Here is a 270,397-nt window from a genome sequence, read left to right as displayed (position 1 = left end):
CGGGCTGCTCAGCAGGGCAGGGATGGCCAAAACACAGTGCCAGCCTTCCATCCAGCTTTCTCAAAAACAGGAAAGAGGGGACGAAGAGCAGAGTTTCCATGGAGCCCTCCTTGGTCCGGATTTTGAGCTCAAATGAGGAAAACCAAAGGAAACAAGGAGCACATCTTTCTTCTTCTTCTTCTTTATCTCCTTTTGCCTGGTTTGACCCCACAGTGCCACCCTCCCTCCCCAAGTCTGGCTGGGAACATCCCACTCTGGGTGTCTGACCAGTGCATGCCGTGCTCTCGGGCTGACCCGCATGTTCTGGCTTCCTCTCGCCTCATTAATTACACCCAGGGGTGGGTGCCAAAAGGAAAAGCTGGTTCTAATTCCATGCTGCAACCCAGCTCCAAGCTGCTGGGATAATTAGCAGGTTATTAATGAACGAGAATATTCCCACCATGGAGGGAGGAAGGATGGGGAGGGAGGGGAAGCACCATTTGGGCCTGGTTGGGAAAATCGCATTGGAGTGGGAGACTCTCCCTGAGTCCAAGGCTTTGAGCCAGCTGCAGTGCCTGGGGAGTCACTCACAGCCCTGGGGCTGCTGGATGGATCCACAGAGCAAAATCCAAGGGCTCTGCTTGGCTGGGGGCCACGCTGGGAGAGGAATGGCTCCGTCTCCAGCCCCAGCCTGTGGGCTCCCATCTGCCTCTGGGCACACAGAGGAAGAGGCTTTGGAGCCTCCTTCTCCATCACTCCTGGGTGATGTTGACTCAGGGCTGTGGGGTTTTTGGAGCATCACCATCTGCCAGTCTCCTGCTGGGGGCTGGAGGCTGTCATCACCCCCAACACTTCTCTTTGAACCCCTCATAAACTGTGGGAACAGCTCAGTGTTCCTTCAAAATCAACCTGAACCAAGCCTTGGTACCAATTCCCTGGGTTTAGGCACCAGCTGAAAATTCCTGGGAAAGGCATTGCCTGGCAGAGCCTGCTGGGAAAGTGCTTCTCTAAACACTGAGGGGCAGCAGGCAGGGGTGAGATTCCAGCAAATCCAGGGTGTCCTCAGAGGCTCCAGCCTGAGCTGCTCGTGTGTCTCTCCAAGGCATGTGGTTGTTGTTCCTTTAATTATTAATCCTTGCATTGACGTAATCAAATGTGCCCAAGCCTTTAACGAATGCCTCAATGTAAAAAATGAAGAATAAATTTCTTTCCCTCCCTGAAAACTTGTTTCAATCCCATGACCAATTTTATTGCCGTTCTGCTCTAATTTTAAATATAACGAGAAACATTAAGGTTTTCAATTAAAAGATCCCTTCCTTCAGATATTGGAACATAGCCTGAAGTGCAGACCACGTGTGATATTTTTCATTGGGATGGTGTGGGCTAAATCTGATTCCCAGATCAAACACAGTCAGGCTCAGGCGTGCAGTTGGCCAGGCTGGAGAGGCTGAGCTGTTCCACTTTGGGAAGAGCCTCAGCCTTGTTTGTGTTTTTAGCTGACTCCTCGTGTTTCTGCAATGAACCTTGCATTTATTCCTTCTCTTCTGTCAGCCTGGGAATCTGTGGTGAGGGGCAAATGAACCTCATGATGCCACCCTGGACTCGTGGAATTTCTGGCTTTTGACTGATACATTTGGTTCTTCCCTTTTCTTTAGAATGAACAGATCATGGCCACAACAGAGATGTTCCTTGTGCAGTGAGCTCAAACCTCAGTTTGATGCCATCCTGAAATCATGGAATTTTTGGCTTTTGACTGCAAATATTCACTTTTCCCTCTTCTTTAGAATGAGCAGATCCATGACCACAACAGGGGAGATGTTCCTTGTGCAGTGAGCTCAAACCGAGTTTGCCACAGTTTCAGTGTTGGCTTTGTTGGACACCATTAATGTGAAGTTTGGGTCACAGAACGTTTTTTGTGTGTTCTTTTCCGCAGACCCTAAATCTTGCAGGTGGCCCCATCTGGGGCTGTCTCCTCCTGTCTGGGAGGGTTTGCAGCTGGCCAGATGTTCAGCCCCAGCAGCAGTGGGTGTTTGCAGGAGCGAGGTGCCAGCTGGTCTTGCTGGGGTCAGCAATGCTCCTCAGCCCTGCAGGAGCTGATTTCATCCTGCTGGGTTTTGGTTTCCTAATGGAAGTGGCACCGCTGATTTCACTGTCCCTGAGCCTGCTCAAGGGCTGTGTTGTATGGAAACATCAGGTTTGTGCAGATGAGAGATGGGAAGACAGAGGCTTCCATAAAGCACCAAGGGAAGGACACTTCAGGTGAGAGGAGTTGGACCAGAGTTTGGATCAGCCCCTGGCTCCAGCTGCCTTGCCCAGAGCCCCCAGACTCTGCTGGTGCTGCAGGAGGCACCTCTGGTTCACAGGAGCTCAGCCACCCTTCTCAGGCAGGGCTCTGGGGCCCTTGGAGGGGTGGGAAGGGCCCTGGGACAGGGACAGGGACATCACCCCCAACCCGGGCAGTGAGGTGGCACAAACCATCCCTCAGGGGCAGAGCTGGGCAGGATCTCATCCAAACACCTCATCATGTTCCTGCTCCATTCCTTTTCCAGCTCAGTGAGGCTGCTTGGAAAGCCAGGAGTGGCTGAGCTCACAGGAGAGCTGAATTTTCCACTCTTGAGCCAAAGAGTGTTAACTTTATATTCCCTGAACCCAAGAATGTTAACTTTGCCATTCCTGAGCCTAGGAGTGTTAACTTCTGCCATTCCTGAGCCCAAGAATGTTAACTTTTGCCATTTCTGAGCCCAGGAGTGTTAACCTTTGCCGTTCCTGCAGGTTTTGATGTGTCAGGATGCATCTTGTCTCACTCCATCAGGTGTTTTGGAGGCCCCACCACCTCACTTGCTTTGGTTTCAGGTTACAAGAGCCCCTTCTGGCTCCCTCGTTCTGAGTTCCCAGAGCACAGAGCAGCTCAGCCCTCCCTGGGGCTGGATGAAGGAATTCCTGATTCCCAGAGGGGTTTCTCTGACATCCCTGCTGTGCTGCATGGAGCAGGACCATGTCAGGCCAAGGAAATTGCCAGCTGAATTCACAATGAATCACCCAAATTACAGTTCTTTAATAAAGATAAAAAGCAGAGGGAATAGAACACGCTGCAAACCTATGGGCAGGTCTCCTGAATCCAAAGGCAAAGCTTTGAAACCCATGTTGGCTTGCACAGGGGGGTTGTTTTGGAGAACTTCAAAAGGAATTTGGAAGCAAACAAACAAAAAAAAAGCTGGTTAAACATGAGGGAGCTGATAATCACAAATTATGCCTTTTTTTTCCCCCAGATTTGTGAATTAAAGTGCATTACTGCCACATGGATGTGGCTTTTCCCCATCCAAGGCTTCTGCCTTCCTTAATCCTGCCCAGCCCAGGACAGGCTTCAGCCTGATCTTGACCCTGCTCAATGCCAGGTTGTCCTCTAAGGAGAGACCCCTTCAAAAGCTGAAATTCTGGCAAAAAAACCCAGCCTCACCTGTGTTTGAAAGGCAGAAATCTGCATCAAATTAATCTTTACAAGGTCTGCTGTAAGGGGATATGATAATGACAGATAAAAAGTAGTATCTGGGTTCAAGATATGGAAAAAAAGGGATTTTTTTTGTTTTCACAGTTGGTGGGTGATATTTTGTGCAAGACACACTGAGAGCCAGGGCTGGGCAGGATCCTGGGGTCCTGGGGGATGGTCCATGGACAGATGATGGGAATCCCCACTTCCACTGGCAAGCAGCTTGGAAGGAAAATGTGAAGGAGACCTAAATCATCCTGTTTCAGGCCATAAATCAGCCTCTAACTGACAGTGGGAACAGAAGAGCCCTTATTGATGGGCTGGGTTAGGTTCTCCAAATGTAAAAGAAGAATTAAGGAGCTGTGAGCTGACAGCTTTAACAAGTGCTGCTCCTCCCTGGCTGCTCCCAGCTGCAGCCTCAGGAAAAGCCAAGGTCACAGAGCCCCAATCCCTGAACTGCCCACCCTGCTCCCTCCTGCACACACTGCCCAGCCCAGACTCCATTTCATCCTGGAGCAGAGATCCCAAGGGTCTGCTCTTCCATCAGAGTTCAGGACAAGTGGTTGAATAAGCCCAAAATAAAATCTGTGAAAGAGACAAATTCAGCTCTGCCATGTGCAGAGACAACATCACTGCCCAGCCCAAATGTGGGGTTTCAATCCCTAAAATCACAGATCCAGTGAGGCTGGGAAAAGCCACAGCCAGGTGGATTTCAAACTCTTCTGGGCATGGGGACTCACCCCTGCCCTGGGCTGGACAATCCTTCCCCAAGGCAAGTTTGCTGCCAGGCTGGTGGGGCTGAGGGAAGGAGCTGAGAGTGCTGGATGGAGATTTGAAGGCCATAACTCCATAGAAAGCAGCTCCTGTTGGCTCTGCTGCCCACAGGGCTGTTTAACTGTTTTTTCTTGCCTTCAACTGAGTCAGACACAGCTGGAAAAATCCAAATTGCCTCAAATCAGGAAAACTTTCAACTAAAACCCCCCAAGGTTTTGTCCCTGCAGTCTTTTCTGCTCCTGGCGTGCCCTCTCTGCCCCACACCTGCAAGCTTGGCTGCACTGGCAGGGCTCCCCCAGCCCAGCAGTGCCCCACTGCCAGCCCAGCCATGTCCATCCATCCATCCATCCATCCATCCATCCATCCATCCATCCATCCATCATCCATCCATCCATCCATCCATCCATCCATCCATCCATCCATCCATCCCTCATCCATCCATCCATCCATCCATCCATCCATCCATCCATCATCCATCATCCATCCATCCATCCATCCATCCATCCATCCATCCATCCATCCCTCATCCATCCATCATCCATCCATCCATCCATCCATCATCCATCCATCCATCCATCCATCCATCCATCCATCCATCCATCATCCATCCGTCATCCATCCATCCATCCATCCATCCATCCATCCATCCATCCATCCATCCATCCCTCATCCATCCATCCATCCATCCCTCATCCATCCATCCCTCATCCATCCATCCCTCATCCATCCATCATCCATCCATCCATCATCCATCCATCCATCCATCCATCCATCCATCCATCCATCCATCATCCATCCATCCATCCATCATCCATCCATCCATCCATCCATCCATCCATCCATCCATCCATCCATCCATCATCCATCCATCCATCCTCCATCCATCCATCATCCATCCATCCATCATCCATCCATCCATCCATCCATCCATCCATCCATCCATCCATCCACCATCCATCCATCCATCATCCATCATCCATCCATCATCCATCCATCATCCATCATCCATCCATCCATCATCCATCCATCCATCATCCATCCATCCATCCATCCATCCATCCATCCATCCATCCATCCATCCATCATCCATCATCCATCCATCCATCCATCCATCCATCCATCCATCCATCCATCATCCATCCATCCATCCATCATCCATCATCCATCCATCCATCCATCCATCCATCCATCCATCCCTCATCCATCCATCCATCCATCCATCCATCCATCCATCCATCCATCCATCCATCCATCCATCCATCATCCATCCATCCATCCATCATCCATCATCCATCCATCCATCCATCCATCCATCCATCATCCATCCATCCATCCATCCATCCATCCATCCATCCATCCATCCATCCCTCATCCATCCATCCATCCATCCATCCATCCATCCATCCATCCATCCATCCATCCATCCATCATCCATCCATCATCCATCCATCATCCATCATCCATCCATCCATCATCCATCATCCATCCATCCATCCATCCATCATCCATCCATCATCCATCCATCCATCCATCCATCCATCCATCCATCCATCCATCATCCATCATCCATCCATCCATCCATCCATCCATCCATCCATCCATCCATCATCCATCCATCCATCCATCATCCATCATCCATCCATCCATCATCCATCCATCATCCATCCATCCATCCATCCATCCATCCATCCATCCATCCATCCATCCCTCATCCATCCATCCATCCATCCATCCATCCATCCATCCATCCATCCATCCCTCATCCATCCATCCATCCATCCATCCATCCATCCATCCATCCATCCATCCATCATCCATCCATCCATCCATCATCCATCATCCATCCATCCATCCATCCATCCATCATCCATCCATCCATCCATCCATCCATCCATCCATCCATCCATCCATCCATCCATCCATCCATCCATCCCTCATCCATCCATCCATCCATCCATCCATCCATCCATCCATCCATCCATCCATCCATCCATCCATCCATCCATCCGGCAAAGGCAAGGAGGGTCTCAGCAAAGAGCCCACCCTGCCCATTCCCTGTGCCTGGTGCATTTTTCAGGCTGTTGGGGTCACTTCGGTGTCTTTGCTCTTTCAGGAGGACACAGAGCCCACATTTAGGATGGAGTGATCCAGACTTTGTTACAAGGTCCAGCAGCCACATCCCCCTGTGTGTGGTTTTTCCACATCCCCGTGTGTGGTTTTTCCACATCCCCCTGTGTGTGGTTTTTCCACATCCCCTGTGTGTGGTTTCTCCATGTGCCACCACGTTCTCCATCCAGTGTGGCCAAACCAGTCCAAGGCCAGCTCCAGGAGCCCTGTCCGGGGGTCACCGGTCCTGTTGGGTGGCCCTGGCAGTGTGGGACAGACGTGGTTTTGAGCTGGGAGCCCTCAGCCCTAGGGAAGCTCAGTCCCTGAGCCCAGGCACTGCCTCCTCCATCTGAGATCAGTCACTTGGCAAGTAGTTCCCATGTTTTCTTGGCATCTCCCTGCTTCCCAGCCCACCAAGGGCCAGGGAAAGGGGTTGGCACCAGGCTCAGGTGCTCACACAGGGCAGCAGCCCCTGCCCAGGAATGGGATCCTGGCCCAGCACAGGGACCTGGTCCCAGTCCCTGGCTGGGGAATGTCCCCAGAGGGGAGGAGAGAGTTTGGCTCCCAGTTCTCCAGAGAAGGAAAACAGCCATCCATGTGCACTGGGAACAGCCCAGAAACCCCAAATCCTGCCCTGATCCCAGCAGGGCAGCAGGGCAGGGATTGGGGTTCTGCCCCTGTCCCCAGGTGAGGCCCCACCTGCAGAGCTGCCCCAGCCCTGGGCCCAGCTCAGGCAGGAGCTGGAGCTGCTGGAGGAGCCCAGAGGAGGCTCCAGGATGGGCAGAGGGATGGAGCAGCTCTGCTGGGAGGAAAGGCTGGCACAGCTGGGAATGCTCACCTGGACAGGAGGAACTTTGGGGTCACCTCAGTGTGGCCTTGCAGGGTCTGAAGGAGCTCTGGGAGAGCTGGAGAGAGACTTTGGACAGGGGATGGAGGGACAGGACACAGGGAATGGCTCCCAGTGCCAGAGGGCAGGGATGGATGGGATATTGGGAATGAGGAATTGTTCCCTGTGAGGGTGGGCAGGCCCTGGCACAGGGTGCCCAGAGCAGCTGTGGCTGCCCCTGGATCCCTGGCAGTGCCCAAGGCCAGGCTGGGCAGGGCTGGGAGCAGCCTGGGACAGTGGGAGGTGTCCCTGCCATGGCAGGGGTGGCACTGGATGGGCTTTGAGGTCTCTTCCAGCCCAAACCATTCCATGATTCTGTGATTCCATAAGATCCTGAGGATTTCAGTCACATTCCAGCCCCTCCGAGCTTCTCTCTGCTGTGATTTTGGGTGGATTTTGGATCGTTGGGGCCGTGGCAGAGGCTGCCGTGCCCTCGGGCTCCTTTCTGTCCCTCGATCCCTCCCTGGCAGCGCTGGCAGAGCCGGTGCCAGAGCAGCTCCTGCTCCGCTCGGTGCCTCCGGGGCTCAATGCAGTCAGTGACGCGCCCTTTGAAGCGCAGCTTTTCTTCCCTGCAATGCAAGGCACGATTTAGCGCTGTGTCACTGCCCGGGGGGACACACGACCCCCGCCCGCCCCTCCTGTGCCCCGGGCCGAGCACACGGGGATCAGGAGAAGGGAAGGGTTCAGCCTGGAACGGAATATTTACATCCACACGGAGCCGGGGCAACACTTCAAATAAAACCCCCTCATTCAGCCGTGCCAGTGATGCCAGCGTGTGTTGGCAGCCGGGAATGTCTGAATGTCTGTCCGCTGTCCCCTGTCCCAGCGGATGCTGTGGGATCGGGTCGGAGCTGCTGGGATGTGCCAGGAGCAGCTCCGGCTCCTCACCTTGGCTCCCGGCTCCATGGCCGTGCTGGGCGGCATCACCGAGCGCGGGGCCAGGGAGGGGCTGGGCCGGGGATGGGCTGGGGTGGGGTAATGGGGTAATGGGGTAATGGGGTAATGGGGTAATGGATGGGGTAATGGGGTAATGGGGTAATGGGGAAATGGGGTAATGGAGTAACGGATGGGATAATGGGGTAATGGATGGGATAATGGGGTAATGGGGTAATGGGGAAATGGGGTAATGGAGTAACGGATGGGATAATGGGGTAATGGATGGAGTAATGGGGTAATGGGGTAATGGGGAAATGGGGTAATGGAGTAATGGATGGGATAATGGGGTAATTGGGTAATGGGGAAATGGATGGGATAATGGGGTAATGGGGAAATGGATGGGATAATGGGGTAATGGGGTAATGGGGTAATGGGGTAATGGGGTAATGGGGTAATGGATGGGATAATGGGGTAATGGGGTAATGGGGTAATGGATGGGATAATGGGGTAATGGATGGAGTAATGGGGTAATGGGGAAATGGATGGGATAATGGGGTAATGGGGTAATGGATGGGGTAAGGGGTAATGGGGAAATGGGGTAATGGGGTAATGGATGGGATAATGGGGTAATGGGGTAATGGGGTAATGGATGGGGTAATGGGGTAATGGGGTAATGGATGGAATAATGGGGTAATGGGGAAATGGGGTAATGGGGTAATGGGGTAATGGATGGGATAATGGGGTAATGGGGAAATGGGGAAATGGGGAAATGGGGTAATGGGGTAATGGGGCAATGGGGTAATGGATGGGATAATGGGGTAATGGGGAAATGGGGTAATGGGGAAATGGGGTAATGGATGGGATAATGGGATGGGATAATGGAATGGCATGGCATGGCATGGGATAATGGGATGGCATGGGATGGGATGGGATGGGATAATGGGATAATGTGACAATGGGATAATGGGATGGGACGGGATGAGATGGCATGGGATGGGATGGCATGGGATGGGATAATGGGATGGGATGGCATGGGATGGGGTAATGGGATGGGATGGGATAATGGGATAATGGCATGGCATGGCATGGCATGGCATGGCATGGCATGGCATGGGATAATGGGATGGGATGGGATGGGATGGGATGGGATGGCATGGCATGGCATGGCATGGCATGGCATGGCATGGCATGGCATGGCATGGCATGGCATGGCATGGCATGGCAAAGCTGCTGAGCTGCCTGGCCGTGGCCAACCCTCCCCCAGAGGAAGGCTGGGAAGATGGACAGGCCTCCACTAAGGCTCCAGCGTGAGCTAGGTTGCCAGCCAGTGGGGGGTGCACTGTTCAGCCTGTGCCAACACCTGCTTTGACTGTGGAAGATGCTAGGAGGAGAAGGAAGGATGGGGGGAATAGTCAGAAGTTTATGTTGTTTATTCGTGGGAATGCTATGTCTGAGGTTCCAAATATTAGAGGAACCAGTCAGTTTCTAAACCCTCCAATTATAATTGGTATAACTATCAAGAAAATGATTAAGAAAGCATGGGCTGTGACAGCTACACTGTAGACTTGGTCATCTCCTAGAAGTGGAGAGCCCAGTGGAGGGGCTGCAAAGTCACCTCCAGCATCACCTCCCTGCTCCCCACCCTTGGCACCACGCTGAGGAGAGATTTTGTCACTCTGTCACCCTGTCCCCTGCACGGGCAGTGCCAGGCCCTCCATGGGCACAGCTCACCACAAAGACCATCTGCAGCTTTGGGGGTTTGCTCTTGTGCATGCAAAGAAACCCTCAAATCAAAGTCAAAGCCCTGTGCCCACCTGGAACCCTGAGGAGTGCCCAGATAATGGGATAATGGGATAATGGGATGGGATGGGATGGTGTGGGGTGGGATAATAGGATGGGATAATGAGATGGGATAATGGGATGATGGCTCTTCACCTTGCACCTGGCCTGCAGGCAGATGTAGTGTCCACACTCACCAGCCCTAATGCAGCCCCCAGGGCAGAGATGTCCTGAGGCAAAACCAAAGATAAAAAATTTGCTAAACCCCCAAATTTGGGATGAAGAGCTTATTAAGGGGTCTTGGAAGGGGGAGGAGAAAGAAGAAAGATGTTCTGGGTTTATTTACATTGGGAACCACTGGGATTGTCCCAGGCCCATCCACCCCCAGGCTGCCCCGTGCCTTTATCCTTCCCTAAATCACCTCTCCTCAATCACCAAAGGGAATTGTTTGAACGAATTTTAGATTAAAATTAAAGAGTGAGAGCTTCTCCATCCTAAAACCTCATTTTGGGTTAATCCTGTATTTATCCTAAATGTGAATGAATCAAATAACTGAAGGACAATGACGTGAGAACAACGAGTATCATCATGGAGAGGTTCCCATTAGCCTGTGTGGGATTACATCCATTCCATTCCTGCTGGAGAACCTGGATTAACCCTTCCTGTGGCCCCATCACACCCCAGGAACCCTCTCTGCTGCTGTGCCTGGCTGTGCCCGGTGCTGGGGGAGCAGCAGGAGGAGAACAGCCCATGGAGCACGCCTGTGGGATGGAGAGGGAATAAATAACACAGTCCTGGCAGGTCCTGAGGGGGAGCAGGGCAGGTAGCAGGACAGGGGAACTGGAGAGAGAGATGGGAATGAAATGGAGAGGACAGGAGGGTGACAGTGTGCCAGTGGCACCCTTGGCTCGGCTGGCTGCTCTCCCTGTGGCCAGGCAGGAGCTCCTCAGGGATGGAGGGGGCAAGAGGGGCCAGCCTGCAGGAGAAATGCCTTTGGACACACCTGGAGTTTTGGTAAATGCTGTTGGACACACGTGGAGTCGTGGTTTGGGGAGCTGCTAGACAAAGGGGATCCTTCACACAGGGTCCACCTGTGGAGCTCTCTGGAAACTCCTGCTGGAGCTGCTGGAGGAGCCCAGAGAAGGCTCCAGGAAGGGCAGAGGGATGGAGCAGCTCTGCTGGGAGGAAAGGCTGGCACAGCTGGGAATGCTCACCTGGACAGGAGAAGCTTGGGGGTCACCTCCCTGTGACCTTGCAGGACCTGAGGGAGCTGACAGAAACATGGAGAGAGACTCCCTGAGAGCCAGGAGGAGCTCAGAGAAATGAAATCCCTCCAGTCTGGTCCTGGACTTCCATAGGGATCATCTTTGGCTGGGAGTGTGACCCTGAAGAAAGACCTGGAAGAGCAAAAGGAATTCTGGAGATGGGTGGGAGGAGAGGCTCAGGATCAGCAGGAAGGGGGAAATGAGAGAAGCCCTGGCATGGGCTGGTTCCCATGGTCACCCCTGCTGCTCCTTCCCAGCCCCTTCCCAAAGCTCAGCCCAGCCCAGACCCCTCCTGGGGGGTGGGCCATAGCCCCAGGGCCCTCATGCAGGAGCTTGGGAAGTTTTCCCAGAAGGATTCAGAGGCCCAGGCAGGAGCAGCCCCAGGGATGAGCACAAGTTTCCATGCAGGAAATGCCCCAGCCAGGACAGTGCTCAGGAATGATCCCCTGGCCTGCTCCAGAGCAGAGAGGGGAACTCCCCTCGCTCCCCTCTCCAAAGGATTACCCAAGGAGACATCAGCAGGACAGCCCTCACCAACACCTCCTCCCCAGGAGCGTTTTTCCTCCTGTGCTTGTTCAGTGAGTGACAAAAGGTCTCAGGATTTTGCCACAAATAATGAAAACCAGGTGCAGGAGCAGGTTCCAGCTCCAAGACTCCTTTGTGATTCCTGGCAGCTCCTGAGGCAGCCTGGCTTTGTACAGAGCAGAAGTGAGGCTGCTAAAAACACAAACCTGCTCCTGGAATCCAAATAAAGGATAAATAATCCTTTATTTGGATTGCAGGAATCCTCACGTTCAAGGAAAAGTGGCAGCACCTGCAGCCTGCACTGGGCCATCTGAGCAGTGCAATCCTGTCTGGCACCAGCCTGCCAGAACCCTTTCATCCATGGAAAGCACATTTCCCAGGTGGAACTGACAGTGGAAATCCCAGGGCAGCAGTCCTGTTCCAGTTTCCACTCTTGTCACTCCCAGCTGGGATCTGCTCTGCCCCCACCTCCCCTGGCTGTCACACCAGGAAAGGTGGAGGGAGGGCAGCAGTTTCTGCAGTTTAGGGGAGAGAAATGAAGTGGTGACACTCATGACCTCAGATGTTAAAGAAAAGAAATAAATAAAAGAAGAAAACTTTGGAAGAAATGAAAGGGAAACAAATCCCAAAGCTGGGGCTGTTCCTGTGAGAGGCACCCTGAGGAATGAGCAGCACTGAATAAGAATGGATTGAGGGAATGAGAGCAGAGAACAGTCCCAGTCATGGAATCACAGAACAGCCTGGGTGGGAAGGGACCCACAGGGATCATCCAGGCCAACTCCAGACACCCCAACAATCCCAGCCTGGGCATCCCTGGAGCTCCGGGAGCAGCCTCGGGGCTGTGCCCATTCCCTGGGCAGCCTGGGCAGTGCCAGCACCCTCTGGGGGAAGAGCCTTTCCCTGATCTCCAGCCTGACCTGCCCTGGCCCAGCCCCAGTGGTTCCTGTTCCTGTCCCAGGAGCAGAGATCAGCCCTGAGCAGTTGGAGCTCAGAGCCTCAGCAGCCCCTGCCCAGCCCCAGCAGCTCTCCCGGTCTGTGTGCCTGGCTTTGGAGCAGGAATGCTTCTCCCAAGAAGCTTTTGCTGGGGGCAGCTGCTTCAGTGGGTGAGAGACGGGCCAGGAGGGCATGGGCTGGGGAAGGGCCTCAGGAGCCCGAGGGGTTTGGCTGCCCCAGCCCAGGATGGCACAGCTGGGGCAGAGCCAGGGTGGGCAATGCCAGCGAGGAGCTGCTGGCACCGTGTGCCATCCCCTGGGTGGGCTGGGACTGGCAGCAGCCGGGGCTGCAGGGATGCCTGGGCTGTGGGATGAGGCTGGTGGTCACAGCTGAGCGGGGCCAGCCCGGGCTGTGCCGTGCCCAGGGGAATGCAAACCCTGGTCCCTGTGCAGCCCGGGCCATGCTGTGCCCCGTTCCGTGCCCTCTGCTCACGCTCTGGCCAGGGCAAGGCTCTTCCCTCCTGTTCCAGTTTTCCATTACCATCTGTATGGCAGATTATCTTTTGTCAAGTGGGCAGTTTGCCTTATCTCTCTCTGAGCGACCACAATCACACCTCCCTCTGGAGGGGACATTGCTGATAACAGCTATTGAATGTCACTGCATGGCTGATAAGAACTACAGCATCCCATTGGGAGATGTGAGCCCAGAGGGAGGAGCCAAGCATTCCTACCTGGATACAATCTGGAGATTCTGGAACACCAGCACGGCTTCTCCACTGGATTCCCCAGAGGAACAGCAGCTGCCTCTCCTTCCACTGGATCTTCAGAGGAAGAATCCATCCTTCTCTGCAGGATCCCTGCTCCAACAGAACCACCCCTGACACTGCAGGAGGGCTGAGCCACAATTCCAATGGGACTGCTGCCAACACCCTGACCCACAGGGTGTCAGGTTGGGTTCTGACTCTGTCAGTGTTGTTCTAGTTTACTGCATTGTTTATTTTATCCTTTTATTTTTTCCCCTTCCCTATTAAAGAACTGTTATTTCCCGCTCCCATGTTTTTGCCTGAGAGCCCCTTAATTTAAAATATATAGCAATTCAGAGGGGTGGGGAGGGTTTACGTTCTCCATTTCAGGGGAGGCTCCTGCCTGCCTTAGCAGACTCCTGTCTTTCCAAACCAAGACACCTCACCATCTCCAACTTCAAACATCATTCCCGAGCCAATTCAACCCTCACTTCAGTTCAATTGGAAAAAAAAAAAAAACAAATTAATCCAAAGGAATCTTTTTGCACGACCTCAATCCATTTAAGGCGGGATCTTTTCCAGGATGATAGAAGCCATTTATCATTAAAAAAAAATCTGTGTCACATTATTGCCTCTGTGACTGATGGCATTACAGATGCTGATGGAGCATTAGATGTGACATCACAGATTTCTGTTATTTAAAGGGACAAAGTCAAGTTAAATTTACCAGTCAGGGGGATGAGACAGGGAACAAATCCGCTTCATTAAAACTGCTCCTGACTCCTGTCAGAGTGCTGTGATTTGTTCAAATACACATAATTTCCTTTCCCATTCTGTTAGTACTGAAGAGAGAGACATGGTGTCAAAATCCAGATCAAAATGATGGAGCACTGCCAGAGACACCCAGGGTTTGTCACCAGGGCTGCTGATCCCTCCAGGAGCAGAGGAGTTGTGAGGAATTGTGTCCTGCTGCTCCCCAGGCTCCCCCAAACCTCCCCAACACTCACCTGGCTGCACAGCCTCTCCTGGAAAAGCCTCAGGGGAGCAGGGGAAAACCCCCAGCGTTTTTTTGCCTCAGCTGCAGAAACATTCCCTGATTTCTGGAGTTCCTGGGCCTGGCACAGGCTGCAGCTGGAGTCAGGATACAAAGTGCAGGGAGCCAAAGGGAGCAGGAATATCTGATGGGATGGAGGTGGGAAGGAGAGTGAGGGACCAGGCTGCTCAGAGGCTGCAGCACTTCATGCTGTGAGGAAAATAATGAACACCTCAAATGAGAGGGGACCAGAGCCTGGAGATGCCAGGATAGGCAGGAAAGGAAATGTGCCATGGAGGGTCCAGGGAAACAGCAATAAAGATGCAAGTCAAGATTTTCAACAGTGGTTTGGGGATCTTAAATTCCCTTCTATGTAGGACTTTAATTTGCATGGGCTGCCAGTGAGATCTGAGCTACAGAGAACCTGACCTCAGGATATTTAAATACCTCAAACACAGTCTGGGCTCAGAGGATGGAGGGTTTTCACTCTGAAGAAGTCCCTCAGCATGACCAGTATCTTCCAAAGCCTCTGGCCAGGCTCCTGCAGATTCATCCCAGGAGCCTGAGCCACTGCAGGAATGGGATTGGAGGCAGACTGCAAGCTTTGCCCAAAATCCCATTTCTGCAAGTGAACAGGGCTGAGTTTGGCCAAGGAGCTGTCTGGAGCAGGAGCCAGGCCCTGAGCAAGGCCCAGCCTGGAGACAGGGCAGGAGCAGCCAGCTGGGACCCAAGGGGATCACAGGCTGTGGGAGAGGCTCAGAAAACATGGAAAACATGGACAAGGAGGAGGAAGCAGCCACAGGGAGCCCCCAGGCCCAGCCCAGCCCTGCCCTGCCCAGGCCCTTGTCACAATCTGTCCTTACAAACGGGGTTCATGATGGTTCCTGGATTTGATCTCAGGGTGCAAAAAACTGACACAGCACAGGGGGTTTGCAGTAATAATCAAAACAAATACACCTTTATTGAAATAACCACAGCAAAATGTGTTGGGGAGGGAACCGGGGAAAAAAGGAGAAAATAAGGGAAAAGAGGGAGGAAGAAGAATGGGTTATAGCTACCAAACGTGGTACTGCAGAGTCCTTTGGGACCCAGCCAATGGAGCTCACTAGGCCACGTTTGGGGAGATCTCAGAGGCACAGTTCATCTGGACCCCAGTTCTACTCTTTTTCAGTGGGGGAAGGGGGATGGATTTTGCAATTGAAACAAAGGCAGTTTATTGTATCTTCAGGGGGGAAGAATAAGGGTACACACAGTCCCAGTTAGGCAGCAGGTGAGAGCCATTGTTTTCGTGGCCCTCTGCCTGCACCTGTAACATCCATCTTGCTTTGGGCAGCTTTCCTTCCCCCCCCATACACCTCCCCCGAGTTGGGGGTTTCAGTCCCAGTCTCTGGAAGGTGAGAGGGGCCTTCTCACACAGGGATTTCATGTCTGGGTCCCTTGATGAAGAGGCTTCTTACATCTCTACTTGTCTGTCATGGTGGTTATGAATGGGCAAGAGGGGTCTTCCTTTGGGGGGAGACCACCCCAAAGCTCAAACCAGCCAGGCCGAGAGGAGGGGAGGATTCCAGAGCTGTTGTGCAAAAGGGCAGGGTGCCCTGTGAGCTCAGTGTAGCATACAGCAAATGCACCTGTGAAAACAGTAATTTAGCAATGCTCTCAGGCCTCAGGCACATGACTTCCCCCTACGGTATCAGCAGACATGCGGGGTTTTGTTTTTTCGGTGATCTCCCCAATGACGATCATGAGGCAGATGAAGGATATTTCAGAACGATTCTCACAGCCCTGCTCTGGCCCTACCCAGCCCTGCCCTGCCCAGGCCCTGCCCTGGCCCTGCCCAGCCCTGCCCTGCCCAGGCCTTGCCCAGCCCTACCAGCCCTGCCCAGCCCAGGCCCTGCCCAGGCCTTGCCCAGCCCTACCAGCCCTGCCCTGCCCAGGCCCTGCCCAGCCCGGTGCCAGGGACAGCAGCACAAGGGGACAGTGCAGAGTCCATCGGGGTGCCCAGCACAGAGGGTTTGGGAGCACAGGAGGGGCAGGGCTGGGAAAGGCACCCCAGAGCCCTGCTGTTCAGGATGGGTGACCCGGGCACAGCACTCTGCCCCTGGGCCCAGCTGGTTTCACCCCTGGTGAAGCAGCTCCAGGAGAGGCTCCCTGTAATGCTGCAAGGAGGAACAGCTAAACCCCTCCAGTGAAAGGGATTTTCTGTTCCATTCCATTCCCACAGCCAAGGAAGCTTTTCCAGATCCATTTGATCTCCCCTTATCACCCAGCCCAGGAGGGACAGGGCAGTCTCCACATTCCACTCCAATTTTCATGTCCATCCATCCAGGAATTTTCTCCTCCCAGGAACCCTCTGGCCCATCCCTGGCCAAGGCCAGGCTCCCCAGGGATGCTCTCCAGTGCTGTCCAGCAGGGACATTCCCCCTCCACTCTTCTCTTCCAGTGCCAGCACCCAGGAGGGAGCTCCACACCAAATTCCTCACGGGGAGCTCCTGGCTCCCTAGTCATAGTTCCAGGCATCTCCTCTCCAATGGGACACTCTGGTGGGTGTTAAACCCCTCCAAAAGTGCCCTGAAGACCCTCCCTGAGTGTGGGAGTGCCCCTGGGCACACAGCCTCAGGCACCAGGACATGGAGCCCATCAGTGATCCTGGATTTCCTCAGGAGGCTCCATGCCCCAGGGGCAGCAGCTGTGCAACACCAGGAGGGGCACAGAGGGCAAAGAGAAAAAGCAGAGAAGAATCAAATGTGACTCACTTCAGGGTCTCCAGCATTTTGGCTGGCTCAGTGCAGTTCTCCCCCTTGTCCCGGTTCCTGCCAGGGCTTCATTTCCTCATCCCAAAAGTACAGAATGAACAGAGAAGCTCTGGAGGATTCAGGCACTTGAAGGCATCACAAATGTGCTGCTTCATAAATCCTGGTGTGGCTGAGGGCTTGGAAGCTGCAGGAAGGGATTGATGGATGGGTTTTTCCATTCTTATTAAGCCTAAAAAAACACTTTCCCAGGAGCCAGAAGGCCTTGAAACCTCCTTCCTCCTGTCTTTGGGACACCAAAGGGAAAGGGAAAAAATAAGAATATTCCTTCTCCTGTCATTTCCTCGAGTGGACACAGAGAAAATCCCCTCATCTCTGGAAGGTTTTTGTTCTCCCACTTGTGCAGGTGGGGCTTGGTCAGGGAATTCCTGCTGTACCTGGGGCTCTGAGGGAGGGTGGCTGTGCCAGGCTCTCCATGGACACAGAACCCACCTTCCTGTGCCCCTTGGTGACAGGGCCCAGAGTCCCAGGCCTGTGATGGATAAAGCTCCATCCTGAGCTCATCAGCCTCACAAAACTTCATATTTTTGTGCCTCCAGGTGAGGATAGAACGTCTCCAATCCATCATTTCCAGCAGAGCAGGGAGAATGTGGCTGCAGTCCCAAACTGTTGCTCTAGAAATGGTGTTCATGACTCAGCCACGGCTCCTGGTGTGGAACTGGACAAGAATTAACCCCTCCCTTGTCCCTCTGCCACCTGCAAGGGCAGCTCTGAAGGGTCCATTTTGCTCCCAAATTTTTCCTGCTCTTCTGTTCTAAAATTGGAAACTGCCATGGCCAGAGATGGTTGGAAAAGTCACACAGTCACAGTCACACAGGCTTTTCTTGCACAAATTACAGAATCACAGAGTCACTGTGGTTAGAGATCTCCTCTGAGATCCCAGCACTGCCAAGGCCAGCACTGCCCCATGTCCCCAAGTGCCACATGAACAGGGCTGTAAACCCCTCCAGGGGTGGGGACTCCACCCTGCCCTGGGCAGCTGTGCCAGGGTTGAATGACCCTTTCCATGAAGGAATTGTCCCAATGTCCACCATGAGCCTCCCCTGAGGTTCCCTCTGCTCCTGTCCCTGTTCCCTGGAGCACAGCCCGACCCCCCCGGCTGTGCCCTCCTGTCAGGAGCTGTGCAGAGCCACAAGGGCCCCCTGAGCCTCCTCTGCTCCAGGCTGAGCCCCTGCCCAGCCCCCTCAGGAGTTCTCCAGCCCCTTCCCAGCTCCTGGGTGTTTCCACCCTGAGAATCCAGAGCTCATTTGTGCTGACTCAGCACCTCCACTCAGTGGCTGTCACAGCCTGGGGTCTCTGAACAGCCAGCCCTTAATCCCTTGGGATTTCACCCATAAAAAAGCCTCAGTGAGGACCCTGAGCCACTTGTCATGGGCTGATGGCACCTGGTGGCCACGAGGCCATTCTGAGTTGTTTGGGCTGTGATGGGTTTGGGAGTGACAGACACAGAGACCTCAGTCACAGACATCTTTTCATTAAAAATCCTTTCTTAGGATTTTTCTTCCTGAGAAGATGAGAGGCTTCAGGAACAAAATGTAAACACTGGTTATCTGCTGCTGTGGAATCCAACAGGTGCATCTGTGATTGGCTCATCTTAGATGTTTATAATTAATGGCCAATCACAGCCCAGTTAGCTTAGACTCCCTGTCCAAGACACAAACCTTTGTTATTCATTCCTTTCTATTCTTAGCTTAGCTAGCCTTCTGAGATGAAACTTTTCCTTCTATTCTTTTTAGTATAGTTATAATGTCATATAGATATCATGAAATAATAAATCAAACCTTCTAAACAAGCAGTCAACATTCTCGTCTCTTCCCTCACCTGAAAACCCCTGTGAACACCATCACAGAGCTCAAATGGAAATGCCCAAACTCCCAACTGATCCAGTCCAGCTCTTATTAGAAATGCAAGGAAAGTAACCAGGCATATGCAGGTAGCAGCAGGATGATTTATTTTATTACCCCTACAATTATTATTAGAGCTCAGGAGCTCCTGAGGCGCAGCAGGACCATTGGAATAAAGCATGGAAGCAAAATGCAGAGGAGGAATAGAACAGAAGTGAGGTATGCAAACACCCCATGCACCAGGAAATCCTGTGATCCAGGATTAACAGTGCTCTGGAAATGGGAGCCTTCCTTGGGAAAGCCAAGGAGCAGCTGTTGGAACTGTTCAGGCAGCACAGAACAGTTCTGGATTTTGGAGAGAATGCCAAGACTGGGGGATCACAGGCAGGAGAGATCACCTTTGGTCACCCTGGGGCTCTGCTGGAGGTGGAGCCTGGATGGACAGAGCCAGCTGTGGGCTCAGCCCCAGGGCACACAGAGTGACCCCAAGCTGTCCCTGCAGCCCCTCCCAATCCAGGGCTCCACAGGGTCCCTGGAGGGGAACAGGCTGGGGGTCCTTGGCTCAGGAGCAGAGCTGGGAACCCCTCCCTGCCTCACTGCATCCCCTGCACTCAGTGCTCCCCAGCCTGGCTGGGCTCCTGCTCGCTCCAGGGGCCGTGGGGATCCTCCCACTCCCAGGTTTGCCTGGGTATCCATCTGGGATCCTCTCCCATTGAGTCCCCTGGAGTAGCAGCTCAGCCCAGCCCAGTAAACCCACCAAACCCACCAAACCCACCAAACCCACTAAACCAACCCACCAAACTCATCCAACCTATCCAACCCATCCAACTCACCAAACCCACCAAACTCATCCAACCCATCAAACCCATAAAATTCATCCAACCCATCAAACTCATCCAACCCATCCAACCCATCAAACTCATCCAACCCATCCAACCCATCAAACCCACCAAACCCATCCAACCCATCAAACCCACCAAAGCCATCAAACTCATCAAACCCACCAAAGCCATCAAACTCATCAAACCCACCAAACCCACCACACCCATCAAACCCACCAAACCCATCCAACCCACCAAAGCCATCAAACTCATCCAACCCATCCAACCCAGCAAATCCATCAAACTCATCAAACCCACCAAACTCATCCGACCCATCAACTTCATCCAACCCACCAAACTCATCAAACTCATCCAACCCATCAAACCCATCCAACCCATCAAACCCATCCAACCCATCAAACCCATCTCTGTGGTATGAGCAGCTGCAGGGCTGGCAGCGCTGATGCCTTAAGGAGCTGGAGCAGAGGCCAGATGGAGTTCAGAGGAATGAAGTGGATATTTATTGAAGTGCCATCATAGGCCACACCCTGGCAGTACCAGAGCCACAGTCATGGCTCTGCCTGGATGGATCCAAGATGGAAGCAAAAGAGAGCTTGGTCATGAGATCTCACATTTTATAAATTTTAGTCCATTTGCATATGGGAGCCAACTGTCCAATTAACAGCTTCAAATTATGAAGTTTCATCCTTCTTGCTTTCTTGCCCGCCTTCCTCTTTTCACATTGTTTATGCTTTGAGCCTGAGGTTTGAAGAGATTGTCCCTGAGTCTCCAGCTAGAATGGGATTGTTTTGTCTTCACCACCCTGTGAAAAGATCCTAGTGACACTTCATGTAAAGCTAAAAGCTGCACACCAAAACAGAACAGAAAAACTTAAACCCAAGGTATCAGTGGCAGCCCAGGCAGGGGTGACACCCACACAGAGCAAAAGCCACCACAGGTCACCTTGTGTAGCTTTTCACCCCTCCTGGAGCCCAGGGCTTCAGCAGGGCCCTGACTGCTCAATGCCAGGGATCAGGAAAGGAGAAGAGATGGAAAACCAAAGGCTGGGACATTGCTCCTGCAGCAGAAACCTGGGGTGGCTCCAGACCTGAGCCTGTAGAGCAAAGGACTGGAAAAGGACAGGAAAGGAAGGCCTGGCCAAGCAGGACTCTCTTGGTTATCCTGAACAGCCCCAAGCCTCTCTTGGCTCCTTGGGTATCCTCTCCTGGTTATCCCACCTGTTCTCCCTGGGTTTCCAGTGGGGCCTGAACCTGCTGAGCCCACAGCAAATCCCTCCTCACCTCCCAGCTGAGCTCAGGCAGACATGGAGCACCTCTTTCAAAGCAGGGAAGACATTTGGTTTTGCACAAATGTTCCTTGTGCTCTGCACAGGAGGATGTGGTTAGGAGGGCACAAAGCTGACATCAAGAACTCCCTAAATCCAAGTCCTGAAGTGAATCCACCATGGAGCCCCATCTGCCCAGGGCAAGGTGTTCACAGCAGCTCCTTCACTGGCTGGGAGTTCCTCCCTTCTCTGCATGTGCCAGCAAGACTATTTCCATTTTTCAATCGAGTCTCCATCAGTGTTTTTGCATTTTTCCTGAGTTTTGTTGGATTTCGGGACCGTGCCAGTGTGAGGTTATCAGTAAAGCTTTCCTCAGCTCGTGGATGTGGCGCTGAGGGCAGGTCAGGGTGGGGTTATCACTGCAGCCCTTCCCTGCTGGCTGATCCAGCGGGAGGCAGAGAACTCCAGAGTGGGTTCCTGGCCCCAGGACCTTGGGCAGGGCTTTGCTTTTGGTTCAGTCCCTGCGGCTGCTGTGAGCACGCCAAACCAGGCTGGGGTGGATTAAGGGCTCAGCTCCATTGCTTTCCCAGGGAATCAGGTCACCTCTGGAACAGCTGGATTTCCCAAGAAAAGAGGAGGCTGGGCTGGGAAGGGCTGGGGGCGACTGCCCCTCAGTTCAGAGAGGATGAGAGCAGGCACAGCTGGGCCAGGGAGGTCTCACCCCTTGGCCAGGCACCAAAAGCAGCCTCAGCATGTGAGCCCACAGGCAGCAGCCTCTGAAGGAACACCAGACAGGTGTCCATGTGCAGAACGTGTGCGATTGTGTTCACAGGGGTCTTAGGTTGAGGGAAGAGATGAGGATGTGACTCCATGTTTCAGAAGGATTGATTTATTATTTTATGATATATTGGAATCCCAATATTACCAGGTAGATTGTGCCTGGGCTTGTCTGACCCTTGCTGCTGGGCCAAAGGGGGCAGCTGTGGTGTTTCACCCCAGAGACACTTTTGGCTGGCTGGAGGTTGCAGCTGGGAGCTGAAACAAGTCCAGGCTCGTAGAAACTCAGTTTACCTCTGGTGGAAAGGCTTCAGGCTAAGGTGAAGAGGAAAAGGAGACAGATTCTGCCGGAGGGTTTAATCCAGAGTTTATTCCATGGTCACAGAGGTCTGAATCTCAGGTAACAGCTCCAACAGAATCCCGAGCACATGGTCCTTGGTGACTTTTTAAGCTCAGGGACAGGGGGAGGGGAAGGGACAGGTGAGCACCAACCAGGTAGGAGGACAAGGGTCTCAGGGGACATAGACAGGCCAATGACCCGAGGCCTGAATTGCATCCTTTGAACCTGACCAACCACACGATGGCCTTGCTGGAATGTTTAAGACTGATTGACAGCCCAGCAGGGGGCGAGGGGGGAAGGGGAAGAGAGGTATTGCCACACCTGGGAAGTTTAAAACAGGAAATTGCAACACACTGCAACATTGATATATATATTACATTAAAACTATACTAAAAGAATAGAAGAAAGGATTTCATCAGAAGGCTGGCTAAGAATAGAAAAAGAAGGAATGATAAAAGCTTGTGTCTCGGACAGAGAGTCCAAGCCAGCTGGACTGTGATTGGCCATTAATTACAAACAACCACATGAGACCAATCCCAGATGCACCTGTTGCATCCCACAGCAGCAGATAATCAATGTTTACATTTTGTTCCTGAGGCTTCTCAGCCTCTCAGGAGGAAAAATCCTAAGGAAAGGATTTTTCATAAAGGATGTCTGCGACAGAACGTGCACCAGGAGCCTGTGAAACCTTCCTGGCCTTAGTGGGGCTCTCACACAGAACTGAGGCAGAGGACAAAGTCAGGAAACGGTTCAGGCAAAGACCCAGGAGAAAGAGAACTTCCGAAGGTGCTGGTATTTCCAAACTGCAGGGACAAGGGTGAAGGGCAGGGACTGAGCCCAACCCCTTCTTCCAGAAACCACCGCTGTGCTCTCAGCAGTGCTGCAGCTGTGCCTGCCCTGTGCCTTTAACTGGAGTTTGGTCCTGCAGTCACCACAAACCCCTGTCAGGGTGATGAGTGTGAGCACTAAAGGCTTTGCATTTTTAATGGAGGAGCAGAGCTCTCACTGAAGGGAAGCTCTGGCCGAGCAGCCCTCCTGCCTGTGGAGCTGGCATTGGAGGGGAAGCTCAGTTTGGCCTCGTTTATTGGTGCAGAATGTGCTGTGCCCAGCTCCTGCCCCACCAGCACAGCACCGAGCTCAGGGTCCCGAGCAAACCCTGCCCAGCCCAGCCCAAACACTGCCCAGGCAAAGGTAAAGCCCTGCTGTGCCACCGCCCCCCTTCCCAGGAACTGATGAATAATGAATGCAGCCACTTAACTCCACTTGACCCCGAGCGCTAATGTTGACAGCCGAGGAGAGCCCAGACAGGGCTGGGATCCTGCCCTGGTGCCACCAACCTGTGTCACAAACATCTTTTATGGAAAATCCTTTCCTTAGGATTTTTCCTCCTGAGAAGCTGGGAGGCCTCAGGAACAAAATGTAAACATTGATTATCTGCTGCTGTGGAATGCAACAGGTGCATCTGGGATTGGTCTCATGTGGTTGTTTCTAATTAATGGGCAATCACAGTCAGCTGGCTAAGACTCTCTGTCCCAGACACAAGCTTTTGTTACCATTCCTTTTCTACTCTTAGCTTAGCCAGCCTTCTGATGAAATCCTTTCTTCTATTATTTTAGTATAGTTTTAATATAATATATATGATAAAATAATAAATCAGCCTTCTGAAACATGGAGTCAGATCCTCATCTCTTCCCTCACCCTCGGACCCCTGTGAACACAGTCACCAACCTGGGCACAGAACTGGAGCAGAGATGGTGAACAGCCCCCAGGATGGTGAACAGCCCCCAGGCAGCCCCCAGGCCCTGCAGGGTCCATGGGTCTGAGGCTGTGCCCACTCAGGGGCTGCTCTGCACCATCCCTGGGAGAGGGGGCTCCAGGAGGGCTCTGGAAAAGCCCAGCAGGGTGGGCAGGAGAGGGGAGAGGCAGATCCAGCTCCTGCAGCTGCTTTCTCACTCACACCACAGCATCCCAGGCCTTCCTCCCAAAGCTTTGCTGTTCAGGGTTTAACAGCAGCAGAACAAATACATGGCCAGCAGAATTCCAGGGGGCACTGAGGGCACAGGAGTGAATCCAGGCCAAGGGGGTAAAGTCTCACAGCACTGCTTTGTTTGGGTCCATTCCTTGGCTGAAGCACACTGGGACAGATCAGGGCACGCACGGGCAGTGAGGTCCAGCAGGCAGAGCTGGGTCACAGGGGAGTGGAACCATCCTGCAGGAGCTCCTGGACCCCTCTGGAGCAGAGCTGTATCTGCATGATGTGTGTGAGATCCAGAGAATCTGGAGCCACAGTAACACCAGGGTTTCTGGGGATGTTTCTGGGCTCCTGCCTGTGGAAAAGGAGCTGATGAACATCCTGGAGCTGCCTCTCCTTGCTCTGCACAGCAGATTTACAGCACAGCCCTGCAAGGACAGCTCCCTGTCCTCAGAAAGGACAGGCACCGCCTCTCCTCCTCCTCCTCCGGGCCCAGCAGCTCCTTCCCTGCCTCTGAGACGCTTTATCAAAGTCCCAGCCCTGGCTCCTCCCCAGGCTCAGCTTTTGTCCCCTCCCTGCAGAGCCCCCGGTGCTGCTCTGGAGCTGGGCTGGCTCTGCAGGGACCTGCCCAGGGTCAGCCCAGCCTCTGTCCCCTCCTCTCCCTCGTTCCCAGCCCCGAGGCCCCAAATCCTGCTCTGCCTCCCCAGCCCCTCTGCTGTGGCCATCCCCATCCTCCTGGGCTCAGGTCCCTGAGCAGAGGGGCCCTGGGAGCCCTTCCCTGGTTCCTGCACACAAATGTGTTCCCGTGCTCCCAGACATTCCCATCATTAACTGTGATGAGATTAAACATTTTCCATTTAACAATTTCCAAGTGCCCGAGGGCTCTCGGCTCCCTTTGTTCTCCCTCTCCCTTCCCACTGCTGCAGCCCAGAGGAGCCCATGTGGGGGGATCCACCCTGCTGGCCTGGCTGGAGGCACCCAGCCCTGCAGGGCTCCTGGAGCTGTTTCTCCCTCTGGAACAGGGAATACAGCTCCAAGTGACACAGTGTTCATGTCACCAGTCCCTCCCACCCTCCACAAAGCTCCTTGAGGCTCACTGGAATTTTTGCCACAAGGCTTTTTATTTGGTTTCATGGGTTTATTTTTTCCCCCCTTGCAAACACAAAACTGCTCCTGCTAAATGCTGTCCCTGCTCTTGTGGCTCCTCCACTCATCTCTCTCATCCATTTCCCCATTTCCACCACCCTTCCTTCCCTCTCCCTGCTGTGCCCAGGCTTTTCTCTCATGCATCATTCATCCCAGCTTCGTGCCTTCTTTCAGGGCAGCCTTCTGGGAGCTGCACATCTCCTTGAGTTCCTCCTCTCCTCCTGCCTTGCCCTGCTTTGCACTCACACACACTTTCCCTGGAGTTTTCCTGGGAATGTTGCATCCAAGGCAGAGCAGGAAGGAGGAGAGCAAACCTTGGGAGACTTCCATGGGATTTTGATGTGGAGAGCCTGGCACTGCCACATGGCCAGGAGGAGGGGCCAGGGGGACACTGTGGTGTCCAGCATGGTAAAACTCCAGGTGGAATTGTCCAGGAGCTGCCAGGAATGTCCCCCAGGTTTTGGGAGTGTTCAGGGATGCTGTGCTGGCTTCCCTGTGCTGGTCCTGCTCCCAGCAGCACCTCTGGGAACAGAGCCCATCCCTGAACCTGCCAGCTGGAATTTTAACTGGGATCACACAGATCCATCCCTGCTCCTGCCAGCTGGAATTTTAACTGGGATCACACAGATCCATCCCTGCACCTCCCAGCTGGAATTTTAACTGGGATCAAACTCCCCCAGGCCACTGAGGTGTCCCTGCACCTGCCACCACAGCAGTGTCCAGCACTGAAAGGGACAATATTTCCAGCCTGGATATTTCCATTGCAATTCTCTGTTGTTTGTGGCTGCCCCTGGGAGCCCAGGCCAGGCTGGGTGGGGCTCTGACCAAGCTGGGATGGTGGAAAGGGTCCCTGCCCATGGCAGAGGCTGGAAGAGAGGAGCTTGAGGGTCCCTGCCAACCCCAAATGCTCTGTGACAGCACAACAGAGCAGAAAACTCCCCCAGGTCCCCCAGAATTGCATTTTTTGTGATACAAATGGCAGTCCTGGGGAGCACAAAAGACAAACACAAACAGGAGGAAAAGCTTGGGAAGGGCTTTCCAGCCCCTTAGTGGAGCCTCCCAAATTTCTGTTGATGACAGAGAACTGTGAATGTCCCAGCTCTGTTCCTGACCCTTTTTAAGGGTCTAAAAGCTGCTGAGGACTTCCCAGCTGTGCCCAGGGATGCCAGGAGGGCTCCAGCTGGGATTTGGGCTCTGCCTGGGAGGAAGGAGGAGGCAAAGCCATCCCCCCCTCCTTCCTTCCATCAGGAGATGCTCTGGGTGTAATTCCCTGGAGTGTGGGACGAGCACAGGGCCAGAGCTTCTCCACTGGGCCAGAAATGCACACAAATTCCAGAGGCAGAGCATGGCAAATTACTGCTGAGGAGACAGAGTGGATTCATCCCAGCAGCAGCTCCTCTGCTGCCTGGGCACTCAGAGAGCTTTTCCAAGCACCTCTGCAGCTCTCGTGCCTTGGGAGGGTGGATAAATAAAAATAACTATAAATATATAAATATAAACTTAAACATATAAATATAATTATATGTAAACATAGAAATATAGATATAAATATGTATTAACTATAAATATGTAAAAGATAATTATAATTATAACTATAAATTATACATATAAATACAAATATATTTACATATTTTTACTATTATATATTTGTTATATTAATATTACATATAATATAATATAATATAATATAATATAATATAATATAATATAATATAATATAATATAATATAATATATATAATATATATTATATATGATATATTATATATCATATATATATAATATATAATATATAATATATTATAAATTATATATTATATTATATATTATATATTATATATAATAATATAATATATACTATAAAATAAAATATAATAGAAAATATAATAATATAATAAATATAATATATTTATAGATATTATGAATTATATATAATGTAATATATTAATAAATGTATTATATGTAATGTATTTATATATTATATATATTTATTACTATTAATATATATTAATACATATAAAAGAATAAATATAAATATAAATATAAATATAAATATAAATATAAATATAAATATAAATATAAATATAAATATAAATATAAATATAAATATAGATATAGCTAGCAGGTACACACAGCAGCCACATGGTTTTCCACCTTCCTTTTGGGTTGTTGGATGTTTGGCTGCTGTGCCCCAGGGGCTGTGGAAGGGCTGGAGCAGGGAAAGCCATCGGTGGGGAGGGATCTGGCCATGGGCATCTCCATCCAAAGCATCCCTGGAGAGCTCCTGGGAGTGCTGGAACTTCTCCAGGTGGGTGAGGCCCAGGGGAGGCGCCCTCCAGGCAGCTCAGCCACGTCCAGTGGCAAATCCCAGGGACCAGGGATGTTTGGGTGTGGGAACTCAGCACGTTCCTGATGTGCAGAGTCACCGAGACAACCCTTGGGGAGCTCGGAGGTCCTGGAACGTTGCCAGAAGTGTTTGGTGGTTGGACTTTGATCCTGCACAGAACGTGACAGCTGTATGAGGATGGGAGGATCACACGGGGATAAATGGTGAAGGGATAGATTAATTACAGAGTGAAACACAGGTTTTAGAGTCTCGGTACAGGGGGGTTTTTAAGGGACAAGATGGAGGAATTAGGGCATGTCCTGTCCTTCTTCTTCTTCTTCTCATCCATCTTCGGTGGTGATGGTGGCACTTTGGGATTGGTTCTTACTGAATGTGCACTTGTCAATAAGGGTGAAAGGTATTGGGGATAAAAGGTAAATATCTTACACGTAGTTTTGGGTATAAAGATAAGTGACCGCCCTGAGGGCAGGCAGCGTGCTCATGGCTGGCTCGCTGTGCAGACCTCTGTCAGGCCGGGGGAAAATATTGTAGACAAGAATTAATAAACAACACTGAAGACCCAAAAACCTGAAGACTCCTTTCGTCCTTTGGAGCGCGGGCTGCCCCAAGGCCATCCCGAGCCTTTCCAGGCCATTGGAACAGCCGAGGGATGGGACATTTGGGCTCATCCCAGGGTGATGCTGTGACTCCCACCCAAGGCTGGGATCCAGAGGAGGGGCCCATCCAGCTGTGCCCAGAGCACATCCAGGAGGAAAGCAGGACACCAGGAGTGCTCCAGGGTGGGCTGATCCCACCTGGAGCTCCAGGCCTGGAGGGCAGGGATCAGCTCCAATCCCTTACTCAGCGTTTGCAGAGCCCCACTCACTGCGGAGGGGATTTCAGATTAAGCTCTTTAAGCAACAAAGCAAGATCTCTCTTTTAAAGCTCTGCTTAATCCCATAATCCTGAGGGAAGGCCTCTCCTCCCCCTGGGGAAAAAGGAGAAGCAGTTTTTGCTGAGGGAGACATAATGACTTCATCCCCACAGAATCGGGTGATATTTGCTGATTGGGCACAGAGGGCCTTGGGGGAAGCTGGATTTGGGATAACAGCTTAAAGATCTTGAAGGAAAAACCAGACACCCCCAAAAGCACCCTAAAACCACGGGAAGAGACAATGGGGAGAGGGAAAAGGGTGTGAACACTGTGAACACTGTGTGACCGTGTTCCCAGGGGTCCCAGGATGAGGGAAGAGACAAGGATCTGACTCCATGTTTCAGAAGGATTGATTTATTATTTTATGATATGTATTATATTAAAACTATACCAAAAGAATAAAAGAAAGGATTTCATCAGAAGGCTAGCTAAGGATAGAGAAAGAAAGAATGATAACAAAGGCTTGTGGCTCAGAGAGCCCGAGCCAGCTGACTGTGATTGGCCATTAATTACAAACAACCACATGAGACCAATCCCAGATGCACCTGTTGCATTCCACAGCAGCAGATAATCAATGTTTGCATTTTGTTCCTGAGGCTTCTCAGCTTCTCAGGAATAGAAATCCTAAGGAAAGGATTTTCCATAAAACATGTCTGTGACAGGGCTGTGGTGGCAGAGAGCAGAGTGAGTTTGCCTTGGCTGCAGCAGGGACTGGGCACTCTGTTATGGGACAGGGAGCAGAATCCCCCAGTGCCTGGCTGGGAACCATTGGGATGGCCAGGACAAAGCTCAGCTCTTCCATGGAACAAACCCTGGCTATTGTGGGATGGCAGGCAGCTCTGGAGGCCTCCAGCCCAATCCTCACTCAGTGCGGTCGCTCCGGGGCTGGTCCAGGTCACAAAGCCCTGCAGGGACTGAGGCATCCCTGCAGCCAGACCTTCCCCTGCACCTCCCCAGGGAGGGAGGAGCTGCCACTGCCCCTGCAGGAGCTTTGGGATCTCCAGGCTCAGGGAAAACAAAACACAAGGAGCACAAAGCCAGCACAGCCCAGCTTCACTGCCTGGCTTTGAAGGCTTTAGATGGGAGATAAGAAACATCAAAACCTCACATTGTGCTATCAAAGGAGGAGTGAAGTCTGCAAACAGCCTAGAAAATCCTGAATCCTATTGATAAAAGATAATATCGAATCTCTAAACAATGCGAGCACTCATTTTCTGTCTCACACTGATTCTGCTACGAGTATTTCTGAGTTTATCCAGCACTACTCATAGTTCAAGTGATTTCAGCACTAATACCGAAAGGAAGCAGCCAGTGTGAGCTGGAAACCTGTTAGAGATGTGGAGCAGGTGACTCCTGCCAACATTCCTCCAGAACTGCTCCTCCCTGGGTTCAAGTTTGGAGTCTCAGTCTGCAAAGGAGAGAAAAACTCTGCTGGGAGCTGCTTGTGGAGATGGAAACAGCTCCAATTGCAGGAGCTCTGCTCTGGGGTGTTTAATGAGCACCTTGGGCCATCCCACAGCTGAGAAAGGAGCTGCAGGTGTTTCCTTGGAGGAGTCAGAGTCACAGAACGTCCGGGGCTGGAAGGCCCAGCGGGATGCAGCTCCTGGCCCTGCCCAGAGCCCACCCTGGCACCCCTGGCACTGCCCAGAGCCCACCCTGGCACCCCTGGCACTGCTGGCCAAGGGCTCCTGGGGCAGCCTCGGGGCTGGGACCTTCCTGTGGGAATCAATCACACAGACTCCATTGTCTTCGTGGTGGAAAAATCCCCTTCTTTATTCACCTTACTCATTTTTATACACTTGTACAGACCCCATATGCAACTCCAATTGGTCAGGAGCTTTCTTGCCAATTACTTCATTGGTCACTAACAAGTTGTTATTCTGTATTAATTGGTCACTCAAACTCCAAGGTGCGCATGCAGGGAAAGTTGTTTGTTTGAGAGAGTTTTCATTTTTCTATCAAGGGTGTAAAAACAATTTATACAGGTGTTGGTTGTTTTTTACCCAGGAACAGATTGTTATGTTAACCAACTGCTCACACCAGGATTTTCATGCTTTCACATGGGAGCTTGCAAAGGGCTATCCTGACAAGGCCAGCCACTGATTTTAGGAGAGCAGCTCTGATTTTATGAGGCCTTTCTTTACAATTTTTCTACCTTACTGCAACACCTTTCCCTGAGGAGGACAAGTCTGTCCAAAGTTCTGAGAGGAACAGCAGATTTGTCTTTCCAAATCAGCTGTGGGTCTGCTGGTGGATAAAACCAGCACTGGGAGATGAAAGAAACAATGGGAAGAATTGCACTGATTGATGAATGGAAATAGATATTTGCTTTTACAAATAAACTTTAGGTTTGCTGATAAACGAAATTAGACATTGGAAGATGAAAGAAACAATGGGGAATAAAATCCCCTAAATTCTGTAAGAATTCTAAATTAAAAGGGAGGGTTATACATTAGAGGGAAATCTTTGGGATCAGGTGTTCTGGGAAGTCTGAACCTCTCAAGTACTTCAGAAATGGGGAAAGAGAGAAGGGAAATGTGGCTGGAAAATTGGGATAAAAAGGAGGCTGCGTCCTTCAAAAATTGGAGAGACCCCAGAGGAATGCCCCATGGCCTCTCCCTTTACTGGAATAAAGTAAAAGCACTCCTCTGTCTCCTCTTTGGACACAAACCTCTGGTGTTTGTGGGTTGTTTTCCTGACAGTTCCATCACCCATCAGTGCTGAGGCTGAGCACGGGAGGAGCAGCCCTTGCTGCCTCACAGGAGGGTGTGGGGGTCAGTCAGAAAGACACAAGGGGAATTGGGGTTTTACCTGCCCGGCCTGAGCCTGGCAAAGAAGCAAATAAAACAAAAGTCCGAGTGAAACCTCCAGGCTCAAACAAATCCATCTGCACTGCTCTGGCTCTCAGCCACAGGATGGTTGAGCTGGGCTAGAGGAGTGTGAGGAGCTGCCCCAGTCCAGAGGGGCTGAGGGGGTGGCAGCCCCAAACCCCTGAATCCCACCTGGGTGTGCCCTGCAGGGAAGGGGAGCAGGATCTGAAGCTGTTTGAGCCCAGCAGGGTGCAGAGGTTCAGGGATATCACACCATGACCTACATGATCCAGTGAAGCCAAATTCATTATCCCTAAAAAGACTATATTTAAAATAAATCCATACTGTCTGTGTGTCTCTAGCTAACACAGGATTGGTTAATCCCAGCTGCTCACGTGTCTAAATTAGAATGCTGATTGGATCAGCTGATTTTTCACGTGTGTTCTGTGGTTGTCTAGCCCACCCATGGCTCACTTTTTTCTTACTTTCCCAAGCTTGCTGACAAACCTGCTGAGTCCTGATGACTCTCCTTGTATCTCTTTCGAGGATGTACCAACCCCATTTCTGAATATGTCCATTATTCATTGTTTGTGCACGTGTCCATTGCCCATTAGTACCAGCAGGCTGGATTGTGCATCGGCTGAACGTGGCCATTGTCCTGCAAGAACTCCTCAATCTGCAAAAAACTCTCAACACAGCCCGACCCCCCGGCTGTGCCCTCCTGTCAGGAGCTGTGCAGAGCCACAAGGGCCCCCTGAGCCTCCTCTGCTCCAGGCTGAGCCCCTGCCCAGCTCCCTCAGCTGCTCCAGGGGCTCCAGCCCCTCAGGGACACTCCAGAGCTGAGGATCCCCATGGCCAGGATGCAGCAGGGGCTGCACCAAACCCATTCCAATGCAGAACTCCCCAGCCAGGCCCCATTTCCACAGCTCAGCCCTTCCAGGGGGCTCAGTGCCAGCCCGGGTGGGCATGGCCCGGTGCCCATGAGGATGGTGTGACAGGAGCTCCAGCTTTCCCAGAAAGGCGCCCCGGGCTGCTCCGGGGTTTAGCAGCTGATTATTGCTGCCTTTGATGCTCTCCCTGCTTCCCAACCAACACGGGCTCAGCACTGAGATGATTTCACAGCCGAGCCCAGCCCAGCCCCGGGCACAGAGAGGGAGTTCAGCAGCGCTTGATCTCCCAGATGGTGCCCCAGAGGTGAGGATTATGTTGTTATCAGCATCCCTAAAAACCCCGGCGATGGGAACAGCAGAGACACGGAGAGGATAGAGCATTTCTCCTGTTCAGGATTTCACCACCTTTTCATAAGTAATTGCTGGTTTCTGAATTTTTTCAAGATTTTCTTTGGTTTGTTGTTTTATTTGTTTGTTTGGTTTTTTTTTCTGTTTGGTTAGTTGGAGGGGTTTTTTTGTGGGTTTATTTTTTGTTTTGTTTGTTTAGGGTTTTTTCTTTTTTCTTTGTTCTTTTTTTTTTTTTTTTTTCCTGGAGTAATTCCTTGCAAGCCTTCTCATTGACTTCAATGTGTCCTGAAGCGATGGGGATTTTTTTTTTTTTTTGGTTTAAAAATTTGTATTAGAAGATGCCCCCAGTCACTGCTCCTGGGGGTATGAGTCCCCATGCCCAGAGAGGCATCCCCCCTCCCCAGCAGCTCCAGGGGGCCTTGAGCCTGTCCTGGACTGGGATGGGGAGAAGGTGGAAATGCATCCTTGAGGCAGAACTGAGCGCCAAGGAATCCCAGAATGGTTTGGGTGGGAAGGGACCTTAAATCCCATCCAGAGCCACCCCTGCCATGGCAGGGACACCTCCCACTGTCCCAGGTGCTCCCAGCCCTGTCCAGCCTGGCCTTGGGCACTGCCAGGGATCCAGGGGCAGCCACAGCTGCTCTGGGCACCCTGTGCCAGGGCCTGCCCACCCTCACAGGGAACAATTCCTCATTCCCAACATCCCATCCATCCCTGCCCTCTGGCACTGGGAGCCATTCCCTGTGTCCTGTCCCTCCATCCCTTGTCCCCAGTCCCTCTCCAGCTCTCCTGGAGCCCCTTCAGGCCCTTGAAGGGCTCTGAGCTCTCCCTGGGAGCAGCTCCAGGGCCCACTCTGGAATTTGGCATTGGGTGGTGACAGCCGTAAATCCCCTTCACTCCACTGGAATCACCCCCACCCTCCTTGGCCTCCCTTGTGCTGCTCCCGGCTCTCAGGGGGCAGCTCTGGCCTGGCAGGAGCTGGGCTGGTCCCTGGCTGGGTCCCCTCCTCCCCAATGTCCCTGCTGGACCTGGGGCCAGCAGCTCCAGCCACCTCCAGCCCCTGCTCCGACTGCTGGGCTGGGCCAGGGAGGGCACCCAGGGCAGGGGAACTGCTGAGCTCCCACCCTGGCACAGCTCTCTTGTCTTATCCATAAAGAGTTCTATTATCATTATGGTGTAAGGATTCCACATCAGCAGAGTTTCATACCCCCTCAATGCTTCTCACAGGCAGTTCCTCTAAGTGCTGACTGTTCCTGATCCTTGCAGCAGCCATCTGACTCCAGATCCCACCAATCCACTCTTTTACACCACTGTCCTTATTGGCTACAGCTGTGGCCTGTTAACATCAGGCCTGCTCCTAATCTTTGGTAATTGGTTCAGCTGCTACTCTTTGGGGGGATAAGATTACATTCTACACCACCTTCGTACTGTATCCCCCTACACAGCTCAGCTCCAGCAGGGCCAGGGCTTCCTTTGCAAGATTCCCTGGGATTTATTGCCTCCCCTTCCCCACAGCGAAGGAGCAGAAATGTCCTGGCTGGGTTGGGTCCCTCCCTCTGGCAGCTCCTCAGTTTGCAGGTGACAAAATGAGGAGGTGACAAAATGAGGACGATGCCCTTCCTTCAATTAATTCCCATCTCTTCTTCCTTCCCCTTCAGGGCACAGCAGCAGCTCCAACATCATAAATGATTTAGGAGCGGAGCCAGATGAAGCCAGAGCTGATGGATGACAATGCTCTGCTTGGGGAAATGTTTTCCTGCTGGAGGTTTTTTGGAAACAAATGTATTTATCCTCATGCAAAATTGAAGCGCAGCCCAATGGCAGGTGAGTCAGCCCTGAGTCAGGATCCTGCAGGAGCACAGCTGGGAGAGCCCAGGAGCAGCCAGGAGGCTCCAGGCTGTGCCAGGGAAGGGGGAACTGGAGCAGGACTCCTCAGGGCTCCTCCAATTCTCCCTGGCTTTAAGGGGTTCAAATGATTTTTGTCCATTTTGCCCCTCAGGTGGAACTTCCTGAGTGTCCAGGCTGGGTTTGGAAGCACCAGGTGCCCCTGGCAGGAAGGGGCAGCCAGGACATGCTCTGTGCCTTGGCTTTGGGGAAAAGCCCCCAGGCCTGGGCAGGGGCAGCCATTTGGGGATCCTGAGTGTGACAGCGTTCCCAGGGGTCTGAGCATGAGGGAAGAGATGAGAATGTTGACTCCATGTTTCAGAAGGTTTGATTTATTATTTTATGATATATATTACATTAAAAATATACTAAAAGAATAGAACAAAAGGTTTCATCAGAAGGCTAGCTAAGAATAGAAAAAGAAGGAATGATAACAAAGGTTTGTGGCTCGGACAGAGTCCAAGCCAGCTGACTGTGATTGGCCATTAATTAGAAACAACCACATGAGACCAATCCCAGATGCACCTGTTGCATCCCACAGCAGCAGATAATCATTGTTTACATTTTGTTCCTGAGGCCTCCCAGCTTCTCAGGAGGAAAAATCCTAAGGAAAGGATTTTCCATAAAAGATGTCTGTGACACCTGGGCAGTGCTGGGGGCAGGAGGGAGGATGGGGAACCCCAGCAGCTCCATGATTCAGATCAAAGCCTATGGAAAAGGGGGTGGAATTACAGGTATTGAGTCAAATGCACTTAGGGCAGCATGAGAGTGTGGGCTGGTCCTGAACTGTGGCACCAGAGAGGTTCTCCCAGCCAGGATCTCTCACTGCCCTTGGCAGAACTGGACCCTCCCTGAGCTCGGGTCACTTTTCCCAGGGTGCATCCATTCCCTGGGCAATGCCAGCCCTGCAGCCCCTTCAGCTGCACCAGGAGCAGCTCCAGGAGGTGCTGCTGTGGGAGGGCAGCAGATCCCTGCTCCCAGCAGGGCAGAGCCTCCCTGGCACAGCCAGAGCAGGTCCCAGAGCTCCAGCTGTGCCAGCCAGTGCCCAGTTCTGGGTGTCCCCAAAGAGGGCTCTGTCCTGGGGCCTTGTGTTCTCTTGTGCCTCGGGAAGTGCTGGGTGTGAGCACCCAGCTCACCTGGCTGGGTTTGGGCACTGGGAGATCCACCCTGAGCACGAGGCAACCCCAGGGGAACTGCAGGAGCAAATCCTGCCCTGGCTGCTCTGGGAGCAGCTCCAGATGTGGCCCAGGTGGGTGTGGATCACAGGATTTGGAACATGCCTGATACCAAGGCCTGAAAGTCATTCATGCAACAAATTCATAGTTTAGGGCAAACTTTAGGTAATTTTTTTTTATGATATGTTATTTCTTCTTCATTCCCTTTGAATCCTTTCAATCCTTGTGAATATTTGTAAGAAAACTGAATTGACTCAGCTTTTCACTTGAAAAGGAAGATGTGATGGGTCCAGCCTCTGTGGTCAGGTGATGCTGAATGCCCATCCAGGAAATCCTGTGATGCACCAAATCCACATCCTGGACATGGAGCCGTGCCTGGTTCCATCCCACAGAGCTGTGCTGTCCCACAGGGCAGGGGGAAGCCCCATTTCAGGACATGGCAGGTGCCAACTGCCATGGGAACGGTGTGGCACTGACCTCGTGTCACCCACGCTGGCAGTGCCCTCCCTGCCCAGTGCCAGGGGGGAGAGCAGGGAGAGGATGGAGGGGATGTGGGGACATGGAGGGGATGGAGGGGATGCAGGCACACCCAGAGGATAAGGAGGATGGAGGGAGTGTGAGGACACAGGGGAGATCAGCAGATGGATGGAGGGAACATGGGGAGCACCAGGGAGAGGAATGGAGGGAGCACAGGGAGGATCAGGAGAGGCCTCCCAGCTGAGTCTCGTGGGGGTGGGACCCTGTGACAGGGACAGCAGGGACTGGGTGTCCTGGGGGGCACCAATGCCAGGCACAGGGCAAACACCATTTTCTTTGGAGCCCCTGGATTCCCAAGGAAGGCACTGCCAGGGAGTTTTGGGGCACCTCACAGCACGAGCTGGTTCCCTGGCAGCCCCAGGATCCTCCAGCTCTGGGGCTCCTCTCTCTCCCAGAGCAGCTCCTGCAGCTGCCAGGGCTCCCAGGGCCAGCAGGGAACTGGGATGGACTGGGAGGGTTCTGCCAGGGAGGAGGGAGTGGGATGGAGGGAATTTAGGAAAGAGGAAGAGGTGCTGAAGGGCCAGGATCCATTGAGGGGAACGTGGTGGGTCCTGGTGGACACCAAACACACCAAGCCCCAAAATTCCAGCTGATGGTGCAGGGTTAACTGGAGGTTTGTGTCCTGGGAAGGGTCTGGAGCCCCAGGAGCAGCTGAGGGAGCTGGGCAGGGGCTCAGCCTGGAGCAGAGGAGGCTCAGGGGGCCCTTGTGGCTCTGCACAGCTCCTGACAGGAGGGCACAGCCGGGGGGTCGGGCTGTGCTCCAGGGAACAGGGACAGGAGCAGAGGGAACGGCCTCAGGCTGGGCCAGGGCAGCTCAGGGGGGACAGCAGCAGGAATTTCCCCATGGAAAGGGGGCTCAGCACTGCCAGGGGCTGCCCAGGGCCCTCCCTCCTCCTCCCTGTGGCTGCCCCTGGATCCCTGGCAGTGCCCAAGGCCAGGCTGGACAGGGCTGGAGCAGCCTGGGACAGTGGGAGGTGTCCCTGCCATGGCAGGGGTGGCTCTGGATGGGCTTTAGGGTCCCTTGTAACCCAAACCATCCCCGGATTCTGTGATTTTTTTTTCTAAACATACTCAGGAAAGGCACCCACCATCCATCACCCATGGACCCACCCAATATTCCTTCCCCCTTCCACCCCCCATGTGTTAGGAAAGAGCTCTTACACAACATTTGTGCTTCTCATCTCCTTCCAATCTACCTCCCACCCTCCCTGCCAGACCCTGCTCAGCAGCCACACCAGAGGCACTCTAGGAAAAACTCCTTTATTTTCCTTCTGCTTTAGAAACTCTTTGTACAGCTTAAGAAAAGAGGCTGCCTTTAAAAAGCAATGGAATCCCCAGGTCAGGGATGCTCCATGTGCAGCACTGGGCACACCCAGCTGGAGCCCACAGGGCTCTGGAGGACTGGAGCTGCTGTTTAGGGCTCTGGGAGTGGGATAACTGCTCCTAAACCTCCTTCCCAAAGCCATGAGGCTCAAAGACACTTGGAGAGGTATCAGAAGCTGCAGGTGGTGTGCATAGGGGTGCTGGTGCACCATTCCCAAGGTTTGGCTTCTTGGGAATGGGGTTTTTACAGGAAATGGCACCAGTGTGTGAAACACACTGAACCTGAACAAATCCCTAAAATGATGCTCCCAGCAGAGATCAGCTTTTACATCCAGGTCTGGCTGTGGCCCTGATCCAACCCTGTGGGGCTGAAATCCCCTGGCATTTTTCCTTGGGGATGTGGAATGTTTTGGTGCCAGGCTCTCCTTGAAGAGGAGCCCAAGGACCCCTCTGGCCCCACATCCCACTGCAAACATTCCCCACTGAGGAGATCCCAGCACTCCCCCCACTGCAGCTGAACCAGTTCTGATTGATCTCAAGAGAAGAACATTACCAATATTTCATCCAGGAAGCCCTAAAAACAGGAGGGAAGGGTTAAATCCAGGCTGGACCCTTCCCAAACATCAGGATCATCCAGGTGGGTGGACCCAGGACGGTGTCAGCCCGAAATGGAGTCCAGGCAGGCCAGGGTGAGGGAGCCCAGCCTCAGCACCCCGAGGTGTCCTGTGCCTTGTTCTTCCTCTGGAATCTGACATCCAGGGGGTCGAATCCCCGCTCCTTGGCCCCAAAGAGGGCCCAGGGAGGAGTCCTGGCCGTGTACTCGGCTGCTGTGAAGGTCCTGGCGCCGCCGCTGCGCTCGCGCTCCCGCACCAGCTCCTGGAAGCGGCTGTAGTCAATCCAGGTCCTCCACTCGCCATCCACCTGGAACTGCAGCACAGCACAGTCACAGGGGGCCAGGGGAGCCAGAGCACCAAGCCCAGGCTGTGCTGGGGTAACTGGGATCCCCAGCTGGTGTTCTTCTAATTCTGCAGCACAGGGAGGTGCAGCAAAGCCACCCAGAGGCTCCTGCAGGATACAGCTTGAGTAGGATGGCAGAACTCAGTGCACCCCTCCGGGTGTCCAGGACCCCACCTGGGGGCTCAGAGACCCTGGCACACAGCCCAGAACACCTGGGCATTTGACTTTGACCCATGGAGCAAGTTACCAGCTTTGTATGAGGACCTGAAAGTCACAGAAGTTTGAATAGTATAATAATAAAATTATCACAGGGTGAAAATGTAGATTTTAGGATTTTTGGAATGGGGGTTTTGGGGACAAGATGGAGGAACTTGGGCATGTCCAGCCTTTCTTCTTCTTCTTCTTCTTGTTCTCCATTTTCTGCTGTGATGTTGGTACTTTGGGATTGGTTTAGAGTAGAGGTGCACTGTCTAACACAGGTGATGGGTATTGGGAATTAAGTGTAAATATGTTATATGTAGTTTGTAGTATAAAAGGGCAACACAGAGTGCCTGTGGCTGCCCTGCTGAGCAGATCTCGGCTGGGCAGAAAGAAAATTTTATAGATAAGAATTAATGAACTTCAAGACAGAAAAATGAAGAGCTCTTGTTCCTGTTCTTCAGACACACGGGCTAAAACAGAGACATCCTGCACATCTTGGGGCAGCAATTAACAACCAAACTGCAAGAGCAGGAAAACAGGAGGGACTCAGGTGCACGAACACCCAGAGCCAGCTGGGAACTGATTCTCCACCTCTGCTCTGCCCTTGTGAGACCTCCCTGCAGAGCTGCCTCCAGCTCTGGAATTCCAGCACTGAACAACCTCATCCTGCTGGAGCAGCCCAGAGCAGGCCCAGGAGCTGCTCCCAGCAGAGCCCTCTGCTCTGGAGCCAGGCTGGAGAGCTGGGGGTGCTCACTGGAGAGGAGAAGCTCCAGGCAGAGCTCAGAGCCCCTTGCAGGGCCTGAAGGGGCTCCAGGAGAGCTGGAGAGGGACTGGGGACAAGGATGGAGGGACAGGACACAGGGAATGGCTCCCACTGCCAGAGGGTAGGGATGGATGGGATATTGGGAATGAGGAATTGTTCCCTGTGAGGGTGGGCAGGCCCTGGCACAGGGTGCCCAGAGCAGCTGTGGCTGCCCCTGGATCCCTGGCAGTGCCCAAGGCCAGGCTGGGCAGGGCTGGAGCAGCCTGGGACAGTGGGAGGTGTCCCTGCCATGGCAGGGGTGGCACTGGATGGACTTTGAGGTCCCTCAAACCCATCCCTCGACCCTGTGGTATCTCCATGAGGGCTGCACTGTTGGATGCTTTGCTGGAGCCTTCAGAGCACCAGATCCTGCCCCACCTTCCAGGAGGGAGGCTCCTAAAATGCCTCCCAGAGCCTTCCCAACCTTCTGCCCTTGACACCTCCACGGGAGAGCCCTCGGTGTGGGGAGCTCTGCAGGACAGGGTGGATCTGTGGCCATGCCCAGGTACCCCTCAAGGAGGGACCTTGCCAAGGTCACCCCAACCCCAGCGTGGGACTGTGGCTCCAGGGCAGCCCAGCCTGGGGCAGTGGCCCAGGAGCAGCAGCAGAGGCACGTGCCAGGGGACTGGGATGGGTTTGGGATGGATTTGGGCAGGAGGGCTGTGGTTGGGAACGGGAGAGATGAAGAGCTTTGATGACACAAATCCTCTTTCCATGTAAAGAATGGCTCACTTTGACAAGCTGGAGCTGCATTTGTCTCCCAGACCTGCTCTGCCCATTTAGCCCCAGCTTTGGCTGAAGCCTCAATTAGGATTTATCTCAGCTAAGAGCTTATTATGCATTTCATCCAAAAAAAGAGGGAAAACAGACCGGCTCCTTGGTTATTGTGGACTTTTTCCCCCCCAAACTTGATGGCTGTGCATTTCAAATGGCACTTGACTTTGTGCCCAAGAGCTAAAAGCTTTTTTGGTTGGGAAAACTGCTGACACCCCTGAAATCCTGCACTCAGCCGTGGCTGCTGCTCCTCCATCCCTGCCCATGGAATTACAGCGTGTCCCTGCAGGGCTGGAGCCAGGAGGGGACACTGCACAATCACAGCACTGGGAACCAGCCCTGGCATCAATCAAGGGCCCAAGGCTCATTTCTCTTGTGCCAAGGTGGGGATGGGTGTGAGGCAACCAGGAGAGCAATGGCAGAGGAGACATTGTGTCACCTGTACAGGAAAAGCCTGAGCCCAACCAGGATCAGGGCTCTGCAGAGCTGGGAGAGGTGACAATGTCACACCTGACACCAGACTGCTCCCTCCAGATTTGATGCACGAACACTCAGCAAATTCAAGGGCAAACCCAAAGCAGAGGATCCAGCAAAGCCTTTCAGGCCAAAGGAGGATTGGCCTCCCACTGCCAGAGGGTCGGATGGGACACTGGGAGGGAATTCTCCCTGTGAGGGTGGGCAGGGGCTGGGATGGAATTCCCAGAGCAGCTGTGGCTGTCCCTGCATCCCTGGCAGTGCCCAAGGCCAGGCTGGACAGGGTTTGGGGCACCCTGGGACAGTGGGAGGTGTCCCTGCCATGGCTGGATGGGTTTGAGGTCCCTTCCCACCCAACCCCTCCAGGATTCTGTGACCCCATTCCCACCAAGCTGGGATCCATTCCAAAGCAGATCAATCAATAATCACCATTTTTAGTGCAGTGACAGCACAGCCATGAGCCACAGCACCAGAGGGGCATGGGGAGAAATGGCTCCTGCTAAGGAATAAATCCCAAACCCAGAGTGGGGAAGAACAGCCTCAACTGCCCAACTGAGATTTACAGCTTGGATTTAACAATGTTGGGATTGTTCCACGGGGAACAAAATATTTAGGTCTCAATGCAGTTTAACAGCATCCATTAAACAGGTGAGCCAACCTTAAACATCCCTGGGATCCCAGCCTAACATGGGCAGGTGTTTTAGGGAACTGTTCACTGCCTGTGGAGCCCCTCAGGGTGATAAATACATGGACACAAGGGAAATGGCTGAGAGCCCTCCCCTGGTTCTTCCCTAAGCTGGAATCCCAGAGTGCCACAGCTCCTTCAGCTGGCCCTGGGCTGGGCTGCAAAGGGAAACTCTCCCTCCCTGAGGGCTCTGCCAGCACTGGGGTGACTCAGGAGCCCCTGAGCTCCAATCCCAGGGTCACAACACCCTCTGTGGCATGGATGTACAGCCAGGAAAGCCTGAAGGAATCCTGCACATCCTCCAGGGCAGGGAGCACTGCTCCAGGCAGGCATTAATGATGGATGCAAGAGGCACAGGAACGAGGGGAAACAAAATCTCAGGCTGGGCCAGGCTGTGCAGGGCGCAGAGGGTCCCTGGTGGCAACCTCCGTGCTCAGGCAGGGCCATCCCCGAGCACAGGGCACAGCATTGTGTGCACAGGGCTCTGCAGGATCCCCAGTGCTGAGGGAGACTCCAGCCCCTCCTGGGCAGCCTGCTCAGGGCTGGGCACTGCCCAGGCACAAGTTGTGCCTGCTGGGCAGGGGCAGTGCTGGGCTCAGGCCCTGCCCGTGGCTCTGGTGCCACTGCTGGGCCTGGAGCAGAGCCTGGGCCCTGCTCTGCCCCTCCCTGCACACAGGGACAGCCAGGCCTGAGGGCCCCTCTCAGCTGGGGCTCCTCTCCAGCCTGAGCAGCCCCAGCTCCCTCAGCCTTTGCTGGGCACAGAGATGCTCCAGGCCCTCCTCATCCTCACAGCCTGAGCTGGCCCCGCTCCAGGAGCTGCTGTCCCTGCTGTGCTGAGGATCCAGAGCTGGACACAGCACCCAGAGCTGCCCCCAGGGAGGCTGGGATCCCTCCCTGACTGCTGGGTCAGGACAATGAATTCATTAATTACCAATTCATTACCCCAGGACACCACTGGCCCCCAGGGCTCTCTGCTGAGCCAGGGACAGCTCAGGGTCTCCCAGGCCCCGCCTGGCAGGGCTGGAACGGGACAGGGCCCGTCCCTCACAGAGCCCCGGGACAAACTGGGAGAGATCCATGGACCCAAACTGGGACAGATCCATGGATCCATACACCCAAACTGGGATATATCCATACATCCAGACTGGGACAGATCCATGGATCCATACATCCAAACTGGAGAGATCCATACATCCAAACTGGGAGAGATCCATACATCCAAACTGGGATAGATCCATGGATCCATACACCCAAACTGGATAGATCCATACATCCAGACTGGGACAGATCCATGGATCCATACACCCAAACTGGGAGAGATCCATACATCCAAACTGGGATATATCCATACATCCAGACTGGGATATATCCATACATCCAGACTGGGACAGATCCATGGATCCATACACCCAAAACTGGGAGAGATCCATACAGCCAAACTGGGATAGATCAATAGATTCATATATGCTAACTGGGATAGATCCAACTGAGATATATCCATGGATCCAAACTGGGATATATCCAAAAGGGATATATGTATCCAAAAGGGATATATCCATACAGACTGGGATAGATCAATAGATCCATATATCTAACTGGCATATATCCATGTATCCAAACTGGGATATATCCAAACTGTGATATATCCTTGTATCCAAACTGGGATATATCCATACACCCAGACTGGATATAGCCACATATCCAAACTGGGACAGATCCATTTACCCCTATGTGCAAACTGGATAGCTCCATATATCCAGACTGGGATGTATCCATCCATGCAAGCTGGGATATATCCACATATCCAATCAGAAACTGGGATTAAATGGAGAGCCAGGTTCCCTGGAAGCTTCTGCAGAGCCTGCTGAGCCTCCCTTTGCTCCTGAACTGCCAGGAGTGGCCCTGGCAGGACAATTCATCACTTCTCTTTGGCAGTGGATTCACAGCTGCTCTCACTGCAGCAGGAGCAGCTCCTGAATCCATCAACATTCCTGAAGGAGAAGAGCAGGCTCCAGATTGCTTTTCTTATCAACATATTTGAAGAGGCAGTTTGGGGTGGAACATGTGCACAGATTAAGGACAATCCAGGAGCACCATGCACTACATTCCCCCAGACAGGAGCACTGCTGAGAAATAATCCCAGGTGTATGTGGACAGGATAAAATATGGGAGAGAGGCTGGGCTGTGACACAGGAATGCTGAGCAATGGAAGGCAGCTAAAACCAATTAGTTTGTCCTAGCAAGGGTAATGTTGTATTTCCTTCAGAGCCAACACACTGCACGAGGAGGCTCCTCCTGAGCCACTGACTGGAGGAGAGGAAAAGGAAAAGAAGGAAGGAAGGAGGAAAGGAAGGAGGAAAGGAAGGAGGAAAGGAAGGAGGAAAGAAGGAGGAAAGGAAGGAGAAAGGAAGGAGGAAAGGAAGGAGGAAAGGAAGGAGGAAAGGAAGGAGGAAAGGAAGGAGGGAAAGGAAGAGGAAAGGAAGGAGGAAAGGAAGGAGGAAAGGAAGGAGGAAAGGAAGGAGGAAAGGAAAAGGAAAGGAAAGAAAGGAAAGGAAAGGAAGGAAAGGAAAGGAAAAGGAAAGGAAAAGGAAAGGAAAGGAAAGGAAAGGAAAGGAAAGGAAAGGAAAGGAAAGGAAAGAAAGGAAAGAAAAGGAAAGGAAAGGAAAGGAAAGGAAAGGCTGTGGTGGCTCCTGCAGGGCTGGGAGCACAGGGTCCATCCTGCAGGAGAAACTCCCCTCCTTGGAGCTGTGCTGCCCTCCAGGGTCCCTGGGCAGCACAGGGGGAGTGGGCAGACCCCAGAGCCCTCTGTGGTGAGAATCCTGCAAACAGTGGGGTTGGAAAACTCCTCCAGGATCACCCAACCATCCCCAAAGCACTGCCAAGGCCACCAGTGCCCCATGTCCTCAAGTGCCACATGCACAGGGCTGTTAAACCCCTCCAGTCAGAGACCCTGACACTGCCCTGGGCAGCTGTGCCAGGGCTGGACAACCCTTCCAGTGAGAAATTATCCCCCAAAATCCCCCCTGAGCTGCCCTGGCCCAGCCTGAGGCTGTCCCTCTGTCCTGTTGAGGATTCAAGGCTACAAAGTCCTCAAATCCAACAAATGGATTTTCCCTGGGGGATGCACAGCATTTAATGTTATATCCAGCGATTTTCACAGAGTTTTAAAGACCATACACCAAAAATAACAATCAGCAGCCAGCAGGGGAACCAGCCCCACAAAAAAACACAAATTAACAAAACCCCAACCAGAACAAACAAAACCTGCCCCTTCCAAACCAAACAAAAATAACCATAGAAAAAAATCCCACAAAGCTCCCCCCAAAGTCAAACACTCAAAGTCACAATAAACAAACAAACAAAAACACAAAACAAGAAAGCAAACAAAACCAAACCCAAACAAACAACAAAAAATACAACCCAATTGCCCCAAAAATACAAACACCCTAAAACAGGGGAAAAAAACCAAACCCAAATGAAATACTAAAAAAAAAAACCTCAAATCCCTCCCACAAAAAATAACCTAAAAAAACAAAACCAAGCAAAAAACCCCAAATCAAACCAAAGCAAACCAAACCCCAAACAAAACAAATGCAAAAGAAGTCCACAAGAAATCCAAACAACCCAAATGCCACACAAAAAACAACCAACCAAAACCAACCAAAACCCCAGAGCCTCCAATGAAACACTTGGTGCACACACCTGGACCCACACGCCCTCTGGGGGACTGTCAGAGGGACAGACAGACAGACACTGAGCTGTGCTCAGGGCTCTCCCAGCTGCTGCAACTGCCATCCCACAGCAGCACTGGGAGGGCAGATCCACCCTGCCCTGTGCCTGCCTCACCTGGACTCACCTTCCAACCCCAAAACAGCAACATCCCTCTTCCCAACCCCAAAACACCAACATCCCTCCTTCCCAGACCCCAAAACAGCAACATCCCTCCTTCCAACCCAAAACAGCAGCATCCCTCCTTCCCAACCCCAAAACACCAACATCCCTCCTTCCCGACCCCAAAACAGCAACATCCCTCTTCCAACCCAAAACAGCAACATCCTCCCTTCCAACCCTAAAACAGCAACATCCCTCCTTCCGTACCCCAAAACAGCAACATCCTCCTTCCAACCCCAAAACAGCAACATCCCCCCTTCAACCCCAAAACAGCAACATCCCCCCTTCCAACCCCAAAACAGCAACATCCCCCTTCCAACCCCAAAACACCAACATCCCTCCTTCCCTACCCCAAAACAGCAACATCCCTCCTTCCAACCCTAAAACACCAACATCCCTCCTTCCAACCCCAAAACAGCAACATCCCTCCATCCCTCCTTCCCTCAGCTCTCCAGCCTGGAACCACAGAGCACCCCCTGGCCTGGAGGGGCTGGGGGGCTGGAAGGAGATGGCTGGGCTGGAGCAGGAGCTGTGGGGGTTTGTCACCATCATATTTTCTGAAAAATCCTCTTTCCAGGATTCTTCTCCTGGGAAGCTGAGAAGCCTCAAAGAAAAATGAAAACAATATTATCTCATTTGCTTCTCATGTGTTTTGCTGCTCTGGAATGTGTTTGGAGACTGTTTATCCAACAGGTGATTGTTTGATTGGTTCCATATGAATTGTTTTTAATTAATGACCAATCACCATCCAGCTGTGTTGGACTCTGGAGAGAGTCATAAGTTTTTCTTTAGTATCTTGGTTAAGCCTTTTGTATCCTTTCTCTATTCTTTAGTGTAGTTTAATTTTAGCGTAGCATTCTTTAATATAATATTTATCATAAAATAATAAGTTAGCCTTCTAAGAACATGGAGTCAGATTCATCATTTCCTCTCTCGTCTGGGGACCTGGAAAATACCACAGGGGCTGAAGCAGGAGCTGTCAGAGCAGAGGTGAGCCCATGCCCAGGTGAGACCCAGACTGAGGTCCCCTCCAGGTGTGGCTGCCAGCCTGAGCCCTGTGCCCACCAGTGGCCACTTCCCTGGAACTGGTTGGATCTGGGTGGCCTCCATCCTGAGCCCATCTCTGGGGTAAAGCAGCAGCTTTGCACCTTCCCACAGGCTGCCATCAAACACAGCATGCTTCACCACCTGCCAGCACCAGCTCTCCAAGACAAACAAATAATTTCCAGAATTATGACCCCCTTTCTCACCTCATTAAGGCTCACAATTATTTAAGGCTTCCTTTGTTTGACAGGGGAAGTGACAACTGGAGTCACTCAGGCAAAACAAGGAGAAATATTGTGTGAATTACACTGAACAGGTCACAGTGCTTGGCAAAAACCTGCAAGCTCCTGCTTTTGAATTATAATCCCAACCTCAGGCTTTAGGAGGGAATTGAGCTGGTTTTCAAGTTGCAGCTGAGTAAGAGATGGCAATAATGGCCTTAACAGGAGGAGGGCAGGGCTGGATGGGATATTGGGGAATGAGGAATTGTTCCCTGTGAGGGTGGGCCAGGCCCTGGCACAGGGTGCCCAGAGCAGCTGTGGGCTGCCCCTGGATCCCTGGCAGTGCCAAGGCCAGGCTGGACAGGGCTGGGAGCAGCCTGGGACAGTGGGAGGTGTCCCTGCCATGGCAGGGGTGGGATGGGGTGAGCTTTAATGTCCCTTCAAACCCAGAGGACTCCAGGATTCCATGAGGGTGTTTGGGGGTGATCTGCCTAAACCAGAGCTGCTGTGTCAGCTTTTGAAAGAACCTTCTCAAACGGACTGCCAGGGAGAAGAGAGGTGAGAGATTGGGATGGAATTCTTTACTCAGAGGGTGCTGAGGCCCTGGCACAGAGCAGCTGTGGCTGCCCCTGGATCCCTGGCAGTGCTGGACACTGGGGCTGGGAGCAGCCTGGGACAGTGGGAGGTGTCCTGCCATTGCAGGGTGGCACTGGGTGGGGTTTTAGGTCCCTTCCCACCCAAACCATTCCCTGATGATCCCACAAGCACTGGGATGCCAAGCACACAGAGCTGAGCCTCTCAACATCCCAAGTCCATGGGGCTGAAGGCAAACCAGCACAGAGGCACAGCCTGGAACAGCCAAGCCCTAAATCCCTCAGCAGATCTGCAGACAGATCTGGAGCAGCCAGCAGCACAATTCCCACCAGGTTTAGCTGGGAACAACGAGCAGCCCTGCAATTCCACCCTCAGTGACCTCAGCCCGTGCTCAGGAGCCAGCAGAGGTGTCGGGGCACAGGGAACTCCTCCACATGGAGATGGAATTCACTGTTCTAAAGATGAATTCACTGTCTGGATCCCAAAGAGTGGGACAACCTGAACTGCCCTGAGCTGAGCCCATGGAATCCTGCGCTGATCCCCTGACCCCAGGGTGCTGTTCCAAGGGAAGGTTCCTTATGGCAGATTTGGGCTTTTAATCCCTGCCCAGGCTCCACCAGGCAGCTCCACTCCCAGGGATGGAAGCTGGGTAACTTCAGCACAAGGGAGAGCTGCTCATCATCACTGACAACAGCCAGGCCAGCAGAAAGGGGAGAAGGCCAGGGGAAAGGGAGAGAACCTTTGGAATCCCACCATTCCCTGCTCACAGCTGCTCTAGGGAGAAAACCTTCGAGAATTCCACCATTCCTTGCTCACAGCTGCTCTAAGGAGAAAACCTTCGGGATTTCCACCATTCCCTGCTCACAGCTGCTCTAAGGAAAAACCTTCAGGAATTCCACCATTCCTTGCTCACAGCTGCTCTAAGGAGAAAACCTTCGGGATTTCCACCATTCCCTGCTCACAGCTGCTCTAGGGAGGCTGCTTGGCTGCTGAGACACCTTGTCGTCACCTGAGTCACCTTGTCCACACCTTGGGGTCACCTTGTCCCCACCTGGGCTCCACGCCATGCCCTGCCCTGCAGCAGATCCCAGGGTGTTCCATCTCTCTGTGAGCCTCTCCTCCAGGTCTGGTTTCCCCTGGGGCTGTCCCTGGATGACAAGGACAGCTCCCACTCTCCCAAGGACAGAGGCAGGAAGGAACTGAACGTGATGGGCTCTGTGTCCCTGCTGCAGCCCTCGGCAGGGGATGTGCAGCTGGGACTGAAGTGCTTCCTCTTCCTCCCTAAATATAGCAGGGATGCTCAGCCTGGGATGCTCATCATGGAACACTGCAGTGCCTGTCCCTGAGCTGTGCCCACACGGGGAGGGAAAGGCCAAGTCCCTCCTGGCTGGGGATTTTGTGGCTGAAGGACAGGGATGAGCACCTCTGGCCAGGCTGCTCCCTGTCCCCAACAGCTGCCCTGGGACACCCCAGCACTTCAGCCACACAGAATCCCGGGCTGGTTTGGGTGGGAAGGACCTTAAATCCCATCCAGTGCCACCCCTGCCATGGCAGGGACACCTCCCACTGTCCCAGGCTGCTCCCAGCCCTGCCCAGCCTGGCCTTGGGCGCTGCCAGGGATCCAGGGGCAGCCACAGCTGCTCTGGGCACCCTGTGCCAGGGCCTGCCCACCCTCACAAGGGTGTTTGGGTATGGGAAATGAACTTACTGAAGGGAGTTCCCCAGCATCCCGTCAATCCCTTTGTGGGTGCCAAGGTGCCCCTGCCATGCTGGAGAACACAACCAGACCACAACAGGGAGGCAAGGAGAGGGCTGGAGCCCAGAGCTGCACCTGCAGCATCCAGGGAGGGACACTGCTGGTGCAGCCTTGGCTGTGGCTGCAGGGAGGTGGGTCCTGGTCCCTTCTCTCAGGAACAAGTGACAGGACAAGAGGAAACAGTCACAAATGGTGCCAGGGTAGGCTCAGGTTGGAGATCAGGGAAAATTTCTTCCATGAAAGGGTGGTCAGGGCCTGGCACAGCTGCCCAGGGCAAGGGTGGAGTCCCCATGCCTGAAGTGTCCCAAAGGTGTGTGGATGTGGCACATGGGGACACTGCTGGGTGCCAGTTGGACTTTGGAGAGCTTTTCTAACCAATCCCAGGCCTATCAGATTAATTAAAGAATAAAGGGCTGATGCTCATGTCACCCTGAGAGCTGGGAACCAGCCCCGGGGTCCTGCTCAGACAGGAACCCTCCTGTCCTGCCCCAGAGCTCTGGGATCCCAGTGCCTCAGCAGCACACACAGCACTGACTGAAGTGGCCAGACAGTGCTCCTGTAAAGCCCCAGGGAGCTGGAAAACAACCACCTGCTCCAGGGGAAAAAGGGTTAATGAACAAAATGGGCTGGAAGTGCTTTGGGACAAAGACAGGGTGGAACACACGTGGAAAGCAAATCCAGCACTACAGGGCACAGGGATTTAGTCCAGAAATTACCAAGATACTGAATTTCCTTCGGAGAAATCCTCCCTGCCAGGCAGCTCAGCACCTTCCCCTTCTCAGGAGCTCTTCTGGTGCTGAGGGGGCACTGACTGTCCCAGCCAGGAACAGCAGCAGCCTCAGGCCTCCCTCTGGAAAAGGGCCCTGGAATTAACTGTCCCATTAGAAAGTTGCTGCTGGGTTGATAATTCAGCCCATTAGTTCAAAGCGATGCCATAAATCCCATTTTTGTGACCATGCTTTATGGGATTTACTCAAAAGCAAAGAGAATCACTCAAGAATTCAGCAGTGTTGCTAGAGAATCAAAGAGGAGGGAGCCCAAACTCCCAAAGGGAGATGGGAACCAGGGCAAGGCTGGGAGGAGGAGGCAGGAGGGGCAGGGAAGGGGAGCTCCCAGCAGTGCCCAGGGCCAGGCTGGATGGGGCTGGAGCAGCCTGGGACAGTGGGAGGTGTGGGGGATGAGATGGGATGAGCTTTAGGGTCCCTCCCCTCTAAAACCAATCTGGGATGTGAGGAGCTGACACCCAGTGCCCCAAAGCCATGAAATGCAGTAACAGGTGGATGCTCAGGGCATGGGGAGCAGGGCTCAGGGCTGTTCTCTGGGTGCCCTTTAGGGACCTAAGTGAAATCCAAATCTTGCTGCTATGAGGACTCAGTTTTTAGGACTTTTTGAGCTCCCCTGGGATCCAAAGCTCTCTGAGATTCAAGTGGGACCCATCCTCCCCTGAGGGCTCCCAGAGGGCAGAACCCACTGCTGGCCAGCAGGGAAAATCAGTATCTGTGTGGGAAGGGACCTGGAGGCTCAACAGGAGAGCTCAGCACCCTGAAGGGCCCCAGGAGCCCCAGTTCCCATCTCAGCACCACCTGTGACCTCCAGAGAGAGAAAATAACACCAGACACAAACCCTGCAGTTTGCTTTCCTTAAAATCCCTCTTCTCCCTAAAGCCCTGCCCTCAAGAGAGAGATTCACTGCTGAGCTGTCACTCACCACAGGCAGGTGCCAATCGATGATCCCATCCATGCCAGGCAGCAGCTGCAGGATGGATTATTCCTGACATTCCCAGACTCCTTCCCACAGGCTGGCATTCAATGGCAGCATTAAACTCACCAGGAGCATTGTTTGGACACCTCCAAACTCAGACCCAGTGAAATAAATCACATTTCTTAATGATTTTTATCACACTCTTCCTGCAACTGCTTAATTTTTTAAAGCCCCCTTTGATTTTGCAATTACTCACTCCAGTTTGATCAATCCCAGAGCACAGGTTTTCCTGCAAATAATAGGCACTGACAGATTATATTCTCCACTAGAGCCTGAAACTCAAAAATTAAACCCTAATGGAAATAAATTTATTTTTTATTAGCTATTTTAGCACTGAGGACAGATTGTTTCCCACAGACACCCTCTGCTAATGGCTGTGGAAGTAGAAGCAGCTGTTGAATTCCTCCTGGACAGGTACCAATTTATTCTCTTTGCTAATGGTGTTAGTTAAATTCTGCCTCAAGAAGGTTTCTGCAATCTGTTTGTTTGCTTTCCTGGACCTCACAATGCAAAAGGAGATTTTGCTTTCTCAGGAACAGTTGCCAGTGGCAACAGGCAGGAGTGAGACTGTAAATAAAGCCAATTTAAGGTGAGATCAAACACAACCACTGCCAGGTGTCCTGGTTTTCTCTGCTCCTTCCCAGCTGCTCCCTTTGCAGATTCCAAAGAAGGTTTAGATTGGATATTCAGGAGAAATTCCTCCCTGTGACGGTGGGCAGGCCCTGGCACAGGGTGCCCAGAGCACCTGGATCCCTGGCAGTGCCCAAGGCCAGGCTGGGCATTGGGAGCAGCCTGGGACAGTGGGAGGTGTCCCTGCCATGAAATGGGATGGGCTTTAAGGTCCTTCCAACCCAAAGCATTCCAGGAATCCACAATTCCATCAGGTGCCCAGCTGGCACATTATTATCTTCTTCTGCTGCCCTTCTATTAATCTTTTCTGAAGCTCAGAAAGCAAATATGTACTCATTATTTTTCATTTCCTGCATACTTCAATTTTTTTTTTTTTTTTTTGCATTTTACTTGTATTTCATTTCATTTCATTTCATTTCAGTACTTGAAGGGGAGATGGTGACAAACCTTTCCAGCAGGAACCATTGCAAGGGCTGATGCATTTAAACAGCAGCAGGGCTGATTTCCATTGGATATAAGAGAATATTGTTTACCATGAGGGTGGTGAGGCCCTGGCAGAGGTTGCAGACCCTGAGGGGCTGGAGGTGTCCAGGGCAGGGAATGGAGCTGGGGAGGGCCTGGAGCCCCAGGAGCAGCTGAGGGAGCTGGGCAGGGGCTCAGCCTGGAGCAGAGGAGGCTCAGGGGGCCCTTGTGGCTCTGCACAGCTCCTGACAGGAGGGCACAGCCGGGGGAACAGGGACAGGAGCAGAGGGAACGGCCTCAGGCTGGGCCAGGGCAGCTCAGGGGGGATTTTGGGGAAATTCCTTCCTGGAATTTGTTGTTGGGCTGGAGTCCCCACCCCGGGAGGGGTTTAACAGCCCTGTGGAGGTGGCACTTGGGGACAGGGGGCAGTGCTGGCCTGGGCAATGCTGGGGGAGTGGTTGGGCTTTTCCAACCCAAATGATTCTGTGGTTCTCTGATCCAAATGTGGTGATTCTGCCTCTAGAGAGTGACTCAGAGCAACAAGAAAATAACAGAGCATCCCTTGGGTCTGAGTGGCATCCAGGGGTGTGAAAGGCTGGAACCCTGGGGCACACCATGGATTCTCCTGGACAGTGACTGGAAGGGCTTGGGAAGCTTTGGAATGGGCTGTGGCAGCAGCTCTCTGGCCACAGAGAGAAACAGACAACTTTGTGCTGGGAAAGGCTGTGAGAAAATCAGAGAAAAGAATGAGAAACAATTCTTATCTTCACTTGCTGCCCCTGTTGTTGTGAACATGTGGCATGTGTCATGGAGGCTTGTTTACCAAAGGGTGGTTTCTTAATTAGCCAGTGGTGATGGGTTTTGACTGAAGTCAAAGTCCAGCTGTATTGTAACTGTCTATAATGGGTTTCTTAATAATAATATAATAAATAGATTGATCAGCCTTCTGTGAATCATGGGGTCAATGCTAACTATTACCCAGCTGGGGGCCCACTGCAGTGACAGTGGAGGAGTCCCCAGCCCTGAGGGGTTTAACACAGGCGTGTATGTGGCACCTGGGGACATGGGCTGGACACAAAGGCCCCAGAGGGCTTTTCCAGCCCAAAGAGCTGTGGATAGATAACTGTGGAGAAGCAGGCAGCTGGCAGCAGGGCAGAGCTGTGCCCAGGCAGGCTCACCTTGCAGTGGGCCAGCAGCAGGCAGTTGGAGTGCTCGTGCTCGCAGGCGATGCCGTAGTCCGGGAGCAGCCGCGCCAGCTCCTGCACGAAGCTCAGCACCTCCTCGTGCCACGGCACGTTGGCCATGGTCAGGCTGCTGGCTGAGCTCTCCCCGCAGTAGGTCACACCCTGGGGACACAGGGAAACAGGACAGTCAGCTCAGCCCTCCCCAGCCCTGGCACTGCCAGCCGTGGCAAACCCTGCAGCTGCCGGCTCTGCATCCCATCCCATGGCACGGTCACAGATTGGAGATGGCATCAAACGGGGTGCCTCCTGCAGTGACACACCCCAGAGCACCGTGCCAGGTGTCCCTCGATTAGTGACACATCCCCAAAGCACTGTGCCAGGTGTCCCCAGCAGTGACACATCCCCAAAGCACTGTGCCAGGTGTCCCCAGCAGTGACACAGTGACACACCCCCAAAGCACTGTGCCAGGTGTCCCCAAAGCACTGTGCCAGGTGTCCCCAGCAGTGACACACCCTAAAGCACCATGCCAGGTGTCCCCAACACTGACACACCCCCAAAGCACTGTGCCAGGTGTCCCCCTTGCAGTGACACACCCCCAAAGCACCGTGCCAGGTGTCCCAAGCAGTGACACATCCCCAAAGCACTGTGCCAGGTGTCCCCAGCAGTGACACAGTGACACACCCCCAAAGCACCATGCCAGGTGTCCCCAAAGCACCGTGCCAGGTGTCCCCAGCAGTGACACACCCCCAGAGCACTGTGCCAGGTGTCCCCCTTGCAGTGACACAATGACACACCCCCAAAGCACCATGCCAGGTGTCCCCCCAGCAGTGACACACCCTAAAGCACTGTGCCAGGTGTCCCCCTTGCAGTGACACACCCCCAAAGCACCATGCCAGGTGTCCCCAAAGCACCGTGCCAGGTGTCCCCCTTGCAGTGACACACCCCCAGAGCACTGTGCCAGGTGTCCCCAGCAGTGACACACAGGCTGGGATTGATCCTTCAACAGGATAAGGCAGGATGCTCCTGAGTGACCAAGGGACCTTGGAGAAGGTCACTGGGGCAGGAAAGGTGACAGGTCCAGAAGAGTCTCATGGGCAAGCAATGGGACACCCCCAGAGATCTGTCCACGTGCCACAAAGCTCTGGGCCTCTTCCTTCCCAGCCCAGGCTGTGAATTCTGCCCCACCTGTGCCCAAAGCCAGCAGGTCCCTGGGTGGGCTGTGCCCATCCTGGGCACTGGGAGCACCCCTGGCACAGCACACACTGACACACAGCTCAGTCCCTCCATGGAGCTTTGGGAAGCAGCTTCTGGGCCATGTTCTGCAGGCACCCCCAGAAGTGCCCCTGAGAGGTGACACTGTTCAAGGACACTGCCCTCAGACCCCAGGGTGTCAGAGAAACAGGGCTCCTGCTCCAGGTCCCTGCCCAAGCCCCCAGCCAGGCATGGACTCGTGTCCCTCTGTCCCCACACAGAGCCAGGACACGGCTCTGCTGCTCTGGGGGACTGCTCAGGGATTGCAACACCTCCAGCTCTCTCCCACTCCATCCACCACCTTCAGCCTCTGAACCCAGAATTCCTGAGGCTGGAAAAGCCCTCCAGGGTCACCGAGTCCAGCCTGTGACCAGTCCCCACTGTGTCACCCAGCTCTGAGTGCCACGTCCAGGCCTTCCTTATCCAGCCTCACCATTCAGGGACCAGCTACTCCTGACTGGGAGATGTGCTCACCTGAACCTCCTAAATTACTGATTTAGTCCCAGCCATGACCTCAAATTTGCTTTTCCTTTTTTCTCTCTCTTTTCATTTTTCTTCCCTTCCTTATATTTTTTCTTTTTTCCTTTTTTTTTCTCCTTTCCTTTCCTTTCCTTTCCTTTCCTTTCCTTTCCTTTCCTTTCCTTTCCTTTCCTTTCCTTTCCTTTCCTTTCCTTTCCTTTCCTTTCCTTTCCTTTCCTTTCCTTTCCTTTCCTTTCCTTTCCTTTCCTTTCCTTTCCTTTCCTTTCCTTTCCTATTTGCCCCCCTTGCAGCACAAGCAGCTCAGTGGGTGCTGAGCACTCAGTGTCACCCACCTGGGGCGCAGACCCTGCTCAGCTTTAGGGTGCCCTTTAATGTCTGCTTTAACATATTTCACAGCCAGGATCGTGATCCCCATCAATTCCTCCCAATCAAATCATTCACTGCCAATTTCCCAGCAATTCATCTGCCATCCCTGAGAGATCACACACCAGATCCCAGGGCTGGTCACAACCCTGGTGCCCAAAGGGCAAAGAGAACAAAGGGCTTTTCCTCCAGACACTCCCAGCCCCTCTGCCCCCTCTCTGGGTTGTTCCAGCCCCTCTGCTCTTGGACTGAGCTCTTTTATTCCAGTCACAAAATCCCATCAAGCACCAGCCTTTACAACACACTTTTATGGATGTTGTGTCTGGTTTGCTGGTGGTTTTTCCCCTGGGAAGAACACTTTGACCTCTTTCAATGGAATTTGCATCCAGGTTCATGTGTGGCATGGCCATGGCACCTGCTCCAGCTGCCAATTCCTGACTCACCTGCATTTCCCTGCACATGGAATGTGCAGACACAGCTTTGCCAACACCCAGAGCATAGAGCACACACAGGGCTGCAGGAACAACAGCCCAGGGCTAATTGGGAACTGTACAAGTTTTGGAAGCAATTACTTTCTCACCCATAAATTTATGAGGGACTCCCCCATCAATCTTCCTCAGAGCCAGCCTGGAGGAAGACTGACAGGCCACAAGCCAGGGAGTGCTCACCAGGGATGTTCATTCAGGCTTTTCCAGCCCAGCTCTGTAAGTCTGAACCCAGAGTTTAAACGTGTTTGTTCTCTATTAGTCAGTGTTCTATCAGAGCAGCCAGCCACGCAAATCAGGGTTTGGATCCCCAAAGTTCAGCTGGAGACACACAGCAATATTCTCCCAACACTCATTATCCAGATTATGATTTGAGTAGCATGAAAAATGGATGAGTATAGAGGGGGAAAATTCTTCAGAAGCTCCAGTGTGATTCATGCTCTCAGTAAACTACAAAGGTATCGTTTACAAGCTAAGGAAGCACAGAGGCAAAAGGAATAAGTGAGTGCTTGACTGGCTGATTAATTCCTAGCACAAATCAATGGGAATCAGCTTCCAGCACACCGAAGGAAAGCAGCTTTCAACTTCCCCAAGTTCTTCAAACTGGAGTTAATTAACAGCTGATAGCACTTAAAACCCGTGCGGAGCTGATGAGGGCGGTCACGTTCCGCTCCGCAGTAATACATGAAGACAGTTATTAAGACATCAAGAATTAAAAAGGAAAGGATCCCATTGTTCACCCAGAGCTCTCTCCCCAACCTCCCTGCGGCAGGAACAGCAACGATTCTGCCTCTTAATTACCTGCTTAATGAGGGTGCTTTGAGCAGCCCAATCCACAGAGCTCTGGCCAAGTACCTTGAAATGCAGAAGCCTCTGAAAAGCATCCCTGGTTCTGCCAGGATGAATCCAGAGCAACTGTGCTGGGCATGCTGTGGAGCTCACAGAATCATGGAATGGGTCGGAAAGGACCTTAAATCCCATCTCATCCCACCCCTGCCGTGCAGGGACACCTCCCACTGTCCCAGGCTGCTCCCAGCCCTGTCCAACCTGGCCTTGGGCACTGCCAGGGATCCAGGGGCAGCCACAGCTGTGCCAGGGCCTGCCCACCCTCACAGGGAACAATTCCTTCTCAATATCCAACCTAAACCCATTCTCTGCCACTTTGATCCCATTCCCTGTGTCCTGTCCCTCCATCCCTTGTCTCTCTCCATGTTTCCTGTCAGTTCCCTCAGACCCTGCAAGGCCACACTGAGGTGACCCCAAAGCTTCTCCTGTCCAGATGAGCATTCCCAGCTGTGCCAGCCCATCCTCCCAGCAGAGCTGCTCCATCCCTCTGCCCATCCTGGAGCCTCCTCTGGGCTCCTCCAGCAGCTCCAGCTCCTGCCTGTGCTGGGCCCAGGGTTGATTTTCAGTGCATTGCCCAGAGCCTGTGCCAGGGCAGCTGCTGGAGCTGAGGGAAGCAAGGGAAGCACATTCCTGCCCCGGGATGCAGCCAGCCAGCAATGCCTTCAATCCCCAGGGCTCTGAAAGAAACAACTACAGCTGACAGTGCTTTGTTTCTCCCCTCACAAGCCAGACTTTCCAATTTAATTACTGAACAAAACAATTCTCTTCACTCCGGGCCCACAAATTATAAATTTAATTGAGGCTCGTGCAAATGAACAGAGAACAAAGTGTAGGCCAAGCTGCTGAGTGACAGAGACACTGTTTAAAATCTGGGCCAGTTGTGACCCCAGACAAACATAAAAAGCCTCAATGCTTTGCTGATTGCCATCTCTGCAATGAAAACACTCCTGAGCTGAGCAGCAGCACTCCCCAAATCACAGCCACAAGGCCTCACACACGTCTGCTCCTGCTGCAGGGGGTTCAGCCAGGATTCAACTCCTTGGCTGCTTTTAATCATCACTTTCAAGCTGATTTAACAAAGGCCATCAGTCCTGTGTGTCACCTCAGCCTGCAGGGAGGACTGGAGATGGTTGGTTGTGCAGCACAGCCCCAGAATCTCCTCTCCAGACCCATGGCAGAGGGTGCTGCACTGCCTGGAAATGGGCAGGGATTCCCTGGAAGTGGAAGAACTCCTGGGAAAGCTGAACTCAAACACAGACCCAGCCCTTCATCCCAGCTCTCACATGAGCCCGGTGAGGGCTGAGGGAGGAACAGCCTCTGCTGAAGCACCCCCTCTGCTCCAGGGTCACACCATGCAGTTATCCTGGGTGGAAAAGCCCTCCAGGACCACCAGGCCCAACCCGGGACCAACCAGCTGGAGCAAAGGAGGCTCAGGGGGCCCTTGTGGCTCTGCACAGCTCCTGACAGGAGGGCACAGCCGGGGGGGTCGGGCTGTGCTCCAGGGAACAGGGACAGGAGCAGAGGGAACGGCCTCAGGCTGGGCCAGGGCAGCTCAGGGGGGACAGCAGCAGGAATCTCCCCATGGAAAGGGGGCTCAGCACTGCCAGGGGCTGCCCAGGCAGGTTTGGAGTGCCCATCCCTGGAGGGATTTAATACCTGGGGGCATTGGCAGTGCTGGGATTGGTGGGATTCAGTCCTGCAGGTCCATCCCAACCCAAACCATTCTGGGATTCTCTAACAGCAAGTGGCCAATGCTGGTCTTTTTTCAGGTGTGGAAATCATACATTGTTTGGGTTTATTCACAGCAGGCACCAGAAGGGGAGGTTCAGCTTCACCTCCTCATCTAAATTCCAGCTGAGCTGGCAGCAGGACCCTGAATGGGTGTTGGACAGGTGGGGGCAATCACTTCGTGCTGCATGCAATTAAAAACTCATTAAGGCACAGCTCATTTTCCTCATTATTTTAAGCAATTAAATAATCTTTACTGTTTAACTTGACAAGAGTGAGCAGATTGGGACAGACACCTCCCCCTGGCCCTTCCTTGCACACATTTACGTGTTCACTTCAATTGTGCAGCCAAGCCTCAGGCAGCAGAGCAGGAGCTGCAGTCCCAGACCTGCAGCCTGAGCTGGGCTGGACACTGAGATTATCCAACTACATGAACAAAATCAGCAGGGAAAGAGCTTCCTCATGGCTGAAAGCCTTCACAAAGGCTTGGGAAGATTCTGCGCCATGTCCTGGATCCCTGCAGTGCCCCAGCCCTGCCCTCAGACACAGTGCCATGAGACAAAGGGCCAGCATGGCACCTTTGGGGTTCCTTCCTTAAATTCTGAGGGTCAGGGGGAAGCAGGAAGGCTCTGCTCAGGCTGGAGCTCACAGCACTGCTGTGAGCTGAGTGCCAGAGCTTCACCCTGCCCAGAGCAGCTGTGGCTGCCCCTGGATCCCTGGCAGTGCCCAAGGCCAGGCTGGACAGGGCTGGGAGCAGCCTGGGACAGTGGGAGGTGTCCCTGCCATGGCAGGGGTGGCACTGGATGGGCTTTAATGTCCCTTTCAACCCAAACCGTTCCATGATTCTAGAATTCAGCAAGGACAAACCCCTAAGGTGAAGTCCAGTCACTGACCCAGCACTGCTGAGCTCACCCTGACCCATGTCCTCAAGTGCCATGTTCAGTCATCTTTCACATCCCTCCAGGGGTGGGGACTCCACCCCTGCCCTGGGCAGCTGTGCCAGGGCCTGGCCTCCCATTCAGTGAAGGAATTTCCCCAAAATCCCCCCTGAGCTGCCCTGGCCCAGCCTGAGGCCGTTCCCTCTGCTCCTGTCCCTGTTCCCTGGAGCACAGCCCGACCCCCCCGGCTGTGCCCTCCTGTCAGGAGCTGTGCAGAGCCACAAGGGCCCCCTGAGCCTCCTCTGCTCCAGGCTGAGCCCCTGCCCAGCTCCCTCAGCTGCTCCTGGGGCTCCAGGCCCTCCCCAGCTCTGTTCCCTTCCCAAAAATGCTGCACATCAAACAGACCTGTGGCTTTCAGAACCCAAAGAGGGCACCATGGGAAGAAAAGGAGTTCTGGCACGTTCCAGACCTTAAATACAACCATCAGCTCTGTACAAGTGTGACAGTGACACACTGGCATTAGAACAGATTAAGGCAATAAATCAATTTGATGCATTTTAATGACTGAGTCTCCCTTTACTATTGGCTTAAGTGGGAGAATGGGGTCCCACAGATTTACAGCACTGTGAGGCACTCATGGAAATGAGAACAAGGATTAAGCCCTGCAAGAATCTAAATCTCTCTCCATCCACCCAGTGAGGCTCTCTGGAGCAACACTGGATTAGCTGCCTTCATCAGAAATGGACGTCATTTATCCCAAATCTGCAGCCAGAGAATCCCCAGGCTCAGCCCCATTGTCAGGCAGAGCTTTGGAGAATCTCCCCATCTCTCTTTGTTGGTTGGCTTTGAGCACCACCTGCTCCTTGGCTTTTTCCCCTGGCACCTGAGGGGCTGCAGAAAGGAATGCTGAGGTCTATCCACACCCCAAATCTGCCTCCTTCCCAAAGGAACACAAAAATGACTTTCAATCAAAAATATCAACTCCCAAATGCTGTGTGATCAGCACAGTGTGAGGCTGGACCCCCAGTGCCACCATCCCACTGCTGCATTCTGGGAATGTCACCAGCCCCTCCCTGTCCCAGCTCACAGGGGAGCTGTGTTCAGAGCTCACAAGCAGGGTTCAGAGATCCAGGAATATCCCTGTGATGAATATCCCTGTGCCAGCTCTCACAAACAGGGTTCAGAGACCCAGATAAAACCCAGAGACAGGGGTCAGAGATCCAGGAATATCCCTGTGATGAATATCCCTGTGAGGGCTATCCCTGTGAGGGATACCACCAGCTCCCCCAAACAGGGTTCAGAGATCCAGGAATATCCCTGTCCCAGCTCCCCCAAACAGAGTTCAGAGAACCAGGAATATCCCTGTCCCAGCTCCCACAAACAGAGTTCAGAGATCCATGAATATCCCTGTCCCAGCTCCCACAAACAGGTTTCAGAGATCCAGGAATATCCCTGTGATGAATATCCCTGTGCCAGCTCTCACAAACAGGGTTCAGAGACCCAGATAAAACCCACAGACAGGGGTCAGAGATCCATGAATATCCCTGTCCCAGCTCCCCCAAACAGAGTTCAGAGATCCAGGAATATCCCTGTCCCAGCTCCCCCAAACAGAGTTCAGAGATCAGATAAATCCCTATCCCAGGGTTCAGAGACCCAGGAATATCCCTGTGATGAATATCCCTGTGAGGGATATCCCTGTGAGGGATACCACCAGCTCCCCCAAACAGAGTTCAGAGATCCAGGAATATCCCTGTCCCAGCTCCCCCAAACAGAGTTCAGAGATCCATGAATATCCCTGTCCCAGCTCCCCCAAACAGAGTTCAGAGATCAGATAAATCCCTGTCCCAGCTCCCCCAAACAGGGCTCAGAGACCCAGATAAATCCCTGTCCCAGCTGGAAGAGCAGCAGGAGTACAGCTGTGACTATTCATGTGTTTCCTTGGCACAGCAAGGCAGGATTTTTGCAGGGCAGAGCAGGACTGTGGCACTGTGAGCAGAGGGAAGAGCAGCCCTGCCCTGCAGGGACAGATGTTTGCCCTGGAGAGTTCCTGGGGGAATCCCTGCTGGAACATGGACTGGCACAGCCTCATCTCACCCATTGGCATTAATGCCCTGGGCAGGGCAGCCTCAGCAGCACCACCCCACAGCCTCTGCCCCATCCCTGCCCTCCCCTCCCTGGCAGATCCTGCACAGCCAGGGAGACTCCCAGGAAGGTGGAAAAAATGAGGGGTTTTCTCCAAACCAAACTCCAAACCCAAGCTGGATGAAGCTCCCAACTTCAGCAGCACACCCAGAGAGAAAAGCTCTCTCCATGCTGACAGAAGGTATCAAACCTTCACAGCAAAATCCAGGCTTTTCCTTCATAGCAGCAGTAAAAAAAGGTTGAAAAAATTTTTTTAAAAAAGGTTAAAAAATGAAAGAAAGTTTAAAAAAATTATAAGTGAGAAGGAAACAAGAAAAGCAAAAGGAGACTCCAGGAGTAACAGAACTGCACAAACACGGAGTTGCACAAACATTTGTGCTGCTCTGCAGGAGCTGCTGGGTGAAAATGCTCAGAGCACTTGGGAAGGTGTTTTTTAATAAGTTTGTAACTCTTTTTACAGTGTCTCTTTACTGAATTGATGAAGCCCAGGATAAAGCCCGTCCTGCCCTGCTGTATCTCACATCTGGCAGCCCTCAAATCCAAACACATCACTGAACCTTTCACCTTTCTCCTGGCAAAACTCAAGACCAGGATGGGAAACCCTACCCCAAACTACCAGCTGAACCTGGAATATTTTGTGTCAACTGATAGTTGATATAAAGGAGGAATATCAATTTATCTTTGTTTTCACAGAAATACAAAAAAAGGCCAGAGAGTGATGATTGTGTTGGGCAGAATTGAGGCTGGCTGGTACAAAGTTTGGTTTGTGCCACAGGGAAACCCGCTCCAAAGGTACACACAGGATACTAGAAAACATCACCTGAATGTGAATTAATTATTATTCACTAATATTAAAAGCAAGAGAGGAGTTTGTTATGAATCAATTCAGAAGAATTTTACTTAATCAGAAAGTTTAGACTAAAGGTAGGGGAGAAATGGGGACAAAACAATGGAAAATACTGCTGGAAAAACTAAAACAGCTCAGTGCAGCTCACCTTGACCTCAATGAAGTCTGGTTTCCCAAGGGATATCAGGTCAGCATAAGCTTTGAGCTCATCCACGTTCCAAGCTTTCACCAGGGTCAGCCTGTACACAGTGCGTTGTTGCTGGAATACAGGAAAAAATCCCATTAACGTCCCACTCTGACCCAGGAATGAGGGAAAAATCCCATTAACATCCCACTCTGACCCAGGAATGAGGGAAAAATCCCACTGACATCCCATTCTAACCCAGCAGTAAAGGAAAAAATCCCACTGACATCCCATTCTGACCCAGGAATGAAGGAAAAATCCCACTGATATCCCATTCTGAACCAGGGACAAAGGAAAAATCCCACTGACATCCCACTCTGACCCAGGAGTAAAGGAAAAATCCCATTAACATCCCACTCTGACCCAGAAATGAAGGAAAAATCCCATTACATCCCACTCTGACCCAGGGACAAAGGAAAAAATCCCATAAACATCCCATGCTGACTCAGGAACGAAGGAAAAATCCCATTAACATCCCACTCTGACCCAGGGACAAAGGAAAAATCCCACTGACATCTCATTCTGACCCAGGAATGAAGGAAAAATCCCACTGACATCCCATTCTAACCCAGGGACAAAGGAAAAATGCCATTGACATCCCATTCTGACCCAGGGACAAAGGAAAAAATGCCATTGACATCCCATTCTGACCTAGGAATGAAGGAAAAATCCCATTAACATCCCACTCTGACCCAGGAATGAAGGAAAAATCCCACTGACATCCCATTCTGACCCAGGGAAGATGTTCCATCTTGCACACAGATTCAAACAGGAGAAAGAAATTAAATCATCCTTTTATTCCAAGAACTCAGAGATTGAAGCAAACCTGTTCCTTTAGGAAATCTGCTCCACAGCACCTGGGCTGAGCCAGCTGTGCCACACAAATGCTCCCTCTGCAGACCTCAGACCCCAGGCACTTTGTTTGTACAGGAGTTGAACTCCCTGGCACAATAAGCAGGAAATGTGGATTTGCTCCTCGATTTGCTTCCCCAGATACAAAACCTCCCCATGAGTTTCAGGTGTTTCAGTGCCTCCAGCTGGAGCACCAGCCCTGGGGACTCTCACAGAAACATGGAATGATTTATGTTGGAAAAGCCCTCAAAACATCGAGTCCAACCTTGCCCCAGCACTGCCAAGGCCACTCCTGAGCCATGTCCCCAAGTGCCACATGCACAGGGCTGTTAAAACTCTCCACCACCTCCTCCACAGCCTGGTTCTGTGTTTGACAACCTTTCCATGAGAAATTTTCCCCAAAATGCCCCCTGCTCCTCCCCAGGCCCAGCCTGAGGCCGTTCCCTCTGCTCCTGTCCCTGTTCCCTGGAGCACAGCCCGACCCTCCTGGTTGTCCCCTCCTGTCAGGAGCTGTGGAGAAGATTCCCAGATCCAATTCCCTCCTGGGAAGGTGGCACAGAGCACTCCCAGAACTTCTCTGCTTGGAGTTATTCTGATTTGCCCTCCAAGGGCTGCTCTCCAAAGAGTCACTGGTGACAAAAGGCCTCTCAACACAAGCACTTGACCATGGAACAAATCCACTCCTCACTCCTCACATCCGCTCGTTTCCATCCTTCCCCTCCCCTTCATCTTCTACTGATTGTTTTATTTCACTTATTTTTGGAATTTATTTTTATTTATAGAGCAATTTTCTGACAAATCTGCAGTTTGGACGAACTCCTTTGCTGTCCCTGCACAGCGGAAAATGGAGTGGAAAATGTAAATGCTGATCCCAGCATGGGCAGCAGGGCAGGGATTGGGATTGTGCCCATGTGCCCAGGTGAGACCCCACCTGCAGAGCTGCCCCAGGACAGGCAGGAGCTTTTTTGGGTCACTGCAACCCCAAGATTGTTAAAAGTCTCTTTTCCCAGCCCGTCACTTGAAGAATGAGTCGGAGCTCTTCATTTCTCAGTCTCAAGGTTGTTCATTGTTCCTTATCTATAAAAAATTTTCTCCTGCCCTGCCAAGGTCCATCCAGCAGGACAGTTCCAGGCACTCTGCCTGTCCCCAGGGCAGTGTTATGTCTTTATACTAAAAACTACCTGTACAATATTTACAATTATTTCCCAATACCTATCACCTATGTTAGACACTGAGCTTCTACTCTAAACCAATCTGTAAGTGCCACCATCACAGCAGAAGATGGAGGCCAAGAAGAAGAGGGAGAAAGGCTGGACACACCCAGTTCCCTCCATCTTGCCTCCTGAACTCCTATACCAAAAACCCCAAAATCTACTTTTTCACCCCATGATAACTTCACTAATATTCTACTTAAACTGTTGTGGCTTGCTGATCTTCATCTAATGTTGGTAATTTGCTTCACGGGTCATAATCAAACCCACAGGTGTTCTGGGCTCTGTGCCAGGGTCTCTGAGCCCCCTGGCAGGGTCCTGGCCATCCTGGGCAGCCAGAGGGATGTGCTGGGTTCCCACACAGAGGAGGCTCCAGGATGAGCAGAGGGATGGAGCAGCTCTGCTGGGAGGAAAGGCTGGCACAGCTGGGAATGCTCACCTGGACAGGAGAAGCTTTGGGGTGACTGAATTGTGACCTTGCAGGACCTGCAGGGAGCCTGCAGGGAAGGTGGAAAAAGACTTTGAACAAGGGATGGAGGGACAGGACCAGGAGGAAGAAATTCCTCCCTGTGAGGGTGGGGAAGCCCTGGCACAGGGTGTCCAGAAAAGGAACATTTTAGTCCTTCAGAGTCTGACTCCCACATCAGTGAATTCTGCCCTCCCTATAAAAATCCATGTATCAACTCACCTACCACCCATCTCTGTGTGTTCCATGGGGAAAAAGTAATTTCTACACCAATTTTCTATGCAAACCTTCCAGGTTATTTACTAAGAAATAACCAGAGGAGAAACAAATGAACACCAGGAACATCTTCTTCCAAATATGTCAAGAACCAAACCAGCTGACCTCTACCCGTGGCATTTAAGCAGATATTTAAAGAACAAGAAATTCTTGTGATTTGAATGGATTGGCAAAAGAAAGGTCAAGAGACAAGTAGGAAATCAACTGTTAATTACTGAGGAGAGGAGAACAGTAGAGGAGCTAATACAGAAAAATAAACATGGTGCTTGCACATAACAGGGGAAGAAGAAAGGGAGGGAAAAGATGTGAGGAGAACAATCTGCAGTGCCCACACCCCATCAGTCCTGTGCAATGACTGGATACCAATTAATGAGAACTGGCTCCCCAAAGAGCAGCTCCCAGTGGGGAACAAGTGCAGCAGCTTCAAGGCACCAGTAAATACCAGTTTGTATTTAACATAACTGATCCTGTTCCATAGCACCCCCAGCGAGAGCAGCACATCCTCCCATGCAGGGAAGTGGGGCTTTCTCCACTTAAATCTCCTTTTACTACTCTCCAATCCACATCCCAGCTCATTCACAAGTTTAAGGTCAAGGACTTCATAAAAATGAACGTGCCATGAGTGAATTTAAAGGGCTTCTCACCCAGGGCAGCACTGACAAGGAATAACTGCAGCTGCTGGGTGTGCACCACTGCAGCACCTGCAGCACCTCACCATGGCTGGGCAGGGACAGCATGGAAGGAAACTGAAACTGCCACAGGCAGCCAGCAAACAGGTAGAAAAATCAGAAATTAATCTGGAGAAGCCTCTTTCCAGAGGGCAACATCTCTGCAGTGTTGTTGAGCAGAGAAATGCTGGTAGAAGGCACAGATCAAAATGAGTAATAACCCAAAATGTTATCTGGGAGCAATCCTTGCAGACTGCCAGCAGTACAAACAGCCAGGCTGCTTTATTCATGGATTATTTGTATTTGTTGTACAATAGGGCCCCAGGAGATCCTCTCATAAGCACAGCAAAACAAGAAATAAAGAGCTTAAGCCGTGAGAATTGAACAATCTAAAGCATCAGGATATAAAAGCAGTCTGGGATGCTCTGCACTCCGTGCTTCCAGGAAAAGCAGCTGTTACTCCACTCCAGCCATGAGGAGAACACAGAGGAAGAGGAGACAGCTCAGAAGGGTGGCAGTGAAGGCTGAGGGTCAGGTGTATCTCTGCACAGAGCAACCTGGCTGGAGGGGCAGCTCCCAGGGTCCCCAAAATGCCAGTCAGGAGCAGCCTCCTGTTCCTGAAACTCCTGAGGGCAAAGAAGGAGCCAGGGGAAGCCCAGCCTTTTCCCCTTGGGCAATTCCTGGAAAATCCTTCCAGGCCACCCCAGGAAGCCCTGCAGCCCCTCAGTGCCAGAACAGGGCACCAGGGAGCCTGCCCAGGCTGAGGGCAGCATCCTGAGGATACAGAATCCTTCCACTGGATGCCTCTGAGATCCTGGACTCAGCACACACTGACTGACACATTCTGGCCCCAAACCAGTACTCATGGAATCACAGACTGGTTTGGGATGGGGCCTTAAAGGGATCAGTTCCAGCTGCTGTGGGCAGGACACCTCCACTGGAGCTCAGTACCCAAACATGCTCAGAAAATGAGGGGATTCTGTCAGAGATGTGGCTTCACTCTGCACTGGGTGCTCTTCTGTCCCCCTTGTCCCTGGGAGCTGTCACAGCTGCCAGGCCCCTGCCTGGCTCTGCTGTCCCCTGCAGAGGGGCTGGCACTGCAGGGCTGTGGGGACAGGAAAAGCAGCCTGGAAGCTAGGCCAGGGCAGGCTCAGGTTGGATTTTGGGAAAGGTTCTTTCCCCAGAGGATGCTGGCACTGCCCAGGGAATGGGCACAGCCCTGGGGCTGCCAGAGCTCCAGGGATGCACAGGATGGGATTCTGCAGGGCCAGGGGTTGGACTGGATGATCCCTGTGGTCCCTTTCCAGCTCAGGACATTCTGTGATTCCATGAAAAACACCAAACCTTCTGTCCCAGGGTGTCTCATGCCCCAGTCCCACACCACCCCCTGGTCAGAGCTCACAGCCAGAACTGGGATCACCCTGACATGGACACTCCTTCCCATGAGCTGAAGGCTCAGCTGAGCCTCCAGAGGAGCCCCCAGGCTGCTGCACCCCTGCCCTCCTCCAGCAGCTCCTCCTGGAACCCAGCAGGCACTGGAAGCTCCCTGCTCCAGCCTGGAGAGCAGTGGGCAGCTGCCATGGGCCAGCCTGGGCACACGGGCACAGCTGACTCTGGAGCTGTCCCACGGCAGGGACACTGTCCCTGGAAGCCACCAATGCATCCCTTTGCTGCTGGCCCTGCCCCAGCCCAGGAGCCCTCACCAGAGGACTCAGTGTCACCCTGACAAGGTGCTCCCTTTCCCACTCCAATAACCACGAGGGATTGGTGCTGCTTCTTTTTCATGGCTGCTTTTTAATTCCCTCCTCCTCAACATTCATCTTTTCCTAGATCAAACATAATTATTCTTCATGAAGCAGCCCAGGTGTAACCCCAGGAGGAAGAGGGAACACATCACCTGCAAAGAGCAGGATGCTGGAGGGACACGGGCTTGGCTGGGGCAGGGGAGCAGCTCCCTTCTCTGGCCAGGACAGAACCTGTTCCTTCTCCAGGGAGAGCAGGGAAGCATCTCCAAGGCCCTCACTTTGGATCCTGTCACCTGAACTCTTTTGTTCAGTGAGTATCTTTTTGTTCAGGGACAGTATCAATGTCCCCCTGTTTGGAAACAGACAGAACTACACCCAGGTTTTTGTTTCAGTCCCTGGCTTAGGCTCAGCTATCCTGAACACTCACATGCATTTCTCAGGTACTGATGAAATTATTTTGTTGTCATTTCATCCACAGACTCCCCCACAGAAATCCCTATTTTTGCAGCTAATGAATCTCAACCTTCTCAACAGAAACACAGCACAGCTGGATGAAAAAGGCACTCTGGGGGGGAGGAAATGATGGTGCAAGCTCTAAACAGAACCTGCCCTTTGTTTCACACAACTTCACAGCCCTTTCAGCGCTGGATGAGGAGCAGGAACCACTTCAAAGGCAGCTCCTTCCATCAGGACTTTCTTCCTCTCTTCAAGGCAAGGCTCCACTGGCAGAAGCTCCTTCATGACCCATTCTCTGAGGTTCTGAGCTGCAGGAGCCGCTGTGGCCACGGCAGGGGCAGTGGGTGCAGCCCAGCCCCCAGGGCTGAGCCCGTCCCTGCTCCCTGCCCGGGTTATGCAACAGCACTGAATGCAGAATCAAAGCCACTTTCACACTTGGAAATTACTTGTCACACGGATGTGCGTCGAGAAAAAAAGCCCCTGCAGCCAAAATCTCTTTCCCATAACCGATAAGGAACTGCTTTATGCAGAAACCCCAGCAGGGAGGAAAGATCCAAAACACAGCCCGAGGAAATCTCAGATCCCAACACCCCCAGATTCCACAGCTTTCCAAAGGCTTCCAGTTCACCCAGACAGAGCCCCTCTGACAGGACTGGAGGTCACTCGTGCCTCTCCCAAACCCAGCTCTGCTGTACTCCCAGGAGCTCTGCAGGTCACAGAATCCTGCAATGATTTGGGCTGGGGAGATGTTAAAGCCCATCCAGTGCCACCCCAGCCATGGCAGGGACACCTCCCACTGTCCCAGGCTGCTCCCAGCCCTGTCCAGCCTGGCCTTGGGCACTGCCAGGGATCCAGGGGCAGCCACAGCTGCTCTGGGCACCCTGTGCCAGGGCCTGCCCACCCTCACAGGGAACAATTCCTCATTCCCAATATCCCATCCATCCCTGCCCTCTGGCAGTGGGAGCCATTCCCTGTGTCCTGTCCCTCCATCCTTGTCCCCAGTCCCTCTCCAGCTCTCCTGGAGCCCCTTCAGGCCCTGGCAGGGGCTCTGAGCTCTCCCTGGAGCCTTCTCCTCTCCAGGTGAGCACCCCCAGCTCTCCCAGCCTGGCTCCAGAAGTGTCCCAAACGTAGGAGCAGATCTGTGGCCTCTTCTGAACTCTTTGTAGGACCCATCAGACTCCAGAAGGGAGTGTGAGGACACAAGCAGGCTCAGTGTCCTTGGAAGGATAGAGGTTAATCCATTCCTCTGTGAACCAGGAGCCTCCCTGCCCACAGGGACTCCTCTCTGCCCTGGGCCATCACCTTCACCATATGGATGTGACTGATGGGGAGTGACTGTCACCCCCTGTGACAGCCACTGCAGGGCCAGGGAGGGCTCAGCTGAGCACACTGCACAGCTCAGGAGGGATTTCTCCCCTCACAGCTGAACTCAGCACAGAGTTCAGAAGTTTTCAGCTTCCTTTCTTAAGGCAGATGAGCATTACAGCAAACCCCGAGCAGGCTCTGCTGCGTAGGAACCCACAAACCCCCGGAGCTTTGTTCCATCAATGCCAGGTGAGAGCAAGTGCAGCCTTTGTCTCCAGTGCTAAAAAGGTGCTCATTAGCATGGGCTAATTAACCCACTGACTCTGCTCTGAGAGCCAGCAAAGCTCAGAGCAGTGCTGGAGAAGTCAGTGCTGAAGCCAGGCTCCACCTGAGGCTCAGCTCCAGAGCCCTGGGCTTCACCCAGGACCTTCCTGTTGTCCCCATGTCACCCCCAGGATGGGGACAAAGCCACCCTCAGCCTCTTGCTGGACCCTGCACAACATTTCACTTCCTACCAAGGACCTGCTTTGCCTCCTGTCTGGGTGTGGGGTAAAGCAAAACCAAATTATTGATACTCAAGTACTTGGGGATGTGGATTTTTGACAATTCTGGAGTGTCTGAAGGTTCAAAAGCTGGAGATGGATCACTGGGCCCTGTGTTCTCCTGTCTGCAGGGACCCAAAAGTCACTGTAAACTCTGAGCTCAACTGGAATTGAGACATTTCTGATTTTCAGAGTCAACTTAGAGTTTTCAGTCACAATAAACTTCCAAAAGTGAGGTTTTCTTGGGATTTGGATAAACCAAGTTTATTCCTTTGTATAACCAGCAGAAAATCATTTGTTGTTACATGAATATAATAAAAATGTCAAATAAAGATATTTAAAGTAGGGCTATAAAATGACCCCAGATTTGTGTTTCCTGGTGTGTCTAAGCACAAAAATACCTCTTCAGGTGCTTAACTTTTCTCACCTGAGATTTAAAACCTTTCCTCAAAGCAGATGGAGCGTGCAGCACCTCTGCTGGGAGGTGGGAAGGGATGATCTTTAAAGTCCTTCCAAGCCAACCCATTCCATGATTCCATCAGCTGAGTGCTAATGCCAAAGAATCTGGATGTTTCTACAAAATAACCCCAAACTTACAAAAACCAAACATCAACCCCAAACCAAAACACAAACCTGACACTACCTTTCCATGCAAAAGCCATTCCTGCTCCTTGTGAGGGAATCAGGCAAAAAACTAATTAGGGAATCAGGAAAAATACAATTATGTGGTGATGTCCACATGATGAGGACTGGTCCTGCATCTTGTCTTGAACCTGGAGCCCGAGGCAGTCCCTTTAAAGCATTTTTAATTCTTTCAGCTTTAATATAAATGTGTAAGAACCAAAATTGTCTCTCTGAAGTACAATTATTGTGAGGAGTCAAGCCTGATCTCTATGTGAAATTCCTTGTTCTTCCAAGGCCTTGAAGATAAGATGAAAACTGTCCTGAATAATAATTAGGAAAACAGCAAAGCTGAACTTTTGGTCTGCATTGGGTTTTTTATCACCCAACACAACTGCCCTGGTGTCTTCCCAGCTCTGAAATCCTGCCTGGAAAGAACAAGGAAGTCCTGCAGTGGGATGAACTCATCAGCATTAATTCCCAAGCTGGAATTTCACACCAGAAAAGCCCCTCAGCCTCTGCACAGCCCTGCTGATGTGTGGAGCTCAGAAATGAGGGATCAGGACTGGAAACCAAGGAGAAAAACCACCGAATTTCACTCCCTCCACATTCACTCTTCCTGTACTTGCTTGTAATCTACTTTATTGCTTCACAATTCGGCAGAAATTAATCAGATTATTGAAAATTCTCTAGAAATAAAACAAAGTACAGCAACAGCTTTGTTTTGAGAGCTGAAGATGTTGTGCTTAAGTAAATTCAAACCATGACTGTTCTTCATCCATTTTCCATGGACTTGGTTTTAACACACTTGCCCTTGGAAATCAGCACCACCAACATTCCAGTCATTATTTCTTTCTTTTCTGTATTTCCAGTGCAGTTTCAAGGAATCATGTAAAATTTATACCCAGGGAAAAAGCAGCCCAATGCTAAGGGACTTAAAATAGAACAGCAGGAAAACAGATCCTATCAAATCAGCAGCAAAAGCCACTTCAAGCTTGCTGTTTAACAGGCTGAGCTGGTTCTTCTCCCAGGAAAGGGTGGATGTTTAACCCCACAGAGGCAGGAAAGCACCAGCAGGAGCCTGGGGAGCCACAGGGACAGCCCTGCCAGGCTCCAGCCGGGGCAGAGAGTGGAACTAAAACCCTTCCAGCAGCAGCAAAGCTCCTGCCCCAGTCCCTGTGACTTTCACAAGACCCCAAGCAGCAGCCTGGCAGGAATGCTCTGTGAAAGCTCCCAGGACAGGCAGGATCAGGACCTTGTCCATCCCTGGGCTGGAGCAGCAGCTGCTGCAGCAGCAGGGACCTGCCAGGCACATCCCAGGGGACAAAGCCACCCTGTCCTGGCCCAGCTGCTGTCCTGCCCCGTGGCAGGAGCTCAGCCAGGCCTGATCTTGGCTCCAGCCCATCCCTCCCTGGTGGGGAAGATGAAACAGGAAAGCCTTACAAATATGATTGCCTGGCAAAAGATTCTGAGAATATAGAAACTATAAGTGAGATTGAAATGAAAGCAATCTTTGAGATCCCTCAGTTACTGAACAACTGGAAAACAATGGTGTGGCCAGCTGAAGGTGATCCCCTTTTGATGGAACAACACCCTCTGCTTGCAGACAGGCCCAAGGGTCAGAGCAGACCCCGCAGCTTGGCAGAAGGGGCCCAAAGAGGAGTTTTTAGGGTTTAAAATGTAACACAAGTGTGGTAATGTAATGATTCTTATAGGCTGTATGGAAATGCTATAGGATTTGTATCTTAGATTGGTTAGTGAGAATTAGAATATTCAGCACAGAAGAAGATTTATTGTATTGGAACAGGAACTTCACTCTCTTACCCTCTTTACTCTTTCTCGCTCTCTCACCCTCTTTACCACACTCTTGCCTTCTCTCTCTTTACCAGTCTCTCCGTCTCTGAGCCTTGCTCTGAGCTGTGTTTGGCAGCTCCCAGCAGGGCCCTGCCCCCAGGCCCTTTGCAATAAACCCCAAGTTCCTGCCCTGGCTGCAGAGATCTCTGCTCCCCGTCCATCCCCACCGTCCTACCCCCAATGCTCCCACACCTCCCTTCCCTCTGGAGAGCCCCAGCTCCTTCCCTCTGACACAGGGATGGCTCCTCCTCTGCTGCCCAGGACAGGCCCTGCTGCAAGGGCACAGGATGGGGGGCACAGAATGGGGTCAGGGGGAAAAATCCCTCCAAAGTCGAGTTCAGCCCTTCCCCAGCACTGCCAAGGCCAGCACTGCTCGTGTCCACAAGTGCCACCTCCTCAGGGCTGCTCAGTACGTGCTCGTGTCTGGTCAGGTGTGGGAAAGAAAAGGCTTCAGAGGGGGAAGAGCTGAAGGCAAAATCTAGAATTTGGCCCAGCGTCCTCTCCTCTCATTCCCAAAATGCCCCAGACACAGCTCCAGAGGCATGTCCTGATGCTCCAGGACCTGTCTCAGGCTTGGCTCCTTGGCCAGGATAAGGGGAGGCCTTGGAGAGGCACCATGGCAAAGCTGTCGCCTCATAGTGACAAACCTGTCACCTCAGGGCACAGTCAGACCCCAGCAGTGCAGGGAAGGCAGGAGACAGACAATATTAAAGAATAAACTACAGGGGAGTTCCAAAGAAGGGGCTGGAGGTGTCCGTGGCAGGGAATGGAGCTGGGAAGGGCCTGGAGCCCCAGGAGCAGCTGAGGGAGCTGGGCAGGGGCTCAGCCTGGAGCAGAGGAGGCTCAGGGGGCCCTTGTGGCTCTGCACAGCTCCTGACAGGAGGGCACAGCCGGGGGGGGTCGGGCTGTGCTCCAGGGAACAGGGACAGGAGCAGAGGGAACGGCCTCAGGCTGGGCCAGGGCAGCCTCAGGGGGGATTTTGGGGAAATTCCTTCACTGAATGGGAGGCCAGGCCCTGGCACAGCTGCCCAGGGCAGGGGTGGAGTCCCCATCCCTGGAGGGACTCAAACAATGAGTGGATGTGGCACAGGGTCAGTGGTGGAGGAATGGCTGCATTCTGACCCTGGGGCTTTCCAGCCTCAGTGATTGCTAAGAAGAAGTTGGTTTCTAACAGCAACACATCAGTGCCTTAACACAGACTGGGCAACGTGGAGACAGAGCCTGAGAGTGGCATTTGCACGGGCAGAAAGGAGATGGGGGAAAAGAGCAGCTCAAACAGAGCAGCTCAACCCCAGCCCCACTGAGGCCAAGGCTGGGGCAGGAACTGAACATTCCCTGAGGCACTGTGGGCCCAGGGCTGGAGCCAGGCTGCCCCAGGGCACTGCCAGCTGCTCAGGAGCTTCCAGCCAGCCCAGTTATTTACACACCCAGCCAAAGACTTGGATGCTTCCTCACAGATCTCTGTGGCTGGAAATCTCAGCCAGGAAAACAACTTCCCACTGAGATTCCCCAGGGGCCTGAAGGAATACTCTTCAAAATCGCTGTTTTGCTCAGCAATAGGGCACACAGGAAAGGAGAACAAACTGTATTTTAAATAACCCTGTAACACTGAAGGGTTGAGGGAGTAACTGCAGGATCAGCCTGGAGGAGGGAAAGTTTTGGGGTGATCCATTTGTGGCCCCCATCACCTGAAGGATCCCACAGGAAGGATGGTGAGGGATTTGGGACAAGGGCCTGGAGTGCCAGGACAGGGGATGGCTGTCCACTGCCAGAGGGCAGGGCTGGGTGGGATATTGGGAAGGGATTGTTGCTGTGAGGGTGGCACACACAGGAGCTCAGCCACAGCCTGGGAAGGGGTAACTGTATTTATGGGAATAGTGACACTCCTTATCCTGGGAAATAACAAACCAGCACTGCAACTTCCAGTGATGAAAGCAGAGATTAAGCTGCCATAAAAACATAATTACCTCGTTAAAAAACACTCTTGCAGGCTGTGAAGCAAATGATTTATATTTTTCTTCTGGGTTTTGTCCAAATCATCTATAAATAGAGCTGAAAGCCCCACCAGGATTGCTGAAAATCCTGCCCAGTTCACTTCACAAATAGCAGTGTAAACAAGGAGTCTGACATAAATTTCTCTTATTGATTAAGCAATCCTTGCAAACCCAGTGCTCTTGAAAAGCCTTAATTCAAGAGTTGGGCTCTAAAAGAACAACAATTATGGGCTTCAAACGTTTTAAGTGCCCATTCTGGTAAATAGGTGAGCTTGAGCTGGGGCTGAGGGAACTCCTGCAGGTGCTGGAGCAGAGCAGGGGAATGATAAAAATCCCAGCAAAGGATTGATTCAGGTCCTGGTGTCTGGGGATCCACAGTGCAAGGAGTGCTTGTGAGAGTCTGCCTCAATTTTCCCTCATCTGCCTCACGCTCATCACTTGGGGACCACTGAAGAGAAGACCCCCCCTGTCTAGAATCTCTGGCTTTGTAGGAGAAAGTCACACACCAAAGGCCCTGAGACCTGAGAGCACAGTGCTAAGCTATTGTTCACAGGTGTTGTTTGCTGTGTGCTACACTGAGCCCAATGAGAAGAAGAAGGGGCACCGTGCCCTGTTTGCAACAACAGCCTTGGGAGCTGTCCCACCTCTCCCCTGGCTGGACTTCTCCTGAGTTTCAGGTGGTCTCCCACAGAAGATCCTCACCTGTTTTACACCCACCGTGACAGACTGAGATGGAAGGAGCCTCTCCATCAAGGACTGAGACATGGAACCCCCATGTGCAAAGGCCCCTCTCCATTGAGGACTGAGACATGGAACCCCCATGTGCAAAGGCCCCTCTCCATTGAGGACTGAGACATGGAACCCCCATGTGCAAAGGCCCCTCTCCATCAAGGACTGAGACATGGAACCCCCATGTGCAAAGGCCCCTCTCCATCAAGGACTGGGACATGGAACCCCCATGTGCAAAGGCCCCTCTCCATCAGGGACTGAGACATGGAACCCCCATGTGCAAAGGCCCCTCTGCTCCTTCCAAGGACTGGGACTGAAGCCCCCAGCCCAGGGCAGGTGTGTGGGGGAGGCAAGCTGACCAAAGCCAGATGTTTGCCTGCAGGTTGTGACCACTGGAACAAGAAAACAATGGCTCTCATTTACTGCTGAGAACACGGACTGCCTGTTACATCTATTCCTTATTGTATTTGTTTCCCCCCTCACAATTTCCAATAGAATTATCATAATAAAAACCTCTGAGTTAGCAAGAGATTTTGAGATCTCCCCGATGTAACAGATGGATCCTCAACTGGACTGGACCAAAGCTCTCTCTCTCTCTCTCTCTCTCTCTTTTCTCTCCCTTAATCCCTCTATCACATTTTACTGTGGTCATTCAATAAAGGTGCATTTGTTTCAATTATCACTGCAAACCCTCTGTGCCGTGTCGGTTTTTTGCACCCTGAGATCAAATCCACAAACCATCAGGAACCCCTTCATAAAGACTGACTGTGACAGTGCTCCACGTGAGGAGCCTGCCCCGGGGATGCCTGAAATTCCAACACCTCACGTTCCAGCACTCCTTTAGAGACCCAGTGTCCATGAAATGCCTTCAGATCCTGCTGCTTCCACAGCAAGCTGGGCTCAGAGAGCCCAGAGGGAGATCAGAGTCCCCAGAATCGTTAAGCAAATTCCAACCCTGAGCTAGAAGGACATAAAAGCAATGATGCAAACACACTCACACTTGTACAGCTCTGTAAACAGTTGTTTTCTATTACATGTATTTATTACGGATCATCAACTCTCCAGTTGCAGGGCTCATCACCCCCAAACACTCCAGACCTGCTGGCTTTAGCACCAAGCACTTACAGATCGTTTGCACTGCATCTCATTTGGTTCTTGCACCAAACAGATTTTGTCCCCCTTGTCCTGCCACTCTCTGCCTGTGTAGAAGTCCCTCTCCCTCCTTTTAAAAGCCCTCTTTAGGCTCTGGAAGGGGCTCTAAAGTCTCCCTGGAGCCTTACCTTCTCCAGGGGAACACTCCAGCTCTCCCAGCCTGGATCCTGGACCATCTCCATGGCCTCCCCTGGACCCACAGTTCACACCTTCCCTGGTGAACTCTGTGAATTACCACATTATAACCAGAATTATATCAATTTCTGGGAATTCAATGAAAGATGCCCCAGCAGCTTTGCAGCTTCAGAGGGGACTCTGAATCCTTGTGCTGCAGTTTCTGCATTTCTGCCATTGCCCAATCCAACAGCAGCTTCATCCAAGGAGAACACACAGGACTAGACTCCCAAGTGCACCACCTGCAAGTCAACAGCCTCCAGAGGGGTCACTGGAGCAGCCATGGGAACCACGGAGGGGCCACATGGTCTGGGAGGTCACAGCAGCACTAAGGGCCAGCAGCACCCAGCTGCCAGCCCCAGCTGCCAGCCCCAGCTCCCCATGGCCTGGTGGGGATGGGCAGGAGCAGGGCCATGCACCCACATGCCCATGGCACAAGGGGAGCAGCACCCCTTGGCATGAGCCTGTTTATTGCCCAAAGCCACCCTGAGCAAGGAACTTTGGGTTTCTGTGACCCTGAGGAGCTGAACTGGGAGAAGATCAGTGAGCAAGCACAGCAGGCACAGCCCTTCCCTGGGGCACTGAGGGCACAGCTCTGCCCTGAGCCCTGCTCCTCACTCCTGCTGCAGGATCCTGCCCTGAGGGTCCCAGGGAACAAACCGGGTCCGGCCCCTTGGAGCCAAGCACGGGGGTCTCACCCTGGGCCAGCAGAATGTCCCCAAGGCCACCCAAAGGACACATGGCACTCAACAGCCCTGGGCACCCTGTCCGTGTGTCCGTGTCTCCGTGAGTCCATGTGTCCATGACTCCACGAGTCCATGTCTCCATGTGTCCAAGTGTCCGTGTGTTGCTATGTCCGTGCGTCCCCGTGTCTGTATGTCCCCGTGTGTCCATGTCTCTGCATCCACATGTCCCTGTGTCCACGTCTCCCTGTGTTGGTGTGTCTGTGTGTCCCTGTGTCCCCATGTCTCTGTGTCAGTCTCTCTGTGTCTCCCTGTCCCTGTGTGTCCATGTGTCGGTGTGTCCAAGTGTCAATGTGTCTGTGTGTCCCCATGTGTCCATATGTCCCTGTGTCTGTGTCCCTGTGTGTCCGTGTGTCCCTGTCCCCATGTCTGTGTCGATGTGTCCATGTCTCTGTGTGTCCATGTGTGTCTGTGTGCCTCCATGTGTCCCTGTCCCTGTGTCCCTGTGTGTCCGCGTGTCAGTGTGTCTGCATGTCAGTGTGTCCCTGTGTCTCTGTGTGTCCATGTCTCTGTGTGTCCATGTGTGTCTGTGTGCTCCTGTCCCCATGTCCCTGTGTCTGTGTCAATGTGTCCATGTCTCTGTGTGTCTGTGTGTCCGTGTGCCTCCATGTGTCCCTGTGTGTCTGCGTGTCAGTGTGTCTGCATGTCAGTGTGTCCCTGTGTCTGTGTGTCCATGTCTCTGTGTGTCCATATGACCCTGTCTCTGTGTCCCCTTGTGTCCGTGTGTCCCTGTCCCTGCGTCCCTGTATCTGTGTCGATGTGTCCATGTCTCTGTGTGTCCGTGTGTCCATGTCCCCATGTCCCTGTGTGTCCACATGTCGATGTGTCCATGTCCCCGTGTCCCTGTGTGTCCGCATGTCGATGTGTCCATGTCTCTGTGTGTCTGTGTGTCCATGTCCCCGTGTCCCTGTGTGTCCACATGTCTATGTGTCCCTGTCCCCATGTCCCTGTGTGTCCACATGTCGATGTGTCCATGTCCCCGTGTCCCTGTGTGTCCGCATGTCGATGTGTCCATGTCTCTGTGTGTCTGTGTGTCCCTGTCCCTGTGTGTCCGCATGTCCATGTGTCCATGTCTCTGTGTGTCTGTGTCCCTGTCCCCATGTCCCTGTGTGTCCACATGTCGATGTGTCCATGTCTCTGTGTGTCCGTGTGTCCATGTGTCCCCATGTGTCCCTGTCCCTGTGTCCCTGTGTGTCCGCACGTCGATGTGTCCATGTCTCTGTGTGTTTGTGTGTCCATGTCCCCGTGTCCCTGTGTGTCCCTGTGTCCCCATGCAAGCCTGGCTCCAGCCCTGTCCCCCAAGCAGCCCTGCCCCCAGCCCACCCCACCCTCCAGGAATGGATTTCTCCCCTCCAAAGCAACATCCCCCCTGATTCTGCCCTTCCCAAACCCTGGAGGGTGCTCCCACCATCACCACATTCCCAGAAAATCCCTTTCCTTGCTTGCAGTGCTTCTGTCTCAGCTCTGCACTCCCTGTTCCACATGAGCAAACACATCATTCCTGCAGATGTTTGGTCAACTTGTCTTTCCTGAAATGACAAATGCAAGGATGCAGAGGAATGGATTCCATGAACCCAATAAATGCCCCTCACCTGTGAGAGCTGCTGGGGATGGCTCAGTGAGGAGAGAAATCCAGAGTTAATGCATTTAGCAACTGGAGCATGGTGCACTGCCCTGCCCAGGCCCAACCTGAGCCACTCAGCCCCATCAGCTCAGCTTCATGGGCTCAAATCAAACCTTGGCTGGAAGCAAAGTGCAGCCCCAAGTTTCCCTTGCTGCCACAAGCAGAATTTTAGGTTTGTTTTTTCCTCCTGGAGAGCTCCCATAAAAGCACACACAGGCTCAGCCTCCTCAGGGGCCTGTCCATGAAAACTGCTCTAATTCACAACCAGAGAACAAAAATGTGACCAAACGTCCCCAAGGCCACAGAGGCTGCTGAGGGGACTGGGAGCTCCCAGAGCCAAGTCCAGAGCAGGGAACAGCCCTGGGCTGGTGGTTGGGTAATGAATAACCTGGAAGGGGAACAGAGACTGGTTTGAACCAAGCTCCCTAAAAGCCAAGGCTGGCATCTCAGGCAGCTTCTAGAAGAGCTCCAGGCTCTTTAAGAGAGATGCTCTTTAACAGAGGGTAAGAACTGCAAATGCTCCCAACATTTCTGCAGCAGGAAAGCTGGGCAAGCTGGAGAATGCCTGCTGCCTGAGGAGGGAAGGGATGAGGGAAGGGGAGGAGGAGGAGGGCCCTGCTCCTGCCACTTCCCAAGGACATGGGAGGGGCAGGGGTGCCCTGTCCTGACCCTGAGGTGGCACTGGGCACCCTCTGCCAGGCAGGAATGAGAGGAGGGGCTTCACCTGGGAGATGGATTGTGATGGTGTTCACAGGGATCTCAGGATGAGGGAAGAGACAATGATCTGACTTTATGCCTCAGAAGGCTTGATTTATTATTTTATGATATATATTACATTAAAACTATACTAAAAGAATAGAAGAAAGGATTTCATCAGAAAGCTAGTTAAGAATAAAATAGAATGGAATGATAAAGGTTTGTGGCTCAGCTCTCTGTCTGAGCTAACTGGGTTATGATTGGCCATTAATTACAAACATCCAACATGGGCCAATCAAAGGTTTACCTGTTGCATTCCACAGCAGCAGATAATCAATGTTTACATTTTGTTCTTGAGGCCTCTCAGCTTCTCAGGAGGAAAAAATCCCAAAGAAAGGATTTTTCATAAAAGATGTTGGCGACAATGGATGGGGAGAACATGGATTCCACCCCCTGCCTGTTCCTCTCTGGGTGACCACAGAACCCTCCCTTCCCCAGCCCCACTCTGCCTCCCCAGCACACACAGGACAGCAGCTGCTGCAATAACACATCCCTTTGCCTGGAGCTGTGGTATGAACATTTCCCCCTTCCCTGCCTGCAAGCAAAGCAGGAGGGACTGGCACAGCCAGAGCAATGAGATTTCGCTCCCTCAGCAGCCAAGCACGCTGCTGAAGCCTGGTTTGGATTGCTGTGAGGACACGAAAGGACAGGATGGATTTCAGAGGCAATAACTCCATATTAACATCATACCTGTGTCACACTCCTCAGGCTGCATTGCCCAAGGCTTTCACCACAAGTCTCATTAGCAATCCCATTAAAACAGGAACACAGCTGGTGGGAGCATTTACTGTGCAGAAGAGTCAAATTCTTCTAAATTTATAGTGGCAAAATTGATTACTGATTCTAACATCTGTTGCAGATTTTACATTTAAATTCTGCTTAAAAAGTCCCCCTGCTCAGAAACATCAAACATCAGCTCCCCTCCTCCAGGCACCACATAAATTATCTCCGTGCAAATCAAATCTGTCTTTTCATAAAAACAATTGTCCCTGTCATTTATTACATAATAATCAGCACCAAAAGCTGCTGAGGATGTAACTCGATGTATTTATGCTGTTTGTAATCACACAGAGACAAGGGTAACTTGGAAGACAGGATGATGTTGGGAAAACCAAAAAGAGTCAAGTAAATAGCAGCAGATGCAAGGCTGGGAATGTTTAAATATCAAACTGGTCTCTTCTTCACCCAGGAATGTAACAAGAGCTGCCTGTGAACAGAGTGAAAATGCAGACCTGGAGACAGCAATGGGAGCTGGGTTTGTATCTCATGCCTCCTCCTGGATAAACCTTTCCTAGCACCTGCCAGCAAGGAACATCCAGCACCAAACCCAGGCCCTGGCAGTGTGTGATATCCCAGCACAGGCAGAGGGAACCATTTCCCTTCTTGATCTTTTTTAATAAAGGAAAAAACCCAGGTGTCTGCTCCACCTCTCCCAGCAAGCCCTGGCCCTGGTTCTCCAGGAAATCCTGATCCCCTTGAAGCACAAAGAGAGTGAGGGCAAGGTGAGACCCAGATCTGCAGCAGAGCTGAGTGTGATGTCCAAAGGCACAGACTGAGCTCCTGGCAGTGCCCATCAGCTGCCTCCTCTGCTTTGTGACCCTCCTGGAAGGACAGGAAGGACAAGGTTCTGCTCCATCATCAGTTCCTACAGTGCCACACCATCCCATTAACCTGCAGGGCTCATTCCTGCTCTGAGCATGGCTCCAGGCTGCTTGAGAGGACATTGGCACATTGGCAGGTCCCAGCTCAGCCCTGCCTGGCTCTGGCAGCACAGCCAGTCCTGCCAGGCCAGGATTCACCATGAGGAGCTCAAGGGGTACAGACAGAGGAGGTGACACCACACCAGGGCTGGGAGATGTTCCTCAGAGCACAAGTGACAGCAGGACCTTCAGCCAGAGCTCAGCAAGCCCATGGACACCCATGGACCAGCAGCCACTTATTCAAGAGCTGCTTTGCTCACCCAGGTCAGGAGCAGCATTCCCAGCAGGTAGGGAGTGATCCTGCCCCCTGCCCAGCCCTGGGGGCACCTCTGGAGTGATCCTGCCCCCTGCCCAGCCCTGGGGGCAGCTCTGGGTGCTGTGTCCAGCTCTGGATCCTCAGCACAGCAGGGACAGCAGCTCCTGGAGCGGGGCCAGCTCAGGCTGTGAGGATGAGGAGGGCCTGGAGCATCTCTGTGCCCAGCAAAGGCTGAGGGAGCTGGGGCTGCTCAGGCTGGAGAGGAGCCCCAGCTGAGAGGGGCCCTCAGGCCTGGCTGTCCCTGTGTGCAGGGAGGGGCAGAGCAGGGCCCAGGCTCTGCTCCAGGCCCAGCAGTGGCACCAGAGCCACGGGCAGGGCCTGAGCCCAGCACTGCCCCTGCCCAGCAGGCACAACTTGTGCCCTGGGCAGTGCCCAGCCCTGAGCAGGCTGCCCAGGGAGGGGCTGGAGTCTCCCTCAGCACTGGGGATCCTGCAGAGCCCTGTGCACACAATGCTGTGCCCTGTGCTCGGGGATGGCCCTGCCTGAGCACGGAGGTGCCACCAGGGACCCTCTGGGCCCCCACGCCCAGCCTGGCCAAGCCTGGGGTTCTGTGAAGGCAAAAAGCTCCCCCAGAGCTGCTGCCAAGGGATGTGCACCATGAACAGGACACGTGCTGCTCTGTCCACCACCATCTTCTACCCAGCTGTTTTCCCAGTGTTTGGGTAGAAATCCATAAGAACTTTGTCACACTGGGTCACTGCATCCCCATTCCAGTTCTCAGCAGGAGATTCCCATGTCCCAGCCAATGCCCCTATTGCTGGGGAAAACACTTGGTGATTTATGGACAACAACCAGGACAATTCCCAAAGTTCCTCAGCCTGCAGAACTTGGTCCAGTCACCCTGAGGGAAACAGAGCCCAAATCAAACACCAGAGGATCCCAAATCTGACTGGGGGAGTGATGAGAGCTCACAGACCATGGGTTGTTTTCTTGCTCAGCACATCTGGTTAAAGGTATTTTGGGGAAAAAAGCATCAACTTGATACTAAAACCTCCAGGGATGGACAACCTCCCCCTGGACCCTTCATTACTGGTTTGCAGCCGATCCCTCACTGGATATGGATCAGGAAGCAGCAATGGCTGGAAGAAACATCTTTCAGCAGAGATTTCTCATCCTGATGATCAGACAAGGATTCACATCCTCAGTGCCTGCTCCAAGCACTTGTCTGTCAAGCCAAGCCATCTCTCAATCACTCTCACAAACTCAAGGCTGTCAGAGGGTGAGGCTCCAAAACTCAAATGTGGTGTTTGGAAGGGCACAGCCTAAATTGCACATGCTCTTGTCTTTCTTTTCCCTCTCCATTTAATTTCAGGGGTAAAGGAATCAGGAGAGGAAACAAAGGAGCCTTTGGGAGTCCACCTGCTGTTTAACATAAACTCCTCTCTCAAAAAGTGCTTCTCAGCACAGAAAATGTAACATGAAGATCATTTCAATGAGAGCAGCTCTAGAAAGGATCCAACTTGCTCCAAGTAGCACTGGACAAAGGGTGGGGGGGGTTCATGTTGTTTGCTGCAGAGAGAAATAGCACAAAAGCTTTTTATCTTTTCTTCCTAGGCTTCCTTTGAAAACGGATGTAGCAACTAATCCCCAACATGTTGGATGAGGCTTGTCAGATCATCCTGGGAACAATTTGTTATTAAATTCACCTTTTTACCGAGGCTCAAGAACTTTGTGCAGGAGTTCAGTTAAAAGCATGAAATCCATTATCAGCATAACTGGGCCAAGGCCAGGCTGGATGGGGCCTGGAGCAGTGTGGGCAGGTGGAAGGGGTTAAAATGGGGTGAGTGTAAGGTCCCTTCAACCCAAACCATTCCAGAACTGAGTTCTATAACCACCTCACTGGGACAGGAGTCGTTTGAAGCCCATCTTTGCCTAGGCCCTCCCATATTTAACAAGATCTGGGCTTTGGCTGGAGGAAAGAGAACAGCCAAGACGAACACCCTCTCTCCTTTCTCACCTAAAACCATGTCCTTCCCTCTTCCTTTCCCTCCCATTTCTCAGTCTGGATTACCAAAGCAGAGGATTATTTTGCCACACCCAGCCCTGCAGCCCCAGGCAGGGAGTGTGGAGAGTTTAGTTCAGGCATGGCTTGAAGAAAAAGGCCATGAAGCCATGCAATTGAGAGAAAAGTAACAGGTAGTTGTGAAGCAGTTCCCAGCCTGACTTCTATAAACAATTAGACTCTCTCAGGCATCACTTTATTAACAATAAGGTTCTCAGGCAGTCTTCCCATAACAAGTGTAACACTCTCTCTGGGAAAAGATGGCACCCTGAGAACAGATGTGGAAGTTTTGGGAACCGTTCATATCACAGTGGGAACACTGGTTTTATTTTGTGTAAACAATCAACGGTGTAGTAAAACAAAAGGTATGGTTAGAGTTTTCTCTGTTAGCCTATCATAAGCCTGTATTTTGGAATATGCATGAAGTTCGTTAACACTGTTATTTAAACTGGCTGATCGATCAATAAACCAAGTCCGACGCATCACAGGATGGTCGTTCTCCCCTCACTTCAACAAGGGAGCAGAACCAGCACCTCCCAAACCCCACGAGGGTGATCACAGCAGGTACAACTCACATTCCTACAAACTCCCTTGCCCACTTTTATCTTTCAGTGTGCCCATGACTGCTCAGCAGTGACTCAGATGAGCTGCAGTGCCAGCTCCTCTCCACCTGGGAAGGACTGAATCAGCCTGGAAGGGTTGTCAGGCACCGGGAAAAACTGGGATTTGTGTTTGTTTCCAGATAAATTACCATCACCTCCCCAGCACAGTGCAGCAGCATTCCACTCCCAGCCTGGAGAAGGGCTTGTGTGTACCCAAACTCACAGGTGCTTTGGCTGCCACCTCCTCCCACAGTCACAGTCCCACAGGGCAGCTGGGAGGGGACAGAGAGCTGATGCTGCTGCCCTGGAGCACCTGGAGGTTTTGGGTACCAGAATCCTGAGTTTGTCCCCTGTGCTGGCACTGCTGGGGCACCTCCAACCCAGAGCCAGCCCCGAGCTCCTCAGGACAGTGCAGACCCTGAGGGGCTGGAGGGTGTCCAGGGGAGGGAATGGAGCCCCAGGAGAGGCTGAGGGAGCTGGGAAGGGGCTCAGCCTGCAGAAACTCAGCAGGGACCTTGTGCCTCTGCTCCCAGGGAACAGGGGACAAAGAAAAATGGCCTCAAGCTGTGCCAGGGGAGATTTAGGCTGGATATCAGGGAAAATTTCCCCATGGAAAGGGTGCTCAGGCACTGGAAGGGGCTGCCCAGGGAGGGTTGGAGTCCCCACCCCTGGAGGTGTCCAAGGAAGGGCTGGGCATGGCACACAGTGCTCAGGGCACAGCTTGGACTGGATGGGCTGGGAGGGCTTTTCCAACCTCACTGATTCTGGGATTAAGTGAAAACCAACAAAGAGCAGCTTCCCCAAGAGTTCCTGCTGCCCCCACATGTGCTGCTGCCTCGTGCAGCTGAGCAGGGCTTCAACTGGAACAACCATTAATTGGCTCTTGTGTTATCAGTGTTTCAAGGACCCTTCAAAGTGCAGTTGCTTGGAGGAGGAAATGCACCTGCTAGTGGAGCTGCTTTCTCCTCTCCTCTTCACCTTGACCAGGGTATTTTTAGCTGTATGGACAGACTTGCCAATACTTTCACCTTCAATTGTTTGCAAGGAAACTTCTCCCAGTAATGAACACTCAGGGTCAAGAGAGGCACAGGAAAGAAATGATGGGCAAAAAGCAACTTCCCAAAAGGCTTTTTCAGTATTTTGTACCTTCAGTATTTTAGCTCTACTTCTTCCCACAGATTTCCCTGCTCACAGAGAATTTGTTTGCACTTGATTTCAATGCCCTCAGTGTTTGGCCTGAGGTTTTGCTGCACCTCCACACACAAACTCCTGACCATGCTGCCCACGTGCCTTGGCAGCACAAAGTGCCACTCAATTCCTCTGAGCCTCACACATCCACTAATCTAAGTTCCTTTGGCAGAGAATGCTCCAACACCACGACCTGAGAAGGCTGGAAAGCTCATTATTCCCACAAAACCTCATTATTGCAAAGCAGCAGTCTCTCCTGGCTGTCCATCCCAGCAGGTAACGTGTCAATCATCAGTACACACAGCCCTGGCTCCCACCAGAGCCCAGGAGCAGGAACAAGAGGCAGACATGGCTCTGTTCTCACCCCCTGGTGTGCTGCTGGGCCCAGGAGTGCTGCACCAGTGACTCCAGAGCTGACACACCCAGGGCCCAGGCACTGCTGATCCATCACACACAGGGCAAAGCCCCCCTGCTGCTGTGCTCAGATCCCCTGGCATGGCTCAACCTTCCAGACAAAGAGATTTCTGTGGGGCAGGAGGGTGACAGAGCTACCGAACTCCAGCACACGCATTTTAATGTGCTGCCATTTCAAGGGAGCCTCTGAGAACCAGAGCAAGGGAACACATTTACAACTCTTTGTAAGTTGTAAACAAGATTTACAACTCTTGCCTGAATTTCCAGCTTTCCTTCAGCAGCCTGTTTTTTGTGTAACCCCTTTGTTAGGAAATCTATTGTGTGATAATCTCTTCATCCCTCACAGCAGCTTTTAGTCACAGCATTTACTGCCCCGTTTGACACACACATTCTGCTCTGGAAAACCACCCAAACCTGCTGCACTTCACACACCTGAACACCCCAACCATGGAAATATACTCCCAACACACCCAGAACCCACTCCATGGTCCATCTTAGAGCCTCTCAAGTCTTCTACTTCTGCAGAAAGTAGAAGCAAGTAAGGTGAGAAGGAAGAAAAAGAGGTGGTGAGTCAGCAGAGTATAGAAGGAAGGAAAAAGCCATTTAAAAATCCATTCCTAAGTGGGTACCTTTTCAGCTAAGGCCTTCAGGCTGTCCAGAAACCTCTCCCAGAAGTCCTTGAAGAGGGGTCTGTCAATCCTCTTCAGGCTCTCCTTGGTGCTGGCATCCACACTGACATAGAGCTGGGTCACAGGCTCCAGCCTCCTGCAAAGGGAAAAGGGAACTGCTGCTTTCCAAACCCGCAGCTTCAGTTTGTGCCCTCCGACAAAAACAGGAGCTGGGCAGTGTTTCCAGGGAAGGTTCACCTCTGCCAAATGACCACCATCAGCAGCAAGGTGTTATAACCCCCACAAACAGCCCCAAGGCTGAGAACTCTCCCACAGCCCTTGGCTGACAATGCCTTTGTCACTTCCTCCCTGCACCAGCACAGATCTCACTCCAGCGGGGCTGGAACACATTGGGAAAGGCTTCCCAAAGGAAGGGCTTCAGCTGAGGCACTGAGAGGTTCTGCAACCCACAAAGCTGTGCCCTTTCTCCATGATCTGCCCATGGGAAAACAATCCATTGAACAGAAATGGACACCAGGAGGAATCTCCCCATGGAAAGGGGGCTCAGCACTGCCAGGGGCTGCCCAGGGGGGTTTGGAGTGCCCATCCCTGGAGGTGCCCAAGGAAAGGCTGGAGGTGGCACTCAGTGCTCTGGGCAGGGATTGGGTACAGCTGGAACTCGATGATCCTGGAGGGATGCTCCATCCTCAGGGATTCTGTGACTCTAAATTCAGCCCTAATTCAGCCAGCTCCTACTGCTGGACATGCTGAACTCCCCTGACCTGCAGCAGGATCATCAGTGACATTTTTGAAGGGATAGCAAAGCTGTTTAGAAAATAAAACCAGACACAAACCACAACCATGTTCTCCTTCCACAGAAATCCTGGAGCAGAGCCCTTCTGGCCACAAGTGCTGGGAGCCAGCACTGGGAACTCCTGCAGGGATTGAAGCTCCTTTGGTGTGGGAAGAGCCTGGGTGGAGGCTGAACCCCTCCATAAAAGCCAAGGGAATCAGGGAGGAGCAGCAACAGCACAGCCCAGGAGCAAAAGGACCAAAGGGATTAAGAAGAGCCTAGAAAGGAGCTCCCTCAGAATCCCAGGATTGTGACCGTGTTCACAGGGGTCTGAGGATGAGGGAAGAGATGAGGATCTGACTCCATGTTTCACAAGGCTGATTTATTATTTTATGATATATATTACATTAAAACTATACTAAAAGAATAGAAGAAAGGATTTCATCAGAAGGCTGGCTAAGAATAGAAAAACAAGGAATGATAATAAAGGCTTGTGGCTCAGACAGAGAGTCTGAGCCAGCTGACTGTGATTGGCCATTAATTACAAACACCCACATGAGACCAATCCCAGATGCATCTGTTGCATTCCACAGCAGCAGATAATCAATGTTTACATTTTGTTCCTGAGGCCTCCCAGCTTCTCAGGAGAAAAAGTCCTAAGGAAAGGATTTTCCATAAAACATGTTTGTGACACAGGATCACTGAGGTTGGAAAAGCCCCTCAATGTCACCAAGCCCAGCCTGTGCCTGATGCCCACCTTGTCACCAGCCCGAGGCACTGAGTGCCACCTCCAGGGGTAGGGACACCCCTCAGGATGGGGACAGAGCCTTTCCCCTGGCAGAAGTGACAAAAGCAGTGAGTGTCACACACCCAGCCCTCATGGCACTGCCACCCCAGGGCTGCAGCATCAACAACCACAGTGTACACAGAGCTCCCAGCATCTAGAGGCAGCATTTTGGGAGTGCTTTCTGTGAAGTCTGCAATGAGCAGGCACCAGTCCCAGCTTCATTTGGTTCTCTAGAGATGAGGAGAAATCAGAAGCCATTGTTCAGCTGCCAAACAGTGCCACCTAAAAACACTCAGTCACCCAAAGGTGACAGGGGCAACAACGGGCCAGAGAGAGACTGACCAGAGCTCTTTGTGTCCAGAAAAATCCACTCAACCAACCATTGGAACACATTCTCTGTGTGTGTTTAGACAGCAACACAAAATAATCCAGAACAAACTGAACGCTTCAGGTTAAAATTTCAGTTTTTGTAAACAAGTTTGTCTGGACTGGCAACCCAAAGCCACAGAGTCCAAAACGACCAAATGTGAAGTGCTCAGTTTCCAGGAATACTCAGCCAAACTCTTTCTTTACTCAGTGCTGCCTTTGCTTAATTAAAAGGGGCCCTAGTGAAGATGGAGCAGGTGCTTTACAAAGAGGGGCTGAGAAAAATCATCTCAAACCTAGGGACAGGCAGGAGCCAGACTCACAGTCAGCAAGGGGGAAATGAAGGAATCAGAAGTGATCCAAGGGAGGGATTTCAGCCCCAAACAGGAATGGCCCACAGGGCTCTGCATGGCTGGGATCCAAGCCCAGGAGAGCTGGGCATGTTCTGCCAAGGGGGGACAAGGAGAGAGGGGCAGCCATGGGGGCAGTGAGAACAAGGACACAGACTGGTGCTCCTGGGACAGCTCCAGTGCAGAACAACAGCAAATGCAGCTGTGTGGCACCAGGATGGATTTGCTAGCTCAGACACCTGAGGTGAAATCCAGGAGACAAAATCCATGGCATTTACACAGGGGTGTGGGCAGGAATCCTGAGCTGAAATCTGCAGCTGAGCTGTGCCATCAAATAAATCCACTTCACCAGGCAGGCAGGACAGAGCCCACAAGGACCAGGAACAGCAACATCACAAATGAGCATTTGCTGGTGAGCATCAATAATCATCTGCTGGTTATTGGCATTATTATTGATCATAAAGGCAAACCCACACACGAGGAGTGTTCACAGCCATGGGTCAGAGACAGGAGCCAGGTACAGGAGCTCACCTGCTGTAAAACCTCCCTCAGTTTATTGTGAGCCTGTGGCAGGTGGAGCTGCAGCCCAAGGAGAGGAGGAGGAGGAGAAGAAGGCACAGGGGGCACCCACTGGAGCCCCTGTCCTGACTTCAGCAACATCCCAGGCCACACTGCCCTCTCCCAGAAGGGGTTGGGAGGGACCTTAAAACTCATCCAGCCATGGCAGGGACACCTCCCACTGTCCCAGGCTGCTCCCAGCCCTGCCCAGCCTGGCCTTGGGCACTGCCAGGGATCCAGGGGCAGCCCCAGCTGTGCCAGGGCCTGCCCACCCTCACAGGGAACAATTCCTCATTCCCAACATCCCATCCATCCCTGCCCTCTGGCACTGGGAGCCATTCCCTGTGTCCTGTCCCTCCATCCCTTGTCCCCAGTCCCTCTCAGCTCTCTTGAGGTCACCCTGCCTATTGCAGGATGAACTTTTTGACTGCAGCTCCTCTGCTGACAGCACAGAAGTGAGCTGGGTGCCAACTTCAGTTCCCATATTAAGCAAATCATCTGCTTTGATGAGCCAAAGATCAGTTGCAATTTTTAAGATAGCAAGACTAGCATTTTATCCCCTTCTTTTTTGTTTCTTTTTAAAAAGATTCAGCAGATCCGAAAAGTGCAGCTTCCAAATAGAGTGTGTGCTCTCTTTTTAAACTGCTATATTTAGGAAAGAGCAATTTCTATCTACCAGGCACATAATACATGACTTAAAGTAACTTGATTACACAATTATTCAATCATTTGGAATGCCTTTGTAGTGTATAATTACTCACCCCCAAAGTGCCTGCACTCCCCCCTCAGTGCCAGATTCAGACCATGAGTGCAAGGGAAGCTGTCCCAGGAGCACAGAGAGGAGCTGGCATGAGCTGGGTGGCACCAAGGCCACCCTGCCACAGCTCCCACAGCTCCAGGGCTGGATTTGCTGCTGTTCCCAACTGCTGGGGTTGTGAGCAGCCCCAGCCTCCCTGGAGCTGCATTTCCCCACATGCTGCACTTTGGTAACAACAGCCTGGATGCTCCAAAGCATCAGAAAAGGGGATTCTTTTCCTTTGGAAAGACTCTGAAAGAGTTCATTGAAGTGTTTGGAAGCCTTCATTCAAGTCCCCCTGAGGGAGGTGAAGCAGATCCCACTCTGCTGATGGACATGTGCTTGTCCCCCCTCCTGATCCTGACCCTGCTGGGGATGCTGGGCTGGGCAGAGCTGTGGGCTGAGCCTTCACAGCTGCTGCTCTGGGGTCAGAACAAAGATCAGCCCCAAAAGGCAATCTCTGAGCTCAGTGCCCTGCTCTGGCTGGCAGGAGGACAGAAATTACTCCTGTCCCAGGCACAAACCACAGCTCACTCACTGCTCCTCTCCTGCCACATTCCAGCCTCTCCACTTCCAGCAGCAATCACAGTTTGTTTAGGAGGCACAGAAAAAAATCAAACTGAGAGAGAGAAAGGGCTGAGAAGGAGCATGAGGAGATTGAGGTTAAAATCAGATGCTGAGGGGGATTTTCACTGCCAGTGCTTGTGCAGAGCTGACTCTGAGGGGCACAGAATGGGATGGGGACACAGGTCAGCACTCCAGTGTTTGAGGAGGGATTTCCTGTAGCTCTTACCTGATCTCCTCAGGGAACTGGGCGTTGGTGACCAGGAAGGTGGAGATGCCCTGCTGGTGCAGGAGCCTCACCAGCTGGTTGATGTGGGGGTACATGATGGGCTCCCCCACCAGGGACAGGGCACAGTGCTTCACTGCCAGAGCTTCCTCCAGCCGGGCTGCCTTCACTCCTGACACACCTGCAGAGGGGACAACACTGAAATGAACAGTGCACGGGGCTGAGCAACCTGCTCTGGGGGAAGGTGGAAGGAACAAGATGATTTTTAAGGTCCCTTCCAACCCAAACCCTTCTGTGGTTCTGTAACAAATCCCCCTCCCAAACATCTGTATCCAAAACACACCTGGCACAGGAGGGCTGAGAAGAGCACAGGGGACACCAGGCCAGAGCCAGGGAGCAGCTGAGCAGCAGCCAGAGAGCAGCAGCACCCAGAGCCTGGGCTGGGAGTGCCCTGGGCACTGCTGAGAGCAGTGTGCTGCTGACACCTGAGCCAGGATTCAACACTTGAGCCAAGCTCTCCACTGCTGAGGCCTCGGGATGCTGCTGAGTGCTGAGACACAAACACACAGGGCAGCTCAAGGCCACTGCAAGCAGGCGTGTCAGGAAAGCAGCCCAGGCCACGGCTGTGCTGTGCTGGTCCCTGTGGGCTCCAGGAAGGGCAGCTGAGCCCTTCCCAGCAAGGGACTGAATCCAGGAAGGGCAGCTGAGCACAGCTCCCCAAGCACAGCAAGGTGCTGAGCCCTGACTGCAAACACAGAACGTGCAGCTCCACAGGGGATGTGATCAAAAGAAATCCCAGCACGTGGCACGGTCCTGAACAGGCAGAGACCTTTCAGAAGGAAAACACAAGCAGCTCAAATGTAGCATCCATGTGCAAACACCACCTGAGTCCCACTCCTGATGCCCACAGGAGGGAGGGGGAGCTGGATGCTCCTGCAGCCCACCCACACCTGACCAGGTGCTCAGGACCCCGGATGAAATCAGCTGCCTCCAAAGAAGCTTTTGTTCCCAATCTGTCACTTCACATTTCCCTGACGTGCCTTGATGTACTCAAATCCTATCTGAGGCTTTGGATTGGGGGCTGGTCTGTTTTAAAGATAAAAAACAAAGCCTGGAGTGTGAATCCAGGTCCTCAGCTCCCTTCTCGTTGCCTTGACGCTGCAGAACAGAAAATTACAGCTCTGCTGCAAAGCCCAGATAAAAGAGGTGTTGGTGGATATTGCTCCAGCCTCACGTAGCAAAGCTGGTTTGGAATCAGAGCAGGGCTCAGTGCATTTTCAAGCAGCCAGGCTCAGTCCTGAGGAAGTGACAGGACTAATGGTTATTCCATAGAAAGCTGACAGCACTAAATGAGAGCTTTATTGGAGAAGAAAGCAGTGTCTCCAGCACACACTGAGATTAAAGGACTAACTTTCATATTCCTAAAACTACTGTAAGTCAGTTTTGCAATTAATTAATTTCTCTCTCTCAGCATTTTTCATCTGGACTCTCATAATTAGCCTGCCAGCTTTATAAGTAGAAGAACAAAATCCCAACATCCCCTAAAGTTTGAGTGGAACTTTCCCAAAGCAGTTTACACCAAACCTGCTACATCCACCCAGAGCAGGGAGTGGGTTTGTACACAACCCTTTGAGCACACAAACCACCAGCCAGGCAGGGATAAACTGCCAGGACTGCTGGATTCCAGGAGGGCAGGGACTCTCCTGAATCCCTTTGGCTCTGCTCCTGCCCTCAGCCCCCAGCTGAGCACATCTACCTGGAAAAGCTGATTCCAGCTGCTGCACTAACTTGGGCAAAGACAGCACCCCTGGCACAGCACCCTGGGGAGGCTGGGCTGACTCTGGCACCCCTGCAAGGACCTGAGCAGCACCTCAGGAGCCTGGGGGCCAGGGGGATGAGAGACCTGCTCTGTCCATGCTCCTCCATGGTACTCTGAGGATTTCCTGGCACATGTCATGCATTTCTCTCTGGCTTTTTCCCTTTATTATCAGACTCCCACTCTCTCATTCCTGAGTTATGTTTCCATCCTGTGTGTGCCCTTTGCAAGGGCACAGAGATTTACAAGTCACTCCCCAGAAAAATGTATCCATCAAATAAACTTTGCAGCCTCACTCCCTATCAGTGAGGTGTTTCTCCATCATTTAATCCAAGAGAGAATTGTGGGGCTTTAATGGCTGTGCTCTCCAAAGCCAGCACAAACTGTGGCAACACTAAAGCAGAAGTGATTTATCATCACCCACAGGCACCCAGAGTATGAGGGCTGCCCTGTAGGGTATCCTAAAGGATAAAGGGGCACAAGAATTCTGGTCCTTCAAAGGAAATCTCGTTTTTACTGCAATGGATTATATGAATAAAGCACCAGATGAGCTCAGCAGTTTCTCTGGCCCATGGAATGGGTGTGTGGATGGATCTGCCTGCAAAGCCTCCAAAACTGGAAAGAGCAGCACCAATGAATTCAAAAGGCTCAGGGAGGTACCTGAGCAGCACCCTCAGACACTCCAGCCCTGAGGACTCCCTAGCTAAGGGAGTTTTGATTCCCCAGAAGCCCAAACAGCCCAAAGTCTATGCCAGGGTCCAACACCTCAGCCCTGCTGGGACACCTCTGGAGTCCCTGTGGGTGCCCAGCCAGAGCTGCAGGATCAGACACATCAATGCTGAGAAATGGAGATGGAATCCAACCATTCCCCAGCACTGCAAGGTCACCATTAACCCCTGTCCCCAAGTGCCACATTCCACACAGTTTATACACCCCTCCAGGGATGGGCACTCCACCTCCCTGGCACCTATGCCAGGGCTGGACAACAAATTCCAGGAAGGAATTTCCCCAAATCCCCCCTGAGCTGCCCTGGCCCTCTGCTCCTGTCCCTGTTCCCTGGAGCACAGCCCGACCCCCCCGGCTGTGCCCTCCTGTCAGGAGCTGTGCAGAGCCACAAGGGCCCCCTGAGCCTCCTCTGCTCCAGGCTGAGCCCCTGCCCAGCTCCCTCAGCCCCTCCTGGGGCTCCAGGCCCTTCCCTGGCACATGCCACCCCTTGCTGTCTTTCCTGGAGGTGCCCCAGCAGTGCCAGCACAGGGACAGAGCAGTCACAACCTCTCCTCCCCTCCCCACAGCAGCCTGGGCACCTCCCTGCTCCAGCAGGTGCTTCCTGTGCTTTTGCTGGGGTTTTTCTCAAATACCCCTCCCAGTAAAGGCCCCTGGTGTCTGTGCAGAGCTGCTGGGCTGGCAGGAGGAGCCAGGACCATTCCTCCAGCCTGGCACTGCACGTGGGGACTCTGATCCTGCCCCAGCTGAACCTTTGCCTGTCCCCAGCTCAGTTCACTCACTCTGCTCCTCCTCAATTTGGCTCTTGCTGCTTCCACCCTGACAATACCTCCCCACACACCTGAGGGAAGAATGATGTAAAATTCACTACATGGAACAGGAGCTCCTGGGCTTCTCTTTCCAGTTTTTCTTCTCCTTAATAAACCTTTGACTCACAGCAGCTAGGACAGGAATGTTGCCATCTAGCACTAGAAAAATAAACCAGCTTTTCTTTTCCCACTTAACAGCACAGTTCTAGTCCAGAGCTTTTCTGTTTTCTCCTTTCACAGTTCCAGGTCAAGGGTAACTGTGCTCAGATGCACAGGCACATTTCGAGTAATATTTATGAATTTGTTTAACAGAAAATAGACTCCAAAAAGGGAGAACTGGGATGTCCTGACAGGCCCCCTGACACCTCAGCAGTATTTCAGATGCTGGAAAGTCTCTCCATAATCATTCCCTGTCCTCAACTCATTTTGGGAAGACAGCAGGGTCAGGGAATGAGAAGGTTATTCCTCAGTGCAGGGTGGTAATGGCTCCTCTCCAGAGGCCTGAAAGGCTCCAGGGCAGGAGGGTCCCACCTGTCCAGGCCCCACCCTGCCTGAACAAGCTCATTTTGATGTGTAACTTCACCCTCCCATACAGAAACCAAGTCTGCTGTCCCTTCTTCTGGGGACAGGGACAACAGACAGGTGGGACTCCAGCATGGACAGATCTGATCTCCCTCAGAACTTCCCAGTGCTCAGACACACAGAGAAACTGAGGCTGGGAAAACCTCCAGGATCAGAGTCCAAACATTCCCCAGCACTGCCAAGGCCACCATTAAACCGTGTCCCCAAGTGCCACATCCACATGAATTTTGAACATTTCCAGGGATGGCAACTCCACCTCTGCCCTGCAGAGCCTGTGCCAGGGCCTGGCCTCTCTTTTCAGGGAAGGAATTTCCCCCAAATCCCCCCTGAGCTGCCCTGGCCCAGCCTGAGGCCGTTCCCTCTGCTCCTGTCCCTGTTCCCTGGAGCACAGCCCGACCCCCCCGGCTGTGCCCTCCTGTCAGGAGCTGTGCAGAGCCACAAGGGCCCCCTGAGCCTCCTCTGCTCCAGGCTGAGCCCCTGCCCAGCTCCCTCAGCCTCTCCTGGGGCTCCAGGCCCTTCCCTGCATCCATTGGCTCAACCTTGGTGTTTCTCCAGGTGCCCCTGGGGTAAAGCCCTGCCCTGAGAGTGCCTCTCAGCCCCAGATTTCCCTGCAGAGCTGCTGAGGCTGTTCCAGCACCACCACCCCTGCCCCAGGGGATGTCTGGCAGTGCCAAAGAAAGCCCAGGCTCAGGAATGAGGCTTCACTGAGCTGCTGCTCCAAAGCAGCCACGTGAGGAGAATGAAGCCCATGGGGCCCAAACCTGAGCTATTTTTCGACCCATTATCCAGCTGCAGAGATGGAGGCAGAGCAGCTCTGCTCTGCTGACAGAAGGGCTTTGTGCCTGCCACATCCTGGATCCATTGGAATCTCTTTGAGCACAGCCAAACTAAACAATCAGGTTCCCAAAATGACTGCCAAGGCCAGGGCCCATCCTGCAGGTTTTATGGCTGTTCCACTCCACTTGTGCAGCTCAAGGCAGCTGGGGAGAGCACAGCCCTGGAGCTGTCCTGCCAAGCTGGCCAGCCCTGCCAGCACACACAGCTGACCCTGGCACAGCAGCCAGATCATCACATTTGGGAAACAAAACCCCCAGCCCTCTCTACAGCTACAGACACCGAATTTATATCAAACTTCCAGGGAATTTCTGTGGGAAGCAAGCTGCAGTGCTTCCCAGAGGTGCTGTGGAGCTGCAGCTTCAGTCTCAGCCACAGGTACTGAATAATTGCTGAAAATCAAAATCCCCTGCTTGCTGCTGTTTCATTATTCATGAGACAAACACAAGCCAGGAGTTGCAGGTAACACAATGCTGGGTGTCAGGGCTGCCAGTGTGTGTCCTGTCAGGTAAGAGGCTGATTGCTTTTGCTTCCTCCTCCAGAGGAGCCAGGATCCCCCATCACCCAGGCTGGCTTTAAGCACTGTGGAGGGCTCTGTGCACACCAAGGGAAAGGATTTGACAGCTACCAGGATGCACCAGAGGCAACTCCACTCTACTCCCTCCAGGCACAGCACACTCCCAGTGGCTGAGCCTCATTTCAGAAGACATTAATGAGCCACAGCAGCTTCTTCTCCCCCATTCTCCTGACAGCCTGAAGCTCAGGCCTCCTTCCCAGGGGAGCAGAATGCTCTCACCTGTGACAGTGTTCACAGAGGGCTTAGGATGAGGGAAGAGATGAGGATCTGACTCCATGTTTCAGAAGGCTGATTTGTTATTTTATGATATATATTATATTAAAACTATACTAAAAGAATAGAAGAATGGATTTCATCAGAAAGTTAGCTAAGAATAGAAAAGGAATGATAACAAAGGCTTGTGTCTTGGATAGTGAGTCTGAGTCAGCTGACTGTGATTGGCCATTAATTAGAAACAACCACATGAGACCAATCCCAGATGCATCTGTTGCATTCCACAGCAGCAGATAATCAATGTTTACATTTTGTTCCTCAGGCCTCTCAGGAGAAAAAAATCCCAAAGAAAGGATTTTCCATAAAATGTGCCTGTGACACTCACCTGTGTCACTGCTGGTTATCCCCCAAGAGCCCAGGGGTGGGACAGAGCAGAGTTACCTTTGAACTGCCTGATCATGTTCTGGTGCTTCTCGAGGGCCTCCTGCAGGATCTGCTCGGGCTGGTCCATCCTCCAGCGCCACTCGGTGCCCACGGGGTTCGTGTGGTGCCTGAGGGAAGAGGGGACAGTCACCCACTGCCACCTGGAACCCACCTGGGGAACTCACCTGCCACCTGGGGACTTTGGCATCGACAGCATTCAAAGCAACAAAGGATGCTCAGCAACTCCTGCTGCTGCCCCAGCCTCTGGGTGTCACCCCTGAACGCCTCTCTTACACCCCTCTCCTTGCAGGCTCTGGGCTCCCAGAGGGAGGAATGGGCCTTGTGGATAATATCACACTCTATACAGATATATTGAAGCACAGGTGAAAGGTTTCTGAACCAAAATAATGCCTGCAAAAGCCACTGTAAAGAAAGGGAAACTGGTTCTGCTCCTGCTCTGCCCACAGCTGCACCAAGCTCTGGAGAAGGGAGGTCCCAGGCCATTTTTAGTTCATTTCAAAGGCACCAAGCACCACCCTGAGGACAGAATTTGTTTCTACCCCAGTCTTTGTGTGGTGCTCTGGTACCAGGACAGATGAGGGCAGGCTCCTCCAAACCCCCTGAAGAGAGCAGGAACCCTGCCCTGTCCCAGGGACGCATTCCTGGGGGATCTGGGCCATGTCCCAGATTTTAATCCCCCTGACCCAAGCAGACTGCAGGGGAAAATCCCCAGATCTTCCATCTGAGGAACAGCTTCTGGGGTGAGAAGCCCACCTTGCCTGGAAAGGATCACTGTCCCCATATTTTGTTTTCTTGGAAAACAGCAAAAGCCAACCCAGGTAAATGGACCCAAGCATCTGGAAGACCCATGGAGTTCCTCCTCATTTCTTACTTTATTAGCATGAGGAGCTCATCCAGCCCTTAAATATCATCTTAAGGAAGTCAATGAAATTCTGTGTTTTCACCTCCTTGTTCTCTCTCCATCATTTCCTGCTTCATCTCAAAATATGAAATATGCTCCAAAAGCCCCCTCAGCCCACAGAGTTCATTAAGAGCAGCAAATTGTGCAGGGGCCTTCACAAAAGCTCCTGGATTAACTCACCTCTGGACAGGAAAACAAGGCCCACCAAAATACACTCCTGACACTCAGTTTTGCAGCCAGGTGACCTCTGCTTCCTGCACCCCCTCCACCATCCCTGCATGCTGGGTTATGCCTTGTTCTGACCAGAGATGGGGCAACTGGGAGGTGTTTTAAAAACTTTTACTCCATTTTCAGTCTCATGAGAAGGGTGAGACAATACAGATGTTATAATTCACACCCTCACAATCAGAAGCCAATTATTTCCTAATTACAATACACTGTAAGTGTTTCTTGGCCTATCAGCTTTTGCCACACCATGCTGCAAATGCCTTAAAGCTAATTATCTAAAATCACCCCTCGTGGGTCCCACTACAGAGCATCTTTCATAGCTCTATTTCTCTATTTCTCCAAAGTATCCATATTATTTACAAGGCCATCTTTTGAGACTTGTTTCTAGTTCCATTCTCTCTCAGCAATGTCTGTCCTATTCCATGGCATTTCTAAGTCAACATTTCTCAAAGTTTACATACAAATGCACACTGTGCGAGCCTTCTATCAAGCTTTGGGAATTCTCTACAACTCCATTTCCCACATTTCCCCCTTGAATAGAAAAAACTTCTTTGATGGCCTTGTTCATAATTTATTGTGCACAGTAAATACATAAGGCACTATTACAAACATTGTCACTACAACAATTAATGCATATAAACTGTCCAGCCCTGGAGACACCTGGAGGTTCCAGCTGCATTCATTCAGCTCCAGGGCAGCAGGACAGGACTCCCAGCCTTTAACTGAGGGAGAAGGGACAGGGCAGCTCCTGCTCAGGATGAGGGGCTGCTCCATCCTCACTGGAGACCAGCAAAAGGCTCCCAGTGACCTCTGCACAAGGGGAAAGGGATTCAAACCAAGAGAGAGCAGGTTTGGGTTGGGCATCAGGGAAAATATTCCTCCCTGTGAGGGTGGGCAGGCCCTGGCACAGCTGTGGCTGCCCCTGGATCCCTGGCAGTGCCCAAGGCCAGGCTGGGCAGGGCTGGGAGCAGCCTGGGACAGTGGGAGGTGTCCCTGCCATAGCAGAGGTGGCACTGGATGGGCTTTAAGGTCCCTTGAAGCCAAACCAGTCTGGGATTCTGGGACTCCCCAAGTGAGAAACACCTGTCTGACAGTGCTAAAACACAAACCCAGGCTCAATAAAATCAGGCTTTTGGCCCAAACATTTCTTCATCCACTTCAAGAGCAAAGATTCAAACATTGTTCTCAAACTTCACCACCTCAAGGATCCTTAAGTCAAAACAGCTTTTTGAATTTTCCCTTTATTTCCCCATCTGGCAACATGGAAAGTTTTCTGAATGTCAGCTATAAAAGGCATTTATAAAACTCTTCCATGTTTAACTGCAAAACTTGTACCTTGTATATTTAATAGGGCCAGCTGGCAGGAAATCAATAGGCTGTGGGTGCACCCTGGACAGCTATTAGTGTCCAACAGGCCCTGCATTTTTAACACATCCTACTGTTTAATAAACACACCAGGTCAAGTCTACAGAGCTGCTTATTTGGCAAAAGGAGATTCCTTGCCAAGAGGAGGATAAAGCAGCAATGCCTTGGGCTCAGGAGGTTGTTCCCCAGTATCAGCACAGACAGAAACCAGAGCCACCATTCCACTGCCCCCAGGCTCTGTGAGCTCCCACCTCTGGCTACACCAGCACTCAGCAGGAATTGTGTCAGGGATTCCTTTTCCTTTCCTTTCCTTTCCTTTCCTTTCCTTTCCTTTCCTTTCCTTTCCTTTCCTTTCCTTTCCTTTCCTTTCCTTTCCTTTCCTTTCCTTTCCTTTTTCCTTTCCTTTTTCCTTTCCTTTTTCCTTTCCCCTTTTTCCTTTCCTTTCCTTTTTCCCCTTTTTTCCCCTTTTTCCCCTTTTTCCCCTTTTTCCTTTCCTTTCCTTTCCTTTCCTTTCCTTTCCTTTCCTTTCCTTTCCTTTCCTTTCCTTTCCTCTTTCCTTTCCTTTCCTTTCCTTTCCTTTCCTTTCCTTTCCTTTCCTTTCCTTTCCTTTCCTTTCCTTTCCTTTCCTTTCCTTTCCTTTCCTTTCCTTTCCTTTCCTTTCCTTCCCTTTCCTTTCCTTCCCTTTCCTTTCCTTCCCTTTCCTCTCCTTTCTAACACAAGTTAAATGAAATCTCACCCAAACCCACACCCAGCAGAAAACCTTGATTTTAGCAGAGATTCCAGGTGTGGAACAGGTTTGGTTTGCTCCTTCAGAGACACCTCAGTGCCACAGCCCCACGACTGCAGGGAACACCATGGGAGCTCCTGCTGGCTGCCCTGGAACCCCCCCAGCCTGCTCCCATCCAGCTTCCCTGCAGTCCCAGCTCACCTCTGATCCACCAGGAGCCTGGCACAGCATTCCCAGTGTTCCTGGCAGGTTCTGGGACCCCTGTGAAGGTGCAGCTTCCCCAGGGCTGTGATCTGCCTCCCCAGGTGCTTGTTTTATTTTAATAAATCAGCTTTTGCTTTATGCATTCTGCAAATGGTTATTAAGAGGCTCTGAGGGCAGATGCAGCTCAGGTGTAAAATATCATTTACTGCAGGCATTGACTGAGCCAGGGTGATACCTGGTGGGGAGCAGGAAGGTGAGGAAGTGCTGGTGGCAGTGACATGAGAACAGAGCACACCATTGCCAGGGAGGGCAGGAGCAGAATAAAAACGAGAAGAGTTCAAGAAGCAGTCTCAGTGAACCCTGAGAGCCAGCAGGGAGATCCCAGAGGAGAAGAGCTTAGGGAAAAAGAACTTCAGGAGAACTGGCAGTTTTGGAAGCCCTACCAAGGCAGAAGTGCAAACTGCAGCAATAAAAAGCAAAGACAAAACAACAACATCAATCTGCTCTTCTGCAGCCTCGTGAGCCTCCAGCTGCAAACAAAAGAAGGAGCACAAAAACACAGGGGCATCAGCAGAAAGGGGAAGGCAAAACATCAGCCATGACCAGGAAAGGACACACAGAAGAGATCCCAAGGACTTTCCCTGGAGTGATGGCAGGAGAAGGAGGGAGAGCACATAAAAAGCTTGGCCAAAGCACAAGCCAACCATATTTCATGTTCCTGGGATACAAAATGAAATCTGGCTGTTCCTTTTCTTCTGCACCTCCTGAGAGCACCAGGAGGAGCCCAGCCTGGGCTGGGCAGGACCACGACTGAGATACAGAACCTGAATTTAATGTTGTCCCTAGGATGGGTAAAGTCACCCTGGAGCAGGCTGGATAAATTGTCTGACAGGACCAGAGGCTGCCAGGGGTGGCTTAGACTGGATATTAAGGGAAATTTCTTCATGGAAAGGGTTGTCACAGGGCATTGGTGGAGAGGTTTAAAAGTCCCATGGATGTGGCACTTGAGGACAGAGTCTGGTGGCCTTGGCAGTGCTGGGGGAACAACTGGACTCAAGGATCTCAGAGGGCTTTTCCAAGCAAAAGAATTCTGTGATTCTCTTCCAACTGAAACCTTGAAGAAGGAAGATGCCCCATGCTGAAAAGCTCCATCCCAGCTCTGAGATGCTCCCTTCTTAGAGAGCAGGATCTCCTGCAAGGCAGGTGATGCTCAGTGTGCTGTGCTGTGCCCATTCACCCCATCCCATCCCTGAGCCCTGCCCAGCACAGCTTCCCACACCATTCCAGAACTCACCTGGATGGCAAAATGTGCAAATTCACTTCCAAAGACCCCAGTCACTGACTGCTGGACCTGGCACCATCCCCTGCAGGGACACCCAAGGCCCAGTGTGGACATTTCACAGCCCATAATCTGTTTATATTCACTACTGAGCCCATAAATTTGGGAGCTGATTGTAACAAGTCCCAGGACCTTTAAGAAGTCCAAGTCAGGAGAATGCAAAGTGCTATAAAATAAAAATCAGAGATTTCAACCCACACATGAACATTTTCTCCTAGAAATGCCTCAGATGACAGAGCTGGCAGAACAGCACATGAAGGCACCAAGACTTTTTTTAACCACTTTTTTTACCAGGGGCATGAACTGGGCACATTGATGTGCTGTCCCCCACCCCATTTATTTGGACATTTCAGGAGCCCCTGGCAGACAGACAGGCCCAAACTCAACAAACCAGTGAAGAATCCAATGTGAGGGATGAACCTTGGTCACAACAGGTCCCTTCTGGAAACAAAACCATAACCAAACTGAAACCTGGGAGGAAAGAGCAGCAGAACCAGGACTGGGGGCTGGACATGCACAGAGACTCTCTGAGCTTTCAGGTTCAGCTTCCAGGTGTTCCAAACCTGCAGTGTCCACTCCTTTGACATCAATATCCCCATTTCCCTGAGGAATTACCCCCTGGAATCAAGTTAGTTACTGAGGAGAAGCTTTGGTTTTCATCTGTTTTCAGTTTCTTCTTTATTTTTTAAAGACCTTAAGTACTCCTCCTATGAGAGAGATTATTAATTTTTAATCTCTGTATTTTTCAGGGCTTACTGTGATGCCTGGATTTTGGCCACTCACTGATTTAGTGTCTGAACACACTTCAGTTGCCGTCTAGAAGCAAAGCCTGAAACCTCCATGCACAGGTATAAGCACTAAAGTTATAGCAGAAGAAATACGAGCCAATTTCCTCACAGGATATTTCACTCTGTCTGCTTTGCCTCCTCCTCAGATGCAAAAGTAATAAACCCTATTAATTTAAATCTTATTTAGCTGTTCCCTCTCTCCACAATAATTGATTGGGTGTTGGACACTGAGCCAAAAATCCTCATCAAATCAGGTCTGCCTGGTGCCTGTGCTGCAGGGAGGTCACAGAGCTCAGAACCCACACTTGCTCTAATTGATTAAAAGATTTGGTCACTTGCACATTTCCATTTAGGCAATTAAGCTAAAGAGACACAGCCTCAGTGAGAGCAGCTGGGAGCAGGATGGAGAGGGACAGACTCCCTTGGAGGACAGGATTATGGCTGGGGACATGGCAGTGATTCAGGTGTGGGGTGTCCCCCTCAGTGCTTTTGATGGAACAGCCTTGGGTGACACCAAACAATCCACCCTGGAGAATCAGGGAGTATGCTGAGCTGGAAGGGACCACAGGGATCACCCAGTCCAGCCCTGGCCCTGCACAGACACAAAACTGCTCCTGGAGCAGCCTCGGGGCTGTGCCCATTGCCTGGGCAGCCTGGGCAGTGCCAGCACCTCTGGGGGAAGAACCGAAATCCAACCTGACTCTGCCCTGGCCCAGCTTCCAGGCTGCTTTTCCTGTCCCCACAGCCCTGCAGTGCCAGCCCCTCTGCAGGGGACAGCAGAGCCAGGCAGGGGCCTGGCAGCTCTGACAGCTCCCAGGGACAAGGGGGACAGAAGAGCACCCAGTGCAGAGTGAAGCCACATCTCTGACAGAATCCCCTCATTTTCTGAGCATGTTTGGGTACTGAGCTCCAGTGGAGGTGTCCTGCCCACAGCAGCTGGAACTGATCCCTTTAAGGCCCCATCCCAAACCAGTCTGTGATTCCATGAGTACTGGTTTGGGGCCAGAAAGTGTCAGTCAGGACCAGCCAGCTCCAGTGACATCCAGCTCCCAGGGAGAGCAGCTGCACTGCAGCATTCCTGCCAAAGTGAGGAAGAGAAAACAAACAGGCTCCTTGGCCTTTCCTTCAGCCATCCAGGGAGAGCTCGGGGGTTGTGCAGTTGGAAACACTGGCAGAATCTACAATGTCAAAATCCTGAAAGGAGAGATCAAGAAGAAAGAATCCCAGCAGCCTTATCTGCAAGGCTGAGCAGAGCTGCACGAGGAGCCCAGCACAACACCTGCATGAGGAACATTCTGCCAGAAGCAGATCAAAACTGGGATTTCACATGTCTGCACAGATGGCACCTGCTGCTCAGGAGCTGCCTTGTTTATCCTGCCCAGCCACCAGGGCCTGCAGCTCCACCTCAGTGTCACACCCTGAGCAACCTGCAAGGTGTGGGGGATAAAACAAGCACAGACAGGCCTGACTGCAGGGTTTGGGAGCTGGGGTGGCACAGGATCAGCAGGGCAATATTGGGAGTGGCAAGGAGGGAGGGAAGATCCCTCTCACAGCCACGTGAAGGCTGCAGCAGCCCAGGCACAGGAGCTGGAAAATCACCAAAAAGAAATCTTCTTTCAGCAGCAGTTCTGGTTTAAGTCAAGCTTAATGTCCTGGGATGAGCCTCAAACTGAGCCTTAAATCTTCCAACTTAAACCTTCCAGTTTCCAGGGGAGGCTGAGGACAGCCAGCTGCATTCCATATGGGAGAGTCCAACACCTGCCAGCACCTCACCCAGAGCAGGGAAATAAATGAATCAATGCTGAGCTCAGTGCCCTGGAAAGCTGCTTCCTTGCACTCAGGTTGTAGCCAGCAGGAAAATCAGCACTGTAGCACTTGTTGTCATCAGGCTGCAGTGCCAGACCCCTCTGAAGTGACAGGTGACAGTGACAGGATGATGAGTTAGAGACACAGGGAACAGTGCCACTTTCTCTGTGTCTCTACACTAATGGACTGATTTATCAATTATTGATAAAGCTGTACTATCTCATTTATCAGTTCCTGCACTCTCCAGTTCACACCTGCTGGATTTCCCTGATTCAGCCTATTCCTCATCCAGGCTGCTGCTAAAAAATCCTGAATGAGGGCATTTGGAAGAGAAACTGGGAAATGCTCTGTGGAGCAATGCTGGGAACAAAGCCCCTCATCCTGTCTGCTGTTTAGGATGTACCTTAGGATGTGTGTGGGGACAGAGGGACAAGCACAGGCAGGGCAATGTCCCTCCCAGCCCAGTCCCGTGCAGGACTCCATTCACACCACGTGGAAAACAGACACCAGCAGGAGGTTTTCCTTCCCAGGCACTGCCCTGCTCTGAAGCAAAGCAGAAGCTGCACATCAGAGGTGCCATTTGCTGCCTCCTTCCCAGCCAGGAAAGGCCAGGATGAGGAAAGCCCATCAGAGCACCCACAAACCCTTTGGAACAGACTCCCCAATGCAAACTGCACAGGATGCCCAGTGGCCAGTGCTCACAGCCTTCGAGCTGTCCCCAAGTCCTTTAAATGCCCCCATGAAATACCTGCATTATTAAAACCTGAAGATTATGAAAGACAGAAAGGGGCACTCAGAGAGAGGAATTTGGCTGGTTTTGCATGGAAATATTATCACAGAATCCCAGAATGGTTTGGGTGGGAAGAGACCTTCAGGCCCACATCATTCCGCCCCCTGCCATGGCAGGGACACCTTCCACTGGCTCAGGCTGCTCAGGGAGTACTCACTGGGATGCTGGGGATGGAATGGTGTTACTGGCAGCCTGGGGTAAGGTTTCAGTCCCAGAGGAAGTGCAGCTCCCATGGGATGATTTAGCAGGGTGGAAAACAAAAGAGCTCAAAGCAAAACCTCCCTGTCCTCCCACTGCAGGTGCTCTCACGTCACTGCTGGCATTTCTGCTGAACCTCAGCCTCTTCTCCCAGTCCCACCCTGCACTCCCCCAGCCTGGCACACACCTCCCTTGGAGCCCAGGCAGGAGTGAGTGAGTAGGGCTAGAGGAGCTCAGATCCAGCAAAGCTCCTTTCCTTCAGGAATTCACCACAAAGTCACTTCTCTGAGGAAAGGGGAGACTTTCCTGACCAACTGAAGTCATTGAGTTGAAGACAGGTTGTCCTGCATGGAGCAGAGGAGGCTCAGGGGGCCCTTGTGGCTCTGCACAGCTCCTGACAGGAGGGCACAGCCGGGGGGTCGGGCTGTGCTCCAGGGAACAGGGACAGGAGCAGAGGGAACGGCCTCAGGCTGGGCCAGGGCAGCTCAGGGGGGACAGCAGCAGGAATCTCCCCATGGAAAGGGGGCTCAGCACTGCCAGGGGCTGCCCAGGCAGGTTTGGAGTGCCCATGCCTGGAGGTGCCCAGGGAAGGGCTGAAGGTGGCACTCAGAGCTCTGGGCTGGGGACAAGGTGGGCATCAGGCACAGCTTGGACTGGATGGGCTGGGAGGTTTTTCTGACCTCAGGGATTCAGTGTCTGTCGGTTTTGTTCTGGATATTTTGCCACCTGGGATGGTCTGCAGTCCCTCAGCACAGCTCTCAGGGTGTGCAGAGTGCAGGGGGTGTGACACAGCTCCTGATAGGGACACTTGTGCTTGTAGAAATTCAGCTGACCTGCTCTGCTCTCAAAATAACAGAGTTGCTCAGTTATGGACATCATTCATTCACGTCCAGGAGCTTGGGAAGACTGGATGTGTGTCTGGCACTGGTTAGCTGGCAAAGCACATCCAGAGCCCCTGGATACTGGAATGTGCCCCAGGAATACAGACATTCCACGCCCCCCAGAGCACAGCTGGCTGTGTCCCACAGAGCCCAGGGGTGCCTCACCTCCAGCAGAAGACACACTTGTTGGCACAGGCCAGGCTGGGGGTGGCCTCCATGCAGCGGTGGCTCTCGATGCCATAGAAGGTGTGCTTGTAGCAGCCCCCGCGGCCCCGCAGCATGGCCTGAGGGAGGGAAACACACAGGGAGGGTCAGAAACCCAACTGGGGCCAGACTGAGGGCAGGGGAACACATAGGGACACAGAGGGACTGTCAGAAACCCAACTGAGAGAGGGAAACACACAGGGAGTGTTAGAAACCCAGCTGGGGGCAGGAAAACACACAGGGAGGGTTAGAAACCCAACTGAGGGCAGGGAAACACACAGGGAGGGTTAGAAACCCAGCTGGGGGCAGGGAAACACACAGGGAGGGTTAGAAACCCAACTGAGGGCAGGGAAACACACAGGGAGGGTCAGAAACCCAACTGGGGACAGACTGAGGGCAGGGGAACACATAGGGACACAGAGGGACTGTCAGAAACCCAACTGAGAGAGGGAAACACACAGGGAGTGTTAGAAACCCAGCTGGGGGCAGGAAAACACACAGGGAGGGTTAGAAACCCAACTGAGGGCAGGGAAACACACAGGGAGGGTCAGAAACCCAGCTGGGGGCAGGAAAACACACAGGGAGGGTCAGAAACCCAACTGAGGGCAGGGAAACACACAGGGAGGGCTAGAAACCCAGCTGGGGCCAGACTGAGGGCAGGGGAACACCCCCAGGAGAGCTAAAAACCCTGCTGGAACCAAACTGAGGGCACACACACACACAAACACACAGCAGGACAGTTAAAATTCCCCATCTGGAGCCAAACTGAGGGCAGCTGTGGATCTGCTCCCTTTCAGCCACCTGTGACTGGAGTTCCAAGTCCAGCAATGCCCTCAGCAGAGCTGAGGGACACCAGTGCCACCTGTCCCAAGAAATTCCCAGCTCCCTATAAAGTGTGATTCTTCACATGCAGCCTGACTGCATTTAGGAGGTCAGACTAGTGGAGTGTTAGAGGAGAAAGAGCTTTAAGCTGCTCAGTCCCTTCTCTGGCAAACCCCAGCACAACAATGTGCTCTCCTGCAGCTTTCCAGCCTCAGCCCATGAGGAGCAGGTGAAGCCTCTTGAGCTGCAGGAAGTGTTCCTGGAAAAGCTCACTCAGGAGCACCAAGGATCCATTTCAAGGCTGTCCTACTGAACACTCCATTCTTTTCTTTTATCTGGCAGAGTATTTCTTGCAGCAGTAAATTAAATAAATGCCCTGACCTTATAAGCCCTCATTCACAGCCAGCAGTGGCTCCAGCAGGATGCTGCACTTCCCTTCCCAGCACAGCCACAGCACGTTCCCAACAGGATTCAACTCCTATTTATCATGCAGGCAGCTTGCAGAAAGGGCTGTCTTTCATTAGCTCAGTTAAATAATAATGAATGAGAAAGAAACTTTACTCCTCTCAAGAGAAAATCTGAAATACAACACAGCAGCTTTCAATCTGCCTTCCTCCTCCTGGAGAGTCCTGGTGATCCAACAGAAAGGAGCAGCAGGGAAAAATCTACAGCTAATCCCTGACTGGCTGTACAGGTGGAAGATTAAATGACATGGAAAATGCTGTTGATTCTACCCATTCTTCAAATGAGAGAGACTTCAGGAGATTCACAAATTCAGGAGAGCAAGTTATATTTGGCTTTTCCTAAGGCAAACAGACTCTTCCCAAAACATACAGGGTTTCTGTTTTTTCTGGAATTTGACAGAACCCAATCTTTTCCATCTGAGATACCTCAATGAAACTCCACTTAATACTGATCCTGCCAGTCCTGCTCCTGCTTTCCTGTGATACAAATCCCCACAAAGGCTCCTGGAGGCTCTCAACACTGGTGTGAACCTGAGGCAAAGCCACTGCCTGGAACCAATCTCAGCTCAATTTATTAGAAGACTTTACATTCAATTCCTGCTTAAGCTAAAAATAGTGTGGGCCCATCTAAGCACACAGAGCTGCTATTTATTTTGTGAAATGGCTTTACAGTGCTGCATTAAAGTCTGGGTCTTTCATAAAAATAGGTTCTCTGGCCTTCTCAGACACAACATGGAAGTTTTTCTTTAAACTTTTCATGATCATGTCTGCCACTAACAGTGACAGAAGAGGGAAATGGGTGCAAGAGTGAGCAGCAGAGCAGCAGTGGGATCAGTGCATCCCACACACTCCTGACAGCCCAGGGTGGGCTCTCTATGCTGCTCAGGGGAGCAAGGCTCTTGATGAAACAGTTCATTGACAGCAGGCACTGCAATGAAAACTCTCTGCAGCCACCCTGGGATGGCATCCCAAGGGCTCTTTCAAAAATAAACAAAGCTAATCATGCAGCAAAGGAGAGCTCAGACAGCCAGGACTGATCACTGCCACAGCACAGGAATTACAGATGTGCTGGCATCCTAACGAGGTGCTGATTCCAGAGGTTCCCACCCAGGGATGCTCAAGGGTGCAGGATGATGCAACATGGTGGGTGAAGGGGCTGGAGCCCCAGGAGCAGCTGAGGGAGCTGGGCAGGGGCTGAGCCTGGAGCAGAGGAGGCTCAGGGGGCCCTTGTGGCTCTGCACAGCTCCTGACAGGAGGGCACAGCCGGGGGAACAGGGACAGGAGCAGAGGGAACGGCCTCAGGCTGGGCCAGGGCAGCTCAGGGGGGATTTGGGGGAAATTCCTTCCTGGAATTTGCTGTCCAGCCCTGGCACAGCTGCCCAGGGCAGGGTGGAGTCCCCACCCTGGAGGGTTTAACAGCCCTGTGCATGTGGCACTTGGGGACATGAAGCAGTGCTGGCCTTGGCAGTGCTGGGAGGATGGTTGGACTCAGTGGTCTCAGAGGGCTTTTCCACCCTCAGTGATTCTGTGATCAATACTGCTCCCCAAATATACAACCCTAGAGACTTGTGAGCTCCAGAGGGACCTGCCAAGGACAGCTGAACCACACCCACCCTGAAGGGGCTGCAGTTCATTCTCCAGGGCTCTGCTGGGAGTTTTCAAGCAGTTTTTAAGTCTGGAAACTGCTTGAAAAGCTACTGGGTTCCAGCTCCTCCAGGAGCCATGTGCAGGGCTGGGAGGGGGCTGTGTCACACAGGGGAATTCATACCCATGGGTGCTGTTCACATCCACACACACACCACAGAGCAGGGAAATCATTGGCAACAGTAAAAACATGAACACCTCCCATGGAAATGTGATCTGATAAATGCTGAGAGCCAAGGGAGCCCTGTGACAACCCAAGCCCAGCAAGGGGGTTCAAATAGCCTCATGTGCCTGCTCAGGTGGGGCAGTGGCTGTGCTATCCCTGCTCCACAGCCTCACACCAGGGACACAACCTTCCCACTCTTCCCTCATGTGGATTTCAGGGGGCAGAAGATGGTTTAGCAGACAGCAGAACAACAGGAAAAACCAGAAAAGGATGTTCCCAGCTCTGTGCCACAACTCTATTCTCACTCTTTGCAGAGGAATTTTAATAGCTGGAAATGCAAGGTTATAGCTTGAAATTGGGTTTGTGCAAATAATAGCACATTTTAAAATGTAATTTCATCAGGAAATTGGAATACCTGAGCAAGTCTCTAGCTTTGTTTTTATTTATGAAATGAGAAAAGGAAACAGAACATACCTTTGTCCAACGGCACAGCTTCACCCCAGAATGGCTCCCAATGAGTTTATAGCCTGAAAACAAAGCACAAATCATCAAACAACTGAGGTTAGCCTGCAGGAATTGACACATAAAATATACCAAGGGGTACCCAGAGTGACTGACACTGTGGACTCAATGCTGCTCTTCCCCACTGGCCCCAAGGGGACACCACCAGCAATGGCAGTGCCACCCCAGGGACCTCAGCCCACTGCAAATGGTTCCTTTCAGTGGGACATGGATTGGCATGGCTGAGGCTGGTTTGAATCAGGTGCATGGACAGGATGGCAAAGCCTGGCTAAGGCAGGGACAGCTCACAGAGCCAAGGAGCAGGACAGGGAGCCAGGAGCATCTCCCTGGCCCCAGGCCATGAGCCCAGACCAGCCAGGATCGCTGTGCCAGCCTGCAGGACAGGAGCATCAGCTGGGAGGGAGAACACAGCCAGGGCTCAGCCTGAACCCCCCAGAGCCTCACCAGCTCCACGGGGAGGGAGCTGCTCCTCCACAGCCAAAGGAAAGCTGAGCTCACATCAGCTCCTCAGTCCCCAGCCAAGATCAACACAATTCTACTCCAATGAGCCCCGGAGGATTAATTGCACAACGTTCGTTAAGCACTAAGTGCTATTATTACCCAAACTGTTCGAGTGGGGTTATATTCCTCTTTGAGAAAAGTGCTTAGAGGCCAATATCTCTGAAGGATTAAAAGTCCCTTCAAAATCAGCATAAAAATAAGAGGGATTTGAGACACCTCGCAGTGGCATTCACATGTCACTGGCCTGGCTGTCCCCAAACTCAGCACCTCCCAGCCGCCTACTGCACCTTCCTGCTGCTCTTATGAACACTTTCAAGGCAAGGAAAAATATCACATTTTAGCTGTCAAATCTTCTTTCTGCCAACCAGCACAAACTCAACAGGGAAAAAGCCTTCAGCTCACAAACTGGCCTTCAGCTCCTGCACAGCAGCACCAGTGCCCTGCTGCTCTGTCCCTGAGCTGCTGTGGCACAGCCAGGCCCCAAAGCAAGGTGAGAGCATCCCAAAGTCCCTGACACCTGCAAGGACACCGAGCCAGCCAGGAACTGCAGGAGCAGCAGATGCCACAGCAGCTGCAGCAGGCAGAAATCAAACTGTGTGCACACAGACAGGGCTAACAGGGAACCAAACAATGCTCTGCTCCTGCCACTCAAAGCCAGCAGGAGCTGCCCAGGCTCCTCTGCCCACTCCACTGGTGGGGTTTGATCCATCTCCTCACACTGGAACATCCAGGCAGAGTGACCTCTGCTGCAAGAAGGCTGGAGAGGGACTGGGGACAAGGGATGGAGGGACAGGACACAGGGAATGGCTCCCACTGCCAGAGGGCAGGGATGGATGGGATATTGGGAATGAGGAATTGTTCCCTGTGAGGGTGGGCAGGCCCTGGCACAGCTGTGGCTGCCCCTGGATCCCTGGCAGTGCCCAAGGCCAGGCTGGACATTGGGGCTGGGAGCAGCCTGGGACAGTGGGAGGTGTCCCTGCCCTGTCCCCTTAAGGTCCCTTCCAGCCCAAACCACTCTGGGATCCTGTGACAGCCAGTCCCCAAAGCCAGGTGCAGCCCTGGGGACACCCTCACCTCACACTGGCTCACACTCAGAGGATGCTGGTGCAGGGCACAGCCACACAACAGAGCTGCAATGGCTGGGACCCAACACCTCCCTGCCCTGCTCTGCCCTGCCTCTTGCTGCAGCTTTCCTCTGCAAACAGCTTGTCCAGCAAGGTCTAATCTCAGCTGAGACTTCACTGCTAAAATGTGTGTCCTTATGGGATTTGTGGATGAGAGCTGAAAAGGTGCTGCACTCCTCCTCCCCCTGACACAGCTGTCCAAGGCACACTCTGCTGCTGTCACCCAGCACATCCAAGCCTTATTTTTCCCATTTCTCCAAATCCAGCACCACCAGTCACAGAAGATTATTCTCTCACAGATCACTTGTCACTAACAGCAACATGGCTGCTTTCAAATGGGTTTTGCAGAAAAATTACATTGGAAATAGGACATGCCCACCCAGGTCTGCTATTGAGCTGTTTGAGGGAAGAGAGGAAGCAGAAGAACTGAGCAAGGTGCCAAGCTCCAGAGCTCCAGCATTTTCTCTTAGGTTCCTTAAATCAATTTCCACCATGTGAAGCACCCACAGCTCCTTTAAAAGCCAAGAAAATTGTACATATTCAACATCAAAACAGTCTTACAAACACCAGCCAGCTTTGGGGATGAGAGGGGGGTTACTCATCTCTGTCACTGCCAGCAGTCCCAGCTGTGGTGACAGCAGGGAGCAGCAGAGATGTGCAGAACCCTAAAGGCACAGAACTGGGGCCCTGCACACTGTGGGAACTGGGAGAAGGTGTGGTCACCCAGCATTAGATGCTGGCCATGCCAAGCTTCTGATACTTGGGAATGAGAGAAAATACCAGAGACCAAGGGTGGACACTTGTCCCATCCCTGCTGCCAGTGAGGACTGCAGAGCCTTTTTCAGCACTGGCTGCACTCTGGGAAGGAGGCAGCAGAGCAGTCTGGGCCAAAATAAAGGACAAAAGGTTGAGCAAGAAACTGGGAGTGTCCCAGAATCACAGAACTGCTCTGGCTGGGAAATCCCCCTGAGATCATCAACCCAACCATTCCCCAGCACTGCCCCATGTCCCCAGGTGCCACATGCACAGAGCTGTTAAACCCCTCCAGGGCTGGGGACCTGGGCAGCCCCTGCCAGGACTGGACAACCCTTCCAGTGAGAAATTTCCCCAAAATCCCCCCTGAGCTGCCCTGGCCCAGCCTGAGGCCGTTCCCTCTGCTCCTGTCCCTGTTCCCTGGAGCACAGCCCGACCCCCCCGGCTGTGCCCTCCTGTCAGGAGCTGTGCAGAGCCACAAGGGCCCCCTGAGCCTCCTCTGCTCCAGGCTGAGCCCCTGCCCAGCTCCCTCAGCTGCTCCTGGGGCTCCAGACCCTCCCAGCTCCATTCCCTGCCATGGACACCTCCAGCCCCTCAATGTCCTCTCTGCAGTGAGGGCCCAAATGTGATCCCAGGACAGGGGTGTGACCTCAGCGGTGCCAGCACATCCCTATGTGCAAAGCTTCAAATTAAACATGTGACTGCACATCCTTACTGCAAAGCTTCAAATTAAACGTGTGAAAATCTGCGCTCAAAGCCAGCCTGAGGATGTCCAGCCCTGTTCCCACACTGCAGCTCCTGCTGAGCCTTCTGGAAGCTCAGGCCAGCTCCACTCTTCCATCAGCTTTGCCACAACGTCCCTGTGGCTCTGCCAAGGCCATCAGAGCTTGAGTCCAATCCTGCTGAGGGCCCCAAGTCTGGAGCTGTGGGTGCCAGGAGCCCCTGTGATCACATCCCCCCTTGCTCCAAGGGCTGGGACTCGTGACCAATAACTCTAAGTGCACATTTGGATACAGCACCTTGCAAACAATGCAGTGTTTGAGGGACCTGCTGTTCCCCACCCTGTGTACCTTCAGCTCAACAAACCCATCTATTTATTATTTCCACAGTCCAATATGCAAAGGATCCCTTCAATTATGAGCAGGCTCACAGTGCTCAGCTCAGCTCCCACCTAAAGGACAAGAACATCTCATCTGAAGGCTGGCTATGAGCTGATCCTGCTCTAGATGATAAATTTTAGATGATCTAGAAGCTTGCCAAACTTCACTGAAATTAAGTGTCACTTTTATAGAAGTGAATTAAGCTTTTAAACAACCTTTGGGGTGAAGTGAGTGTTATCAGGCAGTAACACCAGGCTGAGGAACATGTGGTGATTGCTCACCCTGACAGGCCAACTGGAGTTTAATAGAGCACAGAGGGATGTGGAACTGGAGGGATGGCCAAAGTCACAGCTCCTGATTGCTCCAGAGGCTGGGCCAGGACTGTGCTCAGCCCTTTGGAACCACACTGCAGCATTTCCACTCCATCCTGCAAATAAGAGTTTAAAAGTCTTTTCTCTGAAACTCAAAGAACTCGGGGACAGAACCAGCTGAGCTCCCAGGCTGAGCCAGAACACTGCTGACTGTATTCCTGGGGCACATTCCAGTATCCAGGGGCTCTGGATGTGCTTTGCCAGCTAACCAGTGCCAGGCACACATCCAGCCTTCCCAAGCTCCTGGACATGAATGAATTATGTCCATAACTGAGCAATTCTGTTAGTTTTGAGAGCAGAGCAGGTCAGCTGAATTTCTACAAGCACAAGTGTCCCTATCAGGAGCTGTGTCACACCCCCTGCACTCTGCACAACCCTGAGAGCTGTGCTGAGGGACTGCAGACCATCCCAGGTGGCAAAATATCCAGAACAAAACCCACAGACACTGAATCCCTGAGGTCAGAAAAAACCTCCCAGCCCATCCAGTCCAAGCTGTGCCTGATCCCCACCTTGTCCCCAGCCCAGAGCTCTGAGTGCCACCTCCAGCCCTTCCCTGGGCACCTCCAGGCATGGGCACTCCAAACCTCCCTGGGCAGCCCCTGGCAGTGCTGAGCCCCCTTTCCATGGGGAGATTCCTGCTGCTGTCCCCCCTGAGCTGCCCTGGCCCAGCCTGAGGCCGTTCCCTCTGCTCCTGTCCCTGTTCCCTGGAGCACAGCCCGACCCCCCGGCTGTGCCCTCCTGTCAGGAGCTGTGCAGAGCCACAAGGGCCCCCTGAGCCTCCTCTGCTCCAGGCTGAGCCCCTGCCCAGCTCCCTCAGCTGCTCCTGGGGCTCCAGGCCCTCCCCAGCTCCATTGCCTGCCCTGGAGATGCTCCAGCCCCTCAGGGTGTGCCCTGTCCTGAGGGGCCCAGGGCTGCCCCAGCACAGGGGACAAGCCCTGCCTGGCACCTCCGAGCTCAGGAAGGAAGGAGGGAGGGAAAGGAAGGAAGGAAAGGAAGGGAAGGAAGGGAAGGAAGGGAAGGAAGGGAAGGAAGGGAAGGAAGGGAAGGATGGGAAGGAAGGAAAGGAAGGTCCATGGTTGAAAAAGCTCCAAAAAGCACAAAGGAAAAGACAGAGCCATCCTTCTCCAGGAGTGCAGGCTCTGGGAGCTGGGAAAGCCACTCCAGGGCCCCCCTGTGCCTCCAAGCCCTGCTGGCTGTCCCAGGGCTGCCCTGAGAGCAGCCAAGTCCAGCTGCCACCTCTGCATGGGGCTAGCCAGCACTCTCCTGCAATAAAAGCACTGCTCTGAGGCAGGGAGGATCTGCTAGAGCTGCAGCTCAGGGCAGCCTCACACTGGCACAAGTTTTACAGGGAAAAAATTCCCAATTTCCTGCAGCTCTGAAGGACTGCAGTGTAACAGGGCCAGAACTGAAGGTCAGTGACAGCAGGATCCATCCCTACCACACTAAAACACAACTGCTGTGCTGGAGTCACCACCCAGACAAAGAACACTTGACAATAAATAATAACAGTAATAATAATAACAGTAATAACAGGAAGAAGAAGAAAAGAAGAAGAAAGAAAAGAAAGAATAAGAAAAAGAAAAGAAGGAAGAAGAGGGAAGAAGAAGGAAGAAGAAGAGGAAGGAAAGAAGAGGAAGGAAAGAAGAGGAAGGAAAGAAGAGGAAGGAAAGAAGAGGAAGGAAAGAAGAGGAAGGAAAGAAGAGGAAGGAAAGAAGAGGAAGGAAAGAAGAAGAAGAAGGAAGAAGAAGAAGGAAGAAGAAAGAAGAAATGCCCCTGCTGAGGCACCTGTTCACATTACATCAGCATTTTATACAAATCTAGAAGAAGTGGGAAGTGGAATTTTTCAGATTGCCCAAGCATGACAAGAGACACCTCCAGGTTCATTCCTAGAACTGCTCAACCTTGAAGAAATTCTTACCAGGCCCACCAAGACCCATTTCAGATAGTCTCTTTGTTTGAGAAAAGGCTCTTCAGAAATACAAAAGGCTTGTGAATGGGGAAGGATTGCTCCCATGAGCTGAAGGCAGCAGTGGGACAGAAGCAGGGACTGCAGGACTGTCCCTTGTCAGCACAAACCCTGTCCCTCCCAAAGGGATGGGAGCTTTGACTCCCAGCTGCCTCAGATCCCTGGCACTGTGCACAGCACAAACATCTTGGACACTTTCAGGACACAGTAAAAGCCTCCTGGGGGCAGTGAAAGGGATTCAGCTGCTGCACAGACAGCCCAGAGCCAACCTAGAGCCAGGGAAATGAGACTGGCAGAGCTCAGGGGTGGCAGTGCCAGGAGCTACCACAACTTCCAGCCTCCCCAGCTGACCACAAGAGACCTCCAAGATTCTCAAAACCTGGTGTTTCCCTGTGACTCAGATGTCTTTCTTAACCCAAGAGCACCTTTCCCTCTGAAGCACAGGGAATGCCTCAGTGATGCCTTGGCAGAGCCTCAGAGAGCACTGAAACCCTCACCTGCACCAGCACCAGAGAAAATGCAGCACAACCTTCTGTACCTGAACCCTCTGTGTCCAAAAGCAGCACCAAGGCAGAGCATTCCCAAAAAGGGATCATGGGCTGGTTTGGGTTGGAAGGGACCTCAGAGATCAACCAGTCCAGCTGGTGATTCAGCCACCCCCATGGGAATGGCTCCCAGTGCCAGAGGGCAGGGACGGATGGGATATTGGGAATTGGGAATTGTTCCCTGTGGGGGTGGGCAGGCCCTGGCACAGCTGGGGCTGCCCCTGGAGCCCTGGCAGTGCCCAAGGCCAGGCTGGACAGTGGGAGGTGTCCCTGCTATGGCATCCTACTGGGTGGGATTTAAGGTCCCTTCAACCCAAACCAGCCCAGGATTCTGTGTGGCTGAAGTGCTGGGGTGTCACAGCACCTCCAGGGCACCTGTTGGGGATCCTGAAGGGGCTCCAGGAGAGCTGGAGAGGGACTGGGGACAAGGGATGGAGGGACAGGACACAGAGAATGGCTCCCAGTGCCAGAGGGCAGGGATGGATGGGAGATTGGGAATTGGGAATTGTTCCCTGTGAGGGTGGACAGGCCCTGGCACAGGGTGCCCAGAGCAGCTGGGGCTGCCCCTGGATCCCTGGCAGTGCCCAAGGCCAGGCTGGACAGGGCTGGGAGCACCTGGGACAGTGGGAGGTGTCCCTGCCATGGCAGGGGTGGCACTGGGTGAGCTTTAAGGTCCTGTCCAACCAAAACCAGTCTGGGACTCTGCAATTGTTTATTCACAGGAAATCTGCAAGCACTTGGCATTGAGCTGTACCTCAGGGTGAAGTCTGGAATGGGAGGTTCCACCTGCACAAGTCTCCTCCTGAAGCCCCCTGAACACACCCAGAAGGTAACAGACACAACTGCTGCCTGCCAGGAGCTGCATCTCTTTTCTGTTCTGTTTTCCTGAGACACTTTTCAGTCATTCAGGGCACATTCCCTTCTCCACATTCCATTTGTCTGAACTGTCCCCTTGTGTGGGGCGAGTGTCACCTTACAAAGAAAGCACAGCAAATTCTATCCTTGACTGAACATATCCTGTACTTTGTTCCAGCTTAGACTTAATTTCAAAGCTCAATACTCTCCAAAGCCCTGCCAAAATCTAAAACAAACCAAAAAAAAGGATACACTTCAAAATCTGTGTTTATTTTTATTTTCCTCTTTGTTATACATGGGGTTATTCTACCAGCTCTGGTAACATATGAGAGAAGAATCAGCCCCCTAAATGTGATTTATCCATCTCCTGTGCTCCTGCTCAGGTGCTACAGCAGTGCCAGCACATCAGAATTGCAGTCAGCTCTCACACAGTGGGGCTTAAGCATCTTCTGCTGCCTGGACTCTTTCCTTTCACCTGTATGTTTGCCCTTTATTTACTGACATTTCCTAAAGAATTGATCTCTGTGCCTGGCTCTGGTCACTGTATTTATTCTGCTCACCACAAGTAATTTCTTAGCTAGCAGAGTAATTTTTAAGCTGCCCACAGCCAGTATTTGATTTCTGTGGCACATTCTGGGGACTGCAGCAGTGCCACCGATCCCAGAGCCAGCTGTGGGCTGCTAGTGCCACCTGGAGTTCATCAGCTCCTCCCAAAGCCTGCCAGAGCCCACACCCTGGAGCACAGAGCCTGCAGAGCCCCCAGCCAGCAGCACCAGCTCTGTGCCATGGCTTGAGATGCCATTTCCACACACTGAGCCTTCCAAAGGCTCAGCACAGAGAGCCAGCCTGAGCTGGGCACCAGAGCTGCAGGAACCTTGGCCTGAGAAGGGCCAGCAAAAGCCACCAAAGCTTTTAAAAACCTCAACTCCAGGTTGGTGAGCACTTGAAAAGCCCAGCCTTCAGTATTTTTCTGAAGTCAGCCTCTTGCCTTCCCTTCCCCACTAAAAGCCACAGGCCAAAGCACAGCTTTAGCTGCAGCACAAAGTCAGAGCACGACACTTTACGTGGCTGCTGAAGGCCAGACTATTTCAGATAAGAGCTGTCCCTTAATGCACCACTTGTCTTTGGAGACAAGGAAAACAGAGGTGTCCTGGGCACCCTGGGGATAAATTGTATCCTTCCTTAACCAGTAAAGACAGAACCAACTGGACTGCAGCAAAACCGTCCTTGTGGGACAGAATAATTTGTCCAATGTCAGCAGGGTCAGCCTTTGGCATCATTAACCCACCCCAGTGTGCTGCCAGGCAGGGAGAGCAGGGATTTGTTTGGTCCTGTTACAGCAGGAGAGGGCAAAGCAAAGAGCATGGCACAAACACCATGTGAGCAGCTTCAGAAATCTGGAATCTTGGAATGGTCTGACCTGAAGGGACCTAAATCCCATCCAGTGCCACAATTTCACTGTCCCAGGGTGCCCCAAGCCCCATCCAGCCTGGCCTTGGGCACTGCCAGGGATCCAGGGGCAGCCACAGCTGCTCTGGGCACCCTGTGCCAGGGCCTGCCCACCCTCCCAGGGAACAATTCCTGCCCAATATCCCACCCAGCCCTGCCCTCTGGAGCCTGCTCAGCCCACACTCAGCTCTCAGGGCTTTGGGCTCACTGCTCCTGTTCCACTCGTGCCCCGTTGAGGGAAGTGCGTCAGAGCCAACCTGGGGCTGCTGAACAACCCCATGACCTGCCAGGGCTGATGGAGGTGGCTGGCACTGAGACACATCATGTCTGAGCTCCAAATAGCTCAGACAGGCAGTGAACAATCCCTCTCCCAGCTGCCAGCATCCAGCAGGATGGTTGGCTTCCCTCAGACCATCAGCGTCAATAAAACATTTGGCAGGTCCAGGAGCAGCTGTGACTAATGATGGCACCAACCCCAGCAGAGCACAGAGCCACGGTCAGCCCTGAGTCATGAACAGCCTGACTGCAAGGGACCACAGGGATCATCCAGTGCAGCCCTGGCCCTGCACAGACACCCCAACAATCCCAGCCTGGCCATCCCTGGAGCTCCTGGAGCAGCCTCGGGGCTGTGCCCATTCCCTGGGCAGCCTGGGCAGTGCCAGCATCTCTTTCCCTGAGATCCAGCCTGAGCCTGTCCTGGCACACAGAACAGTGTTTGGTTTTTTGTTTGTTTTACAGGAAAAGAAAACCCCACTGTGTTTTTCTACTTTCATCTTTCCTACTGAAACAGCAGCTCGAGACTCCCTCTAAAGCTCACCAAGGATTTAAATGAGAAATCAGGAACACTGCAAAGACTCACGAGTCCTTCACCCTGTACCAAACCCTCCTGGCACCCAGGCCAAGCAAAGGCAACTTTGAGCCCAAAAGGGACTGTGTCATAAAGTTACAAGCAACCCCAAAAAGGAAATGTGAAACTGGGCTGTACTCACCAAGCAACACATGGAAAGCTTGTTTCCATTTTCAGTTCAGTTCCTTTCTTTCTGGCTGCCCGGGCGCACAGAATGGCTGAAGCACCACCAGGAGCACTGCAAACCCAACCAACCAGCACTGCCAGCCTCTGCCCCAGGGCACTGGCACTCACCCAAGCCTCAGAGCTGTGCTGCTGCTCCAGGCAGAGCTGGGCACTGATGGAAAGGGAACTGGGATTGTGTTGCCTCTGGCTGGACTTTCAAAAGCAGCTCTTGCTGAGCATCAAGGTATCTTGCTGTTATCAAGGTATCCTGCAAGCAGGCAGCTCCAAGGGCTCAGCAACCCGATGGAGAGGCTAAATTTAGCCAATATTCAATGCCAGGGCTAAAATAAAAACCTTTGCTTGAGCACTGCTTCCCTTAACCTCGAGGAAGGTAAATTGCTTTGATGGTGAATCCACAGTGAGCACTACCATGGTCTGAGGCGATGCTGCTCCAAGGAAAACCTCTGTTATGCAACTGCAGAATCAAAGAACAGCTCTCCCTGACCCACTAATACTCATTTTCTTTCTCTTGGGCTAATTATGCCCTCAGGGATACTCTTGAAAAGACACTGAGCCTGCACCCAAAGAAACCAGTTGGTGCAAAATAAATGACATAATCTTTTGACTCCACTGCACTTGTTATTTTAGGGGGGATGATGCTGAGGGAAGAAGGGAATTGTTTTATTTTTGCAGCCCCAAAAGCCTTCCTGGTGTGTTCTTTACAGGAAAAAATGTTATATGACATAAAAAAAATCCAATGCAGCTTCTCTTTTTCACAGCTGAGTGACCACTGAAGAATTTGGTGAGCAGCAGAGGAGGGAGAGCTGGGAGAGGCAGCTGGGCTGTGAGGACACAACAGTTTGGAGTCTTTGAAAGTGCAGATTTATGTAAGCAGATCCTACCAGTGGCTCCAATACTGGCACTGCCATGAGCACTGCAGGAAGGAAAACCTGGACCCACTTATCTGGATAATGAATTCCTGTCTCTGGAGTGTTACAAGGAAATCAGAGCTCTCTGGGGAGCCTTCTTTGAGTCAAGAGAATTATGGTAGTAAGGCGACCTTCTCTCCAGCACTGCTTTATTTTCCAAATGGCCACTTTGTACAAAAGCACAGTTCCATTCACACCCAAACCCAAACAAGCAGGGAAAGTGAGACTGAGCCAAGGGGAAATGCTCCAACCATCACACAGAGCCAGCACAGAGCACTGCCCCCATCCCCTGCTGTCTTTAGAAGCAACTGAATAAATGAATAAATAAAAACAAAAGGCTGCCACCTTAAACACAAAACAAAGTCAAAGATAAATTAAATGCAGTCAAATACATGACAAACAAAACCAAAGTAACTGCCACCACAGCACAGCCTTCAGGAGAGAGGCTGAAAAGATGGACTGGCCCAAGGCCTGCACGGGGCCATGAGGAGAAGGCAAAGTCCCTGCCACTCCTCCTGAGCCCCTGGGTCATTCCTCACAGCACACAGTCACACAAGGGCTCTTTGCTGTGCCAAGGCTGATGCCAACCCAGCGACCAAGGCTGGGCAGAGCAGTGCAGGGCTCAGCCCTGAGAGCAGCAGGGCTGGGCTGCACAGCTGGACTGGCCCAGGACACGCCAGCCCCCAGCCCTCAGTGACACAGGGACATTATCAGGAGCTCCAGGAGAGCAGCCCAGGCCAGCCTCATCCCTACAATGCTGAATAAATGTGAGGATGTGGCTCTTGAGGTCATGATTTAGTGCTGAACAGGGGGGTTGGTGGTTGAACTTGAAGCTCTTAAACACCTTTTGCAACCTTAACAGTGCCATGATAACACTGATTTATCACCAAGTAAAGCACACTCCATCCCAAGGGAGAAAAGAAGCCAGACTGAGCTCCCTGTAGTCTCCATGTCAGCAGCAAAAGGGAGCTCCCATCAGTCCCCTCCTGCCTCTGCCACTCCCAGCTGAGGCTCCTGAACTGCAGGGCTCAGTCTGGCTCTCCTCATGTTGGTCCTTTGTTTTAAAAAAAGACATGAAATTCACTCCAACTGCTCTCATTGGAGAGCTGCTGATCTTTTTCAACATCTAGTGGATGGTTAAAATTAGTTTGAACTGCTTCCTTTTCTGGAAACAGTGTTTCAGCAACAAATCAGAGTTTGAAACCGAGGTAAAAACAAGGGACTAAGTTGCAAAACAGATGCAAAGCTGATCTTTAAATATTCCCTGACAAACCTACACCGTGGGAACTGCAGTGTGGGACCGTGGGCACATCTCTCAAGCTGCCCCAGCAGGTTCATCAAGCCCTGGGAGCTCCAGGCACTGCAGGAGGAGCTGCCCAGGAGGCAGCAGAGTGTCCTGGGGCATGAGGAAGAGCATTCCCAGCAAGGCAGGGTGATCCTGTCCCTCTGCTCAGCCCTGGTGAGGCACTCTGCAGTGCTGGGCCCAGTTCTGCCCTCCACAGCTCAACAAGGACCAGGAGCTACTGGAGAGGGTCCAGTGGAGGCCACAAGGATGATCTGGGGTCTGGAGCATCTCCCTGGTCAGGAGAGACTGTGGGAGCTGGGCCTGCTCAGTCTGGAGAAAAGAAGGCTGAGAGGAATCCCATCAATCCATAAAATACCCCCAGGGTATCAGAGGATTGTGCCAGGCTCTGCTCAGTGGTGCCAGTGCCAGGATGAGGGGCAGCAGCCATGAACTAAACCACAACCACCTCCATCTCCACATGAGGAAGAACCTCTTCCCACAGAGAGGCAGAGCTCTGGAACAGCTGCCAGGACAGGCTGGATGTCCCTCTATGGCCACCTGCTCTGGGGGACCCTGCCTTGGTGCTGCTGGACTGGGTGATCTCCAGAGGCCCTTGCAGCCCCAGCCATGCCATGTGTCCTGTCCTGTCCGTGGGTCAGGCCTGCCACGAGGGCCCAGGGCAGCCCCTGCCCCCCAGAGCCCCTGTGCCATGCTGTGCCCAAAGGCAGCTCCAGGCTCTGGGCTGTGCCTCACCTTGTTTAGTGAGTGCCTTCCTCAGGGCTGGGGTGATCATCTCTCTCCTCTCAGCTCCAGCAGCTCCCTCCTGCAGCTCCTGCTCTCTCTGTTGGAAGAATCACAGGGAATTAGAGCCAGTTAGAGCCAGGCCTCACCTCAGACACTGGGGTACAGCCACACACCTGCTGGACTGAACCGAGCCCAGTGCCACACAGCAATTCCTGCTTCCCTCTAATCCTGCACCCCCTCCTGTCACAGACATCTTTTCATAAAAATCCTTTCTTTAGGATTTTCCCTTCTGGGAAGCTCAGGCCCCAGAGAAAGAATGTAAACAATGGTTATCTGCTGCTGTGGAATGCATCAGGTGCACCTGTGATGGGCCCATGATGGATGTGTACAATTAATGGCCAATCCAGGACCAAGCTCTCTCTGGGACAGTGTCGGAGAGAGCTCCTTTGTTATTTTCATTTCCTTTTCTGTTCTTAGCTTAGCCAGCCTTCTGAGAACTTTTCCTTCTATTCTTTGTAGTATAGTCATAATGTAATATATATGATAAAATAATAAATCAAGCCTTCTGAACATGAGGTCAACATTCTCCTCTCACTCTTCATCCTGCAACCCTTGTGACCACTGTCACACCATCCCTCTGCCCAGCAGTAACTTAGGATGGCAAACTGGAAAAGGAACACCCCCAGCACACCAGATTTGTCCCACTGACACAGTAATAAAATTCCCAAGGATATTTTAACAACCAGGCTGTGGAATCTCATCCAACAGTGACTGCAGTTTTAAGCCCCAATGTTTCATGAGAGCACAACAACCTCACAATAACCTGACCGGTCTGGCTGTTTGTCGGATGGCCTTGGGACAGCCCGCGCTCCAAAGGACGAGTCTGGGCTCTTCACATTTTCAGTCTTCAATATTGTTTCTTATCTCTTATCTACAAAGTTTTCTCCCAGCCTGACAGAGGGCTGACAGCAAGGCAGCCAAGGGCACTCTGACCTCCCACTGGGCGGTCATCTATTTCTATACTAAAAACTACGTATATCATATTTACCTTTACCTTCCAATACCTTTTACCCTTATTAACAAGTGCACATTTAACATGAACCAACCCCAAAGTGCCAACATCACCACAGAAAATGGACGACAAGAAGAAGAAAGAAGGACAAGACACGCCCTGATTCCTCCATCTTGTCTCCATAACCCCCCTGTACCAAAACCCTAAAATCTGTATTTCCACCCTGTGAACACTTAACTCTTACACCCCTTATCCCCAAGTGATTCTCTTGTGCTCATACAGGTGGCACATCCCGTGCAGGGTCAAAATCCAACCACCAAGCACTTCTGGGAACATTCCAGGATTTCTGAGCTCCCCACAAGGGTTGTCTCGGTAACTCTGGACATCTGGAGTGATGTGCTGAGTTCCCACAACAACCAAACCAGGGTGTGCCTGCAGTGCCACTCCCAGCACTCCCCAGAGCAGAGGAGCCCTGGAGCAGCAGCCACCTGCAGCACCAAAATTCAGCCACTGCAAGGCCTGCAGGGAAAGGCTGCTACCCTCCAGCAGCAGCCAGGGAAGGGAAGGGGAAAAGGAAAGGGAAAAGGAAGGGAAAGGGGAAGGGGAAAGGGGAAAGGGAAAGGGGAAAGGGAAAGGGAAAGGGGAAAAGGGAAAAGGGGAAAGGGAAAGGGGAAAGGGAAAGGGGAAAGGGAAAGGGAAAGGGAAAGGGAAAGGGAAAGGGAAAGGGAAAGGGAAAGGGAAAGGGAAAGGGAAAGGGAAAAGGGAAAAGGGAAAAGGGAAAAGGGAAAAGGGGAAGGGGAAAGGGAAAGGGGAAAGGGGAAAGGGGAAAGGGGAAAGGGGAAAGGGGAAAGGGGAAAGGGGAAGGGGGAAAGGGGAAGGGGAAAGGGGCAGGGGAAAGGGAAAGGGGCAGGGGAAAGGAAAAGGGAAAAGGGAAAAGGGAAAAGGGAAAAGGGAAAAGGGAAAAGGGAAGCTGCTTCCACACACAGATAACCCTGGGCAGGAGCTCCAGACACTGGGATAAAGTCATGGGCAGGAGAAGCAAACCCTGGCACGTAACAAGTGGTGACTCCCCTGCTGCGTGAGTGTCACTGCTGAGACTTTATGGGTATTTATTGTCTCATGTCTGCACAAAGAAGCATCAAAGCAGAAATAATTACTTGGATATTTCATGCAACTTGTAATCTGTCAGTCCTTTATGGCTTTCATTGAAGGAGTTATGGATAAACAACAAAAACCAGCAGAGGACATTTTGTCTTGACAGTACTGAGGCTATTTCACATCCAAGCCTCTTTTGTGCCAAAGCCATGGAAAAGTTAATGGAAATGCTTTCAGTTTGAGTCTCCTCACCAACTGTCAGCATCACTAAGGAAACCAGTGCTCCTGACTTGCCAAACTGCTCTTCACAAACAGGGAGAGGAGGCTGCCTGCTCCTGCACATGAACAGACTGCTTCTGCACCTGAGCAACAGCTCAGAAAATAAAAGGTGCCTCCAAAGAAAAATACATCTGAATATTAAAACCCACACACAGAGAAGTTCAAGGACAAAACAGAGCTCCTAATAAACACTTGAGAAGGAAATAGGAGAGTAAAACATTCAGGGACAGAGATTATTACCTTCCCTACTCATTTTGGATATAACTGCCCACAGCCTCAGGGATGTTGTTCAGAAATGTATTTTTCAACAACGAGTACAACATGGTCCTTTCTGAAGGAAAAAGCTGCATCCACCAATGCCCTTCCATTCAGCTTCCTGAGCCTTTAGGCAGGACTTCATTGGCTTCTGTAACACATCAAAACTCCCCTGGAAGCCTACATCTAATAATTAATTGCCATTTAGTGGGTTTTAAAGCTCATTTCTTGAGCCTTGATCTTAATTTATCAGCAAGACTCTTCAACAGTAAAATATTAATATTGCTGGGAAAGCTTCATGCATAAGGAAGGAAGGAGATAATAGATAAAAAACTTCATCTTCCAAGTGTTAAATAAGGAGCTTGTCCTGCCACAAGCCATCAATTAACCCAGGCCACAGGCAAGGCCCTACCTTAGCACAGACTGAGACCTGGGCTAGAGGAAGGAAGGGGAGTGGAACCCAAGGAGCTTTAGGGTCCCTTCCCACCCAAACCACTCCCTGATGCTGTGATTTGGGAGCCCCTTGAAGTCCTGAGCAGGATTTAAACATGGACACATCCTGGCCTGTGCTTTATCATCTCAGGAGAACTAAACCTCCACTATGGAGCACATCCTAATGTTAAAAATGCAGTCATTGAATTAATTACAAATGAGAGACCCTATCCAAGAAAGCCTCCAAACACAAAGTCCTTCTGCATGGAAAACATTTCCATTTCTACCTCCCTGCCACTGCAGCACCTCAACAGAACAACATCCAATTCCTCCTTGGCAAGGCAGAAATACAGTTCAATTATCATTTTCCCCTCACAGAGAGGATCACAATTCTCCTGCCCACACCCTGATGTGAGAGCCTGTACACAAAACCATATTTTGTTTTTCCCTGCCCTGCAATACCTGACCTGCTCACTTTGCCAGAGGACTGGCTGCACGTACTCCTGGTGGGAAATGGAATTCACTGCACAGGGATTTCCACTTATTTGCTTAATAAACCTTTCAGATCTGTTATTGAGGGTTGGAGAGGAGGGGGAAAAGGTGAACTTTGCACAGAGGAAACTTCTCCAGTTGTGGTGATTTAGTAGAAAGCCCTGCAGTAAATCCAAGGCAAATCACTGTCTTTCCATAACAAATGAAGCAAGCAGTGACAAGAGCCTGCTTTTCAGGCCCTTGAAATATTCCACTGCCAAAAACTGGAGGTGCAGCTCACAAAGGAGGGGGCCAGAGAGGAGGAAAACCTCTGGATACCCCCTGATTCCTTGGAAGGCTCAGCACAGCTCCACTGCAGGCTGGAGGGGTTTGGTTGTGAATAAAGGCAGCTGAAGCTCAGCTGTGATCCCCTGCTCTGCAGCTGAAAGGAAAAGGAATCCTTTCCCTTTCCCTCTCACAGGGAGCACAACAGGCAGAGGCAGCACAGTCCCAAGGCAAGGAAAACACAAATCCATGGACCCTGACAAAAGTGAGGGCCTCAGCATTCCCTGCCCCAGTTCAAATCCCAGTGTTTCAAAGGGCTTCATCCAAATCTGCCTTCCAAACTCAAAGGTGACCACCAGGATGTGCCACTGCCACTTGTCCTCCTCTCTGAAGTGCCCTCTCCAGCTCTGGCCCCTCAGCTTGGGAAGGACCTTGGGACACTGAGCACATCCAGAGGGGCTGGGAACACAAACCCTGTGAGGAAGCCCTGAGGGAGCTGGGGGGCTCAGCCTGGGTAAAGGAGACTCAGGGGTGCCCCCATCACTCTGCAGCTCCTGAAAGGTGCCTGTGCTCAGCTGGGGCTGGGCTCTGTCTGCAGCAGCACTGACACAGCCAGAGCACACAGCCTCAGGCTGCACCAAGGGAAATACAGGCTGGATATCAGGAAGAAGTTTTTCACAGAAAGGTGATAAAGTTCTGGAATGGCTGCCTGGGGAGGTGGTGCAGTCCCCATCCCTGGGTGTGTTTAACAAAGCCTGGATGGGGCACTGGGTGCCAGGGTTCAGTTCAGGTTTTAGGGCATGAGTTGGACTCGATGATCTTGAAGGTCTCTTCCAACCCAGTGGAAGAGACTCTGAATTCTGTGATTCTCCAGGATGTCCAGGTGCCCAACAGCTCCCCGTGTTTCCCACTTTATCCATCAAACACTCTTCAAACTGTGCAGGAGGGAGAAAAATAAAAAAGACCCTGAAACTCCACACAGAGGCTGAGGGAGCTGGGGCTGGTCAGCCTGGGGAAGAGGAGGTTGTGTGGAGACCTCCCAGCACCTGCCAGGGTCTGGAGGGCACACGGGGAAGCCAGAGAGGGACCCTGCACCAGGAACTGGGGGGACAGGACAAAGAATAACAGGTTCAATCTGACAGAGGGGAAATTAGAGTTTGATATTAAGGAGAAATTCTTTCCTGTGAGGGTGGGCAGGCCCTGGCACAGAGTGGCTGCCCCTGGACCCCTGGCAGTGCCCAAGGCCAGGCTGGATGTGGATAGCAGAAGGTGTCCCTGCCCATGGAACAAGATGAGCTTTAAGGTCCCCCTTCAAACCCAAATCATTCTAAATTAACTGAATTTAGCACTTTCAGCCTCATGGCTCTATTTACTGATGTGCCATGGCAGGGGAAAAAAAGCTCTCCCAAAAGCTTTTACTCTCAGAAAAAAATAATTTACACCCAATTATGACTGAACTTCTTTCCTGCTTAACCTCCCAGTGGTCACACAAAGGGAAGCCCTGGCCCTGCCACAATTTACAGCCTCATCCATCTAACAAGCTCCAGGACCTTTTCCCAAAAGAACAGCACAAGCATTAAGCAAACAGGAACATAGCAGGGCTGGAGCCAGCACTAACAGAACAGCACTGAGGGAACGCTGGCCAGGCTGTCAGAAAAAGCTGCCTGGCAGCAAGAAGGATCAGCAACACTTCCCCAGGAGCTGGGGAATGAACTATTAAAGTTCATGAACGACATGAAGCAGAGTTAAAGTTCACAGAGCAGAGCTCTGGAAGCAAAGCCCCAGGGGCAGCAGGACAGGCAGCAATGCTGGCAGCTCCTCTGGCAGGGGCACCACTGACAGCAACCACATGGGGAGCTGGGGGACACCAGGCTGCCACAGGCATGGCACTCCGTTCCTTACAAACAACCTTTTGGAAGGCTGAAACACATGGGGAAATGGGGATAGGGGGCCCACTGCACAGACAGCCCTGAACACAAGCACAGGAGCAGAGGGTGCACTCTGGGGACTGTCCTCCTGCAGGAACACAGCTGTGGCTGTCACAATTCAGCTGTGACAGGCACAGACAGAGCTGCAATTTGCTGAGCCAGGGATGAACACCCCATCAATCCCACAGCACCCCAGCCCTCCCTGCTGTCAGTCACCAGCAGAGACAGCCTGGAGCTCCTGCAGCACACAGACCTGAGAACCCAGAGTGAGCGAGCTGTGAACCAGCAAACTGCCCAACAGACAGAAAATCTTATTAAAAACACCTGCCAGAGTCTGCATAATCACAGGCTACACACCCACCCCAGCACTGCCCAGTGAAGCACAAAGAGCTGAGAGCAGCACAAGGAGTGAGAGGGGAACAGGGCAATGACTGAAACCTGGCCATGACTGAAACATCAGCTGCCTGGGCCAGAAGGGAAAACTGGGGCAGGTGCTCTCAAAAAGTGCCCCAAAGTCACAGAATCATGGAATGGATTAGGAGGGACCCTAAAGCCCATCCAGAGCCACCCCTGCCATGGCAGGGACACCTCCCACTGTCCCAGGCTGCTCCCAGCCCTGCCCAGCCTGGCCTTGGGCACTGCCAGGGATCCAGGGGCAGCCCCAGCTGTGCCAGGGCCTGCCCACCCTCACAGGGAACAATTCCTCATTCCCAATATCCCATCCAGCCCTGCCCTCTGGCACTGGGAAGCCATTCCCTGTGTCCTGGCACTCCATCCTTCTTGTAGGTTCCTTTCAAAATGAGGAAAGTCCCTGAGAAGTTCTGACTGATATCAAAAAACAAAAACAAACACCCCAAATTCAGAATCAGGACTTTTCTCTCCTGAAGTAGAAACCCTGAGAATCTTAAATAAGGAGGTGGAACCCCCACCTCCCTCCCAATGCTGTAGGATACGGAAGGTCCCTGGTGCTATCTTGAGGCAGCAGCTCCCACCTAAGCAAAGGCAAACAGACCTGCAGCTCCATCCTCATGGAGGGAATTTTCCATTTCCCTTTGTCTGAGAAGTCAGTGCTGAGATTTCTGGACATTTACAGCATTTAAATCCCAAACTCCTGCTGACAAGCAGTGACAGGAGCTTATGCTGCCATCCGAGTGCATCAGCCTGAAAGGGCCCTGAGCATCTTCCATGAAATGCAGAGGCAAAAATGATCCCAACAACATCATCTTCTTGTAGATTCAGCATCAGTCCAAGTCCTCAAGGACATGAAACATCCCAGGTCACAACTTTCCAATGTATCTGCAGGGCTGCAGGAGGGTTCAGAGTGCTGCTCTGAGCTCCAGCAGCACTGCTCTGCTGTAGGGCAGCTTTTACAAGGTGCTGCTGAAGCACAGCTCCAGCTCACACACTGCTGAGGGACTCTGCCAGAGTTTGTTTGATTTGGGAGACTTCCTTGGACAAGCCGGGAAGAAGATTGATTTTCAAAAGCACCAAAGGAGTCAAAACTAACAGTGTGTCTGTGTCCACCCAAAAGGGACTGCTTTTACTTGAAAACTGAGCCATATTTTCACATTTTATTTCTTTCTTCTGTGCTACAAAAATCCCAACTGAAGCCCAGTTAACACAGTTTAACAAGAGTCCCAAATGCCCAAATTCAAACCAGTAAGATTTTCCATTCAGTCTCTTCTGCTCTCTCACACAGAGCAGGCAGCACACATCCTTCCATACTCCTGCCATCTTTTGCAGATTCTTTTTCAAGTGGCTCTGTAAAGACTTCTCCACTCCATTTCTTTCTTTTCCATGAGTTCAAGACTAAAAGAACATTTCATTTCAATGGCAATTTTTCAAGTGGTTGAAAAACCACAGAAATCTGAAATGGTTTGGGTTGGAAGGGATGTTAAAGCCCATCCAGTGCCACCCCTGCCATGGCAGGGACACCTCCCACTGTCCCAGGCTGCTCCCAGCCCTGTCCAGCCTGGCCTTGGGCACTGCCAGGGATCCAGGGGCAGCCACAGCTGCTCTGGGCACCCTATGCCAGGGCCTGCCCACCCTCACAGGGAACAATTCCTCATTCCCAACTTCCCATCCATCCCTGCCCTCTGGCACTGGGAGCCATTCCCTGTGTCCTGTCCCTCCATCCTTGTCCCCAGCCCCTCTCCAGCTCTCCTGGAGCCCCTTCAGGCCCTGCAAGGGGCTCTGAGCTCTCTCTGGATCCTTCTCCAGGTGAGCACCCCCAGCTCTCCAGCCTGGCTCCAGAGCAGAGAGGTTCTGCTGCTTTGATGTGTAGAATTTCAGGAAATCTGCTCAAATCTGTCATTAGACAAGCAGGAAACTTTAAAAATGCACAGCAAAAAGAAAACTACCTGACAAATGGAGCACAAAGTTGGTGAGAAATGGTGAGCAGGAGGGCTGGGCTGTTGCAGTGTCAGTCCTGACCCTCTTTTTCCTGTGGTCAGGAAAAGGCTGCAAATAAACACTGAGAGCTCTCAAATGCCTTTACCAAGGAAGTCACTGCACAGCACATGTCAGAGCCTGCAGACTGCAGATCCAGACAAAGGTTACATTAAAGTTATTTTGGGGTTCTTTTTTCCCTTTTATCACTCACAAGCCTTCCTCAGAAAATGCCTCAAGATCTCTTGTAATTCTGTTTAGCAATTGTAATCCTTTCCATTAGCCAGGGTTTAGAGAAAAAAGACTTGAACCCAGGAAAGGAGAAGGGTGAAGTGTCCCTATGGCAAACCCTGCTATTAATGGCAGAAGTAGTCTCCAAGAAGTTAAATTTAACTTCTTAAAGCTCATTTTAAAATGTAGACTCACACTGAATTGTGAACCAGAGTAGCACAGGTCAGAATCTGGCCCAGAGAAGGGCACATTTTTCATTTTTCATAAAGGAATCCTCCATCCATTAAAAGCTGAAGCTTTTGGATCTGTCCACATCAGTTTTAACTGAAAGTTACATACTCAAATTTTGTTCCATTTGATTAACACATCACTGACTATTCCTTCCTCCTTTAAAAAGTTCCTAGCTATAGCACAAAGCCTTAAATACCCCATTGCCCACTGTCCCACCCCAACCAAACCCAGCTCCCTCAGGAGTTCCCTCCCCCAGGGCTGCAAGATTTGGGCTTCCAGAGCAGCTCCAAGGGCTCCCAGGAAAGGCTGGAAGGGCTGGGATTCTCACTGGCCAACCCAGGGTGACTTTTCAGGGACCAGGGGACACAGAGGGACACAAACTGAACACTCTGGGGCAGGGTTTGGCTCCTGGAAACTCTCAGTGTGTTCCTATCAACCCCTCTCTCTTTACATTGCAAATAGCCTGTCAGCATCATTACACTGCTTGTTGTAGAAAACATGAGCATTCACCTCAAAATTGCATCAGCAAATATGCTCATTTGATTGCCTCCAAACCCATCAAACAAGGAATCAGGACATTATTATTGCTATTACTCATGGCTGAAGTTTAGAAATGTTTAGAAGGTTAATAAAGTCCTTCCATTCCCTGGCAATGAGTGTAGATGGATCTGTCCTTCCAGCTGATCTCCCAGCTGGGGGAGATGCTCCACACTAAGAACTGGTGTCCCTGGGATTAATGGCACCTTGCAGGCCACCAACACCCTCAGAGTTCACTTTCCCTGACAAATCCACATCAGGGAAGAACTCTGCAGGAAAGGCAAAGTGTGCCACAACTGCAAAACTCCAAAGTCCACCTCATTCTTAAATGCATTAAAAGCCATCAGCACATATTATGAGAGTTGGTAAACTCACATGGAATTTGCTGTTGGATCAGCTACCAGTTAATACAGTTGAATATATTACCAATATCTACCCAACCCTGTGTCAGTTTGGGCTCACACTCAGTGTGCAGAAGGCACCATCACCATGAACTGTGAAACTTCACACTCAGCAGCTCTTCAAAAATCCATCTCTTCTCTAGCTCGGTCTGTAATAGCTATAATTCAACCTGGCAGAGAGGTTCTGGCATTGCCCTGGAACTCCTGAACCCATCTGCCTGGTCAGAGTGGCTGCAGGAATCCAGCACCTGCTTCAAGCCCCTTGACAGTACCTTACAAACCTGCAGAACATGGAGGGGAAAGCTGAAAGACAAATCTCAGCCTTGATTTCTGTCAAGGCAAACAACAAAAGACAGATGCAAAATGAAATGAAGATGACCAGCAGAGATGTGAGCAAGGATTTATTAGATCCCCCACAGCCTCATCCCAGAAAAGGCAGGACAATAAGGAATTCTGACTATCTATGCCTGCCTTAGCTGCTAGTGACCCTCACAAGAGCCAATCCAGGCACAAGAGATGAAAGCTGGACCCAAAACCATTTCTAATTAACTACAATGCATGAGGCAGAACCTGCTGCTCCACATCCCATAGGCAGAGGGGTGAATATCCAACAATGACACCCAAAGAACTCCTGCTGGAAAGTGTCAGGCACATTCCAGACCCAAGGAACTCTGACGAGGAAGAACTGTCTGTGACATAACCCTTCAGATACCCAAGTTCCTCTCAGACTTTTTCACCTGTGTGTGAGCAGTTCAGATCCCAGAGCACTTGGCTGTGTAGGCAAGGAGTCCTGCAGGACAACAGGTCAGGTCAGGGAAAACAACAGTGTCACACCCATTTTACAGAGTCCAGCATGCCATGAGAGGGAAAATGGCTAAAATGGCCAAAGGCAGAACGACTCACCTGGTACAGGAAACCTCTCAGAGCCTACAAAGGGGATGGGACTTCAACAGAGGTGCCCTTATGCACACTCAGAGTGAGCTCTCAGGCCCACACCAACACTTGCCCCCTCAGGATTTGATTCTCTGCAGGAGAGCAGTTCAACTCTCACAGCAGAACAGCCCTGCCAGCTCCTCCAAGGAAAAGGCTCAAAGGATCAACACCTGCAGGTCCCAGCTCCAGGTGAGTGTCTGTGCCCAGGCAGCAGCTGCCCCTCTGACCAGGGTGGCACTTGGGCCACAGCACCCCGAGTCAGTTACTGCAGAATACAAGCACACCCAACACTCTCCCTGCTCCAGCAGAGCACCAGGAAGGCTGAAGATAAATCAGTTTGGCTCCTGCCTCAGCCAAGGCACAGACAGCAGTGAACTTTCCCTGCCTGTGTACAAACCCACACCACACTGATCTCAGCACTGACTTCTTCCACTGAACAGCACAAAGTATTTTATTGCTGTGCTCACATTTTATTTGTAAACTGGCCTATGATACGTGCTTTTCCTGGGTTACACTGCTCCTCGATCACGATGCTGCTACATTCTGTCACTCAGGGAAAGCTCAGTGCCAGTTCTTCACACGAGTGCTGGCTGTCACCGCGGCCCCGGAGCTGCCGCGGCACCCCGCTCCCTTTGGGCCGCTGACCTCTAGTGGCGAGCGCAGGAGAGAGGAGACAGAACAGAGTTAATGCTCGCCATGAGGAACTGCGGTCCTTCCTCCCTCCCAAGGGAAGCCAGAGGCTGCCCAGCCTTCCCTGACGAGCTGCAGTGCACAGGCAATCCCTCCGACAGCCTTGCCCCATCGCGGGGGCTGCTCTCCTCACAGAGCTGGCTGCAAACAGCAGCGTTGGATTCACCTCCTTCCCCTCCCTGAGGGCACCAACAGAGATCCCCTTGTAAGCTCCTGCTCTCCAAGCACCCTCCTGTGAGCACAGCCTGCCTCCAGGGAGCCCAGCAGTGCCACCTCAGCTCAGAGCACGAGCACATTGCTGTATTTTCACACGGTCACAGAGCAGTTTGGATTGGCAGGGACCTGAGACCATCTCATTGCACATCCCTTCCACAGGCAGGGACACCTTCCACTGCCCCAGGCTGCTCCAAACCCCATCCAGCCTGGCCTGCCAGGGATCCAGGGGCAGCCACAGCTGCTCTGGGCACCCTGTGCCAGGGCCCCATGTTGGGAAAGAGCTGTGAAAACCCCACAGTGCAGGCACACCCAGGGTAAGGAACACACCACGTGTGTCATTACAGAGTCAGCTTGGTGAGAAGGGCATGGCCACCAGCTCAAGGGTGCACAACGACAGCAAAGGGCACTGAGAGCAAAGGGGGTCAGCAGATGGGCTCAGAGCACACCACAGGCCACCCTGACCAACAACTGCTCAGCCAGCAAAGACTGGGCAGCACAGCAAGGCCCTGCAGCTGCCCCCTGTCCCCAGTGCTTGGTGTGAGCGAGGGGAGTGTGACACATCCCAGCTCAGACTGAGCACAGGAAAGGGACACCAAGAGAAGCACTGGGAACACACCCAGCAAGATGGAGCAGGAGCTGGGGCTGTGTGACAGGCCCTGAGTGTGAAGCACAGGCCTCACCCTAGGGCAGCAGTGAGCAAGGCAAGGTGCTCTGGCAGCTGGGTGGTCCTGCAGCTCTGCCCCTGTCCTCACTCACACCTGCATTTCAGTGACAACCCACGGGCACTACAGGAACAGGACCTGTGTTCAGCCACCACACTGGGAATCTCAGTGCAGAGATTTGCAGCCAGATCCAGAGTTAGCTCTGCAAGCAGATCTTCCCTCAGACTGGAACTCCCAGGTTATCAGGGCAGCATTTGCTTGGTGAGCAAGCTACAGAGTCAGTCTACAGTGACTACACCCAACACTACTCCAAAGATGTTCTTTTTGGGGCCAGGTTCTTCAATGGCTCATATTTTACTCTCCCTCTAACCAAACCCCATGGATTCAAATCCAGCCAGTTATATTTTAATCAATCCAGCTGCTCAGTGAACAAGACCTGACCATTCCATGCCCCCTCTAACAGCAGTACCTTTGCTTTCTTCATGTGGCCCATGACATTGCCAAGATCTTCAACATCAATGACAGAATTTGTGTCTCCAGCTTCCTCCTCACTACCGGTTTCAAACAATTCTTCTCCCTGTGGGAGAGAGGAGGGGAAAAAATTAAGAATTCATCTCACTGTTAAATGTAAGACTAAGCTAACCAGTGAAATGAGCTCTCCTCGCCAGTAAAGACCACTCAAAACAAGCAATAGCTTACCAAAAACCCATAGGATGGATATGGAACCCTGAACCCCTTTAAACCCAGGAGCCTTGCTGACAGTGAGATTTATTCCTCCTGCTCTGCAGCAGCCAGCAGTCCCAAGCCCAGCCAGAAGAACCATTTACTTTCCTATAAAATTCAACCCAGCAATAACTCCCAACCCACAGTGTATGGCTCAAGGGAGGATTAAAGTGCCACAGCAGCTCTGGGTCTTGCACTAGAGAGCAATAGAGAGGATTTCTCAGTCAAAATCTGCAATCAATAAACACTCCAGAAGAGAGAAATGATTACAGGCAGACACTCACAAAGGACATACAGGACCTGCTCAGGTAACACACCCCAGCTGCCTTTGGAAAACCCTGGGATACAGGCAGAGCAGCTGAGCTTCACAGGGTTGAAGTGGAAGCAGGTTAAGGACTCACAGGGAACTGAAGGGTCCCCTTGGCCTTGGGACAAAGGCTCTGCTGAGAACTCAGCCTGGCTCCCTGGAGCATCTGTCCCCAGCCAGGAGCAGCACTCCCTCATCACACAAATGCCATCGAGCCTGGCTCATCACTAACTCTTTGGTCCTTCTTTCAGATGGCTTGTTCTACTCAATTGCCATGGGATCTCAGCTCTCCTCTCCCCCTGCTCCAGAACAAGTACCAGGCTCCCACAGCAGCCCTCTGGGCTGCAGGAAGAAGGGGAGAAGTCAAACAGTGCTCCCAATAAAATAAGGCCTCAAGGATTTTGGCTGTACCTCAGTATCGTCCTGCTCTGACGTCCCATGTTCACGCTCTGAGCTCTCCTTGCTCTGCTTCCCTGGAGTTTTGCACTTCCCCTTCTTGCACTTCCCCCTGCAGGGCTTCTTCTCCCCCCTGCAGAGTGCCCTGAGCCGAGTGAGGAATTTGTCCTTCCAGGCCTCAAAGTCAGCCTCAATGCTGCCGTGCTTGCTCTGGGCCACATTGCAGTCCCCCTCAGCCCGAGCCATGATCCTGCTGGCACTGAGCATCCACAGCCACCTGTCCATCCTCCTTGCAACCTAGGCCAGGAGCAAGGGTTGGAAAGGAAATTAAACCAGGGCCAAGTGCAAGCAGCCAACGAGAAAAGCAAGGATCAGCCCTGGGAAGAGGCAGAGAGCTGCACAGCACTGCAGGGCAGGGGCCTGGGGAGTCCCTGTCAGGTGCTGGCTCTGCACAGACCCAGGGCAGCCTGAACAGCACCACAGCCCCTCAGACTGCATTGGGAAATCCCTCTGCCCCCCCTGGGCTGAAGGGAGGGGCTCTGGGAACAGACTGCTCTGTGTGGTGCTTGTTGGTCAGAACAGTCATGTGTGACACACGGCCCCAGCTCTGTGCACAACCTGTGACAAATGATGCCAATTTTCTGTGTGAGATGAGAACAATGACCAGGCAGAGATTCTGACACAGTTCACAGCAGGGAATAAAGCTAAAACTCACATCATAACAAGGAGCCACGTTTAGAAGGCAGCAAGAGTTTACAGTGCTGTGCCCTCAGGTGACTGCAGAAAGCTTTCAAAGCTGGGAAATTAACTCAGTCAGGATTTACCAAATGTGTTACCACACCTTCCAGTGCCTGTGGGACTCATTTCCCATTTGAAATCCAATTGCTTCAAAGCTGAACTGCCCAGGTGGCCAAGAAGGCCAATGGCACTGGCTTGTACCAGCACTGGTGTGGCAGCAGGACCAGGGCAGTGACTGTCCCCTGTGCTGGCACTGCTCAGGCACCTCCAGTGCTGGGGGCAGTTTTGGGCCCCTCACCCCAAGGAAGACAGCAAAGGGCTGGAGGTGTCCAGGGGAGGCAATGGAGCTGGGGAGGGCCTGGAGCCCCAGGAGCAGCTGAGGGAGCTGGGCAGGGGCTCAGCCTGGAGCAAAGGAGGCTCAGGGGGCCCTTGTGGCTCTGCACAGCTCCTGACAGGAGGGCACAGCCGGGGGGTCGGGCTGTGCTCCAGGGAACAGGGACAGGAGCAGAGGGAACGGCCTCAGGCTGGGCCAGGGCAGCTCAGGGGGGACAGCAGCAGGAATTTCCCCATGGAAAGGGGGCTCAGCACTGCCAGGGGCTGCCCAGGGAGGTTTGGAGTGCCCATGCCTGGAGGTGCCCAGGGAAGGGCTGAAGGTGGCACTAGGAGCTCCGGGCTGGGGACAAGGTGGGGATTGGGCACACCGTGGGTTCAGTGATCTTGGAGGTTTTTTCCAAGCTCAGCAGCTCTGAGATTCCGCCCATGCCCTAAACCCAGCACCTCAGCCAGTCAGCACAACAGCTGCAATCCCACCCAGAGCAGCAGGCTCATTGAGGCTGGATGCCCTGCATGCAGCTGAGCTCTGAGGAGCAGAGGCCAAGCAGGGGGCTCAGGGCACACTCACTGTGTTGTAGTGATCCCCGTAGGCAGAGTTGCCCAGCCCGAACACGGCGTATCTCAGGCCCTGCAGGAAGCTCCTCCCAACGCGGAAATCATTGGCTGCCTCTTGCAGCCACTTGCAGAACCACACTGCGCTCTCTGGGGGCTGCCCCTCGGTGTAGGTGGCCACCAGGAACACACAGATGTTCCTGCTGCTTGTCTGCTCACACAAACAGGACAGGAGGGGGAAAAAAACAAATCACTGCATTTTCCAGGACCTTCTTCTAAAGGAAAGAGTTGCAACACCCAGGCAGCTGGGGGAAATCAAAAGATAAGGCTGTCTCCTGCTGGGGTGGCATGGTGCAGGTGACAATCCCAAGGGTGCTGAACAATCTGCACAGCACCTCAAATTATCAGAGAGAGGTCAGGGACACAGTGACAGAGCAAACCTGGACATCCAGCTCCATCAGCAGCTTCCTGACCCAACTCCTTCATCAGGGAAGTGCCCCATGGATAAATATTTCAGACTCCTCAACCTCACATTTACAGGTGTGTTAGGGGCAGTATCAAATGCTGGCAACTCATACTGACACCTGAAGGAATTCCCAGCATGCAGTTTCCACCAAAACTTTTAGTTAGGATTAATTAAAACTCTCAAGGAGCAACTATCAATAATCACAGAAGAAAAAACCCATCAAGGATTACTACACCTAAATATATAAATATAAATTTCTACACTATACTACAATATAATATAAATTACTACACTTCACCAGGAGTTTCTATCTTAAAAGCCTCTAAAGGCTGCAGAGGCATCACCACCTTGCTGTTCTGGTTCTGAACCTTGCCCAGCTGTACAGAGCACCTGGGGCACCCACTCTTACCCAGCTCACCCCTGAGTTACAGAACTGGCTCATACAGAGTCACTGTCACAGCAAAATGTCCAACTGATGCTTTGAAATTCTCAAAATATAGATATTTTCTGCTGAGGGCTGATGGGCTACATTTGCAAAGGTAGGGAAGCAATTCAACACAAAGCTTTGGGGATTTCCAGAACAACAGGAGAGAAATACAAGAGGGAAATAGCCTTGACAACCCCAGGAAAAATTAGTACTTGTTACTGGTGTTTATGCCATACTCACCTCCTCCACTAAACCATCTTCTGGATCATAGTCTTCCATGTTAATGACTTCCACAGGCAAATTAAGGGAAAAAACAGCTTCAGCCAGAGCTTTGGCAAATCTCTGAACAAAGAAACATTGGAAGGTATCAATTAATTCAAGCCCCATGAGCCCTGCTGTGCTCAGCCACAAGACTTCTCCCAGCACAGGAAGAATAATGACACAGGTGGCCTGGACACTGGCACTGCCATTCCTCACATTAAAGCAAAGATGGAGTACACTGGCTGAGAGTTCCAACATTATAATGTCACAGTTACACACACAAATTACATTTCTTCATGAGAAAGCACCAAACCCAGCACTTCTCTCTATAAAGCTTTGCTAAAAAATTACAATTATAGTGCAAGAGTGAACTTCTAGCTTTATAATCAATCTCTATTGCATGCCTTGCTTAAAGGGAGGAAGAAAATCGTTATTTTTATTTAATTTTTCACTCATCTTGCATGTTGGGCAATGATTGTAAGAAGCTAATGAATGTGCTGATGAACTCCCAGATCTGTACCCAGGGCAGTGTTTTAAGGCAAGCAAGGTTCTCAGATCCCAACAATATTTCAAAGCAATTTCACAGCTGTGCAATAAAAGTACAGATACCTTTGCTGTGCCAGTCTGAGAGCCATAGAAGATCTTCACTCCAGCAACATGGATCCTGTGTGCCTGACGGGGGGCACATCCATTTCCCAGTTTGTCTGATGTTCCCTCAGGGGCAGAGGGACTCCCATGGGACTGCTCATCCTTCTCCAAGGGCTGTCAAACCAAGAGCATTTAAAACTCAAATCCTGGGGCCACTCTCAGCAACAGTCAAAGCATTCTGGTTCCCCTCACACCCAGACAAACACACCACGATCTGTGCTCCTGACCAAGCCATGCTACAATACCCACTTGTCTGGGAGGCAACAGGATCCAGCTGAACCTCCCAAGTCCTGCAGCAGATCTTTACCCACCTGCAGGAGGAGGTTTTCAACTCCTGAATGGCCTAATTCCCTCCTATCCCAAAACCAGCCTGTCACGGGCATCATGAAAACATGAAGGTGCAAACCCTGGGCACAAGCAGAGGGGTTTACCTGGAGTGACAGAGCAATCCAGGGGGAACAGTGTGAGATGTGTCCTGCTGAGCTCTGCCCCATCATCACAGCAACAAGAGCATTCAGTGACCCACAGACACAAACAAGCCAGGCTGAGGATCATAACCAGACAACCAAACTGCATTTGGAATTTGCAACACCCTCAGCAGGCCCGTGGCAGGTGCCTTTATCCAGTAACTACTCACTCCCACCCAGGTTTTTGGGGTCTCTGAGAGAAGTGCTGACAGGCTCAGTTACCTTCTTTTTGGCTCTGGTGGTGGTGAAGTGAATGACAATCCAAAGGCTGATCCCAAGAGCAACAGCAGAATAGATGTACAATCTGTGCAGCCATATGGACCCCAGGCAAGTATGGAAGTAGCTCCACATATCCATTGAGACATCTAAACCTGGAATGTCACAGGTTCCTACAGAGTGAGTATGGAATGAGCACACACAAAGTAATCACACAGTACCCACAGCCTCACACTATCAGCTATTGCCCAGGCTTTGCAGAAAACAGCATCTGGCTACAGGCAAGGCACTAAAATTGAATCAAAAAGCCTTTACCTCCTCAGGTGTGTCAGATGAGCTCCAAGCTAGCATTCCATACTGTCAGAGGGAAACTCTGGGCTCTTCCCTTCTAGGGCAGGTCTGTTACAAGGGAAAGCAGGAAACACTTGTGCTGTCCAAGTGCCTGAAAGGAAAAAGTCCTCGTGAAACATCCAGTAGATCACACTGGCTTTAGTTTCACACAAACCCAACAAATGCAGTTCTCTGGAATGACAAAGCTCCAGTCCAAGGGGGAAATCACCTGCACAGAACTTTCTGCTGAACACAACCCTTGCTTACACACATTTGATGTCACACTGGTTACAAACAGAGCTTCAAGGGCAGACTGAAACACAGATTCAATTGGAAACACTTTCACAGAATTCTATGATGCAAGTGAAGCTTGATTTGGAACCACTGAGATGTTTCATGTTGGTTCAGAACATTCAGGGCACAGTCAGGAATGCACCTGCAGGGTATTTGCGAATATCTATTTCATATGGAATATTCAGGCACTCCAAAAGGGTTGGTTTGTGATATTTATTGACTGAGGAACACAGCTAACACCCTTCTACTGTAATCTGCAGCTTGGATCTTGTTTTTGCAGATATCAGTCGAGAGTACAGAATGCAAGTATTTCCGAGAGGCTGGAAACTTGTACAGGCTGGTACTCGTTACCAGAGCCAAGGCTTAAGGGGTTGCCCTTCAGCCCTCCAGCAGCAACACTGAGACTCTTAATAGAGAAAAGCCAAGAGCACTTGCCCAGTGTTCCCAGTTTTACCCAAACCAGCTATAGGGATTCCCTTAACCTCTATACAACTTCCTCAAATGCAATAGATGCTACATATATTGAAGAGAATTTCAGCTCCAAAACAGGCTCACTATTATCCCCTACACAGCCCCTAATGGTTATCACCCCACAAACACACACACACATCCTCGTGGTTATTCCTCCTCTCACAGTTAATGCTCCTCTCTCCCCCAAATACCCCACGGTTTTACTCCACCTTCCCCGGCCTCAGGGTTATCATCCCACACCCTCACAGTTATTAAACACCCCCGACCTCAGAGATCCTACCCCCGTACACCACTCATGGTCAATAAAACCCCCAGGGTCATTGCCCTCATCTCCCTCCACAGCACCCGATCACAGTTACAGCCACTCACACACACGGCTGTTCTATCCCCTCATGGTTACCAGCCCATACACACACTATGGTCCCACAAACTCGGACATTACCCCATACACACACCATTATCCCACAAACTCAGTTATTAACCCATACACACACTATGGTCCCACAAACTCGGACATTACCCCATACAAACACCATTATCCCACAAACTCAGTTATTAACCCATACACACACTATTGTCCCACAAACTCGGATATTAGCCCATACACACACTATGGTCCCACAAACTCGGACATTACCCCATACACACACTATTGTCCCACAAACTCAGTTATTAACCCATACACACACTATTGTCCCACAAACTCGGACATTACCCCATACACACACTATTGTCCCACAAACTCAGTTATTAACCCATACACACACTATTGTCCCACAAACTCGGATATTAGCCCATACACACACTATTATCCCAACAAACTCGGTTACCAGCCCATACACACAGTTATTATCCCACAAACTCCGTTATTAGCCCTTACACACGCTATTATCCCACAAACTCAGTTATTAACCCATACACACACCCTTATCCCACAAACTCGGTTACCAGCCCATACACACACACCATTATCCCACAAACTCGGTTACCAGCCCATACACACACCATTATCCCACAAACTCCGTTATTAGCCCTTACACACGCTATTATCCCACAAACTCGGTTACCAGCCCATACACACACCATTATCCCACAAACTCGGTTACCAGCCCACACACACAGTTATTACCCCACAAGCACGGTTATAACATCCCCCCTCACGGTTATCACTCCCCGGACACAGTTATTACCCCACAGACACGGTCATTGTGTTCCCCCCATCACGGCTCTCTCCCTCACACACTCAGCCATCACGCCGTCACTGACCCGCTCCCCGCCCGGCTCCCCTCAGGCCGCCATGCGCCGCTCCCGCCCCTTCCGCCCGTGCCGCCATTCACTGCCGGGCCGGGCCGGGGGCGGAGCGGGCGGCCGCCGCCATGTCCATCTTCACCCCCACCAACCAGATCCGCCTCACCAATGTGGCCGTGGTGCGGGCACGGCGCGCCGGGAAGCGCTTCGAGATCGCCTGTTACCGCAACAAGGTCATGGGCTGGCGCAGCGGAGCGTGAGTGCCCGGGGAGCCGGCGGGGAGGCGGCTCGGGGCCGGCGTGGGGCCCGGGGCAGGGCCCGTGCGTGTGGGGACCCGCTGTGAGGGGATCGTACCGGGCACCCCGTGTGGGGACTCGGTGGTGGCGCGGGAGGGGCGCCCGTGGGAGGACCGGGAAGGGCCCGGGGTGTGGGAGGGGGGTCGCCAGTGACCCGGGAGCCGGCACCCGGCTGCGGGGCCGGGGATCGTGCGCGGCCCCGGACCCCGGTCTGACCCCGGGAGGAGGCGCGGGGCCGGTAACGGGAGCGCCGTGCCCGTGCCTGGGCAGCGACAGCGCTGTGCTGGAAGGTTCCAGCTGTGCTGAGTCAGCCCGGGACAGCAGGAGCCCTTTCTCTCTCCTCGCTGAACGCAGCTGGGCTCCTGGCATTGCTGCTTTTCTGGAGAGGGCTTGGGCAAGGCACGGAGTACCCCGACGAGGGGCAGTGTTTCACTGTGACAGAGGACAGGGATGGATGGGATATTGGGAATGAGGAATTGTTCCCTGTGAGGGTGGGCAGGCCCTGGCACAGGGTGCCCAGGGCAGCTGTGGCTGCCCCTGGATCCCTGGCAGTGCCCAAGGCCAGGCTGGACAGGGCTGGGAGCAGCCTGGGACAGTGGGAGGTGTCCCTGCCACGGCACTGGCATCATTCTGGGATTATTCTGAGTTTTCTACATTTGTCTTAATCTCCAGGGAGAAAGATCTCGACGAGGTCCTGCAGACACACACAGTGTTTGTCAATGTCTCCAAAGGCCAGGTGGCAAAGAAGGAAGATCTGGTTAAAGCATTTGGAACAGATGACCAGACAGAAATCTGTAAGATGGTAGGTTTCACACACTTTGCTTTGTAAAAGATGTGAGAAGATTTAGTCATGCAGTTAGGTTGGTTTGTACTGAAGGGTGTTTCTAGAATGCTTCTATAGGTGAAAGGGTTGCTTGTTAAGAAATGGATAAAAAGGAGCTGTAGCTCTGTTTTATAGTTTTAAATTTGGCATATATGTGTGGCTGGAAAGAATTCTGTCTAACACACAACTTGCATGCACTGATGTGTCTGGACACAGCCAGCACTGAAGAGTTCTTCACATAAGATAAATTATTAAGAATGCAGAGAAAAGAAGGGGACAGTTGCTTACTTTGGAGAGCTCACTTAGGTGTAAGTAGCAGATCTAATTTCTTAGTCCTTTCTGGTGAGATATGAACTATGGACTTGCTGTGGTTGATAAGATTTCAGTAAATCTCTTGAGTCAGCATTGCCCTGGTAGCCAGGAGGGACATCCCTCTCCTGGGGTCACCAGGCTCAGTATCAACAGCTGGGCCAGGGAGAGGATTGTCCTACTCTGCTCTGGGGCAATTTTGAGTGCCACAATATAAGAGAGATCTGAAGCTGTCAGAGTCCACAGAAAGCTGTAAAGAAGGTGAAGGGCCTGGAGGGGCCACACAAGGAGCAGCTTAGGGCACTTGGTCTGTTCGGCCTGAGGAGACTGAGGTCAGACCTCATTGGGGTCTGCAGCTCCTCCCAAGGGACAGTTCCCACCTCTGCTCTGTGGGACAGGGACAGCACCCAGGGAAGGGCTGGAGCTGTGCCAGGGCAGGTTGGATTTTGGCAAAGGCTCTTGCCCCAAAGGGTGCTGGCATTGCCCAGGGTATGGGCACAGCCCCGAGGCTGCCTGAGCTTCCAGGGATGCCCAGGGTGGGATTGTTGGGGTGTTTGTGCAGGGCCAGGGCTGGACTGGGTGGTCCTTGAGGGCTCCGTTCCAGCTTAAGATATTTGTGAAATCTGTGCTTCTCTTGCTTCTGTTTGGTGTTTCTGGGGTGAGTTTTTTTGTCTGAAGCTTTTCCAATGCTGTCTGTTGTAATGATTCACATTATTAATTTGATTATTGTTTGCTGCACTTCAAATCTCGCCCAACCTTTCCGGCAGCTGTCAAATTTAACAAAGTTACTCAAAGTTGTCAAATGTAACTTGTCACTGTTCAGATCCAGGACGTTCACTAACGGGTTTCTGTGGGTAAAACAGATTTTGTCCAAAGGGGAGCTGCAGGTGTCGGACAAGGAGCGGCACACGCAGCTGGAGCAGATGTTCCGCGACATCGCCACCATCGTGGCTGACAAGTGCGTGAACCCTGAGACCAAGCGGCCCTACACTGTCATCCTCATCGAGAGGGCCATGAAGGACATCCACTACTCTGTCAAACCCAACAAGAGCACAAAGCAGCAGGTGAGGTTCCTGCAGGATCAGCTCCTGCTCCGAGGTGCTGCCATCCAATGCAGTTCCTCGGGTCTCATCACAGAGGGATCAGCAGAGCGCTGGGATCTGAGGCCTGCACAGGGATTACTCAGCCATCTGGCAGCTGAGTGCTGCAGAGAAGCAGCTCCTGAAACTCTGTCAGTTTGTTTGCTAAGAATTCAGGGAGGGGAGAAAGAAAGGAAAAAGCCAACAGTGATACACTTAGAGCAGAAATAAAAGGTTTATGATTTATGCTAATTGGTGTGGTATATCAGTTTTGCATTTGAGCCATGTGGCTTTGTGATGTTTTGCAGTATAGCTATTTAACTTCATTTCAGACGGCTTTTAAGTGTTCAAAGTGATCACAAAAAACAAGTCAGCCTTTTCTTGTTCATCTGTCAAAAGAGCCTGATAGCAGAGCAGCAGTGACCAGCACTGAGAGATGGCTCTGAAGCTGATTTGAGATTTGGAACTGGGTGCTGGGTTTTAAGCAGGTGTGCACGTGGTCTCTTTCTTGTCCAACAGGCCCTGGAAGTGATCAGGCAGCTGAAGGAGACCATGCAGATTGAACGTGCTCACATGAGGCTGAGATTTATCCTGCCCGCAAAGGAGGGCAAGAAACTGAAAGAGAAGCTGAAGCCACTGATTAAAGTTACTGAGAGTGAAGACTTCCAGGAACAGCTGGAAATGGTAAGCAAAAAGCAGTCCCTGGGTTTCAGGTTTGATTTGAACTACATGTGTATTTTACTAGGAGATGAATTCATAAATGGAAGCTGTTTAGATAAACTGAAGGCTTACCCGAGATCCTGAATGAGAGCTGTGGTTGGGAATTTTTAATTTCACACAATCCTAGTGATGTGGGCATGGAAGCAGCCTTTGGCATCCAGAGGTTGCTGCTCCACGCTGAGGAGTGCACAGTGCAATTCCCCCTAGCAGTGATGATCCTGCAACACTGAGAAGTCTCTCCTGTATGTGAAATGTTATTGTTACTTATTTGGTGGCTTCTGTCTAGACTTTAAGGGTGGCTAATTATTTTTTTTTAAAGTTAGTGGGTGGTAAAGCAAAATTTGGTATTAAAATCTTCATACAAACAGATTAGAGTCCAGCAATCCCAACTGGCAAAAGCCATGTCCAGCATGGGGAACTGGAACTGTAGAGCTCTGTGGAAGGTTTGCTGCCAGACAGAGTTTGTCAACTCTTCAGAGTCCTCCTCAGTAACTAGGCTTGTTTTAATGAAAGTGAATGCTAGGCCTTGGGTAGGGCTGATGAAATGCAAACATTCTTGGCTGATTGATGAAATGTGGAATGTTGCAGGTGTGCCTTATTGACCCAGGCTGCTTCAGGGAGATCGACGAGCTGATCCGCAGTGAGACAAAAGGGAAAGGATCCCTGGAAGTGCTCAGTCTGAAGGATGTGGAGGAAGGAGATGAAAAGCTTGAATAACAAAATCTTCCTGCAGGAGATCTGCTTCAACACCCTCCCTGCAGTGACTGGTGTAGCCACTCTTCTGTTAGGCCTTCATGGTTTTTTCCAATCTCTTGCTGCCAAACATTTTCTGACACTAATCCTTTGGGATTTTTCCATGCAGTGTGGGTTGGGTTTTTTTTTATCATTTTACACTTGCTTGGTTTACAGATGTCTTTGCCTGTAAGAAGATTTTGTGTCAGAGTTGCACTAATAAGAACTGAGTTAGGGTGTGGTAGGAGGTTACTCTGGCTTTGCTTTAGTTTCAGCGTTGCTGTTGAAAAGTGTTTGAGTGATTTGGTGCCAATTGTTTGTACCTTCAGGTTGTCAGTGTTGAGTGGGAGATTGCACTGGTCGCTGAGGAGTGGCTTTGTATGTGAGGAGAGGGACCTTAAGAAAAGAAAGTTGCATTTTTCACTTCTAAACAGGTGCAGTGTGGATCATGTCTAAAAATCAGTCTCTTGGCAGTGTGAAAACTGACTTAGGCTTCCATAATTGGCTTCTTGGTAATTAAAGTACTTCAAAGGACCATTCATAAAGAATTCCTTCACTGGCTATAGCAGCACTTGCTGACATAGAGATGATGTTCTCCAAATAACTTATTTGTAGAATATATTTAGCTACATTAATAAAAACAAATTATCATCTATTTATATATTATAGATACAGAAAGAAAGAAGATACTTATTTTTGTTAATAGTAGAGGAGATATCCCTGGCTGTGGCAATGCTTTTGCAGGCTGAGGGAGTAGCCTGTGCTTGGGAGCTGCTGCTCTCACATGATAAAATGAATCTCAGGCAGTGGTGGCCTCTGGCCATGGAGCCAGACAGGCTTTTGTTGGACAGTAATTCCCAGCAGGAATTGTTTGTGTGTGCCCCTTTGCTTTTTAGTGCAACAGAACAATTCTGGCAGCTGTCCTTTATCCTCTGTCCTTTTTTTTTGCTGCTCTCTAATCCATGCACAGAATTACCAGCCAGCTCCTGAGGCATGGGATATAGTTCTTGCTAATTCTGTTAAATCTTGCTGCAGCTGTGTTAAGCAAATGATTTAAAGTTGAACTGGGGTATTGCAAAGAAAAGGGGAAGAGAGGACAACAATGGGGGAAGGAGATGCTAAAAATACAAACCACCAGGCAAAGCAGATATGGTTCAGTGACTTGAAGCTAAAGCAGCAGGAATTTGAGGAGCCTTTAATATGACATTCCTGTTTCATGCAGATAGCAGGCAGCAGGTGAGGAGCTGTGGGCCAGCCAGGGAGATCTCTCCCAGGAGAGCTTGGTGCTCTTTGGTTGCTGTTGCCTTCCAGAGACTCTCCCCTTCTGTGACAGTCAAACAGAGCTGGGTTTGTGCTGCTGACCTTTCCTCTGCACCTTTAACTCATTGTGAATTTCCTGGAATTTCATCTGGGAGAGTGGAAATCAGCTGGAGGAGGGGAGGTTTGGCATGTGAGGTGGCTGCAGGGCTGGAGCCTCAGTGCAAGGCTGCCCCTTGGGAGTGGATTTCTGCAGCAGCCAATTTGTGTGCACTCGTGCAAGGCTGGGATCAATTCCTTCAGCAGTATTTTGGGAGGATCTGCCTCTCTAGAGCCTGAGTTTTGCTGAGGGCGGGTGAAACAGAGATTCTTGAACCACTCTATCCATTTTAAAATGCTTTTGTTTGCTCCCAGGGGTTTAAATGCTGCCTAGGGAATGCAGGGGTGCAATGACTGGATGTGCCCTGCGGACAGGGCTCAGTGTGGAGAGCTCTGTGTGCACAGGCAGCTCCCCTGGGTACCACCCTGGGCTGCTGCCTTCATGTGCCCCTCTCTCCAGACACACTTTGGGAAGCACTGAAGATGATCATGTTGATATTTAGCTTGTCACTGGAAATTAGCACTAACACGCAATTCATAAATATGCAAATAAGATGCTGAGCAAGAGCCTCTGAGGATATTGTGTCAGTAATACCTGATTCACAATTCTTTAATTTCTTGGTTTGCTCTGTTTAACACAACAGGATGGCAGCAGGTTAAAGATCTGGAGTTCCAGAACTGAAACTAAGCTGATTCATGAGCTTGGTGCTGGGAAGGCAGTTCCTTTATAAAGTCTTTTTCTGCAAATCCAGACATTAAGGATTTTCTCTGGTAGAGGGAGCTTGAGTTTATTTATGGACAAATAAAGATACATGCTGGCATTTCTTGTTACGTTTGTAGTTCAGCAAGAACATATGGTGAGCATCAGAATAAAGCTCAGGATTGGTAACTGGATGTCTTTGCCCATTCCAAGAAGACCATAACTCCCTGCACAACCATTTCCTGGCTAATTAACTGGAATTTTCAGATAGATGGGTATTTAAATAAGCTGGCAGCTTCCAGGAGAGCACTGCTGGTGTGTTTGGGTACACAGGCACATATGTTTGCCCTGGCATTGCCCCATTCCAAGTGGGGCTCAGAATGATCCCTGACAGCTGCCACTGCCACGACAATGGGAGACAAAGCTGGAATGCTTCTCTGCCCCCTTCCAGGAGCTCATTAATCAGTTGTTAATGAAGCTGTTCCCTGCAGCAGTGTTGGGGAGGGGGCTGGGCCATGCTGAGCAGGAGGTTTGTGGCCGGTGGCAGTTGCCAGTGCTGCGGTGACAAGGTGACAGTTCCACGGTGGAACTCGCCGTGCGCTCACAACGCTGCGGGAGCAGCAGGGCCTCGGCAGCTGTGCCAAGGGATCTGGGAATGGGCCCAGGGATGGAGCTCCCCAGCAGCACGTGGGGCCCCAAGCCCGACCTGAACCAGCGCAACCAGGAGATGCATATCCTCGTGGGCCTGCAAGGTGCTGCCTCGGGCTGCTCGGGGACGGGGCTGGCACAGCCCCCTCGTCCCACGCGCTGCCATTGGCTGCCTGATGTCCCCCAGATCAAGGCAGGAGGATTTTCGCTCGGTCCTGCGAGGAGAAGCTCCGGCAGAACAGGGAGCTGATCCCCAGCCTGCAGAAGGCCTTGCAGGAGGACTCCACTTTCCTGAACTTTGTCCTGAAGGTACCAGGAGGGCCCTCCTGCTGCACCCTGGCCTGGTGCTGGCCCTGCACCCCCAGCTCCTCCAGGAGCTGGCAGGACAGGCCAGCAAAAGGTGTGTCATTCCCCGGCTGACCATCTTTGTCCCTCCCTGCCCACAGTACAACAAACTCCCCATTAAGGATGCCTTCGGAGAGCTCGTTTCAGGCACTGAGAGCCTGGAGGTAACAGCAGGGCTGGAAGCGGGGCTGGGGCTCTGGGGACACTGAGAACAGTGCACGGCAGAGGGACACGCTGCCAGCACCAGGACAACCCCACGGGGCTGCTGTGGAGACACGGGGTGTTCACATCTGGTCCCACGGGACACATCCATGCAGCCCCTTTGTCCCAGCAGACCTCCCTGCTGTCCCACCCCCATGTCCCTGGCACTGCCCGTGTTCCTACAGAACAGAGATGCTGTCGCTGCCCTTCACTGCCTGTCCCAAGGTTGTGCCCTGGTTACAAACCCGTGGACATCGAGGCTGTGCCTACAGAGCTGCCTTTGCCCAGAGGCCTTGTGCAGCAACACAGCGGTGCTGCTGCTCTCTGACAACATCCCCATCTGGGCCCTGATCGATTTTATTGATCCCCAGCCCTGCTCCATGCTGTGCAGAGTCCCTAAGCCCAGCCCTGCCACCAGCAGTTGCCCACCCAGCAAGCCCCCAGAGCAAAGTTCTCCCAGACCCCATCCTGTCAAACCAGTGACAACATCCTGGAGCAGCATCTCAGTGTCCCCAGCTCTACCTTGGGGGGAGTTTTCTGGGCAGCATCCCCTTCTGCAGCATCCAGCCTGGAAAATGGTCCCATGCCCATCCAGGTGGCCGTAAAGAAGATGGAGGCCAAAATCCATGACCAGGTGAAGGCGTGTGACATGCTGATGCACCAGCTGAAGCTGTGGAGCCAAGCCAGGGATGAGCGCCAGAGGCGCCTGCAGGATCTGCAGGATGCTGAGGCTGACCCTAAGTGGAAAGAGGCAGAGATGCAGGTACCTGGGAGCCCTTCCTGCTGTGCCAACACCCATGGGGGCTTTAATCCAGCCCTGCACCCCCAGCTGGGCACTGGGCTTGGCACACACAGTCACTCTGTGCCTTCCCCCGGTGTCTGCCCCAGACCATTCGCCAGCTGGGCAATGACATCGAGAAGATGCTCATGAAAATTCGAAGTGGAGAGATTGTCACCAACCTGTACCTGAGGCTGCAGGAGGTCCTGAGGAGGGTGAGCTCCTCCTCACTGAGCCAGTGTTTCACCTGCTCTCCCTGCCAAGGCACGGGGTGCCTAAGGGGCTGTGTCCCCTCTGTGCCCTGTCACAGCATGGGGCACCCCGGTGGGTGACGTGCTGTGGCTCCCTGTGTGCCAGGAGCTGGTGTACCAGCCTCGATACCTGGACCTCCTGTCTGGGATGACTGTGATGTACCACCAGGAGCTCACAAGCAAGACTACCGTCCTACCCAACAGAGTCATCAAGGTGAGATAACTGGGGCCTTTTCCCACCCTGCAGTGCCCACAGACAGCACCACGTACCTGAGAGCCTTCCTTCAGCAAGGGGCAAAAGAGGCGCAGCTGAGGTTGCCCACAGCACCCAGAGGCCTCCATAGGTCCTGCCAGGTCTCCCTCTTGTCCCCTGGGGCTGGGGTCAGCCTGTCTGAAGCGCCAGCCATGGCAAAGGCAGTGTGTCCCACACCCCAGCCTGCCTTGCCAAGCTTCCTTCACAGCCTGTTTGCATGGACTGGGGTCACTTTTGACACTGGGCATCCCAGGAGCTCAAATCACAGATTCATGGAATGGTTTGGGTTAGCAGGGGCCTTAAAGCTCATCTCATTCCAGCCCCCTGCCATGGCAGGGACACCTTCCGCTCTCCCAGGTTGCTCCAACCCTGTCCAATGTGACCCTGGCACTGCCAATGGCACTGCCAGGGATCCAGGGGCAGCCACTGCTGCTCTGGGCACCCTGTGCCAGGGCCTGCCCACCCTCACAGGGAACAATTTCTTCCCACATCTCGATCTAAACCAATACTTGAACCTAATACCCAATCTGCAGAAAGCTCCAACCATCTTTGGCAGCAACTCTTCCTTTCTCTGTTATGCTCCAGAAACTCATGGCCGAGGCAGGGCCCCGGGTCCGTGTGGAGAAGCACCTCAGGGACCAGTCCCTGGCTGAGCAGAAGAAGCACCTCAAGAGCCTGCAGCAGCAGGAGGAGAGCGAGAGGCAGCAGAGGCAGGTGAGCTGGGTGTGGGGCAGGTGAGCTGGGGGTGTGAGGAGTTGAGCTGGGTATGGGGCAGGTGAGCTGGGTATGGGGCAGGTGAGCTGGGGTGTGGGGAGGTGAGCTGGGTGTGAGGAGGTGAGCTGGGTGTGGGCAGGCAGGGCTGGGGGCAGCGGCCGCCTGCAGTGCTGAGCCCCCAGGGGTGACAGTGACTGTCCTGGCAGCAAGCTGTGTCCATGCTCTCTGCAGAGGAGGACCAGAGCTCCTCAGAAACGCTGCTGGGTGAGTGCCTGGCCAGGGGGCAGAGCGGGGGGATGTGGGCACAGCCACGGACACCCTGCCCTGCTCCTGCCCTGGGCACCCTGCCCTGCTCCTGCCCTGGACACCCTGCTCCTTCCCTGGACACCCTGCCCTGTTCCATCCCTGGACACCCTGCTCCATCCCTGGACACCCTTCCCTGGACACCCTGCTCCATCCCTGGACACCCTGCCCTGCTCCTTCCCTGGACACCCTGCCCTGCTCCTTCCCTGGACACCCTGCCCTGCTCCTTCCCTGGGCACCCTGCTCCTTCCCTGGACACCCTGCCCTGCTCCTGCCCTGGACACCCTGCCCTGCTCCATCCCTGGGCACCCTGCTCCATCCCTGGGCACCCTGCCCTGCTCCATCCCTGGACACCCTGCCCTGCTCCTTCCCTGGACACCCTGCCCTGCTCCTTCCCTGGGCACCCTGCCCTGCTCCATCCCTGGGCACCCTGCTCCATCCCTGGGCACCCTGCCCTGCTCCATCCCTGAACACCCTGCTCCATCCCTGGACACCCTGCTCCTGCCCTGGACACCCTGCCCTGCTCCATCCCTGGGCACCCTGCTCCATCCCTGGGCACCCTGCCCTGCTCCATCCCTGGACACCCTGCTCCTTCCCTGCCGCCCCAGGTGCTGACGTGGAGGCCGCCATGGCCAGGATGCAGCGCGAGGCCTTTGTGACCGACAAGATGGAGAAGGCAAAGACTGCCCTGCAGTGCTCCTGCCTCTGGGTAATGGAGAACCCATCCCTGCTAAAACCTGGGGCTGCTGGAGCTCTGGGGAGCTGCAGCCTCTCTGGTCCCCCCATTTCCCTGTGCAGTTATCTTCTCTTCTCTCCCTGGAGCCCCACAAAGCCCCTGTTTGCAGGCAGGCACTGCCCTTCCCCATGAGCAGGGGCCACAGAGCTCCATGGTGCTGTAACCCCCCCGAGGCCTCCAGCAGGAGCACCTTGGGCTGAGCCCTTGTGTCTCCCCTGGCCAGGACATCCCCAGCAGCATCCAGGCACAGAGGAAATCTCTGGAGAACCTGCAGCAGCACATCGATGACTGCAACGAGAAGAAGAACGTGCTGAAGAAGACCCTGCAGAACCTGGAGTCCAAGCAGGCCAAACTGAAGTTCAACCAACCCGTCAGCACTGCCAGGTGCTGCTGGCCTCGCACACTTGTGCCAGCCAGGCCACCACCTTAGGGGGGGACATGTCCCAAGAGGCACCCTGACCTGCACCCCACTGCAGCCACGCACTCCTCCCGCACTGGGAGGGTTTCTGAGCTCCCAGCTCTGCTGCTGGCAGGGCAGAGCACCCAAAGCTCCCACTGGGGTCCCCGAGCTCCCTTTCTCCTTGCTGGGCATGGGAAGTGCTGCCAGCAGCATGGAGCTGGCCTGCAGTTGGGGTGGGGCAGCCTGAACAGCTTTTGGAGCAGGTTTGGGGCGTCCCTGCACCCCTGTGCAGCTGTGTGATGTGAGTGTGGCTGGCTCCAGCATGCAGGAGGAGGAGCTGAGGGAGCAGCTGAGGCAGGAGGAGGCCCGGCTGGAGCAGATGAGAGCCCACATGCTGAACAACCAGAAGCGCCTGATCGAGTTTGAGAACATCATTGACAACATGTTCCTCCACCTGCAGTACATCTCCATCCCTGGCAAGGTACCAGGGGCTCCAGGGGAGCAGGGCCATGCAGGCAGGGCAGCACAGGGACGCCTGGCACGGCCACCGCTGCCACCAGGGCCTGGCTGTGCCCACCGAGGTGGCTGTGTCCCCCCAGGAGGACTCAGGTGAGGTGCGGGGGATGGAGGAGAAGCTGCAGTGCTGTGAGCAGAAGCTTCAGTTCCTGAAGGAGCAGGCGGCAGCCCGGCCTGAGGACAGCCCTGATGAACAGAGCGAGGTACGGGGGCTTGGTGGCCCTGGGGACACACTCAGGCTCCTCCCAGACCAAGGCCACAGGGAAGGGCCATGGAGCAGCTCAGCCCCAATGGCACTGGGCACCCGTGGTGCTTGGGTTGTAGCACCCACCTGCCCTCCAGCACTCAACCCAGGCTGTCTTTCACAGACTTTTGGCAAGGTCAGGAACCTTCTGGAGGAAAGAACTGCAGGTGAAAAACAGAACCTGAGGATCACCTTTGAGGATGAGGGCGCTGCGGAACATGGTAGGAGAGCACAGTGGGGATGTGTCCTACAGTGACTGTTCCAGCCCTGCCCCCTGGAATGGGGGGAGTCCTTGTCTGTCTCCCTCTGGCCCAGCAGACACCAACCCACAAGTTGCCTCCAGGTCTTGAGGCTGACCTTGGCTGTTTCTAAGGCCTCAGATGTGGGTGGTGTTTTTAAGCAGGGGTGGAGAAGAATGAAGGCAGGGGGTGGCATGATGAGCACAAAGCTGCTGCAGGAACAAGGAGAGACGTGGGGCAAGAGGGAACACCCTCATCTCCAAAATCACCTGGTTGTGAAGTATAATCAGTGCTTGGTTCTGCCTGTGGATGCTCCTGGAAGATGCAAAGACCTTTTGGCAGCTCAGCCCCTTTCTTTAGCAAAGCAGGAGCTGGGCCCACCACACTGCAGCCCCAGACCTTTATGGGAAGCCCCAGCAGTGTAATGGAGATGGGCCACAGTGGTGGCATCACAGGTCCCCCAGGTCACCCTGGGACGCTGGGGTGGAAAGGTCCATGAGGACTCTCCTGGATCCCACGAGCCCAACAAAACGTGCCAGCTGTCCCAGGGACATGGCCACAGCTGAGGTGGCCTCCAGCCCCTCCCCAGTCCCTCCTCTCCACTCTCCCCTGCAGACAGCTTGGAATTTGAGGAGGAGGAAGAGGAGTACGTCCCCAGCAGGGAGGACATCAAGAAGCAGGGGCAGCAGCTGATCCGCATGAACACCCGGCGTCGCAAGAAGAAGTAGTGGTTTCTCTATGTGAGCTCTGAAGGCCTCAGGCCACCCCTTGTACCCTTTTCCCAGCAGGAGCACCTTGAGCTGAGTTTTCTCAGTCTGCTTTTCCCAGCAGGTTTAATAAATCAGATATTCTTCATTCCTCCCAGTTCCATGGTAAGGCTGGAACAGGTCCTAGGTCACTTCTGTCACTCACAACATGTTGGGGTCCATCCTGAGGGGCTCTGAGCTGGGTTTGGAGGTGGACAGGTTCAGCCCCTGGAGCAAAGCTGGGGCTGGCCAGGCTTTCTCCCCCTTGGTGCTGTGGGGCCAACACCTTCCTGGGACCTCTGATGCCTCAGGGGATGGAGCTGTCTGAGCCAGTGATGGGGAAATGAGGGGAATGGCTGAGTCCTGTGGGGTCCCAGGGTGGGAGTCCCCATGTCCGTGCATGGGAGTGGAAGGGCAGAGCCTCCCCAGGAAGGAGGGACCCAAAGCTGAGCTGAGCCCCCAGCCTGGAGCCTCTCCCCTCCCTGCTCCTGCACTCGTGTCCTGAACTCCTGTCCTGAGCCTGGAGCAAGCCCCAGGTGTCACTGGGGCTGCAAGAGGGTCTGGGGGTCAGGAATGTCCCAGTGTGACCCAGGACAGCAGAGGCTGCTGCTCCAGGGTGGGATCCCCAGCCCTGCTGAGGGGCACCCACCGTGCCCCCTCTGCTCTCGTGCTGCAAATAGATGGTGCTGTTTGTCCAGGAACAGCCACGACCAAGGGGCTCTGCCTGTGCTCCTGGACAGACAGCCAGGACAGGGGCACCTTGTCCCCTTCCACACGGGAATGTCAGCATCAGAGCAGCCTTTCCCTGCCTGTTCTGCTCTGTGCTTGGTGCTGGCATCATCAATGACATCCCCAGGGAGGGAGGAGCGGCTGCTGCTCCCCAGCCTCTCAGCACTGCTCCTGGTGGGTCTCGTGGAATGGGCATTATCTTCACAAAACACAGCACAACCTGGGGTTTTTCAGGGAAGCTCCAGAAATAACATCACGTGTCAGTAAAGGCATCTCATGGAGCTTCCCAGAATCCACAGCCACAGGTGGGCTCTTCTGCAAGTAAAGACCAGGCTGTGATTGCATATCCATCTGTTCTTGTCGTGTTCTCGTGTGCCCACCACAGCCTCACCACCCTCACAGGGAAGAGTTTCTTCCCAATATCCCATCCATCGCTGCCCTCTGGCACTGGGAGCCATTCCCTGTGTCCTGTCCCTCCATCCCTTTCCCCAGTCCCTCTCCAGCTCTCCTGGAGCCCCTTTAGGCCCTGCAAGGGGCTCTGAGCTCTCCCTGGAGCCTTCTCTTCTCCAGGTGAGCAGCCCCAGCTCCCAGCCTGAGAAATGTGCCAAGCTCTTGGTCTGGTCTTTCCACACTGGCTGTGGGGAACAGGGAAGTGGGAAAAGGTATGGAAGAGCTGGAGCTGGCTGGGGTCTCCAGCCTGTGTCCCATTCAGGGGTGGTTTAGGTGCCTTTACAGGAGGGGCAGAGCAGCAGCAATGGGGTTTCACCTCTCTGAGCTGCTCCTGCCCTGAGCAGGGGATGCAAGGACTACCTGCTCCATCAGGAGCATCCACTGGATGTGTTCAGACAGTGCATCCCAACCCCTCATCACGGCTGCCAGAGGAGGGAAGGGCTCTCACCCCCAGCCAGCAGCTCCCGGGCACACAGATGGAATGGGCACAATTGGGGTGACTGCTCCTGGCTGCCCTGGATCCAGGAGAGTTGGGAATGGGAGCAACAGAATGACTGCTCCTGGCTCTGCTCCTGGCTGCCCTGGAATGGGAGAGATGGGAACGGGAGCAATCGGGGTGACTGCTCCTGGCTCCCCTGGATCCAGGAGAGATGGGAATGGGAGAGATCAGGGTGACGGCTCCTGGCTGCCCTGGGAATGGGAGCAATCGGGGTGACTGCTCTTGGCTCCCCTGGATCCAGGAGAGTTGGGAATGGGAGCAACAGAACGACTGCTCCTGGCCCCCCTGGATCTGGGAGAGATGGGAATAGGAGCAACCAGAATGACTGCTCCTGGCTCCCCTGGGAATGGGAGAGATGGGAATGGGGGTAATCAGAACGACTGCTCCTGGCTCTGCTCTGGGTTCCCCTGGATCTGGCAGGGACAGAGCCCAGTGCAAGTGGAATTCACTGCTCCTGGCTCCCCTGGATCCAGGAGAGATGGGAATGGGAGCAACCAGAATGACTGCTCCTGGCTCCCCTGGATGTGAGAGAGACAGGAATGGGAGCAATTGGAATTGACTGCTCCTGACTCCCCTGGATCCAGGAGAGATGGGAATGGGAGCAATCAGAATGACTGCTCCTGGCTCTGCTCTGGGCTCCCCTGGATCCAGGAGAGACAGAGCCCAGTGCAATTGGAATTGACTGCTCCTGGCTCCCCTGGATCCAGGAGAGACAGAGCCCAATGTAATCAGAATGACTGCTCCTGACTCCCCTGGATCCAGGAGAGGTGCCACCAGGAATGGATGTGACAGGTGGAGAAGAGGTACTAGAGAGGGGGGAAAGAACCGGAGGCAGTGCCTTGGTTTCTGGATTTGAAAAGATGGGAAAAGGTGGGGCTGCAAGGGCTCTCCCATGGGGGAAAATATAATTAATTATGTAAGGAACAAATGAATAAGTAGGGAAGGTAGGGGGGATAGGGAAATAGAAAGGAAGGGGAAAGGGAAACGACAGGACTGATATCACCTGAAGTCTCATTAGGTGTCAGGCATGGGTGGTACAGCCCAGGGAAGGAGATGGGAGATTTCCTTCTCTGCCCTAAGAAACCTTTATTCCCTTCCTCTGAGCTTGGCTGGAGCTCCAGCACGGATGCTGCAACCAGTGCCAGGACTGGTGAGAAACCAAAAATAGGACATTGGGGAATTGCATGGAAGCATTTGCCATGTGGAAATATCAATCTCTGCCTTGGGAAGGCTGGGTTTGAGTGGGTTTGGGGCTTTTTATTTTTAAAGGTGTGATGAAAATCACATGGAATGGAGTGCAGGGAAGGGTGGGCACAGCTGGGGATGTCACTGGAGCATCAGTGCTGGGTTTTATCCTCTGGGAAAACAGGAACCAGATAGATCAGCCAGTCTGGGGCCAAAAGCAGAGGCTCTGTTGGCTGTTCTGGGGAGGAAGAGGCAGCCAGGGGATCCTTCCTGGAGCTGCAATGGTGGGATGTGGGAGGTTTGTGTCTCCCAGCCTCTGGGGTGAGCGCTGCTTCCAGCCAAGGAAGCACAAACATTTTCCATTTCCATGTTGATAAGAGGGTTCATGGGGGGAAATGGGGGGGGTTTGGCCTGGTGAAGAGCAGGAATTGGCATCACAGCCACAGCGGGGCTCAGCACCCTGGGCCAAGCAAGGTGGGGCTGAGGCAGTGCTGGTGAAGGAGGGAAGGACCCCAGGGAGGTGGGGTCCCTGCTCTGACCCTCAGCAAGGGGAGAAGTGGCTGGCAGCAGAGCAAGGACTGGGGCTGACAGGTGCCATGAGGCAGCTTTCCTCCATAGCAGAGACCAGGGACCACCTCAGACCATTTTGGTGCCCTCCTCTGGGCCTGCTCTACCAGCTCCATGTCTGTGCTGGGATGAGCTGGAGGCAGCTCCAGAGGGGTCTCGGGAGAGCAGAGCAGAGGGGGAGCATCCCCTCCCTCCCCTGCTGCCCACCATGACGGGAGGAGCTCAGGACACACTTGGCTCCCTGGGCTGCCAGTGCCCATGGCCAGGTCATGTCCCATTTATCACCCACCAGAACCCTCAGTTCTCATCCATCCATCCATCCATCCATCCATCCATCCATCCATCCATCCATGATTCAATCCATCCATCCATCATCCATCCATCCATCCATCCATCCATCCATCCATCCATCCATCATCCATCCATCATCCATCCATCCATCCATCCATCCATCCATCCATCCATCCATCCATCCATCCATCATCCATCCATCATCCATCCATCCATCCATCCATCCATCCATCCATCCATCCATCCATCCATCCATCCATCCCTCCCCAGTCTGTGTGGCCCTGGGGATGGCCCTGTCCCAGCTCCCTGACCCTGCACTCAGCTGAATCAGCCCGAGGGCTCTGTGGGGAGGGGATGCTGGGGCAGGGGTGGGATATTGGGGTGCAGGTGGGATAATGGGATGCAGGTGGATGATGCCCTCTGGGTGGCAGCTGGAGATGCAGCCCATCCATCCCTGTGTTGCTCTGCCCACTCCTCCTGCTCCTCCACCCCAGCAGGTCCTGGGGGACCCAAACTAGGGTGACTGGGCACAGGTACTGATGGTGTCTCCTGGCAGGGCTCCCCCACTGGTGGGGGGACACAAGGGGGCCCAGAGGCAGCACGTGGAAGGCAATTCCATCCCTGCTCAGGCTCTGTCCTCCCCACTCCCATCCCAGCCCCACACCAGCAGCACCCCAAGGCACATGAGAGGGGGAGACCCCTCCTTGTGCCCCCTCATCGCAGAGCTGGATCCCAAGAGGCTCTCCCACCACACCCCAACCTAGGTGTCCCTGTGAGCGCAGCACAAACCCCACCAGCATCCATTTTGAGCCTTTTGCAAGGGAACAGGAATTGGGATCAAGAGGCTACAGGGTGGGCCACCACCAGCCTCAGAACGTGGGATGGCCAGGACCAGGGGATGGCCAGGGAGGGAGGATTCCCAGGGATGTGGGATGGCCAGGGCTGTGCTGTGCCCAGGGATGGGGGATACCCAGGGCCACAGGGTGCCCCCATTCAGTGGAAGTCACAAGGGGTTGCAGACAAGCCAGGTCAGCCATATTTATTGAGAACGGTTGTGGAGGGATAAAAATATTTCCACTACTCTATAAGAATTTATAAACCTATACTCTCTGATCCGTTAATAAACGCCTCTAGGACCGTCATGCCAGGGGAGGGGCTTCTGTAAGAAAATAGCGAGATTAAAAAAAGGAAAGCGCTAAATGTTCCCTGCAGGGCCCTGCCCGGGGGGCCCTGCCCACGGGGACACGGCGGGCACAGGCCGGGTGCTGCCCTGGCACCCTGCAGCCCCCAGCCCCGGCTGGGCACGGCCCCGCCAGCCACGCCCCACCCGGGGACCTGGCAAGGGGACCCTGATGGGGACAGGAGACATCCCTAGGGCAGCGAGCTCCACTGATCCCACTGCTCCCACTGCTGCCACTGCTGCCATTGCTGCCACTGATCCCACTGACCCTACTGCTGCCACTGCTGCCACTGCTGCCACTGATCCCACTGCTGCCACTGACCCTACTGCTGCCACTGATCCCACTGATCCCACTGCTGCCACTGCTGCCACTGCTGCCACTGCTGCCACTGATCCCACTGACCCTACTACTGCCACTGATCCCACTGATCCCACTGCTGCCACTGATCCCACTGCTCCCACTGACCCTACTGCTGCCACTGATCCCACTGATCCCACTGCTGCCACTGATCCCACTGCTGCCACTGATCCCACTGCTGCCACTGCTGCCACTGATCCCACTGACCCTACTACTGCCACTGATCCCACTGATCCCACTGCTGCCACTGATCCCACTGCTCCCACTGACCCTACTGCTGCCACTGATCCCACTGACCCTACTACTGCCACTGATCCCACTGCTGCCACTGCTCCCACTGACCCCACTGCTCCCACTGCTCCCACTGCTCCCACTGCTCCCACTGCTCCCACTGCTCCCACTGATCCCACTGCTCCCACTGATCCCACTGCTCCCATTGATCCCACTGCTCCCACTGATCCCACTGCTCCCACTGACCCTACTGCTGCCACTGATCCCACTGACCCTACTACTGCCACTGATCCCACTGCTGCCACTGCTCCCACTGACCCCACTGCTCCCACTGCTCCCACTGCTCCCACTGCTCCCACTGCTCCCACTGATCCCACTGCTCCCACTGATCCCACTGCTCCCATTGATCCCACTGCTCCCACTGATCCCACTGCTCCCACTGATCCCACTGCTCCCACTGATCCCACTGATCCCACTGCTCCCACTGATCCCACTGCTCCCACTGATCCCACTGCTCCCATTGATCCCACTGCTCCCACTGATCCCCCTGCTCCCACTGATCCCACTGCTCCCACTGATCCCACTGATCCCACTGCTCCCACTGATCCCACTGCTCCCACTGCTCCCACTGATCCCACTGCTCCCATTGATCCCACTGCTCCCACTGCTCCCACTGATCCCACTGCTTCCACTGATCCCACTGATCCCACTGCTCCCACTGCTCCCACAGATTCCACTGCTCCCACTGCTCCCACTCATCCCAGTGCTCCCAGTCCTGCTGCATCCTCCCCATCCCCTGCAGGCTCTCCCAGACCCGGAGGAGTGTGGATCCATCTCCCTGGGGATGCTGGAGGGGTGGCCAGGGCTCGCCCTGGGGACACACAGTGGGGCTTTGCAGGAAGCAGCACAGCTGGGGACATCCTTGGGGACACAGGGACACTACACAGAGCCCTGCAGGGTGGTGACATGACTGGGGACATCCCACAGGGACACAGAGATGCAACATAGCTCTGTGGGAAAGCAACACAGATGGGGACAGTCCGGGGAGGGGGGGACAAGCTGCAGTGCTCTGTAGGGCAGCAACACCAACCAGGACATGGTGGGGAACATGGGGACACCATGGGGGACATGGGGACACGCAGCAGCACTTTGCTGGGAAGCAGCACACATGGGGATGTCCTTGGAGAATACACAGGGCTGCTGTGCCAAGAAGCAGCAGGGACAGGGACATCCTGGGCACACAGGACACCACAGGCAAGCAAGTGGCAGCAGGGGCTGAAATTCCAGCCAGGGCCGGTGCTGTTGCCATGGGGTGAGAGGTGCCAGGGGCACAGGACACTCATTATTGCTTTACAGGGCCAACATCACGGCAGGCTGGGGGTGCCCAGCCTCTGATTTGGGGTTCAAGGGATTTTCCCTGGGGACACCAATTCCCCAGTGCTCCTCGTGCCACAGCCCTGCTGTCACTCTGTGGGGACAGGGTGAGTGTCTCCCACTGCTCCATGTGTCCACAGGGCTGGACACAGTGTCCCTGCACTGGTGCTGGCAGGGAGCAGGATGGTGGCTGTCTCTTGGCTGTCCCTCCATCTCTTCTGTCCCCTGTGGTCCCCAGGAGCTGCTGTCCCTCCACGCCAGCCAAGGCCAGGGGAACAGCCCTGTCCCCCTCAGCAGCTGGGGCATTGTGGGGCTGGCACCAGTGCCCCCTTTTCCTCTTCCCTTAAGCCAGGGCCAAGCTGAGCATAAAGGCTGTAAGCAGGGAGCCCAGGGTGACACGGGGACAAGGGATACGCTGTGGGGACCAGACTGGCCAGGGCCCTCCCCAGAGCTGTGGAGAAACGGGAAACCAAAGCCTGGGGGACCAAGTTGTCCCCAGTGATTGGGGGAAGCGGGGCAGAGGAACCCGGGCTGGGTGCCCTGTCCCTCGCTGTCCCCGGTGTCCCCTCGCTGTCCCCGGGTGTCCCCGCGGGCGCTGGGGGTTGGATAAGGCGATGCCGCAGCTTAAGGTGGTGGGTGGGTGTTGGTACCGAGTCTGGCAGCGGGGCCGGGCGGGAGGAGCGTGATGTAAACATTTCTGATGGGGCCAGGAGGAGGAGGAGGAGGAGGAGGGACGGGCTAGTGCGAGTCCTTCATCTGCTTCTGGATCTTCTGGAGCATCTCCTGCATCCGCCGCAGCTGGAAGGGAGCAGAGCCGGGATCGTGGATGGTGCCGAGCCCCACGCACGCTGCTCCCGTGCAAATGGGGTCGGGCTGAGCATCCCGGACAAACCGGGATGGCCCAGCTAGGGAGGGGTGGGGGGAACCCCTGGGTGCACCTGCAGACCCTGCTCGCTGGGATGCTGCGGGAAGGGCGGCTCCTGACGGCTGTGCCATGGCCGGGCAGGAGGCAGTGGGGACGGGCTGTGGGGCTCAGCCCCACGCTCACCTCCTCGTCCTTCTCCCGGATGAGTTTCTCGGTCTCCACGTCCGGCACCGGGGGGATCACGGGGATGGGGAAGTCTGTCCCGCTCTCCCGGGTCAGCTTGCTGTGGGCAGAGAGAGAAGGTGGGGGCGCTGCCCCAGCTCCCCAGGGACAGCCCCCTTCGATGCCCCAACCCCTGCAGGGCCCCAGCAGCCCCCGCACAGCCCCTGGGCCCCATGGCCACCCTCAGAGTGCTGGAGGGAGATGTGAGCGGCCCCAGCCAGCCCCGCAAATCTCTGCACCCCAACCTGCCATGCACCAACCCAGGGAGGACCCAGAGACTTCCTCCACACCCTCCTATTCTGGGGAGAATCCCATCCCCCGGCCTCAGGATGGGCTCTCCAGGCACTCCACTGCCCCGCCAGCCCCAGGGATGCCCCACACCCTTCTCCGGAGCCTCTGCCCCAATTCAAGCCCATTCCTGCCGGAGAGAGCCGCGAGCATCCCCCTGAGGCCGCGCGGGAGCCGGGCCAGCCCAGCCCAGCCCAGCCTGGCTTCTCCCGTGGCCCCGGGAGGGACCGGCCCTCCACCCGTGCCGGGGGATGCCACGTGCCACCCCAGCGGGGACAACCGGGACACCGACAGCGGCTGGCAGCGTCACGCGTGCTGCCACGTGCCATCGCCACAGCCACGGCCAGCGCGGGCCCTGGGGCAAAGGGGGTGAGGGACGCGGCTGGGACGCGGCTGGGACACGGCTGGGACGGGCCATCCCTGTCTGGAGCAGGACGGGCCATCTCTGGAGCAGGACGGGCCATCCCTGCCCCATCAGGACGGGCCATCCCTGCCCCACCAGGACGGGCCATCCCTGCCCCATCAGGACGGGCCATCCCTGTCTGGAGCAGGACGGGCCATCCCTGCCCCATCAGGACGGGCCATCCCTGCCCCATCAGGACGGGCCATCCCTGTCCCAGCAGGACGGGCCATCCCTGCCCCATCAGGACGGGCCATCCCTGTCCCATCAGGACGGGCCATCCCTGGCTGAAGCAGGACGGGCCATCCCTGCCCCATCAGGACGGGCCATCCCTGTCCCAGCAGGACGGGCCATCCCTGCCCGCGGGGTCCCGCTGTGCCGGGGGCTGGGCCAGCGCCAGGGCCGGGCTTTGGCCGCCTCGGGAGCTGTTTTGGAAGGTGCTGCCGCTGTCTCGGCTTTGGCCCTGGGGACGTGGGGAGCACCTGGAGCTCCTGCCAGCCCTGGCAGGGACAGGAAGCTGGAGCCGGGCCCGGCAAGGGGGTGAGCAGCAAAGGCTCTCAGCACCCCAAAATGGCGGCCCTGGGAGGGCAGCACGACGGGGGCACCCGTCCCTTGGGTAGACCAGGGGCTCAGTGCCACCTAACAGTGACACATCCTCAAACCTGGGTGAGCCGGGGTGACACCACCAGCACCCAGCGTCCTTTGGCACCCCAGGGGCAGCTTGTGTGGGACACCAGCAGGTGGCCACAGGGCCATAGTGGGTGGCCACAGGGCCGGCTCGCCCCGAGGGCAGCTGCCTGGGCCTTGCTCAGGCACAGAAGGACCAAGACAGCGTTGGGTACCAACAAGCACTTTTATAGAGGGGCCAGGGGGTGGCAGGGCGAGCAGGGCCAGGCCCGGGGCGGCCCGGCCGGTCCCGGCTCAGTCGGCGGAGCAGTCCCCGCAGCACAGCCTCAGCACGGAGGGATGGCTCCTGCCCCGGGGCACACAGGGACAGACACTTAGAGGTGCCAGAGAGGTGCCCACAGCTACTGCCAGCCCCCCACAGCACAGCTCGAGTCCCCCGGGACCCACAGAGCCTCCACTCATTCCCACTCTGCTCTGACCCCCAGCGGGGAGGGTCCCACTGGGGACCTGCTGGTGGGGGCTCCCTCAGCACCTCGGGGTGGCTAAAGCAGATGTGGGTGCTGTGAATTCGGCTGATCGACGAGCAGAGTCCCAGCACTGACTTTTGCCGGGCCCCTGCTCTGGCGTTGGAGCCTGCAGGGGTGCAGGGGCCCCTCCCTGTTGGAGCCAGACATCCCCCCACAGCCAGCCCCAGGGGGATGCAGGATCCCCCTCGGTGCTGGACGGGCCATCCCTGCCCCAGCAGGATGGAGGAGACACACCCAGCCCAGAGGGACACACGGTCCCCCTTGCTGCCAGAGCACAGCCCTGGCCCCGGCCCCAGCCCTGGGGGCACATGGGGTCCCCTTCACTGCTGGAACATGCCCCTCTAACCAGCCCCAGCTCTGGGGACATGCAGGGTGCCCCTTGCTACCAGAGCATCCCCACAGCCTCCCCGGGGTCACAGGGTGCCCCTCACTGCTGGAATATCCCAGCTAAGACAGACCCAGCCTCGGGGTTTGCAGGGCCCCTCATTGCCAGAGCATCCCCACGCACTCCCAGCCCAAAGGGCACAGGGGGGCCCTTCACAGCACCGGGGCTGCCCAGCACAGCACAGGACCAGGGCTCCACAGCACAGCACAGCACCGGGGCTGCCCAGCACAGCACAGCACAGCACCGGGGCTGCCCAGCCCAGCCCCATGCACAGCCCTGACCTGTCGACACCACCTGCAGTGGGTGGGGTCACCCCAAAGAAAGGAGCCCCCCACCCTAACCCAGCCCACCCCAGCCCAGCCCAGCCCAGCCCAGTCCCAGCCCAGCCCAGCCCAGCCCAGCCCAGCCCAGCCCGTACTTGCGGTTGCGCTCCTTGACCACCATGCGGGTCATGCTCTGGATGCACTGTGTGCGGTAGTTCTCGTAGTGCGTCTCCCGCGTCACGTCCTTCAGGTCCTGCATGTGCGTCCTCACCAGCATCGTGCGCAGCTTCACGAAGTCGCAGTGGGACGGGTTCTCCACTGCGGGGGATGCGGGGTCAGGGCCCACAGCCTGTCCCAGCCGTGTCCCTGTCCCCACAGGGGCAGCCCCGCGTTACCTTCCACGATGCCCCAGGGGTAGAGGCGCCCGCGGACGCGCCGGCCCTTGGCCTCCACCACCGTGTTGCTGCCGATGACGGCGAAGGGGATGCTCTCCTGCAATGGCGGGGGATCAGCAGGGCCCTGCTATGACCCCCACCTGCCAGGACCCGCATCCCTCCATGTGCCCTCCTCGGCTGTGTCCAGCACCCGTTTGCCGGGATATTCCAAAGGCCCGGCTGTGGAGAGCCCCAGTGGGACAGCAGAGGTCGTGGCATGGGTTTCCCCACCCAAGCCCCATCCCACCAAGCTGCACATGTCTGCCATGGGATCCTGGTGACATGTCTGGGTACTGAGATATGTGCCAGCCCCTCCATGCTGGAGAGCTTGCACGGCCCCAAAGAGTCCTGCAGCTACCCCACGGTGACGTGTCCTCCTGGCCACAGGGCTCTGCCCCTCCAATGATGGAGCTGGAGGAGCCAGACCCACCTTCAGTGCCTGGTCCTGCAGCTTGAACTCCTCATCCTCGTCCGAGTCGCACTCAGGGAATTGGTAGATGCGGATGCCGTAGTGATCGATCTCCTCCCGGATCTGGAGGCAAACAGCTCCCTGAGGGCAGGGCTCCGGCCTCGGGAAGGGCATGGGAGGCACCACACAGGGCCAATGGCCCCCAGAGCCTGGTCCCACCAGACCACATGTCATGGACGTCCCCAGTTCTTCCAACCCCCAGCTGAGCCCTGGGCAGATGTGTCCTTGGTGGCCATGGGGACAACATGGTCCTCTACAGTGCTTCAAGCCTGGAAAATGCTCCAGGGCAAATTCCAGGCAGGAGATGGATGGAGAGCCCAGGGCACCGCCATGGCTGGGGACCTGCTGGGACAGCTCCCCTCACCTTGTTCTTCATGCGCTCCACCTCGGCGGGGGTCAGGGTGTCAGCCTTGGCCAGCACGGGCACGATGTTCACGCGCTGGTGCAGGGCTCTCATGAACTCCACGTCCAGGGGCCGGAGCCTGCGGGGGGAGCCCGGTGAGCCCGGTCCCAGCGAGCCCCTGCCCGCCCCCGGCAGCGCGGGCGGGGCTGCCCCTACCCGTGGCCGAAGGGCGAGATGAAGTAGATGCAGCAGTGCACTCGGTTGTCCTGGATGTTTTTCCGGTTGAGGCCACTTTCGTCACGGAAATACTGCTCGAACTGCTGGTCGATGTAGTCGGCCACCGGCTTCCAGCTGCAGGGACAGCAAGGTGACACCGAGTATTCTATGAGACCCCCCTGCTCTCTGTGGACCCCCAGCTCAATACCTCCATGGCTCAGCACCTAAGCCCAGTGAACCATGGGCATCCCACCCACCACGGGCTGTCCCCCAACTGGGGAGACCCCCATGCTGGAGACCCACCCTGGGGACAGTCCCCACGCTGTGGCACTCACCATCCCACCCTGGGGACAGTCCCCATGCTGTGGCACTCACCATCCCACCCTGGGGACAGTCCCCATGCTGAGGCACTCACCATTCCACCCACCCTGGGGACAGTCCCCATGCTGAGGCACTCACCATTCCACCCACCCTGGGGACAGTCCCCATGCCATGGCACTCACCATCCCACCCACCCTGGGGACAGTCCCCATGCCATGGCACTCACTGTACCACCCAGCCTGGGGACAGTCCCCACCCCATGGCATCACCATCCCACCCACCCTGGGGACAGTCCCCACCCCATGGCACTCACCACTCGGTGTTGTTGACGGCGTCCCCAAAGCCCGGCGTGTCCACGATGGTCAGGCGCAGCTTGACCCCCTTCTCCTCGATGTCCACCACGTGCTTGGTGATCTCCACTGTCTGTGTGATGCGCTCTGTGGGGAGGGACATGCGTCACCAAGGGGGACACCATGGGGACATGCTGCAACCCCCAAGCGCCATCCCCCACCCTGGGGCGGGGTGACCCCGCTGGATCAGCTCTGACACACACCCTGCTCCAGCCCATGGAGAGGAGGCTCCATGCTGTGGTCCTTCATCCCCATGGATGGTGGGCAGCCAGCAGCCATCCCTTGGTGGCTGTGCCACTGCCACCCCAGGAGCCCAGCTCAGGCAGCACAGGGCTCTGCTGGGGCTGGGCCTTGCTCAGGAGCATTTCAGGTGACCCCACAGATCCAGACTGCACGTGCCCCTTCACCCCAGGAGCCTCCATGTCCCTGCATCCCCGAGGATGCTCCTGCTGTATTGTGTGTTTCGGCTTTCACTCCAAGCAACGGAAACAAATCAAACAAACCCCTCCTGGGGATTTGGGCAACTTTGGGCCATTTTAATTCAAAAACTGGCTGCAGCTGAACTGGCACTGTGCTCCAGGTCCTGACTGTCCCCAGGCTCCCAGAAATGCTGCAGATCCAGCCAATCCCCAACAAGCCAGGGCTTGTTTTCCCCGTGGAAATAAAGTCCCCGTGGGGGGTCCCCATGCTGTGCAGGGGGGTTCTCACTGCCTCAGAGCAGTCCCCAGTGCCAGTGGGCAGCTGGCAACACAGCACATGTCATTTCAGGGCAGGGAGAGGGGCTGCAGCCCCCAGGAACATCCCTGGGCAGGTCACCCAGGACACCCCTGTGGGCCGTGACTGTCCCCAACCTTCGGCATTGAGCAGCTTGCGGTCCCTGTACATGTCCGTCAGGAAGAGGCTGTTGACCAGGGTGGACTTGCCCAGCCCGGATTCCCCTGAGAAAGAGGGACAAAGATGAGGGGGCAGCCAGGATCCCCCTCCCCAGTGCAGGGTGTTTGGGATGCAGGGTGGGGTCAGCACCCCAGGCTGGCTGGAGCCCCATACCTGCCACCATGAGGGTGAAGTCAAAGCCCTTCTTCACCGACTTGCGATGCACCTGGTTGGGCAGCGTGGCAAAGCCCACGTACTCCTTGTCATCCTGCAGAGGGCAGAGGGGACGTGGGACAGGGACACCAACAGCACACCTCCTACCCTGAGAACCCCCTTCCCCCGGCCCACAATGGATTCCCAGGATTGGAGTTCCAGGGGATGAGGCCATGCCTGCCCAAAGCCTTTGTGTTCACAAGATGGGAACATCCCCCATCCCGCAGCCCCTGGCCCCCGGTGTGTGTCCCTCCCTCCCTGCCCAGGGACACATCCCGCACCTCGGAGGAGTCGTAGGGGTCCAGCTGTCCCCAGGGGCTGCGCGGGCGGTTGGGGCTGGGCGGCGGGGGGGCGGCGATGTGCTGCTGGAAATCCGCGGGCCGGGAGCGGGAGAAAATCCTGGCGTCCCTCTCGTCACTGCCTTCGTCTGGAGGAACCCGGGCCCCGCTGCCCAGGGGGTGGCCGGGCTCCCGCCGGCTCTCCGGGGCCTCCACCTTCCTGGAGCTGTCAGCTGCTGGGCAATCCCGCAGGAACTGGGTCAGCTCAGCCTCGTCCGAGTCCTCCTTCAGGAAACGTTTTATCTGGGGACCAAAGGAGGAGGTGACAGTGGCGGTGGCAGTCCCAGCCCGACGTGGCACCACCCGGCTCAGCCTCCCAAGCCCCCAAACCGCAGCAGCCAGACGCATGCAGCCTGAAGGTGGCAGGGATGGGAGGAGAGACGGGACGCGGCCACCCCAGGGGACCGGCCACCACCCTGGGGACAGCCACGGGTACAGCCATGGGGATGGCAGTGGGGACAGCCGTGGTCCCGTGCCCCTCGGGCGCTTACGACTTGCGGCGTGGGGACGGCAGCCAGCTCCTGGCACTCCGGGGGACAGGGCTGGGCACCTTCCCCCTGGGCACCCCGCCGCTCCTCGGGGTCTTCTGGGGCAGCCAGGACTCCCCCGCGCCCCACGGCCTGCCCGGAGCACAGGGAGGGGCCGGGAGGAGGCAGAGACACCAAGAAGAGATGAAGAGTGATTGGGGGGTGGCCTGAGCGGGGGGAAGGCAGAGAGCGGGCAGGGGTCCCCCGGTGCCCACGCCCCCCGCCCGCTGCCCTTTCACGGGGTGTCAGCGCAGGGGCCCCGTCCCCGCAGCCCCGGGAGAGAGCCAGGGCAGGGGACACGGGCAGGGACATGACCAGGAGCCGACACCTCCTTGCCCTGGCTGTTCCCGCGGAGCGGGGCGCGGGCAGGGGCGGGGGAAGGCACAGCTGCCCCCGAGCTGCTGCCCGTGGGCTCTCGGGGCTGGGACGAGGGACGGCAACGCCGGGGTTGGGATGGCTCCACATCCTGTTTACAAGCGCTGGCGGGAGGAGACGCGTTCCCAAGGGCACGTCCGGCAGCGGCTCCCGTGGGACCAAGCTCCGCTGCCAGCAGGCACCAATGTCCCCAAGGTCCCAAGGCAACTGCCAGGCCACCCCAGCTCCAAACGAGAGGCACGCAGGGGCCGAGGGAGCCCGTGACCCTGTGGGGTCCCAGCTGGGGACTGTCCCCCCAGAGCGGGCCTCGAGTCAGGTCCCTCCATGGGGACACACGCTCGTCCTGCCCTGCGCCTGGTCCCCGCTGGCTGGCGGTGCCGGCGGCAGGCGAGATGCGGGAATCAGCGGGCTGGAAACAAGGTCACGGCGCTGCCCGGGCCGAGCGCTCGCACGCCCGGCCCCGCTCCCGCTGCCCCCGCGGCCACAGCACGGGGACCACGGGGCCAGGCCGGGGGACAGCAGGTGGCCCCGTGGCGGGGGCTGCCCCATGGCGGGACTGCGGGACCCCCGTGCTCCCCTCTGCCCCGGCGGGTCCCGAGTGCTCGCTGGCTCTGTGTGACCGCAGCATCCTCTTCCTCCCCGCCCTGCGCCTGGGGGGCCTCAGTGCCAGCCCCCAGCGCGGCCCGGCCGGGGACACTCGGGGATGGGAGGTGATGCCACCACCAGCGGCGAGCGCTTCCAGCCCTGCTGCCGCTCCATCCCTCGGGGCTCCAGCCCTTTGGGGCTCGCCCTCGTCTCCCACCCCCGGCGAAGCCGATGACTTCGGCAGTGCTGCAGCACCGAGGTTTGCGCCCCATCCTCGGGGGTCCTGCAGCAGGTGCGGCCCCGGCAGGGCTGTCCCGGGGACGGAGGATCAGCTGCGGCACCTTCCCGCAGAACCGGGGTATTCCGTGCCCCCACCCCCTGTGCCCCCTCTCTCGGCCCGCCGGGGACGGGCGCTGCCCCCGTACCTCTTGCCCAGGCTGCAGCTCGGGGCCGGTGGCCATGGCCCAGCCAGCGTCGCCCGTGGCCAGCAGGAGATGCCGAGTGGCACCGGCTGCGCCGAGGGAGGGGAGCAGCATTAGCATAACTCCACCCTGGGCAGGCTGCGCACCCAGGGGCCGGGCACGGCAGGGGAGAGGGACCCGGGCAGAGCCGAACCCAGCTGCTGCCCGGCTGGGGAGGTGTCAAGGACCAGCCGTCATTGGCCAAGGGAGGTCCTGGGGGGGCTGCAGGAGCACCACCAACACCCCCTGGGCTGAACGCACACATTGCCTACAGCGCAGGAGGACACTCAGTCCTCGGGAACACCTCTGTCCCAGAACAAAAATCCGCTCTATCCTGGGACAAAACTCCCTCCATCCCGGGATAAAATTCCTCTCCATCCCAGTGCACACGACGTCCATTCGCACTGCCCCCAGGAGCGTTCCCCAGCAGGGCTCCTCAGCCTCTCCGAGGTCAGAAACTCAGTTTTCCCGCACTTTTGCACCTGACACTTAAAGCTTCCCCACGTGGCTTTAAGCTCTTGCTGGAGCTGGGTCTGGCTGGGAAGGACCCAGCCCCGGCCTGGGAGAAGCAGGGACGCTGCCCACCACAGGGATCTCGGGCAGGAGCTCCAGCATTCCTGCCTCGGCTTTCCCGGCTCATCGCTGGGAGGCGAAGGGTTAACAGTGCCCCAGGAGCAGCCGTGGGTGGCAGCCAGGGCTCCCCGGCTGTCACTTCGGGGTCACCAGGGATGGTGATTCACCTTGATGCGTGTCGAGATGCATCAGAGCAGCTCAGGCGCGATCCAGGGGCGCTCGGCCGCTTTCCCAGCGTCCCAGCCCTCGCTCCCGGCAGGAGCGGGGATTTACGGCAGCGAGAGCCCGGGGCTGTGTCGGTGCCCCCGTAAGCAGATTACACACGCGGCTGAGTGCAAGCCGGCCTCACACCCGGGCTGTCAGCGCCCCGCAGCCGCAGCAGCAGCCCCGTCCCCGCCTGTCACTCTGCATCGCGCCGTCCCCGCGCCGTGACAGCCCGAGGGATGCGACGCGGGGAGACACGGGGGCGGCGGGCAAAGCCTGACCGAGGAAAGCACCGGCTGCCCCCGAGCATCGCTCCACGGGTACCGCATTCCCACGGGAGGTATTTTCCCCGGCAAAGGTGCTGTCCCTACCGCCAGGATGACAGAGGCGTTTCCAAGCCCTCTAAAGGTGACACCCAGAATGCCACCCGCGGCACGGCCACTGTGGCACTGTGGCTGAGTATCCCTGGCACAAACGCGGTCCCAAAGGCACGAACGCCGCGCAGGAGAAGCCCCCAGCGAAAGGCCAGCGCTGCCAGGGAGAGCGGAGCGGGGCTGTGCCTGCCCGGCCCCACCTCTGGGTACACGGGATGCTCCCCCTGCAGAGCCAGGGCACCCCCAGCTCTGCCATCGCACCCCTCAGCAGCGTTCCAGATGGGAAACGGAGTCTCCCGGCAGCTCCAAGAGGAGCAGGGTGCCGGGCACCCCAAGGATGGGGGGCAGGCTGTGGTGTGGGTCCCTGCTCTGGGCAGGGGGTCAGCACCAGGCAGGTGAGCACAGGGGATGAGCACAGGCCTTGGTGCAGCAGCTCCAGTCCCTCTCCCGCAGGAATCCTCCAGTTTGAAGGGCCTGCGAGCACCTGAGTAGGGACCTCAGGATGGGACCATGGCTCCCTGTGAGCCGGGATGTGACAGCGAGGCCTGTCCAGGCTGGAGACCCGGTGACATCTCAGCACGTGGGACCTGACCCGCCCAGAGCCGGGAGCAGAGACCGGGGGAGGGACACACCAGGGCTCCTGCTGCTCCTCCGGGCCAGCTGGGAGCTGCTTTGGGGACAGAGGGATGTGGCACTGCTGACAGGGGCACCGGCTCTGCCTCTGTAGGTCCTTCTGGAGCACCTCCAGCCCCAACTCACCCCACGGGCAGGGACGAGGGAGCCCAGCCGGCCCCGGTCCCCAGCTGTGACTCTGTCCCCCCCCGATGTTTCCGAGGCTGATGAGTGCATCCCACAGGCACAGTCTGGAGCCTGTCGGGAAGGCGCTCCGTTGCGACACGCTCCGCCAGCCGCCCTCCTCTCTGCTTTCGCTGCATCCAGCTCCGGAGGAATGCGCCGGGCTGGTTCCCACGGCGCTGCCGGGGCAGCGCGGCCGCGGCGCTCCCCACCAAGGCCGCTCGTCCCGGGGCCACCAGCCGGTGCCACGCGAGCCACGGCCGCAGCCCCCGGTCCTCACCCCCACCCTGGACGCGGCCCGAGGCCCCCGCGGAGACGTGGCCCGGCCGGGCGGCTGCTGGGGACCTGCCACCGCCGCGGAGGAGCGAGGCAGAGCGGGAGATGCAGAACAAGCTCCCGCGGGCTGGGAACGCCAGCGGCGGCTCCGGACCCCGCCGGTGAGTGCGGAGCCGGCTCCGTGCGTGTCACGGTCCCGGCCGAGGGCCCGGCCGGGCTGGCAGTGCCACCAGCGCCCCAGCCCGGGGACCTGCCGAGAGCTGGGAAGCGATGCTCGGCACGGAGCCGCACCGGAGCGGCTCCCGCTGCCCGCGCACGGACACCCGTGGGAGGAGCGCGGGACGGGTACACGCAGGTGACGCTCCCGAGCGCTGCCCTCCGGATGCCCCGGTGAGGGCCCGTGGCCCCCTCGCCTCTCCCGGGGCTGCGCCCTCCGGGGCCGGGCAGGTGCTGCTCCGCCGCCCGTGTCCCCCCCGCGCTCCGCTGCGGCACCGGCGGCCCCGGTCCGCTCCGCCCCCGCGCACCGTCACCTTCACGGAGGGCAGCGGGCGGCGGGAGCGGGCCCGGGCTGCGGGAGCGGGCCCGTGCCACGGTGCGGGGCAGCCCGGGCCGGGCCGGTCCCACGTCCGCGCCGGCCTTACCATGGCTGCGGCGCCGGGCGCCGTCCGGGAGCGGCGGCTGCCGATGGGCACGGCCGGGCCCCGCCGCGGATTAGCAGAAATAGCAGCGGCGGGGGCGGGGGCGGCCCCGGGGCGGGGCGGGCGGGGGGGCGGGCGGGGCGGCCGCTCGGCATCACCGGCAGCGGCACCGGGCACCGGCAGCGGCACCGGCAGCGGCAGCAGCGCCCGGCACCGCGCACTGCACACGGGTACAGGCAGCGGCACCGGCGCTCGGCGCCGCCACCGGGAGCGAGAGATGTGCACCGGGCACCGGGCACCGCACACGGGGCACTGGCACCACGCACTGGGCACCGGCACCGGGCGTCAGCATCCAGCCTTGGCATTCGGCTCTGGCATCAATACCTGGCACCGGCGCCGGGCACTCGCACTGGGGCCGGGCACCGGGCACCAGCTCTGGCAGCACTCACCGGGCACCGGGAGCTGCACAGGGCACGGGGTGGTGGCACAGGACAGCAGCACCAGGAACAAGACACTGCAGCAGGGACAGGGCACCAGTACCAGGGACAGGGCACAGCACCGGGCGCAGGGCACAGCGCTGGGTGCCGGGCATTGGCAGGGCACGGTGCAGGCAGTGGGTACAAGGCCCCAGCACCAGTCAGTGGTGCAGTGAGAGGGAATGGCCCCGTGACAGTGACTGACCCGCTGGCAGTGTCACCAGCGCCGGGCACTGCCCTGCAGGCACCAGGTACTGTGCGGGAGGCACTGGGCTCACACCAGCCACTGCCTCTTGGGAGCACTGGGCACCAGTTAGGGGGTGTTGGGTACTGGGAGAACACTCCAGCCCCACACATCCCACAGCACCTGCTGGCTACCAGGGACTGGCGACTGCACTGGGCACGGGTCACCAAATCCCGGTTTCCCAGCCCTCTCTCTGCAAAATCCCAGCCTGCCTCCCCCTCCCGAACCCTTCCTGGGGCTGCTGCTGAGCGATCCTGCCCCTGGCCGGTGGGCTGGCAAAGGGACCCGGACACCCGGCCGTGCTCCTGTCCCCATCCCCATCCCCATCCCGCCTCAGGGACGGCAGCGCCTTCCCGGGATGCCCCCGGGCCCATGTGAGTGGCAGCGGCACGCGGCCGTGTCCCCGTGTCCCGGAGGGCAGGGAGGATGCTGGCACCGCGGGCTCCTGTTCCGGCCGGGGCAGCCTTGGCCGCGGGGGCTGCTCCCCGTGGCGAGCAGCCGGCACAGCTCAGCCCTCCCCACATTTCTGTCTCCCGGCCCTGCTGCTCCTCAGGACTGTCCTTGTCCCACTTCAAACCCACTCCAAGCCAGGGAGCTGGGGAGGTCACATGCATTCCCAGCACATCCCTCTCATGGGCTTCTCCTCATTTGCCTCAGTTTCCCTGCCCATGAAAAAAGCCAGTGGTGATTCCCCAGGAGGAGAAAACAGATCCAGCCCCAGTCAGGCTCTGACCAAAGCTGTGTAACTCCACAGGGACCATCTCACCTTGTCCCCAACCTTGTCACTGCCTGGAATCTCTTTCCCTCGGACGTTATAGATCCAGGCTGTGTCCAGATGGCTCTACATTCCCTATTCCCATAAATAACCATCACAGGCTCAACGCAGCCTCAGAGAGCACCAGTGGCCACCTCGACCCTGCGTTTGGGGGTTCCAGGCAGGGATCCCGCTCTCCTGGCACCTCATCTTGGCCGCTGGGGGTGCGGGCAGGGGGCAGGTAGGGGCAGGCAGGTGAGGATGGCTGTTGACATCCCTAATCCCCACAGGCAGCGCTTTCCTCCAGGATTAGCGGGGATTAGGGGCTCGGGGGCTCCAGGAGCTCAGCCCGGGCTCTCCCTGCCCTTCAAGGAGCAGCGCTGAGCCCCGCGGGGATGGGAGGGCCCTGCCGGGGCGAGCCGGGCGCTCTCGGGCCGGCCCTGCCGGGATCGGCTCCGTGCTCCTGACCTGGCCGGGGGCACAGCCACTCTCTGGCCACGGCCTCGCTCCGGCAGCCCAGGGCCCATCGAGGCCGGGAGCTGCAACCTGGGCTTTACACGAGCATTAAAAGCTGAAGGGATCAGCTGCGGAGCGGGAGGGACACCGGGGCTGCACGCTCCCGTCTGGGAGACGGCGCCAAGGGGAGCGATGGGGACGCCCAGCGAGGGTGGCACAGCTCGGGAGGTCCCCAAGGTCCCCGAGGCACCCCGGGGTCCCTCGGGCCGGCAGCAGCAGCGATCCTCGGGCCCGGCCCGGCTGGGAAGTCTCCTCTCGCTACCGGGGCCCGGAGCTCTATAATTACCATGGGAGGCTGAGTTATTTTGGGAAGCGGCTTTGCTGCTGCCAAAGCTTTTATTCCTCCAAACCAAAACAAGATGGAAAGAGCCCAGCCCAGGATGCTGCATCCGGCGGGCGTGGGGAGCTTTAACCACCTCGCTGCCTGCCCGGGGCTGCCCCAGCACCGGCTCCCCCTGCCTGCCCTGGCATCACCTGGCACCGGCTCCCCCTGCCCTGGCATCACCGGCACCGAGACAGCGCCCGGGGCTCCCCCTGCCTGCCCCGACATCACTGGCACCCGGCTCCCCCTGCCCTGGCATCACCCGGCACCAGTTCCCCCTGCCCTGGCATCACCCGGCACCGGCTCGCCCTGCCCTGGCATCACCTGGCACCGGCTCCCCCTGCCCTGGCATCACCGGCACTGGGACAGTGCCCGGGGCTCCTCCTGCCCGGGGTGAGGCTCAGAGGAGGGCCAGGGGGAAGACTGGGGGTCGCAGAGACCACAGGGTGTCAGCCAGGCATGGGGTGGGGCTGGGGTCACCACGTCCTCGTCTGCCGCCAGGTCCAGAGGCCACATGTTGGGATGCTCCCCTGCCTCTGCCGTGACAATCTCTATTTTAGCTCTTTCTCTTGAAATGGGTCCTGTCTGGGGGCCTTCCCTGACTGGGCCCAGGAATGCCATGTGCAGGGAGTGGAGCACCTCACTGCAGTGACACGTCCTGAGGGACAAAGCCCCAAGGATCCGTCCCCAAAGCCACCAAGCACAGGCAGAAGTTCTGCTCTCCCCTCTCCAAAGCAGCCAAACAGGCTCCAAGCTGGGAATGAACTCATTTTTCACACTGTGGAAAGGATGAGGCACATCATGCACCCCAGAGTGCTCCCCAAGATCTGCCCCAGCAAAGGGATGAGGTGGGTTGGGGGGTCTGTGCTTAGAGTGGAGCCTGAAAACCTGGGGTGTAGCTCCTGCCTTTTGGCCTCTTTCCCTTGGTCTGAGCCCATGCCTGGGCTGCTCCCTGTGCTTGAGTCTAATGTGGCAGCCAATAGCCCCCAAACCTACAGTCTGGGGTGCCCCAAACCCAAAACCCACATGCCAGGGTCTTCCAGCTCCCCAAACCCATGCACAGGGGTTCCCCAGATGCACATGCCAGGGCCCCACAGCTCCCCAAACCCACATCCCAGGGTCTCCCCACCCTTGGGCTGTCTCTGCAGGGAGCTGCTGCTCAGAGCAGGGGGTTCTAAGGGTCCACATTCCCCAAGTCCAGGCAGTGCCAGCCCCTTGGAGGGGTTTGGACGTGGGATGTGCTCTAAGGAACGGTGTCACAGCAGTGGGGAAGGTGTCACAGACATCCAAACCCAGGAGCCCACGTGGTCCCACACAAAGCCCCCTTTCCTCCTTGGCCTGAACCTTCCCACAGCTCATCACGTGTCACCAGCTCCCAGACCCCTCCCAAAGGACTCATCAGTCGATGGTGCCCAGCCCTGGGCCTGCCTGGGGCCCTGGTGGCACTGGGCAATGCAGGAGCACCCATCACTCACCTCCCCTGCGGAGCCCCAGTGCCAGGGGCTGTGCTGGAGCTGGGGGAGATGCAGAGGATTGAGAGAAGCCATTTCTCCCACCAGGAGCAGATGAGGCTTTCAGGCAACCCCAGCTGTCCCCTCCCAGGTGCCCATGTCCCCACAGGACACAGGGATGGCCCCCAGTGCCCCCAGCTGGCAGAGAGGATGGCAGAACCGTGTTCCCAGGGCTGTGTTTATAAATGCCAGGTTTATGTAGATCTTACCAAAACTGCTGGCAAATGAGGTGGGAACTGTTTCCCATGGGATTTTCTCGCCTGGATTTGGCCAGCCTCACCTGTCAGGGACCAGAGGACACCAGAGGGGGGACAGGAGCTGCAGTGACAGCTGCAGTGACAGCCCTTCTTCCCATCCCCACACCCCACAGCTCCAGCTACGGGGGAACTGAGGCAGACAGACAGGTACTGACCCCCACCATTGGCCTCACAGCTCCACCAGGCTTTTGGGCATCTGGATGTTCCCCATGGAGCCACCAGGTGCTGGTGACATGTGTGACCCAAGGAGGTGGCTCCTATCCCTGCCCAGCTTGCAGAGGGGAGGTGTGACAGTGACACCAAATTATGGAGGGAGGGCTCAGGCTGCTCCAGAGCCACACAGAGCCCCCAATCCTGAGCCAGGGGAGGGATCTGTGCCACCTCTGGGGACAGGGTCAGCTGTGACAGACGCCCTGCAGAGCCACGTTCAATGCAGGATGGGAGATCAGAGCCTGGAGGACAGCAATGATCCCAGGATGTCTCAGGTCCAGCCTCTGGCTGAGCTGGAAAGGGCTCCAGAGGATCCCAGAGCCACTGCCTGCTCAGCAATCCTCATGTGAGGGTGAGTCTTGCTGTGGCCAGGGGTGGGGGTGAGACCCCATGTCCCCATGGGGCTGGACACCCCAGCCAGACCCCTGTGACCCCCCTCCATCTCCGCACATCCCTGTGCAGCTGGGTGCTTGCTGGGATCCCAGGAGTCCTTTTCCAGCTCCACACAGCCCTGTCCTGCCTGGTCCCCAGCACCTCTCCTCCTTGCACATCTCAAGCCTCATGAGGACCCTCTGCCAGTTAGGCCTGTCACAAGATGTCCCCCAGGAGGGTCCCTGCAGCACCAGTGCCCACCTTGCCAGGGTTCCTGGAGAACCTGCCCTTGCTCCTCTGCCCTGGAGTCCCAGACCTCCCCACCAGGAAGGTGACCAACCCACGGCCAAGGGTTCATGGCTGGAGCTCTCAGCTGTGTCCTTGCCAGAGCCACTGGTGCCTTTGGCCACCCCTTGGTGGGGACACCTGGCTCCCCACGTGCCACCATTCCAAACTGGGCCAGGACCCTACCAGAGACAGCCCTGGGGACACAGAGCAGGAGCTGGGAGAAGACAGTGGGTGCAGTGGCAGCTCTTGGTGGCCTGTGACATGGTCTGGGTGGCCTTGTCCCTCTTGGGAAGGGATGGCTGGAGGGACAGCCAGGTGCTGGTGATGGGATGAGCCTCTCCCACGGGCACTGGGTCAGGCTGGACAGGGGCTGGATTTGGGCACAGGATGCTGCACAGCCCTGGAGGAAACTTTCGGGTGACAGTGACAGCATGGGGCCACTGTGGCTGTGCCAGAGCCACCTCCCTGCCTGGTGAGGGGGTGTCCCAGCTGGTGGCTTGGTCTGGGATGAGTTGCTGGTCACAGGGGTGACTCAGTGGCCACAGTGTTGTGGCCAGCTGCTGGCTCTTGCCCCAAGGGCCACCAGCAAGTGTCCCAGTGGGTGTGGTGTCCCTGACACCACCAGGCACCCCTGCACCCAGCTGGGTGAGGGGCTGGGGGGGTCCCATGGGTTTGGGGGTTCCTACTGCAGGGCTGGGGGTCTCCTGGGGTGCTGCTCTCCTGTGGCAGCAGGGCACTGGGGACAGTGGTGTTTCCTAGGTGTGGTGGCCACAGTGGCTCCCTCACCCCAGTGCTCCCAGGGAGTGACAGTGTCCTGCTGCCAGAGCAAAGAATCAGCACAGTGGGGTGTCACCAGGGGCAGTGACAGCCTGTGACACCTGGCAGGGTGTTAGTCCCTGTCCCTCACTGGGGTACTGGGGAACAGGCAGTCAGGAGCCACTCCAGGAGGGGGGACAGTGCCACTGTCACTACATCCCTCCCATGTCCCTCCAGAGCAATAAACCATGAGGTTCTCTGGTGGGTTCCAGCCTGGACCCTGGGACCCTTTCAAGCTCCTTCCCCAGCTGCAGCATCACTGGGGACACCTTTGGGGACATCCCCCCAGTCCCATCCCTTCCCTGTCACTCCCCCTCAGCTCTTTGGGTTCCAGATCTTCTCCAGCTTCCAAAGCTCGCCCTCCCCCAGGGACGGAGCCCCCCCACCTTGGGGACCTTAGTTTGGTTCAGAGAGGTGTTGAGGACAGAGGGACAGCAGGGCAGGGCCATGGGCTACCCCCAGCACGAGCCACCTCACCGTTCCCTAGGGCTGGTTTTACACCAAAGGCAAATCAGCTCCAGCACCGATGGTCTCACCTGCCTGTCACCACCCTGGCATGACAGTGGCCATGGCCACCAGGCCAGTGAGGGGACACAGCACTTGGGGGCCCTGGTGACATAAGCAGGGATGGCACCAGTCCCAGGGCAGGGGATACCCACAATGGGCCGGGGACAGCACAAAGGGGGACAACAGTACTGCCCCCATGGGGGTGGGCGAGCTGGTGTGTGCCACCACGGGCAGTGCCAGCCCCGCCCTGGGCACGGGGACCGTCCCCTCCTGCCTCAGTTTGCACAGGAGCTCCCAGCCCCCCGGGGGAGGCGAGCGATTGCCAACAGGCCGGGCAGCGAGCGGGGAAGGATTTATTGACTCACGGCTCGGGGTACATCACAGTTTGAGCTCCCTTCCCGCCTCCGCAGAGGACGTCACCTTGGACTTCCCGGGCAAAAGTGCACGGAGAGGCTTCACAGTTTGATCCCTTCGGGAAAGCAGAACCGAGGCAGTGACAAATGGCAAACGCTACGTTGTATGAAAAAATAATACAAACTCTTCTCTTTAAATATCTTACAGAAAAATGAACCTGAATAAAGAGCATGAAAAGCACCGCGTGGCGCAACCCCCCGGGCCCTCCGGGGCAGGGGGACCGAGATGAGCCGCAGCCCCACGACCCCAGGACCGCGTGGTCGGGGCCCAGCACGGGCAGCAGAGGCGCGGGGGCGGCAGGGACCTGTCCCCATGCTACGTGCCCGTCCCCGTGCCACGGGGGTGTCCCCTCGCCCGGCCGGGGTGCGGCGGGAGCAGCCTCAGGGCCGGCCGAGGGCGTTGCTACGAGGGTGCCCTGGGGGGCCGCGGGGTCCCTCCTGTGTCCAAGTGCAAGTTCACGGAAAGCCAAGGCACCGCCGCAGGGCCGCGGCTCCGTCCGGGGCAGCCCCGCTGTGCAAAGGGGAGGTGAGCCAGGGTGGGGACACGGGGACGGTCCCCGCGGTGCGGCCAGCCGGGCTGGTCCTGGCGCTCAGAGCTACGGCGTGGGGGTGCCCAGGGCCATGCGGCCCCGGGGAGAGCCAGCTCCCCGGGGTGGGCAGCGGGGCGGGGGCCATCCAGGGGCCCGGGGATCCAGCCCCGGGGGGAGGCAGCCCCGGGAGCGGCTGGTGGCGAGCGCAGCTCCGTCTCCCGTGGCTGCAGAGGGGCGCGGGCGGGGGCTCTACCGCGGGGCCGCGGGCAGCGCCCCCTCCCGCCGGTGCGCCTCCCCGAAGGCTCGGTCCAGCTGCTCCAGCTGCGAGCTCAGCGGCAGGTGGATCTCCAGGTGCATGCGCAGCGTCTCCAGCCACTGCTCCAGCTTGGCGAAGGACGGCCTGAGCGAGCAGGGGGACACGTGGCAGCTCCGCTGGCTCTGTCCCCACCCCGTCCCCTGCCCCGGGGACCCCCGCGGGTCCCCAGCACCCACCGCTTCTCGGGGTCCAGGTCGCAGCAGCAGACGGCGATGGGGAAGAAGCTGGGGGGGCAGGCGGGGGGGCAGTAGCGCTCCAGGAAGCCCCGGACGTTGAGGCCGAAGTCGGTGGTGCGGGGCAGGTAATCGGGGTCGGCGCTCACCCGGCCGATGATCTGCGGGCGGCGGCCCAAACGGGTGGGCTCAGCACCAAGGGGGGACCTCAACCCCAAACAGGGACCCCTAAGCCCCAAGGGGGAGATGTCCAAGCCCCAGGAGGGTGCCCAAGCACAATGAAGAAACCCCAACCCCAAGAGAGAGATCCCATCAGGGAGACCCTTAACCGAAGGAGAGAGGCCCCAACTCCAAGGGAGGACTCCAAGTCTAAGAGAGGGAACTCAAGCACAATGAGGACCTCCACCCCAAAAAGGAGACCTCAACCCCAAGGTGGAAAACCTTATCCTGGAGGCTAACAATGAGGACTCCAAAGCCTAGGGGGACCCCAAGTCAATGGGAAAAGGCTCCAATCCTAAGGTGAAGACTCTAAGAGACACTAAATATCCCAACCCCAAGGGAGATACCCCGGCCTTGGGGAAGTGATCCCAAACACCACAAGGACCCCAGCGCCCATGGCAGACCCCAGCCCCAGGGGCACTTGCCTCACATAGGACGATGCCGAAGGAGAAGATGTCCACCTTCTCATCATAGCTCCTCCCTGCAGACACAGGGTCAGGCCATGTCACACGTCCTGTCCCAGCCCCACCACGCGTCCCCTGCCTGGGGACAGAGCCCTGGCTGGCCACGTGCCCCTCACCATTGATCATCTCGGGGGCCATCCAGTAGGGGTTCCCCACCACCGTGTAGCGTTTCTTGCGGTCCGGTTTCTTCAGGTTCTTGAGATGTTCGGGCTGGTTCTTCTCATCCACCATCAGCCGTGCCAGCCCGAAGTCAGCCACCACTACACTCTTGTTCTGGGGGGCACAGGGAGGGGTGAGGCCTGGGGGAGCCAACAGGGACTGAGAGCCCCAGCCAGGCTGGGGGAGGGCAGCGCCAAGGTGGGACTCACCTCCCGCACGAGGCAGTTGTGAGAGTTGAGGTCGCGGTGGATGATGTTCATGGAGTGGAGGTAGGCCTGTGGGAAGGGTGGGCTGAGAGCAGGGGCACCCCCACACCATGCTCCCACCGCTCAGCAGTGCCCCTCCCACCCACCCATCCCATGGTGGCACCCACCATGCCAGCAGCGATGTCCTTGGCAAAGCTGACCCGCTGGCTCCAGGGGTAGTGGCTGTCCTGGGGGCAGGAGGGGGAGTTTGCCAGGAAATGAAAAAGGAAGAGGGGTCCCCCAGCCACACTGAGGCTGTGGGGTGGTGGGGGACCAACCTGCCTCCCCCGGTGCTCACCATGCTCTTGATGAGGCTCCTTAAGGTGCCCCCTTTGATGTACTCTGTGATGAAGTTGAGCCTCTTCTCCTTGTAGAGCACTCCGATGAACTTGAGCACGTTGGGGTGCTCCAGGCAGCGCATCACCTTCACCTGCAGGAGACCCCCAGCCCCGCGTCCGTGACACCCCAAGGCTCCCACACCCCTGACAGAGCTGCTGCTCACAGGCTCAGTGGGCAGGGCTGCACCCACGGGGCTTGGTCACCCCTGTGCAGGCGTTGTGCCCGGGTGGGGCCAGGATCAGACAGACCCATCCCTTGTGTCCCTGCAGCCTGGGGGATTAAGGACAGGGGACCCTCACCTCTTTGAGGAAGGTCCTCTGGGTCTCCTCATCGAAGCGAATCAGCTCCTTCATTACCATCACCTCGCCCGTCTCCCGATGTGTCACCTGGCCGGGAGCGCAGGGACTCAGCCACCCCCTCCATCCTGGGGAGCCCAGACCCCCAGGTTTGTGCCCCCTGCCCACCTTGATGGCCTGGCCAAAGCAGCCCTTGCCCAGCACCTCCCCGTGGATGAGGTCCGAGGGGCGGAAGATGCGGTGGGCGCGGGACACGACGCGCAGGGACTCGGAGCGCCCGATATCCTTGCGCTGCGACGCGGGAGAGCCCACGGAGCCTGAGCCCGGGGACTTGTCCGTGCTGCAGCTCCTCCTGTGGGATGGACGGGCAGAGCTCAGTGTGCTGGGGGCACCCAGCAGGGACAGGGACAGGGACAGGGGTGGCCTTACGTGACAGCGCGCTGGCGCATGGCAGCGGGGTCCCCGCAGGGCACGGGGGCCGGCGAGTGCAGGGGGCTGCACAGGGTGGGCAGGGGGCTGCCTGCCAGCCCTGGCTCCTGGCTCAGGGGCTCGTGGGGGTCGTGCTCGATGGTTAGCTGCAGCAGGCGGCTCGTCTCCTGGATCAGCAGGTCGATCTGCACAGGGACACGGCGATGGGGTGGGTTTGGGGACATGGCAGAAGTGGGGCTGGCTGGGGTGTGACAGGGGGACCGTACCTCATCCAGAGGGACGTGGCCAATAGGGGTCCCGTTGATCTCCAGGATGCGGTCACCAACATGGATGGAGTTCTTCATGTCAGGGCTGATGCAGTCCGGGTCTACCCTGTGGAAACAGTGGGGTCAGACCCCCGACACTCCCAGTGGGTGTGTCAGACCCCACTGTCACCTCCTGGACAGGGACATGCTGTCACAGTCCCCACAAGCCACCCAAACCTCATGGGGACATGCATGGTACCCGCTCAGGTATATAAGGCAATGCCAGCATGGCCTGGGACGCACCAGCACAGCCTCCACAAAGCCCCCTGCAGCTGGGGACACGCCACCACGGTCCCTACAGGCCACCCCTGGACAATGCGGACAACCCAGCACCACCCCTCCTCTCCCACCCCAAAACGTGTCCCGGGATGGATCCCAGGGGCAGAAGGGGCATGGGAAGCCCCAGCCCTGGGGAGGGGACGGGGGCAGAGGGGACAGGGACGCACTCTCGGACGCGCACGGTGCGCGGGTGCTCGGTGCCGCAGCCCTGGTCGATGGAGACGGAGAAGCCGCGCTTGCCGTCGGAGCAGGCGGGGATGGACACGAGGGTGACGGTGTGAGGGATGCGGGAGGCCGGCGAGTCCGGCAGGATCTGCTCGATCACCGGCGTCACCACCATCTGGTAGTAGCAGTGGCCGCTGCGGGGAGCAGACGGGAGGGTGGGTGGGGGTGCTGGGACGCGTCCCCCCAGCCCCCCCGGAGCAGCCGTACCAGTAGAGCTTGGAGCGCTCCACCAGCGCGTACGTGTCCCCGTCCCCGATGAAGGCGCGGCAGTTGAGGCAGCTGAAGCACTCGGGGTGATACTTCTGCTCCCCGGCCACCTGTGAGCAATGGCATCAGCCCCGGGACCCCCCGTCCAGGCACCGAGGGCTGGGGGCAGGGCCGGGGCTCAGAGGGGCCTGGGAGCACCCACGGGTGCACTGGGGCTGCGAGTGGGGCAGGCTGAGCTGTGGGATGGCGGGGACAGAAGTGCCACCAAGTTGGGGGTGGCTGCAGGAACATCTCCCACCGTGCCGAGCTTCTCCCCTGCATTCCCCAGTCCCAGCAAGGCCCTCCAGGGTCCCCTAAAACCTAGAGGACACCCCTGACACACCCAGCGGTGCTGGGGATCTGCACCCCTTCCCCCTGCCCTGCTCCCCAGGAGCTCAGCCATGGCACAAGGGCACAAGGCTCCGGGTCCCACCCTGGGGGCCCCGTGGTGCTCACCATGACCAGCCCCTTGGTGATCTGCTCGGAGCAGCCGTGGCACAGCTCCCCAAAGCGTGCCCAGTAATCCTTCTTGCAGTACAGGCGCCCATCCTTCTCGTAGTACTGGTGGGACAGGGAGGCCCCGCACTCACAACACCTGCGGCAGGGACAGGGACACCCGTGTCACCTCGTTCCCACTGTCACCCCGGGGCACAGCCAGTGCTTGCCCACTCCACAGCTCTCTGGGCAAGCTGCTTCCCTCACTGCCTATGTAGCTGCAGGGCCACTGCATCAATGTGTCACCATCCCCAGGGTGACAGCAGGTGATTCCAGGGGTGCGACAGTGCAGGCTGGGGCTGCAGGGACACGTGGGGACACTGGGGTGGACAAGGGAGGGGACGTGGGGCAGGGAGAGGCATGAGGAGGGAAGCGCCAGCTCTGCATGGATGTGCCAGCCTGGACAAAGACACACACAGGGATGTACCACACTGGTGACAGACATGCCACCCTGGTGACAGACGTGCCAGCCTGGCACAGGCTTACAGAGGGATGAGACAGACTGGTCACAAGCATGGCAGCCTGGCCACAGACAGAGGGACGTCCCACCCTGGTGACAGATACGCAGAAGGGCACGGTCATGGTCTCTCTATCCATGACTAGGGTGACGTGCCAGTCTGGTCACAGACATACAGAGGGAAGTCCCACCCTGGTCATGGGTCTGTCACCCTGCTCACAGATGTGACAGCCCAGTCATGGGTGCACAGAGGAACATGTCACCCTAATCATGGACAGAGGATGTCCCACCCTGGTCACAGACACACACAGGGATGTGCCAGCCTGGTGAGGGACGCGCCAGCCTGGTCACAGATACACAGAGGGATGTGCCAGACTTGCCATGGACATGACACTGTGGTGACAGACGTGCCAGTCTGTGTGTGTCACTGGCACAGACACACAGAGATGTCCCAGCCTGGTCACAGATGTGCCAGCCTGGCACAGACACACAGAGAGATGTCCCAGCCTGGTTAGGGATGTGCCAGCCTGGCACAGACACACAGAGAGATGTCCCAGCCTGGCCACAGATGTGCCAGCCTGGCACAGACACACACAGAGATGTCCCAGCCTGGTTAGGGATGTGCCAGCCTGGCACAGACACACAGAGATGTCCCAGCCTGGTCAGGGATGTGCCAGCCTGGTCACGGACACACACAGGGACATGCCAGCCTGGTCACGGATACACAGACAGATGTCCCAGCCTGGCGACAGAAGATCAGGGACAGAGGGACATGTCCCCTTGGTCACAAACTCCTCACCCTGGCACAGACAGGCAGAGGGACACACCAGCCTGGCCAGGGACATGCCAGCCTTGGGACAGGGGCACAGGATGGGGAGCTGCTGGGGGGTGCAGGGGGTGACAACAGCAGGGTGTGCCCAGGGCTGCAGAGGGGCCTGTCAGCTTTGGGATACAGCACCAGGGGGGCACATGACACTGTGCAGAGGGGACACGGGTACCAGAGAGGATTTCTGTGGGGTGTGGGAGTGCCTGGGGGGTGCAGAAGGGGAGCCACAGAGGATTTCCTGTATGGGAGTGCTGAATGGGTGCAGGGGCTGCTGTGGGAGGGGTGCAGGGTGCTGCAAGGGAGGAGATCCTCTTGGGGAGGGGGTGCAGGGGGGGCTGTGGGGATTTCCTGCAGGGGTTTGCAGTGCCGGGGGGCTGTGGGATGCAGGGGGGGCTGCAGGGGATTTCCCGCAGGGGTTTGCAGTGCCGGGGTGCAGAGGAGGTGCAGGGGGGGCTGTGGGGATTTCCTGCAGGGGTTTGCAGTGCTGGGGTGCAGAGGGGGTGCAGGGGGGGCTGTGGGGATTTCCTGCAGGGTTTGCAGTGCTGGGGTGCTGTGGGATGCAGGGGGGGTTGCAGGACACGCTGCAGGGGATGCCGGGGGTTCCCGGACACTGTCGCAGTCCCCCCCCCGCCCACGGCCACGCAGGTGGAATACCAACCAGCGGTGACGTCACGGCGCGGAGTTTCCCCACCCCATGACGTCACCGCAGAGGACTCCCCCTTCGATGGCGCAGCACGAAACCTCCCCTGGGCTGGGGGCGGGAGGAGGGGGAGGAGGAGGAGGCGGGGGAGGAGGAGCAGCAGGGGGAGAAGGAGAGGGAAAAGGAGGGGGAAACGCAGGACAAGGGGAAGGGGAGGGGGACAAGGAGAAGAAGGGGAGAGGGAGAAGAGGAGGAAGGCTTCCAGCAAGCCCAGCGCTGCCGGAAGCCGCTCATCCGGGGGGACCGGATCCAGCTGCGGCCCCGCAGTGGCTTTGCTCTGGCTGACGGCCCAGAGAGGGGGAGCCGAGCATGGGGGACACAGGCTGAGCCCCCCGGAGCTCCCTGCGAGCCCGTCCTGACCCGCTCCCACTTCAATCCCACTCCCACTCACTTGGCTCCAGCGCTCAGGACGCGGCTCTTCCTCAGCACCGCCGCCAGCATCCTCCTCCACCGACAGGGACACACCCGGGGACAGCCCTGGGCACCCCCAGCCCCGCAGGGAACCCTGCCAGGTCCCGGGCACCCCTGTGCCCCCCGGCACGGGCCCTTTCTCCTTCTCCTCCTCGGGGCTCCAACAGCTGGAGCGGCCGGGAGGGCTCGAGTGAAAGAGGAAACTGGGAGGGAGGGGGGCGGGTGACATCAGCCACACGCGCCCTGTCACCCGGCAGGAGGGGACAGCGGGGGACAGGCAGCAGAGCCCTCTGCCAGGCCTGGCCTCGGCCGGAGCACCCCCACGGGTGCCAGGAGCCACAGCCACGCCTGTCCCTGCCATGGCTGGAACGGGAGGAGCACTGTCCTTGTCCCCGCAGAGCATCCCACTGTCCCTGGTGCCATCCCAGTGTCCCTAAGGCCATCCATCCAGTGCCCGTGACACCATCCATGCCGATGCCCCCGATGCCATGCCGCTGTCCCCGGCGGGTCCCACCTGAAGCAGTCGGCGTGCCAGTCAGCCTTCAGTGCCTGCAGGTACTGCCCATCGTAGATGCCCTGCCCACAGCTCGCACACACCGGCAGGTCGCTCCCTGCGGGCGGGGAACACCAGGGGACAGCGCTGTCACCCCGCCAGCCCGCCCGGCCACCCGCGGCAGCAGCGGCCGGGATGAAATCCCTGTGCCCGGGGGACAATTCCATCCCCACCCATCGATCCCCCGGCGGGTCAAGGTCGGGGCACCCATGGCCCCAGGGCCGGCGACAGGGCAGGGTGGGATGGGGGCACATGGTGGGTGCAGGAGGGGGCAGAGGGGTGGGATGGGGGCACCAAGGCATCCAGGGAGGATGGTGGGGTGTGGGATGGGAGGTGGGTGCATGGGGGGACAGCAGGATGAGTGCTGAGGGGTCCTGGGGGGACACAGGGGATGAATGGGGGACACACAGAGGGGTGCAGGATGGGTGCTGGGGCAGGCACAGTGCAATGGGGGACACAGGGAGTGCAGAGTGGGTGATAGAGGATGCAGAAGGACACATAGGGATGCTGGATGGGTGCTGGGGGATGAATGGGGGGACAGAGGGGGATGCTGGAGGGGTGCAGAGGGTGCTGGGGCATGCACAGCCCATGTGCTGGGGGAACACAAGGGGTGGAGAGTGGGGGATGAACGGGGGACACACAGAGCGGGGCAGAGTGGCTGCAGGGGGGTGCAAGTTCTTGGGGTGTGTGGGGAGGTATGAGGGGCCCGGTGAGTGCAGAGGGCAAGGAAGGCATAGCAGGGATCTGGGGGTGCAGGAGGGATGCAGGGGGATTGGGGGGTGCAGGTTGGAGGGGATGGGGGGTGCAGGAGGGGCACACAGAGCGTGCAGGGGGAGATGGGGAGGTGTGGGGGTGCAGGAGGGGATGCAGGCTGGACAGGGATGCAGCAGGAAATGTGGGGTGCTGGCAGGGGGCAGGCAGGGATGCAGGCTGGCTGCACAGTTCTTGACAAGGAGGATGGGGGAGATTTGGGGGTGCAGGGGGGAATGCAGTTGTGTGGCAGTACAAGGAAGAATGGGGGGATGGAGGCTGAACTGGGGGAACAGGGAAGATCTGGGGGTGCAGAGGGGAAGCAGGGTGAACAGGGGCTGCATGGGAACATTTGGGGGTTTGGGGAGGATGCAGGCTGGATGGGGTGCAGGGGGATGCAGGCCAGGGGAGTGATGCAGGGTGGGGTGCAGTGGAGGATGCAGTGGGTGCTGTGAGCTGGATGAGTGAGAGGGGCAGGGGGTGCAAGAGGTGTGCGGGATGGCGTGCGGGGGAGCACAGGGGACGTGTGGGGGGCACGGGGGATGGAAGGTGCGGGCCGGGCGCTCCAGAGGGGGATGCAGGGATGGAGGTGATGCAGGAGGGCCGTGGGGAAGGTGCAGGCTGGATGGGGGGACAGGGAATGTCGGGGCGCAAGGGGAACGCGGAGCAGAGAGGGATGCAGTGGGGGATGCAGGGGGGGATGCGGGCACACGGGGACATTTGGGGACGCAGGGGGGATGCGGGCTGGGTGGGAGTGCAGGGGGCGTGCTGGGGTGCAGGGGTGCGGGATGGAGATGCCGGGGAGGATGCAGGGTTGAGGGAGCAGCGGCGAGGCCGGGGGCTGCGGGCAGGATGCGGGGGGCCGCGGGCCGGCGGGAGGGTCCGCAGGAGCCGGGCTGGGGGTCCCGGGGCCCGAGCGGCGGCGGAAGCGCTGAGTCAGCCGGGGGGGCTCGGGGGGTCACGCACCTTCGTCCTCTCCCATAGGCTCGTCCCTCCAGGTGCAGCACAGCAGCATCAACCTCATGCAGGCGCGCAGCCGGCGCCGCGCCGCGCCGGGGCTGTGGCGGAGGCGGTGGCCGGGCCTGAGGCGGAGGCGGTGGCCGGGCCTGAGGCGGAGGCGGTGGCCGGGCCTGTGGCGGTCCCCGCGCGGGCGCAGCCCCGGTCGGGCCCCCCCGGCCCTGCCGCTGCCGCTGCGGCTCCGGCTCCGGGCGGCACCGCGGCGCCGTCACCGCGCCTGCGCGGCCCTGGAGGGGCGGGGCCGCGGGAGCGCGGGGCGGGCCGGGCCCGGGGCGGGGCGGGGCCAGCGCGGGTGTGGCCGGTGGGAGTGGTCGGCGGTGACCGGCGATGAATGGCCGCGGTCGGGGCCGGGGGAGGCTCGGGCTGCGCCATCGGGCCCGGGGGGATGCGCGGGTCACGGAGCCGTGGCGCCGTCCTCTCGGCCTCCCCTGGCCATCACGGGTGTCCCCACACCCCGCGGTTTCCTCAGCTACGCCAGGCCAGCCCCATGTGCAGGGCACGGATGTCGCCACAGCCGCTACTGGCCGTCACGGGTGTACCCTCGTGGCCCAGCCCGTCACTGTGGTCAGGGCACAGGCGTTCCCATTTGCTCTGGGATGTCACCGTGGAGCATCACATGGGTGACCCTCTCATTTCCCGCGCTGTCACCACGGGATAGAGCACGGTCATCTCCCTGCATCCCCGGGCCACCACCATGGCAAGGGGCATGGACCTCATCCTGGGTCTCGGGCTTGTAACTGTAGGATAGTTTATGGATGTCCCCTTCATTCCCTGCAGTGTTACCAAGGGATGGCACATCGATGTCACCCCCTGGGCTGTCACCAAAGGCAGGCACAGCCTCCTTGGTCCTCAAGCTGTCACCGGGGCACAAGAAATTTTCTTGCATCCCCAGGCCCCCACTGTGAGTCAGAGCAAAGACCTTTTCATGGTTTCCGAGGCTGGCACACTAGGACAGGGCAGAGATGTCCCCAACACCTCAGGCCAGGGCACAGACAGCCCCTGGGACCCTGGGCTGTCACTGTGGGATAAGGCAGAGGCGACCCCTCTGGCCAAAGCTGTCCCCCCGCCCCTCCCGTGTGTCCCAGCGCTGTTACCATGCAGTGGGACAAGCAACAGCCCTGTAGCAAGGACCCAGCACCTTTCCAGGCTTGCGCAGGGCCACGGGCTGGGGTGAGCCCTGCATCATTGCCACCGCCACGGGGACGGGTCACGGACGTGGCACACAGGCTGGAGCCAGAATCCTTTAAAAACTTGTCCTTTATTAGTCTGTCAGAAGCGAGTCCCTCTGTATAGGGCGTCCCACCCAGTTATAGCAAAGTGAGCAACGTGAAGGGACTGAGCCCCTCCTGCCCGCGGCCCCCCCAAACCGGGGGCAGCGCGGGGACCGGGGTGGGGGCCGGGCTGACGGGGCCGTCCCTCCCCGCACGGCCCCCGCCGCCGCCATCCCCTTCCCTCCCTCCCTCCCTCCCTTCCTCCAATGTGGGGTGCCCCTCATCCTGTGCCCCCCCGGGGGTCAGCTCTGGGGCCCCCAAATCCCGCAGAGAGCGATAGCACCAAGGGGGACGGCTGCTCCCCGCAGTTTATTCCGCGCTCCCTGCCGGGACCGAGGGCCGGGGGGGGCCGGGCGCTGCCGGGGAACGGCCCCGGGATGGACGGGGGGCTCCGGGGCTGGAGGAGAGGGTGTCTCAGCTTTGCTTCGGATTTACATTCTGGACCATGCAGTAGCACCAAAGTTCATGAGGTGATCGGTGACGGAGCGTTACTTCCGCTTCCTCCCGCAGTACTTCCCTGCCGCGCAGCCCGCGCCTGCCATGGCGGATGGACGCGGGTCAGGCCTGCCTCAGCCAGCAGGGATGGGAGCGGCACGGGGCACCCCAAAGGGACGGGACAGGCACGGGGGCACCCCAAAGGGATGGACAGGGACAGGGGGCACCCCAAAGGGACGGGACAGGGACGGGGGCACCCCAAAGGGATGGGACAGGGACAGGGGAGACCCCAAAGGGACGGGACAGGCACGGGGCACCCCAAAGGGATGGGAGCGGCACGGGGCACCCCAAAGGGATGGACAGGGACAGGGGGCACCCCAAAGGGACGGGACAGGGACGGGGGCACCCCAAAGGGATGGGAAAGGCACCCCAAAGGGACGGGACAGGGACGGGGGCACCCCAAAGGGACGGGACAGGGACGGGGGGGACCCCAAAGGGATGGACAGGGACAGGGGGGACCCCAAAGGGATGGGACGGGGACGGGGGCACCCCAAAGGGATGGGAAAGGCACCCCACAGGGATGGGACAGGGACAGGGGGGACCCCAAAGGGATGGGACAGGGACGGGGGACACCCCGCAGGGACGGGACAGACACGGGGGACACGACCGGCCGCTGGAGCTGGGGACCACACTCACCTCTAAAGCCCAGGGCACCCAGAGCTCCTCCGTAGGGCTTGGGGGGCTTCCCTGCAGCGGGAAGGCAGAGCAGGGTGAGCGGGACCCCCACGGGGATATGCGCCCTCACCCCAAAACGCCCCGCGGGGCAATGGATACTCACCGCCGAATCCCAGGCCGCCGACCCCACCTGAAAGGAGAGCGAAGCCCTCAGCACCACGGGGCACCCCCCTTTCTGTGCCCCACACCCCCAGGGCAGCCCCCCGGCTGAGCCCAGCCCCGGGTCCCTCCCCGGCCGTGGCCGCGTCCCCACGAGCTGGCCAGGCACGGACACGGACACGGCCCCGGTGTGTGCTCGGAGCCCAGCTGGCGGTGGGTGGTACCTGGAAATAGCGGTGATACGCCGAAGCCGGGACCTCCAACGCCTGGGGAAAAAGCAACAGCCAGTGACAGCCGGTGACAGCGGTGCCACTCTAGCGTGCACTGGGGACAGCCTGGCTGGGATCCCGTGCTCACTCCAGGGACAGGAGCTGATGCAAAAGCCGCCGTCCCCACCCTGGCACCTCTCTGGCTTCCCAGTGCTCTCCCAGGCAGCTGGTGCTCAGCAGGGAATGGCAGCAGCACGGGGACAGCAAGCGAGGACGAGTGTGGCAGGATAGGGGACACACTCCCAGGCCAGCACCAAAGTGCAGCACTCACCTGGCTGCAGCCCCCCAGCACCAAAACCTGCAGGTGGGTGAGCCCCAGTGAGGGTGGGGAGCGTGAGCACAGCCATGGGAATGTGGATGGGGACAGGCACCGGAGTCACTCCTCCAGCCCCTCTGGCTGTCCCTTACCTGGCTTGGGAGGTTTCCCAGCAGCTCCTGGATACAAGAGTCCTAAGTCAGAGGGGGGCACCAGGGCAGCCCCTGCCCGGACTCACTGCCCCAGGGCCACACCCAGACCCTTCAGGAGGGGCCCAGAGGGTCCCAGGAGGGACCTGCATCTCCACACATTGGGGACAGGGTACAGTACCATCCCCTGTTCCCATGGCAGGGGCAAGGCTGGGGCTGTGGCCCTCAGTCCCTGCTCAGCAATGGCAATCCCTTTGGATCACCCCCTGGGAACAGGGCAGGTGACAAACACAACAGGGGACAGTGACAATGCAGGGTGGGATTGTGCTGTGAGACTGGGAGGGGACACAGGTGACCCACAGATTCCCTTTCCTTTTCATGGCTCTGCCAGCTCTCTGCTGCTGCTGCTGCTCCCTGCAGCCCAGCCCTGGGAGCCCCACTCCGGGCCCAGCATCACTCACCGAGGCCACCAACGCCGAGCCCACCGACGCCAAGGCCACCTACAAGGAGTAGCCCGGGTGAGCCCCAGCAGGGACAGGCAGTGTCCCCAGTGTCTGTCCCACTCCTCAGCCACTCCCAAGTGTGCTCATCTTTTCTCGGGTAGCCCCGCTCCCTCCGAGCCCAGAGGGAGCATCCCTTCAGCTCCAGCCCTGGATGGGAGCATCCCTCTGCCCGCACATCCCCACTGCCTGGGCTCAGCTCCTGCCAGCACTTACCTGGGAGGCCACCAACCCCTGGGACTCCAACCCCAGGAACACCTGCCAGAGAGACACCGTTAGCACCTGTCCCCCACAGCCTGGCAGCCCCGGCTCGGAGCACCCCCAGCCACTGCCCAACCTGCTGGGGTGGCCCTGGCACCCATGCTGGGGGTCCCCAGCACCCATCTCACAGCACCCAGAGGGGCTTCCGCCCCTGTGTGACACATGGAGGAGAAAACTCTCCTCAGCGAGTCCAGGGCAGGGGGTACAGGTGGCACTTGGCACCCATGGGTGACAGCACACCACTTCCCATGCCTGGGCCATCGGGGCAAAGTGAGCATGCAGGGGGCAGGAAGAGAGGTCAGCACCCCAATGGCTGCAGGAGAAGGGTGCCCAGGGACAGTCTGAGGTGGCCCTGGGGCAGGGGTACGTACCGAATTTGGGAGGTTTAGCACCAGGCTGCACCCCTACTTGGGGGATGCCTGCAAAGTGAGTGAGGACACCACGGTTAGGACAGTCACCCCACACCGTCTCATGTGCCACCACCCTCCCCTCCATGCCACCCACATCCCTCCCTGCCACCCCTTCATGTGGCTCGGTGGCTTTCAGCATTCCCAGCCACCGCTGTCCCCAAGCAGGGCAGGACACAGCACATACCTGCCCCAGGAAGGATGCCAGTTCCAGGTACTCCCACCCCTGGCACCAAGCCGGGCACGCCACCAACACCGGGTGCCACTCCGGGCACTCCGCCCACGCCAGGCACCACCCCTGGCACCCCTCCAACCCCGGCACCTGCAGAGAGAGGGGTGAGAGATCCTGTGCTTGTGTGGGATCATGTGCCAGGCCTGGGTGCCCGTGCCCAGCATCCCCTGCACGGGTCAGAGCCACACCAGGGCTGGTAGGGAGCCTGAGGGGCTCCCCAGGCTGACTCACCGAATTTGGCTGCCTTGGCTGCTGCTTTGGCTGCTGCTGCAGGACCTCCAACACCTGGGCAGAGACAGCAGCAGGGGGGGTCAGACCCTGGGGAGGTCTCACAGCAAACCTGGGCAGAGCCCATCCCTCAGGCCCTGTCTGCAGCCCCCCAGGGACACTGCTGAGGTTCTCCTCAAGTCTGTCCTGCCCCCAGAACTGCCCCCACACCAGCCGGGCTGCTCTCACCCTTGCCTTCATCCTCCTCACCTGGGACACCTCCAACACCAGGAACCAGGCCACCTACTCCAGGAACCAGGCCACCTACTCCAGGAGCCAGGCCACCCACGCCGGGAGCCAGGCCACCCACGCCGGGAGCCAGGCCACCCACACCGGGAGCCAGGCCACCTGCTCCTGTAAGGAGAAAGAGAAGGACTGGGCTTCAGCTCGGGAGGAAACGTGGAAGGAGGAGTTGGATGAGTGGGTGGGTGGATGGATTATGAGATGGATATGAGGCTGGATGAGCACTGGTTGAAATGATGGTGGGATGGATGAATGGTTGGATGGATGAATGAATGGATGCTGAGATGGACACATGGATGCTCAGATGGCCAGATGGACAGAGGGGTGGTGAGATGAATGTGTGTGTGAATGGGGAGTGGTTGAATGGATGGTGGGATGGATGAATGGAGGGATGATGAGGTGCACTAATGGTTGAAGGGATGGTGAGATGGATGTGTGGATAGATGGATGGATATGTGGATGCATGTGGAGTGACTGAATAGATGAGTGGAGGAGGTACGGATGGATGGACAGAGAAGGGGACAGATGGACACCGAGGTGGTGGTCTTGTGGCTGGGTGGGCAGAATGGGGGGGTATGGATGGACCAAAGTACGAGAAGATGGTGAACTCGGATGTTCCACAGGGCTCAGCTCACTGGAGAGCAGCCCTGAGACACCCAGAACCTCATCCCACATTCAGCCCTTCAGGGAGCTCGTCCCTCACCCTGAGCCCCAGGGACCCCAGGCACTGCTGGGCCTCAGCCCTGACAGGGGAGCAGCCTGGGGTGGGGATGAGCAGGAGACAGGACAGGTGGATAACCCCAGAGAGATCCCAGCTTACCGTACTTGGCTGCTTTGGCGGCTGCTTTGGCAGCGGCTGCCGGAACTCCTGGGGACAGGGAGTGAGAGGGTCAGGAACGCGTCCCAACAGCACTGCTGGGGACATCCGAGCATCCCTTGGGCACCATCTCACCTGGAACGCCGACCCCAGGCACCAGACCGGGCACGCCAACACCTGGCACACCCACTCCAGGAACGCCAACACCGGGAACGCCAACACCGGGCACGCCAACACCAGGAATGCCAACACCAGGAACACGTCCTGCTCCTGCAGAGAGGTTCAGGGATGTGTCCAAGGGGACAGACTCCACAGCAGGAATCCCACTGACCTCCACGGCACCGGGGTGTCCCCACCTCTCCTGTGTGCCAACACACCTCCTCCCTCCCTGGGACAGCCGATGGTGACGGTGGTGACAGTGGTGACTCACCGATCGCCGCTGCTTTCGCTGCAGCCTTGGCTGCGGCCGCTGCTGCCGGGCCACCAACTGCGGGGACACAAGGGACACAGTCAGGGACCTGCTGAGGCCAGCATCCCATCAGCGGCTGCTGACACCCCATCTGCTCACCTCCAACACCAGGAACAGCACCAGGAACCCCAGGCACACCAGGAACGCCAGGAACACCAGGAACGCCAGCGATGCCAGGAACGCCAGCTCCTGCAGGGAGCAAGATGGGAGAAGTCAGATCTGGCTGCATTAACAGCTGAAAGGTTGGGCCAGTTCCAGCTCTGTCTCATAATCATGGCTGGGAGAGAAGAGCATCCACAGCCACTACCAGGAGAGACCCAAGCAGGGCAGGAGAGGGATCAGTTCTGTGTCTTGCCAGACCCAGTGGGAGGCATTCCAGGATCCTACCAGGTTCTGCAAGGCAGTGACCATGGACCCCTCGCAGCACGTACCGTACTTAGCTGCCTTTGCTGCTGCTGCTGCCGACGGCACCCCTGGGGACAAGGGAGACACGGAGCCTCAGCCACCATGGCCCTGCAGAGCCGGGCCACGGGGACAGGGCTCCTGGAACAGTCACCTGCCACCCCGGGGACACCTCCGACACCGGGCACCGCCCCGGGGACACCTCCGACACCGGGCACCAAGCCAGGGACACCTCCGACTCCGGGCACCAGGCCGGGGACGCCGCCCACACCGACACCGGGAACGCCGGCGCCTGCGGGGACACGAGGGGACAGATCAGAGCTGGCTGCAGCAAGAGCTCAGTGCTGGCACTGCCATGGCTCGGTGTCACCATTGTGCCCCAGAGAGTGGAGCATCCACGGCCTCATGCAGGACAGACCCCGGCGGGGCAGGGCAGGGCAGGGATCGGCCCCGTGACTCTGCCAGCGATTGCCTGGAAGTCACCGGCACAGGGAGCACAATGACCCTGATCCTCACAGGGCCCAGGCTGCTCCTTGTCATAGGGACAGCAGGCCTTGCAGCCAGACAGGCCATGCAGGAGCTTTGTCCTCATGGGACCCTGCTCAGCTGGGCCATCACAGAACAGAGCACCCTCTACTGAGTTCCTGCCTGAATTCCTGAATCCCATCCATCCCTGGGCATGCAGAGGGATCTTTTCTACAAATTATAAAAGAGAAATGGAAGAGAGGGACATCAGTGATTCAACCTTTAAAGGAGAGTTGTTATTGACCATGGCTCCTCCTGGGGACCCCCAGGGCTCTGCAGTGAAGATGGAGAAGAAGGTCCTGGCACCTGGCCAGGTACCAGCTGCTGGCTCTGCCTTTTGGAGCAGCAACTGGAAGCCAGTCCTGCATGGAACCTCAGGGCCAGTTGTCCATGTGCACAAGCTCCAGCTTGGGGTGGTTATGGCTGCTGGACACCTGGGTCTTGCTAGACCCAGTTGGATGCACTTGATAGATCCCAACATTCCACCACAGTTTGGAGGACAGTGACCCTTGGAAGGAGTTCCTGTGCCACAAATCCCTGCCCTAATGGCAGAACCACTGAACCTTTGGGCAGCAGGCCTTCCATCAGGTGGAAAACAGATTTGGTACGAAATCTAAGAATTCAGTAAAATCTAAGGCCATGAATTGGGGCTCATTGTCCACTTCCACAGAGCACCATGAAGAAACCCAGGAGAGGGAGAAGGTTCTCCCTGCAGATGGAGGCAGGCCCAGAAGAGCAGCCAGGAGCTGGGCTGAGCATTCCCCATTTCCCCTCAGGAGTGCTCCCAGGGCACAGCCGGAGGCTGGGCACCCCCGTGTGTCAGGGCAGGGCGGGCAGGGTCCCGGGGGCTGGGGCCCCTCGCAGCACGTACCGTACTTAGCTGCCTTTGCTGCTGCTGCTGCCGACGGCACCCCTGGGGACAAGGGAGACACGGAGCCTCAGCCACCATGGCCCTGCAGAGCCGGGCCACGGGGACAGGGCTCCTGGAACAGTCACCTGCCACCCCGGGGACACCTCCGACACCGGGCACCGCCCCGGGGACACCTCCGACACCGGGCACCAAGCCAGGGACACCTCCGACTCCGGGCACCAGGCCGGGGACGCCGCCCACACCGACACCGGGAACGCCGGCGCCTGCGGGGACACGAGGGGACAGATCAGAGCTGGCTGCAGCAAGAGCTCAGTGCTGGCACTGCCATGGCTCGGTGTCACCATGGTGCCCCAGAGAGTGGAGCATCCACGGCCTCATGCAGGACAGACCCCAGCGGGGCAGGGCAGGGATCAGCCCCGTGACTCTGCCAGCGATTGCCTGGAAGTCACCGGCACAGGGAGCACAATGACCCTCATCCTCACAGGGCCCAGGCTGCTCCTTGTCATAGGGACAGCAGGCCTTGCAGCCAGACAGGCCATGCAGGAGCTTTGTCCTCATGGGACCCTGCTCAGCTGGGCCGTGACAGCGCAAAGCAAGTCCTGCAGAGCTCCTGCCTGAATTCCTGAATCACATAATTCCCAGGGCACATGAAGGGATTTTTCTACAAATTATGGAAGAGAAATGGAAGAGAGGGGCATCAGTGTTTTAATCCTGTAATGGGTGCTGCCATTGACCATGGCTCCTCCTGGGGACCCCCAGGGCTCTGCAGTGAAGATGGAGAAGAAGGTCCTGGCACCTGGCCAGGTACCAGCTGCTGGCTCTGCCTTTTGGAGCAGCAACTGGAAGCCAGTCCTGCATGGAACCTCAGGGCCAGTTGTCCATGTGCACAAGCTCCAGCTTGGGGTGGTTATGGCTGCTGGACACCTGGGTCTTGCTAGACCCAGTTGGATGCACTTGATAGATCCCAACATTCCACCACAGTTTGGAGGACAGTGACCCTTGGAAGGAGTTCCTGTGCCACAAATCCCTGCCCTAATGGCAGAACCACTGAACCTTTGGGCAGCAGGCCTTCCATCAGGTGGAAAACAGATTTGGTACGAAATCTAAGAATTCAGTAAAATCTAAGGCCATGAATTGGGGCTCATTGTCCACTTCCACAGAGCACCATGAAGAAACCCAGGAGAGGGAGAAGGTTCTCCCTGCAGATGGAGGCAGGCCCAGAAGAGCAGCCAGGAGCTGGGCTGAGCATTCCCCATTTCCCCTCAGGAGTGCTCCCAGGGCACAGCCCGAGGCTGGGCACCCCCGTGTGTCGGGGCAGGGCGGGCAGGGTCCCGGGGGCTGGGGCCCCTCGCAGCACGTACCGTACTTAGCTGCCTTTGCTGCTGCTGCTGCCGACGGCACCCCTGGGGACAAGGGAGACACGGAGCCTCAGCCACAATGGCCCTGCAGAGCCGGGCCACGGGGACAGGGCTCCTGGAACAGTCACCTGCCACCCCGGGGACACCTCCGACACCGGGCACCGCCCCGGGGACACCTCCGACACCGGGCACCAAGCCAGGGACACCTCCGACTCCGGGCACCAGGCCGGGGACGCCGCCCACACCGACACCGGGAACGCCGGCGCCTGCGGGGACACGAGGGGACAGATCAGAGCTGGCTGCAGCAAGAGCTCAGTGCTGGCACTGCCATGGCTCGGTGTCACCATGGTGCCCCAGAGAGTGGAGCATCCACGGCCTCATGCAGGACAGACCCCGGCGGGGCAGGGCAGGGCAGGGATCGGCCCCGTGACTCTGCCAGCGATTGCCTGGAAGTCACCGGCACAGGGAGCACAATGACCCTGATCCTCACAGGGCCCAGGCTGCTCCTTGTCATAGGGACAGCAGGCCTTGCAGCCAGACAGGCCATGCAGGAGAAGTGGCTGGGTCTCCCAGCAGGTGTCTGGGGGGGCACTGGTCAGACTGGGGAGCCGACCGCCTGGACCTGCTGGCACACATCAGTGCCACACGGACAAGCACCGGGTCACTTTTGCAAGGGCTGAGTGTCAGAGGGCTTTGTCCTCATGGGACCCTGCTCAGCAGGGCCACCACAGCACAGAGCGACCTCTGCTGAGTTCCTGCCTAAATTCCTGTATCCCATCCTTCCCTGGACATGTAGAAGGATTTTTTCTACTAATTATAGATGCGATGGGCATCAGTGATTTAACCCTAAAGGAGACCTGCCATTGACCATGGCTCCTCCTGGGGACTCTCAGAGCTTCACAGTAACAATGAGAGAGAAGGTCCTGGGACCTGGCGAGGGAAATTCTGGCTCTGTCTTTTGGAGAAGAACATGGACCCCCCCAATGCAGTGTGAAACCCCAGGCCAGTTCTGCCTCCTCCCTTGGCCCAAGCTCCAGGCTGCCCTCCTGCTTGGCCATGACCCTTGGCCCTACTGTAGCTCCTTGGAGATGGTTATACCTGATGGATCTCACCATCCCACCTCATATAGGAGGACAGTAACCCTGGGAAGGGCCCCTCTGCCAGGAATCTCTGCCCGAATGGCAGCAACACTGAGCCCTTGGGCAGCAGATCCTGCAACAGATCAGCTGCTGGAAATGGATTTGGTACAAAATCCAAGAATTCAGTTAAATCTGATACCATGAATTGGGGCTCATTGTCCACTTCCACAGAGCACCATGGAGAAACCCAGGAGAGGGAGAAGGTCCTGCCCTGCAGATGGAGGCAGGCCCAGAAGAGCAGCCAGGAGCTGGGCTGAGCATTCCCCATTTCCCCTCAGGAGTGCTCCCAGGGCACAGCCCGAGGCTGGGCACCCCCGTGTGTCGGGGCAGGGCGGGCAGGGTCCCGGGGGCTGGGGCTCCTCGCAGCACGTACCGTACTTAGCTGCCTTTGCTGCTGCTGCTGCCGACGGCACCCCTGGGGACAAGGGAGACACGGAGCCTCAGCCACCATGGCCCTGCAGAGCCGGGCCACGGGGACAGGGCTCCTGGAACAGTCACCTGCCACCCCGGGGACACCTCCGACACCGGGCACCGCCCCGGGGACACCTCCGACACCGGGCACCAAGCCAGGGACACCTCCGACTCCGGGCACCAGGCCGGGGACGCCGCCCACACCGACACCGGGAACGCCGGCGCCTGCGGGGACACGAGGGGACAGATCAGAGCTGGCTGCAGCAAGAGCTCAGTGCTGGCACTGCCATGGCTCGGTGTCACCATTGTGCCCCAGAGAGTGGAGCATCCACGGCCTCATGCAGGACAGACCCCGGCGGGGCAGGGCAGGGATTGCTAGCCCCAGTTGGATCTGGTTCTGAACCCAGGCAAGTTTTTGGAGGATGTTGACCCTGGGCAAGGGCCCCTCTGCCAGGAATCTCTGCCCAAATGACAGCAACACTGAGCCCTTGGGCAGCAGATCCTGCAACAGATCAGCTTCTGGAAATGGATTTGGTACGAAATCCAAGAATTCAGTTAAATCTAAAACCATGAATTGGGGCTCATTGTCCACTTCCACAGAGCACCATGGAGAAACCCAGGAGAGGGAGAAGGTCCTGCCCTGCAGATGGAGGCAGGCCCAGAAGAGCAGCCAGGAGCTGGGCTGAGCATTCCCCATTTCCCCTCAGGAGTGCTCCCAGGGCACAGCCCGAGGCTGGGCACCCCCGTGTGTCGGGGCAGGGCGGGCAGGGTCCCGGGGGCTGGGGCCCCTCGCAGCACGTACCGTACTTAGCTGCCTTTGCTGCTGCTGCTGCTGACGGCACCCCTGGGGACAAGGGAGACACGGAGCCTCAGCCACCATGGCCCTGCAGAGCCGGGCCACGGGGACAGGGCTCCTGGAACAGTCACCTGCCACCCCGGGGACACCTCCGACACCGGGCACCGCCCCGGGGACACCTCCGACACCGGGCACCAAGCCAGGGACACCTCCGACTCCAGGCACTGCCCCAGCACCTGGAGGGAAGCAGAGTAGTCAGACCCCCCACAAACACCCCACTCTGCCACAGTGGGGACGTGGTCTGCCCCAGGGTCACAGGAGTCTCTTGGGCACCAGCTTTGTGGTGGGCTCCTCACTCATCCTAAAGCAGCTCCTCAGGGTACCTGGGATCTTCTTGGGAATTTTATTCCCAGCTCCTTACGCCCATCAGGCTACTCAGGATGTTGGGGACTCCCAGGACCCCCCAAGGTTGTGGCTATACATCTCAGCTGCCTCAGACCTGGCATGTTTTCCCTAAATGCCCCAATGTGTGATTTGCTCCTCACTTTTCTCCCACAGAGCAGTCAAACAGGGAGCAGTGGAGATCTGCATCACCAGGAGCATCCCTCACTAGGGAAGGACAGCTCAGCACAGACACCAAGTCCTGGCCACCCCACTGGCACCTGGCAGAGCAAATCCACATCTCATGGAGAGACCGCGTGTGAAGGGCATGCTCTGCCCCCCGCCAGGCTGCTGCATCCCGAGGGGCCCTCAGCCCTTCAGCGCTGCTGGAACAGCTGCTGGAGCTGGGACAGGGCAGGGACAGCACCCCATAGAATGGGATAGGAGCTGCCAGGGCAGCTGTGGAGCCGCACAGCCCCTGGAATCGATGCACGGCCCTTCCCTGTCCCGAGATGTGTCCGAGGCAGCAGGAACTCACCAAAAGCTCCCGCCTTTGCCGCTGCCTTTGCTGCTGCCGCCGCCGCTGCCGGTCCTCCGACTGCCGGGATTGCAGGAGAGAGTCAGGGATGTGGGATAAGGGAAGGAAACCCTCCCCGAGCCCCAGGGCAGAGCCCTCTCATCGCCTCACCTCCAACTCCTGGGACACCGCCGATGCCAACACCGGGTGCAACTCCTGGGATGCCGCCAACGCCGGGCAGGACACCAGCTCCTGCCGCGGGGGACAGGATGGTCAGCGGGGACACGGGGACACAGCCAGCACCCCCGGGGCTGAGAGGGAGGGAGCAGGGACAGGGAGCAGCTCCCTGCTGGGGACGTGGGTGGTGTTTGTGCCGCAGAGGGCGACTCACCAAGTTTTGCTGCTGCCTTCGCTGCTGCTGCCTGTGCTCCGACCCCTGCGGAGGGACACGGGCACTGAGCCACCCTGGCACCATTCCCATCTCAGCTCCCCCACCCCACAGGGACCCTGGGGACCGGGCACTCCTGCCAGCGTCCGTCCCCCTCTCCTGCGGGAGGTGCTGCTCCCGGCCCGGCTGTCCCTGCGGGAGGTGCTGCTCCCGGCCCGGCTGTCCCTGCGGGAGGTGCTGCTCCCGGCCGCGCTGTCCCTGCAGGCCGCAGGCAGCCGGGCAGGGCCCAGCACCCGTCCAGGGCCAGCAAGGGGACAGGGTGGAGTTCCCCTGCCATGGCCGTGCCACTCCCCACCCCGGGGCTGCGGGCCCAGTGTACCTGTCCCGGTGGGGTATCCTGCCTTTCCTGCCAGGAGGCCGGCTCCTATCCCGCCGGGCCTGAGGCCTGCAATCACAACACAGAGTAGAGCCACGTCAGGCATCAGCCAGGGGAAGGACAACGAGACAGACGGAGCAGCCCCCTTGGATCTCCTGCTCCCCGCAAGTGGATGCCAAAGCCAACTCCTCCCCACTTGAGATCCCAGCTCAAACATCCCTGCCTGAAGCTGGAGTGGCTCAGGACATATCCTAAGGATTGACAGCTCCCAGGAATGCCAGGAGAGTTGGGTTCCCAGGCTGGTCCACAGCCACCACGGGTAAGGCATGAGGTCCCCGGTGGGCCACCTCGCCCTGGGAGCAGGATATCCCTCACACCAGCCCGAGGGTCAGTGGCCACGAGGTCACGGTGGAGCCACGAGGAATGAGGACACAAGCACTCACCATTGGTGTAGGGCAGTCCATAGCCACCTGGGGACGAGAGAAGAGAGAAGAGAAGGGGGGTTAGCACCTGGCTGCTGCTGGCCCTGTCCCCTCTGCCCCACAGCGTGGCCCCCCCTCTGCCAGGGCCCTGCAGCACCGGCCCAGGGGCTCCATCCATTTGCGACAGTGAATCCTCCGGGATACAAACCCCCGTGCTGGAGCTGGGCCAGGAGATGCTGTTCTCCCTCACCTTGGAAGCCGTGACGGAAGGAGCCGCCCCTCTGAGCCCAGGCCGAGGGCTGTGGCGCCTGGAGCTGTTGTGCAGGAGCCTCCCATGACCCCGCTCCAGCGAGGGGTCCCGCGGGAGCCCCGCGGCAAGAGCTGTACCCAGCTGGCTGCACCCCGGCCAGCTCGGAGGAAAGGCTTTAATTGGAATCAGGGCTTGGGAGCCTCGGCTGAAACGTGACCTCGTTAGGAGGTCGGTGTGAAGGGATGGGGAGGGATTATGGGCTGGGACATTGTGGCCAGGGAAATGTCTCCTTGCAAAAGAGCCGGATCCCAGCACTCGGAGTGGTGGGGATGCCCCTGACTCAGCACGGACCGTGGGCTTGGCACGGGGACAGCAGTTCCCAGCTCCCATCACTGCTGGCTGCAGCCCGAGGCCATGGGCTGCCACATTCCTGGGAGGGACACCTCGAGCTGCACAGGGTGGGGGGTGCCTCCAGCAAGGGGGCCATGGGCAGGGATATGGCTGCCTGCAGCCAGGATGGAATTACTCATGGCACGGCATCTCCTTGAGCACTGGACTCCATCCCCTCCCAGCAGCCAGCATGTGGGGACCAGATTTCCTTCCATCCTGCCAGGCAATCCCACATCAGCACAGTGGTGCTGGCAGGCAGAGGCTCACAGTGAGCTGTGCCAGGTGTGCCCCACCTTGAGGGCCACCCTTGCCCATCCAGGGGCACCTTATCAGCACCTTGCTCGCCATAATGCTGGGAAAGGGGTGACACACATGGAGGTGACTCCAAGGGCCAGAAGTCCAAGCCTTGGATCTCCAAGGGTTTTGCTGGGTCCAAGTCCTGCTCCCCACCACCCCCAGCTGGATGGGAAGGCAGCCCCTGCCCATGCTGTATCCATGGGAATGTCACCAGTGAGCTCAGGCCCTGCACACACTGGGGCTCTGCATAAACCAATGTCACCCAAGCACAGCTGGACACTGGGGAGTGGTCCCCATCCCTACAGCATCAATGGGACCCTGACCTCAGCCACAGCTTCAGACTGAGCCTCCAGTGAGGTGAGTGACCCCCAGGCCACCTCCTCAGTGGGACAGCCCAGGAGCAAGTCATCTAAAGAGATGATTTTCCGCTGAAAATGTTGTTTGTCCCATTGTCCCTCTTCCCCTCTCAACCTGGACCTACTGCAGTGGGGACAGTGCAGGGGACAGCCCACGTGTGGCATCCCCAGATCCACCCATAGCATCAAGGCAAGAGCCTCCACAGCCAGCAGCACAGGCTGTCCTTGCACTGCCAACCCTGAGCCCTCAGAGGTGACAAACTGGCATCCCCCAGCACCCCAGGAAGGTCTGGAGACACCCCCGTGGTGCTGGTCCCTATCCTGGGGCTGGGACCTAGACAGGGTCCACGGGCAGCAGGGCCAAAGCTCCTTAAGGATCATAACTCTGCTCTAGTGCAGCAAACAGGAGAGGGCCAGGATCCCTGCTGCTGCTTGTGGCCACAGGCCCTGCTGGGGGCAGCCAACAGAGCTGCTGGGGCTGGAGCTGGGCTGGGATGTGCTGGGCTGGGATGTGCTGCCTGGGGTGGGCTCCTCTCCCTGAGGCTCTCCTGCCTCCAGCAGCTTGTTTGGATGCACGGGGATGGGGCCCTGCCTGCATGGGGCTGCCCTCCTCCTCAGGGTGCACTGGGGAGCAGTCAGGTGGCAGCACGGCCCCTGGGGGGCACAGAACCTGCCACTGTCCCTCCATGGGCACGGCTGCCCGGGGACAGGCAGAGCTGGCACTCAGCCCAGGGCTGGGAGGGGAAGGTGCCCAGAATGGCCTGGGCTGGCAAAGGGGTGCTGAGCTTCCCCAGGCTGACCTGGGCTGGGGCTGAGCCCTGTGCAGGTGGGCAGCGGGCACAGAGATCTGTCTGGAGCCCCCAGCAGCCTCAGCTACAGCTCCTTGAGCCAGGACACCTGGCCCAGGTGAATGCCAGGCCCAACCCCAGGAGCCACAGAAACAGGGCTGTGCCTTGTGCCAGCAGGAGCTGGCAGGGACATCCCAGGGTGGCGTGGCCCAGAGCATTTCCCCAAACGTGACCCTTCCTACCTTACACAGCCAGGGGAGGCACAGAGGCACAGCACTGTCCACACGAGCGGGGGCAATGCTCAGATCACCCCAGGAGCTGCCCAGGGTGCCACAGGCAGGGCACAGCAGAGCCCCCAGCTCTGTCCTGCTGTCCCAGGGCCAGCACGGGCACTGCCAGCTCCGGGGCACTGCGGGCACCGTGCCTCAGGCCTGGGGAACGGCACATCCTCCTCCTGGCTGCTGGGGATCCTGCACCCACAGTGAAGCCACTCTGCTGGCTGTGGAGCTTACCTGGGAGCTTAGGAGCTTTGATGGGATAACCCAGAGGGACACCGGGCTGCTGACCTCCAAAACCTCCCAGTCCTGCAAACCAACAGCACACGCTCACCTGGAGCCCGCGCCACAGCTGCCACCAGTCCCGGAGGGAGGGGGGTGCCCCAGGGCACCCTGGCACAGGAGAGGGGGTGGCTTGGGAAGCCCTGAGGCATCTTCTGGTGTGGGGAGACCTTGGCTGTGAGGAAGAGGCTTGGGAAGGAAGAGAAGGACATGCAAGAGAGATGGGGCACTCACCGGGAATTCCTCCAAAGGCTCCAGCTCCTAAAAGGAAACACAAAGACACCTGTGTGAGCCCTGGGCTGCTCCTGGAGGCCCAAATTAACCTAAGTGGATTCAGCCATAGGTTGGCTTCACTGCCAAGTGCCCTGTAGGGCTGTGATCCCAAAGGCTGGGCTGGAGTGCCGAGCTGGAGCCAGCCCTGATCCAGCCCCAGTGTTCCAAGGGGAGGAGGGGACCTACCTGGGGCTTTAGGCTTGACTCCAGCTCCAGTGGGGACCCCGGGCAGCACTCCCACGCCAGGGAAGCGAACACCTGGAGCAGAGAGCAGAGGGGTGAGCTGGGGCCTCACTGGGGATGTTACTGCTACCCAAGACCCCCACAGCCAGCTGCCAAATCCCTGTCACCATGGCACCCTCATCCTTGGGGTCTTGCTGGCACTGCCCTGTGCCAGCTGCCAGCACCTCCAGCTGCCAGGAGGGGTTTGCTCCAGGCCTGGAGCTGCCCGTGGAACAGACTGGGAGCCTGCAGGGGACATGGCACTCAAGAGGGGTCCCACTGGTGACAGCAAAGCCCCAGCCAGGCCTGGGCAGTGCTCCCTGCCCTGCTGATGCTCGGTGGCCTGGGGCCAGACAGGGCTCTCGAGCCCTCCAGGGCAGCAGACAGTCTTGTGGCCTTGGAATCGTTTGGGTTGGATTTTTGGGTTTTGAGTTTCCTTTTGGTTTGGGGTTCTTTTTCCCCTTCTTACAAATGTCTTTCATTATAACTCGAGCATTTTCAGACATGGAAAAGACATTCCTGACCAGCAACACGCTTCGGACAGTGTCGAAACATCTTGTTTTCACAAGTTTTCCTCCCCCAAATTACTTTGCACTGAGGAATTCCTCTCTGCCGCCACCTCCCCCTCCTCCCCTCGGCCACTGTGCCAGCTCCTCTCCCAGCGCTGGTGCTGCCTGCCCCCGCCACGCTTGGCACAGGATGGAGCTGCCGGGTCGCCCCGTGCCTTTGGCACGGTGGAAATGTCACTGTAGCCTCAGCCAGGGGGTTTGGAAGCTGTGGGGAGCAGCAGGACACAGGCAGGCGGCAGCGCAGGGCGCTCTCCCCACGGGGGTGCTGGCAGGGTGGGGAACCCTTTGGAGTTGGGGTGCTGCTGGCAGGGTGGGGAACCCCTCGGAGCTGGGGTGCTGACAGTGGGGTGGGCACCCCAGCTCACCTGCGCCGGGGAGCACGCCACCCGGAAAAGCTCCAGGAATCCCAGCACCTGCAGGCAAAAGAGATTCAGGGATGAGGGGCCGGCTAGAATCGCTCCCCTCCCCGGCCCCCACGCCGGGGCCGTCACCTACCTGGTATTTTAGGGGGTTTCCCTGCCGCGCCAAGGCCGGGCTGCACCGCGCCCGGTACCACGGCACCTGCGGGCAGCAGAGAGCCCTGAGCCCCGGCCCGGCTCCTGCCCACCCCGGGGACAGCTCTGCCCCAGGCTCGGCTCTGCTGGGAGCGAGGGGTATTTCCTACCTGTGGAGACCCCGAGGCCACCAGGACCACCAATTCCACCCACGCCTCCAATGCCAGCACCTGGGGGCATTGGGAAGAGGGGTGTACCTGCGGCTGGCTGGAACGGTGCCAGAGAGGGGACAAGCTCAAGCTGGCCCTTGGGGGGGTGAAGGGGACACCCTGAGGCAGTCCCAGGGCTGGGTCCCCCATACTGGGCACAGGGACCAGGCAGTTGTGTGGCCTGTGCTCCCGGGGGCTCAGGTTTGGCCAATTCCCCACGCCTGGGACCCTTGGAGTCACTGGGGAGCCCAGCGAGAGCATCAGCTCTGGCTCCAGGGGAATCTGTGCTGGCCCAGATGCCCAGGGGACACCCCTGGGGGCTGCCCGAGCCCACCCTGCCCAGACCCCCCCAGCACTCACCAGCTTTGGCTGCAGCCTTGAGCGCCGCGGCCGAGGCAGCTCCCGGGAACGCCGCCCCGGGGAAGGCTCCGGGGAACAGACCCGCAGCACCTGTGGGGAGAACAGCCAGCATCAGCACCCCTAAACTGCCCAGAGGGCATCCTGCCCCTCCGTGAGCACAGGGGCTGCTGAGCTGTGGGGGCTGCGTGGCAGTGCCAGGGCTGGCGTTAGGCTGGGCAAGGTGGCGTTAGCAGGCACTGCCCTGTCCTGCATCCCCCAGATTCGCACTCCCATCCACATCCCACCTGGCACCCACACCTGACACCCCTGCAGTGGGTGCTGACACCCCTGCAGGCACTGTCCCTCTGCTGCTGGCCCTGCAGGGACCCCAGGTGCCTCCTCTCCTGCAGGGTCACCCCACTGTGGTTGATGCCATCATGCTGGGGGCCCTCGGGGCCGCCTGCTGGGTGCCTGTGGTCCCTCAGGTCTAGGAAGGGCACCCAGCCCAGATGGGGGAGAGCTGAGGAGGTGGGGACAAGGGATGTGCTGTCCCCAAGATGGGTCTCTGGGGACATCACCCCAGGAGCAGGGGGGACAGTGGTCAGTGCTCACCTGGCTGCAGGCCAAGGGGGCCGAGTCCCCCAAGTCCTCCGACCCCCCCAAGTCCTCCGACCCCTAGGAAGAGAAGCGGGGTGAGCTGGGATGTGGTTGGGCCCAGAGGGACAGAGGAGTCCCTGTGGCACCGTGGGGATGGGAGAACAGCCCAGGGACGGGCACAGGGATGGGTGACAAATGTCCTCGCCAGCGCTCGGGTCCTCCATCCCGTCCCTCTGCCTCACCCACCCCCCGTCCTGCCGGGCCACGGGGGGACAGAACCAAAATGTTTATGGCTGAGGAATGAGTCCCTGGGTCTCCGGCCAGCGCTGCCTTCCAACATCTGGGGCTCATCAGCCCTCGCTCCCTCCAGGCGCAAATTCCGGAGCCGCTGGCTCCGGGCGCGGGCCCCGCTCGGCTGGGCCTCGGCCGGGCCTCGCAGCCGCCCCGCGTTTGGTTTTAATTACGCCGAAATAAAGGGCCTTGTTTTTCTTTCCACGAGCTGAAATCTGAGCAAACGGAGGCTGTCAGCCCCTGCCTCGGGCTGCAGCTCCCACAGTGCAGCCAGGCACGCTTGGGGGGCCGGGGGTGTGGGGTGGCCCTGCCCTGGGCACAGCGGGGACCCCCGGGGTGGGCACAGGGGGACCCCAGGGCCTGCCTGAAGCAGCATCAATCTCTCCATGGGGATCAAGACACCGGGCACAGAGTGCCAGGACAAGGGGGAGTGGTTTGAACCAAAAGAGGAGAGATTTAGATTCAATGTTAGGAGGAAATGCTCTGCTCTGGAGGTGGGCAGGCCCTGGCACAGGGTGCCCAGAGCAGCTGGGGCTGCCCCTGGAGCCCTGGCAGTGCCCGAGGCCAGGCTGGACAGGGCTGGGAGCACCTGGGACACTGGGAGGTGTCCCTGCCATGGCAGGGGTGGCTTGAGATGGGCTTTAAGGTCCCTTCCAACTCAGGCCATTCTATGATTCTGTGATTTCCCTTGGCCCCAGGTGCTGCATGTTCAGTCCCTGCTGCCCCAGGCTCGGTGCCCTCTAGCTGCACATCTTCCTGCCAGCATCTCCCCTCTCTCCTGGTGATGTCCCCTCTCCCCAGCATTCCTAAGGCAGGCAAAGCCCAGCGTGGGCTGCAGGAGCCTCTGCAAAAGCTGCTTGGCCCCGATGGCAGGCAGGTGGAGGCACTGCCAGCCTCCCACCAGGACACTGGCTCCTGCTTTGCATCTCCTCCCGCAGCCCAGGCACAGCTCTACAGGCAGCAAGCACCCCCAGAGGGTGTTTGGGGGGCAGGGGGCAGTGCTGAAGCAGGGTGTGGGAGGAGGCTCCTGGAGGCTGTGGCAGGATTAGTGTGGCAGGGCAGGGCTGGGCGTGCCTTGGCCATGGGGAAGCAGTGTGAGGGCAGCAGGGGTTGGGAAATGTCCCAGCCACTGGCCTGGGGGTGGTGAGAGCCAGGGAAAGGCTTCTTACCTGGTTTGGGAGGTTTTCCTGCAGCCCCGAGTCCTAGGGGAGAGCGAGGGCAGGGAGAGGGGTCAGAGCCATCCTCCCACTGAGCGTGCCCAGGCAGGGCACACGGGGGACAGGGCAGCCCCCTGCCCATCTCCTGGGCATCCTGCCCCTCTCCCCAGCCCAGCACAGCCTGTCAGGGGGGACCAGCACTCACCTGCTCCCAAACCTCCAACTCCAGCACCTGCGAGCAAGGGCAGAGTGTGAGCACTGCCCCGGGAGCCCCCAGCACCCAGCCAGGCCCCCGAGGGTCCCTGGGGAGGTGGGGGGGCCACACGGCTGTCAGGGGTGGGACATCCCCCCTGTCACGTCCCAGGATTTTAGCTGAAGGTCTGGGGACAGGCTGTGACCTCTGAGCACCTCCCAGGCAGGGTGTAGGTGCCAGCCCTGGGCAACCCTGGCACTGCCACCCAGTCACGTCCCCACACTGTGGGGCTGATGCTGAGTCCATGGTGAGCAGCCAGACAAGATGTCCCCATGTCACCTGATCCTGGCTGGCAGCTCCCCAGCCTTCCATGGTGTCTCAAAGGCACTCGAGGCCCCCCAGGCACCTGCCCATCCTTGCAGATGCCCCCTCCCAGTGGTGCCTGGGCCCCCTTACCTGGGAAAAAGCCTGCTCCTGGGACTCCCCCTCCCGGGATAGCACCAGGAACCCCTGCAGGAGAAGAGAGCCTTGTTAAAATGCCCCGGAGGCCCAGGCAGGGAGGCAGGGGGCTCCTCCTGGCTCCCCTGCTGCTCCCTGCAGAGGAGTTGGGATGTGCAGCTCGCAGGCAGGTCCCTGCCTCTCCTTGTGACAGTGTGACAGTGGTGGCAGGGCTGGAGGGGCCCCAGCTGGGACCCAGGTGTCATTAGGAGCTGGCCTGCATGGCAAGGAGGGACATGGGGCTGGTGCTGTCCAGCTGTCCCAGCTCCTGCCCCATCCCACAGCCAGGGCTGTCTCCATCCCCTGCAGCCTCAGTGGCTCTGGGGGTGGCTCTGGGCACAGCCAGGGACCCGGGGCTGTCCCAGTCCATCCCCACAGTCCCTGATGGGCCCAGCCACACCTGAGCATCCTCTGGGGCTGCCCCAAGGATCCCTGGGTGTGTCCTGCCTGCCGAGGTGCCAGTGGGAAGAGCCAGCTCAGGCCAGTGGCACTGGAGTGACAGACTGGGGGGCACACTGCTGAGAGCCATGGGACTCCCCTGTGTCCCTCTGCCTGTCTGTGTGACACTGAGGTCACCACCCAGGTCCCAGCACTTCCCAGAGCATCTCAGCTCATACTCAGAGGCCACAGGAGGGTTTTTTGGCTGTTTTGTACTCTGGCAGTGCCACATGTCTGCTGCAGGCCACCAATGCCACCAGGCTGCCCCCCTGGCTGGCCCCAAGCTCCAGCAGGGCCCTGGGTGGGCTGGGGACTTGCAGGTGGGCTGGGGACAGGAGGGGCTGCAGTGCACAGGGAAGGGCTGGGGACACGAGGGGCTGCAGTGCAGAGGGAAGGGCTGGGGACACGAGGGGCTGCAGTGCACAGGGAAGGGTTGGGGACAGGAGGGGCTGCAGTGCAGAGGGAAGGGTTGGGGACACGAGGGGCTGCAGTGCACAGGGAAGGGTTGGGGACAGGAGGGGCTGCAGTGCACAGGGAAGGGTTGGGGACAGGAGGGGCTGCAGTGCACAGGGAAGGGTTGGGGACAGGAGGGGCTGCAGTGCACAGGGAAGGGCTGGGGACACGAGGGGCTGCAGTGCACAGGGCAGCTCCTCTTCAGGCAGCAGGAGAGGGGCTGTGGTGGGGTTTGCAGGACAGAGCAGGGCAGGGGGGCTGCCAGGAGGGTGTGGGGGGGCTGCTGTGGCCACAGTCCCTGTGGGGAGCTGCAGCCAGCCCTGGTGCCTGCGCTGCCACAGGGGATGGGCTTCAGGGGGCACTGGAGACCCTGTGGGGGCCCGGCTGGCACCTGAGCACCTGCAGGGGCCTCCCCAGCCCTGGGAGGTGGGGGCAGCCCTGGCGGGGCTGGGCAGTGCCCAGGGGCTGGGCGGGGCTGGGCAGGGCAGTGCCAGCCCCCGGGGGGACAGGCAGCTGGCAGGGCTGGCACACCGCAGCACATTGTGCTGCACATCTGCAGATGTGGGGCAAACTCTGGGGGTGTCCCCCACACTGTGCCCCACCCGTGGCAGGGATGGGGGTGTCCCCTGGGCCCTGCTCACAGGTCCTTTCCACCCTGGCACCTGGCAGAGATGCCCAGGCCGCCTGGATCCACCAGGACACCCCCGTGTGTGACAGGGGTGTCGGGCAGTGCTCAGGAGATCAGGGACAGGGCATCCCTGGACAGGAGGGGACAGGAGGGGACCTGCACTCAGCCCTCTGGCCCAGCCCGGCCCGGCCAGGGGGACAGAACGGCTCCTTTTCCTTTTCCTTTTCCTTTTCCTTTTCCTTTTCCTTTTCCTTTTCCTTTTCCTTTTCCTTTTCCTTTTCCTTTTCCTTTTCCTTTTCCTTTTCCTTTTCCTTTTCCCGGCACGTTTCCCGCCCACACCGCCCCCCCCAGCCTGGAAAAACACAACTCCAGCTCCTGCCTTGTTTCCCAACAATCTCCAAGCGTCTGCTCAGTGCCAGTTCTCCCTCCCTGCCGCTGGGAGCCGGAGCCAGGCATGGCCAGGGACCCTGGGGCACGGCCAGGGACTGTCCCCACCCGGGAGGGGCTGCTCAGCCCCCATCATCTCCCCAGCCTCAGCCCCCCAAAACCAGGCAAGGTCCCTGGTGCTGGGGTGGCCCGGACTGACCTTCCCCACCCCTCTGTCACCCTGTGCCAGTGCTGGAGGCTCCCAAGGAAGCTGGGACAAGGATTTCTCACAGCATCCCTGCAGTGTGGGGACCACAGAAATGTCCAGGTGTCACCTGCCTACAGCCACAGCTGCCAAAGTCATCCCTTTATCACCATCACCACCCTCCAGGGGCACTGGGGGTCCTGCCAGGAGGGTCCCACTGTTGTGATGCTTTTACAGCTCCCTCCCCAGGCACCATCCCAGAGAGAGGGCTCCGTGCCTGGACACATCTGGGAGGGCTGCGGAGGCTGTGCTGCTCTGTCTGCTGCGCCTGCCCACATCAGGAGGTCAGCAAGGCCTGGCAGGAGGTGGGATGGCCTGGAGGCAGTGGCATGGGTGGCTGGGTGGTGATGCCATGTGGCTCTGGGGGGACAAACCTTTCCCTCAGGAGCTCTTCCTGACCAGCTCTGCAGCCAGACCTGCACTGCCCTGGATGCTCCTTCACAAGCTGCTCCCCCAGAGCCCAGCCTGGGGCTGTTCCCTGGTGCAGGTACTGCTGGGGGCTCTCTCCAGATCCCCCCAGCATCTCCAGTCCCTCCCCCTGGCAGCACCACTGAGCACAGGTGTTGGTGACAGCCCACACACTGGTGACACCGTGACCACATTGGGCTCTGGCCATCACTTTCTGGTCATCTCTGTCCTTGCCCAGCCTCAGGGCCAGCAGCCCCCAGCCCAGTCTGGGGTCTGTGTGCTCCCATTTGTCCTCTCCACTCATTCCCTTGGCACAACAGGGAAGGGGAGACTGAGTCAGCAGCTTCCCAGCGCTGAAGGAGCTCTGTGCTGCCTCTGCTCTGAGCCTGCCAGGACCCTGGGAAGGGGAATTTCCTGGGCTCCCAGCCTGTCTCCAGGGCTGGGCTGGCTGTGAGCCTGTATCCCACCCCAGGGACGGCTTCTCAATCCAGGGACCAGAGAATTGGCAGCCACTCGTGCAGCCCCAGCTGTGTCAGGGTGTGAGCCATGGAGGTGCTCAGATCGGGTGTGGAGTCTCCTTGTTTATGAGAATGGGACATTTCCCCCCCAGCTCCATCCACAGGTGTGGATATCCAGGCCGTTCCCCTGCCAGAGCTGCTTCCGATCCCGTTTGGATCAGCCACACCGTTCCTATCTGCACCAGTGCCTGCAGCTCCCTTCACGGGCCAGAAATGCAGAGGATTTCTTTATTCCATAGGTTTTGAGACCGAGGCCAGGACGGAGAATCCAGCACAGCACATCCTCACCCCTCACCCCTCTCTGCCCATGGGCACCCGGAGGAGCCTCAGTGCAAAACCACCGACATTTCCCCTCTTCCCTCGTTCCGCTGTTTTCTTTTTCTTGGGAGAAAGTTATGGAAACATTCAGTCTCCAGGCGACTTTGAAGCTGTGCTGCATCCCGGGCCGAGCTCGCTGGTAGCAGCTCGGGGGAGCGGGGGGGCTGGGGCCGGGCCTGGCTCCTCTCCAGCCCCCCTGAAGCTCCAGCTTTCATCTGCGAGCCCGGCGGGCGAGCTGCACCCTGCCAGCTGCGAGGGGAGGGAGGGGCAGCCCTGCAGGCCAGGCTCCGGCTGGGAAGGGGACATGCCATCCCAGCCCCGCCCTGGGGACCCTGGCTCTCCTCAGAGGGTCCCCAAGCCCCGGGCCAGGTGCCACCACAGCCAGTGCTGCCCCTCTGCACCCACCCGAGCTGCTCCCTGTGGGCCCAGAGCTTGCAGGGCTGGGAGATCCCCAGAGCCCCTCTTGTCCCTCCTTGGGGGTGTCACTGCTGGGGAATCCCCTGTGCTCCACACAGGAAGCACCGAGGGATGGATGGAAGCACCGAGGGATGGATGGAAGCACCAAGGGATGGATGGAAGCACCGAGGGATGGATGGAAGCACCAAGGGATGGATGGAAGCACCGAGGGATGGATGCCCTGCTCCAGATGCTGGGACAGGCTGCACTTGGCACCTTTAGGGAATCACAGCACCTTCCCCCTGCAGTGACCAGTGTGCAGATCCCCACAGTGCCAGCACAGCTCTGCTCCCCAGGGGCAGATCCCCAGGGGCTGATCCTGATCCTGACCTGCTGCTGGGGGTTTCCTGAGTGCTGCCAGCCCAGACCCCTGGCACTTCTCTGAGGTGACAGCCTGGGTATGAATCCCTCAGCTCTGGGATGTCTCAGGGTTCCCTCTCCTGCCAGGCTGATTTGGAGCTGCACTGGCAGCCGGTGCTGGAGGACAGAGCCCTGAACATCCCCAGCACCCTGGGACCCCCCTCACCATGCCAGCATGCCACCATGCCTCTGTGCCAGCTCTGTCCCCAAGGGCTGGCACTGCTCAGTCCTCCATGGGAGAGCCTCCCGTGTCCCACCAGCACTGGGACCATCTCCAGGGTCAGCTCACCTCTTCTGTGAGCTGCTTCCCAAAGCAGCAACACCCCTGGGGACTGAGCCAGGGCCCGAGTGGGGCCAACAGTCCCAAGCTGCTCAGGAGCTGCTGCAGGGTCTCACCCGGGGTCCAGATTCCTCCAGAGATGGTCCCAGCTGGCCATGGCTTGAAGGGTCAGAACAAAGCCAGCCTCGACCACCAAGCCACATCTCTCAGTGCCAGAGGTGGAGAGTGCCCAGGACTGAGCACATCCCATCCAGCACCCTGAGCAGGATTAGGCACCAAGAGCAGCTCGACTTCCCAGGCAGCTCCAGGCTCTGGGGTCCCACTGCCTGCCCAGCTGGGGCCACCCCGAGGCTGGAGTCTGCAAGCTGCAGGGCACGGGCAGGTGGAGCTGCTGTCCCCTTGGTGACAGGTGGCTGTGGCTGTCCTGGTGCCCATCCAGCTCTGGCACTGCCCACAGCATCCTGCCCCCTCTTCTCCTCGGCTCCTCAATCCTCTCTGTCCAACAAACCCCGCACGACAGCCCCGGCACCGACCCCGCGGCTGATGGTGGCCCTGCCCATCACACGCTGTCCTTGTCACAGCCACCCGGCTCTCCGGAGGTGACTGTCCCCTCCCTGGTGGTGCTGTCGCCTCCTCCAAGCCCTCTGCCCAGTTTGGCCACTTCAGCGGGGGCTCTGAATCTGTGCTCAGCCCTTCTCCCCGCCTGGGTGGGAGTTCAGCCTCCAGTCTGAGCCGAGACAGGGGCAGGTCACCATGCAGGCATCGGCTGCGCTGGCCGGGCTGTGTGACACGGCCGGGACACAGAGAGAGCCCTGCGCTGGCCGGGCTGTGTCACACGGCCGGGACACAGAGAGAGCCCTGCGCTGGCCGGGCTGTGTCACACGGCGGGACACAGAGCCCTGCGCTGGCCGGGCTGTGTGACACGGCGGGACACAGAGAGAGCCCTGCGCTGGCCGGGCTGTGTCACACGGCCGGGACACAGAGAGAGCCCTGCGCTGGCCGGGCTGTGTCACACGGCCGGGACACAGAGAGAGCCCTGCGCTGGCCGGGCTGTGTCACACGGCGGGACACAGAGCCCTGCGCTGGCCGGGCTGTGTGACACGGCGGGACACAGAGAGAGCCCTGCGCTGGCCGGGCTGTGTCACACGGCGGGACACAGAGAGAGCCCTGCGCTGGCTGTCACCTCCCCGCCCCGGCCGCGTGTGCCACACCTGCGTGTGCCCGGGCTGAGCTGTCACACGGCGCTGGGACAGGGAGCCGGCGCTGGTGGCGATGAGGGCGGTGTGCGGGCCCCGGGCGCCCCCAGCCCGCGGTCGGGGTGGGTCGGGGCGCTGTGCAGCTGCAGCAGCCCCGCGGCTGTCACGGCCACACACTGAGCGGCCGCTCGCACACAGCGACCGCGGGATGCTGCCACCCACCCACCGCCCCGAGCTCCCGCTGCCACCGACCGCGGGTCACAGCTGGCACCTCCCCGGCCCCGCGCGCTGCTGAGTCCCATGGGAGTTTGGTGGTGTCCTGCCTGCGTGTTCCTGAGCCTCTCATGCCCCCAAACCTCTCATGTCCCCAAACCTCTGGTGTCCCCAAGGCTCTCACCAGGACACCCTCGCAGCTCCCCCTGACAAGCGCGTGGTGCAGCGGTGCCGTTACCGACTGCCCCGTGTCACCAGCCTCGGTGACATCCCGTCCCAGCCGGGCATGGCACAAGCCACCTGTCGGTTTGGGGAGCAAAGAGCCCTCAGGGAGGTGGCACCGGGGCCTGCCCACGCACCCTCGGGGAGGCAGGCAGGGAGGGTGGGTGCCTGTCCCTGCTCGGGGCCGGGCAGCCGGAGCAGGCGAGGGGGTGCCCGGAGGGTGGGGGTGTCGCAGCCCCGGTGCCCCGGAGGGTCCCCGCAGGACCGGAGCGAAGCTGGCCGGGCTACGGAAGGAGCCTTCCGTTCCTTACCTCCTTGCTGAGTAGCCGGGAGGATGGAGAGGAGGAGGAGGACTCCGGGGAGGAGGGGTGCAGCTGCCTGCCTTGCCATCTCTTGAAGCAATGCCCCCGTGCTCCCGCGGGCTGTGTGTTTTATCCCAGAGCTGCTTAATTGTTGCTTCCAAGGATGCGAGGGGAAGGGGAGGGGGGCGAGGAGGGAGGGGAAAGGGAGAGGGAGCGGGGGGAGAGGCACAGGACACTACGTCATGAGGAAAGGCCAAACACACACGAGCCTCTCCCGCCGATTGGACTGCCTGCTCGGGGAGGGTTTTTTTCCTTTCCCCCCCCTTTTTTTTTTTTTTTTAATTTTTTTTTTTTTTTTAATTCCTCGCTGCTCTCTCCAAGGCGGCACGTCTCTGCCAAAAAAGCTGGAAAGGGGGGGAGCTGCCAAGGCCGGCGGTGGGGGAGGACGGGGGGGCTGCTCCCATCGGTATGGGGAGCACAGGGTTTGGGTGATGGATGTGTGTCGCACCGTGACTGGCACCTGAGTGGTGTCGCATCCCGGGTGACACCGGGGCGTTTCGCATCCCAGGTGGCATCGGCCCGAAAGGGGACTGGGGGCAGGTGGGGACCGGGGGGTGAAGGGATGGGGGGTCCGGGGGTGCAGGCGGGATTCGGGGGATGCCGCTCCAGCTGCGGGTACGAGGGATGGGATCGGCCCGGTGCCCGGTACCGTGCCCGGTGCCAGTGCCCCGTGCACGGAGTCCGGATCTCGGGGCCGGTGCCAGTACCGGTGCCCGGTGCCCGGATCCCGATGCCAGGTGCCGAGTACTGGTGCCCGGATCCTGGTACCGGTGCCCAGTGCCCGGATCCCGGTGCCAGGTACCGGTGCCCAGATCCTGGTACCGGTGCCCAATGCCCGGGTCCCGGTGCCAGTGTACAGATCCCGGTGCCCGGATCCTGGTACTGGTACCGTTGCCCAACACCCGGGTGCCGGTGCCAGTGCCCCGGTCCCAGAGCCGGTGCCGATTCCGGAGCCGATCCCGGTCCGCCGTTAGGTGGCGGGCGCGGGGTGCGCGGCCACCGGCAGGACGGGAAACCGGGCATTTTGCAGGAAAACGTGCAGCCGGGCCCGGGGGTCCCCTCCCGGCCAGGGGTGCCCTGGGGACACGCAGAGCGCGGCCTGGCCGGGGCTGGGGATGGACACGCGGCCCCCAGAGCAGGGACGGGGGGGCTCTGGCAGCTGAGCCGCTTCCAGCCCCGGCCCCTGCAGGGACTCCGGGCTCCTTCAGCTCCGAGCCCCTTGCCGGGCCCTGCGTGTCCCCACTGCGCTCCTCACTCCCCTTCTCGGGCGGTGTCTCTGCGCAGGGCGCGGGGACCAGCTGGGGCAGCAGTGAGTTAAATAAATGGTGGGATCAGTCACAGCATCATGGAATGGTTTGGGTTGAAAGGGACCACCAAGACCATCCTGTTCCACACCCCTGCCATGGGCAGGGACACCTTCCACTATCCCAGGTTACTCCAAGCCCTGTCCAAACTGGCCTTGGACACTGCCAGGGTTCCAGGGACAGCCCCAGCTGCTCTGGGCACCCTGTGCCAGGGTCTCAGCACTCTCACAGAGAAGAATTTCTTCCAAAACATCTAATCTCTCACTCCCCTCTGTCAATATGAAGGCATTCCCTTTATCCTGTCCCTCCATCCCTTGTCCCCAGTCCCTCTCCAGCTCTCCTGAAGTCCCTTTAGGCCCTGGAACAGGCTCTGAACTCTCCCTGGAGCCTCCTCCAGGTGAGCACCCCCAGCTCCCTCAGCCTGGTTCCAGAGGAGAGGGGCTCCAGCCCTTGGAGGATCTCTGTGGACTCCTCTGGAATTCCTCCAGCAGCTCCACATCCTCCTTATGCTGGAGATCCCAGAGGTGGATAGAGCACTGCAGGTGGGCCAGAGTAGAAGGGGAGAATCTGTGTGGATGTCAATGAGAATCTGCTGTGTGGATGAAGGACAAGGAATGCAAAATCACCCTCTCCACTGCAGGTCCAGCACTGCCCCTTCCCCGCATGCCAAGGGCTTGAGACGCTGCTTATCCCAGTACCTGACTCCTGGTGACCCCAATGTGCCGGGAGTGGGAGCGCTGCACGAAAATGCCCAGTCCGCACCCCCTTCCCGCAGGGCTCCCTGGCATCATTCCCTCCATTCCCCACGCTCCTCGCACCGCTGCGGAAATTGGCAGCCCGTTATCAGCAAATCCACCCGGTTCCTCCCCGGCCGCCGAGGTGCGAAGGCCCGACCTGGCCGCCCGCTGCAACAAGTGTGAGCTCAATCCTCGCTCGGGACCGGCTCTCCGGAGCCTGCCTGTCTGGCTTATCTCAGCTCCCACTTTATTTTAGGCAAAGTGCTGATGGCTACGGCCGCAGGAATTCCGGGAGGTGGAAATCGCGGAGCGTTTTGCCCTGAGACACGCCGAGGAGGGGGCGGGTGGGGGGCTGTGCATGAGCCCTCGGTGGGCTCCGCATGGAGCTGAATTTTCTATTCGCCTGCACAAGGCAAAGGGCTGCGGACACAGGGACGAGCATCGGCAGGGACAGCGCAGCCGGGCTGGCCCCGTCCGTCCGCTGTCCGTCCGTCCGTCCGTGCCGCTGGCGTTGCCAGGTGATGTAATGCTTGAGCGAAAACACACGGTCGTTAAACACGAGCGGGGGCTCCAGAGGAGCGACGCGGGAGCAGATGGATGCGGGGATCGGCAGCTTTGCGGCGGCTCCAGCAGCCTCGGGGCCCTGATGTGGCCCTCGGGATGCTCCCCCCCGGACAGGGCTGGCCGGGTGATGCAGCCTCGATGCGAGCGTCTGCAAAACACGCAGAGAGCAGGGCTGGGAAAGCGGCCTCGTTGGGAACCAGAACTGGGGCAGTTGGCCGGCTCCGAGCAGATCCCAGCCCTTGCCAGTGAAACGGCTCTGACTTTTGAATGCGTGTTTTGTACCTAGAAAGAATAGATGTGAGGCAAGATCTCCCCGCCCCTGGCACTCGTGCCGGGGAACGGGATCCAAGCCCTTTGTGATTTGGCCGGAGCGCTCCGTGAGCCGCCCGCGGGGACGGGCTGGGAGCGTCCCCCGAGCTCGCACAGTGTCAGGAGAAGCTGCGGGGAGGGCACGGAGACGGGCACGGTGTGACGGCAAAGGGGCAAGGCAGAAAGCGCTGCCCACGGCGGGCAAGGGGGGGTTTGCTACATGGTGCAATATCAGGGTGAGAAACCCACGACAAGGGCTGTAGCAAGAGCACCTGCGGCTACAGCCTGGACTGGCACGGGGGGCTCCTGGCAGCCCCGGGAAGGACGGATGCGTCCTGCAGCCTGCAGTGGCAGAGGGGCTTCTGGGAGCCCTAGGAAGGATGGATGCATCCTGCAGCCCGTACTGGCATGGGGGGCTCCTGGGAGCCCCGGGAAGGATGGATGCGTCCTGCAGCTTGTACCAGCATGGGCGGCTCCTGGGAGCCCTGGGAAGGATGGATGCATCCTGCAGCTTGTACCAGCATGGGCGGCTCCTGGGAGCCCCGGGAAGGATGGATGCGTCCTGCAGCTTGTACCAGCACGGGAGGCTCCTGGGAGCCCCGGGAAGGATGGATGCGTCCTGCAGCCGGTCGGTGGCAGGTGCAGGTTACACGCAGCTCCCCCAAACGCTGACATAGCTGCTGGGGGAAATGCCAGAGAGCCTTACGCTGCTGTGACACTCCCGGGGGTAACACCGCCGTGCAAAACACAGAAGTAAACACCCCTTTGCCATAGCTACAAGGAGCCCCACACCTGGGCGGCCCCCGAGCCCGGCCCGCTCCTGGCGCTGTTGTCGGCGTTGTCATAGGAAACGGCACTGCCGGGGTGTGCCGGGCTCCGCTCCGGATGCGCTCAAAGGAAAGGTATGTGCGAGGGGCAGGTCGCAGCATCCAGTGGCCTCCTCACCGTCCCAGGGAAGCTGAGGCTGGTACGTGGCTTTGGAACGGCCAAACTCATCGCGAGGGCCTGAGGTTCTCATTCCTCTGTGCCTCTGGTGAGCAAATACTCCGTGTTTGGGGAAGTGCCGGGAAGATGAAGGGACAGAGGAGCTGCCTTTCCCATGCTGAGCATCCTTAGGTTTTCCTGCCATGGTTCACCACTGTTGACCAACAGATCATCACCCCTGGATATGCTGTAAGAAGAAAGCTCCAAACTAGAGAGGCAGTCTGAAAATCACACCTCTGTCAGACATCTCAGAGAAAATCCTCTAGGACACGAGGCAGGAGGATTGTGAGGCACGGACAGGGCTCTGTGGTACCTGGCAATCAGGACATCTGCTCAGGCTTATTTTCAGCAAGAAAAACCTTTTTGTTTTGCCAAGTCCCCCACTCAGCGGTGTTTTCACCAGCCCACTGCTGTCCCCATGGCTCTCCTCATGTTAAATCATTGGGAATCTCTGGGAGCTCTGAGCATGAGTCCCCATCTCTCTCTCCCCTGTACATCCCACTGCATCCCCCAGCACTTTCCCTGGGGTACATTCCACCCCGTGCACAGCCCATGCCACAGCCCCACAGGACACCCCTGTGGGACAGCCAGGGAGCCATCCTGTCCTCAGTGTGAGGCTGAAGCCACCACGGACATATTCCAGTGTCATGGGCAGGGTCCTAGGATAGAAACATAGAAACATGGAATGGCCTGCATGGAAGGGACCTTGAGCATCACCTGGTTCCAATCCCCTTGCCCTCACTATCCCAGGTTGCTCCAAGCTCTGTCCAGCCTGACCTTGGACACTTGCAGGATTGATTTTCCCCGTTGTCCCTGTACACTTAGTGCTGGGGTGTTTGTCAAGGCAGGAGGAGCATTTTCAGCTCTGCAGGGGCTGTTTGGGGACCGGGTGAGTTCAGGCAGCCCCTCCCTTCCAGGTCCCATTGTCTGTTGGGTTTGAAGGCTCTTGTGATCCCATCCCTACCTCGCCTACACTTCACTTTCCATGAGCTCCTCTTTCCCTGGCAGTCCCTTCCCATGGTTGTCATGGCAAGAGGTTTTGCCAACACAAGGATGCTGCTTGGAGGGAGCAGGGCTGGAGCAGCAGCCCAGGGCCATGGGGGGATGCTGTTCCTTGACATGACAAATAGAAACAGCTTTGCCCTTCCAGCACCAGAGAGCTGCTTGAGATCTCTTGGGAATGTTTGTCATTGGAGTGTCCTCATGAGGAGGACACACCATCCCTGGCCCATGGCAAAGACCCCATCCCAGGCTTCTGTTTTCTGCTGGGCATGACCCACAAGGACCAGATCCATATCTCCTCCCTGGTAACCCATCCCACTCCCGTCCCCCCAAGATTCTCTTCTTTTCCATCTTCCCACCAGTTTTGGTGCCTGGTTCTGCCCCCCTTTGGGCCCTCTCTCTCCTGTATCCATGCCCACCTCACTGCAGGCCACACTTGGCTGCAAGCCGTGTTCCAGCTCTCCTTGCCTTGGTCCCAGCAATGTTTGTGGTGGTGCCTTCTCTGCAGGCTTTGCCTCTACCCTTCCCTGGTGGGTAACCAGCCCTGCCTGTGCTGGGAAGAGCTGTGGATGAGGCCTGTGAGGTTGGGATGGTGTTGGAAGTGGTGCAGCTGTGGGACAGCAGATCCCCATCCTTGGGATCTCCATCCTTGGACGTGTTCACAACGTGCCTGGACACGGCCCTGAGCAGCCTGACCCGGCTTTGGAGTTTGCTCCAGGGCCGGGCTGGGGACCTCCAGGCATCCCTTCCAACCTAAATCCTTCTATGGTTTGTATCGAATTCTCTCTGGTATTTCTGCAGTTCTGGGAAGCCTTCAGTGATGGATCGTTGAACAGCTCTGGTCTGACGCTGGCCAAGGAGGGATTTAGTGGTCCTGGCTCCTTCCATCCCATTCACATTGTCCTTCTCAAGGACAGCTGAACATCTGCTGCCCGTAGGTGACTCCAGGCCGCCGCTCCCCGCCTGGGTGTGAAACCTCTGCCTGCCTCCATCCCCAGCTCTGGCCTGCCCTCGGAGCTTGCAAGTGATTGTTTTCATCCTGCTCCCACTGTCTGGGGCTTTCCAAGGGTTGATTAAAAGGTACCATCACTGCAAAACGTGCTGTGCCTGAGTGGCTGTGGCTTTCAGCACAGGGGACTCAGTGTTTGCTGCAACGGTCGGCGCCGACTCGCTGCCAGATGTCAGCTCTGACCCCCAGCAGTTTCAGCGGCAGATCCGCTTAAAAATTGGAAGATTGTTTTGTATTTTCAAAAGAAAGGAAAAAAAGCAGGGTGTGTTTATCATGGAGATATTGCTTTCCACTGCCTGCGCGCTCTGCCATGGCCAAAGTGTGTTCAAAGAGACTCTCAGACCTCCTTTGTGCGGGGAGCAGGGCTGGAAAATCTCAACCCAGAAGGGGAAAACTGAAGCAAATGGTGGGCAACCGAGCACAGAGATGTGACTGGTTACACTCAGCCAGAACATGAACTTTAGACACTGCCTGTGCTCCAGTTTGTGTCTGCAGCACAGAGAGGCCCTGAGGAAAAGGCGGTGGAGTTCTATTATCTCACAGCCAGATCCTTGTGGTGCTGAGGGGAAACACAGAGCAGGCAGGGCTGGGCTGCCTCCCTCCCCTCCCAGTGCACCCTGCAAATGCCACTCAATGGCTCCCAGGGCCCTGATAATTCCAACCATGACTCAGAGACCAAAAATCGAGAGCAGAGCTTCAAATTAAGAATTATTAAAAAAAAAAAAAAAAAAAAAAAAAAAAAAAAAAAAGAGCACATAGAGAGTATGGTTTTTTGTGTTCTGCTTTTTAAGCCATAAGGTTTATGCCTCTGGCTTTTCTGTGCATCCAGAAGGGCTCAGAGTGTGCCTTTCAACAATGTGAAATATGAGCCTCCCTCAGGCACAGGGCTCTGGGAGATGGGGATTAGAAAACCTGAGAGGAGAGTGATGCATGTGCTGATGGCAAAAATACTGTGGATCCACAGAGGATGTTCTTTCCCTAAAAATCCCTTGTGGGGAATTGTAATTCCCCGCACAGGTTGGATGACAATGTCCTGTCCTGCTTTGAGCTAACCTGGAGGCTGGAAGGGACCAGCTTAGCCATGGGCTGGCCTTGAGATGAGTTCTCTGTGCCAAGACACTTGTCAAGGTGGGGATCTGGCAGAGCAGCCACCTCCAGCCTCCTTGTCTGACTCCCAAAGAGGCACCATGTGTGTGATTAAAAGCCCTGCAATCCTGAGATCTGGAATGTGGTTGTCTCTTTGCTGGGAAATGACAGAAACTCTGCAAAAAGCTAAGAAGGTGCTTTGTGACCCAGCTGCATCATCGGCGCAGGCTGGTGCCAGGTCCCTCTGCCACCCTCCCAGGGCTGCCCAGGAACTTGCAGTTTTCCCGTTATTTTCCCCCTTGGGAAATCACCTGCTGCTGGGGAGGGTCCCTGACCACAGCTGGTCCAGCTCTGTCCTGGCAACTGGAAATGTGGCTGTGGATGTGATGGCTGTAATGAAATAACACAGAGAGGAACGTGGGGAAGTGGTGCAGGAGGTCGTGGGTCTGGGGTACTGCTAGGCCAGGGGGTCTCCACAGCAACCCGAGGTGGACACAGGAGGAGAGGGCAGAGGGGGCAGGGAGTGGGTGGGAAGGTGGCTGAACCAAGGCAGGGAGAGCTGGAACAAGATTTGGAGCCTCATGGGGCAGCAATGGGGTGATTGGTACAAGGGAGATTTAGTAGCCAAGGAGGGGGACAGGTGTCAAAATTGAGGGAAAGATGGAAAAGGAGGGATCAGAAAGGGGTGGGTGGTCACCAAGGAAGGGATATGGATCTCCAAGATGGGAGAGTGAGGAGGAGAGGTCAAACACCCTGTGAGATGGAAGGGATCAGTTCTCAGAGCTGGCAAAAGAGGGAAGGAGAAGAGCTGAGACCTTGTGCCAGAGCCAGCAGAGGGGTCGGGGGCTGAGCAAGGGCTGGTGACACCGAGCACAGGTGATGGTGGCCCAAAACTCCCTGCATGGGCTGACATCAGGAATGGCAGCTGTGACGGAGCAGAGGAGGTAGGGAGGGTTCCTGCATTCATCCCAGCATCAGGCAGGATTCCCTCACAGCTCCTGGTGCTCCTCCAGAGCTGCATCCCTGCAGGACTCAGCCAGTGCATTCCTGGCCATCTCTGGGCCATTCTTCTCGAGTCAATGCTGTTCTTCGGGCTTCCTCTCTGGGCAGCAGCAGCAGCAGCAGCAGATCCTCCCTGGGACGGGCTCTGCCCAGCCCTGGCTCCTGTCCCCTGGCTGTGGGCGCTGCCAGCACCGTCCTGCCCTTCAGCCCGTGCTGGGAACATCCCCCCAGCACCTCCGGCCTGTGCTACCCTTGAGGGATGGCGTGGGAAGGGGAGCCCGGTCACCACCAGCCGGCAGCCCCCCATGGATGCCCGGCACTGGAGCTGTCCTTGTCTCTCTCCCAGGGCTGTGTGAGGGATGATCGAGAGCCTCTTGCTCCTACATCCTCCTGGAGCTTGAGGGGAGAATCACTGCAGGAGGAGAGAAGCCCCTTGGTGTGGGGTGATGCCTCTTTGGGGCTGTTCCACTGAACGCCTTCTCTCTCTCCACCAAGCCCCGCTGCGGGTCAGCCTCCCAGGGGAAGCCGTGGCTGTGTCCGTGTGCTGGGGCCTGGCCCCGCTCCCGAGCAGCCCTGGGAGCCGCTGGCGGGGCTGGCAGGTCCCGGCGTGCCGGTTCCCAGCGCTGTCTGGGCCGGAGCAGCCGCGGGCTCGGCCCGGGCTCGGCGCAGGCCTGGCCTCGGGCCCGGCACAGCGCAGGCCTGGCCCGGGCCCAGCGCACGGCGCTTCCTCCGCAGCGCCGGCCAGCAGGAGTCAGCTGAGGACAGAGCACGGCCCGCAGATGGGGAAGGGGCGATGCAGGGCCGGGGTCGGCGCTGGGCAGTGCCGGGGAGGAGCCTCGTGGAAGGGCAGGGGGAATTTGGTGTAGGAGCATCGGGGTAGGACGGTGGGGATGGATGGAGAGCAGAGATCTCTGCAGCCAGGGCAGGAACCTGGGGTTTATTGCAAAGGGCCCGGGTGCAGGGCCCTGCTGGGAGCTGCCAAACACAGCTCAGAGCAGGCTGAGAGAAGAGAGGGGCAGAGAGGATGAGAGGGTGAGAGAGTAAGAGGGTAAGAGAGCAAAAGGGGTAAGAGAGCGAAGTTCCCGTTACAATACAATAAATCTTCTTCTGTTTTGAATATTCTAATTTTCACTAACCCATCTAGTACAATATACACATCTTATAGCATTTACATACAGCCTATAAGAATCATTACATTACCACACTGTGTTACATTTTAAACCCTAAAAACTCCTCTTTGGGCCCCTTCTGCCAAGCTGTAGGGTCTGCTCTGACCCTTGGGCCTGCCTGCAAGCAGAGGGTGTTGTTTCATCTACGGGCCACACCATTGTTTTCCAGTTGTTCAGTAACTGAGGTACCTCAAAGCTTGCTTTCATTTCAATCTCGCTTATGGTTTCTATATTCTCAACATGTTTTGCCAGGCAATCACATTTATAAGGCTTTCCTGTCTCATCTTCCCCAACAATTTGGGAATTGCTGCCGTGGGTCCTGCTGCCGGATGCGCCACTTGTCTCCTCCACCAGATTTTGGGGTTTTTCTGGTTCTGTTCTTTGCCAGTGTGCATCAGCAGCCCCTAGGATTTGGGACTTTTCCCTAATGTCAGAACTCCTGCACTGTCAGACACAAACAACCCCTTCCCTCCAAATTGTCCCTCTTGCACAACCATGGCTAAATTCTCCTCCCAGCTGCCGAGTTTCACCTGTTGTCTCAAGCGATGCCATCTCCGTCCCTCAGTGCCTTATTGCTGCTGAGATAACAGAGACGTCGCTGTCCTCCTCTCTATTCCCGGGAGCAGAAGCTGAACAGGGGCGATTCCTCCTGCCTCACCTCCTGCCTGCCAGTGTTTGCTGCTCCCCATGACGTGAGTGCCCTGGCATCAGCCAGGTGCCAAAACCTGCCTCGGGGATGGGCAGGATGGAAGCTTTGAAAGCTTTCAGGTTCACCCCTGCACTGCCACCCAGATCCCATTGCCCACGGTGATGCTCTGGCTCAACTCTGCCAGTTAAGACGTCATTTGTAACTAGCACATGGATAATATTTCAATTTAATTAATTCAATTAATCTTTGACTGCAGATTTTTGCCTCGGGCCAGGTGACCTGCTCGCTGAAGAGGCTGCAGACAAATAGAGAATTGATGAAATATTTCACCATTTCAAAGGAAAATTTGGGTGACTTTTTTGTTCCAGCATGGAACTGGATTGTATTTCAGGGGTGAACACACAAAGCAAACCCAGCCATTGCATTTCAGGCTGAAACAGGCTTTTTTCACTTTGAATCCAAATTATTAGGAAATTAGTTTTGGTTTCAGGGATAGAAATCACAGACATACTGGGTTTAGGTAAAACTGATAAGCATCAGGCTTTAGGTCCATTGGAATTGCTTAGGAAAGGTGTTTCCCTGTGCCAGTGTTGGATCTGGGGAGCTCCAGCCTGATCAGGTGAGAGGATGGGGAGTTGTGTGGTGGCTGCAGGAAGGTGTTCCCAGGTGCAGATGGACGGGACACCCACTGGATGCAGGGCCACTGCTGTCATGTCTTAATCCAGGAGGATGCTAAAAGCAGCCAAGCACACCAAGAGCAAGATGAGGCTGAAGAAGAAGCAGTGACAATATGAGCTCCCCTGGGGGTGCTGCATGACAGCATCCTCCGGATCAGCATCACTGTCAGGAGACAGAGATTTGCGGGGGGCATTTGTGAGGGTGAGCATTGTCCGAGCAGGGCTGCCAGGGCAGCTGCCCCCGGGCAGAGGCACGGGCTCCTCTGCTGACTGCCCTGCCATCCCTGCCGGAGCTGCTTTTCCTCGCAGCACTTCACAACTCAGCACTCTCAGTTAATTAGAGAACCATCTGCCCCCTTCTCGCACATCATAAAAGCGTGTTTAAAGCCGGGCGATAAAAGGGAGCGTTCGTCTGGGTCACCGCAGGCTCCGAGCCCCGCCTGCCGCGCTCCCTGGCCCGCTCTCAGCCCAGGTGGGAACGATGTTTGAGTCCATCTGAACTTGCTCTGCTGCCAGCTTCCTTGAGAGACTCCCAAGTATTTCACAGCTCTCTCTCAGGCACGCTTTGTTCTCGAACAGTCTCCTACAGCCTGTCCCTGCTTAACTCTCCGGGCTCCCTCTCACTCCGGGTGCTGTTTCCCTCTCCCAAAGGAAACCTGGGACCTTTGCCTGGTGCCAGCTGGTGGCAGTGGCCAGCAGGTCTGTCCCTGTTGTGCTCTTCAGATGGCTTCAGGCTTTTCCAGGTGGCTGTGGACAGCACAGCCCCTGCTCCCTCCCTGAGCACGCAGGGTGCAGCACTTTGGGGACATTGGGTACATGTGGGCACACAGGGACAGCTGGTCCTGCTGCACTCGTGCCCATCGCTGTAAATATCCAGAGAGCTCCTCTTCCCTCACTTCTGCCTGGAGGACATGTTTCCCTCCCATCCTGGTGTGCAGAGCAGAACAACTCGCCAGATGTTTCATGTTAAGAACTCCCTTTTCCTCCTTTCTGCTTTCTTTAAAGAGTCTCAGACGGGGAGGTGAGGACCCTGTCTGCTCTGCTGAGGACCACCTAATCTGATCAGGTCCCTTCTGGCACGAGGCACATCCAGGCTGCCATCAAGCCCACATTTGAATATTGAGATGGAGTGCAGCCCTGGGCATGGAGCCACGGAGCAAATCGGGTGAGCAGAGAGTTGTGGAACTGCAGATCCAGAGCCTGCAGCATCCTGCAAACCCACTGGGCTGTTTCCAGGAGTTCAGGGTTATGGAGGGTCACCAGTGTTGTGGGACTGTGCAGCCTGAGCAGGTCACTGGGAATGGGGACCTGCTGACCATCTGCACAAGGGTCTAAACTGAGGGGAAATCCCTCCAGATTCTCCCCAAGGGAACGTGTGTGCCAGCCCAGCTGAACAGACCTTGGGGAGGCTCCACCACTGGCCACAGGGCCTCAAGCACAGAAGGATGGGGAGACAGGAACATCCTGCTGGTCAGTGCTCCAGGAACCTGGGATTGGAGAAGGGAGATGGCTCTGGGAAGATGATGTTCAGTGGCTGGAGAGAGGGAAAGTCACTGAATCACAGACTGGCTGAGGTTGGCCAGGTCATCTCCAGCCTCCTGCTCGAGCAGGGACACCTGGAGCCAGTCACCCATGGATTGTGTCCATTGGACTGTGCCCACGGCTCAGAACAGGTCCACAGCCCGTTGTCAGATGGATGGAGGGGAGGAGCTGTACCCTGGGACGCTTCAGGAAGGCCAGGACACTCTCCTCTGATGGAGCCAATCCTCCTTGTCCTGTGTGGGGCTCCCAGCAGCTCTCCCCTGCACACTCGTGGCACTGTGACTTCCCTATTCTGTCACCAGGATCACCACCAGCATCTGGAATCTGGAAATACATCCCCAGTCTGTTCCTCAGTCTGCTGGGGGGCTCTGGACAGGGGACCCTCAGCCCTGCTCTCCTCCAGGGACAGGGTCAGGGAACAAGCAGAGCCCCAGCACATTCCTGGTGTTCTTACAGCCCCTCTGACACAGGTTTCAGGCTCTCCAGGCCCACTGGTGTCCCAAGCCCAGCACAGCTGAGGAGGCTTGGTGAGAACTGTACGCTCTGTCCCTGCCAGCCTGGCACAGTCCCTGGCTCTGGGGCAGCCCTGGCTGCTTGTGCCTGCCCAGATGCCTGGGACCTGGCTGTCCCAAAGGATGCTGAGCTGTGAACAGCAGGCCCTGAGCTATTTTTGCTGTGCCCAGGCCTTGCCCTGCATTCATCCCTTGGGCTATGTTTAGACAACTTTGCAGGACACGCTCCTACTCCAAACCCATTTTTCTGCATGACTGAATTCCCACAAGAGAGAGGAGCAGGTGGAAACCAAGGCAGGGCCACGGGCTCTGTGTGCCTGGGCCAGGTGGATGGCAAAAGCAATGTTGGTGTGGGCTTCCCACCACCAAGGGTGCACTTGTTCCACTCCCAGTGGATTGGGGTGCACAATCCATGACTCACATGGCATTGCTAGGGCTTGAGGCATCCTACCGTGGATGGAGTGTTCAGGAGGACAGGGAGACTCTGGCCACCCCATGTCCCTTGCTCTTGATCCACTCTTGGAAGAGCCTAATGGAGAGCTCATGGACACATCTCTCCCAAGCATGGGGGGCTCTGCTGAGCTCTTGTCTTGTCCTTGGACATCACTATGGCTCCACAGCCAGGTGTCCAGCTCTCTTTGCTCCTGAGGCCTGGGAAAGTGGGGTCACCTTTCAGGGGGACAAGTGTTAAACACTGCCCTTCCTCCCCGGGCTCTGGCACCGCTCATCTCTGCGGTGCCTGAGTGGCAGGGAGGTTATTAAGTGAGTATGAACATCCTTGAGTGTAATCCACACGCAAATGCTAAATTAAATTGAAACCAGAAGATCCCTTCAGCAGCATGGTTTATTGCCATTAACCCTTGGGTGACACCAACTGGACTTCCTCTGCAGTATCAGGAGGAAATGGCCCACCTGAAACTCCAACCCTGGCCTGGAGTTTGGGCATGGACAGCTGTGGCCACATCTGGTGCCTGTAGTGCATGTCCAGCTGCCAAGCCCCATATCCAAACCCAGGAGTGCACCAGGAGAGGGTCAGGCTGCTGGAGGCCACAGCTGCAGGTCAGCAGCATCCCAGAGGGGAGATGTCCCTCCCAGCCCAGGAGAGCACCATGGGGTGGTCTCCTGGTGTACCCAGAGGGGCTCCTCGCTGCCCTGCACCACTGCAGCCCTTCAGAGGCCTCTTTGGAGGGACTGTGAGGAAAACACCTGCCCCAGGCAGAAATCCCAGCACACCTTGCTACAAACATTTTGGGGGAATCTGCAGGGGATGCCCAGAGTTTCTGCCCCTCTCTCCAACCTGCCTGTGCAGGTGCTGCAGCTCAGAGGAGGCGCTTGGATGTGGGGCCACATTTGACCGTGGGGGTGCAGAGTTCCCACAGGGACAGGGAGGACATGGACAAGGCAAACTGCCAAGTGGCCATGGAGCAAGGGGAGAGGGCCAAGGAGAGGAGAGGGGATGAAGCTGCAGTGCAGCTGGGCTATGACAAGTGAGGGCCCAAGGAGGGAGCACAGGACAGCCCTGTGTTTGCAGTGTTAAGGCAGGGCCTCACCAGCCTCTGCTCCTCCACCTGCTGCCTGTTCCCCTTCTGTGGTCTCCTCCTCCCCTGCAGTCCCTGCCCTCTGCTCTCCCAGGTCCATCCCTCACGTTTCCTCCCCTCACCAGGTACCATCACCCTGGCCCTGTCACCAGAGCCAAGCTGGGACCACGCCATGGGGTTTTCTCCCTCCGGCTCTATGCAAACCCCTCTTTGCATCCCAAAAACCTGCCTGGGGGCAGGATTTCTCGAGGCTCCAAGCTTTCCCTGCCCCGCCGGTGCCAGCAGCTGCACGGGATGTTGGCAGCAGGCAGAGTGACCTCAGCGACGCGGAGCTGGTCCGAGCTCTCCCGTTCCAGGGAGCGCAGGCAGCTGCCAGCGGGAGCCAAGGTGCAGGAGGGGAAGGCTTAGGACATGGTTGGCAGGGCCCCGGCCACTCCTGCTCCAAGAACCACAGAAATATGTAAATGAGAAACTCGGCCCCTTATTTATGAGACTTCGCGATTCATTTTTCATTCGGGGAACGCGAACGAACGAAAATATGAAATATTTCTCCGATGACACAGTTTCCACCCAAGAAAGCACATTCCTTGGAGGCGATGTGCCTGTGCACAGGGACTGGGCCAGGGCCCTGGGGCAAGCTGGGGGGAGCCCATGGTGGGACAGCAGTGAAAGTTCTGGTGAGCTGGAAATCCCTTCTGGGTGCTGGAAGGGCCCGAACTGAAGGCAAGGGACAGAGCTCGGCTGGTCCGAGGAGGGAGGAGGATGTTGCACCTCGTTTACAACCAGAGCAAGGACTCATCTCCCTTCTGCCCACTGAGAACAGATCTTCTCCTCCCAACATCTACAAAATGCTCACTCTGGTGAGGGCTGGATTTCCCAAGTCTGTCCAAGTGTTCCCATTTATTGCCTTAACAGCTAAAATTCATTACTCAGCTGGCTCCTTCAGGATGGCCTTTCCAAGGTTAGTGTTTCCATGTCCTTCATGAGCCCCAGAGGGAAAATCCACACCAATAAAATCTATGGATTCAGCATCCACACGATGTCGTGGGCCAGACCTCGCTGCCTCCCAGCAGCATCAGTACCACAGACCAAGCACACTCCATGTTATGGTCCTGCCAATTCCCACATTTCATTCCTGGAAAATTTGGTCCAGCCCTTATGTTCTCCTAGTCCTGAGGCACCAGAGATGTTCTCCACCAGCCTGAATCCTTCTGTGCCTCTTCCAGCAATCTGCCTCAGCAGAGCTCTACAAGTGGGATCCCCCAGCTCTACAAGGACCTCCTCCAGTGCCCTGATTCGGGGACAGGAGAGTCCCAGGGCTCCAAAGGGACCTGTCCCAGTGCTGGTGCTGGCTGAGGAGCCCCAGCCCTGCTGGCCCTCCCCAGTCCACGCTGACTTGTTCCCATGGGAGCCATGCCAAACTGGAGCCAGTTCCTGTAGGATTGGGGTGGGTGGGCTGGGACTATGCTGGGTTTGGTTTCCTGGGGACATCACCATGAGGCACCCTGGGATGACTGAGTTGATGTCACAAGAAATGTGATGCATTTCAGGTGTGCCCATCCCAAGGTCACCTTTAATTTCCACTCTTCTCCACTCACATCAACCCCTTCCCATCAGTGACCCAGCGCAGAGTCTGTCGCTATTTGCACCTTCCCAAGGTCCAGCTCAGCTTGACTTCTGGCAGCTCTCACTTCCACTGGGCACTTCCAGCTCCTCAGACAGACTTTTCCCTGAAGATTTTCCTTTAAGCTCTCCTCATTCTCACTGTGATTTTAATGGGAAAACCATTATTGTGAGAGGTACCACCAAGTTTTGTACCTTTGCCTTGAAAATCCTGTCATCCCCCAGCACCTTCAGCCTCTGGCCTCTTCAGCTCAGTTGACTTGAATCCCTAAAAATTTCCCAATACGGGAAAGAGGAATCCTCCACCTGCACTGTTGATCTGGCAGGGGTAATTCTTCAGTCTGTTTTAGATGAATCCTACGTGGCCAACGTGCACATTCCACAACTGGCTTCTCCATCGTGTTCCCCAACAGCAAAGTCCAAGTCTAAAATAGTAAATTCTGGAGCCATCTATCAGCTGCCACGTCCCAGAATAGCCAGTAGCATTTGCTCTCCAATCTATATCTGGAAGTGAAAGGCTCCCTCAGTGACAGCAAGATTTATGAGTAGTTGTGATCAAGGGACATGTGCAGACTTGCTCACTACAGGGCCTAAAAAGGACTTGGGCACAATCAAAGGGAAAAGCCCCCTGGGGCTGTGCTGGCTCCTGCTCTACATCCCCTTGAGCCCAGCTCAGCCAGGACATCCCCCCACAGGGTGTCCCTGTCCCAGCTCCCCAGGGGATGGGGACAGACCTCATCCCACCCACCACTTTTCCTCTGTGATATCTTCAGTGACTCCAGCAGCCTCCAAGTGGACTTGGGCATCACCAGGAGCTTCTGTCCACAGCCTCCTTTGTCCAAGCTGCAGAGCCCAGTCTGGAGGCAGCCACAGTGCTCTGGAGGCGCCTATGTCTCCCTATCTAGTGTCTCTAGTCCTGCTGACATTTCTCCTCCCAAAGCAGAGCCTGCAGCCAAAGTCAGTCAAACCTCAGCACATCAACCCTCAAAGCCCCTTCCTCTGAGCAGGATTCTGGAATGTCCCCACTGATAGATTGGTTTTCTACATGGCATTCCCTATCCCACAATAATCCCATGCCCTCGCTCATCCCTTGTGTCCTCTCACATTACCAGGTGCCCTGGGAGGAGCTCCATGGGCTCCTGCTACAGCACACACCTCTCTTCATGCTTTGGACTCAGTCATGTTTCTTCATGAGCCCTGTCCTCCCCCAGCCCCAGCCATGCCCAGCGCCTTGTCCCCTTGAGTCAGGTCCTTGGCTGACCACACAGTGAGCAGGAACCTGGGGGTGGCTCCAGTCACAGCCTTTTTTACCCTCAAGAATTTGTCCCACACCCAGATCTACTCTTGATGGGACTTTGGGATGGCCATAAAAAGTGACCTGCTGGGGTGAGTCCTGTCCTGGCCACGATGGGAAGGGACTGGAGCACATGGTGCCAGAGGGGATAATGAGGGATTTATCAGTAAGGGACTCTCTAATTGCTGTTTTCAGCTGCCTAATGAGTTACAAGGCAGGGCCAGACTGTCTTGTAACTCATTAGGCAGGGGTGTGAGAAGGATCCAGGGGCTGCCAGCACAAGTTGTGATGAGAGAAAATCCAGCATGAGGTGAAGAAAAAGAGAGATTTGCACAGCAAGGGTGAAAATCCTCTTTGGAGATGTTCACAACTGGCCTGGACAAAGCCCAAAGCCACCTGGTCTCTCCTTGGAGCTGGCTGTGCTTGGAGGCAGTGATCTCTCCCCTCCTGCAGCTCCGTGCCATACTACGATGTCCTGCAACACATGGTCCTGGCTTTCGTTCCAATTAAAGGAATTTTTTTCCCCAAGTATAAACAGACTGCTCCTTTCAGGGAAATCTGCTGGCCTCTCTTCAGAGCCAGGGAGCCACATCGCCGGTTATAGCCCGGCCATTGATTTATTGGTGTGACCACGGCCAAGTTGGACAGCGCTGCTGTGCCGAGATCCAGCATCCTCGAGAGGCGGGAGAAACCCGGCCATCAGCCTGTCCACCTCATCCTAATCCAGCGTAGGGCCTTCACAACCATCAGCATAATCAGCTCACAGATGAAAGCCACTGGGAGAGTGCATCCATCATTGTTAGGCTGATTAGAGCTAATTCACAACATGTCTGTTTTCGGGAGATTGTGTCTCTTTCTCTGCCTCGCTTCCTGTTTGCAAGCAGACTGCAGCAGTCTTTAATTAATTGTGGCTTCAAATTATGCCGGCACTTCTCAGGGAATAAATAAATCTTCCCTGAGTGAACAGGGTGTTTTGCAGGGAAGGCACAAGTCGGAGAGGAGCGAGGGACGTCTTGGTGGGCAGGGCTGTGCCTCCATCCCAAAGCCTCGGCCTGTGTCAAGGCCCAGGGCTGACCTCCATCCTTTGGAGCTGAGCTCTCCTGTTCCTTGGCCATTCCAAGGGCTGGTCCCTCTCCTGCCCGTGAACGGCCTTTACAAAGCATCTGCAGCCCAATCCCGACCTGCCCAAGGAATCCAAGTGAATTTTCCTTGGGAATTACTTTCACTACTTGCTCTGCTGTTGCTGTCAGAGGGCCATGAGGAGTGATTGCCATAATGATGGTTGAAATCCAGTTTCCCTTCTAAGCCTTTTTTCATGTTATTTAGAGCTCAAATCAACTCTTTTTTGGTTGAAAGTTTCCACTCTTGGGTTCAAGCCAAAAGTGGATTTTTCAAGAAATTGGAACCGACTGGGTTCAGTCATTTCTGAGTCACACACATGGAAAAATACACATTTCCCCCTCTTGCTCCACGGAGACACTTTGGGCATGTACAACTCAAAACCAGCTGGAACAAGACCCTTCAGACTTGGCTTGTTTGAGAGTCCACACTGAAGTGTAAAAATCACGCCAGGTTTGGAGAAGCTCACATTGGCATTTTCACACTTCCCTCCCCAAAAGAGCTGTTGAGTGGTGTGCAATGGGCAAGAAGACACTCTGTTCTCTTCCCCTGCTTTACATCTCTCTCTCCAATGGAATAATCCCAGGGGATTAGCATTTAAAGTAATGAATGTTTAAAGTTAGCGAGAGAAGAATTCCAGCAATGTTCAAATTCTTCCTAAGCCCCTTAAATGGAGCCGAGCTGAGGGGGCCTCAAACAGGGAGACATCAGTCAGCTCCTGAAGTCACACGGAGCAAGTGCAGGGAATGGCCCATCCTCGGTCCAGGGCAGGCACGAGGACTGTCACGCCCAGTGACCCAGCCAGGACAGGGCTGTCACCCTCTGTGACCCAGCAGCCAGGACAGGACTGTCACCCCCAGTGACCCAGCCAGGACAGGGCTGTCACCCTCTGTGACCCAGCAGCCAGGACAGGGCTGTCACGCCCAGTGACCCAGTCAGGACAGGGCTGTCACCCCCAGTGGCCCAGCCAGGACAGGGCTGTCACCCCAAGTGTCCCAGCAGCTGGGACAGGGCTGTCACCCCCAGTGACCCAGCAGCTGGGACAGGGCTGTCACCCCCAGTGGCCCAGCCAGGACAGGGCTGTCACCCCAAGTGTCCCAGCAGCTGGGACAGGGCTGTCACCCCCAGTGGCCCAGCAGCTGGGACAGGGCTGTCACCCCCAGTGACCCAGCCAGGACAGGGCTGTCACCCCCAGTGGCCCAGCAGCCAGGACAGGGCTGTAACCCCCAGTGTCTCAGCAGCTGGGACAGGGCTGTCACCACAAGTGGCCCAGCAGCCAGGACAGGGCTGTCACCCCAAGTGGCCCTACAGCTGGGATGGTGCTGGTGTCACCTCCCCAAGGCAGTGGGGAGCAGTTTGCTCCATGGCATTTCCGAGGGTTCCCTGGGACTGAAGCGTGGCAGAGGCAGGGACACAAGCCAAGTCTCAGTCACCAAACCTTAAACCACAACCCCCTTCTTTCTCTTCCCCAAATGAACTGTGTCAAGACCACATGAATCTCACTGCCGGAATTTTCTGCCTTCCCCTCCTTGAGGCAGGCATTGGGCATGGAATGAGGAGTCACCACGACACACTCCGGGACAAGCAGCTCCCAGGACAGGTGAGCACACTTGGCCAGATGAGTGGTGTGTGTTTGCCACCAAACCTGCCCCTTTTGTGCCTAAAATATCAGCTGGGGGAATCAGTTTTCACCCCAGCTCACAGCTGTGGGGCCTCTAGAGGTGTAGGGCTGTGCCAGAGGGGTTTCCCTAAGGAGATGGCCAGGGAAGACTCTAGGTTTGAGGATTCCCCAAAAGGCCAATCTTTGGAAGCAGGTTCTCAGGCTCAGGATGTCCACGATGCCCAGAATGCCCAGTGCATCCAAGGTGCTCAGGATGCCCATGATGCCAAGGATGCACAGGGTTTCTAGGATGCCCAGGATGCCGAGGATGCCCGAGGGTGTTCCAGGGGCTCAGGGTTCCCAGGATGCCCAGAGTGCTCAGAGAGCAGCAGGAGGGCTGGGGCCAGATGAGGCCCATGGGCTGCCCAATCCCCCATCCCTGTGGGGTGGGTGCTGCGGGGCAGGGAGGCGCCTGCCCAGGACAAGCCCTGCAATCCCTGGGGAGCAGGGCTGCGATAAACTGGGTATTTCACACCCTTCCCTGCCAAGGAAGGGTGGAAGTGGGAGGGGGAGGCCAGGAGGTGCAGAAGGGGCTGGGAGAGGAAACCAGCAGTATGAGTCATTGCAGCTGATGGGCAGGATACCCACAGGAAACGCCTTTTCCCCTGGATAAGGTGTAAGGGACAAGCTGGCACCAGCCCCTGGGCACAGGTTGTCCCCAGCTGGGTGCAGGGCACACGTACAAGTAGCAGAGCCAGACAGAAGCTGGCAGAGGCTTTACTCAGCTCTTTACTCAGCTCCTGATGCTCTGCCCCAGGGCTGGAGGGTTCCCTGCAGTGTCCCCTGTGTCCCCAGCAGCCCCATGGCCAGAGGACACCTTCAGTCCTGCTGTGCAGCTTGTGCATGAGGAGTCTGGGAAAGACAGGGCTCTTGCTGTGTGTTCCTGGTTTGGGCAGTGAGAAGGATGATGGTGATGTCCCAACAGACCTGGAGAATCATGGAATGGTTTAGCTGGAAAGGAACTTAAAGCTGGTCTCATCCCACCCCTGCCATGGGCACCTTCCCCTATCCCAGGCTGCTCCCAGCCCTGTCCAGCCTGGCCTTGGGCACTGCCAGGGATCCAGGGGCAGCCACAGCTGCTCTGGGCACCCTGTGCCAGGGCCTCAGCATCCTCACAGGAAGGATTTTTTTTCCTAATATCCAATTGGTATCCCGCTCTCTGTCAATTTGAACCTATTTCCCCCTTGTCTTATCACTCCAGGCCCTTGTAAATAGTCTCTCTCCATCTTTTCTGTAAATTCCCTTCAGGAGCTGGAAGGCCTCTGTCAGATCACCCTGAATTGTTCTCTTCTCCAGGCTGAACAATCCCAATTGTCTCATCCTGTCCTCACAGCAGAGCTGCTCCATCCCTCTGATCCACTTGTGCCTGTCCTGGACTCGCTCCAGCAGCTCCGTGTCCTTCCTTCTGTCCCTCCCAGCAGACAGGAAGGACAGTGTCCTCTGACTGCTGTGGGATCTCAGCACCTCAGGACGGAGGTGCAGAGTGGCCGAGACCACCCTTGGGGGGCTCGGGAGTCCTGGAATGTTGCCAGAAGTGTCTGGTGGCTGGACTTTGATCCTGCACAGGAGACGACACCTGTATGAGGATGGGAGGATTTCACTGGGGTAAATGGTGAAGGGATAAGTTAATTAGTGTGAAACACAGGGTTTAGGATTTCTGTACAGGGGGGTCTAAAGAAGTAAGATGGAGGAATTGGGGCGTGCCCTGTTCTTCTTCTTCTTCTTCTTGGCCTCCATCTTCTGTGGTGATGGTGGCACTTTGGGATTGGTCTTTACTAGAAGTGCACCGGTTAATAAGGGTAGAAGGTATTGGGGAAAAATTATAAATATTGTATACGTAACTTCGGGTATAAAGATAAGTGACCGCCCCGGGGGCTCTCAGTGTGCTCATGGCTGGCTGCTGTGCAGACCTCTGTTGGGCTGAAAGAAAATCTTTTAGATAAACAATTAATAAACACCGAGACCGAAACAAGATCAGAAGCCTCTTCTCGTCCTTTGAAGCGCCGGGCTGTCCAAGGCCACCCTGGGCCTTTCCAGGCCACCTAAACAGCCGAGAAATCGACAGACTGCCTCAGAACACCTCCCATAAAATGATGGAGCTGGTGTTTCAGAGCACATTGTGGAAATCCTGCCCCATGTGTCCCCCCAGGCTTGTCCCCAAACAAGCCCTGGAGACCAGCACAAGGCAGTTCCAACATGGAAGGAGGGCAGATCGTGCTGCCCATCAGGGCTCTGCAGCCTCTCTGTCCTGCACAGGCACCTTCTTCAAGGCTGGGGCCACACAGGGCCCACCAGCTGTGGGCAGCCTCTGGTTGAGTCCCTGGATGGTGACAAGGGTCAGAGTGAGCAATTGTGGCAGCCACGGAAATGTCCCAGACACCACACAGGACTGAGCTGGGGTTGGCCTGGCCTCAGCAAGGCTGAACCTTCCCAACAAGCTCCCCTGAGCTGGAGAGTGTCTTTGGGCACTGCACAGGACATGGCTGGCACTGGGATGGAAATCCAGGCTTTGACATGAGCAGGGGGTCAAGGCAGGCAGTGGGGAAAGCTGGGAATGCCAGCACAGTGACCCTTGGAGTGTGGGATCTCCACTGCTGGTCTGGCTGTGAGACCTCTCCAAAGCCCCATCCCACACCCTGGCACCTCCTGCAGCTCCCTGGCCAGGACAGAAACCTGTCCCAGCTCCCGGGTAAGGGGCGATGGAAAAAAATGGGGGCACAGCAGAGATCAGGGGGAAGCAGCAGATGGCCCAGGCTGGAACTGGAGCAGAGCTGGTGCCCACACCAATGCCCAGGGATGCCACAGGACTCAAGAGGAATGGCACAGGTTCCAGGGGGCTGACGGGTGCTCTGCCATCCCACCCTGCCCCAGCCCTGGGCCCGGGCACTTCCACACGGGCAGAACTTCTCTGGCTGCTTTGCTGCGACTGCTTTTCCATGTGTTTAACCTGACTTTCCCCCACTAAAGCCCATTTGATATCCTGTCTGCCACGAGAGGAGAACAGTCTGTTCCTTCCCCTCTGGAGCTGTTTTACGTCTTTGAAAGGACCAGCACGGCCGCCCTTGCCAAGGCTCTGCGAGCCCCATCCTGATCTGCAGAGCACTGTGCACTGTCCATGCCATGGGCAATGCCCTTTCCCCATGGACAGTGCCCTTTCCCCATGGGCAATGCCCTTTTCCCATGGACAGTGCCCTTTCCCAATGGACAGTGCCCTTTCCCCATGGACAGTGCCCTTTTCCCATGGACAGTGCCCTTTCCCCATGGGCAATGCCCTTTTCCCATGGACAGTGCCCTTTCCCAATGGACAGTGCCCTTTTCCCATGGGCAATGCCCTTTTCCCATGGGCAATACCCTTTTCCCCATGGACAGTGCCCTTTCCCCATGGACAGTGCCCTTTTCCCATGGACAGTGCCCTTTCCCCATGGACAGTGCCCTTTTCCCATGGACAGTGCCCTTTCCCCATGGACAATACCCTTTTCCCATGGGCAATGCCCTTTTCCCATGGGCAATGCCCTTTCCCCATGGACAGTGCCCTTTCCCCATGGGCAATGCCCTTTTCCCATGGACAGTGCCCTTTCCCCATGGGCAATGCCCTTTTCCCATGGGCAATGCCCTTTCCCCATGGGCAATGCCCTTTTCCCATGGACAGTGCCCTTTCCCCATGGGCAATGCCCTTTTCCCATGGGCAATGCCCTTTCCCCATGGACAATACCCTTTTCCCATGGACAATGCCCTTTCCCCATGGGCAATGCCCTTTCCCTATGGACAATGCCCTTTTCCCATGGACAATGCCCTTTCCCCATGGGCAATGCCCTTTTCCCATGGACAGTGCCCTTTCCCAATGGACAGTGCCCTTTTCCCATGGGCAGTGCCCTTTTCCCATGGGCAGTGCCCTTTCCCCATGGACAGTGCCCTTTCCCCATGGACAGTGCCCTTTTCCCTGTTTTCCTTGCCCTGCTGTGAGCAGGGGCAGCAGGGGCAGTGCCCTGGCACCCGTCCCAGGGTGCAGCCTCACTGACACACGTGTGGGTCACTGCAGCTGGGCCTGGCCTGGGTGCTCGGGGTCCCACACACCCCCAGGGAGGCACAGAGGCCTTGGCTGGAGAACACCCCAGAGCAGGGCATGAATGGGATGGGACGGGATGGCTCCAGTTCCCAGACAGGACATTGATGGGATGGGATGGCTCCAGTTCCCAGAGCAGGGCATGACTGGGATGGGATGGCTCCAGTTCCCAGACAGGACATTGATGGGACGGGATGGCTCCAGTTCCCAGACAGGACATGACTGGGACGGGATGGCTCCAGTTCCCAGACAGGACATTGATGGGACGGGATGGCTCCAGTTCCCCACGGCTGCCAGGCCGGGCTGGGAGCACGCGTGCCCGAGCAGCCCAAATCTGCAGCCTGCAGGCCCAGAGCAGCACCCAGCACCCGCAGGCTGTGGGGAGAGATGCTGGGCACTGATGCCAAACCAAACAGACACCCAGGGACAGCCCCAGAACACAGCAGCTCTCCTGGAGCTTGATGGCAAGAGCTGGCCTTGCTGTGGGAGCTCTGGGTGAAGGCCGGAGCCAGGCACAGCCAGGGATGTCCCCGTGCCACCCCAGGGATGTCCCCGTGCCACCACAGAGATGTCCCCGTGCCACCACAGGGATGTCCCTGTGCCACCATAGAGATGTCCCTGTGCCACCACAGAGATGTCCCCGTGCCACCACAGCGATGGCCCTGTGCCACCACAGAGATGTCCCCGTGCCACCACAGCGATGTCCCTGTGCCTCCACAGCGATGTCCTTATGCCACCACAGCAATTTCCCCGTGCCACCACAGTGATGTCCCTGTGCCACCACAGCGATGTCCCTGTGCCACCACAGGGATGTCCCCGTGCCACCACAGTGATGTCCCCGTGCCACCACAGAGATGTCCCCATGCCACCACAGCGATGTCCCTGTGCCACCACAGCGATGTCCTCATGCCACCACAGCAATTTCCCCGTGCCACCACAGGGATGTCTCTGTGCCACCACAGCGATGTCCCCATGCCACCACAGCGATGTCCCCATGCCACCACAGAAATGTCCCCATGCCACCACAGCGATGTCCCTGTGCCACCACAGTGATGTCCTCATGCCACCACAGAGATGTCTCCATGCCACCACAGAGATGTCCCCGTGCCACCACAGTGATGTCCCCGTGTCACCCCAGGGATGTACCCATGCCAGCACAGCGATGTCCCCATGCCACCACAGAGATGTCCCCGTGCCACCACAGTGATGTCCCCGTGCCACCCCAGGGATGTCCCCGTGCCACCACAGCGATGTCCCCATGCCACCACAGCGATGTCCCCATGCCACCACAGAGATGTCCCCGTGCCACCACAGCGATGTCCTCATGCCACCACAGTGATGTCCCTGTGCCACCACAGCAATGTCCCCGTGCCACCACAGCGATGTCCCCGTGCCACCACAGCGATGTCCCCATGCCACCACAGAGATGTCCCCGTGCCACCACAGAGATGGCCTCATGCCACCACAGCAATTTCCCCGTGCCACAACAGGGATGTCCCCGTGCCACCACAGCGATGTCCCCACTGCAGCCCTGCTCGCTGGCCTCCTGCACAGTGCCAGGGGACAGGGCTGGGGTGAGGCAAAGCAGGGCCAGGCTGGGGCCGGCCGGGGGAAATGCAGGCACCATCCTTCCAGCTTTTGGTCTTTTTCCACCAAAGGGTTTTGGGGTGGGGGGTGTTTTATATCTCGATTTTTTTGGAAGGGTTTTGGTTTGATTTCCTCCTCCGCCAAGCACTAAGCAATCGTTCTTTCCCCCCTTGGCAGGAGCTGCCTGTCTCGTGGTGTTGACCTTGGCTGGGTTTTCTCTGCGGCTGGAGCAGACTCACACCATAAATTCCCTGTCTTCTAGGAATCCAGCATGGGAAAGAAAAGAAACGCGAAAGAGAAACGTGGATTAAAATATTTTGCATCTTAGCACATAACAAAGGGGGGCTGGCATCGAGCAGCAGATGACTTCCTCAGCTGAGAGGTGCTACATGGACACCCCGGGCAGGTTTGGTACCCGTGTGTGCCACGGCTCTGTGGGGACAGGAGCTGCCCCGTCCTGAGAGAGAGACGCGGGCAGGGGTGGCACTGTCCTCAGGCACACTCAGAGATGAGCGTCCTGCACCCATCACACGCCCTGCTGGGGTTTGGGGCAGCAGGAGAAGCTGTCCAGGTGCCTGGGGTGGGGTGGGGGCCCGGAAGAGAGGCTGAAGTTGTGTAGCAGAGGGAAGTGCTGCTGGGGCAGGGCTGAGGTGAGAGGCAGGGTCATGGTTACTGTCCCCTGGCAGTCCCCTGGCCAGTGTTCCCACAGCTCCCAGGGTGGTCCAAGCCCCCTTGGCCAGTGTTCCCAGAGCACCCTGGTCCCACCATGGAGGGTCAGAACCATCCTGCCCTGCGCCAGTGCAGAGCCCTGGTCAGCACAGCCCTGAGGTGAAGCAGCCCACACCAAACCCTGGTGATTGAGGGATTGCTGTCCCAGGCAGGGGAGGCCAGCACAGCCCTCAGGGGATCCAGCAGAGCACACAAAGCCCAGCAGTGGCTCAGCCTGGCTATGAGCAGACCCAGCCAGCCCAGTGCCAGCACAGGCCCCAGGATGTGGGAGAGAGGACAAGCCCTGAGCCTGGCATGTGCAGGGTCCTGTTGGGTGCCCAGGAGCCCAGAGGAGCTGGGGACACTCGGGCAGTGGGTGCTGCAGCACAGGGCACCCAGCAGTGCTGCTGGCACTGCCAAGCCCTGGTGCTGCACAGAGCCAGAGGGGTTTGATGCCAGGTCACGATGCCCGAGCAGCCCCGGGCAAGGTGTCAGGGCGTCCCCAAGGGTGACTGCATCCCCTGCATGGAGGGTCAGCACTCCTGCACCCTGCCAGGGCTTGCAGAGCCCAGAGGCAGCCTGGTGACTCAAAAGCCCATCTGTGACCCCTTCCCACCCTGTTCCCCACTGGATATCAGCTGAGTACATCAGGGAGAGGACAGGGACACCTGAAGGTCCCCCAGGAATGGAAGAACATGGCCACAGGTTACAGGCAGTTTGAGAGCTGACAGGAGATAAAATTCCTATTTCCACATTGGGGTGAGAGGCTCTCAGGGTGCATCAGGGTAAACCCTGGGCTGGGGACTCTGCAGAGCTGTAATGCAGCACAGGCAGGCCCATCCTGGGGAGGGGTCCCAGGGGGCTGGGCTGTGATGTGGGCAGAGGAGTGGGAAGCTGCTTTCCGTCTCCTGTGCTCTGGAAATGCCAAAGCACCGTGCATTTGATGCTGGAAAAGGGCCCCATTTCCCAGAACTGTAACCTGCTCTAAGCCCAGGCAGCTGGAAGGAGGCCCTGAGTCCCCCAGGCGTGAGTGATGCTTCTCATCTCTCCTCAAAGCCTTCAGAGCAGCCATCCCCCTGCCCAGCCTTGGCACAGCTCCCTCTGCCTCGCAGAGCTTCCCAGGACAGGGAAGGGGAGAGCCTGAATGGCTGCAAATGGGCTGGGAGGAAAACGGAAATTGATAAGGAGTGTGAGGAAAAGGGTCCCACAGAAAAATCTGCAGGTGACAAATCATAGAATCACAGAGGGGTTTGTGTTGGGGGAACTTAAATCCTATCTCAGCCCACCCCTGCCATGGCAGGGACACCTCCCACTGTCCCAGGCTGCTCCAGCCCTGCCCAGCCTGGCCTTGGGCACTGCCAGGGATCCAGGGGCAGCCCCAGCTGCTCTGGGCACCCTGTTACAGAATGTCCTGAGTTGGAAGGGACCACAAGGATCAAGCCCAGCTCCTGGCCCTGCACAGGAGGCCGGGTGGGAATTCCCTTGGGAGCACATCATGAGAGGGTACAACTAGGGATGGTGTGGGAAGCTCCTTCCTTGGGGCCTGCAGGTGCAAACACCTGTGCTGGGTGTGCGTGGTTTGTCACAGATTCTGCACCCCTGTCAGGGGCTGTGCCCTGCTCTCTACTCCCACTGCCAATCCAGGGGCTGGCAGCAGGAACAGAGCAGGATGTCATCCCAGGTGATGGGGAAATGGGGAAAAATGGGAAACATGAGCAACACCAGAATGCTGAAGGGTAATGATGGCCCAGGAAAGTGAGCGGCAGTTCCATGAGCCTGACCCAAGACAGGCAGGGGAAGGCTTTGGGGCAGGATCTCTCTGCCAGCGTGTGTGGCTCTCTCCACACCTCTGCATCACTGATGCTTTGGGTACTGATGCCTTGGGGACAAACCAGTACCCGGGACTGTGGCATTCCTGCCAAAAGCCTGCTGGGAGCCATGGATGCAGTGTAACAAGCCTGCCCCTTGTTTCCCCAGCCCTGCCCCTTGTCCTGGGCAGGGAGTGCCTCTGGGGCGTCCTGGCGTGGGAGGGAACAGCACCTGTGGTTACCCTCAGCAAGGCTTTCATCCATGTGCCTGTGGCCGTGGTGGGAAGAAAGGAAAGGAGAATGTGGAATAGGGAAAGCAGTCCTAGGAAAAGGGCTTGGAGGGGCAGGTGGGGTGGAAGGTGCCTGGGCAGCACCAGGAACCCCCTGTATGCAGGCAGGGGCACTGAGGGACAGGGAGGAGAGGTTTGATCCCAGACTGTGCAGACAATGGGATAAAAGAGTCTCTGGGCTCTGCAAAGCAGAGATGGGAGGAGGGAGGTGGAGGATTAAATGGCACCAAGGAGAGTGGGAATGACATGAACAGTGCCCTTGTGCATCACCCTCACACAGCTGTGCAGAGACCCTGAGCCCCTCTGGAGTTAGCAGATCCTCCTGCAGCATCACCTTCCCAGGATGCACACAGTGATCCGTTCCCTCCCAGAGGACGATCCCCAGGGGGGTGTCTGTGGCTGTGGGGCAGGGCTGGGCAGCACAGGAGGCAGCAGAGAGGGTGTCCATGGCCTGGTGCTCCGGGCTGCAGCCACAGGCCGAATGCTGGCCTGGAATTGCTCCTGAGGGACCCATTCCCATTCCTGCTACCACAGGCACCCGCCCGGGTAAATCCTTCCCATAAATTTTTCAAGCTCCATCTTGAAACCAGTCGGGCTATTTGCAGTGCTGGCCACGTGCCAGGGTTTGCAGTTCACCAGAAATGTCGTGTTTGTTTGTTTTTTTAATCTGGGCCGGGGCCAAGCTGGATGCACACCAGGGTTTTGTGGAGTTTCCGGTGCACCAAGCCTCCCCAGCCCCACAGCTGCTCCGTGAATTGAAGCCTTCAGCTCCTTCCCAGCGTGATGTGACCTCAGCTCTAACAGGGCTGCTCCAGGTGACTCTCCCAGAAGCCACCAAGGGGTCCTTTCCATGGTGGCATGGAGGTGCTGAAGCGTCTGGAGATGATTTGTGACAGGGCTGCTGGGCAGCAGTTATCAGCTCAGTGCAGGTTTTGGCCCTTGCTGACCCCAGGAGAGGCTGTCCCAGGGTTGCCTTTAGCAAGGAGGGGATGCTAAAGGATCCTCTCTGCAGCATAACTACGTTCACAGCCAGCTGACAGCCATCTGCTCCTCTGCCAGCACACTACTCCAGCCTAAATAGCTCTGATCCCTCCTGCTGTTTACTCCCAGATGTATTTATAGACCAACTCTCTCCCAGCCTTCATTTTCCTAGACTAAACAAGCCCAGCATTTTCATGCTTCTCTCCTAAACGAGCTCTCCTTCCACCCTCCTGTCCCTCCTGTGCCCACAGAGCCCCTCACGGTGCTGTGGGTGAGCAGGGCTGGGGCAAGGCCAGCTGGGGCAGTGCCCCCTGGATGGCATGGGGACAAGCCAGTCCCCACTGTGACCACCCTGCCAACAGGGATTGTCCTTTGCAAGGCCACGGTGGTGACTCCTGTGTTCCCACACTGCCCTTCCATTTCTGCTTCACCTTTCATAGACACCTCCCGGGGAGCTGTGCAGATACCTGACTTTGCCCTAATATTTCTCCCAGCCCAGCCCTTTTCCAGGCTGTTTTGATCACTCTCTGTGCCTGTGGTGTTGGCCTGTGTCAAAGGAGGAGTGGCAGCAGGACCAAGGCAGTGCCTGTCCCCTGTGCTGGCATTGCTGAGAGCCCTCAAGTCCTGTGTCCAACCTAGGGCCTCTCAGGACAAGACAGACCCTGAGGGGCTGGAGCGTGTCCAGGGAAGGGAATGGAGCTGGGAAGGGGCTGGAACCCCAGGAGCAGCTGAGGGAGGTGCCCAAGGAAGGGCTGGACGTGGCACTCAGCACTCTGGGCTGGTGACAAGGCGGGGATCAGGCACAGGTTGCACCCAATGATCCCAGAGGGCTTTTTCAAGCTCAGTGATTCCTTGTGTCTGTGATTCTCTGTGCCTGTTCTCTGTCCCATTTGGCACTCCAGCAAATTCTATTAGCGAGGCCACAGCCTCTGGAGCAGCTCCAGCACCTGCCTTCAAGCCCCAGCTCATCCTGCAGCACATTCTCTCACTGCCCCCCTCCCATTTCCTCCCCATCCTGCAGTCCAGCCTCTGTCCCTGTTTCCCCACCTTTCTGCTCTGTACCCATACAGCTCTTTCCCATCCCCTTTGCCAAACGAAGGGCAGATGGACAAACCCTGGCAGCAGCCCCAGGAGATGCACCAAGCCCATCTGTGGTTCTACAGGGGGGCGTGGGCAGCTCCAGGGACCCCTGTTCCTGAGGCTCCAGGGGACACAGGCACCTCTGTGTCCATTGACTGACAGGGGAGGCCTTGCTCCCAGCCACCAGTGCAGACACAGGGCTCCAAACCCTGGGCACTTATTCCTGATATCCACTGGCACGTGCCAGCTGGGAGGACACTGCTGCCTCTGGTCCCACCACCCTCAAGGTGCCTGTCTGGAGCTTGGCAGCCACCAAAGCTGGGCTGGTTTGGTGTGGTGGTGAGGAGACCAAGGGCAGCAGTAAAATACCCCTCAGACCATTTACCAGCTGGTTTAGCCCAGATCCTGCAGCCAGATCCGGGCAGGATGCATTTTTAAAGGAAAGCTGCTCCTGGTGTAATCAAAGCCTGGGAAGCTGAGGTTGGGGTTGCTGAAGGCTCAGGATATTGCACACAATCCCAGAATGGCTGAGTTTGTGAGGAATCACTGGAGGTCACCAGTCCAACCCCCCAGCTCAGGCAGGGCCATCCCCGAGCACAGGGCACAGCATTGTGTGCACAGGGCTCTGCAGGATCCCCAGTGCTGAGGGAGACTCCAGCCCCTCCCTGGGCAGCCTGCTCAGGGCTGGGCACTGCCCAGGGCACAAGTTGTGCCTGCTGGGCAGGGGCAGTGCTGGGCTCAGGCCCTGCCCGTGGCTCTGGTGCCACTGCTGGGCCTGGAGCAGAGCCTGGGCCCTGCTCTGCCCCTCCCTGCAGACCTGCACACCATGATCTCTGCTCCTTGTCCCTCCTGCCAGAGGGGTCCTATTGCAGAGGTTTTGTCACTCCTGGGGACAGGGACAGTGTCCCCAAAGCCCCCCAAAGCAGGCGCAGCTCTGTGCCACCACTCCCCAGAGGGACACCAGAGGGTCTCCCTGCCCCTGGGGCTCACCAAAGCCAGTTTGTTTCTGAAGCCAAAGGTTTCTGCCCAGCACGAGGGGGTGGCTGTGTGACCTTCACAGGGACAGCACAAACGAGGTCGCAGCCCGGCCCTGGAGGCTGCAGCAGCCTGAGGCACAAATGTGGTTTGGGGGAGTTCAGTGGAGCCAGAGGGATAAGGGACTCTCTCCCAACCAGTAACGGTGCTTTCTGGTCTCAGGAAGAGCCAGTTTCCTAAATCTGAGAACAATTACGACCAAGATTGTCTTGGAGGAAGAATTTAAACAGAACAGAATGGGAACCGTGGCTGGGAACCATTCAGAAATACTTTCCAACGAGCCCGCGTGTTGGCTGGAGGCAGTGGAGCCTGGACGGCTGCAGGACCCAGCAGACCTCCCTGGCCTGGCAGTTCATCCCTGTCCCCCTTGCAGAGACCCCGGCAGCGCTGCTCACGCCGTGCCCATCCGCACTGCTGCCTTCTAGGAAAGCGCCTCAGGAGCAGCAGCCAGCAGCGCTTTGCCCCGGGGCCGCTCCATTGTCTGCCTGACTCCCCCCCCAGCTCTGAGGGGAGAGAGCGCAGCTCTGCTCAGCCTCCCCTCTGTGCCCTCAGGCCTGGGCAAAGTCCTGCTCCTCATTAGGAGAAGCAGCCACAGCAGGGGATTTGTTTTCTCCTGTGTTTTGCCCTCCTTTTTCTCAGCCCCGGGGCTTGTCTGTGCTCCTGCTCTCAGAGCCCTGCACCTCCTCGGAGTGCTGAGATACAGCTCGAGTCTGGGACAGCAGCACCACCAACCAGGGCTGCCCAGCGTGCCCCACCTGGCCCAGGGCTTCCAGCAGAGCTGATCGGTCCCCAGGGACACTTGGCAGCCACTTGGTGTCACCTCGTGTGCAGACAGCCCGGCCCACCTCTGCAGGGCCTCCTGGATACTCTGGGATGCAGCTACGGGAACAGGCTCCTCTCTGAGCTGAAGACACGAATGCAGCAAACACAGCTCCTGTGACAGATGGGAAAAGAGAAATTTTTAGCTGTCAGCACGTTATGTTGGAAGGAAGACAAGGAGAGACACCAACCCTGTGGAGGGTGGTGAGGAGTCAGCTCAGCCAGACCCAGCTGGACCATGGGAGTGGCACCATGGTGGGCTCTGGAAAGAGGAAAGCTCTCTGCACTCCATTTCTACCCCTGCTAAGCTGTGTCTGCGTTAACCCCTGCCTGGGAGAAGCAGGGGCAGCACAATGCCAGTGGGCACCCAGCTGTAGGTCCTGGGGACAGGGGTTGTGCCAGGCACAGCTTAGACAGGAAACACTCATTTACTTTGCCAAAAATGTTTATTTTGTTAGGGAAGAGACAGAATGTCTTAACTTCACTAATGCAATATAAGAGTTTTGCTCATAAAATTGAATTAATTTCTGTTAGGAAACCCTGCCTCTGCAGGCAGCAGCCATATCCTCACATCCAGCTCTTCCACCCATCACTGCCGCTGGATTTGGATATAGCCAGGTCCCCCTGTGGGGAGAGGGAGCTGGAGGAGCTCCAGGTGCAGTGGTGATGGTCAAACATTTCCCTCCCAGTGACAGTGTTGTGGCACCAAGACGGGTGCAGGGAGCTCCAGGTGCTGTTCCAGGGAAGTGGATGATGGCCGCCAGCGCTACAGCATTGTCACTTGTCCCTTATCTGGATACAGGAGCAACTCTGAGGCAGGGGGTGCTACCTGACCGTTCATCAGCACTTCCCAGTGCTGCTCCCAGGAGGTTTCAGGGAAACTCAAACAGCCCAGGGCTGGTGGGATGTTGGTAGGGAAGCTGGGGGTACCCTGTGCACTCAGTCTGGCTACAGCAGAGGGGTCAGAGGCTCCAGAGCATCTGCTCTCTACCTTTTCATGGGGACAGCAGTGTGGCACCTGCACCTGGGAGTCCTTCCCCAGGAACTTGACCACGAGTTGTGCAGCTGCAGCATTTGGTGTCCATGTGTGCTCCTCTGAGCCTCGTCCTCTGCAAACGTGGAGCAGACACTCGTAGGGTGAGACACCAGAACAGATGTAAACAGGAAGGGAAGCTGCAAAGTTCTGTCCCTCACTCAGCTGCTCCCCAGTGAGTGATTTATTTTGGGTACCCAAGTGCAGGTCGGCATGGTGCTGACATGGGTTAATCCCAGCCCTGCTGTGTCCCAGCAGATCGGGGCTCTGGGCCAACGTCCAGCCCAGGTTTGTCAGCAGGTCTGACCGGAGCCCCTCTGTGCCTGGCTCTGGATGCAGGTCCTGCTTGGAAAGCAGAGCTCTGCTGCTCCGGGGGCTGCCAGGTGTGCAGAGCTGTTCCCCCTGCTCTTGGCCAGCCCTGGAGTCTGAGCTCTCTGGAGTGAGAGGTTGTGCTCTGCAGTCAGAAACATCTCCCCACCACCGTAGCGGTCTTCCTCATCTCCTCAAACACCTCCCTGTTCCTTGCAGCTTCGAAGTTTCCAGACAGGGATATCCACCCAATTTTCTTTTCTTCCCCTCCACTTTTCAGGGCCATAAAAATCCGGTGTGTCTAGGATATGTATTCATTGCACTTTTCCAATTCCACCCGCAGCTTTTTCAAACCTCTTCACCTCTGGAAGAGCTACAGAAGCAGCAAAAGGAAAACTGAAACCCAGGAACGCACCACAGCAGGGCTGTGCCAAGTGTAAGGACTTTGAGAGGATCAGCAGGACAGAGGAAAAAGCCTCTTCAGAGTTGTTTGGAGAGAAACAGATCCTCTTCCCCACAAAGATCAGCTGTGTGATGCTGACGTGCAGCCAGATCTAGCCCTTGGCCCCTCAGCCCGAGGATGCTGAACCCCTGAGCCTTCCCTGGGTCAGTGGCAGCTGTGGAATTAGAGGATGTAGGGGTGGCTGCTGTGTGTGCAGCAGGACTGGCGTGGGCAGATCAGCACTGCCCATGCAGCAGGAGGTGTGGGTGGATGGGATCCCCCCAGGCTGGCACTGGGGTGTCGTGGGGATGAAAGTGGAGGGAAAGGCAGGGAGAGCTCTGTGTGCCTGGAAGTGGACACTGAAAAAGAGAAGTGGACAGAGAACACTGCCCTTGTTCCCTGGATCTGAGCTGACACTGAGCACTACCTCTGCATCCCCTGAACCCACACTCCTCAAGCCCAGGGATGTCCCTGGAGGATCTCACTCCCATGCTGAGCCATCCCCATGGTTCTCTTGCTCTCCTGGACTGCTGGTGCTGTGCTGCAGGACAGGGATAAACTCAGTGCTGCACACAGGGCAGGGGCACTGCACACAGACCTGGGACACCTGGAGGGGTGCAGGCTGCACCTAGAGACACATCTGGGCACATCTGTGGGTCAGAGAAGTCCTGTGGCACAGGGGAGAAGGGCCAGCAGTCCTGTGCAGTGCTCACAGGCTGAGCATGGCGGAGCCACAGGAACCTCATGGCATGTTCTGCACATGGCCCAGCCCCAGGTTCAACACGAGCCATCTGGACTTGCATCAGCACCGAGGGCTTTTCAAAGAGCGTCCCGTTCACAGCAACCAGCCTGCAGGCTGATGTTCTCCATATGACACTGTTGTCTTTGGAAAGCCTCCTAAACACTTGAAAAACACCTTCAGCCATACTCCGACGCAGCTGAGCGGGACTGAGATTAGAAATTGCACTTGACAGTGCTCAATCTGTCCAGTGGGATTAAAACCAGATCCAGTTCATGTCTCTGCAATTACACACCTCCTTTCCATAGGCAAAGGGCTTTCTCTTTCGTCTGACATCAGGGTGTGCACTTTTTATTCCTGCTTAAGCCTCAGCTGAAGGGCTCTTGAGAGTATTTCAAAGCAATCTCAAACTATTCTGGACAGATGTTGCACAAACTGGTTTCAAAACAGTGGTGGTCCTGTCCGTGACAGCCCAGAGTTTAATACTGTTGGATTCTGGGATCCTACTGGGACAGCAGATTGAGGATTTTGACTTCTACTGCACCAGACCCATGAAGGCAGTGCTGATAAGGCCGTGTACTTGTGTCAATAGGAGAAAGCACCTCCCAGGCAAAACGGGAGCCTGGCTGGGTGATACAGAGCCTACAGAAAGGTGGAGGGGTTGGAGAGGTGAATGAGAGCTCTGGGATCATCCATTTGGAATGGGAGCACTGTAGCACCCTCTGAGGACATCATCAGCCACCAAACACTCGTGTCTCAGTAACACAGCCACTGAGGATGAGCACAGGTGTTCACAGTCCACACCCCAAGAAAACACACTGGAAACCATTTGTTTTTCCAGCCTTATTTTTTCACTGGTCATTCTGGCATCATGCTGATCTTTAAAATGGACTTTTTAAGAACTTGATCACATGCAAATGAGAACTGAGAAATTTCCCTCCAGATCCCGCAGAAATCCTAATGTTCTTTCCAGGAGGAGCTGCAGTTCCTCATCTTCCCTCTGGGCACTGCAGTCGCTTCCCTTCCCAGCAGAGGGACTGTCCCTTTCCAGAGAGGTGTCCCTGGTGCTACAGACTCCAGGGACAGTCTGTGCATGAGATTTGAGCCTGTGGTTTGGGATCAGCTCTGGGCAGAGGATTCTCCTGGGACCCCTCGCTGGTCTCTTTGCCAGGATAAGGGTATGGAGGTGGAGGCACAGAGCTGAAGGGGAATCACAGAATCAAGGAGTCATAGAATGGGTTGGGTTGGAAGGGACCTCAAAGCTCATCCAGAGCCACCCCTGCCATGGACAGGGACACCTCCCACTGTCCCAGGCTGCTCCAAGCCTGCCCAGCCTGGCCTTGGGCACTGCCAGGGATCCAGGGGCAGCCACAACTACTCTGGATGGAAAAGAGGGAAGAGACTGAGGCAGCACTGTGGGAATCCAGAGAGCACCAAGGGGGAAAGGGGGGAACAGCCTGGAGAGAATGAAACTTCGGAGATGTGCAGCAGACTGGAGGCTGCTGAGTGATCAAAGGCAGCACTGGGGGGGATTCGGGGCTCTAATTGGGCCCAGGAATTAATGAGGATCCCAAAATGAAAGTTGAGGGAACGGGCTGGGGAATCCTCATTGAACACCCACAGAGCTAGCCTGGGTCTACCAGCCTGGAAATCACACCTGGGGGGAAACACTGCCAAGGAAAGGGAAAGAAAAAAAGAAAAAGAAAAAGAAAAAGAAAAAGAAAAAGAAAAAGAAAAAGAAAAAGAAAAAGAAAAAGAAAAAGAAAAAGAAAAAGAAAAAGAAAAAGAAAAAGAAAAAGAAAAAGAAAAAGAAAAAGAAAAAGAAAAAGAAAAAGAAAAAGAAAAAAGAAAACCCAAAGAATGACTCCCTGGAGAGAGGAAAATCTCTCAGTGCAGGATTCCCTGTGGGCACCCAAGCCATGGTACACATAAGGACTGGAAAATCCCCTTGGTGACAACTGATGCAGGCTTGGAAAAGCTGCTGGAAGGAGCTTTTGGAAAAAACTCCAAATATTGAGCACAACCACGTCAGAGCTGGATGTGGGGTGATCCTGCAGCATGGGACAGAGGGGCAGCATGGAAAAGATCCTGCTGGAGGCTGTTTTGGGAAACATTTCGGGGGGAGAATATGCCAGATGGCAGCGTGGGACCGCACTGACCTTCAGATGGGTACAGAGACCTGGGGGGAACCCACAGGGGGAACCCACCCCAGCTGCCCTCTCCATGCCTGGACCTGGCTCCAGTGCCCTCCTTGGAGGAGAGGGACAGGGCTGGGGAAGCTTAGGAAATAATGGGTAACATGTAATTTTAGAAAATCACGTTGTCCTTTCATAAGAGCAGCTAAAAATGTCCCTCTGGCACTGCAGCAGTTCCGACAGAGGAACCAGCTGGCAGCAGGGACACGGAGATAGCAAAGCCCTGCAGAGCTGCTCTGCACAAAGGAGAAGGGAACTCTCCAGCCTGGCATTGAGCTTGGTGTGGAAATGGTTTGTTCAGCTCTGCCTGCCAGGGAAAGGTTTGGAGCAAGTGGCAGAGGTCAGATGTTCCCATGTTTCCATCTGGATCCTCACTGGTTCCGCTGGACAAAGCTCAACCTTCTTGCATATGTGCTCCTAATGCCTTATCCAGGAGGTGCTTCCTGGGACTCCCTGGGGCTGGGCTGTACATCCAAAATATTTCACAAAAAGATACTGCAAATATTTGGGATGCTGAAGGCAGTGGAGTTCACAGAGATCATATTGTACTATGGGGAAAAGTGCCAGAAGAACAGAACCAAAGTCCTGAAAGGCTCTGGGAGGGACTTAAAACAGGCAAATCCTCCAGATTAAATAAATAAAATAAAAAGTTGAGGGAAGGTTGAGCCTCAGCCCCATGGGAGCTGCCTGAGCTGCCCACCCAGACCTGCTGCCCTGGTGGAATCCCTTGGTCTCCCACCCACACATCAGTGCAAGCCAGCAATGCTCCCTGAACCTGCTGGCTCATCCCAGACCAGATTCAGTTCATTCCCATTGGAAATGGATGGGGTCACTCCCTGGGATAACCCTCAGCAGGGGCTGCTTCCCTGCAGGGAAGTCAAGGCTCTGCTCAGCCACTGCCACCTCCTTCCCCTGGAGCCACGCTGGGAGCCTTGGGATTTGGACAAGCTAGAGGGCACAGGCTCAGAAAGGAACCTGGGAAAGCCTCTGTGCTAGCTGATCCTCCCTTGAGAAGCATCAGGAGTCTCGAGGGAGAAGGCAGCTGCAGGAGGACGTGTTCCCTGGCACGGGCACAGAGCCCTGTGGCAGCAGAGCCCCTGCACAGGTGGAAGCCCAGCCTGGTAACGCTGCCAGGCCTGGCAGGAGAGTGTTCATGGACAGGAGTCCCTCCAGGCATCCCAGGCCGGCTCTGCTTGGGATCAGGAAAAGGGACATGCACGTCCAGGCACCCCCTGCCCCGGAATCGCTGTGGCTGTGGAATGAAATGTGAAATAATGCAAGACCTCGAGTACTGAGAGCTGTCAAGCCAAACAAACGAGGACAGTAGTTCCAGAAATTAGAGACACAATCCAGCGCTGGCATCAAGTCATTTGTATAATTAATGACACACTGGTTCTCAATTAGCATCGCTGCAATCCAGAAATAGTGTTATTAGAGACTGCAGCGCCCAGCCATGTAATGGCACATGAAGAGCCGCACTCTGAGCCATGACCCACCTACTGTGCTGGCCACAAAGAATGGCCCAAATTCCCTGGGAGGAGCTCCAGTTTCTGTGGAGAGCAGGCTAACGCGCCTCAGCCTAATGAGGTCATGGAAAACACTGTCAAATGCTCGAGTGGAGGCTTGACATACCTTCAGATACCTGAGCCTTCCCATCCGGATCCCATCGAGCACTGCTGAATTCCTGGAGAGCTGCCCTGAAACTGCAGCCCTCACCTAGAGAGGCTGAGAGACCTGAGCTGGTTCCAAAACCTTCCCTGCCACAATCTGGGGAGCCCCACAAACCCCACGGGGTGGGGGGGGAGCAGAAGGCACCCGCTGGTGGGAAACAGCTCTCCAGGGTTTGCAGAGACCGGGAATGGGAAGCACCAGGCAGGACACTGGGGAGGTCCCCCTCTGTCACCTGGGGGGACAGGAGCTGTGCCCTCATGGATTGGGGTAGCCCACGACTCTGTGCTGCAAGCAGGAATCACAATCACGGAGTGGTCTGGGTTGGAAGGACCTCAAAGTCCATCCAGCTCCTGCCACGGACAGGGACACCTTCCACCAGACCAGGCTGATCCAGCTGAACACGTGCAGGGATGCACCAGCTCCTGCAGGCGCTGGTTCGAGGGGTAATCCCCCACTGGAAATTGTCCTGGGGTTGTGGTGGATCTCCATTCAGTCCCTTCCAGCCTTTTTCCTTTGACGTGTGCAAATTGCTGTTAGATTAAAGGCTGCTCTGAGTTACAGAGTTAATGAAGACAAATGCACTCTGCTGGAATCCCCAAGGAATGTCCTGCCCTCCTTCCATCTCCTGGGACAGCCCACTCTCCCAACCCTGCAGGGAGAGGGCAGGGAGGCCTCCCTGTCTCGGGAGACCTCTCAGTGTCCCCAGAGCACGGGCGGTGCAAAGGAGCAGAGATGAGTCCCTCCAGCAGGGACGGTGGCAGAGGGGACCTGGAGGGGACACAGCCGAGCAGCACCGGGGCTTCAAGGGCTTCCTGGCGTGGCAGGGCACATTCCTGGCTCCACTGGGAATGCCGGCATGGGGGCGCTGGGAATGGCCCCGTGCGGCAGCAGCCGCCTCTCCTTGGCTCCGGCACTCGGAGCCGTCTGGGCCTGTCGGGGGGCGATGGAGGCACCCCCGGCGCTGGAGGGATCCCTGGAGGGGTCTGACCCAGCCGGGGCCCCGGGGAGCTGCCAGGAGCGGCCCTGGGACAGGCACAGGCCCAGCCCGCATTGCCAGCCCTGCGCTGGGGACAGCCCCGGCCGCCCCTGTCCCTGGGCGCTGCCAGAGCCGGGAAGCGCATCCAGGGGACTCGTGCCCCATTCCGAGGCACAGGGGCCGCACAGGAGCGGAGGTGCATGGGGACACCAGGCGGGACCTGCCCCGCGGCTGGGGCCATCCAGGCGCTCCGGAGCCCGGCATGGGCCGGCATCGGGCCCTGCCACTGTCCCCGAGTGCTCCGGGGCGCGCAGCTCTGCTCTGCCCGGCGTGTCACCGGCGGCGTGTTAAGCCCTCATTATGTCTGCTTGTCTAAGTTTAATGGGTTGTGACGGAGCCCTTTGGAGATATCTAAATAATCTCTGCTAATGGATCCCATCTGTCGGTCCTCGAGCACCAGAGCCAGAGCTGACAGCCCAGTCCGGCTGCCTGGGCACCTGCCCAGCGGGCACTGGGCACCCCTGCCAAGGAGGAGATGTGCCATGTGCCCCTCCCCGGGCTTCCTCTCCCTCCCAGCACAGCCCAGACATCGGCACCAGCCGCGGGGCCGAGCTGGGAGGGGGTGTCTGCGAGGGGTGAGCAGGGCTGCTCTAAGCAGTGCAGGGAAGGCTGATGGTCTCTCCACTGCTCACATCTCAGGTTCCCTTTTTTGCTGTGGCTCAGCTGTGGTGGGGCCTCCCTGGGACTCCCCAGCATGAGCAGGAACTCGGGTGAATGTGCATGCCCATGTCAAGGCTGGGAACACTTGGATAGTCCTAGCCAGGCATGGAGGGACAGGATCAACCTGCAGAGGTGGCACAGGGAGGTCAGTGGGGGACCTGGGCAGGGAGACATGGGTCCTGTGCAAGTCCTGCAAAGGATGGTCCCTCCTCGGTGGCAGAAGGGAGCAGGAGGTGACTTTCGGAGCAGGAGGCTTGCAAGGAGGACATAATGGGGCAAACACAGTGACTGGAAGTGTCCAAGACTAGGGTGGACAGGACTTGGAGCAACCTGGGGTAATGAAAGGTGTCTCTGCCCATGGCAGGGGGTGGGACTGGATGGGTTTTATGGCCTCTTCCAACCCAACCTATTCCGTGATTTCTGTCTGGCATTTGAGGGAAAGCCAGTTCCTCTGAAGCCAATGAGTTTTGGTAACCGGTGGCAGAACCTTGAGACAAAAATTGTTCCACTTTGGTGCTGCAAAATCCATATGGGAGGCAAGAGGTGGCTGAAAGAGGGGACATGGCAGTGCTGGCTAAGAAAGGCAGCACCTATGGTACCAGCAGAGCTCAGTGGGATGGTGTGTGAGCCCTGGCATGGGGGTGTCTAAGGCCCTGAGTCCACAGGGAAAAGCTGGAGCTGTGTGCCCCTCCCTGCTGTCACAACAGGGTTAACAGCAGACATTGCACAGAGCTGTGACAGGGGCTGATCCCAGGACTTTCCATTATCCAGCAGCCCTCTGTCACGCCGGAGCTATTTATGAGGATCTTCCCAAAGTGGTGCTTGCGTGCTCCGGCCGTAAATCACCAGAGATGATATCTGAGTATCAGCACCAGGCATGAGACCTCACCTCTGCCAAGTCCCAGCTGCAAGGAAGCCATTCCCTCCTCCCTGTGCACATCCCTTGGCTGTGTGGATGTCCAGGGAACGGCTGTCCTGGTGCCTGCCAAGGTGGATGTGTCAGTGGAGCTGTTGTCCAGCTCTCCATGGGCAGTGTCCAGACACAGGCAATATCCCTCTCTTGAAGAGGACTCGGGAGCTCATGGACCTCTTGTGGAGGAGTTCTCCATGGTTTTGTGCCCTTGCTGTACTTCCACAGGGACAATCCTGGTGACAACCACTGCGAGCACCAAGCAGTGTCCTGACCATCCCCAGCCTTGGCCTCTCTCCTGGCCCACATGAGCAGAGCTGTGGTTCAGGAGCAGGGTTCCATGGTGAGAGGCTCCCAGGGAGTGCAGGCACAGGGCTGAGCCAGCCATGGCACCTCCTGCCTGGCATGGGATGTGTCCGTGGCCTCAGGACAGCTGGAGGTGTGCTAGGGGGCATTGGGAAGAGGTGGTGCTCCTGCCAGAACAGGCTCAGCAGAGAGTATCCTTCAGGTTGTGGGAGAGATGTGAGACCCCTGCCCCAGATGTGGGATTCTAAGACAGAGGTGCTGCTCCAGGTGCATCTCCTGAAGCTCCAAGAAGCACTCTGGGTGCAGGGATGGGGTGACTTCCAAAGCACCTGATCATGGCCTGGCCCCTCCTCAGCAAATACCGGGTCATCTTCCTTAACCTCACCCAAATCACATTGCCCCTTCCCCAGGGCAGTGCTGCCTCCTTCTCCTTTCCTCTCAGCCACGGATGACTTCTCCAGGGGCACCAGGAGATGGGCACTGTCAGTGCCCAGGGCACCCACAGCTTCCTCTCTGCACATTGCCAGCACTCACAGAGCTGGGGATCTTGCCATGGCCCCATGACAAGACCATTGTTCTGCAGAGCCAGAGCTCCCCAGCCCATCCCTGGGAACACCAGCTGGGCTGTCCAAAATGCTGCTCCAGCCCCTGTCCTGCCTGGAACTCTGGGGCTGGATTTCCACACTCTGCCTGCTCTGCTTGCCTGTGTCCAGGCTGGAAATCCCAACCATTGCAGCAGAGTGCGTAGGCTCCTTCCTGCCCAGCTCCACTTGGAGCCCAGCCCTCCCCTCTCCTAGGCCTTCATCCAGCAAAGCACTTAAGTGCTCACTCCTCCCTAAGCGAAACCAGTGGGGCCACTCACGCCTTTAATTCCAAGGCAGGGATCACCAGAACCACTGGCTTACAGATTTCCATGCCAGAGCCCGTGTCCTGCCTCTTGGACACAGATCCTTGAGGACTCGCTTTGGTTTTATTTAATTTTTGCTTCGTCCAGACCCTTGAAAACAAGGAAGGTGCAGGACCCAGCCATGGGGCACAGCACTGAGAAGCTCAGTCCAGCCTCCCTGGTCAGGCCCATGTATTCCATGGGGAATTCCAAGGGAAGTCTTCCTTGCCAGGCTCCTTGTTGCCTGGTTTCTGTGTTCTCCAGGTGGCTGCAGCTCTACAAGGCTCACAGGGGGCCCTACCCCATCACATTTGTGGGTAAGAGCTGAGCTTGTCCCCAGAGCTTCTCCCTCCCTGTGTCTGCTGCCATTTGGGCCTGGGTTGTTGTGTCCCAGCACATGTTTTTCACATATGTGTTCCTATTCCCCTCGAAGCCAGTGAAGGAGAAGTGCCAAGATGTTGCAGTCACAGCATCACTGAAGCCCATAAATATCACGCTTGCCCTGCTCCCAGCGTGGACAAGAAAGGAGCTGTGACTCGGTCCAGCCCCATTTATCCTTCAGACACCCAGACTGTGGAACATGCTCCTACTTTCCGCCAGATGTTCTGGTTCTGCTCCTTTTATTGTTTATTTCTTGAGCCTTTGTGCCGGTCCCTGGCCGCGTGTCGTGCTCAGCCCAGCTCCTTGAAACCCTTGAGTCAAGGCTTTCAGACGTGCTTGTTTGGAAAGTGTTGGGAAAGCAAGGGAAAATTACTGCCCTTGAGATTGCATCCTTGACCAGAAAGCTTGGAGCGAGATCAGGCCCGATGCGTTTGCACAAGGCTTGGAACACGTGTCCTGGTGCAGCAGCTCGCTCCTGGTGCTGCCAGGGAATGACTCTGCTTCCAAAGGGACATCCCTGCACCCCAGGCAGGGACCCCACCACCATCCACAGGGACAGTGTACCCAGCTCCAGCAAGGAGGAAGTGAATGCAGAAACCTCTTTATTGATGGAAATGGAAATGTTCTGAATGAGAGGAGTTATCAGGATTTCAGCCCTAAGCAGTTTGGGGTGCTGCCCTTCTTCCCTGTGTTTTTCCTGCTCTCTCCATTCAGCCACTGTCTCACAGATGTCCCTGTGGCCAGTGTGGTGCTCAGACCCTTTCCCTGCACATGGTGAGCAGGTGAATTAGAGACATCTGTGCACCAGGAGCTGCTGCAGGGACCGTGCTGGGGGACTTCTGGCTGCTGAGAAGTGCAAGGTTACCTCGCTCTTAGGCCTAATCCTCGTGCCATTGTTCTGAAGGATCTGCAAGGGACAGAAGTTGTGGGGAGACTTTGGTTGCCCCACTGCTGTTGTTGGATTCCAGCAGCATGGACTGCCTGTCTTCCTGAAGCTACAGCCCTGGTGTGGATATGGGATGCATTAGGGGGTGTGGGTGTCTCTGGATGTGAAACCATCCACCCACATGCCAGGGCAGCCAGTGCAGGAGCCCAGCTATGCTGGGCATGGACAGGAGCTGCCCAGGCTGCCAAACCTTTCCTCAGCACTGGCTCTCCTGTTGGCTGGGGGGAGGCTGCAGGTCCCCATCTCCTGAGCTGCTGGGTTTCCCTGGGATCACAGCAGGACCACACTGATGTCCATCAGAGGAGGAGGAAGAGCATCCCCCATGCTGACAGGCACTGTGGGCAGCAAGGCAAGCTGCCCAATGAGAGAGCCAGCACTGGGCTGAGCAGGGTCCTGGTGCCAGCCACGGTACCTTGATACAGACCTGGAGATCTCCAGGGGCTGAGTTACAACTTGTGAAAATTCATCCTCCCACAAGTGACAGAGACAAAGGGCGGGAGCAGCGTGGGAGGAGCGAGTCCATGGCTGCAACAACATCTGCACGTGGGCTTCCCAAACAGCCTGACCCACACACAGGGCTGTCACATCCCGCTGGGACTCCCCAGGAGCCCCAAACCAGGCTGGAGCCACCTGAGCAGGTGATGCTGGTGGGGCTGGTGGAGCCCTGGTCGGCACAGGGTCCTCAAAGTCTCTGCAGGACAGCACAGTGCAGAGCCCAGGCTGCACACAGCGTCTGGCACAGGCACCGGGTGATTCATGTCCAGCCCTTCCCCAGTCTGGAAACATTCTTGGCATGTGGCAGCTCCCGGCCGCCCCTCTGGTTAACCCTGCTTTGGCCCAGTCTGGCAGGAGAAGGGGCACACGTGGCCCCATTCAGCCCTTTGGTCTGTCCAGAGCCCTGCTCAGACCCAGAGCCCTGCAATGCCCCCAGAGCCCTTACCACAGGCCCCAGATCTCTCCTCTGCAGCTGCCAGGCTGAGCAGGAGCAAGGCAGTTCTGGCACAAAAACCAGGAGGAAGGAGCTTTCCCAGCTCTTGTACATCCTGGGTGGGGGGCACAGGGGGCTGCTGGTCTCCTCTGTGGTTGGGTATGGGACAAAGTCCTGGCAGGGGTGTTGGGGTGAGCAAAGGGGGATGTCCTGAGGGAAGGTAGCATCTCATTTGCTCTGATTGCACGGGAAAATGCGACAAAACAGGCAGCCAGGCCTGTGCCTGGGCTCCCAGCAGCTCCACCAAAACCCAGAGAGGCCAGCAGGAGCACAAGGGCTGGGTGTGCAGATGTGCTGGATGCACTGGTCACCAGCACCCACAGCCTGACCCTCTCACCCCACACCGGTGCTGCACAGAGGGGACAATGGCCCTGGGGTGCAGGGCTGCAGCACCCGTGTCTGCCCAGCCCTCTGGGGTGCCCTGCCCTCCCTGTGCCAGCCCCATGAACTCAGCCCTGCCAGGCATTAGCTCATCTCCCCTCTGCTCACAGGGCTTGGCAGACACCTTCCTTCCTGCCTGTTTGGGATCCAAAGGGATCACCCCAAGCCCAGGCTGGTCTTGCTCCACCCAGCCAAGGAAGACAAGCCCTGCTTGGCACCCCACGCTCCCCAAGCCCCTGGGTGTGTGGGAAGCCCCTCTGGAAGGTTCCATGCCATGGATTCAGATGGCACCTGCCAGGAGGCAGCAGAGACTGAGGCTCCACCATCCCTCCTGGCCACTGTCCTGGATGGAGAGGCCAGGGCCTGGACAGTCACTGTGCCCAGGGCAGAGCTGGACACGAGCAGGCAGCGCAGGGACACGGGCTGACCTGAGCTCTGGCAAAGGACACAGCAGAGCACAGGCACACGGGAGGGGTGGCCACTGTCCCCTGCACAGCGGCCAGGCCAGGGTGGCCAGAGCAGAAGGGAGCAGCCAGTGCAGGAGGAATGTGCTATTGCATGGGAGGGAGGAGATCACAGCAAAGGAATGTGCTGTGCCACGGCCAGGGCTGGGGGAGCGCGAGAGAAAGCAGCAGGCAGGAAAAATAAACTCCATTTCTCCCAGGGCTACAGTCCTCTGGTCACAACGTTTTTCCCTTCTCTCTCTTAAATAAAAATGACGTCAGCCATTGTTCTGGCTGTACAAGGGCTGCCAAGAGCTCTGCCTGTTCCTCAGTGTCCTCCAAACTGTGCTTACCTCCCCAGGCCAGCACTGAGGACATGAGGCCATTGGTTGGGGTCACCCTGTCTGCTGGTCCCTGCAGGTCCAGGATGCACCAGCATCAACCAGGATCATCATCCCACTGCCCTTTCCTTCTCCTGATCCGTGAGCTCTCCCCCAGTGTGCAGAAGCTTTGCACCAACACCTTCTTCAGACCCCCAGCAAGCCTGGAGCCTCCAAAAGCTCCTGGGCTTGTGTTCCTGAGCACGAGCTGGGAGCACTGCCCGGGGCAGGAGTGAGGGGGAGCTTGGCAGGTCTGAGGTGGTCCCCACGAGGCTGTACACGAAGTCCTGCCCTGGCACAGGCTGCCTTCTTCTCTCCCCACCCCTGCAAAGACACAGGGGCTCTGCAGGAGCCCTCACCAAAGCAGAGCTGGCCAGAGGGGCTGACAGGGAGTCACTGGGACAAATTCAGGATAAGAGTACCCACCCCTGGGTGTCCTGCAGGTGGAAGGAGGATATGTGTGTGTGTGTGTGTGTGTGTGTGTGTGTGTGTGTGTGTGTGTGCGTGTGTGTGAAATGGGAGGGGGTGCTGCTCCAAAATCCTGATTCAGCCATACAGAGTCTCCTAGATTTCACAGGCTGTGCTCACTGGGGTCAGTTCCTGCTGCAAACACAGCCCCTCTCTGTGCCCTGGAGCACGGGAGCAGCCCTATCACAGCCCCCTGACTGTCACACAGGGGCTGGCTGTCACACCCAGAGGGCCAGCAGCCCACTCAGAGCACCAGGTCAGCCTGGCCCAGTCTGCTATGAGCTCTGTGGATGCAACCCACAGAGCCAAAATCACAGGCAAAGAGCCCATGGGGGGCTTGGCTCATCCTGCCCCTCCTTGTCCACCCCAGCTCACCTGCCAGCTCCAGGTGGATGTCAGGCAAGCAGCATCCAGCCCAGGAGATTGGGATGGCATCACAAGACCTTCCCTGGAGCAGCTCGTGGACCACTGTGCTTGGGAGAAACCTGGACCAAAGCAGGAGGGACTGAGAGATGCTGCAGGAGCAGGACTTGGAACAATCCACGAGTGAAGACCCAGCACTGCAGGAGGGCTGACTGCAGCCTGCAGCCACAGCAGCGCGTCTGGTGGGCAGGATGCAGGAGGGGAATGATGCTGGTGGGAGAGCTGGACCCTCCTGCACAAAGCACACCACGAGTGGGGGGTGTGAAGGGAAGCAATTAGGGGAGAACTCCAGGGAGCTCTGCAGGTGGAGCCTCTCAAGGTGAGAGACAGATGGAAAATGTGTCTGAAAGGATGATGTCCTGCACAGCTGGAACGCTGTGCCACCCTCTGGGCAGGGCTGGGCAGGGACATCCATGGAGCACATGTCACTAGACAGGCCAGGCTGGTGCCATGAACAGGTCAGGACTGGGCTGCTCTGGCAGGTGGGACACAGGCTGGGCTGCACGAGCAGGGGCTGGCCAGCACACCAGCAGAGCTTGTCCTTGTCGCCTGTGGGACCTGTCACCTGTGGGTGCTTCAGAGCCCAGTGGTAGGGGTAGGGCTCAGTGTCCCTTGATCACATCCAGTTCTGCCCTGTGCTCATGGGAATGTGAGACCAGAGTGGTCCCAAGCCCCCCTCCACCGCTTAGTAGTTTCTACAAGTGCTGCCTCCCCTTGTCTGGACATTTCCTTAAAGAAAAGCTCTATGACACAAGGAATTATGGGCTTGCTTTTCCATATCATTACCCATGAGCTGTTAACTTTCATTTCTTCCTGTGCCAAGCCCAGCCATGTGCTCAGGCAGCTTTCACCCATGGACACTTCTCTCCCTCTAAAGCCAGTACAGTTTTCCATGGTTGTCATGAGCTTCACTGTCCCCTCTGCCTGCTGCCATGCCACAGGGTGTCTGTCCTCCTGCATCACTCTCAGGGTGGAAACCATCACCCTCAGTGCAGGGGGAGCTGGGTTTTGTCACTGCATGTCACAGTTTGTCTCCATTGCCTCTTTCCATGACTCTCAGCAGCAGCCTCTCCCACCACCATGAGCTCTGGGCATCCCTGGGCTGTTTCCACAGCTGTGGGAATTGAGGGTCCCCCCTGTGCCTCTTGCTGCCCCACCACCACCCCAGCATAGGCAAGGGACTCTGTGTAAAGGGGGGACACCCCCAGAATGGCATCACTCAGCACATCCCTGACCCATTTCCAGACCATGCCCAGCCCTCCAGCCAGTCCTTCACCCAGTCACACACACAGGACAGGTGTCGTGTCCCTTCCACATTCCCTGGCCAGTCACCACTGCCCCTGAGGGACTCTGGCAGGGAACAGGGCCATTGTGCTGACCTGTCATGGTGATTGTCCCTGGCTTGCCTCCAGATCCAAGGAAAGGAACTGGGGACACCACTGGATGTCCCCGCCACGGAGACCAGAACATGTTCCACACTTTTTCCTTGAGATTTAGTCCTTCCAGTCCCAAGGACTGTCCCCTCTGGCCAGGGTAGCAGAACATTTCCGTCTCCCTCTGCTCATTTATGCACCCCCAGCAGCATCAGGATGTGTGGGATGGGTGCAAGGCAGCAGGAGCCCTGCTGTGCCCCCAGGCCAGGACTGTCACCCCATCCCTCCTCCTCTGTGCCCCCAGGCCAGGACTGTCACCCCCAGCCGTCTGCCTCCACTTGCATCACTGTGATAAACAACTCCCCACATGAAAACCGGCTGGGAAGCAAGGAAAGCAAAAGGAGCTGTTTCCAATTCCAGGCCTATTAAAACTTGTCCTTCCTGGAATGAGAAGAAAAATATGGTCTTGATCCTGGAGATAAGGCCAGCAACAGTTAACATGTGAGATGTCTGTGAGGATTTGGGGCCATCCTGGTGTCTGAAGGGGAGTGAGGATGTCCCCAGCACAATCTGTGCAGGTCAGCTGGGTGCTGTGCTGGATGCCCAGGGACACACCTGCTCCTGTCCAGGGTTGCAAGGGAATGGTGGTGGGGTGCAAACCTTGTCCAAGAAGTGAGAAATTTGAACATGGGGAAGGAAGCCTGGAGAGATTGTTCTGTGCTGCCCAGAGGTGCCATGTCCTCCTCAGGCTCTGCAAGAACTCTCCCAGAGCCTCTTTCTGCACACTGAGCACATGCTGAGCAGAGCAAGCCTGGGGACCATGAACTTCCTTCTTCTTCCCAGGATGGAGCATCTCCTAAAACTCTGTCACCACAAGCTTTGAGGACTTTAACAATAGAATGGCAGCACCACTGTGGGCATCCAAGAGCTGGGGCACTGATGTTCCTCACGATGAGGAGCCCACCATGCTGTAGAGGGAGCACATCATCTGCTGTCCTACCTTCCTCAAACACAGACACATTTCTCCAGAGCTGAAGAGAAATTTTGGGTGCTCTCCAGTGGTGGCACATTCCCACCCTGAAGCAGAGGGAACACACTGCAGTGTTTCCCCATGTGTGGCTGTGCCAACCTGCTCAAGGCTGTGTTACAGGCTGAGAAAAGTGATTTTCCTTAATTTTCTTGGAATAACTGATTTTCAGAGTTACATCCAAAGTCTCCAGTCAGCTGTGTTCAGAGCAAGTGTAATTCTAAAGCTGAATCCATTGGCTCAAGGCCTTGCCCATAAGCAACCTGAAGTGAGCCCTGTGCCAGGGCTGCAGACACTTTTTGTGTCCATCCTTACTTGCAACTCCTGCTTGTTGCCCATTTTCCCCTTCTTTTTCCCTCCTAAGGAAAGTCTGGCTCTGTCTCCTCTATAGCTTCCCTTTAGGCAGTGGAAAATACAATCAGATCCCCCTTTCCACATCTCTCCTCCAGGCAGAACAGCCTCACCTTTCTGTCTCTTCTCACACATCTGCAGATATTGGCCATGCTTTAGCTACCACAGCACACCAGTTGGCTACCACAGCACACCAGTTAGCTTTCCTCACTGGAAAAGCTCACTGCTGATTCACAGTCAGCTTCCCTTCCCTGTCTCCATGTTCTGTGCTGCAGAGCTCACACACCTGTGCTGGTTGTTCTCCTGGCTCCCCTGGCACATGGATTGCTCCATCCCAGACTCAGGACTTGCTATCTTTCTCTCTCTGTTGACCCTCATGACTTTCCCACTATGCCACCCATGGAGTTTGTCAAAGACAGTGGGGCCTCAAGGTCCCTTTGAGTTGCTCGATCTGAACCTGGACAACTGCTCCTTCCAGGGCTTTTTCCTGCACAAAAGCTGCAGGACTATTCCCAGGATCATTGCTGCTGCTGTTTTTGCAGACCAGTACAACATTTGCTTCACTCCAGACTTCTGGAAAGCAGTAGCTTCCATGTTAAATTGTCTGCTCCAGCAGACAGAGCAGCTGCTGCATTCCTGGTCTCCCCAAGCTGTCTCAGCTCCACCACGTGGATCTGGCAGTTTCTTTTTTACGTCTCATTTTGTTCCAGCGCTTTTCCTTCTGCTACCTCAGGACTGAGACCCACATCTGCTTTGCAAACATCTGGGATGGCTTAAGGACGGATTTCTCCCTGCTGGTGGGATGGATCATGGAGGCACTGCTTCTCTGCTTCAGCACAAAGTCACCCCAGTTAAGCTGAACTGTCAAAAGGACACAGTTGGGTTTCCAGGTGCTGCCCTAAAGCAAATCTGGGGGTGCTTACACCTCCTTTTCTATCCCTAAAGCCACTGACAGGATCTTCCAATGGAATGAGGAAGGAGGCAGAGATTATGATTTCATTTCAGTCCAGTGCTCAACACTCCCTCTCCAGTTAAATCATTCCTCCTGCCCCAGAGCCCTGGAGATCCTGGTTTCTCACCAGGGTAACCAAACTAGAGGTGCTGGAAGGTGTCTGGGGATCTTGTGGATCCAAGTGATGCCACTGCTCCAAGGATCCAGCTCTGACTCACAGTAGCTCCAGGATGCTCGTGGTCTTCCCTTGGAGGCCCTGAGGTCTCCCCTTGCCTATGGATGCCTTTCCCTGCTTCTCCAGAACCCAGATTGGAGACCTCAGTCAAAATCAAGATGTTTCTGGAATTCCCCTGATATAATTTTTTCCCTTCTCATGGTTTCAAAACCTTTTCCCTGCTGATAGGCCTCAAGTGATTCCTGTTCCTGCCGTCTTTCTTTGCTTAAATTTTGTGAGCCCTTTGTGGCTTGTACGGATGTTGAAGCAGCCTCTACATTCAGCTGGAGGACTTTAATTTAATTCCTTTTGTGCTTCAGGCATTTTTATCAGCTTCCTGATCCTCTTGAAAATTTCCCAGCTCACCATGATCCCTCTCATTTTTCCCATGGTTTCTCCACAGAACACTGACAGGACACTGGAGTGCCTGTTCCTGGCACTCAGGGCTCGTTGTTATAGCACTTTGTCTGTAGTTGCCTGTCATTCCTTGAACAACTGCCCTGAGTTAAGAATCAGTGCCTGGACAGACTTCCCTGGGTTTCTGTAGGTGCTGGGTGAGGAATGACATCCCAGCCTCTGCCAGGCATTCAGGTATTTAACTCCTCTTCACACTGGGAAGCAGTGAGACCCAAACATCTTGAAGGCCCTCATTCCTTGGGGCACGTCATGGGGTGAACATTGCCTCTTCATCCTTTCCTCCAGAGATGAAGTTTGAAGAGCCTGGGTCAAGGTCACCTCTCCTCTGGCTTAGTGTGAACTCCTAAAACTTGGATGATGATCTTCTTCAGCCTTGGAGCGGGATTTCAAGGATATTTCTGTATTCACCTCCAATAGCTCTGCTCCACCCCAATGATGCTGGTGTTAAGTCTTCCCAACATCTGACTCATCCACCTCACCAAGGCCTGGCCCTCCTCCTGCAGTGACCATCACCCATCACCTCTCTGCATCTGGGCACAATCTTGGAGTCAGAGTGTCTCCAAGGCTGCAAGCCCTTTTCCTTCACTTCTCCTCTCCCAAAACCACGATCCACCAAAACCAACGAGCATGGGCACAGCACAAAAACACACAGGGAGCAGCTCCAGCACAACCTGCGGAGTGTGAGCACCCCTGGAGCTGGGAGGTGGGTGGTGGGAAGAGCTGAGCCCTCCTGTTGCTGCATGGTCTGTGTACATCACTCACTCCCCTTCTCACAGAGACTTACGGCTCTTTTCCACAGCCTCGTTCAATACCTGTTTATCTAACTCTCATTTGGCACTGGCCAGTCCCTTCTTGTCAAACACCCTTGGAAAATGCCCAGTTGTGATCCAATGCCCCTGGAGATCACCTTTAAAAGGATGTCAAGCACCACATGTAAGAGCTGTAGTCCCTCCTGGTTTTCTCACTCCTGAGGAGAGATTTTCTGGCTGAGGAACAGGCTGGTGCCTCACTGAGAGCCAGGAATGGGCTAAGTACAACTCCTCCAAATCATGAAGCTGATTTTGAGCTATCTGAAAGCTAGGAAGGATGAGGAAAATGTTTGAAAATAGGAAAACATATTTATTCTGATGCTTACATAACACAGAAACAGTTGAACAGATTTTGCTCAAGCCATCCCCAAATAATTCTTCGTGTTTTTGGGCTGAGATCAAGCATGAACAAATTCAATCCAAAAGGATATTTTTTGAGCGATGTATAAACAACTGCAAACAGGGGTTTCGGCTGGAATGTGTGTCTCAGCCGTAGCTCAAGTGTTGCAAGAGCAGTTCGTGAGCGCTCCTCCGGGGAGTGCGGTTTGGCGGCGACGGGCGGGACTGAGCTCGGCAGTCTCGCATCCTCCCCTGTTGGAGAGGGCTCCTTTACTCTAAACTTAGAAGTATCTTATGGGATCTGTTCCACTCGTGATGGGGCCTCACTGGCAAGCAGCTCCAGTGTGTAATTGTCCCGTCTGGTAGAAATGTTCCCAATGTTTGACTCCGGCCTGGCCCCCGCTCCGTGCCAGCACGTTGCTGCGATACCGTCTGCAGCCACCCCCGTCAGCCGCGCCCGGCCACATCCTCGCAGCTCTCCCTTTCCACTCATCGGCTTCACATCGCCCTTCATCTCTCCCCTCATCGGCCAGCATCCAGGTCCTGGCTTGCCCTGCTTCTCTGGTTCTTGGAGGTGATGCTGAAGCAGGCGGACAGGCTGTGTT

General features: G+C 56.2%; 6 protein-coding genes across 15 annotated transcripts; 2 read left to right on the top strand and 4 right to left on the bottom strand.

Annotated features, from left to right (window-relative positions):
• Positions 1 to 28,805: 28,805 nt before the first annotated feature.
• Positions 28,806 to 142,356, bottom strand: LOC134427751 (S-adenosyl-L-methionine-dependent tRNA 4-demethylwyosine synthase TYW1-like). Of its 5 annotated transcripts, XR_010030226.1 has the most exons (18): positions 142,307 to 142,356; positions 140,261 to 140,387; positions 139,952 to 140,100; positions 139,224 to 139,376; positions 138,594 to 138,695; positions 137,477 to 137,671; positions 135,853 to 136,134; positions 134,881 to 134,988; positions 122,375 to 122,462; positions 109,684 to 109,736; positions 106,075 to 106,193; positions 96,680 to 96,789; positions 90,688 to 90,865; positions 86,266 to 86,401; positions 62,211 to 62,321; positions 53,037 to 53,204; positions 37,722 to 38,533; positions 28,806 to 28,816 (listed from the first exon to the last, which is right to left on the bottom strand). XR_010030226.1 is itself a non-coding variant. In XM_063173822.1 (17 exons), exons 3-17 carry the CDS (start codon positions 140,084 to 140,086, stop codon positions 38,312 to 38,314), a joined length of 2,160 nt encoding a protein of 719 aa, XP_063029892.1. In that variant the 5' UTR covers positions 140,087 to 140,118; positions 140,261 to 140,387; positions 142,307 to 142,356; the 3' UTR covers positions 37,530 to 38,311. The 5 variants fall into 5 exon arrangements, 4 of the variants coding, with proteins under 4 accessions (XP_063029892.1, XP_063029889.1, XP_063029893.1 ...); XM_063173822.1 differs by lacking the exon at positions 28,806 to 28,816 and having other exon boundaries at positions 37,530 to 38,533; positions 139,952 to 140,118; XM_063173819.1 differs by lacking the exon at positions 28,806 to 28,816 and having other exon boundaries at positions 37,530 to 38,533.
• A 29-nt stretch (positions 142,357 to 142,385) lies between these two features.
• SBDS (SBDS ribosome maturation factor) lies at positions 142,386 to 148,497 on the top strand. Its single transcript, XM_063173663.1, has 5 exons — positions 142,386 to 142,544; positions 143,257 to 143,386; positions 144,580 to 144,780; positions 145,315 to 145,479; positions 146,104 to 148,497. The coding sequence occupies exons 1-5, from the start codon at positions 142,417 to 142,419 to the stop codon at positions 146,230 to 146,232; spliced, it is 753 nt and encodes a 250-aa protein (XP_063029733.1). The 5' UTR covers positions 142,386 to 142,416; the 3' UTR covers positions 146,233 to 148,497.
• Positions 148,498 to 148,970: 473 nt separating this feature from the next.
• Positions 148,971 to 154,767, top strand: CCDC183 (coiled-coil domain containing 183). The gene is made up of 14 exons (XM_063174238.1): positions 148,971 to 149,055; positions 149,139 to 149,260; positions 149,398 to 149,460; positions 149,919 to 150,260; positions 150,386 to 150,490; positions 150,633 to 150,740; positions 151,365 to 151,493; positions 151,700 to 151,757; positions 152,405 to 152,505; positions 152,756 to 152,916; positions 153,254 to 153,413; positions 153,532 to 153,651; positions 153,817 to 153,913; positions 154,547 to 154,767. Exons 1-14 carry the CDS (start codon positions 148,971 to 148,973, stop codon positions 154,657 to 154,659), a joined length of 1,764 nt encoding a protein of 587 aa, XP_063030308.1. The 3' UTR covers positions 154,660 to 154,767.
• A 6,069-nt stretch (positions 154,768 to 160,836) lies between these two features.
• On the bottom strand, positions 160,837 to 173,545 carry SEPTIN4 (septin 4). Of its 3 annotated transcripts, none has more exons than XM_063173771.1 (12): positions 169,167 to 169,946; positions 168,619 to 168,918; positions 168,299 to 168,392; positions 168,103 to 168,189; positions 167,215 to 167,338; positions 166,581 to 166,715; positions 166,386 to 166,503; positions 165,983 to 166,084; positions 165,514 to 165,610; positions 165,274 to 165,436; positions 162,590 to 162,689; positions 160,837 to 162,339 (listed from the first exon to the last, which is right to left on the bottom strand). In XM_063173771.1, exons 1-12 carry the CDS (start codon positions 169,665 to 169,667, stop codon positions 162,280 to 162,282), a joined length of 1,881 nt encoding a protein of 626 aa, XP_063029841.1. In that variant the 5' UTR covers positions 169,668 to 169,946; the 3' UTR covers positions 160,837 to 162,279. The 3 variants fall into 3 exon arrangements, with proteins under 3 accessions (XP_063029841.1, XP_063029840.1, XP_063029839.1); XM_063173770.1 differs by lacking the exon at positions 169,167 to 169,946 and adding an exon at positions 173,487 to 173,545 and having other exon boundaries at positions 160,840 to 162,339; XM_063173769.1 differs by lacking the exon at positions 169,167 to 169,946 and adding an exon at positions 170,588 to 170,672 and having other exon boundaries at positions 160,840 to 162,339.
• Positions 173,546 to 180,092: 6,547 nt separating this feature from the next.
• Positions 180,093 to 189,661, bottom strand: LIMK1 (LIM domain kinase 1). Its single transcript, XM_063173846.1, is given in 18 exon segments — positions 180,093 to 181,099; positions 181,192 to 181,349; positions 181,833 to 181,888; positions 181,988 to 182,144; positions 182,240 to 182,305; positions 182,404 to 182,463; positions 182,574 to 182,705; positions 182,914 to 183,000; positions 183,079 to 183,262; positions 183,340 to 183,524; positions 183,606 to 183,711; positions 184,091 to 184,282; positions 184,356 to 184,465; positions 184,851 to 184,989; positions 187,264 to 187,327; positions 187,330 to 187,349; positions 187,798 to 187,894; positions 189,553 to 189,661. Coding segments are annotated over 18 exon segments (2,022 nt in total). The 5' UTR covers positions 189,611 to 189,661; the 3' UTR covers positions 180,093 to 180,948.
• Positions 189,662 to 191,076: 1,415 nt separating this feature from the next.
• ELN (elastin) lies at positions 191,077 to 217,707 on the bottom strand. Of its 4 annotated transcripts, XM_063173729.1 has the most exons (42): positions 217,512 to 217,706; positions 211,038 to 211,091; positions 210,594 to 210,620; positions 210,401 to 210,433; positions 208,956 to 209,018; positions 208,365 to 208,454; positions 207,966 to 208,025; positions 207,797 to 207,862; positions 207,667 to 207,714; positions 206,697 to 206,768; positions 206,472 to 206,498; positions 206,193 to 206,264; positions 203,621 to 203,647; positions 203,181 to 203,246; positions 202,805 to 202,849; positions 202,585 to 202,665; positions 202,435 to 202,494; positions 201,647 to 201,751; positions 201,522 to 201,563; positions 200,807 to 200,944; positions 200,682 to 200,723; positions 199,298 to 199,435; positions 199,173 to 199,214; positions 197,937 to 198,074; positions 197,812 to 197,853; positions 196,570 to 196,707; positions 196,445 to 196,486; positions 196,113 to 196,202; positions 195,975 to 196,031; positions 195,680 to 195,814; positions 195,548 to 195,595; positions 194,695 to 194,838; positions 194,449 to 194,502; positions 194,173 to 194,307; positions 193,950 to 193,997; positions 193,534 to 193,575; positions 193,279 to 193,317; positions 192,821 to 192,847; positions 192,368 to 192,409; positions 192,148 to 192,174; positions 192,006 to 192,056; positions 191,077 to 191,409 (listed from the first exon to the last, which is right to left on the bottom strand). In XM_063173729.1, exons 1-42 carry the CDS (start codon positions 217,588 to 217,590, stop codon positions 191,363 to 191,365), a joined length of 2,823 nt encoding a protein of 940 aa, XP_063029799.1. In that variant the 5' UTR covers positions 217,591 to 217,706; the 3' UTR covers positions 191,077 to 191,362. The 4 variants fall into 4 exon arrangements, with proteins under 4 accessions (XP_063029799.1, XP_063029801.1, XP_063029800.1 ...); XM_063173731.1 differs by lacking the exon at positions 192,368 to 192,409; XM_063173730.1 differs by lacking the exon at positions 192,821 to 192,847.
• Positions 217,708 to 270,397: the final 52,690 nt, after the last annotated feature.

Source organism: Melospiza melodia, chromosome 21 (genome assembly GCF_035770615.1).
Source record: "Melospiza melodia melodia isolate bMelMel2 chromosome 21, bMelMel2.pri, whole genome shotgun sequence".
Taxonomy (NCBI): Eukaryota; Metazoa; Chordata; class Aves; order Passeriformes; family Passerellidae; genus Melospiza; species Melospiza melodia.
Note: the sequence above shows the minus strand (reverse complement) of the source record. Positions and strands in the feature narration are given on the sequence as shown.

Excerpts from the sequence above, each read along its gene's own strand:
- SBDS (XM_063173663.1), top strand. The coding sequence starts at position 142,417 with ATGTCCATCTTCACCCCCACCAACCAGATCCGCCTCACCAATGTGGCC. Across the intron at positions 142,545-143,256 it reads ATGGGCTGGCGCAGCGGAGC|GGAGAAAGATCTCGACGAGG; the intron begins GTGAGTGCCCGG and ends CTTAATCTCCAG. Across the intron at positions 144,781-145,314 it reads ACAAGAGCACAAAGCAGCAG|GCCCTGGAAGTGATCAGGCA; the intron begins GTGAGGTTCCTG and ends CTTGTCCAACAG.
- SEPTIN4 (XM_063173771.1), bottom strand. The coding sequence starts at position 169,667 with ATGTGGAGCCATCCCAACCCCGGCGTTGCCGTCCCTCGTCCCAGCCCC. Across the intron at positions 166,716-167,214 it reads GCCGTCAACAACACCGAGTG|CTGGAAGCCGGTGGCCGACT; the intron begins GTGAGTGCCATG and ends CTGTCCCTGCAG. Across the intron at positions 165,611-165,982 it reads TGCAGGACCAGGCACTGAAG|GAGAGCATCCCCTTCGCCGT; the intron begins GTGGGTCTGGCT and ends CCGCCATTGCAG.
- CCDC183 (XM_063174238.1), top strand. The coding sequence starts at position 148,971 with ATGGAGCTCCCCAGCAGCACGTGGGGCCCCAAGCCCGACCTGAACCAG. Across the intron at positions 151,494-151,699 it reads GCGAGAGGCAGCAGAGGCAG|CAAGCTGTGTCCATGCTCTC; the intron begins GTGAGCTGGGTG and ends CTGTCCTGGCAG. Across the intron at positions 152,506-152,755 it reads TGCAGTGCTCCTGCCTCTGG|GACATCCCCAGCAGCATCCA; the intron begins GTAATGGAGAAC and ends TCCCCTGGCCAG.
- ELN (XM_063173729.1), bottom strand. The coding sequence starts at position 217,590 with ATGGCAAGGCAGGCAGCTGCACCCCTCCTCCCCGGAGTCCTCCTCCTC. Across the intron at positions 206,265-206,471 it reads AGCCTTTGGAGGAATTCCCG|GACTGGGAGGTTTTGGAGGT; the intron begins GTGAGTGCCCCA and ends GTTGGTTTGCAG. Across the intron at positions 200,724-200,806 it reads AGGTGTCCCCGGGGTGGCAG|GGGTGCCGTCGGCAGCAGCA; the intron begins GTGACTGTTCCA and ends CCTTGTCCCCAG.
- LOC134427751 (XM_063173822.1), bottom strand. The coding sequence starts at position 140,086 with ATGGATATGTGGAGCTACTTCCATACTTGCCTGGGGTCCATATGGCTG. Across the intron at positions 96,790-106,074 it reads AAGTGTGTCTTCTGCTGGAG|GCACCACACGAACCCCGTGG; the intron begins GTGAGGCACCCC and ends CTCTTCCCTCAG. Across the intron at positions 38,534-53,036 it reads TGCTGCTGGCCCACTGCAAG|TTCCAGGTGGATGGCGAGTG; the intron begins GTGAGCCTGCCT and ends GCTGTGCTGCAG.